At 52.5% G+C, this 280,051-nt stretch overlaps 6 protein-coding genes across 7 annotated transcripts; 2 read left to right on the top strand and 4 right to left on the bottom strand.

Moving 5' to 3' along the window:
* The first annotated feature begins 58,627 nt into the window (after positions 1-58,627).
* CDH23 (cadherin related 23) lies at positions 58,628-219,386 on the top strand. The gene is given in 68 exon segments (XM_050899416.1): positions 58,628-58,687; positions 59,318-59,365; positions 59,594-59,686; positions 101,382-101,576; positions 104,785-104,913; positions 111,987-112,065; positions 124,250-124,362; positions 126,370-126,558; positions 135,253-135,402; positions 136,194-136,352; positions 151,850-151,914; positions 152,480-152,717; positions 153,389-153,494; positions 153,883-154,010; positions 157,328-157,400; positions 157,696-157,812; positions 158,398-158,510; positions 160,595-160,702; positions 161,939-162,128; positions 163,042-163,187; positions 163,507-163,726; positions 164,378-164,530; positions 165,560-165,673; positions 166,888-167,036; positions 176,236-176,296; positions 176,681-176,829; positions 177,775-177,910; positions 178,107-178,495; positions 178,581-178,682; positions 179,647-179,649; positions 180,757-180,906; positions 181,740-181,868; positions 181,992-182,120; positions 183,501-183,728; positions 200,418-200,639; positions 200,722-200,841; positions 203,041-203,221; positions 204,143-204,276; positions 204,524-204,733; positions 204,916-205,023; positions 205,570-205,672; positions 206,552-206,677; positions 206,764-206,967; positions 207,200-207,658; positions 208,555-208,671; positions 209,248-209,472; positions 209,556-209,725; positions 210,007-210,144; positions 210,301-210,420; positions 210,865-211,042; positions 211,820-212,031; positions 212,566-212,658; positions 212,661-212,759; positions 213,079-213,189; positions 213,374-213,503; positions 213,683-213,946; positions 214,071-214,232; positions 214,349-214,374; positions 214,376-214,606; positions 214,887-214,984; positions 215,085-215,205; positions 215,386-215,465; positions 215,803-215,843; positions 216,160-216,220; positions 216,664-216,793; positions 216,876-216,998; positions 217,178-217,291; positions 218,263-219,386. Coding segments are annotated over 64 exon segments (9,384 nt in total). The 5' UTR covers positions 58,628-58,687; positions 59,318-59,365; positions 59,594-59,686; positions 101,382-101,576; positions 104,785-104,853; the 3' UTR covers positions 218,590-219,386.
* C6H10orf105 (chromosome 6 C10orf105 homolog) lies at positions 169,302-169,718 on the bottom strand. Its single transcript, XM_050899419.1, has one exon. It carries the CDS (start codon positions 169,716-169,718, stop codon positions 169,302-169,304), a length of 417 nt encoding a protein of 138 aa, XP_050755376.1.
* On the bottom strand, positions 187,800-198,579 carry VSIR (V-set immunoregulatory receptor). The gene is given in 8 exon segments (XM_050899418.1): positions 187,800-188,536; positions 188,804-188,991; positions 189,470-189,497; positions 190,896-191,003; positions 192,371-192,418; positions 193,185-193,379; positions 193,382-193,639; positions 198,516-198,579. Coding segments are annotated over 8 exon segments (927 nt in total). The 3' UTR covers positions 187,800-188,498.
* Positions 219,387-220,556: 1,170 nt separating the features above from the next.
* LOC127017541 (prosaposin-like) lies at positions 220,557-227,724 on the bottom strand. The gene is given in 16 exon segments (XM_050898659.1): positions 220,557-220,592; positions 220,682-220,789; positions 220,922-221,002; positions 221,087-221,256; positions 221,375-221,515; positions 221,518-221,557; positions 221,661-221,747; positions 221,953-222,060; positions 222,178-222,186; positions 222,438-222,494; positions 222,672-222,815; positions 223,129-223,323; positions 223,530-223,655; positions 223,759-223,836; positions 224,130-224,254; positions 227,664-227,724. Coding segments are annotated over 16 exon segments (1,566 nt in total).
* Positions 227,725-229,135: 1,411 nt separating this feature from the next.
* Positions 229,136-254,050, bottom strand: PSAP (prosaposin). 2 transcript variants are annotated; one of them, XM_050898658.1, is made up of 15 exons: positions 253,996-254,050; positions 242,864-242,997; positions 241,724-241,798; positions 240,883-241,008; positions 240,411-240,611; positions 239,318-239,461; positions 238,722-238,778; positions 237,550-237,558; positions 235,772-235,885; positions 234,701-234,796; positions 234,309-234,495; positions 233,983-234,134; positions 232,272-232,352; positions 231,581-231,688; positions 229,136-230,994 (listed from the first exon to the last, which is right to left on the bottom strand). In XM_050898658.1, the coding sequence occupies exons 1-15, from the start codon at positions 254,036-254,038 to the stop codon at positions 230,959-230,961; spliced, it is 1,563 nt and encodes a 520-aa protein (XP_050754615.1). In that variant the 5' UTR covers positions 254,039-254,050; the 3' UTR covers positions 229,136-230,958. The 2 variants fall into 2 exon arrangements, with proteins under 2 accessions (XP_050754615.1, XP_050754614.1); XM_050898657.1 differs by lacking the exon at positions 237,550-237,558 and having other exon boundaries at positions 240,417-240,611.
* A 23,410-nt stretch (positions 254,051-277,460) lies between these two features.
* Positions 277,461-279,080, top strand: CHST3 (carbohydrate sulfotransferase 3). Its single transcript, XM_050899275.1, has 2 exons — positions 277,461-277,691; positions 277,843-279,080. Exons 1-2 carry the CDS (start codon positions 277,543-277,545, stop codon positions 279,071-279,073), a joined length of 1,380 nt encoding a protein of 459 aa, XP_050755232.1. The 5' UTR covers positions 277,461-277,542; the 3' UTR covers positions 279,074-279,080.
* Positions 279,081-280,051: the final 971 nt, after the last annotated feature.

Below are 280,051 nucleotides of genomic sequence, written 5' to 3'. Positions count from 1 at the left end.
AAACCTGGCTGGTAAGGTAGGGCTCAAAGCGAAGAGAAAGATGCTTTTGGTGCGTGGCATGAAGTGACTCAGGGTAGTCATCCTCTGGGGACTAAAGGACCCGGCTCCCAAAGCTGTCCCCCTCTCACCGTAACTGCTCTTGCTCAAGACGGCCTGTCGCAATCATCACCGAACGGTCGCTGCTCTGCGAATTTACTGACATTCCCTATCAGTAGGAAATTACACCGAGGGCTGTTTCAAAAGCCAGTGAAAAGCACCCCCACATGCTCGGAGAGTTGGTATGAAGGTTTGGGGTTTTTATCCTCATTAACCCCTTCTGTATATAACAAGCCCAGGCAGGGGCCACTGGGTGCTCTCAGTGTCCTTAGCAGGGGACACGTCCTGCCCGCTTCCATGAGCACAGCTTGGGCTACAAAGGCAGACGATGGATTTTGCAAACGGGCTGCTTTGGGGTCTGCAAAGGGCAGAGCTTCAGGGCTTCGGCCAGGTCTGTTTGGGGTGGTCCTGCAAAGCTTTTTGGAGCTCACACCTTGATCCTTCTGGCTGCGTGTTATCACCATGCTGCAGCTCTGGCTATCTAGTCCCAGTTGCGCTGGCCCAGCTGGGGATGCTTGGTCCAGGGGTAGCTCAGCTGGACCCACCTCTAAACGTGAGCTGGCAGCTCCCCGATGAAGGATGTCACATGAATTGGGCATGTGCTACAGATGTGTGCCCAGCTCCTGCCCTTCCCACCATCTTTTAAACACATTTGCTTTACCTTCTATATGGACTATCACCTTACAAAGATGCAATTTGAAACGCAGTACTTCTGTATTTCTACAGGAAAAAAAGAAACCAGCTGCTCTTTCAGCGCTTTTCTTCTACAGAGAGAGAAAACGCGAGCCATCCCTTAACTTTGCTCAGATTCCTCTCCAGCCTCCTTCACTCATAAATTCCTAAACAAACAGCATGATCCTAATATTAGCCTTAAAATTCTGTGTGAAATGGACCTGGAAATTAATTTCACACCGGAAAAACCGGCTCACCGTCAGCCGCAGCACAGGTGGTCGAAAAGAAAACCCTGCGACCGCTGTACAAATTAATTCTGCAACTCGGGGGAGAGGGTAGTACGGGGGGGAGCTGCCTCCCTTGTGCTGCCGTCCCGACCCACACCGTGATGTGGGGTGCTGGAAAGCCGTGGGAGGTGGAGGATAACACCATCCCCAAGGGGCTTGTGGTCTGGGGGGGGGACAAAATCACCATGTCCTCCAAGAAGTGAAAGCAAGGGGCGTGGGCTGCTTCTTCCTGAGCAAAAAGCCCGCCTGCACTTTTGCACAGGTTTTATTTACCACAGAAGGATGGTAGTTTGGGGAAGCACATCAAGGGATCCTTGTGGGAGACTCCTGGGGAAAAGGAGGTGTGAAGAAATGACCGATGGTACAATATTGCACGCGCTGTTTGTCAGGCAGCTGATGTCCGTGCAGACCCTGGGGTCCACGGCAGTACGTGGTCCGTGGCAAGTAGAGATAATTCAGTACCTTAAGTCGGCCAGGATTTTGCACGTGCCTGCATTTTACCTGCTTTCCATGTGATATTTCATCTATTTAAAGATTTAGAGACAAACGGCGATCCCACCTCTCGCAGCAGAAGGGCCAGGGAGGGCAGAGAGAGGAGTGATACACCATGGAGTTAGTTGGATGGAGAAATGTTCTGTGGTTAGATAGAAAATGAGAGGGGGGAGAAGCCCTGCAGTACAATTTCAAGGTTGAGCGAGTGGTGCCAGGAAGCTGCAAAGGCTCTGCCTAGCTGCTCCGCTTTCGCAGGCAGGGTGGAGAGAGGGGAGGTCACGGGATCTGGCTCAAAAAAAATAAGGTTTCCCAGTAATGAGCCCATGGAGAAAGGCCGGGATAGCAGGGAGGTTATCCTAGCCCTCCTGCTAACCGCTGTGCTCCCTGCCTTGTTGGGTTGGCGCTAATTGTGGTGGCCTCCTATTCCAGTGGCAGCTGGCAGCATCCCTCTGCTCGCAGTGCATCGCTTCGTTTTAGTCCCTTTTTTCCCCAGCTATGAGCTCGTTAAAAGGCGATTGCGACGGCGCATCCCCCGCGGGCTGCGTCTCAGAGCGACGTTGCTTTCTTCAAACAGGACCTTGGGAACGTCAACTCAGTAAGTTGGTTTGAGGTCCAGCCTGCACGCAGTTAGTGCTGTTGCTGCCTGATTTAAACCAAGCTTGACAGGGAGCTAGAGCTCACAAGATACTGAATTCCTGTGGGCTTTGTGAACCTGGGCAGTGAAATCCCACTAGTCCTCCCCCTCGAAGGGAAAGGCTGCAGCCTGGGCTCCACTAGGAATTGGACCAGGAGTCCAGGCCGGACCCACAGGCCAGGAGGAACTCGGCTTTGTTAGAGCTGACTTATGTAAAACAGGTGACAGGTCTTCCAACTGGTCAGGATGTGAGCCGAAAGCCAGCCGCCCGGGTTGCACGCTGAAAGCCGTGGCGTGAAGCTAAGGCATAGGAACAGGGCGGTGATTAAGCAGAGGAGAGGTGCGCTTCTATTTAAACAGGAACACTGACCTGAATTTATCATGAGAGTCATTAAGTGAGACATCACTTGTGCAAAGTCAGAGTGGCTACAGACAACCACCAAGCCTAAAATATGTCTTCAAGTTGCTTAACATATGGTTTTGCTTTGGTCCCCCCCCCCCTGCTTTTTGTTGTTTCTTCTCCTAATTAGTTCCCTGACTTTATGGACATGGCTGGGATCAGCACGGTGCAGGTATCCTGGCTGCGTACACGCTGCCTTGTGCCAACGAAGAGGACAAGGGAGGGATGAAGAGCCCAGGAGAGATAAACCACGCCGACCAGCGTGGGCTCAGCTCCGCAGGATGCTCGGAGCTCCGCACCGGTAACGCCTGCGCCCTTTGCACTCCTCATGACCTGCAACTTCAGGACAAGCCCAGGTACTGAGGGAAAATCCTTAGCAAACCCAGTACAACCCAGGTGGGATGGGAGGAAATTATTTGCCAAGCAGTTTCGTTAACTGCAGGCAGCTCATCGCACTCAGCTGTTCGTCAGGGACTTCTGGTTTTAACCCCAAAGCAGCTGCAGGGGTACCAGGGCTGGCTCTGGCATGCAACATCGGGTTTAGCCCCCGCCTGCAGCTTAACCAGGTTTGGGGGAGGCCCCTGCCCAGCACAGGATGGGGGGAATCTCTCATCCTGGGGGGCCACTGCAGAGCCCCCCTCCCCAGGGCCGAGGTGAGGGTACCAGGAGCAGACCTCTGCCCAATTCAAATCAATCAGCCCAGGAGCTGTGGTAATTGCCTAATTAGCAGAAGCTGCTGAAGAGAGGCAAGGGCTTAATTACCCCCTCCTGCTCCTGCAGAGGCACTTGCCCACTGCTGCTCCAGGAGGAGGGATGCAAAGGTGAGTGGATGGGAAGGCTCCCAACATTGCCAAGCAGGGCTCCAGGAGGGGCTTTAGCAGCATGAACTGCACTTGTTTAGTGTTTTAATTAAAGCTGCTCGGGATGGGGTCTGGTGGGAAGGTAAAGCTCCTCCAAGCTGCGAGTGGTGGGAGGCTTGTGTACGTGTGTGTGTAGCAGGGCAGGACCCAAAGCCCTGGCCCTCCTGGGGTTCGGGGACACGGAATGCTGCTGGGGGCTGCGTCACCCCCTCGGTGCAAGGACTGGTGTCATTGCAGGCTGCTTTCTATGGCTTTGTTGCTTCCAAGAAGGCAAGAAACGGGGTGAAGTGGTGGGCTTTGGCTGCCTTCCCTAAAGGTGCTTGTAGGGAGGGCTTGGGCTGGAGGCAGGGATTTGCCCCGTGATGTCCTGCTGGGCTTAGGAAAGCTGGGAGGGGTGGGAGAACCTGGGGTCGGAGGGGACTGGTGGTAAGAGCGTGATGGGTTAGGTGGAAACGTGCATCGGTGGCACGGCAAATATAACGCCGTGTCTGTAGAAACCGAGGCTCCGGGTGCCCGAGGGAGAGGAGCTCGGGAGGAATAATTGCCGTGCGGCTCTCTTGGCATGCCTGCCAGCGCGCTGCCCGTATCGCTTTCCCACTCATGTATGATTTACGTGCTCCCCGGGCCTGCCAGCCGCTCTCACACAAAGGTCAGAAAAATAATAATAATAACTACAACAACAAAAATGAAAACCAAAGAGGCCGAGTTAAACTTCATGTCGCCGGCGCCTGCCTCAGGCTGAAGTTGTATTTGAAGAGGCAACCGCTGTCTCGGGGGTGCCCCCCGCCAGCCCGGGGGGGGGTGAGCCTGGGATTTGGGGGGGCTGGCTGCTGCACAGGGAGTCCCCGGGGGGTGTGTGTGTGGGGGGGGGGGTGTTGGTGGAGCCGGCGCTGAAATACCCGTTACCTGGGCAAGGGGCGCTGCGCCGCCCGCGTCAGCCGCCGCTCGGGCTCCTTCCCCACCCCTTCCTCCTCCTCCTCCTCCTCCTCCTCCTCCTCCTCCCGCGGTGGCTCACTCGGCTGGCAGGGCGGCGGGGGCCGGCAGCCGCGGGGGGAGGGGGGGCATGGGGGGTCGCCGCTGACACCGGGAGACCAGGACCGGCGGCCACAGGTAATGCCCCCGCGAGTTTTCTTTATTCCGCGTTTATTTCTTTAGGGAGGGTGCGCGGAGGATGCGCGGGCGCGGAGCCGCTGGCGTTCCTCCCCCGCCGCCCCCGGGGGCGGCTTTGCGCGCCGTCCTCCTTCCCAAACCTCGCTTCTCTGCTTCCACCGAGGGGACAACTTGTTTGGGGTGAGCGCTGCCATCATCATAATCTTTTTTTTTTTTTTAATTTTTTTTTTTTGGGGGGGGGGTCTTTCAGCGCGGTGGTTTCAATGGCAGGAGGCGGGAAGCCCAACCTTTCTCCCTTTGAGCAAAAAAACCCCCCAAAACAATAATGTTTGGTGTCTGCTGTCCTGCCCCTGAAACAGCAAGCACCGTGTCCGTGTGTCCTGTGTCCCCCCCCGTCCCCAAACCTATCCTCGGTTCTAATTTTGAGTTTGGCTTGGAAGGAGGCGGCGGTGAGAAGCTGCAAAGTTTCGCGGGCGAGCCGGGGCTGAACTTCTTGGCAGGCGTGGGGATGCGAGGCGTGCGGGATGCCGCGCTGCAGCCCGCGGGGGGAGAGGCGTGCGGGACAGAACTGCACCCAAAGAGGTGGGCTTTTTTGGTTGTTTTCTCTTTTTTTTTTTTTTTAATCCTCTCAAAAACATATGAGACGGGAAAACAGCTTTTCCAAATGACAAACTCACCCTGAATGATTTTTTTTTTTTTGTTTCTTGAGAAAACACTTTATCGGAGATTCCCCCCCCCCCCCCCCGCCACTTCTTTGCTTGCTCCTCTTTTCCTGAATCTCTGACAAAACCTGCAATCCTCTTTTCTTTAAACAAACATTTTCCTGACCACCTCAAATACCGACCCCCGTGCACATCCAGCTTGGTGTTGGCCAGACATCTTCAGCTTTGAACTGCCTGGAGTCGTCGCCGGAGCCTTTATTTAAAGAAAATGCTCAAACTTCAAGAGTCTGGTCCCTATTAAAACTGGCCAGCTAAATTACATTACCCACCCTTTTAACTCGCGGACTTTGGGGTTCGTTAGGGGTGTTTCGGCTATAAGCCTTTTGTGGCAGAGATAGCTTTTCCCCTGGTGTTGTTCTTCGGTTTGATCGACCCGGCATCAGCCCCATTGTTCTGATCCATGATTTTTGGATGCTACACAGAGGTAAATAATAGCCCGTGCCCTCTTGCAATTAAAAATACAGATGTGGGGCTTCATTACCGGCATTTAATTGGGAAAGTATGGAATCTGTGGTGTTGGTAGTAAAGACCTGTCCAAAAAAAAAAAACCCAAAAACAAACTAATAAGGCTGTTGATAGAAAAGGCATCAGTTCTTTTTTAAAAAATAAAAAACGTGAGAAGGAAAAGCAGAGCTGGGGTAGCTTATCTGGCCAAATAAAAGGATGTGGAGGACGGGATGATGTGCTGCTTGTCCGCAGGTGAATAACAGAGGTGGCTGGGGCAGGGGTGCAGCCCGGGACTCTCCCACAGGTACTCTGCATGGGAAGGGCAAATCCAAAACCAGTCCCGTACCAGCGATGCCCGGGGGTGCTGCCAGCACCCTCTTGCCAACCATTATCGTTTCCCCAAGCTGCCTCTCTGCTCTTATCCACCAGTGTTTTTGGGGGGGAGAGGATGAGGTGATGCTGGAATGGGAAGTTTTCTATGCTGGTGCATGGTTTTTTTGTTGTTGTTTGTTTTTTTTTTTTTTCCCTGTGCCGGGGGAAAAGCCCCGTCTGGTGGCAGATCCCCTGGGCACGACTGACGTCCAGGGGGTCAGGAGGGCTGGCAGAGCTACTGCTACCCGGTGCCCGCTGTGGCCGGGCTGCACGCAACAAGCCTGGGGTCTTCCTGGCGCATCCAGCAGCAGCCTGGAACGCCTCGTGCGTGTGGCCTTGGTGCATGATAGTACTACGGGATAGAGCTGGTGCATGATTTTTTTTTTTTTTTTTTTTTTTTTGGTGAGGCAAGGTATTCCCATGGGAAACTCACGTTTGTCAAAATCCAGGTGGGTGTTTCAAGGGAGGGAGTTTTAGCATTGTCTCTCCTTCTCCCCTGTCCTGGGGAAGGAGGAGAGGAAATCCCTTTGCAATTCCATTTTCCTTTTCCACCTCCCTCCCTCCCTCCCTCCCCAGCACAAAGCTCTCTTGTTTCGGAAGGCAAACTGTAGGTTTTGTAGCACCAAGTCAAGATTCTGTCGTGAAAATACGATGTTTTGTTTTAAGACCAAGTTGTAAAACACTCCCTTTATGGGAAACTGTAAAAATTGATGTTCTTTTTTTTGTTCTTTTTTTTTTTTTTAAATGATAAGTGGGAGAAACAATGTTTGCAAGAGGTGGGAGCTGTGCAGCTTGGCTGTTTGCTGTAGCTGGTCCCGGGAAGGGTGCCCAGCCCACGTGCAAAGAGGCTGCGTGTCTCTCCCGGGGGCATCACCTGAATACAGCAGGGCAGTAGCACCAGAAACATTTTCTGCTGTCCAGCTGCAATAGTCTCCAGAATAATGTCTATGGTATGGTAGTTGCTCTGCTGACCTGATGGAGGGATGCAAAGAAAAAGGGCACTGCAGTCTTCTTCGGAGCACACCCCAGGAGCAGCCGGGGTGGTGAGGACATCTTAAAAAGGATTTAATTTATGAAGTTTCTTAGATGTTCTGTGCAGATGGTCTTGAGCACAGATTATTTTTAAATTTAAGAAGCTTTAGGATACAGGGTTGGCCTGATGAGGGGCTGGCCTGTGGCCTCTTGTCAGGGTGTAAAATGTCCCAGCTGCTTGCAGCTGGGCTATTGCAGCCCGGCTAATTTAGCTGGAGGTTTGCTTTGTGAGCATAAATAGTTCAAAGCGCATCCCAAAACTTCTGCGTTTTTTCCCACTACAGTGTCCTGCTTCCTCCAATAAGACTTTTAATAATGTTACAGGAGGGTGAGGGTTAGTTTGGGGCTTTTATGGCCCAAGACCTACAAACGTGAAAATTTGTGCCTTCATGCTTGCGTTGCTATCAGACCCTATTTCAGCGTGCAGGTTCTACAGCTGAAAAGGGGAATCCCAGTGGTTAAGACTCGCCCAAATCTTGCAGATGTCCTGGATCTTGCTCATGGTTCGGTAATGACCAGGGCACTATAGCAGGGGCTGGAATAGCATTTATGCACGGGCTGTGCCGTGCAGTGTGCCAAGCTCGAAGCTTCGGTCAAGGTGGGCGGGAAACCTTTGGTCGGGGAGCCTGGTGGCTTTCAGTTCATGCAGATGTTAGCACGTGGCTCTGGTGGGTGCTTGCTGACCATGATGTGCTCCATAAATGATCAGAGAGGCCGTCCCGGGCGCACGTTGTCTCTTTTTCTGCTGGACAGCCTCGCAGAAGCATCCGCTTGAACCCGTGCCTCGGGGCCAAGGACCTTGCTGGATGTGTCTTGCAATGGAACCTGATCTGGCTGTGGGAGGGCTGTAACGTCCCCTCCCCAGCCTCTGCCGGAGCCAATGTTGCAGTGAGGCTTTTTTCCGTCCTTAGCCTGAGTTGCTTTGCCCTGATCTGTGCATTTGATATAACGGCTGCTCTCCAGGGGAGAAAGATGTTCTGCTTGGAGTGTGCTGGGGAGGCAGTCACTGGGGGCAAAATCCTGATGGAAATAGGGGGGGATATGCTGGTGTCCGGTCTGCTGCAGCTTTGAAAAGGGCACGTAGGAGAGGGACTGGACAGCTTAGAGGGTCCTCAGCCACGGCTGGGGTCCTAGGAGGGCTTGCATGAACAAGCCTGTCACGGGTGATGAACTACTGTCATTAATCCAAATAACTTCATCTCTGCTGAATACCTTTGCCTTTCAGCTTGACCCCCTGCTCTCGGAGGCTGCTGTTTGGAATTGAGGGATTGGGGGGGGGGGGGGGTGGGGGGTGGGGTGTTGCCTCCTAAGTAGCCTCATCTTCCTTTCCCTGTGCTGTCTCTACTGCTTTGGTTTTTTTCCCCCCTCCTAAAATTTCAGCTAGCGAGTGATTAGCCACAGCGTGCCCACGGTGTTACTCCATCAGGCAAAGCCTCACTTTTATTAGCTTGAACAGCCAGTGGGCCTTGAAAAGGTCTGTTGCAGCAAAGTGCCTCTCGCTGAAAGTTAAGTGAGCTTTGTGCAAAAGCAGCAAGGACACTTCTCCCTTGATTTGGATGAGGCAAGAAATGGCCTGAGAGCTTTTGCAGCTCAGGTTGCCCAGTGTGAGGGTGTTCTTTTGGTTTGGGTGGGTTTTTTTTTTTTTTCCCCTCCTCTGAAGCACCTCTATTTCTCTCTCTTTTTGAGATCTACCTTTCCAGCCTGCGGTTTGAGTTACCAGAGGACTGAACAAATAGCCTTGTTGCTGCTTTTTAGTAATGCAAACATCCAGTCTGGAGCTTAGGAGTAGCTGGAGGCAGGGAGACGGGGTGAGATCCCGGGTGCGCACATAGCCGGGGTCCTGTGCTGATGGGGCTTGGAGTGGTGTCTGCTGCGATGAGTGTTTGTCAAGGAAGATGAAGTTAAATAACTAACCCGTCTTCTTTGGCAGGGATTTGAAATGCAGTTTGGTTACTGATTGTCAAGAGCTCCTGGTTCTGTGGCTGATGGCTTGCTCTTGAAGTTGATGCTGAATTTTTTATTGCGTTGCTCACGCTGTTAGGGGTGTACTTCTGAGAGCGATGCTTACAGCGTGCTTCCTCCTGCTGCTGCAAAAAGGTGATGCTCATGTTCAAAGCTGCGCCCGAGTGTGGCAAGGAGGGAGGTGCCGTGCCGGTCCCTCCCTGTCCCTGCAAGTGCACAGCCCCGCCGAGCCCCCGGCTTCGCTCCTGCGCTGCGGGGGCCAGCCTGAGCCGGAGGGGCTTGAGCAAGTGTCATCTACTGCCTGTCTGCTAAGTGTGCTCATTATTCTGTGAATGGAGTGGGCAATATTTAGATGAACACTTTTTTTTTTCTTTAATTCCACTTCACAGATGTCCTCTCTTCTTTTTTTTTTTTTTCCTTTAAAAACCCCAAATCAAACAGAAGTTGTGCGCTTGCGTGTGAAGCGGTGCAGGCAGGAGTGCCTTAAGGATATGTAAGCGCGGGCTGCGTGGCAGCGTTACAAACTCACTCAAAATTGTTGTGTCGGAGCCCGAGGATGTTGGACGCTTCTCCTGCGTCGTTTTGATGGTGGTGCTTGGAAGTCCAGCCAGGCTGCTGCCTGGCCTCGATCAGCAGGCAAGCCTTCCTTCTTCCAGGCAGGGCACAAGAAGAAGGTGTCTGGCCTCCCGTTCACCAGCAGACTTTGGGTCAGGCCTTCAGCATCTTTACATTTGCCACTTTGTTCATTGCTGTATGTTTTTTTTTAAGAGTCTGGAGAGAGGTTCCTGTCTTGTGAGACCAGATGGTGCATGCCACTACACTGAGTTCAGCTTTCTACCTCTTCCTAAAGCAGTAATTCCCACCCTTCTTCCCCCTCCTCCTTTTTTTTCCTCTTTTTTTTTCTTTAAGCTAAGCTCTGTTGCTCTTGGCTGCTTTTCTACCTTTTCATCCCACGTTAGCATCATCTGCTCTGCAGCCCTGCTGCTCCTTTGCTGCCTTGCCTCCATGTGCTGGGCTCTGTGTTGGTGCAGCCCAGGAACCAGGAGAGCCAGGAGCCTGTTGGCTTGGTCTCCATACCCCGTCCCAGTCTGCCTCCTAGTTTAGGAGCTACCATTTCAGCTTAAGTGAGGTTTTGTGATGGAAAATGGTTGCTAGTCACCATAGGCATCATAGCAACCAGTGCTGGAGACTCAGTAGAGCCAGTGCTGCCCCACTCAGAAAAAATAATAATTAAAAAACCCCCCAAAACCTAGGCATCTCCTCTTCTATCTACCCCAGAAAGATACTGCCTTTGCTCTGGAAGGATGGGTGGCTGTGCCTGCTGCAGCAGGGAATGGGGGTCCCCCTTCCCAAAGCCCCCAGGGTGTTATTTTAATATTGCATGAGTGAAGAAGTGAATTGGATGCTTGTACTTGTAGCACAAAATGACTTTCCTTGGGGATACCGCAGTCGGGGTGTGCTGCGGTGGAGGGTTTGCACGTTGCTAATGCAGAGCCGGGCAGTTATCGGGATTATCTTATGGCAGTGGCAATGACTTGGAAAACCAATTTCACTTCCACCCCAGACAAAGTTTTCCTGCATGGACTGAGAAGTTCAAACATGTCGTTTTCTTCTGGTCTTGGGCGGTTGGTTAAACAACCTGTTAACGTTGTCTTGGAGCTAATGCTTGTTTCTGATGGGAAAGCAAACCTCTCGCAGCCCCAAACAAAATGTTTCCTTGTCCTTCTTTTGAAATGGGAGTAAACTGCTGGAAATATGGGAAACTTTGGTGTTACTAGGTGTTAGTAAGTAACAGCTCTAGCTTTTTCCCTGCTAGAAGAAAGGTTTAAATACCTTTAAAGGCGCTAGCGGGCACGCGCAGAGCAGCTCGGACTCACCATCAGCTTTGTGGGCATCCCCTGGGCTGGGTGGGGAGAAAAACAGCCACGTCTCCAACCTCAGCTTTGCTTTTGGGGTGAAGGAAGGAGAGAGTGAGCATCTTTCACGCTCTTTCTCCTGCAAGCACCGTCTCGGGGCTTAGGTGGGTTGTGGCAGCCGCTGGCAGCCGTGCCCCCTTGCTCCCTGTTCTGTGTGCATCCATCCCCGCCCCCCCGCATACAAATACGCTGGCCTGTATTTATTTAACGAGGAAATTTTTTCCTTCACTGCAGGGAATGGAAGAAAAAAAGGGCAAATTTTTTCACTGGGAACAAATCTCATTTTCAAGAGTCCTGACAAAATGAGCCATAAAATTACAATATTTCAAAGTGCTTCGTAATTCTAGTGCGGACGGCTCTTCATCATGGAATCTGAAAGCTCAGAAAATATAAAACTCATTAGATTAAAATAAACCACCTACCGCACGGAAGAAAAGCTTATTTATCAATATCAATTTACTTCTGATTACTCTGTTCTGCAATTTGTTATTTTTAGGAATTATGATTTGTGTATAGCTCATGCCAATATAGGGTGGGGGGGGGAAATAAAAATTAACTTTTACTTTTTTCCTTTTGAATCCTACTTATTGTAAAGACCTGGCCAAGAAGCGATAAGAAGAAGAAAAGGTGAATTTCTAGGGGTGCTTCCATTTGAGGAGCAGAGGGATGGAGAAGCTGGGAAAGCGGGAGCCGCTGTGCCTCTGCAACCCCCGCTGTCTTTTGGCGTTGAGGGTTGGTGCCAAGCGATGCGCTTTGCTGAAGAGGACCGTGGGGTGGTTTCTCTGATGCACGTTTGGTGGTGGCCCTTGCCGGAGCATCTCCTGGCCGCTCTTCCGAGGCGGCCAATGTGATGGAGGAAGCTGGTGGAGAGCGGGCATGGACGGCGTGCCGGGGGGAAAGGGGTCTCCCAGCGGCTGGCTGGATGCCACGGGCACGGTGGGATCCTGGTAGCGTCGCAGGGACTTCCACTCTGCCTGCGAAGGAGCAAATGCTGCGAGCGGGCAGTGCTGGCTGCCCGGGCTCCCCTCTTTGGGGGACGTGATTTGTGCTGCATCGCCGGGGAAGGGGCCTTTTTGGGAAGGCGCGTGCAGTTTCCTCGCATGGAAGCCGTTTGGGAGATGCTTTGATTTACACTTTCATTTCTTCTTTATGCTCCTGGAACAGCGCAGAGCAAACAGAGAGGCTGACACTATAAATTTTGAGGCGCAAGTGTCGCGGTGCCGTTCGGGGAAGGGAAGACCAAGTGGGGGGGAGAGGGGCCGGGGGTTTGGGGAGTGATTAAAGATGCCAGCAGCAGCTCGAGCGTGAGAGCATCTCTGCCAGCAAGGCACAGCCACCGCAGAAGCCGCTGCCACTGCTCTGATGGAAGCAATTAAGTGTGTTTTGTGTGTGTGCGAGCCGTTCTCATATGCAAGCGCCCCAACAGTGCATTTAAAAATAACCAATACAGGTGCACAGCCTGGAAGCCGATGCTTAAGCATCCTGAGAGCAATATGTGGCCCAGGCTCGAGAAGCGGGAGCATCTCTACTCCAGTGTTTCGCGGAGGTGATATGATGCTAGAAGGCTCTTGGAGCCTCGTTGCCAACTTTGCTCGGATTAATGCGTGCTGAGGACTGGAGCATGCGCCGGCTGGGCTCCGTCTGCGTAGCCAAGCAAGTGGGATCTTTGCCACATTTAGGGATGCAGCGATGCTGTTTAAGCAGCAAAAAAGCCACTTCCCGGGCTTGCGAAGGAGGCATTTGGGGCAAGTGGGCTGAAAAACCTCTGCTCGACCTGAGCCGGTTCTCAAACTTTTAAGCCCTGGACTTCTTTGCAGAGCGGTGTTTCAGTGGTAGAGGTTCCTCCAGTTCCCATCCATCACCATTTAATGCGGTTCTGTCTGCTGCTTCCTGCGCCTTGGGGAGCGGTTGCCAGCGGACTGGGAAATCTCTGGTTTAACATTAGTGCTTTTACAGCCAGGAGACAACAGTTAAGTTCCCAGAGATGACTTGCCCAGAGACGTTATTATGCTGGAAACTGCACCGAATGCTTCCTACAAAGAGCCTCTTTCAGGCAGAAGGTGCAATTTAATATGTTCTTAGTCACAATTTTTAAGTTCTCCCTGGAGATTTCTCAGTCCCGTTCCTAAATATGCAATATTTGAGTGAACCATCTCAGAGAACCAGTGAAGAGCTGCAATGTTAATGAAGACAGACAAAATCAAAATGACATTTCAGGCAATTACTTACATAATGAAGTGACTGACTTGGAATATACAATATTTAGATTTATCATGACACTTGAAAGGGGATGCTGTCAACTGCCTTTATCTCTACATCATGTAAATTGTTTTTCCACTGCCCTGTTGCTTTTTAAACATGGTCTGTGAAGCCGGAAAATAATGTTTCCGCTCACTTGAGCTGATAGCAGTGCTGTTTTAGAAGAAAGTTAGCGTTTTCCTCAATGGCATTTTGGCACAGCAGAAGGCGGAGGAAGAGCTCGGGGTTGGGCTGCCTTGCTCGTCTCCGTCGCGTCGTTTCTGGCAGCAGCACGTTGAGCTTTGGCTCTGCACCCCGGGCTTGATGCTGGCCGGGGGCTGCAGGGCCCTGAAACAGCAGCATTGTCCGTGTCGGAGATTTTCTCCCCCCTGAAACCTATTAAAGAAGGGGGAAAATGGAGACGTTTGGGGTTTTTCTTTGTTAGAATTGTCTATTCTGCTTTTGTTGGCCGAATCTAAAGATTTAAAGGGCCTGATAGGCTGCCTGGCTCCTGGGGAAGAGGTAATTTTTGTTTAGAAACTGGGTTTTTGGATGCTCTGCTGGCACCAAACACTCAGAACTCAGAAACTTGCCGGGGGGTGGAGGATTGAACTCTCCTGCCCTGTCTGTGTTTTCTGGGGCGAATGGCATGATACACCTAAAAGTTAAGCAGCACTGATCCCAAATGTCTTCTCGGGCTTGTGCTGAATTTCCTAAAGATGCACAAAAAAGAACACGGCGCCATTTTTCTTGCTTAGGCGCAGACCTTTTCCTCCCAGAGACACTCTTGTGGAAAATAGCTGAAGAAATTAGAATTTAGGGCCCTTTCTACGGTGACAGAGTTGTTATGAACTGTCTTCTCTGACATGTCCATCAGTAAAAATAAAATATGTGTAGCTGTTGCTTGGAAGCTCCTTTAGGAGCGTCCGCTCATTCCTGCTGGGGTGTGGGCTCCCTCGCAGAGGTAAGGACCACCCCGCGGGCTGCCCATGCGTCTCGTAGGGTGGCAATGGGGTGCGGACCCCTCCACCCTTAGCTGGGCTCACAGCTGCAGCCTGCGCCCAGCACAGTGCCACGTTTTGGGGTAACGCTGCGCGCTGGCGTCGCATTCAGTGCCTATAGAGCAGGATGCTGTAAAGGGAAGGCTGAGCTGCTGCTTTTTGGGGTAAACAGAGAGTGATGGTGGGCGAAGGTGGTACCCTGGGTTTATGGATGAGCTGTCTGCTTGGGCGCTCCCCGAGCGGGACTCGCACGTATCACAGCAGCTTATTCAGGTCTGTTGCTTTAGTGATCTGTTCTCCGAGTGCTGCGAGCGCTGGGCGAACCAAAACTTGCTGTGTATACGACCAGTTGCAAGCGTAACGAGTCCCCGCTTAGGCTGGTAAATGGAAGTTGCAATTTATTACTCGTTTCAGGTCAGCGCTTGATCTCAAGTGGGAGCTGCTTATGCGTTTAACTACGGGTTCATCTCTGTGTTTGCTGCCCAAAAGGCTGGCTGTCACGTATGCTCTCTGTCTTTCCTGTCCCTGGGTCTGCTGCTGCGTGGATGTGCTGAGGTGGTAGGAAAACGTTCCCCTGCCCCGCACCTTTCACAGCACCTGCAGAAATATGGAGAGCTTCAGAGATGGGTCACTGAGATGTCCTGTCTGCTTCAGGCTCTGTGTGAGCTGCCTGGGGGTTTCTGTTGTGCCTGTGTGTAACATATATGATTTATATGTGCCTCCGGGGTGGAATCTTTTAAAATATCACGTGTATGAATTTCCTTGCAAAGCGGGACTTTGCTGAGGTTTTGTGGGGTTGGTTTGGAAAGAGCTTCGTATTTAATGGTCTGAAGACCACGCGAGGATGTGGCCGTGCTAAGCAGCTGCCTGTTGCTGTTTTATTCTGTTGCCTTGCCGTGAGGAGTCATGTGCTGTATCGAATGTGAAGCTAGGGAAATTCGAGAGGCAGAGCGGGATGCGGGCATGTTTGTAAGCCTGTCTGCTCCCAGGGCTCTCGTAGTGCCTGTTTTGCAGACACCCGGGTGGTTTGAGAGGTTCGAGGGGCTCTGCTTTGTCCTCCGAAATCCTGGTGGCTCTCCAGTGATTCTGGGTCAAGCTTCCCACGCAGCTCTACCAAAACATCTTAAATCCTGGTGCTGATGGCTCGCTGCTGTGTCGCTCCCGGATTGCAGCGGCTCTTCCTTACCCTCGACATCTTGCTCGGTGCTCGAGCGGCTCATCTCAGCTGGGGCTGCTTCTGCTCTGGTCCTGACCGCAGAGGTCACCGTGGCTTATCCCCTCGCACGAGATGAGCAAATACGCTTTGGAAAGTGGCAAATAAAAAAACGTTATCACCTACACCAGGTTAATCCTGGTTTCAATTTGGCGCTCACCAAGAGGATGGTTGGGGCTGCGTGAACCAAGAAAGTGGTGGTGGTGGTGGCAGCGCTCTTGGGTGAAGTGCCCTGTATAAAAGCTAAGCGTTAACGAAATGTTGATCTCCTGGGTTTCCCCCCGCGGCGCCGGGGCACTAAGGTGCAAGCTGGGGCAGGGCTGCATCCCCGAGCCAGCTTTGGGGAGACAAGGTAATATCCATAAAACACTGGGCTTGACACTGCTTTTCTTTTTTGACAGGAACCATGAAGCGTCACGCTGCTGCTGGCAACTTTCTGCTTCTCCTCTTGCTCCTGGAGCTGGTTTCTCCAGGTAAGTCGTCTTGCTGTCTGTTCAGTGCTCTGCTCTTCTCTCTCCCCTCCTCTCCCTGCTCGGGTCTCACGTTTGCAAGGTACAAGGGTAATATTTGCTGTGTTTGTGGCCTCCTGATGAATATCTGAAGGCAGAGCAGCATTGCTGTGGTGCTGGGGAGATGTGGCTGGTATGGGTAAGCAGCTCGCCCACCTCCATTGTATGCGGTCCCGGGGACCTGCACGTTGTGCTCCCGTGCAGCCGCTTTTCTTGCAGTCGGTAAAAGGGTACACGTGGCATCAGATGGCCCTTCCTGGGAGAGAGAGGGTGGGACTGGAAAGAGGCATTGGAGGAGGAGGAGGATGTGCTGGTGAACCCAACGGTGGTAGATGCTCCTGGTGTATCTCAGTGGGAAGACCTTGGCAACTTCCAGATGTGGGTTCACGAAGCCAAAGCTGGTGGTGGACCTGGCGATAGGCATGGCGTTTAGGTCATTTTATGTAAATAAAACCTAAAGGAAATTAGAGGGAGTGGATAAAAGGCAAGGATGTAAACCAGAAGCTTGTAAGCCTGTTCAACAGCAGAGGTATTACTGGCAGGGCTCTCCTTGTGCTTTCAGCAGCAAAATTATTACCCGAACTGTGCTTTAATATATGCTGTGTGGGAAATAACTCCTCTCCGAGCTGCAAAACCTCTTTTCTAATTCCAGCTGGAGGGAAGGGCAGGGCTTTGGCAGGCAGAGCCTCTGTGGTCAGCTTTCCTCCCACCGCCGGGCTCTGCCCCGCGAGGATGATGCTCTTGGTCTTCCCCTGGCACGTGGGCTTCTGGCAGGGGACCGTGGGGTCCAGCCTGGCTGCCGGGTGGGAGCTTGTGGGACAACCGCCTTCTGGCATAGCAAATGTGTCTCTTGGGCCGGGCTTTGGTGTATCCTGGGGTGCATAAGTACTGTAAACTTACAGCAAAGCCCTGTGAAAATTGGGATTGTTGCATGAATGGGCTAAAGCCCCTGGGTGCTGGTGGGGGGCGAGGGAGGCCGGGGGGGTGTGTGCCTGTGTGGCGCTTGCTGATAAACAATAGCGAGCGTGTGTCCATTTGATAGCACTGTGCCCTTTGGAATAAAGGCTTTTTTTTTTTCCTTCTCCCCCCCCCTACTAAAGCCTCAAGATGGCTTGCCCTGATTGGCAGCCTGATTAAGCAGTCAGTGGATGACATTAGCTGTGACTGACAAGCGCAGTCAATCTCCCTCTGGTGTCGTATTGGATCAAGTATAGGCTCGCTAGTTAACTGCCCTGTCACTCCTATGGAAGGGGAAAAAATAAGTAAAAAAGACAACCCAGCGAGTCCTTTGCCCCAGTCTGAGCCTCCTAAAACTTGCCCCCCCCCCCCCCCCCCGAGAGATCCCTTGCCACGAGTGGTCCAGTACATCCCATTGGAGGTGGGATGGTGGGTTTTGCTTGCCTGGCTGGGGACTTGCTCCTTCGTCCCTCCCTGGGCGGTCGGTCGCAGCACCCATAGCTGGTACGTGCCTGGTCCTGCTCCGGGTGCCTGGCTGGACACAGCAGATAGGCAATAGCAAGCTGCAAAGCCTTGGAGAGGCAGCGCAGGGAAATGGGGATTTGGAGGCTTGCAGATCAGCAGCGTGTCAGTCCCTCTCTCCTAAACCCTGCACTGCCCAGGGCTTGGTTGTCATCTCCCTGAGGAGTGCCTGCCCTCGATAAGCAAGCGCTGGCACAACGCTTGCGCCTGGGATCGGGAGGAGAAGTGCGTGGATGCCCTGCCATGCGCCCTGGGCACTGCAGGTGATGGAGCTCCTCTTCCTGGAAGACTTGCAAAGCTCCTGGCGAAGCAATTAGCTAGGGTAAATGCAGAAGTGCAGCCGAAGTGGGCTTGGTGTGTTTGGAAGAGGATGGTTTAGCTCTGGCATGGCAGTGGAGTCTGCCTGCTCCTGCCCAGCTACTGCTGCAGTCACCAGAGATGGGCAGAGACCTTCATCATCTCCAGGTTAGGAGGGACCGAGGGATGCTAGCTAGAAGAATGGCTCCGTGATTACCATGCTCTCGCATCAGCAGTGGCCAAGGACGAGAGTACTGACTCTGAAGGGCAAAGAAGCAGCAGGTTTTACGGGAATAACCTGGAACAGGTGCGGAAGACACATGCAGGGAAGAAAATCTCCAAGCATGTCAAAACAACGTTGATCGTGATCCCTTGGAGCCTGTTGGTAGCACCTAAAGGAGGAATAAAGGGTTACAAGAGTGTGGTAGAAGTAATGGCTTTCTGCCATGCACCTTGCTCAAGGGCCGTGAGCAAGAGCTGTGTTGAGGGGTATAGCTATGATATATATCCCAGGGTGTGGCTGGGTGGTTGTGGCAGTCTCGCAGAAGGAAAATCCAGCTGATGATCCGTTAGATGAAGCCGCAGGTGATGGCTGGTTCACAGTGATGCCTTTGGGAAAGCGTGAACTCGCTTTCAGGGTATGTGGAGCGTGGCTGTGATTCCCAAATTAATTTGTGTGAAAGGGCCGGTGTGCCCAAAGCCAACAGAACATTGACAGTCCTGGATTAAATGTGAAAGGAAAACTTCTGGGACCCTAGACTAGGTGGCAGGATGTACGTGTGGAAGACTTGTGTTTCACAGACCGGCAAGGCACCTTCTGACAGCAGCCAGATTATGAGGGTAAGACCTTACAGCCAGATCTGAGATGGGGAGAAGATGCCTGAAGGTGCCCCAAAGATGCAGCCCTCGGCAGTGGTCTGGGCTGTGGGGGGGCTGGGAATAGCTGTGGCGGGGATGTGAGTGTTGAGGCTGGCCAGGGGGACAGGGCTGATGGGGCTGTGGCTTCAGCCACAGCATCCCTTTTTTGGTTTTGGGAGGATGGTTTGCATTCGTCATAGCATGCATCTTTTGACCTACATTTTTGTATCGCAAATGCTTTCTCTCCGTCCCCTCCCATTGCGCACTGCCCTGAACGCTGACAGTCCGGCAGCACGGTGACAGCCTTGCTCTTTATCCTGGGATTTGCAGCCCAAAGCAGAGTCCTGCCTCCAGTCCCTCCTTCAGCTTTCCCCAGCGCTCGGGTGCCAGTTGTCCTCCTCTCGGCACATAGATCCTGTGTGCTCGCAGGCCGGGGGTTTGAATGCCTCCCAGCACCTGATGCAGCTGGATTTGGAAGATGCAACTTATTTTTAGTATAGTGGTGATATTAAGAAATGCATTTTTGAAATAGAGGGGTTTGCAGAAGTGAGTCCCCTGCAGTAAGGGCTGCTTGGTGTGTTTTAGCCTCATCTGCCCCCTTCAAAGCCTGCTGGCCCTGGCACGGCAGCCAGGTATGAGTGCGCTTTGAAGCCTCCGGAGACACCATTAGCTCTAAATAACCCATTTTGTCGGGGTCCTTCTCATTTTTTTCCCAGGTACTTAAATCCAGAGGCTGAGATTTAAATGTGCCTCTGCAAGAGCGCTGCCTCTAGCGCTTCCCCGCTTCTCAAGGTGTTTAACAAACCTGGTGCCTCAGGAAAGAGGGCAGTGCTGAAAATCCCTGTCTCGTTGCGGAGGGAGCCCCAGAGGAGCCCAGGCTGCTCCCCCATCCCATGCCTATGCCCCCCCCCGAGTGGGTTTCCCATGGGTGCTGAGCAGGTTTGTGTGGGAGCACAGCTGGGACCTGTGCTTGAAAGGTCTCGGGAACATCTCCCTCCGTCGGGAGCTTGGGCAGGCGAAGAGGATGCTGAAACGTGGTCTGGTTCTTGTTTCTTAAGGTGGGACGCTGAAGCGCAGGGCATGAGGGTGGTGGCAAAGTGTGGCATGGTCAGGAGGGAAACCTGGACACCTGATCTCATCTGGGGTTTGCTATGCCTTTGCCTGAAGCAATGTCTTTGCCGTTGTGGCACGGCTCTGGTAACGCTGGAGGTGATGCTCTGTAATGGCTGTGTTGAAAGGCGCCTGGCCAGATCTGCATCTGGTGTGGTGGGGGTTTGCGAGGGGGTGTCACGCTGCCACTTTGCTGGCAATTTTTTATACTTGCACGGCCTTGGGTTTTGGCTCGGCTCACACCAAAGGCAGTTACGAGGGGTCACAGCGGGGAAGTGCTGCCCCATCGCTTCCAGCGAGCCTCCTTGCCAGGGGCTGTGCTTGGGACCCCGGTCCTGCCTCTTCCTCTCCTGGGATCAGCGCCTGGGACTCCCCATCAACGGGCGTGAACTATTTTGGCCGGACCAGTTCAAACCTCTGCTTCCCCGTGCACAGCCCTGTTTTTGATTCCTGGCAGCTGAACTACATTTCTTAAAGCCTGTGAGCTTGGCGGCTCCGGCTGTGTATCGAGGAAAACCCATCCCTCAGATGCAGCCCGCTCAACACCAAACCTTCTTGGGAAACTGTTGTGTTTCTCTCCCACCACCTCTTTTCCTGCGTCCCTCAAATGGTAAATCTTTCCCGGTTGACTTTTTCTCTGGTTCAGGCTGCGGTTGTTGTTCTCCTACATGCTCTGCACTTGACTCTGTCACCTAATGAGGCTGCAGCGCAGGGTGCTGCGGTCCAGGGGCAGGCTCGCAAGCTTCCAGCTCCGTAAAAAAGGGAGTAGAAAGAAGAGAGCCTGGTTATTAAAGGTGAAAGGAGGCAGTTAGAGGGAAAGGCGTTCGGGTGATGGGAGAGGGGAGGCGCACCAGGTTTTGCTGGGATGGCTGACAAGGCGAAAGGCTCTCAACCGTGGGAACAAAGCGAAGGTATTAATCATGCACTAAAACAATAATTGATGTTCCTGGTCCCTGAGCTGTTGGCTTCCTCCTTCCCCTCTGCCTCCACCCTGCAAAAGAAAATACTAAAAACAGAAAGGCCGGCAGAGGGAAGCGGCTCCCCAACCCGCTTCTGCGGGGGACCACAGGGTGCTTTCCGTCCTCCTCTTAGCCCTCACCTCGGGGTTGCCCCTCGCCATCACAATGCCAAGCGGCGAGCCTGGTCCCCCGTGCGCATCTCCCTGTGACTCTCCCAGCCACACTGGCCCATGCACGACACGCCAGGGAAATAACGCCTTGCTTTTCTCCTCTTCCCAGGTCAGGGCAATCGGCTGCCGTACTTCATAAACTACTTCTTTGACACCTACCTGCTGATCAACGAGGATACTCCCGTGGGTAAGTGGGGCGTGCCCGTGGGCAGGGGTTCCGCTGCTGCAACCCCCTGATGGAAAAGCATTAAAGAAACGCTTTTCTTTTGATCGACAGATGTAGCTTATTTTTCTTTCTTTGTTTAGCTAGGGATCGGGTTTTAGTAAATGCAGAAATCGACCCGGTCATTCTCGGCATCTTTCCAGGCTCTCAGTCCATTAAACTTGTGCTCTTCAATCAGGGCTCGTGACTGGCTTTTAATGTGGGAGGAATCGATTGGGAGTGGAGGGCGGCTGGCGTAGAGGCTATGGAGGCCCCTTCTTGCATCTACCGCTGCCTTCAACCGTGCAGCCCGAGCAGCACCCTCCTTAAAAAAGGGCTCTTGCCGCACCTCAGTCATCACCGGAGCTGTCAAGGGTTGGAGAACTCTGGAGAGGTCTCCTCTAGTGACTGCTCAGCTCAACCAGGGCTTCCAGCTGAGGCTTCTGTCTCTTCTTGGGGATCCCCTCGGTTGCATCTTTTGCAGCCCGTGGTGTCCCGCTTGTGGGATTTGGGGTGGTGTCTGAGCAAGTAAGGCAGGACATGGAGTCTTGGTGGCGAGTTTCAGATAGACGGCGTGGAAGCTCCTGCGTGGTTGCTGAGCTCTGCGCAGAGATGCGTCCTCAGGAGAAGGCTTGCTGGAGCCGCAGCCATCTGCCCTGGGGAGCTTTGTCTTGCAGTGATGCTCAGGTTTGTTTGCAATGGGAAATAATACTGAAAACCGCTGCTCGGGTGCCTTTACTCAGCGCACCGCAGAAGGCAAGCTGTGAACAATGTAAGGAAAGGAAGGACCTGACTTCATTGTAATTTTTTTGCTAATTCCCCCCCCGCCTCGATGACGACTTGCATCCATATCATTTTTCATGGCCTTCTTCAGCGAGCCCACCCCTTACAGGTCACTTCACACCTGGTTTCTTTGCTTTGCTTTCGGTATGCTCCCTGCCCCTCGACTGCCGGTGTCCCTGCAAACACACTTAGTGCTGGATATGCCCCGGACAAGTCCTAGGGAAGGAAGCAGCTGTGCAAGAGCGGTTGGGAAGAGCTTAATGGAAACGCTTTCTTACCGAGTACATGGCTCTCGAAGTACTTGAGCTTGAAATACCTTATGGGAATTGGACTGAACTCCTATTTTGGCAGAAAATGGGGGAAGATTTCTGACAGTCTGCTTTCCAGTGAGATATTGTGCGAGTAAAATTGTTCTTGGAATTACTTTGGGGGTTGAATTTTATTTTTTTTAAACTTTGTATTACACTGTACAGAAATGAAATTCACTCTTAAGAATATTGGCACCCTGGGATTTTGTTTCCAGCTGCACCAGAGGGAAATGTCAGCCTTGAAAGTGTTGACAAACAGCGTTTCTGTGTTTTCTGCTGTTGGTAGATGTTTTCTGAGTTAGGCTTATTAACCTTAAAAAAAAAAAAAAAAAAGGCATAATCTGGAAACACCTTTCTTATATCCTGACTGGGGTCTATGTAGCAGAACAGTACGTGGCACATCTTACCTAGGAAAAAATGCGTCTCCTTTTTTGAGGTCTGTTAGAAGTGCCCATCACCATGGCGTTGAGCGAACACCCCCTGCAAGCCCCTTCCTCCCCTTCCTACGGCATTGCTGGGCGCAGCCTCACCTAGCACCGAACCGAGCAGTCCCCGCTTGCTGCCTGCCGTGCCGAAAGGAATCTTAAGCAACAATTAAGAGATCATTCCCCCTCTAATCACTTACAAGAGTAAATTAGTCTTGTCAGGAGCTATTAAGACAGAGAGCTCGGAATTCATTAGGCGAGATTGGGCCGAGGGAGCTGCTGGCGCTGCCGCTGGTCCAGGCTGATTAATTTCTCCCAAAACATCATCAATGCCCATCTGTTTCATTTAGGTCCGGGGAGAGCAATTTTCAGGTGGACTGACCCTCTAGTCAGTTATTTCACCCAGAAGTAATGGAAACACACACGTGCGCACACGCGGAGGGAACAGGAGACGTGAGCTTGAGGAAGGCGAAAGCGATTGAAGGGGCCGGGGAAGAAATTGCCAGGAGAGGCGGGGGAGATGCCTGGAGAGGAGGAGGGATAATGACTAGTTGGGCCGCGGTGGCACGGGCGAGACGGGGCGCTGGGCGAGCCCATGTCAGCTGCTGGAAGCCGGATTGCTGCCTGTTTTACTCCGAAAGGAGGAGTGTGTGGCTGGTTAACAGCCCTTAGAAGAAGAGTTTGCAGGAGATGGACTGTCTGTCTTTATTGCGCTGCTCGCTGCCTTAAGCAAAATCATTCCAAGGGCCATTTCGTTTAATCCCAAACCTTTTAGGGAGCTGTGGGTAAGGGAGAGCGGCGTGGATGTCGATGCCAGGTGACTTGCTGGAGGTCTCTGGCAAGGTGCGATGCTCACCGGCGTGCCGGGGAGGTGGCGTTGCTGCAGGTGGGGTTACCTGTAGCCCTAGATTTGTCAGCAGGTGGGGGTGGGCAGGCAGTGCTCTGGGTTTCTCTTGGTTGGGGTCCCCCCAGCTGCAAAAGGAACATCTTCTTAGCATAATGTAATGACTGGAGTCTAATTGCCCAGCAAATGGATTTGCTGTATGCAGGACAGGAATGGGAAAATGAAGATGATCCATCATGTCGGGTCTGTAACTAGCCTTATAACCACCTAGCTTGCATTCACCCGAGTTTCTCTGAAAGCTTTCATGCCTCAACGCCTCGCAAAATGCATGACAAAAGAGGCCATTCAGACGAGCGCAATTCCACGTTCCCTTCATCCTAGCGATAACATTTTAGCATCACTGGAATAACGTTGTCTTAAAAGAGTGGGAAACGCTTTAATCATTGCACCCGAGCTGATAGCACGCACTTGGGCTTTGCTCTTGGGCCATGCTGTGTCAGGGGCAGGGTTGCCCAGGTGGGCTGGGGACAATGTGTCCCTCCCGCCCATCAGACCTTGGTCCTGCATGTCCTGCTTAAAACTAGGAGAGAGGACTAAATTTGGAGGACTGAGCTCCTGTGTAAAGCCTGCTGAGGTTGAGCAGTGCATGACAGTGGAGGAAACCCGCCAGGATTTAGTTGCAAGGCTTGACCACCCCCGGGCAATGTGAGCATGAGAAGATGCTGGTGAAGCTGGGAAAGGTGCCTGGGATGGCTGGCAGGTGGGGAGGCCGGGCTGGCCTGGGGCTTCTGCCAAGGCTGCCTGCTATTTGATTCCCTTAGTTATTTCTGGGCAGGAGAGCATGCAGCTGAGGCTCTCGCCTCTCCGCCCCACCAGCTTGCTGGGATGCTCTCCTGTGAGCATCACTGGGATGCCTCCAGCGCCCAGTGGGATGCTCAGCCCCGGGTCCCCCAAAGTTGGCTGCCTCAGCATCTCCTCCTGCTTGTAAACCCGTGACAGCGTAGGGCCAAGGAGAACCTCTAACTCAGCAAGTTCCGCGGTCGGGGCTGCTAGCGAGTGACAGCCCCGAGCGGTGCTGGCTCAGCACTTGGAGCCTGGCTGGGTGCAGGGTTTTTGGGCTAAAAAGGCCTTGCGTGGTCCCTGACTCAGCAGCTTGGTGCCACCGTGATGCGGAGGGACGGGTGGCCGGGGGATGCAGAGCGCAGCGCCTGCGAGGAGGTGGGGACGTGCACATGACAGGAGGCAGAGGGTGGGTTGAAATCATGAGAGCGTGTGTGCAATGTATGGGCCTGTGTGTTCTGCTCAAAGCCTCCTTGTTCCTTCCCTTTCAGCTCTATGCCTCTCCCAGGAGACACGGGCTGTGCTCTCCATCCCCTGGGTTCACCGTGCTCAGAAAGCAAGGCGGATGATTGATGGGGAGTTTTACGTGCTTCTGCCCCCCTTTGCTATGTACAACTTTTGCTGAGCTGGTAAACACACCGTAAATAGCCCGTGTTTTGGGAACAGACTGGGTATGCCTTTGCAAGCTTACAAAAAACCCTGCTCGTTTGGGGACTTGCAGATGGTGACTTCCAAATGCTATTGCAGGAATTTCAGTTAAATACAGTAGAAGAGAGGGTGATTGCTGGAGACACCCAAATCTCTTGGTGGCATTGACCGAGTCACGAATTCTGCTGGGGAGTATGCACGTAGAAGCAGTCTTGCTCGGGCACTTGGCTGGCTGTTGGCCGTGCCGTTGGATGTTTGAGGATCCCGGTCTGGCTCTTGGCACCGAATAGGCTTTGCTGCCTGACAAATTTCTGATGGTGTGGTTTGACTTTCTGTAGTGGAAAACTCAGATTACGCTTTCCCAGGGCAAGCTGGAGCCCTTCCAGGGCAGGCTACGTTGAGCAGACCACCTCCTCTGCTCGCAGGAGAAGGTATGAGGAATTTGAGTGGAAAGCTGATTTTTTTTCCAGGGAAACCCACACCAGCTAAGGGGCTCCAAAACATATGAATGTTTCTCCACCAAGTTCTGAGGGGTAGAGCTGAACCTTGCTCTTTATGAGACCTACTTCACCAAAATGGGCCATAGTGGACACTTCCCATGGAACTGGGGCTCTTACTGCGCACCCCAAGTTGTTGCAGCCTGAGAGGAGCCAGGGGTAGTGGAGCACCACTGCAGTGTAGGTGTACTTTGTTGGCTGGTGGTGATTAAAGTAATTAGGTTGATGTGTTTCACCTCTCGCCTTTCAGGGCCTTCTGGGACAGAGTTATTTTGCAAGAGGCCTGGAAGAGGAACTTGGCATTTAGCTGGCAGGGTGCTCGCTGGTAACTCTGCACGTGGGTCTGAGGCAGCATGTCCCTGTGATATTTGTGGATGACTTGACTTGATTCTCTATCCCAGGCAAGGACCAGGCCAGAGGGCTTTTCTTCTCTAGGCAGGGAAGGCTGCCATCCTCCGTGCGCTGTATCTGTGGTTTCCAAAGCAATCATCTCTTCTGCCACAGCCTTTCACTGCGGTGCTCTGGTCCTGGGCAGCCAGATGCTTTGGCACCCGGGTAAGGTCCCCGGGGGTGCTGGGCCATTCAAGCTGCTGCTGAAGATATGGTTATCTGCGTGTGATTGAGCACGGGCTGTCTCGGCTAAACCCTGCCTGCTTGTTTGATCCCACAGCTGTAGGCATCTGCGGTGGCTGGGCTCCTCCATGATGGCACTTGCCTAATGCATCACTGGAAAGAAAGAAAAAAAAAAAAACCAAAAAGCATTGGCTCTGGTCTCTGCATACTTCTGGACTGATTAAATTGTTTCAGAGCCGTCTGGGCCAGATAACCATGCATGAGGCTTGTGGGCCATCTGTTGGGGACAGCTTTCGAGGGGGGACTGTGGGTGTCTGAGCACGGGACCCTTTTTCCTTTGGTGTCTCCTGGCCTCCCTCCTCGCTTGCAGGGGGCATGCAGCTATTGCTGGAGAGGGGGGGGCTGCCCTAGCATATCTGCTGTTGTGTCCCTCTTGCTCAAAAATAAATACTAAAGCTAGAAAGAGCAAATTAATTTAATCTCTGTGCACCACGGGGTTAAAAGTCACCCAGGCAAGACCAGAAAGCATTGTGGGCATACTGTTAATGAGGTGCTAATTGGGTACTAAGGTGGTGTGACTCAGAAGAGCACAGAGGATGGCTTTAAAGCTTGGGGTTAACTCCTTGAAAGGAGCAAGGCAGCACAGGGTGCATTGGGATCCGGGGCAGCGCAAGAGCCTTTGTGAATGATACAAGGTAGGCTGGCTTTTAGCAAAATTTGGCAAGTTGGAAGATGCTTTTGGAAAATGTGGTGGCACTGGTAGCAGAGTGGATGGAGAGCTTGGGAAAGCCTACTCGTTTGTAAGAAACGTGTGTTAAAGCAGTGGCTGTGCCCTCCTCACGCCGGTGCTGCCGGGCGTACTTGGCTGAATTTGTAGGGAAGGGCCCCTGTGCCTGTGCTTGGTCTAATTAAAGATACTACCTGCCTTCCCTTTAGAGGTGCTCCATCCAAGGTTGCTGTGCAGGGGGGTTAAGCCTCCGTGCAGCTTCACCAGCTCCAGCCCTGCCTTACTGTCCTCCCTGCAGCCAGGGCTGGGCTGAGCTGTTAATGCCTGCCAAGTTAGCAGGGAAAACTATCCCTGTATTTGTGTGTCTGTGTTAGTTTGCTGAAACAGCTTCAAAAATGCTCCAAAGAAAACCTAGTACCCTTTCAGGAAGGCAAGGTGGGAACATGGGAGGAAGGCGAGAGCTCAACAGCCACAGGACTTTTCCTTACCCCAGTTACACCAACACTACGTGCTTAGGGTGCAGCTAGCATTTATTTGTTCAAGGATTTTTCTTCTAGTCTGTAAAGCTAGTTTTCAGCTAGACCAGCATTTAGGCATAGCTGATGGTAGAAGCTGCAAGATCAGGTGGACACAGGAGTCAAGGTGGTGCAAGAGGGCAAGGGAGGCTTGCCCTTTGCTGTGGTGTTGCCTCAATCAGCTTCAGCTGATGGTGAAACCATGCTGCTGCATGCTGTGTATAAATAATCCCAAACTGGGAGGGCAAATGCATAGCAAAACAAGTGGGCAAGTGCATGATGGAAGTTGGTCTGTGGCTGGTTACAGAGTTTGAGGACCACAGGGCAGGTGTCCCAGCCGCCCCACTGTGTTAGCACTGATGTGGGGGCAAGGGTTTCATAACAGTAAAAACCCAGTAAAGATTATTTTTGTTGTTGTTTATCTGGCAAGCAACAGGTGAGTTGGCAAACATAGGTAGACCCTAGACTCCTTGGTTTGCTGCTGGGTGGATGTGCTTAGCCATAGACCATAGGGGAGGACACCAGCAGGGGTTAAATCTGGGCTGGGATCTAGCCTGGGATGTTTCCCATAGGCTTTCCAGCCAGTACTGCTCTGAGCTGGTCCCTCTGAGGTTATCTGTCCTGTTCAGAAAAGGACGAGAGGGGAACAACTCATCTTCCCAGGGCCAGAAGTAGTTTGCTACCCTTGGTAGGGTCTGGGGAAACATTACTTTTAAAACTATCCCCTCAGCTGGGCTGAATTGGGTGCCATCAGCAAAAAGGCTTGCGCGTCCCTGGCAGGCGTGCAAAGCACGGCCTTTGCTCCGAGCGGCTTCGGGGTTCCTACCGCTTCGTGTTTCGGGCTGGTGTTACAGCGGGTACGTGCAGCCTGGTTTCCGTACGAAGGCAGGAACCGGCGGGCCACTCCGGGCTGACAGTGCGAGCGTCTACGTGTCCGTCACCCCAGCGGGGTGCGTGCACGTGTGCAGCTAGCAGAATTGATTTGGCCTTTTACAAAGGATAATTCCGGAGGAATATGTTAGTGTCTGACTGCGGGAGAGATTGAGATATTTTTGAATAGGAAACCTGCTTCGTGAGCTTCGTTACGGGCATGGCTGAGAGCGGGTGTGAATATTCCCCTTTAGAAAGGGAGGCTGTAGGAACGTCACCTTCGTCTTCGGTATTAATTGAAAGCGATGTTATCATCCACTGGCTATTTACTGTTTAAAACTGAATTTGCAGGCTTCTTGAGTGCTCTGCAAAGGAGCAGCCTTGTTTCTAAGTGTGGTAATGACCCTAATGAACAATAGTATTTGAGGAGTATTTTAGGAAGGGGATTTCAGCTCTTGTAACTCAAGCCCTTTCTCTGTCGTTTGTCCTTAGAAGGCCTATTGATGAAATTACTTGTTGAGCTGTAGAAAGTACAGCGTCGTTAATGAAAACTTAAGGCTAGAAAATTAGTTATTCCCAACATCAGGAAACTTAAGGAAAAAAGCTTCCCCCCCAACCCTTAACCCTGCGTCATTAATCACTTCATCAATCACTTAAACTTTCATATCTGCTTTGCTAATAGGCAACAACATTAATGTTTACGTTTAAGAAGGGAAAGAGAGAGAGGGAGAAAGAGGAGAGTATATTTGCAATATGGGCTAATTGACATGTCAGGGTAACCTTGCTTTTGGTAACTGCCTCGTCAAACTATTTGAAGGTTTGATCTCGCCACCTTTCACGTTTGAGTGTGTGAGCCCTTGCACGGGGGCTAAGCCCTTTCAAAAGAAACGGAGAAAGATGTGTATTTGTGGTAATGAGGTCCAGGGTGATTTTTATGTCTGAGATGACTTTAGTAGCATTAATTATCTGTATGGTGCCGTCTGTAGGAGCTTCGTTTGTGGGCTGGCTTCTTGCTGGGTATTGGGCTGCGCTCAACAGAGCGCTCCTTGTTACCTTGGAGTGTCTGGGCTTGGATGCCCGCACCATCCCAGCTCAGTTAAATCAGACCTTTTTCCTGGCCGGTTGGAGGCATTAGCATGGGTGACAAACGTGATATAGAGCAGGGATAACAATGTGAGTCAAGCTTGGTAAAGCAAAAAACACAGGGCAGGGGGAAAAGTGTATATGCATGTATATGTGTGTATATATTCAAATTAGGAGGCTATATATATATATCTTTGTGGAGGTATTAATATTCTAAGGGAATGTATTAAGGGCCAAGAGTATTTCCCTGTACTGTAGGGAAATACTTGCATATGCATACACTCATAATTTTTATTTTTGGTGGGGAAGGTGAGCTGTGTTTTCACTTTGAGTCTATCAATGGGACCTCTGAGGAGGAAAAAAAAAGCTATGGTTGCAAACAGTGATAAACATGCTTGTGCATTTTGCCAGATCAGGAACTTGATATATTTGGGTTGTGTGAGCTTAAAAAAGAAGAAGAAAAAAAAGTACAGCCCTGTTACTGCCTACTTCTGTGTTTGCACACAACGTTTTCATCGGAGATCTCTGCAATCTGGATCTGCTCCACCACTCTCTGGGTCGTTTTCTTGACTGAGGAGCAAAGCAAGAACACGTGAGAGGAGGCAGGGCGATTCCCTTGCATTGCACGGCGCTCAGGCGAAGTTCATGCCACGCTGGAGGAAAGCGATGGAGCGTTACGCGTTACACTCTCTCGCATCTCTGCATGCTTTGCCATCCAGCCTGGGGCTGCGGTGAAGTGGGAGGTGTTGGGAATAGATGGTTTCGAGCTGGGCTGGCATCCAGCCGCTTGTGCAGTTCGAAGTTTATCAATGAAATGCGGCAGAGGCACGCATCCAGCTCCCGAGCCAGCCGGGCGAGAGGGGGAACAGCTCGAGGCACTTTCCTGTGCTGCTGCAAAAGGTATCCCACGATAGCCTCGATGACTCTTTTTTTTACACAGTTTTCAGACTTCTAGCTCTGTAAAAAAAAATTAACCTTTTAATTAAACGTTCCATAATTGGTCACTATGGAAGTACTACTTTGTCTTTAAAAAATGAAAAATTCAACCAGTTTGTGGTTGCTGCTTCCTGGTGTAAAAAGTAATAAAAAGCAACAAAAAAACCCCAACAACAAAAAAACCCAACAACAAAAAAAGGTAAAAAAGGTCCAGCTTCTTTTCACCTGCATCAAAATGATCTGAGCAATTAAAACGTGAAAATTTACTTAGCTAGTCGTCATTATGGAAAACCACCATGTTCCTGTATGAAAATAAGCAAGTAGAAGAGAACTCTTCCGGAAACGTATATACGTGCTGTGGTGCTGAGATTGCGGAATAAAGCTCCCACTGTTGGGAAGCGTCTAGGCAGAAAACTGCCGTTATCCCGGTGAGCATCCCCTGGTTGGGGCCGGGGTGTTGTTAGGTGTTGCACGGCCCTGGCTGTGCTCATGGCGTGGGTGGCAGGGTTGCCTCTTGGGAAGCTTGTTTTATCACGGTTTCTGCAATTTTGGGGGGGACCGCAGGACACGCAGGGTGGTCACCTCGATGTTGTCACGCGAACCCATCCCCTCCCCATCTCCTGGCTTTTAAACCGATTTATCGCCGGCGTGTGCTAATGCGCCTTTCTGCCTTTGAATGGCTTAATGTGCTTGATTGGCAGGGGGAGTTAATAAATCGGTTCCTCCTGTCAAACTGCTCCCGTACATTGATGGCTTTTGAATTAACTGTAACCACTGGGGAGGGGAAAAAAAAAAAAGCTGGAGACAGCGTTGTTGGACAACTCAATGAAAACATCTGTTCAATTTGCAGCAGTGGTCAGAAGAGTGAATAAGCTCTGTGCGCTCCCTCTCTTAAAGATTTATTAATATTGTTCTTTACACAAGGGGGAAAGATTTCAAACACTTGACATTTAATGGTTAGTAACTCAATTTTATTCCATTCATCTGCATGGGTTTGTCAAATGCCTGCTCTGTTGAGGCTCCGCTATTGTATTGCGTAGGCTGTCTTTCTGCGTGTGCGCAATTAGGAGGGCGATTCGGTACCTGAATACGGAGGAACCTCTTTCTTTTTTTCTTTCTAATTGATTATTAGGTTTGAGGCGAGAGATCATATTATGGTACGTAATACCCTTTCACAAACAGTGATGTGGCTTCGTTTCTTACTCTGCTGTTCAGTTTCAAGCAGTTAATTTGAAAATAGGAGGGGAAAAAGACTTTAAAACGTAGAAAGTCCAAGGGAAACTAACAATTCAGGGTATGGGAAGAAGCGAGGAGCATCTCACAGGCAGAGATTAATGGTTGTCACTAATGATTTTGGGAAATAGAGGGGAAGAAATAGAAATGACAGAAGACTGTAAAATAAGTAACGGCACTGCGGAAAACCTTGACTCTTGAAACGCACCTTTTCCCGTATGACAGCCGCATCGAATTAAACACATCCTACCGGATAAAACAATATTTCTGTACAAAAGAGCACTGATGTAAAACTCAGTGTAGTGGGACGGTAAGGCAAGTAAGCGAAGGGACCATGTAGAAAGCACTATCCTGCGTACATATCTCTGGCACCGTCCCTGAAGCAGCTTTCCTAGCGGCATAAAGGAAAGGGGTGGTGGTGGGGGAAATATCTCCCTGGCTTCTGCAAGTTGTTCTTTGTCTTGGAAAAATTGTTGCAGTCCCGGGGACGCTGTCTGCAGTCCCGTCAGGTACGGAGCTGGGAGCGACAGCTTGCAGAAAGCACGTCAGCCAGAAGCCATTACCCGCGTACTTTGGTGGGGTGGGGGAATAGTCAGAAATTCAGGCTCTGTACTGGAGAGGGCAAGGGAGGGGGAAAAAAAAAAAAATTGCCAAGCTGGTATCATCACGCTGCAACAGGATGCTCTCGCAGAAACCATAAAAATTGGCAGGATCCTCCAAGTTTATGCAACCCTGACAGCAAGGGACAGAGGAGGGTGAGCCCCGCAGGCGCTGGGATGCTTCGCTGCCGTTTTCTGGCAGATGGTAGGTAGAAAAGGTGTCTCCTAGGAGGAGAGGGAGGCTGCTGCCTCCCTGCTTTTTAAACCAGGAGCTTGGTTTTGCATTCAAGGATGTGAGTTGGAGGTGTATTTTTTTTTTTTATTTTGCTTCACATGCTGCTTGTTTCACACCTCGAGGAAGAAGAGACAACATATTCTGGTCCTGTTGCAGAGCAAGCTTGCAAGGTGCGGAGGGGGAGTATTTAAATACAATTTGCTGATTTGCTTTTTTTTTTTTGTCAGAAAAATCCAGATTCTTTCAATTTCACTCAAAAACATGCTGTCGGCTTGGGGAGTCATTGGACTGAGCAAGTCATTAGCTGGCTGCGTGATTTCATGCCTTCATTTCCAGTCTCGCCCTTTGCTTTATCGTAGCCCTCGGTGGAGCATCGCTGGTTCTCGGGGACACCCCCCCACCCCGTGCATCGCTTTGGGATCCTGCTGGGTGGGGGGACGGGGGAAGTGGGCTCTGTCTCCTGCCTTCCTTCTGCTGTGTCTCACCCCCAGCCCATGGCACAGAGCCTCATACATTATACAGTGGAAAAGGAAACCCTGTGAGGGGCTTGTGTGGGACACGTGTAGCAAAGTCTTGAATGCAATTAATATAGCTTGAGAATAATTTCTTGCTTTCAGGACAGTCCTTGACTACTTTTTTTTTTTTTTAACCTTGTCCTTTATGGCTAAATTTAAAATACTGGCTCCCTAGCCAAGACTGAAAAAGCATGGCAGTAGTACATGTGTGTGGTGCTAAATATTACAGGAACCTGGTCTATCTTGCCAGGCTGCTGAGCTGGGGAGGTGCATGGGAGCTGTATGTTTTGCAGGCTACACCGAGGTGGGGAAGGCTGGCTTGGCCTGCAGTATAAATAGCAATTAGTGTCTGGATGCTCTTGCTGGACTTACTCCATAAAATGGTACAGAGGTCCCTGGGCTCGAGGAGAACTGGGGCATTTTGCATGAGAAGATGTTTCCTTGCACATCGTGTCGGCAGCCTCTCTTGGACTTTGCATCCCTTGGGCAGTGCCGTGGCAGTGCTTGGGCTGATACGGCCAGAGGTGTCTTCAGTAAGGACATCAGGAGAGGGTTTCTTTCTCCAAAACTTTCTCCTCTTCCAGTACCTCTTCTATAAGGGCCAGAATTTGATGGTTGTGGCTTTGTGCTCAGCAGCGAGTGCCCAGCTTTTCTGGCCTCGGCTTCTTAAACAGCAGCAGCAGTCTGGGGAAAAAAAGGCTCGGGGTCCATTTGCTGTTCACAAAGAGCTCATTAGTTCATATCAAAAGCCAGAAGTGCTGTGCTTGGTGGGCATCCCGCTGTAAAATCAACTGGATTCTGTTGGAGATGCTGCTTTCCAGTGTGGCTTTTGTTTTTGTTTGTTTTTTTTTTTTTCCCTGAGAAATATAAGCTCACCCCAGGGACCAGCGATAGGGCAGATGGTTCGGTTCTGGTTTGCCCTTTGTGTATCCTGCATCCTGTATCCAGTGGCATCATCCAGGCAAGCAGAGGGACAATTTTCATTGGGACGCTGATCCCAGAAATGAAGGAATGCGCCCCCCCCCCCCCCCAGAAAAAAAAGCTTTGCTAGCACAGATCTGCATGCAGCCTGTTTTGAGCAAGAAACAACATCAATATTTGGCTGCCCTGGCTGGAGGGTGCCGGGAGGGTTGTGCGAGGCGGTGACAAGGGGGTTGGCTGGGTGAGCTGCTTCGCCAGGCGTGGTCTCATCCCTGTTATCTGTTAAACCCACCGTGTTGTAAAAGTGGAAGTGGCCCCAGGTGGTTGGATAATGGCATCTTTAATTGTGCTCTGAATGAGATTAACTTCTTATCTGACAGTTTGACATCTTTATTATTATTAATGTGTGAATAATACAGCGTGGGGGTTTTTTTTGTATACCTAACTTCGGTAGCAAATGTTTTTCCTTTTGTTTAGCGGTGTCTGTTACTTTGCTGGTTAGCCGCCTTCAGATTCCCAGGCTCCGAGGGCAGGGATCCCTGAGGTCAAGGGATGCTGCTCCTATTTCTTTCCTTATTAAATGGTAATTGCCATTGCATTGCAGCTATTCTCATTGGTTTATTATTTTGAACCGTGAGTAGAGGTGGTGGCAAGCAAGTCCTCTGGTGAGTCTGGAGTTACCCAGGCCGATGGGAGGGGTGATGGGATGGGACCGTCTCTCCCAAAGGCCAGTCGGGAGGAGCAATATCCGTGGGCAGGGAGGGATGGCTGGCGCTGTTCCAGAGAGAGATGATTATGGCCCTAAAAACCGGGTATCGGTTTGCACCGTTTTACCCTTGCCTAGCTGAAAGGGAGAAAATCATTCCACACGCCGTTGCCTTACGGTGGAAGCGGTGCCGGCCATGGGAAGCAGCTGCTGCCGGGGAGGGGGCTTGGGATGCTGCCAGGGCCGGGCGCAGGCGCCAGCGGGGCTGCGGGTGCTCTGGCAGGGGCTGGGGCCGTCTCTCCGAGCGGCGGGGAAGGGAGCTGCGGAGGGTGGGAGGCGGCTGCAATCTGTCGACTCCACAAAAAGTAGTTTCTCTGATGTAACTTGCTATTAAACGGGATAACAAGGTCAATAATGCCTTTGCCTGGGAGAGCTTCAGCCAACACTTCTATCAAAACCAATATTAATTTTCACTAATTAGGAGCTGCAGCTAATGAGTGTCACAGCTAATTTACCTCATCCATAACGAGGGAGAGGAGGGGGTCAGGCGCCCAGCATCAGCGCCTGCAAATCTGCCTCCTCTCTGCTCTCCCTTTCTCTCCTTTGTCACCCGGGTGGCTTGCCGTCTGCGGGGACGTGGGCATGTGTGTGGTGTGTGTCCCCCCACCTTCCTCGGGGTGGGGGGATGCTTTGGGGAGGCAGGGAAGGAGGCGTACAGGGAGACGCACTGTGCAGCAAGTGTTGTCTGGTCCAATCTGCGAGGAATGAGCAGGCAAGTGATGGATCAGGTGAGGCGGAGAGGATTCGGCATCACGGCATTGCCCAGCTGGCAGCGCCGGGCAGAGCAGGCTGATGCCAAGGGGGAGGCGAGCAGGCGACCCGCTGGCTGCTTGGGAGAGTGCGAGAGGGTTTCTGGAGCTCAGCTCAAAGCGGGGCGGGGGGAAGAGCTTGGAAGGATTTGCAAGGGAGATTTTGGGAAAGAAAAGGATGACTGTTGTCCTGAAGGGGAAGTTGTAGTAAAGCGTGTTTGTTCTTGAAACTCTTAAATTAATTTCAAAAGCCTTTACTGTACATTTTATCCCTGTTCTCTTCCATACCTTTTATCCAAACGACTGCTGTATGCCAGGGCGCACAAGCCAGCCTGGAAAGCACCCTGAGCACAAAATGATGAAGCAGTTTGTCAGTCGCTGTTCGTATAGTCTTCTGACTCGCTTTAGGGAGTCTCTTTCTCTGATAGAGTATTGCTGCGGGTCTTTGATTTTGTGACAAGCTGGACAAGCGTTGCAAAGGACAGGCATGTTTGTGGGGATTGAATTTTTTTACCGGGTAGCTTGTGTGCCGTGCAGGCTGGCTTCCTGCACAGGTCGCAGGCAGGGAGTCTTCCACGGACATTGCCAACAGTACTAATAGAAAGCAAATTTCTGATTTGGAGTTATCCCTGTTCGTCCTGTAAACTTGATCTGATGGCTCAGACAAGGGAAAAAAAGGGTACACTGTCCATTGTATCCTTCTAAAATGGCTCAGGATTTATAGTCTGTGCTTTCTAAACAAGCTGGAGACTAAGAATTATCCACAGAGATTGTTGTTTTAAGTAAGAATACGCTAGAGAAATTTGTGGTCTGCTCCCAGACAGCTCATTGTTAGGGATGGCCAAAATTGACTGAATAAATGATTCGTTGGTTTAATTCACGTTGCCCTGACTATAAACCTCGGGAGCCTTCCTTGTCGGAATTCATCTGTTCAGCCAGCAAAGGGATGAGCAACAGGCGCACCATCGGCCCATCCTGACACGCGCTTTAAGGAGGACAGAAGAGCTGTTGCCTTGTCCGAGGTGGCTTTCCTAACAGACGTCCTCCTGTTCAGGGTTTCTGAGGCCTTGAGAAAAGGGTTTGGCTTTTAGGCGTGCCCTGAGAAATTCGCACAGGAAAGTGACGTGCAGAGAAGAGCCTCTCTTGGAAACCATCTCACTGAGAGCATCTTTTTGGGGCATCCCGTGAGGTTCAGGTGGGAGCTGCTTATGGTCCTGGCTCTCGTCCATATGCGTGGTGGGCTTTGCCTCTGGCAGCCCACCAAGTTGTTTTTGCTGCCAGTCCATATCCAACTCCCCAGGTAGTCCTGGCTTGGGCTGGTTTATTTGATTTGTTTGAGCTGTTGGTCTGTGAAATTGCCGCCCAGCCCGTGGTAGCTCCCGGTAGGCATTTTGCCTCTACCTGCTCTAAGGCTCGCTGCACCTGCAAATGGCTGGGCTTCTTGACTTGTTCCTCGCCAGCTCCTCCCGTGTCTGTCATCAGCCTTGGTGGGGAGAAGAGTGTAGCAGCAGAAAGGCTGTGAATGGATTTCATATCCATCTCCTCAACGTGGGGGTAAGCAAATCCCAAAAACCTTTATAGCTTAAAACACAAGCTGTGAGCCTGTAGGCTTTCCCATGGCCTTCTTTACCTTCTTCATGGAGACTTTGACGCCACAGTCAAAAGCCTGTTTTGAAAACAAGTTAGAAAGGAGGAAGAATAAGAAATGGAGAGAGCAGGAGGCAGCCCATTCCTTGGTGGTGCAGTTCTGGTGAGGGAGCCTGAGCTTCATGGCCAGCTACTCATCCAACATCAGCCTGCAACCAGGTCCTCTATGTGCTTTTACAGCCTTTAATACATACGTGCAACCTACCCAGAGGCACATGCAGTCCAGTCTTTCCTTTGGCCAGAGCAAATCCAGTGGTTGATCAGATCCGAGCTCTGCTTGGGAAGTTGGCAACACAAACTTTTGAAGGGCAGAGAAACCCCCCCGTTAGCATTTTCTTAGCTAAATTTGCTGACCCTGCAGGTCAGCTCTAATCTGAGGAGCAGTACTTAGTAACATACTCCTCTGCTGCGTTAACCCCGGGACTTTTTTTTCTCCCCTCCTTGAAACCTCCCACCATTACCAGCCCAGCTCTCTGCAGCATTGGTAGCAACAGTGACAAAACAGCGTGTGCTGTAGATAACGAACGTGGGTAGTTGCTCTGCTGATTGACCCTGCTTGGAGCAAAAAGACATGGCTCGCTAGTATGCTGCCAGCACCAGAGGAATGCCTGGGAAATCTTAGAGGGGAAATCCCATCCTAGAGCGATTATGCGGTGTGACTGCGCTGTCTTTGGATGACAAATATGTGGGTTTTTGTTAATGTGCTGGATGAAGTTGTATTTTCAAGGTTTACCCCGATTTCTATGGCACCTGTTGGCTGTTGGAGTTGCAGTACCAGTCACGCTACAAAAATAATAGCGTGGTGCTGACAGTGAAATATAAGCAAACAGCAGCATCCATGAACCTCCTTGATGGTATTTGTGCATAGGAAGATGTAGCCTCATGCATCAAACGTCTTGTGGCAATGGATTCCTGATCCTTGAAAAGCAAGGGTTGGAGGGAGTGAATGTTGTTTGCAAACCTCTCATCGCAGCTGCACACGAGCAGGTGTGACTTGCTGTGCTGGGTCAGATGGTGGACTCTGTGTTTCTCTGTATGTATATGTTTACCCAATACATTGAGGAAGTGGAGTTTGGGATGGAGGGGCTCAAACCAGGGTGTGCTTTTGCTCCCTGGGGGGAGGCTGCAGCCGGGATTCTGCTGGCATAACATGCTTTCCCACCGAGCAGATGGGATCTTTGGGACTACCTGGACAGCCCGAGGCTGAGCACGTTTGCTGGTGGCTGTCCCCCTCCCCTGCTCTCCTGCATGCCCTTTGGTGGGGGCCAAGGTGGCTGAGAAAGTTTCTTTGCACTTATTGCCCAGGAAAAGCGACCTTCAGGCAGAGCAGTTCTTGGGGAAAAAGCTTCCCCAACCGTGACAGATTTGACTATAAATCTCCAGTATTAATGCCCAGGTTCCCAAGGTCTGTCATCCTGCATGCCGGCGAGGCACGTGAGTTCCTCAAAAACAATGTGCCGACTCATCAGTCATTTTGGAGGCATGTCAGAAAGCTGTTGCTGCAAGCGGGGAGGCTGAAGGAAGCCTGGGAGCATGCTTGTGGGGGGGTACACGGGACAAATGGGAGAATATCCTCAGCTGGGAGCATGCACAGGCATCCCAAAGCCTCAAAAGGCTGGGTTGATGTCGTGTGCAAGAGACCGAGTTGAAAGAGAAGGCAGAGGTTTGCATGAGGTCTTTAACTGCTTGAAAAATATCTGGGGTGAGGAGGCTCAGGTCCGGAGCCCTGGAAGTCTCATCGCTTGGCTGAGACCCCCAGGGGATCAAGTCCAGCTGCACAGCGGTCCTGAGCCCCATAGCTGCCCAGGGTGGGGGGTTTCATCCACCACGCTCTCCTCCACCCTTTTCAGTACTCGGTCTCTCCGTTATACCCCAAATTGCCCTGCGCCCTTCGGAGCAGGCTGCGGGTACTGCTTGAAGCCTTGCGTTTTCCTTCGGTGTGTGCGGCTGTGCGTACCCAAACTGGGCTTGCCTTTGCAAGGGTCGCTGCCGGTTCAATGCTGGCTGAATAATGCCAGCATCCAGCCAGCTGCCACCCGCTGCAGGAGGGCAACTCAGTTGCAACCAGTGACATTATTTTGTTTGGTTTTTTTGTGACTGTCTTCATGAATAATTGTGAAAGAGGAAGAGAGTGTCTTTTTTTCTTTTTTTTTTCTTATGGAAAGAGACTGGTTTTAAAATAGACTCAGCATGAGTATCTCTTATTGGTACAGGTATTAAGTTAGTTATGAATTTCTTGCACTTTGGGTCCTAGGAGAATCCTTCCCTTATTCCTTTTGCATTCACTCTTGGTTAATAAGGCTTATTAGCACTCTTTAATAATGACAGATATAATCTCAGCCCAAATTTCAGGAAATTTTGGGAGCTACCTAGGCCAGGGTGCTCTCTGCATCCTGCCAAGGACAAGGGCTAGAATAAAGGACAACCAAAAGAGAAGAAGAAGAACGGCTGTCCTTTAATGGGAAGGAGGAAAGAGGTGCATTTCTTGCTGATGGCAGGAAAATGCTCACTGCCCATAAAGAAGCACTGTATGTGAGTGCCTGCGGCATGGTTGGGTTGGTGGAGTGAGTACAGTTTGGGTTTTTCTTTGAGGTTTTTAGCTGTGTCGCATGCTGTGGAGATTGCCAGCTACTGGGGCAATGTCCCCGGGCTGCAGGATTGCTCATCCTTTCAGGTCTGAGCACTAAGACGTACATCCCCATGAGGTCCTCCTGTAGAGCCGGGGGCCAAACGGCTGGCCACGGACTCACAGTCTGCAAATCATAGTTTCAGGCGGAGAGAGTAGGGTGGATTTTCTTCGTCCAAGAAATGGTCGAATAGCACAGGAAAGGTTCGGCTCTGGCAAATGGGTTTTCCTGGTTAAAACCCTTAGCACTGAGCTGCCCTGTCCGTGCTTCCATTGTACTCTGGGGAGGAAGGCACACGTTGTTTAGACTCTGCTCTTCCTCATGGGAATGTCGCTCTGAGCAGGTATCGCTTCCAGACCGGGTCCTCAGCCCCTCTGGCACGTGTTTGCGGTGCAGTGCTATTCAGCGCAGCGCCGTGCAAAGCCCTTCAAGAGAAGGAAGCTGAATTTGCCTGCAGGCTCTGTCAGCGTACGCGTGGATCGCTGAGAGGGCACTTGAGAAGCACGGGAGGTTTGTGAGATGCTGTGAAGGGGCTGGTTTTGCATGTGAGTTGGAGACTGGTGCTGCCAAAGGGGCTGGAAAAATACCCAACGTACATGACGCAGCTGTCGGGGCAGAGGTGGCTGGGACTTGTCTCTGATGTGTGCAAGTAGATGCTGAATTAGGTGGTCAATACCCATTTCTCCCTCAGTCAGGGCTTCAGGAGAAAGAGAAGCTTTGAAAGTCTTTACTCTGAGCAATTGAAAGAAAAAGCCTAAAACTGTGACTTATTGGATCACTTTTCTCTTCATAGATTTCCAGTTTTAGAACAGTCTGTGAAACCTCAGTGATTGCTTTCTTTTTGCCTTCAAACAACCCGGCAGCTGGGATTTAGCACGGAGTTTTGTTTTCAGTTTGGATTTTAAAATTTTATTTGTTTTTACGTATGACTAAGGGAGGTTTTTCTGAGCGCCGGCTGGTCTGGACTCAGCTGCCCCTTGCAGCTCTGACCCAGCTTGCAGAAAGAGCTGCGTGCAGCCAGGCTGTCACAGGTCACCTTGGCCATGGGGAATGTTCCAGGCTGACGTGTGCCTTAGGCTGGGGGTCCTGGCTGGGGTGACCGACACGGTGACTTGGGTGGAGCTCTTGGGAAGTCTACCGTTGAACGTGGCAGCGCGGTGGGGTAAAGGACCAGGAACGCAAGGTCTTCCACTTGGTATCTCTTAAAATTGGGTCATCTGGCTGGTCTTCTGCCTGTCCCTAAAGTGACTGTAACGCTATAGAGAAATGGCAGCTTGTGAAAATAAGTGGTGAATGAAAACTGAGCCCTGCTGACATCCCCGGGACGGGTCCTGCCTGCTACTGTGCATCTGCCTCACCCCACGTAGCTTTAGGTCTGCAACATCAGGGTTTTGCAAGCATCGCCACTTCCCTGTGCAACATTTGCTTCTCTGTCGTCTTAACATGGTGACAAAGATCATGGAAAAACCTGTTTCACTTGTCCAAAACATAAAAAAATTGACTTGTTCTTAAACAGTAAAGACTTACCTAGGGTGTTGTGTTGCCCCTCACTCTCTGCCAAAATGCAGCAATCTTTTGAGCAAAGCTTGGGGACAGCAAAGGAGACAACTGCCTTGGAGCAACCTCATGTAGAAGACTAAAACTATTCTTGTAGGAGGATTTGTGTTTTCAGACATGTTACACGTACTGTATAGGCTACAATTTGTAGTACGCAGGCAAGTAGGAGTCTGGGCTTGTTGCGTGCCCGAGGGATTACCTCAGTCTTGGAAATAGCCCTTCACTACTTCCTTTCTCAGCCCGTTTTCTCTTGCTGCTATGATGAAATTCCTGCAGCAAATGTTCCCTGGAGTTTTGAGACAAAATGCACCTGGGCAGATAGAATCCTGAATAAGGAGCCTCGTGGATGCTTGCAAGCTGTTGTGGAAGCTACAGAGAGATGTTTTCACTGGTGTTTTGCATAAAGTCAATTAATTCTGGGATTTAACTCTGTTCTTGTTCCCTTTGCGACAACTTCTGTGCAAGTTGTTTTGTGGGGTTTTTTTTTTTTGAAGGAAATTCAGGCAGGCTGAATGCTGTGCATTTGTGTGAGGATATGTTTTTGTGCAGGTGCTTCCACAGACCCTTGGAAAGCTCTTTCTGGAGGTACATTGCATTCCATCAAGATGCAAAGGCATTCCCACCTGACCACAGTGACCATTTACATGGTGCGAACAGCCAGTTGCCAACACTCAGAGCAACAGTTGTAGGAGCATTTAGCAAGAAATCCTCCTTCTGAAATATGTTTTTAATAAACCATTCACTGAATATATTCAAATAACAAATAAATTCCTGCAAATCCAAGTCTATTTGCAGACAACCCACAAATGAGAAAGGCTAAATTAATTGAATGCTTTAGTCACTAGGGATAATGGTCCAGCTGTAACAGAGATCTCCAGATGTTTGTTTGCAGAAGAGTATGCTTTCATAGGAAAAGAAAAACACTCGTGGGTATATTAACTCAGAAACAAGTTTACAGCTGTGTGCTTGTACGCTCTGCCTTGCACTCCCACCAGCGACTGCGGAGCTCTGTTCCAAGGTTTCCTCTTGCAATAAACAGCCTCTTTATTTCTCGCTCATTGTCCTCCTGGCCACGTTGAGACATCTGTGACGTGCAAAGTGAGGTAATGGCCCTGTGAAAGCCTCCCAGCCTTCAACAAATATCACCCTCGCTGTGCTCCGGGTGTACCACGTGTTGCAAGTACAGCTGGAGCGCTGCTGCTTCCAGTTTAGGCTGTTGTGGCTTCACTTTTCCCTTTTATTTGGGTGGGTTTGCTGCACAGGACCGTAGATTGGGTGAACAAGACGCTGTGTGTTGTGTTATGGCTGCTAGGAGCTTGCAGGGACGAGTGGAAGAGCTTTGGTGATTGGAAAGGGGGAATGCTCTCGGTTTAATTTCATCTAAAGACTGGAGCTTTGCTCAGCTTCTACCAAAGAAGCTTGGCTTTATCAGTACGTTAGCGTCATCAGTCCAGTGCGCTCCATCCATTTCCCTCGGTCTTATTTTGTTTCTGTTGTTAAACAGCCCAAGCTGGTTTTGAAGCCTCGTAGCTGAAGTGCCCCATTACTCACAGGCGAGAGGACAATAGAACATGGGGCCGCTCTTAAATGTCTCTCCACGTCGGCGTCATTAATAACCGTAATGCTGGCATCACTTGCTCCTAAATAGCCTCATTTATCAACAAGCAATTTACTGCAGTGCTGTGGCGGGGACACAGATAAGCTTGTGCCTCATACCCAGGCACCACCTGCCAAGTCTCTCCCCACCTTCTCTTTGGCATTTGAGAAAGAAAGAGTGAGGGAGGCATGGTAGGAAATGCTCCATCCAAGATGTGGCAGTCATTGCCAGCCCTGAGGAGTTGGGTTGTGCTTGGAGGAAGGCAGCTTCAAGGCCAGGACCGGTGGACGAAGGGGTTGATGAGTTGCACGTGTTGTATTTCCCCAGGCTGTCACCTTTGTGGAGAGTCTTCCAAGCATCTGGTTGTTCCTCTTGGTTCTCTTAAAGGTTTTGTTTGCTTTTCAAGGGGTGAGAGGAGCAGGAAATGTAACTTTTCCAAAACTGGCTGCCTTGGGCTTCAAATTTCTGGCCCATTTCTGTAAGCCTTGCTTTTACTGCAGCCATAACTTGGAGATCAAGAGGTGCTAACTCAACTCCAGAGAGATAAATCAAGAAGGGATTTCACTGCATCCTTATTATAACGAGGCAGAATTCATCACCCAGCACATGTTTTGAAACCTCAGAGAGTTATGGTGACAGTCCAAGGCCAATTTGCTTACGGATCTGAAGTCTGCAGACAAAAATCTGACCGCTGGTACCATTTCCTTCTGGCTTTGGGACTTTGACGCACGTACCAAAGCACGCCTGTTCTGGAGCAAAATACCCTGCAATATTTGGGATGAGGATGGCTATATTTATTTGTTCCCCTGAACCATTCAGAGAGCGGAGCAGCTGGGCCGTAGGCAAGCTGTAGCACTAAAGGTTTTGTATTCCCTGTGAGACTGAGAGCCTCGGGGATGTTTCATCTTTTGTAAGGCGCAGATGAGATTTCAAACAAGACGTGAATGAATCCCGCTTGAACTTCACTTGCGCAAGTAAAATTTGCTGACGGTTTGGGTTTTTTTTTCTTTTCCCCATTCATATTGATCAGCTCCTCAGCTTGACAGGGTTGCTGGTGGAGGAAGCGGCTGTCAGGCAGCACTGTTTCAGAGGTGGCATTTTACACTCTGGCTCATCCCTGTTCCTGGAGCGCAGCTGGCTTCGTACTGATGCGCTGTTGATGGAGCAGTTCAGCGCTGATGTTCACATGAGTTCTCCGTTAGCATTGCCGACACCGTTGCCTTACTGTTCTGGGGGTGTCTTACACCCTACGGGTGTCTTGCGGTCCTGCTCAATGCCGGGACAGTCCTGGGACCTGGTCTGTAGGCATCGCGATCTAATGAGCTTTGTCTCTGACCTCATATTAATTGCAGAACAGCTTCTCTTTTCTAGTTAACACAAAGCTATGTTACCTTGTCTGGGTAAGATGCAAACTACTGCATCTGTGTCATCTTACTCGTAAATCGTTTATTTACACCAAGTAGCGCAAAGCACCTCATTAACTAGATTTCTGGGGGCCTGCTTTTCTTCTGCTTGCCCCGGTGTATTTCTAGAAAGCTTGGTACGGCCAAAGAGAAGCAATGAACTCGAGGATGATGGGTCAGCCGCACCTTCTAGTCTCCTCTGCCCTCCTGCTTTCTGCACTGAGTGGGAGATTGCAGTGGGCATGTACCCCTGTTTTTCCAAGTTGAGGCGAGGTGGCTCCCATCTGAATGATCTCAGTGGAGCTCCTGTTAGTTCATTGCATCCACTAAGTAGAAAGTAATCCCTGGAGCTAGGATTTGGTTTCAGTCCTCACTGCTGTCCCAGCCGGTGGAGCTGGTTGGTACTCTCCGGACATATGGTAACTCTCAGTCTTCCAGCTGCTCTGGACCTCTGTTTCTGGGAGGGATGGTAACATCTTGTCTGTCTTGATGGCATATTTTGGCTCAATTATCCCCTAGGCAAGCGTTGTCTAATCTTTCCTAGTGAGAGTGCATGGCTTGTTTCAGCTGGCTAGCCAGTCGTTCTGTCCGACTGGCAGGTGCCTCTGAAAATATGGGTGCTCAGCATCCATAAAACCAGCTACCTGGTTTTAGCTGGCAAGACACCTCTCAGTAGTCAAAACGGGAGGCCGCAACAGGTCGCCTGCTGAAACGGTTTCTTCTGACCTGTGAAGCTCTTTGCATGGTGTCATGGTTTCTCTGGCAGGATCAGGAGTCTCTCGTTATCTCTGTTCTTGCTAGCTGGCAGTCAAAATGCAAGCTTGCCTGGCTCTGTTTAGAAAAATGGTCCTCTGCCCTTCGGCTCCCCAGCCGGGACTGACCCCAGCACTGTGACACTGCTGATTTAGTCTCTGCGCTTGTTTGTACAACTTGTTTGGTCAGTTGGCATAATTTCTTGTTTCTGGGAGCACAGTGACTCTACACTAACATCAGTCACTACAGAAAGCCCCCAGCCATGTGGTTCTGACCTCAAGATCCATGTTAATTTAGAGTTCACCCTGAGGAACAGCTTGGAGTGATTGCTCTGGAGGAGTTTTCCCAAAACCTTATCTCTGTGTCTAGTCAGTAAAACTCCTGGGAGGAAGGCCTCCTCACTATGTCCATGAGGACCCTTAGCTGTCCCCAGAGAGGTGGGACGTCCTGCTCCCTGCCTGTGCTGGTTCATGTTGATGGGACGGCTGGCAACCACGTCTTTTAAAGAAAAAGGGTTGCGCCCCTAGGGAGGGGCACTCAGCTTTCCTTAGTTGAGCTATTATTTTCATGAAACTTGTAGGAATGCTGTGTTTTCTGTTGTGCAAATCCTTCTCCCATGTTCGGCTGTAACTTGCCAGGGAGGCTCCTGAGTTGTCGGGGAGAGGAAGGTCACGGTCGTTGCTGGGAGTGCCTGCTGTGACAGTGCTCGTGCAGCCTCGGGTGGGTGGGTTGTTGAATTAACTGGGCGTCCCACCTACGCGCCTGTCAGTTTTTCAGCGAAGCGTGGTCTTCGAAAAGCTGGCCATCAAGGTAGGTGTTGGTGCCTCAGAAAGCTGCCTTCAAAAATGGCATTTGGGGAAGGGCTGCTGCAGCCTGCACGAGGTGTGAGATTTGTACAGGTGGATGTGGGCGCATCATGGCCCTTCTGACAAGGCAGGGAAGTGTGAGTGTAAGGGCAGGTGTGGTGGTGAACACCTCTCTCCAGCACCAAGTAGACTCGGTTAAATATCTCACCAGTGACCAGGTGTCCTGTGTCCCCTCCGCTGGTCTCCACCTCTGTCTTGGGGCTTGCCCAGTGCCCAGGCACTGGTGGGAAACCAGGGTGAGGGTGAACGTCTCGCCATTGCTGACGATCTTGTTTTCCTGCCTTTTACTGAGCCGTGATATTCATGCAGAGGAGAAATGGGTGGTGTTTCCCTCCATGGTGGTATGTGTGACAGAGTTTCCTTTGACCTATGAGTGTTTAATTAGTTAAAAAACGAACTCTTTTCTTTTTGGAGGGAGGTGGGGAGGTCAGGAAAAGGCAGGAAGGAACAAAGGAAATATTCCTTATTCTTTCTGGGCTGTTTCTTATTTCAAAAATTAATTAGAAAAGGATATTGTATGGATTTAGGGTTTAAACTTTGTGTCAGAAATGTTAATCAAGACTGCATTAGCTAGATTTTCCTTGAGGAGTGAGTGGGGGGTGCGTACAGAGTGTTCGGGGTGTTTCGGAGACAGGCACGAGGCGGTGTGAAGCAGTGCTCGTGGAGGTATTTGGCAGCACGACCACGCAGAGGGAGTGGGTTTGCCTTCACAAGTGGGGAGCACCCTCCTCCCTGCTCCCCGGAGCTGCTAAAATTGGGGTTTGGATCTCATCTAGTTGGTGCTTCTGGGGCTATTCCAGGATCGTTTTTGTAGCATCTTTTCCAGGCCAGTTTTAAAAGCCCCCAGGCGATGTTGGGGCTTTTTGCCACTATTTAACACCTCAGTAGATTTCACTGCTGGGATGTTTCTGCTAACCCCAAATTTATGTTTTCCTTTGCTTTTTCAGTTCATCCTGCCTCCTCCCACCCCTATACGTGCGTCTCATGAATAGTTGTTAGTAGTTGCCTGAGAGCAGCTCTGCGGAGCAAGGCTGCGTCTAATATTTAGGGTTGTTGAAGAATCCCCTTCCCCAGCCTCCTAGGCGAAGCTGTGCGGGTATTGATGAAGATCTCAGTCTGACTTCCAGTTGGCAGTGCTCAGAATTGAAGGCAATATTCCTGCCATGGTTGAATTGGAAGTGGTCTTGCCTATGCTTCTGAGAATTGCCCTGGTCTTCAGGAAACCTCAGGCTTTGTAAGGCGCTACACAGAGAGCTTTCCTGGGCTGACGGGACATCTTGTGCATTCCTGTCTGTCCATTTGCAGCTCTGCTGTAAAATATCAGGTTCATCTCATGTGATTTCCCCCTTTATAACCCCACAATGCTCAGTGCTTATGCTTCCCTTGGTGTTTGTCCTCCCCCACTCCCCCTTTTGTATTTATTCTGTAAGTTTACCAAGCACAGACTTTCCACTCTGGAAAGTCTAAATACTTTAATTTCACAATTCCCCGCTGCTCCGCTTGTTCTCTGACCCTTCTCAGACAAAGGTGTGAGTGAACCACCAGTTAATTTCCTTTAAAATTAGTTTAGAACTAAGTGCGTTGAATGGTTGGCTCACCTGCAGACCTCATCCTTGTGATGGGGCTGCTCTCCTCGCTTGTGCTCTGGGCTCTGCTTGGGAACAGGATCGCATCCCGCCTGGAACCGGCTCCTCTCCTTCCCCCTCCTGTTGTGGGGATGAAGAGGGAAGGACAGATATCAATAAAAGTGAATGAGACTTTTTGACAGAGCAGCTTCTGCGAGGGAACTTTTTTTTTTAATGATGCAAACAATGGATGGAGCAGAATTTGCATAAAACTCATTAGAAAAAAAGTACAAGTTTCATAAATCTTGTGATAAATTAATGCGATATCATTCTGAACATGATGTATTAATTTGAGGATGAAATGAATGGATCTGTGATCATTGTTGGTAATTATGAGGCTCCCAGGCAGTTTGGAGAGGAAATTATTTTTAAGAGGGCTTTTTAAGTGTGGGAACCCTTTTCACACCAGGAATATCTTAACAGACCCAGACTTCTTTTACAAGTGTTTCTTTTCTTACTTTACTCTCCTGGGGGTTTTTTTGATGCAATTGTATTTACTTCCCTCTCTCATGCTGATACAGCCTATTCCTTCCCAAACAAAAGGAAACAAAAGTCCTTTCAGTTTTTGCAAACTATCCATGTTCTCCCTTGTCCCAGGGACGGGCTGTGGGTTTTGTAGTGAACCTGAGGGCAGGAATCTCTGGATCCCTGCCTGAGCAGGCAGGGAGAAAGGAGAGGCAGGCACCCCTGAGCCCACTGCTGTTTGCAGGGATTTGCCCAGGGATGAGCATTTGTCTTTTTAATTCCTTTTTTCCAAGCAGATCTGGAGATGGCACAGTGATGCTAAGGCGTATCGGTGATTTTGGCGGCAATACGCCAGCCTGGTTGGAGAGTTTTGGTTGATAAGCCGCTGTCTCCAAGCCAAGGAGGTGCCAGCGAGTGAGCAAAGGCTGTGACCTCCATCCACTGCAAAGGCACAGCGCCAGCGTGAAGACATACGTTTTAAACTGGTTTGGGAGAGCTTGCTTGATATCTACGTTGCTGTTAAGACCTGTTTGAAGGTTGATGGAGGGAAATTGCTCTGTCTTAACCGTGTTGATATAGGTGTTGACATTAATTGGAAGGATGCCACTTCTCTGCCCGCGTGCATGCCAGCAGCCCAGTGACTGCGTGCGCAGCATCTACCAGGAGAGCCTCAGGTATTCTGTTTACTTTAATGATAATGTTAAGAAAGTTCAGTATACCGTTGAGTTTTGTACTTTTTTCCCCCCTCTCATTTCTCTTGTAAAGTTAACTGAAGTGCTCAGTAAGTAGCAAAGTAAACCAAAGCAGCCCTCTGTTATGGCTGCTCTTGGTGGGAATGCTTGGCTGCTCTTCACCTGCTGCTGCACTCTTCCTTTTAAAGAGCTTTAAACACCCTTTTACGTGTCTCTACGAGAGCTGGGGGGAACGAGGGCAAGCAATGCCTCTTTCTGAGGTTACCACTGGCTGTCAGGTCTGCTTATGGATTCCATCTTGACACTGACTCCTCACTTAAAATAACTAAATGCAGCAGAGAAATTACAGGCTCTGTCTCCTGCTCTGGCTTTGAGCATCTGAGGAACTAGGAAAAACTCTCTGCTGTGCCTTTTGCTTCCCAGTTTGATAAACTCCCTCAGAAATGGTTTTGACTGCACAGATTTGTTTTCCCTCTTCTCTGTCACCTCTGTATTTGGCTCCTTTCTCTCCCGTATGTGATGGGTGATGGCAGTAGCGCACATGGTTCCTGGACCAGCTTGTCCTCGGCTTTTTCCACAATAAATGGTGAAGACCTCCTGTCTTTCTGATGGCAGAAACGGTTCTTTTCTCGCTTATTTATTATGACACCCTTTTTAATAGGTGCTGGTGTCTCCCTGCCCTTTTTCACTCGCTCTGCAGCACAGTAATCGGAGCGGAGGCAGCCTTGGTGGTGGGGTAAGCTGATGCTTCCCATTAGCACCTGGAAAGAGAAGTGTGTAACGCTGAGCTCAACTTGAATTGTAGGAGTGGAAACTTTCTTTGCTGAGTCGTTCTGGAAAGTTTTGGCTCAAGTGGTCGAGCCCTTTCTGAGGAGGAGGACAGAAGGGTTATCCGTTGAGGTTGTGCTTATGAAATGAGCTGGCAGCCACCTGCTTTGGGAGAAAGGCTTGGAGATGGATGAGTGAGTTGCCTTTGTATTTGTGGTGTGCTTTTAGGTATCCCCAAGTGTATCTGAATCACGTTGGCCAGGGTTTAATCTCAGCATGCTTGTGTGGCATGGGTTTTGCTATTATTGTTCACCCAAGGCATGCTTCAGCTGCGAGGAGCAAGGTCTTCCCGGGAGTAGCAGTCTGGAGCATGTGGTGGTTAGCCTTTGGAAGCCCACATCTTCTGCATAATCTGTGGCTATCTGTGGCATGGACAGGGAAACTGCTCCAGGAGGCTGGGACCGACTGGGAGGAAGGCAGGAATGAAGATGGAGAGGCCCTGGTGCCTGCAAGAGATTTCCTGAGCCCAGTTGAGCTTTGGTTGCTCTCTTAGCCCCCCACACTGTGCCCATGCTCGTGTCCCCCCACTTCGCATCAGGTAGGGTCTCCTGTGCGTGCTCTGTCCCCAGCTCTGGGCTCGTCCTCTCTAGGAAAGCGATGAAGCCTCATCCCAAATACGGGAGCAGCTCCCACTTGCTGCGGCCCCCTGCTTGAAAGTAGATTTTGCTTTATTTTCCTTGCTAGGGAGTCACTGTCCTTTCCTCTCCCTCACGTTGCTCAGAGATTGCTCAGCAGCACAGAAATATTGGCATTTCATCTTTTCTTTTAAAAAATCTTTGGGAAAACATCACGGAAGGGCTTTTTTTCTTCGTTTATTTTTTTCTGAAAGGTGAAAGAGAAAAATGAATTATAGGCAAAGAAAAGGGAGCAGGTGACAAATGAGAAGAGCAGGGTTTGAATTTCAAGATCAGATCCATCAAATCCTGACACCAAGCGCATCAGAGGCCAGCCTGCTGTGATGAACTGGGCTAATTGGAGATGCCTGTGCTGGGGCAGCTGGGACAGGAAGGCAGGGCTGCCGGCTAGCAGCTAACATCAGGAGCGTTGTGGGAGAAGTGAATGGGACGTGATTGTCCCATCTCCCTTCCAAGGAAGGAAGGGGAGCCAAGGAAATCTGGTGGCAGCTACTTTGGAGCAAAAGCGTGGCGGTGGCCTTCATGTAAGGGGACTCCTTGCTGCAGGGTGCAGATGCTAAAATGATTTTTATGTAAATAGATTTCTGCCGGTTTGAGAAGTTGAGTAGCAACTGAGGGTTCTCTGTGCCAGCTTGTGACCTTGACTGAGGACCATCGGCACTGCTCTCGGCATAAGGGTTGTCTCCCTGCTGTTTCCCTCCCCAGCGTGCCCGGTGCCTCTGATCCGTTTGCCGCTGCTACTTAGAAATTTCTGGCTTTTTGTTCTGCAAACCCCCTTGCCTGTAAGCTGAGTGCCCGTGGTGCTGGCAGGCTCCGGACCGCCTCAGTAGCGGTGGCAGAAGGCGGGGAGCCAAGAAGCTGCGTGGTGGCTGTGCCCACAGATGTGATCTGGAGCTTGGGAGGGGTGAGAAACAACAAGCCGAGGAGAAGCAGGAACTTGCTTTTAAAAGCCGGGATTAAAATGCTTTTAATATTAAAGTGTAGCTGATGCCTGAAGCCTTGAGCCCAAAAGCCAGAGCAGTCAGCGGAGAGATTCCTATTAACTCCACTTGGGTATGGATCAGACCTTTTAAGAGAGCATCTTATTAAGCAACTAATTAGAAACCTGCACCTTCCGTTGGATCCCAGTGTCCTCCATCCCACCCCGCTCCATTCCTGTGCAGACTGTGTCAGCATCTTGCTCTGGCAGCTTCTTCATCCTCTGACTCTTTCCCTGACCCTGGGGCTCAGTGCTTCCAAAACCCTCCAGGAGCTCTGGGATTCTCCTGGAGAGTTTGGGGTTTTTTTTCTCCTTTTTCATCCCACTCTTGAAAGCAAAACCAATCGAGAGGAATTGGGAGGGCCCAGCCCCTTCGCCTACTTTCCTCCTTGGCAAAATGGAAGGGCAAGAAAAAAATAGACAGGTTTGCAGCTGAAAGCAAGACGCTGAGACAGGAGTTCCTGTATGGGGGGAAAGTACACCCCATAAAGCAGCCAAACCTAGAAAAATTTAATAAAATCCTAGCAGGGACAAAACAAGAGGCAACAACAACAACAAAAAGCTCCTGAGGTCAACCAAAGTTCAAGACTTGGAGAAAGAAGAAAATCTGTGTATGTGTGAGAAAGAGGGAGAAGTAGCCGTGATTGAGAGAAAGGAGGCAAAAAGAGACAAGATAAATTGTGATTATCTGGTGGAATCAAGACACTTAACTGCCCTGTCTGATTCCTGAGGGGAAACAAACAGAACCTATAACTTTGCACTGCGGCAGGATAATTTGTCCCTGTTTCCTCAGCCCTTGCTGGAGCCAGGTCGGCACTTGGGCTTGTGGCGGCTCAAACAGCATCCTCAGCGCGGCCCCAGGGAGAGCTGGGGCAAGCTATTTTTCTTTGCAAGTGCCCCGAGAGAGGGGTTTCCTGACAGATGGGGTGCTCCTTGGGCTCTTCACATCCCGTCCGAGCGGGACCCTCTGCTTTTTGATGATTTCCCAGTGGTACAGATGCCCTTATGTGAAGGTGCTAGTGCTGCTTTTGCAGTCCTTTGGCAGTTCCTGTGTTGCTTCTGAAAGAGAGCGTGGAGTCCAGCTGCGGAGCTGAGTGTCGCTGGGTCGGGTGCTTGCCTTGGTCTGGCTTCACCTATGGGTGGGACAACAGCATCTTCCCTGGGATCACCCTGGAAAATGGGATTTCTTGTGGTCTGTTGAATGGTGACCGTGGCACAGATGCTCCAGCTGTGTGTTTGCCTTGCGCTATCCAGCTAGTCTGTTCCTCCTCCCTCGGTGCAGTAAATTCAGAGGGGAAAAAAGATATGGGGGGGAAAGTGGGATTAAATAAATTGGTGCTAAAGAAATGGTGGAAGGTAGCTCACGCAAACTTTTGTCGTGATGGTGAAAGCGGTGAAGGAGCCCAGCGTGCTCCGCTGTGGTCCTCTCTCGCTGCATCCTGCACGCCTGGTTTACACCACGTGCCTAAACTTAGCATTCCCCTGGGGTAAAGCTTGCAAAAATCAGAACAAATGACAAAGTGATTGTGTGAAGTCTCATTTCTTATTTCAGGGATCTGTTTCTCATTACCTTCTATTTAATTTGTTATTTTGATCTGTATTTTATGCCTTTTTTTTTTTCTGTAATGAGTTCGGAAGTGCTCTTAAGTTATGGATGGTGATTACTGTCTGATGGACAGGTAAGGGAATGGGTAAAAGAGCTCTTAGTTTTTGGTGCCTCACATGTGAGGGTTTGTTTAAGATGGTATTTTCCTCTGATATAGTGCAGCTTACACTTTAATGTTCTGAGCTGCCCTATCTATGTCCTAATGAAGTTTCTTGTTTCTAACAAAGAAAAGGAAAGAAAAGTTAAGGAGGGTATAGGCTCTGAATGTTCCTCACGTGTTTCCCTTTCCTTGTCTTTTACTCGCTAAATCTGTCCTTGATTTTGATACTCTCGGACCAGAGAGCAGTCAAGCCCAGCGTGCTGTTTCACAGGGATCTAACTCTGCACATCTGCAGACTGGCAGGAGCGAGACGTGCGGGTGGGATGATGCACTCTGCCCAGACATGCCTTGCCTTGTTCTCCAGGTCATCCTGAATTTAGGAACTAAATTCCCTGACAGTGGAAGGTAGCTGTAACGCAAAGAGACAGAGAAGAGTTAAATGTTTGTTTGCTGGCTGATTTTTTTTTGTGTGTGTGTGTGCAAGTGGGTTTGCAGCGCACAAACCATGAATGCGACTATGATTAGAACTGGGTGGGATGTGGTTTTCCTATTCAGCAGGATTTTTAAGGTCGTTTCCCTTCCACTGAGATGCGACCGAGACATTCTGGAGTTCGAAGTATTTGCAGTTCCGGAGGGAATTGCAGATACCTTGTTGATCTAGGGTTTTTGAATGAGATGTAAAGGGGGAAAGTCTGTTTCTCCCATTAAATTTGGCAGAACAGAGAGGTGTGACCCTGGATTTATCTTGCCCTAGTTACTGGCTTTCTCTGCCATGGGGATGGTCACAGTCTTGCTTGTTTCCTGGGGCAAAGAAACCTTTGCTAAGGATGGCTTCAGATGTCCTCCAAAATAAAACCAAGCTAGTAGCTTGTTTCATATCAAGGCTCCGAGGTTTGAGAAAGTGTAGAGTCACTTCGTATCTCCGGTGTTGGCTTCACTGAAGAGATGGGAACGCAGTGCTTTGGATAAGGACTCTTGCTTTTGGGTCTTTGTCCAAAATGTGTTTGATCGTGACCCGTCACTTGCTTGCACCTGTGTTGGTGGAAGGAAGTTTTTTTTTTTTCCAGTGGTTAATTGTAGTTGCTCTTTTTAAAACAACTGCTATTCCTTCTCCAAATAGAAATTTGTCTGGGTTTCAGCATTGAGTCTCGATGTGCTTTCATGCTCTGGAATAGTCATCTTTAGGTATTGTATTTTGTCGTCTTCATGGATGTGCTTGAGATGGCCTGAGTCATCTTGCTGCTCTTTGTCATAAATGAAGCAGTTCAAGCTTTTAAAGCCCCTGTGAAGTGTAAAGCATTTTTGCTAGCTCTCAAACGTTTGTGGCTTCCTCTTGCATCCAGTCCTGAAGACGATGTGGCCAGCCGAACAGCTTGCAGAATTGCAGCCTTGGCAGAACCAGCTATATAGCCCTAAAGTCACTCGTCCAAGTGCCCAAAGAGCACCGTGGCTCTGCCAGCCAGGGCATGGAAAGAGCTCCTTGCATGCTTGGACCCCCAGGCCTGCCAGAAGAGCTGGTTTTGGGATGCTCTCCTCTGCAGCTGTGGTCCACCAGCCTTTTTTGAGGGTGTTTGGAGCAGGGTCATGAAACCAGATTTTTACCAAACAAGCCCAGATTACCAAGCGCTTCACCTGGCTGCTTGGTCCTCCCCGTTATTTGCCATGCTGTCACCCGAGTTTGTACCGACAGCAATTTTACGTCGCGCTAGGATGTCCCCCTGACTGTGGTCGTTGGCCTTGGGACCTGCCAGGCGTCTGGGCCCTCGCTCGAGTGTGCTTTGTCGATGTCGTTCAGCACTAAATTTCTAATCAGAAAGTCACGCAGTGCTAAGTCAAATGCCTTACAAAAGTCTATTATTTCTTCATAGTTACCTTTATCTGCCAAAATTGTAATCTCATCAAAGAATAAAATCAGGTTTGTTTGACAAGGCCTATTTTCCATAAAATCGTGTTGACTGGCATTAATTATGTTCCTATCATTTAATTTTTTATTAATGGAATATCATATCAGCTTTTTCCATTATTTCCGCCGTGATTGATGTCAGGCCAACCGGTCAGTAATTGCCCGGGTCGCTCTGCTCGCCGAGCTGTGCCGGTGCATTTGCCCTCCAGTCTGCCGGAGCTTCCCTCCCCTTCCCAGATGGATGAAATTTTGACATCTGTTCTCCTCGGCCAGATGATTTGGTGTCGTGGAGTGCTCCCGTACTGCCAAAGACAGCTCACGCAGAGGATGTCCCACCCCATCCTTGAGGCCAGGCAGCCAAGGGGATCTCCCATCCTTATCTCCACCCACCAGCTTTTTTCCTCCTATTTTCTCCCCTGTCCTGCTGAGGAGGGGACTGAGAGCGGCTGGGTGGGCGACAGGCAGCCAACCACTGTCAACCTGCCACAGCAGACTTTGAATGCACTCAGAGGTGTCATGGAGAGGCCCAAAATGATTTGAGGAGGTTCTTACGGGGCTGAAATGAGGCTCCAAGGGTGGTGGCCATCCCTTGCTTTTGGAGCAATAGAAGTCATCCCGCTCTGGGAGCGGTGTGGAGATCGGAGAGAGGACACATGGCCCCACGCAGCAGCTTCAGAGGGTCCGGGTTGCCTCTCGGGTGCTGTTAGGAAGAGACATTTACAACCGCACACCTGCGAGGGATGGCTGAGCAAGGCCTCTGTCTGGGGTATTCAGGATGCTGCAGAAGATGGTTTCAAACATGATTTGGCAGAAGGTAGTGATGGATTTGTCCCAGCGCCTCTCACACTCTCTGTGTGCGTGGGCTCCACGTATGCCACAAAGACCAGCACTTGCTGCAGCTGCCGTGTTTAAAACAAACCCCAGGTCTGTGTCTGGCTCCAGGCCCTACTGAATCCCTGAGCCTCGAGGTACCTGTGAGCATCATGTCCGTGCTCGTGGCCTTGGGTTGTTTGCTTTTAACCTGGAAACGTTGTTGTATCTGCTCGTGGTGCCCCTCGGCAGAGGAGAGTGTGAGGAAGGCTGGTAGGCGCTTACCCAGTAAGAGGCATGGGTTCCGTCACTATCTCTAGTGCCCGAGATGGCCGTGCTTCTGCTGAGCTAATGTGACTTTCTCTTTTGATAAGGGTAAGGGAGGCGAGGACCTGTGGTTCATTTTATCTGTGCTAGAAAGAACAGTAAGACCATGCACAGTTTGACTCCCCTTGCTGCTTGAGGCATTGTAGCACCATGGGAAAATAGTTTGGGGACGACTTAAGGGAGGAAGGCAGAAGACCTGCGTTCCCTGACAAGCTGAATATTTTCAGGATTTCTTCCTCTCTGTCCCGTTTTGCTCCTGATTTCTTTCCTCTCCGTCTCTCCCAGGTTCCTCAGTGACTCAGCTGCTGGCCCGGGACCTGGACAACGATCCGCTGGTCTTCGGCGTGGTCGGTGAGGAGGCCAGCCGGTTCTTCGCGGTGGAGAGCGTGACCGGTGTTGTCTGGCTCAGGCAGCCCTTGGACAGAGAGGTAATGCTGCTTGCTGCTGAGAGCATCCTCTGCTGAGGGAAGGGGCAAAAAAAAAACCCCCATCTCCGCTCAGAAAAATGGTGGCTCTGCACCTTCTATAGCAGCTGAGATGCAGCCTGGGTGTTGCTCCCATGCGGAGTTGGGAATCCAGGTGCGTCCACATCGGGGTCTGTCCCTAGCCACCCTGTCACTGTCCCCAGCTCAGTGGGGACACGGGGAATAAGCAGGGTGCTGTGGTTCCATCTGGCTTGCTGGTTTTCCTGGATCCCAGACTGATATCTCTGAGTCTGGAAGTAAAGAAAATAATAAATGGAAATGATCTACCAAAGAGCCAGGATGCTCATACATTCAGGGAAATCTACAGGCTCCCTCTTTAAACCTATATTCCGATTAAATCCTTTACTATTTAAAACAGCATGTGAAGAGATGTGAGGTATCCCTGCTTATTCAATCTCATAATGACCTTTCATCATCTTGTGGATTCAGGCTGCTGGATGCTAAATTTGGCAAGATTCTTGCCTCGAAGCTGTTTCGCACCCCTATTTTCAATGGTAGCTTCGCTGTGCAAAGATGGTAGCCCATCCAGGTGCTTGTTTTACAAAAGCCCTGGCCCTTGCTGTGTTCCTGGAGCGAGGAGGAAGGGATAGCACAGGCACTTGGACAGGAGCTCAGTAAGATTGGGAAAATACTACACGACTTGGGCAACGTGCTTAATTTCCCCTGTGCTTCTGTTGCCTGCGTTTAGTACTTTCTTTGCCAGCGATGGCGTCGTGAAGGTAAAACCCATTAACACACTTCAGGCGCTGACAGTCTGCACCAGCGGTCCGGGTCGGAGCCAGCCAGATGTGGGGATGCGGAGGAGCGGGGTGATGGATGCTGCTCAGGCTGGGGAAGGGCAAACCCAATTTCACAGCGTTAAGAGCGAGGCTCTGGAAAAATCAAAGCGTTTTTCTTCACCCCTCTCCCCTCCGCCTCCCCGTGCCAACAGCTGCTGGCATGAGTCATAAATCTTCTCTTATTCAAATGCCTACCGCTTCCCAATACTTATGATACCAGCCTCAAACCAAGGAGGGTGATCAATAGATTTAGGTGGCTTTTGGTGGAGGGTGGGGAAGGGAAGGAGCTGAGCAGAGCTTGCTCATGTGGCCGGGCTGAACTGGGAGAGGAGCCTGCACCCATCAACTGATGCCTAGGGCTCAAAGTCAGCGATACACAGAAAAGGGTGAAGACAGACATTTGCATACCTTGGTATGGATCAGGGAAAGGTGTAAATGACAATTTATGGTGGAGGAAGCAGGGTGGCGTGGGAGGGAAGGAAGGGATGGAGGTGGACAGCACGCTTGGGAGCAGAGAACGCTGGCCTGGACGCATGCGGTCAAGAAGTCAGGGGAGAGAAAGCCATACAAGAAAAGCAGTGGGGAAAGAAAAGCAAGAGGTCAGTTCTTGTACAATGGAGGAGAAAAAGAGAGGCTTGAAAAGGGAGAGGGAGTCATAGTAAGGTAAATGACGCAGGAAAAGGGAAAATGGAGAAAAAGAGGAAGGAAGGAATGTATAGAAGCAAAACAAATTTAAAAAGATTTTTTTACTCCCACGAAGATTAGAAGGAAAACAGGTTTTAAAAAAAAAAGACAGACCCTGAGTCTAAAAAAAGTATGTGCTAAAATGAAGGGTGGAGACAGAAATTAGCATGTGGCAGCTTTCTCCGATTATTTTATCGAGCTTTTAAAATGTAAATGCTCAACAGGTTGTTTCTTATCTCCTATTTTTACTTTTTTTCCCCTACTGCTTTGTCCCTCGCGGTGGCACCAATGAGTAGGGGGGAAACAGGGGTGAAAGACGCTGGTGCAGCAGGGTGGGATGTCACAAGGAGCAGAGGCTCTCCTCTCCACCCCGTATTCCAGCTCTTCGTTCTGCCTGCAAGCACTGCCCCGAGGCAGGAGCTAGGAAAGGCTTTCTCAGGTTGAATTCCCCAGCTCTTTGGATGGGGGGCCCGGGCCGGGGGGGGGGGGCCACAGATGTGGGGACAGGATTGATGCACGCTCTGGTGAGCTGTTCCCCAAACCCTTCTCCAAGATGAACCGCTTCCCTGGTGCGAGCAGAGCTCCTGGTCTGGGTACCAGCGGCTGCTGCCTGTGCCTGAGCCAATCTTATTAGGAATAAATCAACCAAATCTGCAGCACGGAGAGCCATTTCAAGCTTGCTTTCCAGCCTTTCCTGCGCGATGCTTTGGAAACATCAAGTTGCTGTGCTCTAGCAGTTCGGGCAGGGCAGGGGCACCTGGGGGTGGGAAGGGATGCTGGAGGAGGGAGGGATTGCTGGGACTGGGGGAACCAAAACACCAGATGGTGCCCAGGTACCAGATAGGCGTGGTGGGCCAAGTCCTGCTGTCCATCCCTGCGTGATTCCTTGGTAAAACGTGAGCGAAACGATCGCTGGTGGAAAAGAAAGGTCAGGAAGAGAAGGTCTGCCTCCACTAGCAATATCCCCCTGCCCTGACACCAAAATAATCCCCTCTTCCCCACTTGCCCCTCACCCCAGCACCAGTGCCTTTAGTATATTGCTATTTAAGACCAAGCTGTTAATTTAGTTATAGCAATATGGGGCAGAGAAGACTGCACAGGCATTTTTTTTTTTTTGAATGGGCTTATGCGATTTCAGCCAGTTCTTATTGCAGACTCTGGGCTTATCCCAGCGTTCCCAGCTACATGATATCCCGAGAACTGCTGCGTGGCAGGTAAGTTGGGAAAGCAGCAGCAAGATTTAGGTGTCCTCAGCGAGACTGTGTTGTATTGTCATCTCAAACAAAAGCTAATTACACAGCTTTTTCTTCGGACTGTCTTCTCTTTTTGCATCATCCCTGTATCTTGCAGTCGGAGATGGTGCCAGGTCACAGTACACCATGGGTGGAAAACTGCTTTTCTCTGCCTTGCACTTACTCCCTCTTGCCGCTACAAGCAGGCAGCATGTGGCGTCGGGGACCGGACGGGCATGCGAAGAGAGCTGGGGCTTGCTGGCACGCTGCAGAAGGTTAAACAGCGGGCTCCTCTCATCTACTTTAGCCTGGTTGTCTCTTTAAAGTGCTCAGCTGCTAGTTGGGGAGTTGGTTCCTTAGTCCCCGCATCCTCCTGACCCAGGGCAGAGCGGTTCTCCGCGCCTGTGAAATACACTGGAGCCCCGCTGGCATTAATATTTCTCAGCATTTTGTACTCATCGTAGGTAATTGCACTCAAGCGCCCCTTCTCTTCTTGAAGGTCCTGAAAGCATTTTGCATGTAATAATATTGGCTAAAAGTCCCAAGCCTGCCATCTGCAGATAAACACTACAGTATCTTTAATTATATGTTTTTCTTCTCCTTCCCTTTCAGACTAAGTCAGAATTCACGGTTGAATTTTCTGTCAGTGACAGCCAAGGGGTAAGTGTGACTTCTCATTTCATGGTCTGCGGCACGGGCAGAGGGGAGCGGAGAGGGTGAGCGTGGGTCGCTGGGGGACCTTCTGCATCGCCCCGGGGTGGGTCTGGGGAGCGGGGCCATCACTCGCCAAAAGCCCAAGTCAGAAAACGCAGCCACAAGCTTCCTTTAGGTTTTAAATCCATGCCTAAAGCTGACGCCCGCTCCCTGTTGTTATCCTTGTGACCGCAGGTGATCAAAGGGACGGTCAACATCCAAGTCGGAGACGTGAATGACAACGCCCCGCGGTTCCACAACCAGCCCTACAGCGTCCGCATCCCGGAGGTAGGGATCGCCGCAGCCTCTCCGCGCAGCCCGGCTTCTGGCTCTTCCCTCGGTGGCCGCGCTTGCTGTCTGGTTGCCACCGCAGAGCTGGCTGCGTGAGGGCCACCGAACTACAGGACTGTCTTCCTGCCCTGGACCCTCACTGGGGTTGGGGGAGGATTAAACCTCTGGCAGTTATTGTTGCCTGAAAATGGGTAGAAGCAAAGTGACCGTGTTTTGGGTGTTGGGGGAAGGCAGGTGGAAGAGGAGGTTTGGAGCTCAGAGTCTTTGTGGCCTTGGTGATGTCTTTCCCGTGACAAATGTGAAGTTTGAAAATAGCTGTAAATGGGAATCTGTTTCTTTTTCTCTTCCTTTGAGCCGGGGAGGCGGATGTGCAGCTCTTGTCACAGAGGCGACCTGAGGCAGGAATAAATATTTCCCCAAACGCCTGATTTCTGGTAGAGTCCTGCCTACTGGCTTCTGCCCTTGCTGGTGGTTTCCTTTAACAGCTCCATAGCAGGACTTGTCCCATGATGTCCTAAGAATAAAGTAGGTAGGAAGGGACCCCAGGAGATCATCTGGTCCAAGCTCCCACTAAAGCAGAGAGAATTTTCATATTAGATCAGGTTACTCAGGGCTTTATCCAGCCAAGTGTTGAATATCTCCAAGGACAGAGTTTCTACAAACTTCTGCTGCTCCCTCTCCATGCTGGCCCTTGCAAAGAAGGTGACACCTAGTCGTACCGTCAGGGAGAGCTTCTGCACCTAGAGCTCAGCTTGGCAGAAATACGCCAGGAACTCACAAATCTGATGTGAATTTAGACTTTAAAGATGCGGAGTGAAAGGTGGTTGCTGGTGCTAGGAGGGACAAGGTCAGGGTATTACATTTGAAATAGGGGTTTAGTAGGGCATTTCACATCCTCCAGTGGAGGAAACCTCTCCCTCTTGCACCCTGGTGCCAGGGTAGAGCCCGTTTTTTCCCAGAGCATGCCTCGGGGTGTGAATGAGGTCAAGTGTGCGTCTGTGTGTGTGAAATCAAGCAGTCTTCAGTAATTGAGAGGTACAAACGATTGTGTTGCAACGGTTTATTTAATATGCTGGCTGCTGATGCCCTGCCGTGCTGGGCTTTGATCTTTCCCTGTCCCTCTGCTGTGAGGATGAGGTTTCTTCATTAAGTTGCTTGTGATGTATGAGCCGGGAGTTTTAGTCTCATCTTTGCGCCAAGTCATCTGAAACCTCCCTTTGAGAATGACACTGGGTCAGAGTCATTTCTTCTCCTCCTCTTTAAAGCACGAATGGTGCAGAAATGACTTGGCAAAACCTGCACGAGCTGGTCCTCGCTCTTGCCTTTCTGCTCGGACCTCTGGCAGCTGATGGGTGGCCGTCTTGCCTTGCTGCCGCTCCTCCTGGTGACGGTCTGTCTGCAGAGGTCTGCAAAGCAAAAGGAACGTCAGTAGGACTGAAGGAGAATAGTTTCCTCTCCCCTGCCCTCAGATTTACCTCTGGTTTTGCTATTTACAGCACCTGGTACAGAGGACTCCCTTCTCCACGTGGAGAGAGAGAGGGAAAGTGTGTTTCTGTGTCTCCCCTGGGAACTGGTGCAGTGTTAAGCCCTGGTGTTTATATACGTGGAGCAGCCATGCCATATCTCCTCTTGCTTGTCACTTCTGCCCGAAGAGCTGATATTGCAAGTCTTAAGCCTTCCACATTTCTGATCTTAACCTGCGTCAAGCCTGGGGAGCAGGGAGGGCAAAGGTCTAGTGATGGTTTGGAAGATTAAGGCTGGCCGAGGAAAGGGAACTGTGAGCAGGTGATGTGGACAAAAAATAAATAAAAGAAGATGAGACTGAACCCCAGAGCCTCCCTCTTGCATGTCACGCTGCTTTGCACATGAGCCGTGGTTCTGCCAGGGGGGGATTTCCAGGGATTTTGAATTGTTTGGGGTATAGCAAGCACGGGGCTTCCCCCGGTGCACCCGCTCTGTCACTTGGCCTTCAGTGCTGTGCTTTTCTGGAGGTTGGCCTAATCTAATTATAAGGCGTCGAGTGCCAGTTTCCAGTTTCTATCCGTGATCTTTAACCAAGGGCACCGATCAGAAGTAATGAGCCACAAACGCGTTGCTCAGCCAGCATCCTGGAGGCACTTCTGTTCCTCTGCCACGGAGAGAGCCTTTCCTTGTCAGGTGCTGTGAGAGCAGGGGATGGGGTCCCACCACCTAAAGAGGACCCTCCAAGGGCTACAGCCCACAGGAGATGTGAGCGATGAACTTACTCTGCGTGTGCTGGCACGGCTCTCGAGGAAGAGATGCCCGCTTGCTTTGAGACCTTTGCTGGGCCACGAGTTTTCCCTGTTGCTTGTCCACAAGTACTCGAAGCTGGAGGGGATGTGGCATGGAGATGTGCCTTCACAACCTGAGGCCCCCAGAGCCAGGGGACACCTGGGATGCAGCTGGGGAACCAGTCATGGTAGGGGATGACGGTGTCCCCAGGTCACCCCCGTGCTCCAGACAGCTCGGGCCAGGGTAGCAAAGTCTATCTCAAAGACCACCCAGCCCAAGCTGTAGGGCCTATAGCTAATGAATAAACAGGGGCTGGAGCTTGGAGACCAAGAAGCTAGCAGAAGTGCTAGTGCAGCTTTGCATAGACTGGCTCTGTGCAGAATTGGCAGCTAATGAGGGTTTTTCTCTTTTTAATTTTGAGATAAATGGATGTATCGATTTGCAGTTGTCCTAGTTAATGGAGCAGCAACAGAAAGGCTATTTAAACCTCACTGCTATTGTGTGGCACTAGGAAAGTCAAAAGAAGAGTGTGCATAAATAAATGGAACATGAAGTAAACTGACCTTTAAAAACAATACTGCTTCTAAATACCCGTCCTGGCGTTTTACGCAGTCTGCTTGATTTGAGAATGGGAATTTATTTGGGCGCGGGCTGCGGATGCGATTCCTCTGTAGCATGGGGAAGGGGGGAAATTTTAACCGTGGGCTCCTCTGCATCGCAGCAGCTCCGAATACCCGGGCTGGGGATCGCTCATGTGTTAGGCTGATGTCGCTGGTCCTCTGCGCTTGTTGTGTCTTAATCGCATCCCCGGCACCTGCCTGGAATAGCTGAGCGAGGGCCCGCGTGTCTGGAGAGGGACGTTGCTCCAGCGTAATCGTCCGTCCCGTCTGGGCAAGGGCGCCCCGTGATTTGCTTGTCAAAAGCCAACGAGGCGGTGCAGACGCTTTCAAGTCTGTAAAGAAAAGGGGAATCCTGCTAGAATTGGCAACTTAATTCACCAAGCTGGCCTCGACAGAGCTCATTAAGTTCTCGTGTATTCATTTCAGGCTAATGGCTGTCATGCTGACTGCTGTTTGATTTGCTATAATAGACTTTTATGGCTTTCCAGTTTGCTAGGACGTGTGTGCCTGTGTCTGTGCCCTGTGGTGCTGCTGTAGTACATTAGTTAGCCGCTCATGTGCTTGCTACTCTGACCTTCAGGGTTTGTTCTCCTCTTGGATGCATCCCTTGCACTTCACCTCTTGCACACGCTCTTTATTACCCTCCTCATCCTCACCCAGCTCCAGGGTACCGTATTTCTGGGAGTCTCGGGGTTTGGCTTTTAAATTGGGAGAGAGATATTGCTGAGCCCGTGGCAGGCTCTTGTGGCGATGCCTCAGTTTCTGACAAGTCCGATCTGCTTTATCTAATCTGTTTTCCTGTTTGACTGTGTCTGTAGGAAACTCGGTCTTGTTGGATTGTCACAGTTCAACGCTTTTACGTGAAGCGAGCAAGCCAAGTCGGAGCCAAGCCCCCGCGTTGGTTTTGTGGTACCTGGTGTGGTGTTGGGATCGGGGTGGACTGTTCCCCGTGGGTGCCTGCTAGGCTTTCCTGTCCCAGCTTCCAAGCATGAGACCTTCCGGGGCAAGCAGCCCTCCGTTTGCCTTTGAAGTGAGCAACCTTTAAGCTTATGCTTAAAAGGCATGGCTCTGCAAGCCTCTCTTCTGCATCTGCTACTTCCAGGCGCTATGTCGTTTACAGGACCACATCTTGGGTCCTGCAGAGGTTCCTCAAATGTTGAGGCCGTTGTGTGGTGTGGTAACCAAGTCTAGTACCTTCTTGTGAGGAGCTGTCTTCCCCCATAAACCCCCCCAACATACTGAGCTTGCTGATCAAGTTCAAACCGTCCGTGTCCTTCTCTTGGCCCTGGAGCATCGGCAGTTTTCACGTGCTGGCGGAAAGGTCACTTAATTGTTGGTTTCTTTGCTGAAAGTCCCCTCAGGAGGTTTCCAGCGAGGTTTTCTCTCCTTCGGTGCTCTCCCCACCTCATTCCTCCTGTTACATTTAACACACTGAGTGATTTATAAAGTAATATGTATTATTGGGTTACATCTTCCCGCAAAAAGCTGTCCTCAGCCAGGCTCTGGGCCAGACTGCCGTTTAGCGCCCCAACCATTCACGAGATGACAGTTGCACCACGAAAAAGTATCTGTAACTTGACAGGAGATAGTAATTATAACGGGCTCTTTTTTTCAAAAGGCACCCACCGCATCTATAACCACAACCATCCATCTTGGGAATATGCTCATCTCGTCTTGCGTTCAAGCGAGCACCAGTAAGAGGCAGGGCTGTAGGAAAAGGAGTTTAAAAATAGAAAGGAAAGTTTCTGGGCAGCACACAGCATCGGCTAGGCGACTACAGTCCATGTGTAGTGGTGTCGCATCTCCTGAACTCAGCCCTGATTTACCAATTTATTTTAATTGGGAGGCAGGCGGGCACTTACCATCAACAGCAGTCCCTTCTGCTCGGGGAGTAGCCTTTGGGATTGAGCCTTCACAAGCTGCTCGTCACCGTTTCCATCCTTAATATGGTGGTGTAGTTGAAATAGAGGCTTTTATGATGGTGGTTTCTTTTTTTTTTTTTAATTGTGTGGAAAAGTGTTTGGCGGGGAGGGGGAGAGAAAGGAGGGGACCGTCACTGCCCTGTCCCACTACACAGCCTGGAACCAGACCATGCTAGACGATAAGCAGGGGCAGGGAGGATCAGAGAAAGCCCCAAAAGCCCTAGCTGTAATTAAAATTATTATTTTGCTTTAATGGTGATAATGTTGGTAATTACATCAGTTTCCCTGCCATCCTGCCCAGGAGTCTTCAGGGGCTCATATAATTCTATTGCGATGGCTCCGAGGCCTGATGCTGCGCATACGAAGCAGCTGCAATGAGCGTGAGCTCCCACTTCGGCCGCATTAGCCATTCCCTTGCACGCTCCCAGGCACCTTTTGGGTTTGGTGGGGTTTTTTTTTCCCCCCCTGCCTCCTTTAAATAAAGAGCCTTTAAATTGAAGGAGATGATAACAGAACTGATAAGATAGATGTTCCTGCCACGTTGCAAAATGGCCTATAATCATTGCTGGCTGCTTTCCTTCCTCGTTTCTTTTTTTTTTTTTCCTTCTTTTTTTCCCCCATCTCCCTGCTCACTGTTTTCCTTCTCTCCCTGCCCTTATGCTTCTGTGTGGATTTTAGAACTGAACAAATAATTTACAATTAATAACTTATCCACCAAATCCAGCCTTCCCCTCCTTCCGCCACCTTTGCGCATGCAAAATTTGCAAGTGTATTGAACTCCTCCGCAGCACTTCAGATGCAATTTTATTTATTTATGGTGGGTTTTTAAAAAAAACAAAAAACAAAAAAACAAACAACCAAACAAACCCCAAACTTCCTAGAAAGGCAACAAACAAATTAGCTAATTATTCAAGCTGTGTTCATTAAACACCGTTGGCCAGAAGCAAGCTGGTTCTCTTTCCTGGGTAGGCAAGCATCTCCGTCTCCCCTCCACCCTGGCATCCCGTCGGCATGGCCGGTGTTGGGGACCGAGGGTGATCTCTTGCCTCTGGTGCATGTTGAAGTGGGAGGTGAGGCTTCAATTCTGTTGCACAGGTATGTGGTGATAATCTGCAGCAGGTGAAACACTTAGTAAACTTCCCAAGCATCCTCATTTTTAATTGTGTTTATTGTTGCTGGGTTTCAAAGCCAGCCTCCATCAGCCCTGAGGGAATAGTTGGCTGACAAAATAACAGGTTAGATCTCCGTACCGTCTCTCTGGCTTCACAGAGCTGGTCACCACGCATTTGTTTTGAAGTTTCTCCTTCCTAGATTTTTTTTTATTATTATTATTTTGGAGCAACCTTTAATTACTTTCCAACTTTGTCCAGCAAACTTGTGGAAGCAGAGACACATTGTGAAGGGTGTGCATTCCCTTCAATAGTCTTAAGTGCAGGCATACTGTCCATCTATTAAAAAGCCATCTCTTAGCTGGATGAGATAATCCTTTCAAGAGGGTTTCATCTGCTCTGTAATCACTAGGTAGAATATAATATCCCTCAAAGAAATCATGCCTTCTCCCCTCCTCTCTCAACCCCAGCCTGCATGATCTGCCAAGATGAGGCTATTTCTATATTTCTCAGGAATATTGAATGTTAAGACATATCTTTACATGGAGAAAATTGCCAAGTCAAGATTTTACCAGCAGTGCCATGGGACGGCCTTTTTCATCAGTAATCGAGAGGCTGTGCGAGTGCCCGTCTCCTGGCTTGCACTGGCATGGAAGAGCAGAAAGAAGGGGAGCTGAGAAAGTAGCAAGCAGATAGGGACTGAGGGATGTGAATAATGCACAAGTCATCAGGCTGAGTTGACTCTGACGGGTGGGATGCCATGTGCGTTGGCACGCTGGGTATGTCTGGCTCTGGGGCGAGTTTGTAAATATTCATAAAGATCCCCAGTTTCCACATGCAAGCAAAGCGTAAACGGGCTGTTTAAGCGCAGGGAAGTTCAGGCACTGTCTTGGGCATTCGTTCTGGCTTTTGGATGCTGGCAGTTCCTTTGGGCAAGAGCTTGGAAGCACACCAGGCGGCAGCTGCCGCCATCTCCTTGCTCTTTTCTGCCAGCACCGAAGAAAGGCGCTTAAATGAAACAGGCTGCAGTGCATTGAGTGAAAAACAGCACTTGGGCTAAAGGGTTTGCACGGCCAACATCAGAGATGTCCATGGGACTTATGTAGAAACTTTTCTTTTCAAGGGGTGAGGTGCTTGTTAGAGAGTCATGCTGCATCTGTATGAAAAGACATGGAGGATTTGAGTGGCGTGGCTTGGGTACGAGGGGTTGCGTGGGGCTGGGAGGCTCGTGGAGGTCTCTCCTTTCCTTGCACAGGGAAAGCTGTTGTGTGATGAAGCAGGTGCTCAGACCTGGAAGCATCCTTCCCTCCAAAGGTCATCTGTGTGCAAGTTTTTGTCATTATTGCTGATGCATATACTGTGATGCCAGATGGAGAACGTCAAAGGGTCTTGAGTGACATCCTGACATCCTAGGGAGAAAGAAAGTCTCTACCTCTAGCAGTCCTGTCACTTGTCTGGCTTCACTGGTGAATAGGAGACCCTGGTCCTTTAAAACACGTGCCCGAGGAGTGAAATGAGAGACGCAACAGAAACTACTGGGGCGGAAAACTCCAAATGGCGTGGAAGTAATGTGTAAAGTGTCCTGGAGATAACAGTCATTTCCACCAGGCAAAACTTGGGCTCTTTCTGGAAGGATACTGCAGCAAGGAGAGGGGGCAGCCCGAAAATTAGAAATAGTCGTGCTGTTCTGACCGGCGTAACGCTAGGGTAGACAAAGGGGACAGGGAAAAGCAGAAAGGGGAGAAAGCAGCAGATTTAGAGCTGAAAGGAAACCTAGTGCAGGGCAGCAAGCAACTCGGTACCTCCGTGGAGGAGCCGTCGTGCTGGGAAAATAAGACTCCCAGAGCCAAAGAAATAATCTTGGGGCAGAGGAAGAGAAAGTCCACGGAAGCATGCTCCAAGCAAGGAGCACTCAGACAAAGAGGGGAAAGGTAACTTAGACAAATCAGGAATCATTCCTCTTGGAAGAAATGGGGACAAGGAAAAACACCCTCACCGCTGAGCTCCTGAGCCGCCCCGGACGCAGGCACGCCCTCGGGTGCTCTGTAGGAGTTCCTTCATATGGGTGCTGAGGCCCCGTATCTGTCCGTCCCTTGCTGATTTTCAAAGCTCTGAGTTTATTGCGGGTGTCCGTCCCAAGACCCATCCCCGAGGTCAGGATGATGTCTGAGCTCAGGATGGCCGATGCCAAAGCAGTGACGGCTCCTCGGGGTCCTCTCGGCCCCGCTGGCAGCAAGCGACCGGGTTGCTCAGCCCGGGCATGCTTCCTCTGGAGCAGAAGCGGCGGGCTCGTGGTCCCGCAGCATCTCTTGCTGCCGGAGCAATTTAGGCTTGGGCTGAAAGGCTGCTCTTTTCCAGGGGACGGGAAGCGCCCGCGCGGGGCGTTCGAGCCCAACCCTTTCGGTATAATTACACTTACACATCTGGGCAGCAGATGGCTTCAAGGTCTCTTCCTTGTCCCCGGCAGGAGGAAGGGCTCTCTGCTGCCAGAAACGGGCAGAGGAGCGAGGAGCTAATGAATGTGACCTGCTAGCAATTAGTTTTGTTTTATCTCTCTTTCCTCCGGTTACGATATTCTCCCAGAAGCCTGGGACGTAACTTATTATCTCGTGCCAGCCAGCAAAAAGCCGCATCCCCTCCTTTGCATCCCTGTTTTGTTTACCTCCCTCTCCGTACATCATCTTTTAAGTCGGCAGCGGGAGCGTGCCTGGCCGTAGAAATGTTTATTAACACATTCAGGCTGCGAACGCAGCGTGCGGGTAGCAACTACTCGGTGCAAGGCAGCAAGAGAGGCTTCACTGAAAGTGTATAATTTTTTTTTTTTTTTTTTTTTTCCCCACATAATCATGCAGTTTGTTGTTTTGGGCTCCTTTTTCAATCGTGCTGCCTAAATTAAGGTATGATTAAGGTCATACTGAAATGCACCGTGCTGGGGGACGGTGCCCCAGCCGCTGCCATTTTAGGATACGGGCTCTTTTCAACCTGAAATGATTGAGCTCAGCAGCAGACCTGCGAGGTGGGCTCACGTTAGCATCCTCGCTCAGCGCAGCTAGGGAAGGTGAAGCTAGAGCTGGGAGAAGAGGCTTGTCAAAGGATTTTTTTCAATAAAACCGCTGGTTTTAATTAAGATGGAAGTATTTAGGAAAAATGTTGCCATTTTGACAGCAAAGCTGGGCAGAAATAGCATTTGAAAAGAACAATAAAAATCGCTCTTGCAATAGACTCATTCCAATTTCTTTTTCAGAATTGCATTTTGTGTTTTATTGGTTTGTAATGTGTCAGTGACAGTCATGTATAATAAGCTTTCTCCTGCTGGTCATACTTTGTGATAAAATAATAGACTAAATCAGTCTCTCTATTTTTTAAATATTTATGCGTGAACTGAACTGTTTGTATCAGTTTTAAACAATTTTCATTACAAATGGAAGAAATTTGATCTAGGAAGAAGTTTCAATCAGTATTAGGAACCCACTGCTTAATTTCAACCATTAATTGCTGTTGAAACTTAAAATGTGGTTGATTTATTTTGTCAGTGTGAATAATGAAGAGAGCAGGGAAACTGAATATAAGGTTCAAGGCAATTTTGTTTCAAGAAAAAAAAACCCTGAAAGTTTTTAATTTTCAGGATTTGCTTTACAGGAGAGTTGAAAAGCTTTTTTTTTTTTTTTTTTTTTTTCCTTCTAAATGAGGGAGCAAACCAAAATCTGGGTGGACGTGGGTTCAGACAGCTGATGTTGTGCGGGAAGGCTTGGCCCAGGGGCAGCATGATGCTGAGCTGCTGGGCATCTGCAGAGATCATCTCCACCGCTGCAATATTGCCGTCAGGCCCGCTCCCTTCTGAGCAGCAGAACTGAGCAAATGTGCAGTAAATGAGCTTTGCAAATATGCTTTTGCGGTTTTCTTGCCTCCCTGCCGCCCCTTTCCCGACTCCTGCTGCGTTCCTGCCGCTCTGCCTTGCTCTCCAAATGTCAGGCTCCGCTCTTTTTTCAGCATGAGCGGCTCGCAAGGCGGTTTTGTGCACCCTTGCACGTGCATGCAAAGGGTCTCGATAAAAAAGCTGTGCAAGCCAGCTCTGTGTCTTAATGCAGTACACCTCCAAATAATTAAGGGAAGTGTGAAGAGGTGCGCGGGTGGAAGAGATCTGGTCGCACTGTGTTGCAGAGACTGTCACCCGCCCCTCGGTTTAGGGACGGGAGTTGTTTGTCCTTCTCTTTCCAGGGACCGAGCTTATTCAGCATGGTCCGGGGGTCTTGCAGGGGTGCCAGCATGTTGTATTCGGCCACAGCTTGCCCGTCTCCTCCGAGCTCAGGCGATGGTTATACTGACAGCCTCCCTGTTTTTCAAACCTGCCTTGGTTTTCATCATGTTGATATGTCACTTCCAGCTAGGCTTGGCCTGCAATTGTAAATCAAACTTGAAAGGGTAATGGGAAGGAGGGAAGGGAGAAGAGGGGATATTAATTAAGTCGGCCACCTCCTGCCCAGCCTGTGTGTGATGAGCCTCGGTTGCTCATACGTGTTTGGAGGCACCTCCTGCTTAGATGACCTGGGGTCTGGCTGTTTGTGCCAGGGTGGCCACCAGCACAACCTTCATACTGGTATTTAAGGAGGAAGAAAAAGGAGTTTGTAACTGGTAGGCTGGTATGCTCATCCAAGGTATGTTTTTTTAGCGCTTCTCAGTTCATTACCAAGAGTGGAAGATGTAAATATCTTTCTCTAATTAGTAAATTGTTATTTAGAGGTAAGTTGAGAGCACAGGCCTCTGACTTTTGGAGGAAGAGGGACCTACCTCTGCTTCGTACCATAACCAGACCTTGAGGAGCAACCTGAATGGGGAACGATTTCTGCTGCGTGTGTGATTTGGGGGACCCCAAACCTACATGGGTCAGGAGCCTACTGAGCCAGCACTTGGAAAATCACTCTATTAAACATGCTGGAAACACACAGCCCGATGTGCGTGTGCAGATTTCTTAGCCTCCCAGGAGAAAACGCTGCCCTCTCTGTGATGTGCTGCCCGTGCCTTGCCTTTGAGGTAGGCTGAGAGGGTTAAAGCATAAAGCTGTTCTACTGCAGTGGGTAGCTGATGGCCCGTGAAGCATCGCAGGGGTTTTCAGCTGGTTGGTGAAATAGCAGGACAGGTGGATATTTTGTTTTCCTGTATGTGACTTGTGCATTTGGGGAAGGAAATTTTGCAAAGAGGCTGTTTCTTCTGGTACGAGCCCATGAGGACTACGGCACTGCGGTTCATCCCAGTCCTTGCAGTCAGCAGGGAAACGGGTGTTGGGGCTAAAGGCCAGGTATCATGCAGGTGGGGTTGTCTCTGCCCTGTGGGACATAGCTGCAGCACTGCCTCTGAGCACGTCTGCGTTGCGGGCAAACTCCTGCTCGGGTCTGAGGGCTGCGTGAGCTTCAGGGGATGGGCTGGGAGAAAGCTGGAAGCCTGCATCCTCTGAATGTGGGTGGGCCAGCCAGGTATCCCAACGCATATCACAGGGGGCCTTCTCTGCAAGGCTTTCCCTTGATGATCTCATTTCTGAGGGCCTTGAACACAAGACCTGCCCCTATCTGCAGGGCAAACAGTACTTTTTCAGCAAGGTCGCACCTCCAGAGCATGTGCTTCGTCATCAGTCCCTCATCATCATCTTAACTGGTGTCTTGCTGTGTGCTCGCATGTCGCCTTTGACCTGCTCAGATGATGTCAGGAGGAGGTGAACTCTTCTCTGGAAGATGGCGCACCTATTTTTCACTTCTAGTTGTAAGAAGCAGTGAATCCTTCACCGCGTTATTTTCTTATTGCGAGCACCTCTGAAAAGAAGAGCGTAAGCGGCCGCGTTGTGCTGACCTGTCTCTGTGGGGCGTATGGGGGTGTTTGGTGGCCCAGGCAGCAGCGATGGTGCTTTCTGCTTGCACCCAACGTGCATCTCCGAGGAGCTTGATCTCTGTGCGCCTGGTGTTTTGGGCTTGGGAGCTCAAGAGGCAAGAGGAGGCTGGAAGAAGAGCAAGAAGGAGCCCAATCCCTGGCAGGAGGGTGCCTGGCAAGGAGAGGAGAAGGCAGCCTAGAGGAGAACTTCAGGAAGGATGGACGGCAGGGACAGCAGAGCCAAGACTCACGGCAGCAGCAAGTCGCATCCCTTCTGCACGTTCGCGCTTGAGGCCAGGCTGCGGCAGGCGTGCTTTTTGGGGGGGGGGGGGCGTGGGGTTGGTTAAAAAGCCTCATCGGAGCGTTATGGAATCGCAATGTGAAGGGTAATTGAGCTGAAAGCCATTCTCTTCCCGCAGCTTGTGCCGTGGGACCCGCTGAAGCACCCTCAAATGCCAGCCCAGGAATCCTGCTGGCAGAGCGGGAGGCGGGGGGAGCACTCCCTCGGCCGGCTCCCCTCAGCAACCCTCCTGCGCCCAGTGCTTGCGGGAAGGGGTAGGAGATGGTCCCCATAGGAGCGATGTGGAGGAGAAGCTGGACTAGTGACAGATGAAGGTTTTGTGAGAAATGGGCACGGAAAGGTAAATTGGTTCCCGAGCTGCAATCTCCATTCTTGCAGGCATCAGTCTCGCTCTCCGAATGAGTCCCTGCAGCTCGGATGGCATCTCCCTGGGTCCGTCCGTGGTCACGTCCTCCCACCGCACCCCTTCTCCGTGCAGGACGTCAGAGCGGAGCCCTACCAAGCAGCCCCGCGCCCCCTCCCCGTGACACCCGTTGTGCAAATGCCACCCACGCGTGGAGAAATGCTCCGGAGCATTCACTGGCGTGGCCAAACGGGTGATATTTTTGAATAAATGGAAGGACTAGATTAATAAAAAAAAAAAAAAAAAAGGAATGTGACTAGTTGGGATGAACATAGTTATTAAACACAGCCGTGGAGATGTTAGTCACCGCTCTGGTCCCCTGCCTCTCTAATGGAGGGAGCACATGGAAGGGGATGGGGGCTTGGAGAGCTGCCGACGCGACCTCGAGGAGGGGATTAGCAGAAGACCCCTCTGGTTTGGACCCCCAGCACAGCAATGGCGTGAAGTGCGCGGCCCGATTGTGTACCTTGTCGTGTGTTATTGATTGCTGAACAGGAGCAGTTAAGTGCTTCTCATTAATATTTGTTTTGGTCTTTTCCCTGAATTCCGATGAGCGAAGGAGATGCTTCTTATCTCTCTCCTGCAGGTTTTCTTTCTAGAGGATTCCTGTGGCTGGTGACAAACCTGGGCTTTGTAGCCGCTTGTCCCGCTTTCGGGAGGAGGGATGAGTTAGTAGCTGACACGAAATCTTGGGAACTCTGCAGAAAGAAAGCGAGGAACCAAAATTAACACAAAATTAAGAGGTAAAAATGCTCTGCTTGCGTTGTGCAGATGAAACATGGATTTCCAAGCTCGGTTGGGTTTGCAAATCTCTTAAAGGGACTCTTCAGGCACATAGGTCATGCTGGCTAAACTTTTAAGTGTATGAGCAAGGACGAATGGTGTGAGCTGTGAAGCAGGTAGCCAGGGACTGCTTCTCAGTCAGTGCTTTCGTAGCTGGTTTTGAGGTTTCAAATTGAGAGCAGAGGCTGTGGCCAGTGGATGTATTGTCCGTATCTTCTGGGCTGTCGTCGTGACATTGGTCCTTCAGCATCTCCATCATCTAGAAGATGGCCTTCTCTTTGTTTCCATTCATCTTTCTGTTCTGGAGATGAGGCCTGGTTTGTGCATTTCTATGACCGTTGGCCATCTCCCACACATTATTTTTGACAAAAGCTCGCATCTCAGCATCACGCTGTGGTGGTGCCACTCTGGCATCATGCCTCTTTGTATCCGATGTTGCTTTTGAGGCAGTCTGCCGTGGCCACATGTGCTGAGAAGCTGCCTGCAAAGGTTTCTCACCTCGGCTGCTCGGTTTGCCTCCCTGAACAGCAACCTTCTGGCAGAGCAAGGCATGGAGGAGGTTGTCCTAGCTGCTGTGTCACATGCCGTTCAATGTCCTAGGTCTGGAGTGGGTTCTTATTTCTCTCCTCTATCCCTAACCCTGGTGTGCATTGGATGCCTCTTCTCTTTGCTTTCTGTGCCCCTTCTCCCAGGCAGCGGGGGATTCTAGATGGCCATGCAGGTCTGAACTGTTGGGTTATGGTCAGTCTCTTTCATCAACTAAGTCACAAAAGGGGTTTCTGAAACTTGACTGTAGCTTAAATAGGGCAAAGCACTATTTCTTTCTGTCTTGTGTAGTAATGCCTTGTTTGTTAGGCTTGACTTAAAGGCAACTGGTCCACCCAAAGCTATTGAAATGATTTTGAGCTGCCGTTTCTATCTATTCAGGTTGTGCTCTCAGGCACTTAGGTGCAGCTCCTGAAATGAAAGATTTCTGGTGTGCCCAAAAGCAGTGAAGAGAGGTATTTTAATGTGGTTGCTCCTCTGGCTTTTCAATGGAGAGCTGGGTTCAGGTCTGCTATGAAGTGATATTAGAGTCCATGGAGCATGAGAAACTGCATTTGTTTGTGGGTTACAAATGAAGACCTGTCAAAAACCTTTTTAAGCAGTGACAGAAGTTTTCTTTTTCATGATACATTTAACTTAAAGGCTTTGCCTCCCAGGGAGGCTTGGCTCTTCTCTTTCTCCCTTTCTACGAGTTTGGAAAAAAAAGGTTGGCAAAAGTTGCTCTTCTCCTTTTCTTCTGTCTCCCCGTCCATTTGGTGGGGTGTTTGGATCCTCTGGGGTGCTCTTGCTTCTGGAAAACAGTGTGGCCAGGAATGAAGGGGGTGACGAGCACTGGGAGAAGGGGGAATGGGACATGGACCCCTCCTTGTGCTTGAAGCAAATGCTTTACCAGCTTCTTGTGGGAAAAGTGTGCAGGTTATTTCCATCGATTTGTTGTCAAGAGATGTTTTTCAAAAGGTAAATGTGTTGATAGGATTTCTGTCCTTTTGTGGTAAGAAGTAAGACGTCGTTCTTGGACGCGGGAGTTTGCTAGAAGAGTGTCACATCAGTTCTTCATCAACGTGTTTCATGTTGCAACCCCGTTCCTAGGTGTGCTATGCAGGTGGCGTGTGAAACATGGTATTGCTCATTGCTGTCCACTGCGACTGAACCTTTTATTCAGTGCAGGCTCTGGACAGGCATTGGGAAGCTGCTTTCAGGCACCGTACCTCGACTTGCATGCTCCTGGCCATGTCCGTGGCTTCCTTTTGAGCGGCTGAAACATCTGCCTGGCTGTGGGTTTAGAAATATGATACGACCGGGCACATACAGAATAAAAAGGGGTTGTCAGAGTTGATGGGATTGGTTTTTGCCCCGCCAGTCTCAGCTCAAGAGTTGCCTTAAAGCGTTTGTGGGGAAGGTAAGAAATTGTCACAACCGGTGTTTTCATGCAAGCTCAGGAAAGTGAACGCTCCCCTCTCTACCTCAGATACCACGGAGGAGAGGGGATGCCAGCATGTGGGCTGGTGGGTTTCAGCCTCGATGCAGAGAGGTCTCCTCTGGTTTAGGTCCTTCTGCACCAGGACTGTGAGGAGGATTCACACCTTTTTCTTCCTCCTGTTTACAGCATTTTCATTACTACACCTGGGGAAAACCAGCATAGTTTATAGCCTTCCTGGCCTTCTTTAGGCCAATTGGTTGTGGCGATGTCCTACAAATAATGAGCTTTATGGAAGGAGATGTTCATCTCCAGCTGTTCAGCCACCCAGAAAAGTTCCTCGCCTTGAAGGGGGGATAAACTAATAGCATTACTCTGTGCTTTAGCTGAGCGGGTCTCGTTGCTAATTAGCAAGGGATCTTTGTTAGGAGAGGTTTCTTGCCACGAGCTGCCAGCCCTTTGTGTGCCATGCTGCTGTGATGCTGCTGCTCCTTGGATCCCAGGTGGGGTCATGGCTTTGGTGGGGCCGGTGGGTGTCAGAAACCCAGAGCTGCTGGGTTGTGCCAGCAGGCACCCTGGCAGAGGGCGAGGAGGAGGAGGAAGAAAATAGAAGAGGAAGGAGAGGAGCTGCACGGCATTCATTGAAAAAAAAAATCTGTCTGCAAGTACCAAAGGACCTCACTTGCAGGGAAGGAGAAGCAGCATGCTCTTAAGTGTTTGGGGGTTTTTAGCAATCCAGTGGGAGTCCTTGGAGGGTAAATAGTAGTGGTGAACATGGTGGTGGCCTGCAGCTCCCTGGAGGTCTGAGAGAAGGAGGCTTTAAGTAAGTTGTTCTTTTGCGAGTGTTGCACATCTTTAGTTCGTTGGAGATCCAGCTGTTTCCACATTTATTTGTGTGACATGTTTGCGAAGTGAGAGAGAGGGGTCAGCAGAAGGGGAGCTGGATCCTGCCAAGAGAGCGGTCCCTGGGAAAAAAGTCTCCAGCTTCTCCTGGTCTGTGTAGGACAACGGGCTGGTGTTAGGTGAAACAATAGCCACAGGTTTGATATCCACGGGCAATGTGCTTCTGTGCCCATGTATTTCACCACCAGCATAAGGTCTGTCACAGCTGTGCTGCTTGTTCCAGCAGAGCACTAAGATTTAAAAAAACGCAGATAAAATAACAGAAGATGACAGTTCCTTCCAAACCCCTGGGACTGACCCACAGTCCTGCAGAAAAGTGACTGCAGCCAGATAAGATGGAATCAAACCAGATGAAGTAGCAACAATTTGCATCCCCTTAGCACATCTGACACTCGAAGTTAAATGGATCCTGCTTTAACGTGGACTTAAACCCAAGCTGGCAGGAAAAGCTCAGCCAGCTATGTGTCAGCCTCCTTCCTTCACGGTCGCTGTGTGCAAACCTCTGGGAAGACTGGCAGGACTGCTGCCCAGGGCACTTAGGATGACTTGGAGAGAAGGTGGTGGTCCTGCGTTTCCTTTTGTGTGCTCTAGGATGAACCAGAGTCTCTCCTAAGGAAGCTGCAGCACTGTAAAACAAGAGTATTTGTGTTCCTGCAGCTCCTCCTTAAAGAAAGGATTGGACAGAAGGATTGATAGCTGCTCTGGGTTTGCCTGCCTCAGTTTCCTTAGACATCTTCTTTCTTCCCCTCCTTTAGCCTTGTGCAAGAGGTGGGCATCCCTTGGCTGTGTAGCTGCTCCCTGCTGCCCACCAACTGTGTGACAGTGGAGCAGAGGGGGTGAGGCACGTCCAGGGCTGGCCGGGGTGCCTGAGGCAGCATTTCTACTTGTCTCTGGCTTGTGGAGGTGGAAGAAAGATGGCAAGATGTATTTTGCCCTGGGCAGTGGACAGGTAGGACCAAGTCCTGCTTTCCAGCCTCCAGTGGCTGTGAGTACGTCTGCTCATAGCCAACGTCGTGGAGCTGCCCCTCCTTGAAAAACTACCCCTCTCCCTTTTTTTCCAAGTCCCTTTGCTACTGATTTCTGACTTACTAACAGAAGAGACCTTGCTTCCTTCCAGCTTGGCATACTCCTGCCCCGTGTCTCGTCTCATCCTGGGCACGTGTGCTCCCACCAGATGCTCGGGCTGCTTGAGACCATTTGTCTTTGGGGTCCTGGGGTCCCCAGGCATGTCTGATTGCTTCAGAGCCTGTTCCTTGTAGGTCATATCACGTTCCCTGCCATAATGGTGAATGGAGGACCCCAAACATTTCCTCCGCCTCTTCCTTGCTCTCTTTTTCCAGCAGGGATTTCTCTCACAAAGCTTGCTTGTTGTTGCGAGCCATATATTTTGGGTTGGCATGCCGCAAGTGCTTTCATTTAACAGATCTTTTCAGGGTCAATTTTCTGTTGTTTTTTTTTCCCTTTGGGTGTGCTTGGGGGAATTTATTCTTTTTAACAGGTTTATTCCAGTGTCAGGTATTGGTTTTAAAAGGCTGGGGGCCCTTTGATTTGATGCCTGGAAAATGTATTTGGTTTCTGGTCCCCTCCTGGGACTGGGAGGGAGGGATGGATGGGTGGATGGAAAAGAGGAGGAAACTGCAACCTCTTCCACGTGTCTAGCAACAGCTTTCTCGCCCTGTGTGTGTTTCACGCTCGCTTTTCTTCCACTGTCACCACCAGCTGAGTCCTGCCGGTGGTCTTGCAGGAACCCTAGTGCAGATAAGGTGCCAGACGTCTCCTTGTATATTTTAAGTGACGCGTCTCTAATTCTTGCAGGTAACCTGTACTGGCACGGTTAGCCGCTTGCGTGTCTGCTGGCTGCCGTTACTATTTCTGGCGGAGCTGTGTTGGTGTTATCAACCATAGCGGTATCTGTAGAAATAAGCACTTTTTCAGCTCTCGTGGTGAAGTTGTGAAGACAGTGATTTCACTCACAGAAAATGCGTGAGCTGAATGGAGTCCCCGTATGAGGACTAGAGGAATGGGGGCACGGAGACAGGATGACTTTTCTGGCCCCCCCAGTGCTATTTTGCCTTTATTTCTCCATTATGTTCTGCAAGTCTTGAGTTTCTCATAAACGGAACTAGAAGCGGGGTTTTGGTTTGGTGATTTGGTTAAATTGCGAGGAGGGATTAAATTGAGAAATACCCCCATACATCTCCCTTGCAGCTGAGGGCAAATTTAACCACTGATTCCAGAGCTTCTGAAAATGGCTTTGTCTGAAAATGAATTTTGGCCTCTCAAAGTTCAAACATTTATCCTGAGCCAGAAATATACACAGATTTGCTCTCTAATTTAATAAAGCCATCCAAATAATATGATTTCTCCCATAACCATCGTTTATGTTTCACAGCGAAATGATAATGAGAAAGTCATTAGAAGTAATAAACAAAACAAAACCCACACAGCAAATCCTTCACCGAGCCTGACTGATGGGAAGAAGAAGAGCATTTGAGTCTTAGGCCACATAATGTTTGCCGGGTGCAGCTGTTTTGAAGTAGATGCGTTCTTGAAACATTATTTTGCTTGTTGCATTTTAATGGGATTTTGCTGGCGGAGCGGGTGGGCACCAGCAGTGCAGGGAAGCAGGTCTGCAGTTGGGTTAAACGCTGCACCAGTGCCAAGTTGGCATTTCTTCTTTCACCTCTTGGGGGCTGGCTACAACTGATGATTAACGGGCATCGTTCATTCCCCCAAATCCTCCTCCTTATCGCGACTTTGACAAAGTGCTTTTGTTTTACTTTCCTGGTTAAGGCTTGAACCAAGTGTGCACTGAACATGTAGAGAACAAGAACTACATCAAGATACCAAAAGTCCTCTCTCTCCTTTTTATTTATAACCGTATGTGCACTTTGGGCTGCAACCTGAATATTTGTTTCTCGGTTATCCTCATCCAGGTGAATTTTCCTTTGACTTTAGTGTTTTGCTTCAGTGGGCAAAGCAATATGAAGCAATAGCTTTAATAGCTCTTTACCATTAACACCATTTATTGTTGCTATATCTCCCTTCTGTTATCCTTTTGCTACCTGACTGTGACACTTGGGGACATGGTTTGGTGGTGGACTTGGCAGTGTTACATTTATGGTTGGACTCGATGATCTTCAAGGTCTTTTCCAACCTAAATGGTTCTGTGATTCTGTGACTTCACATCGCTCTCGCTGCTGTGAAGTTGTCCCAGCTGGGACCACGCGAGATGGCTGGTCTGTGTTGCCTTCATTTTGGGGTGCTGGGAGGACAAAGCAGAGGTGGCCAGAGGGATGGCGTGCTCTTGTTGGGGGTCTGCTCTCACTGCCTGTGCCGTGGGCTGATGCCGTGCCAGGCGGTGAAGTCCTGCCTCCGGCACAGTGTTTCCAGAACCAACGTCACTGCGGTTATTTGGTTGACGCTGTTAGGCCATTCCAGCTCTGGCATTCGTTCTTTTTGGCTCAAAATAGCCCACATCTGTTGCTGCTGAGCATTCATTCACTGCCTCTCATCCAGGCTTTGGGGGAGGGATAGGATCTTGGGAACAGCTGATATCTGGTGGTTTGTTGGGACTGTTGGGCTTTCTTACAGGTCTCATTCATTGGTTTTCTGATTTGAGGACACCTTTGGTTGATTTTTGTGCTTTCAAAATCACAGTGAAGGTACGTGGACCCAACAGAAGCCTATTTTCTTTGTTCTCTTAATTATAATCTTAAATACAACAATGTGAGCTGCTCTTCTACGCAGAGTCAGGTCTGCAAATTGGACATGCTGAGGGCACAGGTAGATCCCACAAAACATGTGCTTTCTCCAACCGTGGCCGCTGCACCAACTCTTTCTATTTAGCTCCTGTGCTTAGGAGAGCACGATGTCTGCTCACGGTCGGAGGATGCAGAGTACCACAAGCCGTGAAGGTCTGCGTAGGTATGAAATGACCCCTCCTTAAAGCTTGTTTTTCCTGCTCCCGCTTGAACTTTCCTTATTTTTAGTGCCGGTGGCTGTTTTGTTTTAGTCTGTTGACCCTCCCCAGACACTGGGTAGTTCCTATGTGTGTGTAAAGGTTAAATCCCCTGCCTTTTGTGAAACTCAGAAACGGAAGGGTTGAGTCGCCCTTTTCTTCTTTGTTCTGTTTTTTGGGGGTCATGTGGCTTTTTGCTGTGAAGAACGGTCATTTGTCTGGAAAGCTTGCAGGGAGGGGATGCCTGAAGCAGCAAGGTTTAGCAGTGCAAAAGGTTTGGCTTGGCCAACGTGGGGCTGGATGGAAGAGTTTTCTGCTGCTATCCCCCTTTCTCAGCTCCTGCTGTCCTCTGTCCCTCATCCCTGGGCTTTCACCATCGTCCTAGCTCCCAGAGGAGCTCCAAGGGCTGTCTGTGGCACTGGTGACACTGAGCCAGGCATGCCAAAGCTGCTCTGAGCTGGAGACTGCACGTGCGGCTCCCTCTCTACCCCTGTCCAAGAGGGTTCATGAGTCCTTAGTTTTCAACACTCCTTCCCTGGCCCGAGCTAAGTGCTAGCAAATAGCTCCTCCAATTAAAAAAAAACCCCAAAAACCGAAAAGGCAGCTCATTTTTCATTCCTACTATATACATTTAATAGAAAATAAATAGTAATAGAAGAAACTCTGCCAGAAGAAGGTTTCAGAGAGCATGTCTTGTGCATTGCTCTTTTTCTGCTGTATAGCTCCTGTCCAGGCTGATGAACTAAATGGTGCAAAACCAGAGATATAACGGCTCTTTTTACCTTCCTTTGGAAAAGAAATAGTACATCCAAGCTGTCCCTGGACAAACTCTTGCCTGCTGACATTTCAAAAATTGCTCTTTTAGGGTCCTCCTCACTCCCTTCTTGCTTGCACTGTGAGTTCCCTCCTCTCCCCTCCTAAACGAAAATCTTATTTATGTTTTCGCCTTTGAAAAATGGTTTAAAAAAAAAAAACAACCCCACAACCAAAACCAGATGTGTGCACACTGGTGCTGCATGGTAGTCAGAGAGGAGATAGCTGTTCTGGCTTTTACTCGTTTTTCCTACCTAGATATGCTGGGAGCAATTGGCTGTTCCCTGAGAAAATGAGATTCCTGGGTCTCCTGGCTGCTTTCATCCTGGGGGAACTTTTGTATTTTGAGTGTACTTAGCGCTAAGTCGAACATGAGTTTCCCCCAAGCCGCTGAGAGCAGCTTCCAGCCTGTGTTTTCAGCAGCCTGCTTTTGGCAAAGAGCTGCTGGGTGCGTGAAACCTGTGCTCGATGAAAAGCTGAAATGCCCAGAGGCATGCTTGTTAAAAATGAGCTCCCTTCGTGTTCGGAGGGCAGATCTTTGGCTGGAGGTGCATGAAGGTGTGTTTTCCAAGAGACTGATCCTAAGGATGCTTTTGCAGGTGTACACCTGCCGTATCGGGGAAAAACACAGTGATATTGTTGTCCTGTGTTGTCGTCTTATCTGCTAGGATGCTCAGATGCTCGGCTTTCCCTGGAGAACAGGGTGGCTCATGTGGGTAACGGGTCTGCTGGGGCTGAAAACAGAAGTAATCATCACTTGGGAGTGCTGGAGGAGATCTTGGTGGCTTCCCATGGCTCTAGGGAGAGCAGTAAAACAGACGTACTCGTCATTTTCTGGGGATGTCGAAGGCTCTGTAGGATGGACCTTGCATTCAGCTACAGCGTGGAGGAGTTGAGCAAAGCATGGAAATTGCTATTTAAAAGATGCTGATGGAACCTGACTGTCTTTTATAGGAAAGAAGGGGAATTGACAAATCCGATTTGTTAATGACTGCAGAGATGCTTCGGGTATACTGGCAAAAACAAAAGAAGAACTGTAAACCCACGTTTTCTCCTGCTGCCTCTTTTTGATGTATTTCTAATAGAAATGTCAGTGCACAGGCCAAAATGCAAGACCCTGGTTTACCCAAAATCCCGGTTGGGATGTTACTTGGCACCTTCCACCCCCAGAGCAGGGTGCATCCCAGAAAGAGGAGAGCTCCCTTTTGCAGCGGGGGTCTCTGAGCCTTTACTGGAAAGGTGGGGGGAAGGCGGGGGGTGATGGGGCAGCCCTGTTTCACTGCCTGGCTTTGCAGCTCCTCGTAGAGATGTGGCAGCATCCCCAGGGTAAATGCACGCCCTCGGAAAGGGCCCGGCATCCCTCCCAAGGCAATTCTCATTCAGCGAACGGTTGTTTGGAAATAGTCAGTCATCACGCACTTATGGATCTTTCAAGCCCCTTTCTCTCCCTAATAATCCCACCTCTTGGGAGGTATTGATTCTCCGCTGTTGGCTGCCTCTTGGTATTCCGCGGTCCATTTTTGTCTGTGTAAATCGCTGCGCTGTCATTTTCACGCGGCAATTACCTACTCTTGATTTCTTTCATCCCGAGTCCTTTGCCAGAGATCTAAACTCTGTATTGACAAACCACGCTGGAAGAAAGAGGGGTCTGGGTTTGGGAAGAAGTTTTACACAACAAAAACTTTGGGGAGAGTTTCCCTTGGGGTGTGATCATCTTGAAGGTGCTCAGTCTGTCTTTTTTTCTTTTTTTTTTCTTTTCTTTTTTTTTTTTTTTTGGTCATCCAACATGAGAGGGATGCTGCGGCTCCCCAGCCTGCAAATGTGACTTTATGCTTAGCTTTTTTGCTCATGCTGAAAAGGTAAGAAATTCTTTGCCTTCCTGCTGTGCAAAGAATCAGCCTGGAGAGCTGGGGGCAGCCGTTTCCCAAGTCATCCTCGATCCTCCACTGGGGAATAAGCACCTATCTGCATGAGCTGTGGCCTGCTATAGAGAGGTACCAGGCCAAGTTAGACCAGGCACAGGTGTCCAAGCAAGCTGTGCTTTGGGTAGACAAAAAGCCCAAGGTGCATCATAATGCAGACCAAAATCAGCAGCTCTGTCTACCTGAGGGTTTTGGGGCAAAAGCTTCCCCATGCTGTTGCTCTGAAGAGCTCGGGTCTGCGCGTGGTTGCGGCAGGGCCGGGGTGCTAACAGAGAAAGCAAGGCAGAAAGCTTAGGAGATGTCTCTTCTCCGACAGAAGCAGTTAGGATCAGTCGGCGTGGGTTTTAGGTTGCTCGCTGTCTCTTGTGCTATTAAGCTGGTGCCTCAAGTGCATGGAAGTCACCCTGGCTTGTCACCCGAGACGGTGGCTCGGCTTTGGGCAGCTTGAGAGATGCTGCAAGCACCGGGGTGAGATGCTGCCAGCAGCTACACGTGGGGACGGGGTTTGTCAAGCATCGGAGGTGTCGGGCTGTGGCTCTGCAGGGTGTGCTGGCGAGCAGGGACAGGGGCTGTGCAGGGATGCACTGGAGACTGGGTGCTCATGGACCAGCAGCATCACAAGCAAAAAGGACAGGCTCGTTCCAGTCTTCGTGATCTGTTGACATTTCCAGTCTGAATTACAAGGAAAAGGGTTGAAAATGCCTTTAAAAAAATGAAAGCAGAGATTCATGCTGACATTTCTAGGTCCCAAGAGTCACCAGGGAGAGCAAACGCCTGCAAAGACATGTTTCGGAGGCCTTTTGTACCACAGCAGGTTTTCCCAAAGACATGGGCACAGTTGCAGACAAAAAAGAAACCCTCCCCCCCCACCCACCCCCCCAAACCCCAAACAAAAAAAACCAGAAAACCAAATACAGACCAAGAAAGGATCAGCCTCAGGCCCTTGAGCAGGAATTTCATGGTCTTGGGTAGTTTTGATGGTGGTGAAGCTGTGCAGTGCAGAAGCTGTGAGCTTCCTCTTGCTTTCCGGGAGGTAGTCCTTTGATTCGGGGTTCAGCCATCTGGGGAGGGGGGAGATTTGGGAATTGGTTTTAGGTGATTTTTTTTTTTTTTTTTTTTCTTTCTGGGTGGATGAAAGTTGAAGGACAGGGTGATTTACAGCAGTGGGGTTTCCTTCAGCCCCCGTCTGCTGTGGCACAGGAGCTGCAGCCCCTCAGAAAGCAGCAAGCGCTGTACTTAACCTGGCACAAAGTCGCACCTCCAAACTTGAAGGCATTTTGTTATTAAAATGGCACGCCTGGCCGGTGAGGGCTCTCACTCGAACAGAATCCCCATCCTAGCAGAGAATAAATTAAAAAGCCAACTGGCCACGGCTGCCTGAGGAGCGCCGGGACCAGAGATAGGGCCAGAAGTCAGATAACAAACAGTGTCCAAAATTGCAGTGCCTGGTGCAAGGCGTGAAATTAAAACCTTTTCTGCCTTCTCCTGCATGCTGTAACAATAGAGCCCCTGCCACAGTCTGTCGGCACCAGGAGTGTAAGAGGAGAATAATTAAATATATGGAGATTTTTGCGTCGGAGGGAAGGTCTTGTGAGGGAAAGGATGACGCTTCTCTGCCGTGGACCTTGGTGCTTTGGTCCTGCAGCGGGCTAAAGCTGGGAGGGTCTATGGGCTGCCCGGCTAAGCTGCCTTTTGACTGCCTCTGCTGCCCGGAGGTGGGAGGAATCTGTCTTTTTTTTTTTTTTCTGTTGTTGTTGTTGTTGTATTTTCCTCCGAGTTTGCTCCCTCCACTTTCCCTTTTGGGCTCAGCAGCAGCCCTGGGATGTGCCGGTCTCGTATCGGCTCTTCTCTCCCCAGACCTTGTAGGCTTACCAGACCTCGGGAAGGACATTTCTCCAGAATTACCACCCAGGAGTGATGAAGAGGGCAGCGCGCTTTAATCAAAGTTACATTAGGTGAAGCTTATATTATTCACTCTGCTTTATTGCAGCTATTTTTACACGGGGGTTAGAAGTTAATACTACCCAGCGAGCCTGGTTTTGCTGAATTCTGGCAAGCACCAAAATCCATCAGCACACCCAGACAGGGTAGGAAAGAGCCCAAGCAAAAAAAAAAAAAAAAAAAAAAAAAAAAAAACCAAAACCTCACTAGCTAAACTGAAAAAGCAGTCAAAAAACCAAACCTTTTAAAAAAAAAGGCAAAAAAACAAAACCCAGACCCTGGATAATAGAGGGTCTGGTCTGGAGGGACAAAAACTAGCCAGGACCATCAGCTGTAATCAGCAGAAGGGCGAGCTTTTTGCAATCAGCGTAGAAAAGGGAGCGGGAGCCGTAGCAGGAGGGCTCAGGGGGCCGCAGTGCTGCAGGGTTAGTTTTTTCCCTGCCCTGGCAAATGAGCCTGGCCCTCTCCCGGTCCTCGTCCGCAGCCCTGGTCAATACGATAAGGCTTAGTCCGATTCTGCCGGAGGGATGTCGGCGCTGGGGAAATGGCTGTTGACTGTAGCCGGTGGCTCAAAGTGAACAGTTTCAGTAAAGAAGGCTTTGCAGGGTTGTGTGGGTTTGGGGTTGTGAGGTGGGTTTGTTGGGGTTTTTTGGTTTTGGGTTTTTTTTTTTTTCTTCCCAGGTAATGCCAAAGGTTTAAGCTGTGCTAGTTCCTTGGACCTGGCAAAGAGGCTGGCAGAGCTGGGATCTCCTCTGCTGATTGAAAAAAGACATGAAGAACTGAGAGAGAAGGAAGGAGGGAGTTGTCCCTCTGTTTCTAGAAAAGGGCCAAAACGCAGCTTTTTTTCTTTCTCCTGTCTGTTCTCTCTCTCTTTCTCCTTTTCCACCTTTTTCCTGTTCTTTAACATAGAGATCCGTTGCTGGAACCATGCTTTCCACACCGGTGCTTTCTAAGCCTTTTACTGGTGTATTATCCCTGCAGGAGATGCTATGGCGCGGCTGTAGGACTCGATTGCCTTGGTTCTTGTGATGATCCCAGGGGTGTTCAGAGATTGGGGCCCCTTTAAAAAAAAACAACACCCAATCCTAAGCGCTTTTATAATAAAACGCCAGGTACTTTTAAAAAACACTTACGGTGTTTTTAAAATCCGCTTGACACAATTGGTGTCACCAATTGATTGCTTTGACCCCTCTTCTGACGCAACTTCACAGTATGCTTGGTCAGTTCTTTGGGCTGTGTTGCAAAGGCTGGTTCCTTTGGCAATGCTATTAGAAATGAAAGAGAAAAATTGTTTGCCTTAATGTAGAGTTATGAGGCCTCGGGTAGACGCCCGGAGCTGCAGCAAAAAGCGTCATCCTTGCCCCAAAAGCTGCTATGGTAGCAGCGAGCGGCTGCAAGCTGAGAGGCGTGCGAGGAGGCAGTCCGAGACCATTGGTGCTGAGCAAGGAGCCAGAGACTGGTTTAGGTTGTGTTGTAACATGCAAGTGGAGGACGGTTTTGCTTTTTCTATCATCCCTCCCAAAACCGAGGTTAGGGAGTAGTTTGAAAAGGACCTCAGTGGCTTTGCAAGTGCTTACAGAGGCTTTCTGCTGGCCGGGGGGAGGTTTGACAGGCTAACCGTGCCAAATGCAGCCCAGGACTGCAGAGGGCAGGACTGCTGGAGCTGAAGGAGCTTGCGAGGGAGACAGGAGGCTTTAGGAGAGGGCTCTTGAGGCTAGATGCAAGGCTCGTGCTGTTCCCCTGCCTGTTAGCCTTCAAGGATGTCCTCTGGAGCTCTCATGGAGCACGTTGACAATTTAGGATGATGTTTAATGTAGCATTACTGAGCTACGGTATTATAATTACTTGCTTGTATTAAAGTTTATCCACAAAGCTTTTCTGCAAGCAGAGAGGCACCAGCGTGCCCCTGACAAAGGTTTGAACGCTGGTTAGTGCAAAGAGTGCGATGAGCAGGGGTGAGGGGAGGAGGCAGGTCTAGGAGGCAGAACAAGCATCCTTTTGGGAAGTCCTGGGCCAGTGGTCCTTCCGAAGAGGAGAAGGGAAAGAAGAGGGGAGCCTCACACAGCAACTGCCTTGTGCTCCTACGAAGAGTAATGTGCAAGGGATAACGAGCTTGTGGCCACGTGGCTCAGCCCTTCCTCTGCTACCGCTAGATCTACCCAGCAAGGTCTTTTATGGAAGAGAGGTATGGATGTATCTCGGGCCGAGTGCTCTGGGTGGGACTTCATGCCTCCAGCTTCAGTCTAGAAATGAATAGTATGAGAGAAAAATTGATGTTTTGGCTTACCCCACCACTTGTCCTAGGGACAAGCGTGCTTGCTCTTCCACGTGGCAGTGGGGCAGATCGCCATGTCCTGACATGCAGGGTATGGGTAGTGGCAAGGGAGAGGCTGGGAGGGAAGTGTCTGGGTAGTCTCTGAAAGCCTGTGCAGGAGCCTCAGCTCTTCCTGGTGTTTCTGCGTGTTTTGCATTGCTCTTAGGGATGAGAGGTTTAAGGAATAAGAGAGAAAAGGAAAAAGTTGTTGTTTTCAATGTGAGGATGCATCTAAGCCGTGTCCAATGTGATTGCTTTTGTGGGTCCACTTGATAAGCTGAGGTTTTGAAAACTGTCATTAGAAATAAGGTGTTTGTGCTGTGACTTAACCAGGGAGGCAACGAGCCCCGACCGCGTCCCGTGCTGATGTTCCTGCCGTATCCTCGGCACCTCGCTCTGCCTCCGCTGCCTCGTCGCAGCCTCGGACTTTGCCGAGGCTTGAAAGATCTCCCCACCTCCTGATTGGGTCGTTCCTTGGGGATTTAGAGGCAAAAATAGCCGATTTCGTTGCTTCAGTAGTCCGAAGCTTCAGTATGGCAAAGCTGTTCATCGTGCCAGGAGCAGGTATTTAAAGCCGTGGTGTGCAGCTCCTCTGGGCTATCAACTTGTCACTGGTGCCTGCTCACTTTGGGGCCACCTCTTCAAAAGCAGCTCCTCCAGCCTTCGTTTAAAATCGGGAGAGCAGGTGACAGAGTGCGAATCGGTGTGCTGTGCTTCGGTGGCAGGGTTTGTAATGCCTCAGCCTTGTAAACAAGGGGTGGTAATGTTATTCCCTAAGTACATCCGATGCGGGGATTGTTTAGTTTATCTGCGTCTTCAGACTATATGAGCAGAGGTATGATGAGTGGGTCTGTGCCGGCTGATGGCGTTCCTGGTGTAACAGCATCGTGCTGAGAGGGGTACCCTGCTCTTCTCCCCTGGGCACTGCTTTTTGCCAAAATGAGTCACCTGAAGTCTTCAAGGTCATGCCTGGAGGTTGAGGTTGACCCGTGCCCATGCTGTGATGTGCCTCATTCAGAGGGCTTGTCTAGGGTGAAGGGGATGGAGAGAGAAACTTAGGTGGGCTTAGAAGCTTGAGCTCACCTAAGACTGACAGACAGTCTGGTGGTGATGACAAGGAGGTGAGTGGAGGTGAGAAACAGTGAAAGAAGAGAGGGGAAACCCTGATTTATTTGTAATTGTTGTGAGTTTTGTTTAAGTTTGTAAGCTATAAGCCAGCGATGCTAAAGAAACAAAGTTGGGCAAATAATCCATTTTCTCAGCTGTGAATGAGGGCAAAGCTGAGGGAAGAGGAGAACTGAAGTGACCCCTGTGAAAAGAATAGACTTAACCCCATTCCTCAGGCAAGATTTGGGGGGATTAAGCTGGATTTGTGCCTGTTTCCCACCGTGCAGATGCTGCCCTGAGCTGAAGGGTTTTGACCTAGGGTGAATGAAGGGAATTCCAAAACATTGCTCCTTTAATTCACCCAGAAGTGCCAGTCAATGCAGTCGGTGAGCTGAGTCCTCTGGGAAAATCCTTTTCATTAGGAATCCTGCAAGACAGGGAAACAGCGCGACACGAACACAGGCATCCCAACTGATGCACCGAGATCCCAGCCTGGATTAAAGAAAAGCAAAGCCAAAACAAAACAACCCAGAAGTTGAATGATTCAAAGAGCTTTATTGCCGCAAACAAGCCCTCTATATTTTAATCACAGCTCAGAGGGCATGTTGCTGACCAGGAGAGGAGAATAAATGCACCAGCGACGTGGCTACGCAGCTGCATCCGATGGTTTGCATCCCCTCCCCTTGCGCCGGGCGCTCGGCTGCATCGCTCTGTGCAGAGCAGCCCCTAACATGGGATGCTCCCGTAGCAGAGTTTTGCCTCTGCAAGGAAATTAGCTGGAGAACTGTGAAGGAGAGAGTAACTTGGAAAAATGCTTTTCAGAGCTGCCTTTTCCCCATCACCTGCACGGAAACCCTCAGCCTTGCTGGGGACGGTGCTGGGAGCAGATCTGTCCATCTTTTTCTCAGGGTAGGATCTGAAACTTTTAATCTGATGCCAAAAAATGACAGCCTCAGTAAAGTTACTAGTTCTGCGATGCTTTATAACTTCCCCCACCTGTAGCCAGAGGCAAGGATTACTTGCCCCTCTCTCTGTCCTCAAGAGGCTGATGACTTTATCGACTCTTTTCATGGTAATATTCCCTTTCCAATTCACAAATAACTGCTGTGTGGGTCTGCATGGTTAGCATAGTCACAGTAAATTCAGAGCATTAGTCCTCAGTCTGCGTTTAGCATTGAAGGATGCTCTTTTATTGTTCCAGAGCTGAACATCAGTGTCTGCTCTGACACAAGGTGCTGCTTCCCTTTACAAACCTTGCTGTGCTCCCACTTGCCCCTTTTCCCCTCCTTTTGAGGCAGGTTGGCTCCTGATGCTCCATGCTCGGGCGCTTTCTTTTGGGACCAGGAGCTTATTCACCGTGTACCTCGGAGCTCTTGCACAATTTTTCCTGCCAGCGCTGCTGGCTGAGGTCTTTGCCTCCGATCTTCCCAGGTGGGAAAAAGCCAGCTGTGCCGTGCAGAGTAAGATGAGCATCTTCTGCTTATAGCAGAGAGCAGGCTCTGTCCTCAGGGTGCCTCGTCCTCAATGCAGGCAGGTGGCATCGAGCGTAACAGTGAGACAAAGCTGCTCTGCACGTGGGTTCAGCGTGTAGCCCTAAGCAGGGAGTTTTCAGGTCAAAGCAGGTAAAGCTGGGGTGTTGTGTGTTGATAAAGCTGTCTTTTGCAGCATGCGTGCTAGCAGAGATGAGTTTGGAGCGTGTGGCACACATGCTATTCCTTATGCTGTCGCACTGGGATGCTGCATGAACTGGGAGACTCGATGCTTTTCTTCCCATTTCTTCCTCCTTTGGGTTGCTAGGTTTCCTGCCTTTATTATATGTCTTAATTAGCTTGGTCTAGCTCCTTTGCTGGGTTTTCCTGCTCTAGCGGTTCAAGGGCAAGTCAGTAAGTCTTCATATGTTGTATTTTTAAAAAAAATATTCCGCGCACGTTCCTTTGTGCCAGGTTTGTAACTGTTCTTTCTGCCTGTAAGCACTGCAGAGGTGGTGGAAGACAGCAAATTGGGGTGCTAGCTGTCATGGGAGAGCGGTATCCACATTGCTGGAGTCCCTCCAAGGGAGCCGTGTCACGACATGGCTCGATAGAAACGCTCCGTGCTGGAGTTTGCTGTTTTAACACGAGTGTGTCAGCAAGAGGCAAAGCCCGATGAGGAGACCCGAGCTGAACTGTTATCGATCCTTCCTCTGGTAATAAAGCCATCCTCAGGAAGATGGGAAAATATTTTTTGAATCAGCACAGCTGTATGGATTTTGTTTTCGCTTGTGTTGAGAGTGATACCTGCTCTCAGGCTGCTGCAGAGGCTCTCGCAAGAGTTTCTTTTTGATGGATCTTTGGGACCTACAAATCCCAGACTTCAAAGAGACTCCCCCCCTCCCCTGCTTTTCTGAGAACAAATTACTTGCTCCACCTATGGTCAGAAGCGAGCCACTCTGTGCTGTGAAAGGCACTTTTAGCTTTTCTACCAGAACAGGGGATAAACAAGCAGTAAAATAAATAAATAAGGTGGTAAAGCGGGCAGGTTTCTATCTGCCTGGCTAAAATGGTAGTGCAAGAGATAGAGGAAAGAAAGGTGATCCTCTTCACAGGAATACGTCTGCTAGATCAGAGAGTGTTTTGAAGACCTGAGATGGTCATTAAGTGAGTGTGGGATAAGAGAAGGAGATAGCGAGAAGTTCTGGTGGTGAGTTGGCATGAAAGCAAGTCCCAGTTTCTCCTTGGCCAGCTGGGCTGGCCACTGGGTGGTCCTCAAAGGTGGTTCAGGAGAGCTCGAGAGCCAGAGAGGAACCGATACCGGGCTGGCATGCAGAGGAACGTGTGAATAGATAAGCATCCACAGATTGCATGTATATATTTGCAGTATGCGGTATAAATGAATGCAATACCTAATGATTCGTGGCTATTATTTGAAGGGCCCCACTGTTACAGATTTATTTGTCGTTTCTTGTAATAACACCGATGATAATGAATTCATTTGTATTAATGCGGGTGTCGTGGACTTCCGTTGATATTCTGCATTAATTAATGTACCATTAAAAGAAACTGTCACCCAATTAATATCAAGTAGAAGCGATACTGCCAGTGTCCTGTCATTAGGATTTCATTTGTAATGCATTGTATTAACGCTCTGCCTTAATGGAAGTCATTTGCAACCTGGAGCGTTACCCGATGGGCTGCCATGGGGAGTGCCAGTTTGCACCTCTTGCGGCAAGGGTTACCCAGACGAAGCGATGGGGACGGGTTGCCGTTAAGAGTAACCCTCGTTACTGCCTGGGCTCAGGGCACGGCAGCCTGCACCGCTCCCGTCCTCGCCGGCTCTGGCACAGGCGGCTGCCAGAGGTCGGTGTGCTGCTTCCAGACATCCTTCGTCCCCAGCTTAAAGGCTGACGCGTTCACTTAACCCGCCTTCTTGACCTCTCCCTGGGCTTAGAAAGTAAAAGTTAGTGGCAACTGCAAATAAAATGGGATATAAAAAATAGGATCTGTCTAGTTTATGGTATCATCCCCGAGCAGAAATCAGAAAAGGGATTTCTTCTCTCACCCCACAATGTATGTTGGCTGGTAGCAGTAAATCACACTAGTGATTTGACTTTGCTCCTGAATTTTAATAGTGAGGGGAGGGATAGTGGAAAATCTCACTGGCTGCTGCGGATCGGGGCTGCGTTTGCTTCCCTGGACAAAAGCCACCTCTGCCAGTGCTGAGAGCCGAGGCAGGAGTGGAGACCTTGACTGTGGCCACCTGGATCCACCCGGTCCATGCCCACCGTCTCCAGCAAGATTGCAGCCAAAGGGGTGCCGGACCATCTGTGGTGCGCGCCCTTGCTCCGAACGCCCTCTTCCAGCAGGAAAATCACACCAGCAGGAGCGAAGCCGTGCCGTTGAAGCCAGGAGCTCTCCGACTGACAGGTTTTCACATTCTCGGCTTTTGCCTCTGACTTTCAAACATCTCGTTAGACCATCTTGGGTTCCCATCTGCCGTCTCCGAAATTGGGACTGACATAATAGCAGCCCAGGAGGGCAGCACGGGCTGCCTCCCAGCCCTTGCTCCGGCCCTGCCCGGCTCCTCGAAGGCTGGAGATGGATAATGGGCAGAAATGGGAGAGAAATGTGGCTTCTCCAACGGGATTCGGCTGCGGGCGCCGAGTTAGCGAAGTGGTGGTTGTTTCGTCGCCCTTTTCTTCTGTCCCCTCCCAGGGCAGTAGGAAACAGTCTGTTTTATAGGGTGATCCCCCTTCCTAGGAGAGATGTATTTTTTGGTTCAGATATAGGACTCTGCTGAAAAAATATGTATTGGTTCAAACCAGTTGCCAGCAATTTGCTCAATGTCGACAGTCTGCGGCCTTTGTTTACCTGTCTCCCAACCTCCGTGCTTTCACTCTTCCAGATGATTGGTAAAAATGTCAAATAATGGGCAAAGACCTTGCAGGTTCCCAGCAGGAGTCCATTAAAAATACACTTGCCTGGTAATATTCCTTGTTTACAATTGTATTTTGAGGGCTACGTGCTAGCTGACTGTGTTGATTTTGAATTATTCTATGTGTTAATCTCACAGAGCACCAAGTCATATGGCTTAGAGAAGATGATGTATGTGACTTTGACTCTGTCGCCCTTTTTGACCAAGATTGTTGTCAGATAGAAAGACAAGAGAGAGAATAGAGCAGGATCTATTGTCTGTCAGTCTTGCGGGAGGTGTTAATGCTGCTCCTTCCCTTTAATTCCCTATTAGCCAAGAGCTACGCTGAGGGTTTCGTTGTTTCACCTTGAGTTGACGTAGCTGAGAGGTCTGAAGTCACTCCCATTGAAGAAATCCTGACAGCGTGTTGGTTGCTCTGCCCGCTCCGCTGCCGCCCCTCAGTGTTTGCAGGGCTGCTGAAAAACATCAGGAACGGTCTAGCGAGCACCTTGGCCGTCGCCTTTAAGGCCCTTTGGCAGGAGTTATCAGACCTGCTGACTGAGATGTGTCTTGCTGGAGGAGGCTGAAAACATAGATTACTTTGTCCCTGCCAGAGCTCTCCCCACCTCTTGTCCGAAGATGGAACAATCAACCCCACCCGGGTTTTTCTGATCTCTCGGACTGTGCTTCTGTGCTCACGACTTTATGCTCCCATAGCTGTATGTTCGTAGCAGTCCATGTCGGTGGCTTTTTGGTTGCTGGAAAGGTTCCCACAGAGGTTCCCCTGCGCAGAGTATGTAAGCCCACTGGCATTAGCTTTGCTCCTCTTCATTACTTCTCGCGGAGCTGTGAGAAAGCCACTCATGGTCTCCTGAGATCTGGGGCAGCAAATGCAAACCCAGGGCGCAGGGCAATAGCTCGAGTTACCTCAAAATAGGGGCTGTCGAGGGAAATGAGCTTTGACGGACAAAGCTGGCTGTCTGCTTAAATAACCTGTAATGGCGCGGGCGGGATGGCTTCTTGAAAGCCAGTGTGGAACTCGCTTTCTTCTCTTTGCTCTGTTTCTCCTGGTGCTTCACCCGCCTGGCTGCTCTCTGTCTAGTTGTTGGCATGTGTGGCGGATGGTTGGGCAGGGCAGGGCTGGCTGGGGATGGGGAGAGACCGAGCACCAAGATGAAGGCAAGGTTTGGAGGGAGGGAAGAGAGGAGCAGTCCCTGGGCTCTGGTGGTTTGGCTGGGGATGGAGGTCGTGGTGCAACCCCTGTGCAAGCCCAAGCCTTGCGCTTGCTGCGGTCTGGGGCAGGCAGCTCCTTTTGCCCCTGAAGCTGGAAACTGAAAGCTCTGCCGTATAGTGCTTTTTTCCTCCCCTTGCTTTCTTTTTTGAACATAACTCCATTCTGGATGAGTGCTTGAGCCGCGTGGCCACTCTGCTGCTCCCGAGAGCAGGGGGGGTGACAGGTCCCACTTATCATGTCACTGCCTGGAAGGGACAGCGGCCAGAGCCAGTTGGGAAGTTATAAATAAGAGGAGGAACGTTGTGGGTTTCTTTATTTTCTTATTAGTATTTCCTTCCTCTCCCATCTGCCCTCTCTTGCCTCTCCTGGGCTTGCCCTTCTGCGCTGCAGAAGTGACGGGTGCCACGAGGAGAAGTGGCAGAGCTGCTGTGCGCCCAGCTTTCGGGGATGCCGTGCCATATATCAGCCATCCGAGCCCCGTCCTGGCAAGGGCAGAGTTATCTTCGGTGGGAAACGGGGCAGCTCTGGGCTGGAAAAAGCGAGCAGCTTTATCCTGCGGGATACCAGAGCATCCTCTCCCATTTGTGGCTGCTTGCCCTCGGCCTGCTGAGCACTGTTGTCCTGCCAGCGTGGCGAATTCCCCCGTGGGCTTGCTGGTTGTAATGTCCCTTTCTTCAGCTCCGTGCGTTGGATCGGGCCGTGTCTGCCGTGAATAAGCGCTCTCAGCTCCAAGTGCGGTTATCCAGCCGCTAATTCAGTCTCCAGCTCCTATAATGCATCTATTCCAGCTGTGTTTATGGTGTTTTCAAAAGCCCCTCAATTGAATTATAGCTCTGCGGTGGCCGTTCGCCAGTGTCACCCGATAATGAGGGAGGTCACTTAATAGAGATAGCAACAAGAGATACATATTAACGAGAGCTGATTGAAAGGTGGGGTGAATTTCAACCAAAAAAAATTTAAAAAAAAAGGAAATTATCAGGTTTTAAAATCAAACTTTGAAATTGGAAATTGCTTGGCTCGGACTAGCAGTAATGCAATTAATAAATGTAATTAAAAGTGTAATAAAGAATACAGGAATTGGAAGTCTGCACACATCCATGCGAGCATCTAGAGCTGGCACGCAAGCAAGGGACGCAGTCTGGCAGTCGGGCCGCTTCCGAGATGGAGCCTGGGGAGGGAAACCGAAACCTGGGGCTGGTTTTTCCTCTCGGCAGAGTCTGGAAGAGGGTTCTGGCTCTGCTTTTGCAGCTATCTCCTGCAGCAAATGAGACCCGGACAGGAATAGGTGACTTAAATCTGTCCCAGGCAGCCCAGGGACGAGGGAGCCAGGGTTTCAGCTGTAGCAGAAGAGCACTTGGATTCAGTGTCAGCTCTGTTACGCAGCGCCTCCGAGATGCCCTGCCTTGAGCAAGAGGCATCAACCCTCCTTCCCGCCCTGCGATGAGATGGGATGGTGGGAGCGCCTTTGACTCGAGCAGAGGGGTGTCTGAGCCGGCTTTTAGCAGAGCGCAAAGGTCCTTTCATCCGCCCTGCTTGCGCGGTGGCGAGAGGCAGGGAGAGGGAAAGAGCCGCCAGGAACAGCAGCAGGGAATTGCTTAAGAGTAATAGGTTGACCTGAGAGATAACAGGAGCGCGAAGCAGCGGAGCATCTCCTGATGGGAGCGGTCAGCTCCTGCCTTGATGCAGGGGCAGCGCAGGGGTGGGGGGCGGGAAAAGCAGGACCCGAAATAGGGCTGGCGAGACTGTTTCAATGCTGATGCGAAGATCGCAGTGCAGGCAGCTCGGTAGGCTGCCTGCTGCTCGAGCCCTCCTGCCCGTCGCTGTATGCCCCCCAGTCCGTTTGCGTCGCCTCATCTCATCGACCTTCAGACAGCTGTTCGGCCAGATTGCCTGCCGTTTTTCCACATTATTTGCATTGGTACAGCATGTGCGCATCCGCATCCTAATCATTTCTACCAGCTTCTGCTGGGAGTGCTGCTGGGTGACTTTGCCCTGGGAGGTCAGGTGGAGGTCCTCTACGTGGCCAGCCACTGGAGATGGGGAGTAGCACGCCTGGAGGGACCGTCCCCAAATAAACCCAACGAAACCTTTCTAGTGCCCAACCAAAGCTTGTAACAACCTGTCTGTAGGTTGGAAAAGTCGATGCATTTAAGGGAAAGGGAGTACCTGAGAAACGAACTCCCAGATCTCCTCCGCTTCATCTCCCACCTTTACTTCTGTCCGACTCTGACCCTGCTGTAAAAAAGTCAGCGCCACGTATTCCCCCTCTCAGCCCTTTGCCTGCCGGGCGCCCGGTGTCAGGCCAGTTGGACGAGACTGATGGATCAAGGCACGTTCGAGGTGTTGGCAGCCTGTGGCCCGTGAAATGGTTTTGCTGTGGTGGAAAGCTCTCAAAGGCGCCGTGCAAATCTGCTCCGTTAGCAGGGTGAGTGGCTGCGTGACAGCCGGAGGGTTTTGTACGCTCTGGGAGCAGGAGCCGTGGGCCTGGTGAAACGGGGTGGATGCTGGCTTTTCTGCAAACAGCCTTTTTTCATTTTAGGCCCGTGTGAAAGAAGAGCTCATTCGCATAGCTTTAGGTATGCCTTAAAAATTGTCCACCCTGAAGTTTTCCTTGATTTGGGTGTTTTTTCCTCGGGAGCGCCTCACCCAGCCCATCTCCGGTCCTCGTTCTGCTGGCGTGGTCCTGCCGCTGCTTTGGTCCCCGGTGCTTCTCCAACACCAGCCCTCATCCCAGCAGAGCTGGTTCTGCAGCCCTCGGGGAACATTTGGTGGCAGACGAGAGAAGATTGTGCTCTGACGTTTTTAGGGAGTCCTGCCTAGTACCCCTCATGTTCAGCTGCGGCCGTGTAATCCGCCTGGTAGGGCATGTCGTGCCTCCGGAGGCTGCATCTCCTCCGGGTTGTAATCCGCCTTGTATTGCCACCTTGCGTCGGAGCAGCATCCATCAGAAATTTTATTACTAATGCATTTTATAGCAGGATTCATGATAAGATATTAAAGACTATAGGTGTGGCCAGAGAGTGAGGTGTAAATATTTTAAAAAGGCCCTTTTCTGATAAACTTTTCTTCAGCCTCAGCTGCCCTTTTGCAGAGAATATTGTATAAGGCTTCGGTGTCCTAGCTGTCAACGTGCCAGGGTTAACACAGGACACGTCTGTGTCTGGTCACTCGTGCTGGAGGGTTGCGCGGGAGGTGACAGCCCAGGCCAGGGGAGGTGTTTGCTGCGGTGGGCCGCGCTTGGTCTGTACCCGTGAGAGCTTTTGGATGGAAACACAGCTTCCTTCTGGTCACTTGAACACGCATATCGCCTTGTCGTCCTGCTGTGTTGCTGTAAGAGAGGTAAGGTCTTGGTCTCTCCTTCGCCTCTACCTTATGCAGCAGTGTCCTTTCGTGTTTGGACAGGGATTTTACGGTTGTTCGTTCCTTGTTTTAGTCCAAGTCTTTCCTCGCTATTGGTGATACACTGAAATGGAGTAGTCTCCCCTTGTACCTCGCTGCTTTTGGTTTAGCCTTCCTGGTGCTTTGGGTAGCCACGTGTAACACACTGTTACCATTCAGTATTTCTTTCCAGCAAACAGGACCCCCAGAGCTTCTTCCTGTAAGATTTTTACAACAGTTTGAACCTTTCTTATTCATTTATTGCAAAACGAGGGATGGCCTCGCTGCCTTGCACCCCGGCATCCCCAGCCCACGCAGCTCAGCGGTATTGCAGCTGGCTCACCACTGCCCTTTAACTCCGGGAGCTGCTCGGGGCGAGGGGGGACCTGGGTGCTGGAGCCTGCCGAGCTGTCGGATGAAGGATGGGGTGCTGGAGACAGGTCGGGAGCAGGTCCCGCTCCCGTTTGCCCTCCTTCTCCTCCTCCTCCGTGGGAGGCATCTGTCTGCATGTTTATTTTTATCTCACATCTGCTGGCATCGTAACAAAGATTTAATGACATGATACAGTTTTGTCACCAGTTCTTTTTTCTGTAGTGAGTGAAGCTTCATCGCTGGCTGCTGAGAGAGTCGAAAGCTTTAAAAATGACAAAATTTGGTGACTTGTGTAGAAAACTCACCTGTTTGCCACGAAGCGCCTGTAGGCTGTCGTCTGTCTGCATTTCTGTTTTTTCTGGATGGAAAAGACAGAATTTGCTATTTTTGCCTGTCAGTGAACTAAGCATAACCACAATTAATCTTTGCTAAGGAAGAACAGCCCGGAGGGACGTGCAGAAGAGCCCTATAAATGGGCCGAAGGCTGCAAATGCAGAAGCAGGGTCCGTCTTGAGCTGGCCTGGCGCAGGGCTTACCAATCACACCTCCCTGGGACGTGCCCTCTGCCTGTTATTTACCATCAAACACAAACCCAAGCCAGTTCTGTTTATACAGATGTTTTGCTCCATTGTTTAGATGATGGGCCGCATCTTTTGAGAAATAAAGACGTTGGCCTCCTGCTGAGGAATATCTTGAGCCTGTTTGACCCAAAAACGGCAAGAGGATTTTAAAGACATACTTCTTATGCTTTTTAAGGCAGATGATCTGAAATTCCCTGAGTGCTGACTGCGTCCTGCCTGGGCACGAACATTGAAAATGAGACCTCTTTTCCCGGAGGACTGTCGATATGGGGTGTCTGCAACCCACAGTGGGTATTGCCTTGCCAGAGGTGGTTTTTTTTTTTTTTTTTTTTTTTTTTTTTTTCTCCTTGAATTTGAGCTGGGGAAAAAAGATGCATTACCCAGAGCACTTCTTATAGATCTGCATCCTTTGACCTGTGTGCTGTTGGGAATAAGGGCATGCATTTGGTAGTGAAATTTTCCCGCTGACCTGCGCACTTTGGGCAGTATCGGAGATTTCCCCCTCTGCGACCATGCTGTTCGGCCTCAAGCTCCTGTAACGCTCCTCCTGTTGCCTGGGAGCCCTTCTGCTCCCCTCCTAAATTCACCCGCGCCATGCTTTGCTCGTGCACCCACTCTCGTGTTTGCAGGTGCCCACTGCCCCCCGCTGAGGTCCTGCCCTGGGGTCCCTCCCAGCCCCTCCGATGCTTTGGTGTAGATGCCCACGACTGTTTCCTGGGACCAGCCAGATCTTTGTCCAGAGCTGACACCCAGCTTGTATGGCTTTTGCTCTCCTGGCCAATAAAGGGACCTGGTCAGCAAAGCTGTAAAATAAGGATAAAAATACAGTAATCGTCAAGTCAGAGCTCAGGCGGTGTCTGCAGGGGCTGGAGCTGACAGCACCAAAGCTGGTGACCTCCGTGTCCCTCCAGGCAGCTTCTCCTTTAGAAGGATGAGGAGATGAACTCTCTTCAAAGCCTGCTTTTGGGCTATTGTATGAAATACAATGCCAGGGAAATCAAGCTCTCCTCTTTCACAGCCAGCCCGGCACAGCCCCATAATCACGGGTGACCAGAGCGGATTTGCATGTTAAAAGGAGTGGCTAGGGGCACTTAAAAAGAAGAGGAAACATATTCATCAAGTTCAGCTTTATCCTTATGAATATTATTGTTCCTGGGGACAATATACCCCAGACCTCATCGGTGCAACCCCGCGTCTACTCTTTTGCTGCTTCTCCCCTCCTCCCCCTATTAATGGTTAATTTGTAATGCTTTTTCGTCCTGACATTGATATCCTGGTGGCTCTGGAGGAGGAATCTGAGAAGGCAGTTGTTGGAGCACGTGGACCACGGTGGTCGAAGTAGTCCCCTGGCAGCAGCGAGGGGAGGGCTGCGGGATGCTGTGGGGCTGCTCCCAGCTGATGATGGCTTGGGGGAGGCAGGTAGCCCAAAGAGGGACGGGGAGATGCTCTAGTCCTGTCTGAGAAAGGTGTCTTGGTGAGTGCTCAGAAAGCAAACACCCACCGCGGACCCCCGTGAAGGGCTTCTCCACCCCAACACGCCTCCCAAGCTGAGAAAGTCCTGGTTCCTGAGCAGTTGAAATGCACAAGCCGGGATTAACGTGCTGTGTGCATGGCACAAAGTCAAGGGCTTACACGGCATCAGATCAGATCTGGGTTAAGCGTGCCAGAAGACGAGCAGTTGTAAGGTAAAGGGTAGCAAACTGTTGGGACAAACGGGCTGGGGAGGATGTGGTGTCTCCGTCACTAGAAGGCTTTAAGGATGGGAATGATTTAGGTGTAGTATGGGGACAGGTTTCTCTTTTGAGATCCCTTCTAGCTATATCTTTTATGCCTTTATGATTGCTGATCACAAAAAAAACTCGAAGGTGCTTTAAAAAATAATCTTCAGGCCATGCCCTGCGAGGCTTTCTTTAGCAGCTTGATTTAGAGGGGGGGGAAAAAGAAAGCAAATGAAAAATCTAGGTGGGAACTGCAACCTCTCTCGCACCTCGGCAGAAGTGACACTGAAGTAAGGAAAGTGGAGTTTTGCTGGAGCCCAAGGCAAGCTTAGATGTCAGAGCATCCCTGCAATGCTGTGTGGCTGGGTGCAAGGGCAGGGAGGCGTGAGGGACATGCGCGGATGAGTGTCCAGGGCCCGGACTCATGAATGTGAGTTGCAGGACGTGCCCTGGGTTCCCCGCTCCGCCTGGCCAAGCTCACAGCAAATGCTGCCGCCTGCCTTGAAGGCAAGATTCTGCTGGCCTGAGCCTCGCCGGGGGAAATTCAGATGCTTTGGTTCTTTTCTGGTGCCATCACCCAGTATTAAACTGGTTAAATCAGATCTCCAAGCGTGGAGCCCTGGTTTCTCATGCTTTCTAGTGGAGGTGGTGGGCTGGGACAGCCTTGCTGAAGCCCTGGCTGTGGTTCACTGCAAGCTTTGTGGTTCCCAAAAAACCTGAAAATGGCTCAGTTCGTTGCTCGGCTTTGGCCAAGGATTTGCAGGAGGAGCTCCACTTGGAAGCAGTGCCCCATCTTCTAAGCTCTGCCTCTCCTCAAGTCTCCTTTCCACCTTCTCAGCACTTCGTGATACTTCTCTGTGAGCCGAGGACGAATAATTTAATACGAACAAAGTTAACAATAAAACGCAGAGGCTTGGGAAGAGGTTTGCAGAAATAATCCGTATTATCCCAACTGGCCGTAACTGGCCGCTGTCACATCTCGCTTCTGACCTTTGCTGTCTCCCTTTCAAGTTTTAGCTCTTCGTCAACCCTTAACGTGGCTGTGAGCGTGTTAGAAACATATGGACTTGCCCAAGCGGTCGTGATCTGTGCGTACCTGCAGCCTGGGTCCCCAGCAAAGCCTTTTTGCTCGCGCTCTGTGCTTCTGCCTTTAGAGAGACAAGAATATGCATTTAAGATTTGCATAGGAACATGCAGCTGTTCCACCAAAAATGGATAATTGTTCTCCCTGCTGTGAAGTTAAACAATAAGAAGTGCCAAACTGCATTTGCCATTGCTGATTTTGTGCACTCAGCTGCATATTTTATGCATGTAGATTAGTTCCAGATTTATGACGATTTAACTGTTAATGCCTGCGTTAATCGGGCCAGGTTCTAGTTGCTGTGGAAACTATAACTTTGAATTTTACGTAAAGTTCTGCGTTGCATTTAATGCGGTTTTTTTGAGGCTCTCTCATATTTAATGCCTTATGGTGAAAACAGAGAGTGAATCAGCGTTGAAAATAAAAGTGCCTTTGGGCAGAAAACAAGTTTCAGCAAAGAGAGTGATTTTTCTGGAGAGTTGTGATGTCTGGGAAAATAAGGGTTTGTGATACAGTGCCATCTTGACCACAGCTGTATAACTATTATTATAAGTGTGTAACAACTATTATAGCTGCTGCAATACTGTAATAAAGAAAACAGCTGTATGACTTATAAATGTCCTGAAAATATAGGACTGAAGTTCTCGGGTCTCTAGATATTCTTTCTGGTGGGCAAAGGAAATCGCTGATGTGCGTTTGATGGGAAAATAGGCTGGTGCACAATTTCACTGATATATTTTTTTTCTTTTTTTTTTTTCCCCCCAGAATACACCAGTGGGCACTCCGATTTTCATAGTGAATGCCACAGATCCAGACCAGGGGGCAGGAGGCAGCGTGCTTTACTCCTTCCAGCCTCCTTCCAATTTCTTTGCCATCGACAGCGGCCGCGGCATCGTGTCGGTGATACGGGAGCTGGACTACGAAGTGACTCAGGCGTACCAGCTCCAGGTCAACGCAACGGTGAGCCTTACCCTGGCTGCTGCAGGGGAGGAGGCGTTTTCTGGAGGGACTGCAATGGGGAAGGAGCTGCTGCTTACTTATTTTATTGCTGTACTCTGGCATCTTCCCGGGCACGTCTAGCATTTTCCACTTAGAAAGGTGTTATAGCAATGCGGTGTGCGGGTAGTTTCAAATCGCTGCTGTGCAGCTCGTGGAGCTGCAGCTGCACCTCTCCAACAGCATCGCCCGTGTGTCAGGGGCTTCTGCATAAAGGCGAGCAGCTCCCTTGGTGAAGAAAGCCAGTACAGGGCATACAGACCATTAAATCCTCCGGTCTCATTCCTTGTGCATCATGGCTTGTTACAAGTGGATTCACCTGTATTAAACCCCCTGAGCCTCACTCAGCAGAAGCTGGGTTCAGACATCAAGAGTTAAAATATTGGTGGACAGAGGAGAAACCAAGGTCCTAATTACAGTCAATACCACCGTACTGAGAGGGGACCCCTGGGAGATGTATGTCCAGGTGGCCACCATGGCAAATTCATGCCCCACCTGAATGGGAAACTTCTTTCCCTGGTGTCAAATCTAGCGAGAGCTCGATAGGGAGTGTGTGCATGAGGAGCACCACACAAGCAGGCGCTCTGGAGGATGGCTCCTTTCCTATCTCACATGCAACAGAGGAAGGTGAGATTCAGCCCTACAATACATCTGACCAACTCTGCATTCAGGAGACGGGGGGGGAAAAACCTTTCCCGACCCCTCCAGGCAGCTGGCTAGAGCTCTTGAAGCATGTGATTTAATCAAGATCATTGTCTTGATGCAGAGCCACAAATGTCATGAGGACGTGGAGGGCTGCGCAGGGCTGCTTTTCTCTCCGTGGCCACGGAGGCTGGGCATTCGCAGACCGCAGGGCCACAGGCAAAAAGCTCAACCTTTCAGCCCAATCCCTACGTGTTCGAGGCTGTGGAGTTTTCCCCAGGAGCTCATTTTTTCTGAAACATACCTCATTTAATTTTAAATACTCCAGTGATAAGAGGCCCTGCCCGTTGTTTGTTTCCTTGTGAGTCTCTTGTCGACAAAATGCTTTCCCAGGATGTGCTATTGAACTATCTAGTGGGTTACAAAACATGGGACCAAACACAAGCCCCAGTGGAAACATGCCTTTCTTCCACATGTCCCATTCTGATTTCCCCAAGGACACAAGGATGCCACCTTGGTCCATCCAGCTCCATCTAGCCTCGTACGCCCGGTGCAGTTACCAGCAAAGATAAAATGGGGGCATATCTGGTACTCGCTACCTAATATGCTCCTGGCTTCTAGTGATTTCCAGCTCAGGGAGTTCAAAGACTTAAATATTAAGTCTCTGAACTGGGCTTGATTGCAGCTGTGGGAATATCTCCTCGGCTCGGTCACAGGGCGCTGGTAATTTCTAGCAGAAAGGCAATGAGAAACCCTGGGGCAAGGCTCAGCCTGGGAAGGAGGATGAGAGTTGCACCAGCGTAGCAGGAGCTGGAAGAGCAAATGCAGTCTCTTGCCTGCCTGATGAAGGGTTTGCATGGTCCGGAGTGGGAACTGGGGTGATGGTAAATTCGAGGCGGCTCCAAGAAGAGCCGTGGAGCCTTGGTTCAAGGTAGGAGCCATTTGATCCCAGGGATGTAGGCAGCAAGGGCAGAAAGAGACTGGAAAGGGCAGTGTGAGAGACGGTAGGTGAGGAAACTTGAAATGTGCTTGCTTTTTCAGTGGTGTCTGTAATACTTTAACCAAAATTTAAGAGGTGAAGGGGACGGGAAAAAAACATTATCTGAAGAAGCAAAAGACTTCAACCTGATAACGCTAACAGCAGAGTGCGAGTCAGAAATAAGCATCCATCCAGGCCATAAACGCTGAGGCCTGCAGGTTAAGAGGATAATGTACAAGCTGTGTTGTTGAATACGGTTTAAATTAACATTAATCTTCTGGCAATCAGTCCTTGCCGCTGTTCAGAGCCATTTTGCAGAAGTGTGCAGTAACCTCTAATGGTTGCCTTTCACCACGGTGCTTGATTAGGGGGTAAGGAGAGATTTATTTCCTTCCCTTCATGTGTTATCTGCTTTGCTCCTGCCCTTCTAGCAAAGGGCTGTGGGCATTGGGGTCGCTTTTGAGCACTCATGGGACGAGGCTCCAGCAAGAGAACCGGTGGCAGCAGGGCATCTGCCAGGACAAGCTGCTGGCAGCACGTACTGCTGTTGCGTCGGCTGCTGGAGAAGGGTCTTGCTCCGGGAAAGTGCTTGCGGCTCCGTCCTGATGGGTTGTGATGGGATGTAAGGGAGATGATGCTCCTGCTCAGAGCGTTGAAGTGTTCGAGGGCCACCACTGCTCGTCCTAAGATTGCTGTGTGCTTGTGACCTGCTTCGCAGAGCAGGGAAGATGGCTCCCCACCTCCCTGCAGCTTGGCTTGCATCGAAAGGCAGCTCCTGGTTACCTCGATCCTGCCAGTCCCCGTGCAAGGCGGGAGGGAGAGGTTTGCAGTTTATCGGAGCCAAAGCCATTAGCCCAGTAGAAAGGAGGTTGCTACTGCGAGGACGTATCCTGCGGTTCAGGTTTCCACTCTGCTTTCTGTGCGAGAGCTGAGGCATCCTAAGAAACCAGAAGCAGCAGTCGGTGTACGTACCTTCTGCCAAAGCTCAGAGCGGTGAATACAGAAAAGGATAAAGCTGCGACTGCAGTGCAGCCCGCAGGGTTATGAAGAGCAGTGGAAACGCAAGGGAGCTGGTGGGCTTTGTTGTGTTCCAGCCGATGGAGCCCAAGCTGTGCAGAGGCAGCGGCGCTGGGGGGTATGAGATGCTCTGCTGTGATGTGCTGGTATGAAAGTCTGCTGGCAACCAGACCTGGGTCTCACAGTGTGGAGGTGCCCTAGGGTGTATCTGCATTAGGAGGGAATTTATATTTTGAAGTATATGTTGAACGGTGTTGCTTCTTTTCCACCTAAAATGTGATGAAAACTAAATTGGTGCTTGCTCTATTTTAAAGGGCTAATGCTGGAATGGAATGCATATTGTATTTCAGCTTAGAGGGGGGGAGGTACAGTGGACAATAATTCCAGCAGGTAGCTTGAAAAAGAGATGATTACCTGGACTATTCAGAAATTTTGACCCAACTACAACTGTGAGAGACTTAATACTGTTGAATAATTCTATTTTTCTGATAGAAATCCTTTCTTTCCCCCCTCCCTCCCCTTGTTTTTTTCAAGGACCAAGATAAAAACAAGCCGCTGTCCACTCTGGCCAACCTGGCAATCACCATCACAGACGTGCAGGACATGGACCCCATCTTCATCAACCTGCCCTACAGCACGAACATCTACGAGAACTCACCTCCGGTAAGGGCTGCTGCTTCACTCTGACATGCGTGACCACGGTGTTGCACCGGGGGCCAAGGGAGGATGGAGCAGGGTATGGGGCAGAAAGCACAAAGTATCCCAAAACAGCTGGAGGAAAACCTCCTCTTTGCAGAGATATTTGTCCTTCCTTCCTTCCATCACAGGTTTGCATTGCTCTGCCCCGATGTTTGCGGTTTGGGTGCGGAGAGGAGCCCTTGTTTCCATGCTGAAGTGCAAATACAGGTCTGAGGCGGGGGAGATAAATCATGGGATTCAAAAGGCATCCAAAGAGAGGCAAACCTTTTTCTTTCTGAAACAACATGTTTCAAACCAGCTCCAAAATATTTTTTGCCCTTTTTAAAAAAAGGGAGCCTAAGCAAGGAGGTTTAGGAAGCCTGAAACCCAAATAAAATGTTCTCCTAAACATTTTTTCTGAAATTTTAAAAAGGCTTTATGTTGTTCTTAGCACACAGTCACCCCGTTTCCTCCTGACAGTGTATATGCATGCCATTTCTAATAGAAAACTTGAAGAAAAATTTAAATGTTCCCGAAATGAGGCAGTTCTGAAAATGCCAGAATGATCAGCCATTTCAGCACTTCGAGCATTTTCCCCCAGGTTTTGCCAAATTGATCCAATCATTTTAGTTCTTCTGAAACTCAGTTTGTCAGCAAACTCGCTGTTTGTGGAAAAAGTCTCCTGGTCTCTAAATACAGCAGGGCTTTTTTTCCCTGCAGCAGACGACGGGGAGTGTGGTGGGCAGCATCGGCTTTGGGAGCTGTTTGCTCTGCTCCCAGCAAGGGTGCCCAGGACCTTCAGCCCAAGCACCAGCCCTCCTCAGCAGCACCCACCTTCCCAAGGCACAGCTGCGCATCCCCTCGCTTTGGCTACAGGGCAAATATTTTTGTATATGGATGGAAAAACCTTCTGTCCTAAAATCGTGGTGTGGTGGGCATCCATACTACACGTGCATCCCATAACGTCTCTGGTGCACTGGATCCGAAACGCCTGATGGCTCAGTTCATGCAGTGGTAAAGGGAACTCCAGCTCACTTCAGTTTATGCTTTTTTATTCACTTTGGAGCAAAGTTCTGGCTCTGATGGCACGGAGAGCGCTGGATCAATAGGTCTGAGTCCTACTGTCACAAATCCCGCGGTCAGACAGCACATTACCCGTCTGCTGGCTCGAAGATGGCCAAAAAATGGCTTCATGAATTACTTTAATGAAGTGAAAGTTTCAATGCGTTTCAATGCTGTTGAGATTAAGGAGTATTTCTGTGGTGGGCAGCATAAGCTGCAGGGAAGAAAAAACCGCAACTTCGATCACCCTTAACTGGGCGGAAGAAAAGCCTTAGGTGAACTTATAGAAATGGAAGTCCCACGAGTATCAAAAATTATAGACTGCATCACCTTCACGGAGTGACCTGGTATCCAGGAAAGGCGATCTCTCTCAAATTAATGATAGATATTAAGGCTGGAGCTCAATGATCTCTTTGTGTTGATACACAGGCATGCATCACGGTTATTCCCAGAACGTACACTGTTTACGGTAGGCAAAGCAGCACATGATCACTATGTAACCTGAAATAGGGAATGAATGAAGGAGTGCTCACCAAACTGTTAGCAGTTTTCTGATGGCTTTAGAGATTTTCATTTCTCTCGGCCTCATGTAACATCTCCAAAGGCACTGAGATATCCGAGATGGATAGGCGCCACTACAGACACGGTGAAGAAGACAACTGCTGAACGTGGGCAGTACTTTGAGTGGTATTGCTCTCTGGTTTGGACCCAAAGTCCTATCCTTCCCGGGAGAAATCTCCGCTGCTGAAACAAGGACGTGGCTTGCTATGGCAAGCCTGGGGTTTAACGTGTGCATTTTTGTCTCTCCACGGGAAGCCTTCTCATCAGCTCTGCCCTACCACCCGAGGGAGCCAGTCGCACGTGCGGAGTGGAAACTGTCACCCTGCAGAATAGCTTGGTTACCGAAAAGATAACAGCAAATTTGGGTGAGGAGTCTGGGTTTGGCCAACTCCTGTCCAAAAAACAGGCTCCCAGGTCAAGCCAACAGGCTGCAGTGCATTCGTGGGTGACGTTTGCCCTGCCGTCGGGCTCAGCAGGTCAAAATGTGCTCGAGACATCTCATCCCAGCCCCAAATCTACAGAGCGGAGACTTGCTGCTGCTCCATGCGCCCGCTCTCCGTCTCTCTTGCCTCTCTTTTTATCTGTGGTGCACAGCATGTCTGTGTTCCTCTATCAATGTATCAGGCGAGAATACCTCATCTAAAGTGTATACATTACCTAATAAAATCCGTCTTATTTGGGATTATTGCATCAAATTTTAATTTCCTCACTCGAGTAACAGCATGTCAGCCAGCCCGTCAGTGAAGAGCCGATAGAAGGTGAAAAGAGTGGATAAACTGCAGCAAATTACCGCAAACAGATCTCTATCAGCCCTTTGACTGGAATTGACTGGAATTAAGAAGTGAGAAATAGGATTTTTTTTGCCGTGGCAGCTTTCTGAAGCGCTTCCCCCCCCTCCTCCTCCTGCAACGCTGGGCTGCGCTTTGCCTTTCAAGTCCCTAATCCTGTAAGAGAAGAAGAAGAAGAAAAAGGGGTGGAGGGGCGCGAGAGGGGAGAGAAGTGCCGTCGTAGCTCTTATTTTTCTCAGGCTGGGACCTGGTAGCATAATTTAGAAGCGTTTTGGGCACATGCTTATTCGGACACTGAGAAGCAAGAAATTTCTTATCGGGCAAAGGAAGAGGATGCAGCGGGGAGAGACTTTGCTGTCCCTGGAGCTGTTGTATCTTCTTTCTTGACGCTGCTTATCATCCTAGCGTGCCTCAGACATCTCTCCCAGGGCACCCGAGTGCGCCAAAGCTGCCTGCAGCTGTGGCAAAGCTTGGCCGCGTTGTATTTTTCATCCTCAGAGTCCTTTTGGGTGTCCATCCTCACAGTGTCTGTAGACTGGATAGCATCGTTGATGTTCTCCAGACAAGTTAATCGGGGCTGGAGGAGAGGGGCCGTTTCCCCTTACAGAGATGCTGTTGGTCTGATGAGCCCCTGCTTTTGGACTTTAGGTGGTGCATGGTCCAGGCAGCATCGCAGCTTCACTTTGGGGGTGAAAGAGGAGGAAGCCACTCGCCAAGAGACAAGCTGAGGCCTATGAAAGTGTGCTTCATCCCGCAGGGAGCCACGCGAAGGCAAGAGGAGGGGCAAACCCCTTTGGCACTTGGTCCCAAGATCGGCAGCTGTGTTCCCTTGCAATAGCATGGTACAGATACGTGTCAAAGATCATTAAAACAGTTTTAATTCTTCAGTACCGTCCCCCTCCTCCTCAAAAACTCCTTGGATTGAAGAAATAATGTAGAATCAGTGCTATTTTTGCCCTAGAGTCTCAATAGCTCCAAGTTAATTCTTTCTTACAATATTTCCAGCCCATCAGTGTGAACGCTTTATTAAAAGCTCAGGGTTTTATTAAAAAAGGATTGATTTACCCCTGCCCCTCTTCAAAAAACCCTCAGATTTTGTTTGGATAATGTGCCATTCTTTATTTTCTTTGCCTTTTTTTTAAGCATAGGCTTTTCCAGATTATTACTTTTCTAAACCTTCTTCCTCCTTCCCTGGAGGGAGAGAGTTATTCTGTTCTGGTGCTTCGGTCTACGCTCACCAGCCGAGTCCTTTCCTTGCAGCCACCATTGTCTGTGGTAGGTAGAGGAGTTGTTACTTGTTTTGAGAAATGTCAGGAATATTTGGGAGTTTCTAAGAGCCACAGGTTCATGCCACAAATACCTGGGGTAAGCCCTGGGCGGAGCTGTTGGTGCTGGAAGTCAACTTGGGATTTCCATGAGTAAGTGGAAGCCTTGCCAGATGTGTTTGGCTAGAGATGGTGGGAGGGTCCGCTCCAATTTAGGGGTGCAGTTGGCTGCCTCAGGGGAGGCAGGGCACAGCATCTCCTGCCCTTGCCATGCCAAGACCTAGATAGCAAAAGGAATGGTGTTGTGGTCCAATAGGATTTTGGAAGAGAAATTGGAAGTTGTTGAGATGTGGTTGGTGAGAGGTCAATCTTTGCCATCGTGGTATGGCCGTGATCAAGGGTTTGTTTTGGTTTGGGGTGTTTTCCCATTTCTAGTCTGTCCTTTCTGGTTAGTTATCTCTCTGGTATGGTGGGCAAGGCACTTCGTGATCATCACAGGTACTAAGACGTGAATATAGCCTGTGTGTAGCATCACGTTTTGCATCACATCACCTCACTCCAACACATGCTGAATGGGAATACTCCTTCCTGTTGACCGTGCTGAGCAGCCATGCTCCAAGGCTGTCTTCAGTTGTTACCACTCACTACAAGACTAATAATTGCCACCAGTGACGTGGCTAAACATTATGCCTATCCTGTGGCACTTGTTCAGCCTCTTCCCCAGAAGGATCAAGTTTGATCCTAAACACTGTGTGGATGCTTGGGGAGGGATCATCCATTCCCAGGAGCTGGGATCTGCCAGTCTTGTGAATATTGGAAGACTCTTGTGAAGGAGCTGGCAAGAAGGATGGAAACCAGGCGGGATGCGAAGAGGTGCCCAGGTCCCTGCCCTTGCTGTGGTTCCAGGAGACGGCATCCACGAATGGTAGGGAGCTCAGCTCCACTCCGGCACGTGTTTCTCAGTCGCTGGTGAAGTGTGGCTCATACCCAGGAGGGGCTGGTGAAGGAGCTTGTGGAGAAGGAGGAGACACACAGGGCTGCAAGGAGAAGAGTGGGAGACTCAGTCTCAAAAACCAGCAGTGTGGAAGCCATCATCACGGGCTTGCCAAGGACCAGGTGAACCTTAGCATGCTCTCTAGCAGCCCTCATTCTTGCGATCAGATGTCTGGATAATTTCTTTCCTATGGACGTCTCTATGGCACGCGCTGCTGAGATATCTGAACGAGATTCCCTCTCTTCTCCTCCCAGACTTTCCCTGCTGCAACATCTGCGCTCATCCTTTTATCTCTCCCAACAGCCCTTCCCCTTGGCTCCTCCAGGAGGGACCTTTCCCGCAGATAAAGCGTCCGCAGCGTCGGCGGGCCGATTGCCATTCCTCGGCCATCGCGGGAGCCCTGCCTTCTCCCACAGCTGCCTTCCCTTTGAAATGTGCCGCACAGCAGGCGACACTTATCATTCTGCACCGCTCCCTCGCTTTTTGACAGGCGATGAGCGAGCTGTCAGATGGACCAAGTGCCTTCTCCCACCGCCCCTGCCACGGAGGAGCTCTCGTTTTGCCAGGGAGCGGAGCAGGGCTCACGCCTGCCCTTTGGGAACGGCGGATTAAAGCAGAGTATGCTGGGGGAGAGCACGCTGGATCGCATGCCTCTCCTTATTTTTTCTCCTCTTTGCCTTGCCCTCCTTTCCACATCCCTTGTTCTGCTTTCCCACCTGCTCCTTTCCCGCTTTTCTTGTGCTTTTTATCTATCCTTGCTCCTTTGGAAAGCACAGTTATTGTCGGTGATTTAGAGGCTCTCCGGCGGCTGCTGAGCCTCACCAGCCGAGTGCTGCTCAAAGGCCAGTGACCTGGGATTTATGGCTAATGTTCTCGGGTAATAACGTGGATTTACTTAAGGAGTCCATTGAAATGCCCTCGGAGATCAGGGAACAGGCAGTCTGCCTGGCCCCAGGAGCCTTCTTTATGGCCAGCAGCAGCAAAACATCTCCATCGAGCCCGCAGGGGCATGGCTCTGAAAGCCAGGGAAGATGGCAAGTCCTTGCCTTCCACCGGTGATGTTTTTGCAGCAGCTTTCCCTTTGGCCTTCAACTGATGGATTGCAGGGCAAACTCAACGCTGCTCCCTCGTTAGATATGCAAATGCCTCTGTTGACATTTCCTTTGAGGGCAAAAAAAAAAAAAAAATTGCTTCTTTTCCCACTGTTAATAAACCCATGAAAACAAGAACAGCTGAGTTGTAAGTTTTTTCACACTACATTAATTATGTGCATGTGCGTGTGTTTGTATTCACACAGGCTCACTGCAGTGCGGCGGGGGAAGTACAGCTTATGGAGTTGACATAAGCGTGTGATGTTTTTTAGTTAAAGAACTAAACAAGAATTTTGGGTCACTTTTATGTTCTTCATTGATTTTGGGGGGACTCTTGGCCTCGTGGACCTTTCTGCTGGGCTATAAGAAACAGATCTGTTCCGCAGGCTGGAGGATGAGAATGGGTGAGCTGGCAGTTGCAGAAGCTCCTGCCTGTGGGCAATCCTCTGTTCTCAGCATCTGTCCAACCCTCCTCCTCCTCCTTAAATGTTTCAATTAAAATCTCTGCAGCTCGCTTAGTTGGTTATGCAGCTGGACGCTGATGGCCAGCGCGAGCATCCCTCCTCAACAGGGGTGCCTCATTTGAAGAACGCAGGGGGAGAAAAGGACCAGTTGAAACTGGGAAGCCAGCGGTAGATAAAACTGATGTAGTGACCAGTGCTGAAGGTCGCGGTGAGAGGGAATTGTTGTGCCTTTGGTTCCCGAGGGACTGCAGAGTGAATATCTCTGTGGCGGAGTGGCGTATGATTTTGCCTCTCAGCCAGAGCCTGTGCAGTTGTGATGCTGCTGTGAGGAGGCATGTCCTGGCTTTGCTAATGCTGCACCTTCAGTTCCTCCTTCCTCTTCTTCCTCGAGCACCGATAGCTGTGCTTACCACGCTGACCTTGCTTCAAATCCTCCTCCTCTGGGCAGGGGCTAAGCAGCATGGGGAATGAGTCTGGTGGTGCTCTCTCCAGTCCCTATGGACACTTGCCCTGGTGCAGACCTACTGCACAGTCAAGCTCAGCCTGCTCAGTGGTTCAGTTAGAGGACGTGTTCTCCTGGTCATGCCCTCAGCATCGCCAGCTACATCCTGGCGTGAGTTAGCAGAGTTTTGCAGCTTGCCCAAGAGCAATGATGAGTGGTGAGCCTGAACTGCCCCAAGAAGCAGGTGATGGGACTTTTCCGTGACATGCTTTGTCCTTGGACAGGTTTTCCTAAGCACGTGGCCCACGATAAGAGGTGCAATGCCTTGGCAGGGAGCCCCAGCAGCGCTCGGCCGGGGTGGCTGTAACACGTGTCTGCTCTCCCTCCCCAGGGTACCACCGTGCGGATGATAACGGCGATCGACCAGGACAAGGGCCGTCCCCGCGGCATCGGCTACACCATCGTCTCGGGTAAGTCACGGGGGGGACGCGGTGGGGAGCCCAGCGGGGATGGAGGAGCTAGCCCTGCAACAAGTCTTTGTAGAGCCCGTGCCTGGGAAATTATATTTGGCTAAGTTTCTCCTTGACTGTACTGCTTGCTCTTTTGATTCAGCATCACTAATTACTGTCGCCTACTGCTGCAACTGAAAGCTTTTACCTCTCTGAAAAGCTTTCTTTGCCTTCGGCGCTGTCAGAGCGCATCGTTCGTGGCATCTCCCTTTCCTCAAGCAGCGGACGTTATTTCTAACAAATTTGACAATATCTCGTAGCAAAACCTTTCAGTCCTAACGGCGAGCCACAAACAAACAGCTCCGCTTCACACAACGCCATGGAGGAGACCTGCAAACAGCCGGGCGTAAAACTCTTGCTGGCGGTGCGGTGGTTATTGTTTAGGGAGCGAACGGGACTGATTACGGGCTGAACGGCTCCTGGTGGTTTCCGTGGCGTTTCCCGAAAGCCTCCGTGCCGAGGGCTGGCCTCTCAAAGCATTGCCGGAGCTTCGCAAGCTGGGAGGCAGGAGGCCGGACCCGCGAGGGTGCAGGGCTAGAGAATGAAGCTTAATTAGGGCAGTGGAGGGTTTCTGCCTTCTGACAGGCACGTGGATTAATCCTGCCTTCATAGACTGGCTCTGAAGGCTGGGGAACCCTTCCCAGTGCGCATGGGTAGCTTGCTGAAACTGATGTAGCCGGTCACCCGTGGATCCTTGCTGGGCAATGCTTGGCTCCTTTGGGTCTATAGCTTGTGGACCTCTTCTGATGGCGAAAGAGGCAGGGGCAGGGCAGTCTGGGCAGACGTTTCCAGATAAAACATAGCTGCGTTTTGGAAAGGCCAATTTTTGGAACTGGAGCCATCTCATTTAAGATGCCTTGAGGTCAGCGAGCCTCTGGTATATCCAAGGCAGATTTTGATGCTTGCTGGGCTGCACTCGGGCGCTGCTTTAGTGGGCCTGTGCCTCGGGGACGGACAGACTACTCCGATGAACCCAGGAGTGAGGGACCAGCTTGGTGGGTCTGGGTTGTAACCCTATTTCTGGCATTGCTTTTCGGGGGGATCTTCACGGCAAGAAATGGTAGCAGTGCCTCCTCTCCCTGCTGTGCCACGTGCTTCGGGTGCTGGCTGGCAGCTCCTTTGAGCTACACGTGCGGAAATAATTTCCCAGTTTCTCTTCCTCAAAGCCCAGCCGTTTCAAACACTCTTTTAATCAACCTCTAGGGTCAAGGTGATTTCACCCTGACTTTCAAGTCCACTGATCCTGACTGCAAGTATCCAGGTCAGTCTGCCTTTGAAGATGCAAGGATTATTTATTCCTCTAATTCCCTCTGCAATTTATTCTAATGTTCCCCCGGCATGAATTAAATGAGAGATTCCCCCAGATTGCATGTATCAACTGGCCAAAGTGCAGCAGGGATGTTCTTTTGGCTGATACAGGCCCTTTTTCACTGGAGATGGGACTGAAACCTCAAACTAATTTTGTAGAGGCCGCTGAACTACCGTGAGGACGGTAAAAGCCTTCAGCTTACAGAAACCTCACCCAGCCCAAAGCCTGAAGATGGTCAGCAGCTGGGAAATCACCCTTGTCCTGTTCGTACACCCTCCTTTGGGCATCTGCTGATGGCCACGGACCCTTTTTCTGACTCCGTATGGGTTATGCTGTAGGTATCTAATTTTCGCTTGTCAGCACCGGTGCGATACAAACAACTCTGGGTTTCCAAGAGCCTTTTTTTGATGGCTTAAACCTACAGAAACAACCGTGCAATCTATAGAGGGTTAATTTGCTAAATGCACCCATCCGCTTGTGGTCACGTCAGGCTTTCTGCTCATCGGACGGTCACAGCTGCTCTACTGAATCAAGGAAACAAAACCTTGGACCCTGGATTTTTACCTGGAACGTTCACGCATGCTCTTGCTCCCATGTCTATCTTTGGTTTTCCTGCGAAACAGCCACGGCGTCCCTTTGCAGGCGTCCCCCGCTCAGTGCCAGGGTAGCCGTCAGCCTGGCCGTTACGGCCGGGCAGAGGGATGGTGGAAGGGAGCCAGGCATGCTCCTGGAGCCTGGTGGCAGCGGGGTGCGGAGTGACAGGCAGGCAGATCAGCACAAACAGCCTCGCGTCTGCTTGCGTATGCCAAGAGCTTAATCCCTGCCCCTGGTCCCGCCTGGTGGGGGGCAGCTCTCATATCTGAGAATCAGGCAGAACACATCAAAGAGTGATTAAACTGCTTGGCATTATTTTCTTTTTTTTTTTTTTTTTTTTTTTTTTTGCCCACACATGAGAATTGCAGAGTGTTTTCATAACTGGCCAGGAGACCTTCTCCTGTTGGCAGCAGCATCTTGCAGAGCGGTGGTGCCTGGGGAAGGATCAGCCCGTGGACGGACCAAGGGATGACTGCAGAAACCCGCTGTCGCCTCCTGCCTCCTCCCCATCCTCACCCTGCCTTTGGCTTAAGGCAGAGGTTTCCAAAATCCCTGAAGCCAGGCTTCAGGATGCTCTGCTTCCACTTCGAGTTGAGTTCGTTGCCAGAGCCGGAGTTCACCAGCTCCGTTCGGCTGCCGGACTGTGGCCGAGGTGCGTGGCTGAGGGCAAATTTTAAAGAAAACATGGTCATGGGGCAAACAATTTTTTTTCTGAAGTCAGTAAGAGTGCGAGTGCCTCCCCCGCTCTGCTCAAGGCATTCTCTTATACTTTCCATGATTTGCTCCTGGCTTTTGAAAGAAGATGTTACCTTCTGATGTCTGAGAGTCCAGACACAGGAACCGGCAGCTAGCGCGCCTCCAAAATCCTGCTCACCCAAGGCAAGCGATTTTTTTTGGCAGGCAGGTAAAGCCTAATTAATTTGTCATTATCCTCAATCACGATGGTAAAGGTCAGTGAACAGATTTTGTGCCTGAGCTGGTAAATTTTTATGGCAACTTTGCAAAAAAAAAAAAAAAAAAATGGCCTAACATATGGGAATGGGGAAGCAAATTAAATTAGAAACCAACCGTAAGCAAAAGTGAAAATGGCTGGTGGAGGTAGTAATTATACTTGGCTCTTCAGCTCACTTGCACGAGGGGAGGTGGCGGTGATGCTGTTCCCATTTCACGGCAGGGATGGGTGATGCCTCTTCCCAGCTCTCCCAGGACTTCGAGCACAGGGCTCGCATGTGGCCGGTCTGATTTTACCGGCTGGGGTTGAATATACAGCAGCGAGAGAGCTGAAAAGCAACCTAGCCATTTATCATTCCTTTGGTATTAATATCTAAAGCATTGGTATGATTTGGAGGCGGGGTATAAAAATTAATTTGGAATTGCTGGTATCCTATTCAGCTCCATCCCTTGGGTAGCTGTGCCTTGGGATATACTGCAGCAGCTCTTATTTATACGGCTATCTCCAGCACAAGGTCCTCCCCTGACAGGAAAACAATAAAACTAAAAGATTAACCATAACCACATAAAATAAGACTTAACTTTATGCCGCCAGCTTACAAAGCTGTTAAGCCTGAAATGACGGAGGAGCACTGATCTAGCTGTGTCATGACTTTGGCTAGTTGTCCTGTCGGGGCAGAGGAGCCTGCCTGCTGCCTGCCTGCCTGCACTGGGAATGATTTCCATATCTTGTAGGGAAAAGCCATTCAGTTGTTTCTCCCCCTTCTTCCCAATCTGAGTGTTTTAACCCCATGAAAACACGCACTTTTTCACCCCGCGCCTTGCAGGGAGTGGAATCACCACCCTGCAAAAGGCCATTTGAAAAAGAAATCCAAATTGAGACCTCGCAATTCCAGACCCTCGTGCCGACAGGCTGGTCGGTGCCGGGGCTCCCACCACCGCTCCGATGAGTGTGTCTGCCGCTTTTCCCAGGCGAAAAGGAGGGTGCAGGCAGCCCGTGGCCAGTGCCCTGCAAAAGCCCTCCCTCCCCGGTTCCCTGGCTGCTTTGACAGGTTGGAGATGCTCAGCCGCTGAGGTCAGGACTCTGTTTGAAGGACAGATAATTAATCCAGCAAAGTAATCCACAGTTCCTCTTTGGCAGATTTATGGAGATAGCCTCTGTACCGGGGACTCTGCCTCATCATCTTTCATTTCCCAGGCAAAGCGAGTGACTTGTTGTATAACACGACCTGTTCTAGATAAGGCTTTTCATTTAGGGGAACTCTCTGGTCTAACAGAGATTGATTTTCCCGGTGGAAATCGGAGGGCCCCGGCACTCTCGGCAGGATCAGGCCTGCAGACGGCAGTGTGTTTTCACGTTTGCTGCTGCTGCACATCGCCTGGGGCATGGGGAATCCTTTGGCTCTTTAAGAGAAAGATTTTTATCGTGAATTAAACGGCAATTTAATTAATAGGCAGGAGGGGACTTTGGCCCGCGAGCTCTCGTTAGGAAAACGTATTGTATGACTGCAGTCTCGCGCTTTGCTCGCTGGCGGTAAACTTTGGGTTTCATTTATTTCCAGGACAGTCAGGAGACTTCACGTCTCCTGGCACGAAGATGTGAAGGTGACTTGTGCTGCTTGGGCAGGCATCAAAGGGTTAAAGCAAGGGAAGGGGTCCCAGGGCCCTGCAAGATACCCGAACGTCAGTCTCTGCCCGCCTGACACATTTCAGGTGCGGTGATGGATGGGCAATGGGAGATTGCACAAGGGCAATCTATACGTCCTTCCCGGGGCTTGGAAAGTCCTGCAGGAGAGAGGGGAGGGAGCGCGGGGCTTTCGGTCAGTGACCTGGTCCTTAGGGCTCTTCACAAACCCTTAGGGCATATTTTTTTTTTCCCCCGGAGTTGATTGTTTTAGGAGACTGATGCAGTTTCTGGCAAAGCGGCTCCCTTCCTAAAGCTGGTGCATCCCAAGGGAAGCAGGAATTAAAAAACATTATTTGCACAGTGTAAGAGAAGTGTAAGTTACAAAAGCAAGAGGGAAGCCTGTCTGAAAGGAATTGTTCTCCGTCTTTCTTCTGGTTTTCCTGCTAAGGAATAAAATATCTCATATATATATATATATGTAAAAATCAGTGCAGTAGCTCTCAGAGCATGTTTCACATGGTCTTAACAGATCTGGAGTCCTCCGCTGCCTTCGTTTTGACAGTGCAGCACGAACCCCTGAGGTAAGGTTAAGTGGCCAAAGGGGTCTCCCAGCCCTCAGCTGCTGACACCTCCCTTTGTGTTTCGACCTGACTTAATAAAGAAGGCAGGGCAAAGCAAACCACTTCCCTGAGTCCCTTAAACCGGACGTCAGGGAGGATCCTTGGAAATAGGACCTGCTAATTTTAATATTCCTGTTGCCAGTTGGCCTGCGTCGCGCCGGCTTTTTCCCACATTCGGTTCGCTCGGTGAACTACTAGGGTGTTAAAGTCCTCATAAATTACACCTGCTGGGAGGGCCTTCCAGTGTGATTTAAAGGCAGTCATCATAGCAGAACATTTCTGTAGGAGGACACGCTGATGGGTGGAAAAGTGCCTCACGCCGAGTTATTCATCAAAGGCTGTTTTTCCCACCCTGCCAATGCAAGGGGATGAGACAGCACAAAGAAGAGATGGTGGCTGCGGACGCAGCCCCTCTTTTCTTGGCTCAGTTGCTCCCCGTCTTCCTCCGCGCTGCTAATGATGCTTCGTTGTCACGTTGGCATCTTGCTTTGGCTCCCTGGCAATCCAGAAATCGCTGGAAAGAGATACGGTTGGGATAATGGTTTGCATGGCAGGTGGTCCCCCAGCAAATGGCCTTCGGTAATTAAAACTATACATTCCCATTTATGTGTAAATATGAAACAAAAGCATATTTTTTGTTTAATTTCTGGGACTTCCTATTTAACTTCCTGGGATTTAATGTGTATTCAAGATGTTGGCAACCACTGGAGAAGGATGAACCTGTGCTGTCTCTGTTCATGCTGGGGCTAGAGAAAACAACTGCCTCCGAGATGGTTTTTAATGGAAGATTTTCTGAAAGGCGTTGAGTCTGGAGATGTGGGGTTTATGTTAAAAGCCGATTCAGACTTGTTATCAGGCGTATTACGGTGTACTCCTTTCATGTTCTCCTGATGAGTCTGCCTAGAGCTGTGGGAGAGGCAGGAGAGGTGATTTGTGGGTCTCTCAACCCAGCCCAGGCACAGTAGCCGTTAAGAAAGTGGCAATTTTATGTGTATGCATCCTTTAGCTGCGGGCTGAGAGAGTGTTCTGCAACTGCTGCTCTGAGGTGGCGATGCCTGGCAGCCCGGAGCAGCCCGTTCTCTCCGGGAATGCACGCTGCCTTCTGCGCCCGGTTTGTTAGGACAAAATCCTCTGCGAGCTCAGGTGGAGGGTTCAAGTGTTGCGTTTACAGAAATGAGTGAAATAAACATTTACGGCAGTTTTCCCTGCGTTGCTCTGCTGTCTTGACTCCCAATCCAGCTGTTGGCTGCTCTCCCGTAGCAGGTTTTAGGGTTAGATTCATGGAAAGAGGAAAGGCTGGGAGGAAAAAAGCCAAGCCTGGCAGTGCTGGTGATTTGCCTTCGCTTTGAGCCACCGACCACATTTTAGATGACGTGGGGGAATGGTGGTTGTGGTCCAAGACTCAGCATCCTTTCGTGTGATGAATTACACTCGGAGCAGGAACCTTTAAACTCTGCGGGCTCTGTTCTCCTCTCTGGTACCCGGGCACAGCTCCCGGGGGCTTCGGGAAGGGGATTGCACCTCGGGTGATAAATCTCTCCTTTTCTTTTCTCGTACTGTACGTTCGGTTCTAAAAAAGGGAACCGTGCAAGCATTTAATCCGAGCTTCTTTTGTGGCTCTGCAAGATCAGAAATTCTGCCGGTTGTGCTAGAACGGGCAATTAAATCTTTTGGGGAAGGTACTAAAAATGCCTGTTTGCAGAGCAGGCGTGTGCGGAGGAGTGCCGGCACGCAGCTTTGGGCTTGAATCAGTCGTCCCAGAGAGAGCTGCATCTTCTGGGAAGAAGAGCCAAACCAAAGTCAAGAGCGGGAGAAACAAGTATTCCTGTTTTTTAGAGCATCTTGATTTCACACAGAGCGAAGAAATAAAGCTCAGGTTGTAATAACCCCTTTTCCTTTGGAAATAACTTGTTCCCTTTGAATTTAAGCGTGGGGCAAGGTATCTGCCCTGGCATGCTTCCCTGCATATCACACGGGGGCAAAAACTCAAGGTGAAGAGCAGCGAGGTGGTCACAGCAGCTGATGGACTATTTATACGATGATAACTGTGTCTGTTGCTGACTCTGTGAACCACATCCAACAGCATCTATTTCGGTGCCGAGGAGTCCTGACGGAGCACATTTTGATTAATAAATTATCCGGTGCAAGGTGTGTGATGGGTTCCCCTTTCACATCTCATGAAAGTCATCCGCTCCAAGTGGAGCGGCTCAGCAAGCCCGGTGCCTTTCGAGGATGCGGCTCCCCAATACAAACGGCCCTTCGTGTAGAGGGGGGTGGGAAAATTCCCCTGCGCGGGGGAATGGGCTTCCCCTGGCTGACAGGTAGCTCTTCGCTAGAGCTGGGCAATAGCTGCATCGCTCCGTCCTAGGGATTTGAACGGCGCTCAAAGGCCAAAGGGATAGCGAGGAAGGAGGAGGCATCAATGTCTCTTTTTTTTTTTTACTTTTCTTTTCTTTTCTTTTTTTTTCCCTGGGTTTGAGCCAGTATTTTTAATGGCCTTTTTAAACTGTGAGAGCGTTGGCTGAGGGCAATTAAACATTATGGCCCTCATCTATAAAACCCCTCGTTATAGCAGTGTTTCTCCAAAATGATGCCTATGCCACCATCCGTTCCTCAATGAGCCTGGAAAAACACTCCGAATGGGCTACTGCGATCCATCCCATTGCTCCCAACCCAGTGCCACGTTGGTCCCTGCCTTCCCGGTCCCCTGCCTGGCCGCGGTGGATGTAGGAGCTGCTGCTGCTGTCCCTGTACCCGCACACGGACAGAGGGATGGGAGAGTTTTCCTTCTCCTTTTACCCATGTCATAACAAAAAGGTGGGCTTGTATGTCCTGAGCAAGCCTGTTCTTTGCCAGGTGAGAGCAGCGAGTCTGCTAGAAATGCATTCATATTGCTGTCCCAAAGTTCATTCTTTTTTTTGTTTGTTTGTTTGTTCTCACCTTTCCTCTGTCTTTTTGAGTATTTAAAAACATCGTCTGCTTTGCTTTTCTTCTCTCTGCGCTCCCTTTTGCCGCTCAGCCTTTCCCATCCCATCATTTAATTCCTGCCCCATGTCTGATTCCTACCCTGGGTCTCTCTCCCGGTCTCTCCTGCCGTCCCCCGCCTTGCGCTGTGTCTAGCTCCATAGGGTTGCAGTGGCAGCAGAGAGGTAGAAGTGGAGCCTGCTTTCCCACGGCGTGTCCCTCTCCGGTGGATGCTACCTCCTAGGCAGCCTCACGTTTGTTTTCTGCTCCCTACCCCGCTTTTCTTAAGGCCATCTTTGCTTTCCCAGCACTTGAGAGCAGAGCTCCTCCTTTGCTGATGAAAGACCCATTTATTCCTTAGCTTTGCCTGCTCCGTGCAATGGAGCTGGATTGCCGGGTTCTCTGTGAACGTGCCACATCCCTGTCTGGATGGGGAAGGAGGTGGAGGACATGTAAGCCTCTGTTTAGCAGAAACCAGAGCATGGTCTTGGGCTCCCTTCTCAAACCAGAGGCATGGAAATGAAGTCCTTGGACTTCATCCAGAAATGCTTTGGTGGTTCAGACCAGACTTCAGGCTAGGCAGTAGATGGCTCGAGCAGGGACACGTCCAGCAGCTGGCAATTCCTGAGCCAAGTGAGCGATCGTTTCATTGCCTGCCTGGTGCGGAGCAGAAGGTTGTGCGTGCCATGGTGTGAGCCCTGCTCGTGAGAGAGCATGCGAGGGGGACACGGAGGAGGGGAGGAAGCGAGGGCACCTTCTTGAAGGTCAGTTGGCTTCCCTGTCAAGTGTGGCCATGATAGTTCCCATCTGCATCATTAGAACAGTTTGCAGAGTGCAAACTTGGAGATGGAAAGGTCTGCACCATTCCGCATCCTCTGAGAAACAGGATTATCCGGGGATCTCGACTGGGTTTGAAATCCCTGCAAAGGTTCTCCATCCCCTCCGTGTTCTCCATCACACATCTGTGCATGGCGGTATCGCTTCAAACCCAGCGATGAGCAAACCACGGCTTGCTCTGTTGACGTGCCCGGCAGGCAGCGCTGGCCACCGGCCACGCAAGCTATCGGCCAAAGTGTTGGGGCAGCGCGACGAGGAGCTGGCTCAGCTCGTGGCATCCACCTGCCTCCGAGGCCACCGCGGGCACAGACGGCTGCGGGTGGTCGGCCGGGAGCTTGCAACCAGTGCAGCTGGGAGCAGGACAGAGCAAGCGCTGGGAGAGCGGTGGAGCGGACAAACGGATTGAAAGCCGTCAGCCGGTGTGGCCGTCTGCGCCGGCAGCTGCGGACTAAGCTGCGCTTAACCCAGGCTCGGCTTTTTCCTGGGTCAGGAAGGTGATGGAGAGATAACGGGAGAACCATGCGGGGAGGAGAAATTATACAGAGGTGGGGAGAGTGAGAGACTGGGGGGAGGGAAAGACAAAATTGGCTCTTTTTCCCTCACCTTTTTTTTTTTTTTTTTCTTTTTTCCCTTGCTCTGAGGAAAGTGAAGACATGTGAAGATGATTACAGAGATTTTTGTAAAGAAAGCGTCTCGGGGGAATGCGTATTGTTTGGCAACGCGAGTACTTCAGCGGGGATCACTGGTCAGAGGCATAATGAAGTGGTGGTTGGAGAGGCATTGCAGAGGAAATTGTGAAAGGCCTCTGAGGGATGAGTTCGGAGACACCTCTTTCCCTTCTGAGGCTAATTTGCAAAGCCGGCAATTCTCTGCTAGCAGAAAGGCGCCCGGGAGGGCATCAGATGCGTATCTGCCATCTGAGCGGTGTTGGGGAGGCTGAGCTAGAGAAAAGCCGCTGATGTGGAGCCTGGGAGGGTATTTGGGTCCCTAATTTATTCGTCCATCCTTCAAAAAATGACTGTGGACAAATATGAAACGCGTAACCATTTTTAGGATATAGAGCTCGGTGCTGTGTTTAGTCCTTTGTGTCAAATTCCTGCCCTATTGACCTATTTCCACTAAAATCCATTGGTCTCCGCATTTACAGATTCCTGTTAGTGGAACGCTATTTTGCGATTAAAAAGGTATTTTATTACACTTTATATCAGGAGGAGTGCACCAAGATCGCCCTGATGCATAAACTTTACCATGGCAACATGGTATCCTGGAGCATTTAAATGCCTTGCAGCACAATTCAATACATCTCGTGGAGTGTCCTTCAAAGCTGGTATCAGAAGAAGTCTCCTAAAGAGTCAGCCGTAAATTACAGAGCAAAGGTGGGAAGTCAAGATGAAAAGAATGGAATCGTCCGAGGAAGGAGACTAGAGATCTTCACGTATGGCAGCGAAAGTTAGATTAAAAAAAAGCAAGGCTGCTGCTAATATTTTAAGTAGCCGCGCATCAGTTCATTAAGCTGGCTAGCAGTCAATGGGCCATTTCGGATGGAGAGAAGAGAGGACCAAGGACAGAAATGGGAGGCATTCCGTTCGAGAGGAAGATATAAAGGCTCGGTAATGGAGGAGAAAGGTGTTATGGCACTTAGGGCTCTGGGAGAGAGAGGAGGTGCTGGCAGCCAGCGGCTCGTGAAGGCCAGTGTGGCTCCCGGGGCTGGGAGGGAGGGGAGAGCCGGACCTGGAGGCTTTGGCCATCCCGCAAAAGGTGCAGCCGTGGTTAAATGGGGGATTGGAAGGGAGCGAGGTGGGTGCTGAGTGACGGGGAACAACTTTCGGCGGCAGCAGATCCATCTTGCAGCTCTCTTCCAGGGAAATGACAAATGTTGTGCGTGTTTTGTTCATGCTGAACGTTCATATTGAGAAGACAGGGGGGTTTTTATTTTTGACTGGGATGAATATAGCATACCTGCAGGGTTTCCTCGCTCCCGTTTGGGGCTGGATCAGGGGTTTCTGCATATCATGAGACGGTGAGGGGAGTGGTGTGGGTGGCCGTATGCCTGTGTATAACCTCTTTGGTCATCACTAATTCAGCAGCCTCCTCGGGTATAGTGTCGGGCCGGCGTCAGGTATCCCAGGCTCCACATACCAACTGCTTTCTTTTGTCTGGCTGACAGAGAGAGCACCTGGGTCCGTCGCAAGGGCATTCCCAGTGCAGGACATTCGTCTTTTTGGCATCTGCTGGCCGTGAGACTCAAGTCTTGTCTTAATCCTCTCTGGGTGTCTAATTCCAGAGGAGGAGTCAAGCTGAGGATAGGATGCTGGGTGGAGGCAGCACAGCCCTCCATGGCACCCTGTCTGGTTGCTTGCACGGAACGACCGGCACAGAGGCCAAATTTGGCTCAAGCTGAGGAAAACAAGGCAGCTGCATGGGGTCAACACATCTGGCAAGAGCATAAAAGCAGGGCAAGTGCCTATAGTATTTACCCTAATACTCTCCCTGGCACCAAATGCATTCAGCTAAGAAAATTCCTAAGCTGCACGTGGCTTCTCTGTTATTTGACAGATTTTTTTTTTTCTTTCATTAACCTCCCCAGTCTCTCCTTGAATACATGTGGACTTTTATCATCCTCAGCATCCTCTGGCAAGAGGCTTCACAGTTAAACTGCTGCTTGTTATGTGAAGAATTACATGTGAGCTTGGTCTGTCTGCGTCTTCCTCTGATTAACCCAGACTGATGTCCCTTAACTCTTCTATTTTAAGAGAGAGGCCATGCCCAGGGACACGGTGCCCTGCGAATGCAGGCGGTTGTTCAGAGGGGAGCACCTGGATTCGGCCCTGGTTTCGGCTGTCCTTTTGCATGTTTTAGTAACCAAACCCCTTTGAAATTCTTCAGCTGCCTGTGGCATTCGTGACTTTATGGGCTCTTGGAAGGAAAGCACCGTTTTGAGCCCTGAGCTGGGGCAGGTGAGAGGAAGAGAGGACCATTACAGCCATTACATTTTAAAGCACATTGAGATAATGTGCGGGGTTCGCAGAGCCCACTGCAGCCTGTGCCCAGCTTGGAGCTCCTGGCCTGGCAGCGGGTCTGCTCTGTAAAACCTCTCTTTCAAGCACCAGGTCTGGTCATGCTTGGAGACTGGCAGGGGAAGAGGCTTGTGTCCTCCCACTTCCCTCTCTGCGTTACCCCCAGCACCGTTTGGCATCGGCTGTACCCGCTGCTTGTGCTCACACTGCCTGTTATTTTTCTCAGGTAACACCAACAGCATCTTTGCGCTGGACTACATCAGCGGAGCCTTAACCCTGAATGGGCCGCTGGACCGGGAAAACCCCTTCTACAGCACTGGATTCATCCTCACGGTGAAGGTGAGACCTCCTTCATCAGGGAGGCACACCGGCAGAGCAGGATGGGGAGGGCATCCTGCCTGGGGACAACTCCTTCGAGGTGAAGGCGCAAACCTGGGACATGTTGCTCCTGTGGGCATCCAGAGCCGTGATGTGCTTGCTGTTCCCCAGCCAAGCCAAGAAAGATGTTTAACACAGCCCCCTCGTACAGCGGCCCCAAACCTGATTGCCTCTATATGGAGGTATAAGGTCATTTTTGGTGCCCTGCCTGGTCTCCAACTAGATCTGCCTGCCGTTGTATCTGCTGGCAGCATGCAGACGCCCTGGGATTGCAAATAGCACGAGACACCTACATTCAGGGACCTGAATTGTGCCCACTTGTGCGTATTTCCCATCTTTCCCCCCCAAAACCCTGGAAAAACAGGAACGTTTTGTCATGTCAGCAGGCAGCGGTGTAACAGGGCATCGTCTGCAACTGCCTGGCGCAGGCAGGCACGGGGAGGGAGTGATGCTGGAAGTTGCGTCGTCAAGAAAAGGCACTGGAGCTTGGTCTTCCAGCCCCAGCAGCCCCACCTGAGAGCGGCTCCCCGGCTCTGCTTGCAGCCCTGTAATTAAAATCAATACCAAGCCGGGCAGCTGGTTGGAAACACATTTAGAAGTATAGATTCTGCTGGGCCGGAGTGGGGAAAAACCAGCGTGGTAGGAAGGGTCATTGATTGGGAGGGCAGCAGCCAGCACATCACCTTCTCGTTTTGGCAAGTGCAATGCTTTGCCAGGGGGTAAAGGGACAAGAAATTACCCCTCTTGGTCCCAGGCACAGGTCGTATTGTGGGGCTTTATGCATGGGGAAGAGATCTGCATCCATCCCTGGTATCTGTTGGTTTTGGCTTTCATAGTTTCAATTCAGTAGAAATCGAGAGAGAGAGGATTGTCTGGTTTTAATAGGGACAAAAATATCTGTTTAATCTTGGAAAGGTTTGTGAACCTGAAAACTTGCCCGTTTTCCTGCCTGCATGATAATGGAGTTCCAACTATATTCTGTTGATCCAATAGATTTTTATTTCCTCTCCCCACAAACTTTGCATCCTCCCGCAAATGCCAACTCTCTGCGTCCCGCATCCCCGGGACCCAAAATGTTCTGTGCTGCTCTCGTCCTGGAGCACGCAGTGAAAATACAGCTGGATTGCTCCTTGTTCGGATCAGCCTGTTCTGCTGTTGTGTGCAGAAGCGGTGAATAGCAATGAGCCGTGTGGGTCGTGTTAGCGTTGCTTTTCTGTGCCCACAGCAAAGCAAGATTATCCAAAGGACAAGAGGAGGGACTCTGCTTGAAAAGGCTGTTTCACAAGTCTTGCTTCTCTGGCAATAAAATCTGCACTCTTTCCTTTTGGGAAAGCAAAATTAAAGTCCTTCTTGAGACAGAGGTGTGATACGGAGTCATGACTCAGCTCTCTATTTAGACACATGTTGCCAAACCTATTTTAAGGTCTAAATCTTGTTTTCTTCTGTCGCCCTAGTTTTCTGTCCCTTCAGTAGTACTGTGGTGGTTAGCTCCCTGCTCCTGGTCCCACCTCAGGAGATGGCAGAGGAGAAAATAGGAGTGCTCTTTGCTCCATCGTGGCTTCCCTTATTTTGAGGACTGTCCCCCACATCTCGCAAGGCAATTTTTTGGTTTAAATGCTCCTAAGCAGGGAAATTGCCTACACATCCCCTAGCATGATAGGGGCAAGCGAGAACTTGGCCACAGCCATCCCGAGGGAAATGTTAAACCCCGGGGAAGGTTTGCAAGAGTGCTGTGGGTCTGAAGCATGGGTGATGGGAGAGCTGGGTCAACATCTGTGTGTGTTAATGGGTCAGCGGTGTGGAAAGGTGCTCAAGGTTAAGGGGCAATGGCAGAACCAACTGAGCATCCTTCCTTGGCAAAGTGGAGGAAGCAAAACCTGCAAGAGCGTCTAATCACGGCATGCACACTTTCTTTTACATTTATTCTTTGAAAAATAAAGGCTGCCCTGTTGTTTTCTCTCCTTGCAGGGAACAGAGCTGAACGATGACCGCACACCCTCCAACGCCACCGTCACCACCACCTTCAACATCCTAGTCATTGACATCAATGACAACGCACCCGAGTTCAACAGCTCAGAGTACAGCGTGGCCATCCCAGAGCTGGCCCAGGTGGGCTTTGCCCTTCCCCTCTTCATCCAGGTGCAGGACAAAGATGAGGTGAGGTATCCCCTGCCACGGGCGCTTCTGTCCATCCTTTGTTAGGGTAGCACTGGTGTGGTTTTGGGGGGTGCAGGGAAGGATGTCACTGATGAATCTGTGATGAGGTGCATGGTTATGTCCTGATACCCGCTTTTTCAGCTCTTACTGCTGCCGTTGCTCTGCTTGCTGGGTACCCCGAGTGCAGATGCCCTCCCCAGAGCGCAGGCACGGCATTTGCTTTAATGCAGTCAGGATTGCACAGCCACTGAGAGCCAGAAAATAGGATTGTGTGGGATGCTGATTCTCGCCCGCTTCTGAGGGCTCTTTTTGGGCAGTCCTTTGCCACTCTGTTTTAGAAAGGGAGGAGGTTTTCTGCTGGGCTCCCGGGGGACCTGCCAGGGAGGGGAAAGAAAGGACCTCCGGGCTCTCTGCCCCAGCAGGGATGGGTACTGCTGCTGTGAGGGAGGAGGTAAGAGATACCCACTAGCGTGGGGCTGGAGGAAGCGCAGGGGGGACTGAGATACCAGTTCATCACTGCAAACGAGCCGGGAGCGTTGGAGGCTTGTTCCTCCCTTGCGTTAATGGAGCTCCTATTTGTTACGCGCTGGTCCATGCCACGTAGGGATTGAAGCTTGTTTTCCAGCCTTGGGCTTGCAGCCTTCAATTACTCTGATTATTTGACTTGTGCAGTTCACGCCTGGCTGCTTCTGTGTGCCGGTACCCTCCAACCCCGTCACGCTGCGTGGTGTCTGCTTCAAACAAGTGCTGACACCTCATGGCGAACTTTCCGAAATCCCTCGGAAGGGCTCTGGCTACAGGCTCCTGCCATCCCTATTCCTCTTCAGGCCGAGCAAGAGACGAGGGGAGAGGGTTTGTCAGAACAAATGGCGTCATCAGGTTGTTTTCCTGATGCTTCAGCTAAACGATGTGATAACACCGAGGAATATGAAACGGAACATCTCCCCCCACCCCCTGAAATCCTGGTGGGTCAATTAAAATGTGCATCTTCTAAGATGCCTTTGCTGGCTGAAATGATGGATTTGCTTTTCCCCAGCCCTGGGTGGAGTTCACCGTGTCTCGTAAAGCCACCCAGAAATCCCATTTTTTTTCATGCGAAGTGATTATGACACAGAACTAATAATCTACTTGTGACGTGATGTCACCATCCAAGAGTTATGAGTTCAGCCTGAAGAGGTGCAGATGAGCTATTAAGCAGATAAAGAGACTGTTTTTTCTTGAAAATGTCAATTGCTAATAAAGAAGATATGGATATGACAGATGCTTAGGATAGTTTCTGAATAGAGCCGCTGTCGTGCTTTCTGAGAGATGTCAGCAGATCCGTTCTTGAAGGGCATTGTAACACTTCTGTTTGTGCCAGAAGGATGAAGGATCTGTCATTATTTCTGGTTAAAAGCTCATTTTACTGGAGTGACTCCCATTCAAGAATTCACTTTTCAGCCTTGCTAATTTTAAAATGGGAGAATAAAAAATAGCCTTGCCTTCCCGATCGCGCCAGCAAAAAATAGACTCATTCTTTTGGCGTATTTCTTGAACTTCCTGAGATTTCCCCAAAAGAATTGGCTGAGATTTTTAAAACTGCTGAGAGAAGACCTCTTGCGCTAAGGGAGTCTGAAGGAGTTTTACTGTACGCATCTTTGGAGACCGTTATATCAGCACGGATTACTTTGACCGTAGCATTATTTTCACTGATAAGAAGCACAGGAGAGCTGACGTCTTGGAATATCTGGAGGGAGGAAAGTTGTAAGCAATTGGGGTTTTTTTTCTGCATTATCCTGTGGTGGATCTTTCTTATTTCCCCTCGTGGATGCTTGCGACTGGATTAACCATCAAGGTAGCACTTTGGGGGAAAAAAATGGGGAGAGGATACCCAGGTCGTGAAAAAGATGTATGTGAGATAGAAGCAGGACTGCATCTGCAGCCAGGCTTGTTCTAGCACTGCTTCCCGGGCAGCGTATTTATGGAAGTCCCAAGACCCCCAAACTTTCAGTAAAAAACTTACAGAAAGGGAAAATAGTTGCCTGACAGTGATATTTTGGATGCTCAAGTACCTCATGAGAGTTGCGAGGCTTTTACAAACCATCTGGATTTGAGACAGCCGAGATGGCATCAGGCTCTCTCGGCTCTCTGTGGGTGCAGGGGCGGAGGGATGGGATGGCGAGGACCGAGGTCTTCAGGCAGGGATGTGACTGAGGACGTGGCTGACAGAAGCTATTTCGCCAACACGGCCTTCATGCTGGAGATGACACGATTCATTTGTGTAAGGGGCAAAGGAAAACGAGACGAGAATTATACGCGTCTCCGGGGAGAGCAGCTAAATAAATAAATTAGAGCAGATGGATAGAGACACATGAAATCAAAGCTAGAGTCTTCAGGAAGATCATTTTGCTCGAGTTTTGTCTCCTACCTCCCAACCTATGTCGTTAGGTCCTGGGAGAGCCCCTTGGCAGGTTGGTTTCTTTCTTGAGCCAAGCCATCCCGCCTTGTTCTGGCCCCTCCAGCAAATTTTGACAAATCGGTTCCTTCAGCCCTCACGCTTGTTGTGGTCCTACTTGGATGGAGCAGCCCACGCCTGAACCTTGCCCCACACAGGGCTCCCGTGGGGTTGGGTGGCTTTGGGGAACCTGCCTGCCATCGCACCCCGGTTGTGTCTTTGTAGAGCTGGGGAAAGGGGTGTTGCATGGGCCTGGCCCTTAAAGCACACTGCGTGGGCTGCCAAGGCCGTTAAACAAGAAGGTGTTTTGTAACCAGGCCCACGCGGCCTTTTTAAATGGTGGGTTTTGGGTCTTTCTTTCTTCTGTTGTGTTTTGCACAAACTTAAATGATTGCTTTTTGAAGGAGTCAGATTAAACGATTCAGCAAAGCACTTAAAAATGTATTTACGTTGCACACAAGACCGCGCTTGAAAGCATGCGCTTGAATTTACCTCTGTGTTTAAGTGCCTTTCTGGAGCTAGGCTGGCATTAACGTCTCAGACAAGGTACCTAAGCAGGGTGCCTCCAAGGAGAAACCTGTTCCTCTGAGTCTGGCCCTTGCAAACTCCCAGCTGCCATCCCTCAAACGTGGTCATGGTCTTGCTCCAAGAGGAGCTGGCTGGGGGTGCGAGGTGGGACGGGGAGCATCTCAAGAGGACGCGCTCGGGTTGAGCTGAGACGACCTCAGACGTGGTTTCAGGGTGCAGCCAAGAGGTGTTCAACTGGGTGTGCTGGTTTTTCTTTTTGCATTCTTTACGGCTTATCCAAAACACTTGAACGCAGGAGAAATCGATACACAGGGTTTGCACAGGGTTTTGGACCCGGCCTTCTATGAACCAAGAAAAAAGCATTAACCTCTGTGCAGCTGAGTTTCTTTCTCTGCCAGATAGACAGCAAACCACTTGAATACCTTTCCAAAGCCGTTTGAGAGCTGTTTATGAAAATCTGTGAAAGTTTCCCAGTATTTAGACTGAGCCTATACTCAACTGGACACCGCAGAAGACCGGTATGGATGTACGCTCCCAGGCTGGGATTGGATTCTCCTCTCATTCACGTTACGATAGATCAGCAGGGACGAATAAATCCTGTGTATGAGACGGAAGATTAAAGCCTTGAATTATCCACTTTTGCAGCAAGGTTTGTTTCCAGGTTGAGAGCAAGAGCCCCGAGCTGTGGAATAAGTTTACGTTAATTCGGAGGGCTGGCTAGCTCCGGCTCGTCTGCTCCAAGGCTGGCTAAGGTGGGGGACGTGGATATCCTTTTCTGAATGTGCTGGTATTTTACAGCTTGGTGGCTTGGGTATTTTAGGGAGAAGGCAAGGGTTTGGCCACGCAGGAAAAGGAGCAGGGCATCCTTCAGGGCATTCCCCATTTGAGCTTCCTATCGCTGCAAGATCCACAGAGATATATTAAGAGAAACAGCAGCGTACTTTCCCGGGGCACGCCAGAGAAACCAGGTCTTCTACCGTGGCTTTCACTTGATTTTCCTTGACGCGGTTGACTGAAGAGGAAGAAAAGGGCAGAGGCTGTATAAAGCACAAGTACGATGGTCTGACATTTTAAAATAATTTTGAAACAGTTCTCCAAAATAAGCATATTGAGGTAGATAAATAGGGAATTAAAAAAAAAAAGAAAATCCAGGCCATGGGAATACACAGTATTTGTTGCATAAAGCTACATCAGAGACTCGCATAGGGATTTCGTATGTGCCCATGCGTGTGCAGGTGCAATATATGAATCATCCATAGCATATATATGCATATGACAAACACGTGCACTATAAATATGATCTACATGGCAAGGAACTGTAAGGGGAATTGACGGCGCTCAAGTATTCTCTCCCAAAAGTGCCAGCTGCCAGTCGGGCTGAATTAGATTTCACAGGGGTTTTTGCAATACATGGAATTCACCAGCAAATTACCTTTAAAGAGGGAAAATCAATCATTTGGAGCAGAGATAAGCTGAAGGCGAGGCAGCCTCGGATTGATCCCGTCTGTGCAGGCGTGTGTGGAATTCAGCAGATAACCTGGGGAGAACGTGGAAGGAGAAAACTCCTCCAGGAGGGAGGGAGCGGGCAAGGACTGACACTTAGGACAGACAGAAAGCCGGGAGAAAAGGGCTGCCAGCGTGGGGAGGAGGATCAGAAAGGCTGGGGAGCACTTTGCTCCAGGCATCCTGCATCGCCTGTGACCCCAGTGGGGTCCTTAGGGATGCAGGGGACAAGCGCCCGTGCCCAGTGAGCCCTCAAAAGGGTTATTGATGCTGTCATGCTTGGGTGCTGGGTGGGCAATGGGTGCTGGGCGAGCAACGGGTGCTGGGAGCCTAAGCTGGCTGGCTGGGCAGTGGGGGAGAGGCAGGCAACTCCGGAGAGGCTATTGAGAGCACTTGAGTTAAATGCCTTGAAGTGGGTGGAGAGAATAACCCTCTTTATGCCTTGTGTTTTCAAAGGAAGGATTAAGCATTATTTGTCTCTGACTAGCTAGAACCAGGCGTAAGGTATCCAAGCCGTACAAAGAGGCACTAATTGCTTTTTAAAAAAAACCCCTCTTTTTTTTTCCCCCCTTCCTCCTCCACTACTCCTGAACTCTTAGCACTTTCCTTTCTTTGCAAACTTGCCAGAATGAGGGATATTAAACACTTCTCAGCTTTTTGTAGGTAATAGCCCCTGCCTGGAAAGTGGCTGGGAGGAAAGCTGGAGTTACGCTGGATTTTGTGCTTCAGAAAGGCAGGGCTCTTCATGTTGGAAAAGCAAGCTGCAGCTGAGCTAGGGTAGAGGGAACGGAAGGCAGCCCTGTACCAAGTCAGCATGAAGAGAAGAAAACTGAGGATCCCAGGCTGCTTTTCCCAAATCTAGCTCGCTTTGTGCTGAAAATGATTGCAGGCCACCAACCTACCTGTGCACCTCGGTGATTTCAAGGAGCAGTATGCTTGAGGAAGGGTTGTTTGCTTGTCTAGGGGTTTGGGTTGGTTTGTTTTTTTTTTACTTTTGAGTTTTTGCGTAGCGATTGGTAAGTGATGCTAAATACTTGCTTTGACTGGTGGAAGGCTGAATAATTTCTGAAGCATTTCCATGTGCGCTCCCATGGGGAAGGGGCTGGGTGGGAGCAGAAACGATGGATGAAGCCAGTGGGTGATGTTGGGTGAAAAAGCAGGGATAAAGCTTATGATCCATCCTCAGTCAAAGCTGGAACAGCTGATGTGGCTGCTCCTGGCCTCCTGATGTGAGGAGGAGTTCCCTGACTCGTGGTGAACCGTGCCCGGTGAGCACATCTTGCGGGTTGGGAGAGCAGACTTTTGGCCGTGTTTCATAGCAGGTGGGTGAGCAGGTCCCACATGGTGCCTGGGACCTCCGGAGGGACACACGTACCCACCTCCTGGCATCTCACAGCCTCACGCCTGAGCTCCCACCCCTTGCCTGCCAGTCCGTGCTGTGTTAGCTGTGCCCAGGGACGGTCTCCCCTCTGCTCCAGCCCCCTGGAATTTAAGAGGGATATTGGGCACGTGGGGCTGGCAAACTGGTCCGTCACAAATTGTTCAAATATGAAGCATTTGGGGTAGATCAGTCAGAGGTCGCTTTTTTGGAAGTCAGGTATCGGCATGAGGTTGATGCTGGCATTGTGGCAGCAGGGACACGATGCAGCTCCTATTACACGCTCTGAGGAATACACACGCGAAGAACAAAGTAATAATTATGCCCAACTGCAGCTACGATTGTCTTTTAGCTGAATTGACATGAAATTTCCATCAGTTGCGGCGCCGGCTACGGCTGGGAGGAGGTTTGATTGCCGGGAAGGAGGCAGCGGGCAGCAGCCTCGAGCCACGGCGAGCGCTGGCCCCGTGCACTGGCACGGGATGAGACGAGCTGGGAAACGTGCGGCTCTGTCCCGGCTTTGTGCAAGAGCGAACTTCCCTCCGAAGCCCATTTCTTTATGGCTCAATTTGTTTCGGATGGAGGGTGCGTGTAGACGGGTTTATTATTGTAGGGTTGCTAAGCTTTGGCAGGCTGCTCGTTAATTTATGCCTCTAAAGGAAGGCAAAGGAGCCAATTTGTTTTCAGTGATGGGGGAAAAAAACCTCAAGCAGTACAGGAGCTGGTGGGTAAGGGGTTGGAGGGGGGGAAGCAAGCAGATCAAGCAGGTCGTGCACCGATAGCACACTCGTGCATCCCGTGCTCATCCTCGGCACCACAAAGAGATGATGCTCGGCCGTGAGCCCACCACTGCACACCAGGACCTTTGCGAGCCCGAGGAGACAGTGCTTGTTTTTCTTCTTCACAAGCACGTTTCAGATCCGTTGCTTGCTCTGGGTGACAGGAGCAGGTAGGAAGGGGTGAGGAAAATGTAAGCAGCTCCCCGTGGTTTCCTCCGGAGCGGGAGGTACTAGCTGTGAGCCAGGCTGAGCCAGCCCCTTCTGCTGGGCAGCTGATAACAATTTGAATATTCAGATTTGCTTTCAGCCATCCGCAGGGGGCTCGCAGGCTCCGGGAACCAGGAGCAAGGAAAGCAGCATGGGGGCAGAAACCAAAAAATAAATAGCCAAATAAATATATAAATGGCAACTCGCAGCAGCCCTCCCGAGAGGCAGATGTATTCCCCTTCTCCAGACCTCACATGGGGAGACTGAGGCACTCGAGGGGCAGCTAATTAGGGATGGTGGGTATCTGGAGGCTGATCTCCTTCCCCAGCTGGAGGGGAATTAATCCACCCGGCTCTCTCCCCGCAAATACTTGGGTCTCTTTTGATGTTTCAACTTTTATCTCCTGCCTCCAACAAACTCTCTCTTTTCCGGCTTCCAAGAAAATCCCTCGCATCTCGTCGCCACGAAAGGTGCTTTTGTGTACTGCAGGGCGGGCACCGGGCCCTAGGAGAGACACCGAGGCCTCGGCGGCAGAGCTGGGCGGAAATTCCTCAATGAAATGGCTTTTTGTCGCTGGTGGAAAATGGTCGTTTGTTATAAATTGGCATCTTAAGGATAGGGTACGAAATAACAGCTTGGGGAGTGATGCTTCCTCCTGCCGTTCTCCGTATCCTCTGCTCCCTCCCTCCCAGGCTGTGTACCGGTGTCGGGGAGCATCCCTCACTCGTGCCGGGGTTGGCACTTCCCACTTTGCCAGCAAAACAGCTTTTGGAAGGAGCTAAGTCTGCCTTGAGACAGTTCCCTTTTGTTCCCTCTGTCCGTCGGCCACCAGCTGAGCATTGCTGGGCTCCTGGGGCGGTGGGTGCCCTCAGGGCTTGCTCGTGTGGCTCCGTGGGTGCCCTCGGGGCTTGCTCCTGCCGTGTGGCTCCACCGGAGATGCTCAGCTTGCCCCCCACTCCACCGGCTGCTGGGGGTTGCGGGGAGGAGGGCAAGCAGGGATTCTGCTCGTGTCGCCGGCTCTCGGCAGTCACGCTTAGCCAGCTTTTGCTATTAGTGCCCCTTCGTGCATTTAATTGGTCCCTTTTTCTGATAGGAGGGAGGTCACTTGGGGAAAATTGGAAATTCGGCTCTGGCAGCTTCTGAACTTGCTTTTCACGTGCTCTGCTGGGCCGTGCTTTGGGAAGGGGTGCCGTGCCCGGAGCGAGGGTCCTAAAGTGCTGCTGTCGGTATGCCAGTGGTCCTGCTGCTTTGCCAGCCAGGTCTTGGGAGAGGAGGAGTTTTCCAGTTCCCAGTTTGAGCTGTCTTACTGGAAAGAGCCCTCTGCATGGGAGAGGCACCCACGCTGTGCCCCCCAGCACGAGGCAATGAAGCCCGGTGTGTGATACCCTGCGCAGTGCGTGGACCTTGAAACAGTAAAAGGGATTTTTGCTCCAGCTGTGTGCTGTGCGGGTTCATCCCAGGGATGCATTCCTTTCATGCGCACATGGATTTTGTATAAAATGGGTGCACGTGAAAAGAAGATTTATAGAAATCACATGCATTGTACACCTAGTAAGCGTAATAAAACACAACAAAGAGTGCTTAAGGTCGGTGCCGAATCCTATGACTCAGTTAACCAAACCCAAGCAGAGAAGCACTCCCCTGCGTCTCCAGTAACTGCATTTTTACGTGTCTGAAGGCGAAGGGCTGTGCCCAAGCTGCTGGCACTGGCAGGTTTGCGCCCGATGCACAGGCTTTGCAGTTGGGTCGGTGCTTTTGTCCCACGCTCGCCCCCAGGCTGGTCCTGGGTCCCCGCAGCCTTACCCCGTGGCTGTGCCGGGTCCTTCCTCCTTTGTCACTGTCAGCCTTCCTCTCTCCCTTCCCAGGGACCCAACAGCGTTTTCGAGGTTTACCTGGTGGGCAACAACTCCAACCACTTCATCATCTCGCCGACCTCCATCCAGGGGAAGGCGGACATCCGCGTCCGCGTGGCAGTGCCGCTGGACTTTGAGACCATTCCTCGCTACGAATTTTCGGTAAGGCTGCACCCCCGTGCTCTATGGGAGGTCCATATTTTTGAGAGTAACCTAAGAGTGACATTAATGAGGCTTCTCTCTTCCTCTCTCTAATCCACACTATGAAACTCCGGAGCATTACAAAATGGCCAAAAAATGGAAATAGTAATAAAGGAAAAGGAGGAGGTGGGGAAGAGATTTGCTCTGCACCTTCTCTGTCTTTCCAACATCCAAAGGCTCAGCTGCAAGAGCTTAAGCAGAGTGTGTTCCCCCTTGCTATGTCACAGGGCCGTAAAAGCTTTATAGAGCATAAAACTTTGTTTTAAGTGCAGCTTTCAGGCACCAGAGCTCTCCCCAGCCTCCTGCTCCAGCTTTGTCCCGCTCTCTGCCTGAGCTGTAAATGCTCAAGGAAGGCAAAGCAGACTCGTACCACACCAGCGGTGTTAGTCCTGGCAGAGAGGCTTTCATGCATTGGTGGAGAAAGATGAGCAAAAGCCTTCCTCCCCTTGCTCCAGGCTGCAGTGGGGTGGCAGATCCTGGTTCTCCAGTTTGCAAGGCAGAGGCTGGGGCTGTTTGAGGCAGGTGGTGCAGGGTGTTTGGGTCACCCAGAGCTGAGCAGGTCCCAGGGGAGAGGGAAGGAGCTCTTTTCTATTTTTTGAGCACCTGTGCTTCGGTGGTTAGTACTGAGCTGGCTCACCTGGTGAGGGAGCTCAGGAGAGAGTTGTTTTCTCCATTAAAGAAGAATAGATAACTCGCCCAAGCTTTGCAAACAGTGTCTCCAACCCTCCCCTTTGCTTCCCGTCTCTGCCCAGCTCTTTGCAAACGAGAGCATCCCGGACCACGTTGGCTTTGCACGCGTGAAGATTAACCTCATCAACGAGAACGACAACCGCCCCGTTTTCAGCAAGGCCCTGTACAACGTCAGCCTCTTCGAGAACACCACCGTGGGCACCACCGTCCTCCAGGTCCACGTGAGTAGGAGCATCCTGGTTCTCTTTGCCAAGTCCTTGGCGCGCGTGTAGCTCCACAGTGCCCATCTCCAAGGGATGGGATGGGGAGCCTGGTACAGCAGTGGTGGGAGATGCTGGCGGTGGGGTGGGGTGTAGCCCTCTCATGGGCTTTTGGACCAGATGTCTTGTCCTTTCCTGGTCTCTGGGAGACGTGTGTGGTTTCCACAAAACCAGGAACTCGAGGAGAGTCCTGCACTGAAAGGTCTCATCTGCAAACAGCAGCTTCTCCTGCAGATACTGATCCCAGTGGTCATGGTCTTGCTTCTCTCTCCTCCTCACTGCATGGGATCCACCGAGGATTTCAGTTGTCTATATGGCTTGTGTCTCATCGCATATTCACTGCCTCTCTCTTACCTTACTTCTTATGGGAAAAGATGCTCTGGTACCTCCTGAACTTGGTCACTTCATCGGCGAGAGTAAACGCCTGACGTTTCTCTTTCAGTGTGGGTTTTCTCACTGCCCTGTTTGGAAGCATCGTCTTCCTCAACCAAATCAAGGTCAATTGAGCCAATAAAAGAGTGGCGGATGGAAAAAGAGGGGAATGACTGTATTTAGCAGAGCGTGGTATTAAATGGCTGGCAGCAGAACGGTGGTGCAGCAGACAGAGGTGGTGACGATAGCGGGGCATTTCCGTAGGGCTCGTCCCTGCTGCCCGGGTTGGTGGGAGCACCCAAAATCCCTGGTGAGAAGATAAGTTTCCCGGGGCGCGAGGGCGATATCAGGCGATGTCAGTGTCAGTGTGGGGCACAGCAAGAACCAGAACAAAACCCTGCGCTGAAAAACAATCAAAATAGGAAGCAAAAGCTCCTCTGGGATGGGAAATATCAAAGGAGGGAGCATCAAAACCCCTGCTAGGTTTTGGGTGCGTTACTACTGCTATCGTTAGTCGTCAATGAATTTGCTTGGCTCCCTCTCTGGCTGCCCTCCCGGCCCCCCTCCTTGCCCCCGCTCTCCCAGGACGCGGCCCCTGGTCTCCCATCCGCACAGGCGTGCCGATCCAGGGAATAAAAACCCTGACAAAAGGGTTGGGTGTATGCGCCTGTGCGTAAGTGTGTTTACTCTACAAACAGATGGTGTGAAACTGCATAGAGCCCCTGAGCTGTTCCCATCTGACAGTTATTAATATTTCAAGCAGATGTTTAGCTAGTCAGGCCGTCAGACACTAAACAATGAGATTGTTACTGCGTCTCCTCTTTCCCCAACTTCCAGCTATGCCAGCATTTCGGAGGGAACGCAAAATGCCAGGAGTTGAATCTTCTATGATAAATCAGAATGGATGCAATTAGCGCTGAAATCCAGATTGCCCTCCCAGCTGATCCCAAACTTTTAACAACCCTCATAAAGTACCAGCTCCTCCTGCTGCTGCCGCTCGCCTTCGAGATGCAGCCCTCTGCTTGCTTCCGCGGCACTGCCCGTCTGCGCCGTGCCTCTCCAACGGTCCCGTGTGCTGCAGACAAAAAGACTGCTTTCCTCGCCAATAAATTCCTCCTTTTCTTTTTTTCCTCCTTTTCCGCTTGCCTGGGAGCTCTTTTTGGGTATTCCCCCCCAGGGGTTAGGGATGGGTTTTTGAAGAAAGCCTGGCCAGCCACATGGAGTGCCCAGTTCTTTGGTGGCTGCTGAATGACGTCCTCATGAAAGGGGACTTCTGTTGCCTCTCCCCTTGCTCAGGGCTGCAAAACGCCCCTTTGTGCAAATAAGCGCAGGTTTTGTGCCATGCGTTTCGAGGGGCAATGGGTTTCCAGGGGGCTAAGGACAAATCAGGAGGTTTATGAGATCAGGATGAACAGGGGAGCGCGTGGGCTGGGCGAGCGGTCGCCGAAGGATGGCAGGAGGCTTCCCACCAGCCGTTGCCGGAGATGGCCGAGCACAGCTGGCAGGGCAGAGCAGCGCCTGCAGCTCCTTCCCGGCGGGGAGGCGAGCAGCTAAAACCGCGGGGGCCGAGGCGATGGGAGATCGCTGATCTTCTGCCCAGCCCGACGTCCTGGGGAAGGAGGAGAAGTTACTCCCAGCAGCCCAGAAGACCCTGGGCTGGCTGCCAATCTTCCAGCAAGCGCTTCCCTGCTCTTCCCCCTTGGCTGTGCGTGGTCGGGTGGGTGTAGGCAAGGGGAAGGGGTTTCCTTCGTGACCCGGGAAGAGCAGCGAGCCTGCCCTGCCGAGCAAGTGCACTCCTCGCTGCCGCCCTTTCCCCGCTCCCCTCTGCTTGGCCAGCTGAAAATGGGAAGGCAAAAAAAAAAAGAGCAAGCAGACTTCATTTGCAGTGACAAATGGCCATTCGTCTCTGCAGCATTTCAGCTCCTAATGTCAGTGACAGCAGAGAAACATTGCCTGTTACACATATAAATCAACTGTAAAACAACCCAAAGTGCAGGCAGCCAGCAGGGACCCAGAGCTGCTGCCTGCTTTCAGCTCTCTGCCTCTTTCCCTTTGCCCAGAGATGTGTGGGCTCGGATACGCACCCCTACGGCTTCCTGGGCAAATCTCGGTTACTTCCCTGGCATGGCGCAGCCTTGTCCGCCCTCTAAGATTTTGTTTGTCTGCTCTTTGTTCTCTATTTCGCATTCCCTCCGTCTCCCTGTCTGTCCATTCATCCATCCATCTGTCTGTTTAATTCTGTCCATGAAAGGCATTTATCATATAGATTTAGGTAGTCATTTGCTTGCATGAGAACATCTGGAGAGTCCAGGCTTCACAGGAACAGCTCCTTCCCTGTGCAGAGAGCCTGCAATATGCCCAAAGGCAGCCTTCTCTCCTGCCTCCGTGCTCCTTACCTGCGTGATAAGCCCCTTAGGCCAGAGATTGCTTGTGTGTTTGCTTTTTGCAGAGACCAGTATGAAGGGCTCCTTACTCCAGTCAAAGCTTCCAGGTTGCCCTGTAACATAAATCATTGCAGTTTGGAGTTAGGCGTGTGTTGCAACCCAACGGCCGAGCGGAGGGATGAGCAGGCTGTCCGGGGCTCTGCAGTAGCCTCTCCCCATGGAAACTTCTCTTTTCCCCTGCCCCAGGCCCTGCTGTGGAGGGGAAAGCCGGGCTGGAGAGGCTCGGAGGTCCCGCACAGCGGCACGCTCCTTCTGCGAGGCTGGGGTGAAGCGGGGAGGTGACCAGAGCTCAGCCTGAAGATACAGGCAAGTTCTGCCCCAGCGACCAACAGATATCGAAATATTATTTTTTTTTCTGAAACAACTGGCCATGAAGCCTTTTAATAACATAACAGAAAAGGTCAGAGAAAGAATTTCACACTTCTTGAGCAAGCAAGGCAGCCAGTATAACTTCATGCCTTCCAGGAATGAGAGGCATCGAGAACATACACTGCACCCTAAATTAACTGGGGCTCTGACACCCCCAGCCAAGTGCTGCCTGGGCACTCAGTGGCTTTTGATGGGTGCTGGCTTTCCTGACAGCGGGGAGCGGGCTGGAAGGCTGTGCCTTGGAGAGGTGTGGTGAGCAAGGGTGCTGGCTCCGGCACGGGGCTGAGGGCTCGGGGCTGCGTGCGATAGGAAGCCCTGGGGAAGGACAGTGGTAGGGTGGATGAAAGGCCATTCTTCTGCCATAGCCACAATCAGTGCCTGCGATGGGTTTAGCAAATGTCTTCCAAAGCAAGTCCCAACAACTGGTTTTCTCCTGGGCTAAGAGGAGCAGGAGAGAAGAGGGTATCTCCAGCCCTGTTTCTCCCAGCTGAGAAGCCCAGTAGCTGGAGGAGAGGATGAGCTGTTAGACTAGAGACGTGTCCGCAGATCTCAGACCAGATGGAGGATACATCTGTTGCAGAGAGGGACAAATCGATAGGCAGATGAAGGAGGGACAGATAAAAGGGCATGGTCCGACATCCACGCCACTATTTAACAGTATCAGTACAAGCCTTGCAGGCAGCGAGGTCTGGCACGAATGGTGACGTTCCCAGGGCAAATCCCCTCTGCAGGGAGAAGAGCAATTGTGTGGAAGCAGGGAGCGAGGCGGGGGGGACAAAGAAGGAATGCCCTCTGCTTTGGCACAGAGCACTGGGCAGGGGGTGAGGTCCAGGACTAGCGAGGAGCTGGTGGGGCCAGTCCATTAGTCCTGTTTGAGTCTAGAGGCAGCAGAAGCCCTCGGGTACGTGCCCCCATGCTGCTGCTGCTGCTCTGCGCCCTGCTCCAGGCTGCCTCATTGCCGGCAGCAGGGAGTAGTATCGCTGCTTCACAAGCCCTTGTGTAGCATGTCAGCTGAGACAGGAGCAGAAAGAAAAGTCTCAGGGTCCTATGCCCGATGGCTGTGAAGAGGACTGATGCTGGTCAGGCATCAGACCTAGTTGCTCCGGTCTCTGCTCCTTCCTTTCCCAGGCGTGGAGGGTTTGAAAGCAGTCCCCTGGGCTCGCATCCCATTAGCTGTGGTGGAGCTTCCATGCGGAGCTCTTCTGTGACCTGGGGAGGGGGAGAGGCATTGGCACGAGATGGAGCTTTCAGCTAGGAAACTTTTTTGGGTGGAAGAAGCTATGAAAACATGGCCTTGCTTCTGGGGTCACCAAGACCCAGCCCAGCTTCCAGCGAGCTCCCCCCAACAGGGAGAGGAGCAGAGGGGTTCAGTCAAGCATCCCCTTCTGTCCTTTCGGTGATGCGCTGGGGCTTGGGCACCAGCCGGGCCCCTCACGTGCGGTGGAGGATGCTTGGCTGGGAAGAGCAGGGAAGGTGTGAGTGTGTGTTCACGCCTGTCGCGTTGAGCCTGTGGCGTGCCCGGGTCCTGCCGCCTTGCAAGGCTGCAGGGTCTGAGTGCTGTGACGGGTGGAGCGGAGAGCACAGTGCCCGTCCAAACCTGCCTTTGGACGCTGCTGCTTTGACAGCAGCTGCCATGAGCTGGGGTCAGCGTGGTGCCGGCTTTCCAAAAGCCAGGGACCTGCACAGTGGCGTAGGCACGTGCCCCGCTCTCTCTTGCTGACGTATTTGCTAGACCTGGAGGAATGGGGAAGGGGCCTAAGATGACCTAGCGGGAGGTAAGACTTAAGGGGCAGGCGGTCTCCTTAAGGTCCTTGTACACTGCAGATCTGCGCAGCGAAGTCCTCTTGAAAAGCTCCGATAACCAACATCATTAAAGCCCAAACAAACCAAGAGTCACTTGTTTTTAACACAACAATGCATTTGATTGGCCTTGAAGGGTCTGGAGAAAAATAGTTCTCCAGGGAAGTGTGGAAAGTAATCCTAGCTCCGTGATCCTTCCTCTCTGCTTTATTTGCCCCAGTTTGGCTTGGCTGCGCAGGCTGGGACCGGTTGCTGTGGGCTCCATCAGCCGGCTGGCAAGCAGGAGAGATGTGGGGAGGCTGCTGTGGGGCCCCCTCCCAGCCCACGCTCCCTGGCAAATGGCTGGGATGAAGAGGGGGAGACACAGAGGGGTTTGCAGGCAGTGCATTACCTGGCTGCCCGCCTTCAACCTCCACATGAGCGTCTCCCAGCAGAGGCATTAACCCCTGCGGTTCCTGATGCTCTCCTGCCAGCTCTTCCTTATTCAGGCCAGGTCAGACGAGCCAGCTGCCCATTCAGGCACCTCTCTCAGGCCAGCCGCGCTTTAAAAATAACATCAATGTCTTCCTGTGATGGTTGTGTAGAGATTTGTCCCAAATCCATGCTGAGTTAGTGACTGCCTTCTCCCTGGGACCTTATCCTCCCACATCCTTGCGAGGTTATGCTCTTTACCTTGCCTTGGTGTCCTTCTTACCCAGAAATACCTCTGGTCTGGGATGGTGCTGGGTTTCTCCCCATGACAACCACCCTCAAGAAGTCTGAAGGGGATGCTGAGACTTTTCAGAGCTTTGAAATATTCCCCCCCGCCATGACGTTTTTGGGCAAGCCTGCTGGTGTGCTTTCCAGAGTTATCTTTTGCAGACCCTCAGGAATAGTCTGAGCATCTCCAGCAGTCCGCAGACCTCAGACTGTAAACTACGGTGCCCGATTCAACCATCAGGCATCAATTTCGGCATGGCAATGATTTTCCGTAGCTTGTGGTATGTGGTAAGGCGGGTAAAATAAGCACCGTGTTCCCTCGGGGCTTGATAACCTGAATCTGTAAGACAGTCTTGTGCTTTAAAAAACACAGCTTTCCCTGTTTTTCTGAGTTTGAGATTATAATTTTCAGATTATTTTATGGAGGGGTGGAAGAGAAGGTCCCTCTGCCTTTTTTGCAAATGCATTAGCCTTTATATTCTTTTATATATATGTGAGTGTGTGTATATATATATATATTATTTTATAGATATATATTCTGGTTCACATCCCTGAATAGTCCCTTTCTGCTGCCCTCCATGGGTTGTCCCCTCCCTGATCATCGTCCCCGACACATCCGTTCACCTGGATTCTCGTCTTCCCCCTCCCTGCCACTGCGCTTCCTCGGGAGAAGCCTTGTTAGTAAAAGCCTAATGAAGTAAATGCGCTAATTAACCTTCCATTACTCTCCTCATTAAGGCAACCTTTAATTTGGTTGGCAAAGTTTCTCTCCTTTTACCACCCAGCTGTCAGTTTTCTTCTGCTTCTTCGATCTCTCTTTGGCCTCGCATCGGGGATGGGAAAATCGATCCCGGCCTGATTTTCTTTCCCCGTCTTTCCAGCCAGCCGTAAACGCCAGTCAACAAGAAAGTAATAATGTAGTTTTCCCACCCTGGGAAGGAGAGTTGCAGACATCAATAAGCACCTATTTAAAATGCAAATCGCTTTCTCAATCAGCCGTCAGCCTGCCGCTGGCGCAAGTTTGGCGGGGGCACGGAGATGCCGTGGGCTCCCGCATCCTGGCCCGGAGCTTTGCAGCGGTCTCGGGGTGGCTTTGGGGTGCCTGGGAGGGTTGCATCCCTCTGGGTTTGTCCGACTCCAAGTGCACGTGGCCGACGCGGGTGGGATGGGGCTTTGCAAACCCGGGGGGGTTTCCTCTAGTTGCCTGTGCAGCCTTCGGGTCTCACCCCACCCTGCGTCCCTCCATCCCTTTGGCCAAGGGCACCCGCTCTCCCCTGAGCGTCTGCGTAGCTGCCGCTGTCTTTTGTTTCTTGATGATCTCCAAAGCTTTTCTTTCCCCTTCTTTTTCTTGGGGAAAAAGTGAACGCAGGGGGCAGAAATAGTGCGAGGTGAAAGGCAGTAGTTGTAGAGGCTGAGCGGAGGAGCTGGCTGTAGCTTTGAGCTGCTGGTGGGTGAGGTGCTCACCAAGGGGCTCACCCCGAGCCGTGTTTCTCTCTCACGTGGTGATGGTGACGGCGCAGACCAGTGTTGAGGGAAAGCCTACATCGCTCCCGATTTTGGGAAGGTTGCATGGAGTAAGGAACATAACCAGTCAGAGCAGGGAGCGAGGTGAGGAAATACCTTGCAAATCAATGGATGGATGAAAAGGCTTCCAGGGATGAGCATACTTTCAGCTTCTGCGGGGAATCAGATGGGAGATAAACCATCCTCTGCCCCATTCGTGGCACCTGGGGTCCCAGCATTAGGACCAGAGAGTGGTGCAACCCATCATCTCACGAGGCATCGGTGGTCAGTAGGACAGCATTCCCTGATGCTGCCATGAGGATAGCATGGGGCTTCTCAACCTGACCCTCTAAATTTTGCTCAGGGGGTTGAGTTTGTGTCCTGCTCTGCAGGGAGTCGCCTACCGCACCTATGTTAGAAGTAGCTTGCACCTCCTCTGCCTTCCCACGTGGGTTTGGGGAGTACAGGATGGTCAAACACTGGGAGAAGAGGACTCCCAGGTCAGCCTCCATCCTTTCTTTCTGCTTGAAATGAATGGAAAATGTATCGGAAAGCCCTTGCTGGAGAGGGTGAACGCCAGGGAGATGGTAATGGGAACGGTCAGCCAAACATCCAGGGTGAGCTGGGTGTTGCAGAGGATGGGCTCAGGCACAGGGAGAGGACATTTAGGAAAGCAGGAGGGAGTTCATAGGACACTGGCGGGAATATGAAAGCATGGCTCAGCAGCAGCTCATGGAGGCTGGAGAAGGAGGAGGACTCCCAGTTGGACATGTCTGATGTCCTCCAAGCCTGGATTTTGTCCCTCCTTCCAGCCCTTCTCCCCTCCCCTGACCTGCACAGCTCACCCTCCCCGTTAGCATCTTAATTGATCTTGTTGCTCTCAATCCCCCAGAGTGCTCCGACTCCAGCTATGCTTAAACAGAACAAAATCTCTTCCAATTTCCCCACCGCTTAAAAGAAAATTGAATCCTTTATCTGCAAGAGGAGAGGAAAACTGCAAATACATGAAACAGTAAATAGTTAAATAATCAAAGCAGACGATTTCAAATTGCCTGGAAAGTTAAACATGAATGGCTTGTCTTCTTCCTGCGTGCTTCTCTTTTTAAAAAAAAAAAAATATATATATACTTGCACTCCTTGTTCCTATTAAATATTCTTATCAATCCAGCTCTGTAAATAAAGGGAAGGGGAGGAGGGAGTTACCAGGTAGCAGTATGATTGACGGATCTGAAGTCCTCGTCTTTCTGTCAGGGCCCAGTGCTCTTTGGCTGTGTTCATCTCTTTAATCTAAATATCAATCCGTAAGACCGAAATGGGGTGGAATAGGAATCATGACAGCCCGAGCGCTGAGGAGAGAGACACTTATTGCAGCTTTTGCAGCCACTCCCTGTCCTGATGGAGCTGTCAGGATAAATGCACAGCTAAAGCGCAGAAGTGGGAAAAACAAAACAAAATCACAGCCTGCCCCCAAGAAAAGCCAGTCCAGCCCGTGAGATGGGAAAGAAAAACACGGAGCAAATGCAGACCTGCTCCTGTCCAAACAGCATCCTGCAAAGCACAAGCCAGGCAGCAGGATCCCCCCCACACTTCCCAGTGTTCCCAGTAAGAGACAGGGTTGGGTGATTTTCGCTTGCTGCTGGCTTTGGCTGGTAATTTGGGAGGTGGCTGGGAGATGAAGGGAGAATTTTTCCCAAGGTGATGCTTGTTGCTGTGCGAACACCCCGGCTTCACACGTCCTTCTCAGCAGTCCCTTTAGGGCAATCGCCGTCTTCACCTCGATACGTCCTCTCCCCGACTCGGCACCTCTGAGCAAGGGCGACTCTGTCATGCTTTCCCACCTGCAAAGCTCCAACAGAGCCACTGATCCTGGGATTTTGGTCTGTTTTCCAAGCTGGCTTCCCCCCTGCCCCTAGCACCCACGTCTCTCCCAAAGCAGCCGGGGCTCTGTTTCCTCAAGCAAAGAGCTCCCGTGCAAATCAGCACCCAGCGGGTGCTGTTAGCTGAAGCGATGCTGTGACAGAGGCAATGTCACCCCGTGGACAGATGACCTTGTGCAGCCGCTCGTGCTGCTGATGAGCTGCTGTTGGGGTGTTAAGGGGAGGGTAATTTAGCTAAACTGGGCATTTGGGAGCCATGATATGTGTAAATCAACCTCCTGAGATCCGTCGCACCATCCAGAGGCCACTTCTGCCTCGGGCCATAAGCTCTGCTTGATCTTCCCGTGGCTGGCCGCTGTGTCCTGTAACCAAACCTCTTTTGGTATCTCCAGTCACAGGAGTAAAGCTAAGGCTCTCCATCCCCTAAAACACCCTTGAGAAGCGGCTGCTTGCTGTCTGAATGAGACTCGGGTGTAGTTTCCAGCTCCTGAGGAGCAAGGATGTTGTCTTCGTAGAGCTCAGCCTATGGCTTCTGGACCACGGTTTTCCTTGGGCTGAACGAGGAGCATCCCCGTTGCTCTCTCTGGGAACGCCTCTGCCTGGCAGGGATGTGTTTTGGGCTTGCTACCTGTTGCTGACAAACCAAAAAGCCTGCTCTCCGGCTGGCTTTGCTTTACACTCGGAGCAACCACATCCAGTTTCAGGGTGAATTATCTTCATTCCTGCTGGACAAAGGTTGGGCTTTGCCGTTCCCTTTCTCTAGGCTGGGATTCAACAGGTTTGTGTCCATCTCCAGGCAAGGGCCAGTTTGGTTCTTGCCTCCTCCTTTGCTTTTGTCCCCCCTCTCCCTGCTGTGCCCCAGATGATGCTCGTCACCTGGCTGAAATGGAGTTGCAGATGCTGGGAGGCATGACTGGCTTCCAGGAGCTCTTGCAAATACTTCAGAGATCATTGGGGATTTATATTTCCTCCACCGGACTTTGACCTTGATTTCTTCCATTTTGCTGGGCTGTAAAATTCATTAGAGACCCAACAGCAAAGTGATTGAGATGTCAAGCCAGGCAATTGTGTGGTTATTTAATCTATCAGATGTGCCGCTTGCCATTTAGGTGGACAACAGGAGAATATGAAATCAATACGGTTCATTAGTGGAGTACTTGCGCCCAGCTCCAGCGCGGAGCTTCAGGAAAACCCACTGAGGCGGGCATCTAAATGGTCTTGGTGTCACCTTGCGCAATGGAAACCCGCACTCGAGACTCCTGCTTCTCTTGCTCAAGGGAGCAAGCTTCTGTCAGCTCGCATTTTAAACCCCGCTCTCCGGCCGCTGCAACAGCCCGGCTACAGTAAATTACTCCCTGCTAAATCCAGGTTGCCCAGGCAAGTGTTAACCTCGCTCGCAAGGAGCTGATGTTGCAGGCCCCGCTGTTATAAAACACAATCAAGGAGGCTGTTGTTTTCCCCAGTGGCTGGCAGAAGAGGTGGGGAAAAGCTCTGCAATTCCCAGGGGGGTTGATTGGCTATTTTTTCCCCCCGCAACCAGGTTCAGCGCTGCTCTCTGGGGTCATTAGCGGCGATTGAGCTCCCGGCTCGGCGTGTGGTCTGGAGCTGCTGGGGAAGGCGGCGGCGGTACCCCGGCATCTCCCCGGTTCCCCGCTCCCACCTCCCTCCTTCCTGGCTAATCACGCCGCTGGGCTCCGGCGCGGCGATGCCGGCCAGCCGCCGGCTCCGCTTGTGCCTGATTGCCACCTCCTATGAGGCAGCCGCTTTTTAAAGGCCTGGGAAAGAGCATGGCTGGGGCAGGCGATGGTGGCGAAAGAGCTGTTTTCCGTCTGGGAAGGGCGTAATGACTTTAAGTAGGTTTTCCATTGGTTTTCTTGGTCTGGTTTTGCAGCCTGGCGATTGCTTCTCGTGGAAGCTCTTGGCCCTTCCCCTTTCTGTCCCCCAAATCACAAATCACATCCCAATCCAGGTGGATATCAGAGCTTAGCTGTTACTCCCCTGGGACCTGAAGGTTGCAATAGGTTGCATTTAAGAAGGGATGCTTGCTGTTTAGCAGATGCAGGTTTAGGTGGCTCCAAAAATCGGTGTGATGACAGGGCATGGCTCCCCACCCTGGGTTGCTTGTACCACGGTCTGAGCAGCCCATGGCTGCCCAGTCTGCCCCAAGGAGCAACCACATCTGCCTCGTTTTCCTAGAAAACTGGAAAAAAGTAGGAAGCAGATGGGAATCTTCCTTCCATTTGCTTTCTCCCGTGGCCAAAGCCCCAGGCGTCTCAGCGCGGTGGTGCCTTGGTCTCCCCGCTGCCCACCCAGCGTGGCCGGGGGAGCAGGCAGGCAGGCAGGCAGGCGCGGGACGAGACTCACGCCCGGTCACTCCGGTACGCTGACAGCTTTTTGACGTTTGGTAATTGCTTTCCTGCTACGACTCTTTTAAGCAGAGAGCTTCTGGCCAAAGCAATTTGCTCCCCATCATTTTTTATTTCCTGGTTTCTGCATGCGAGGTAGGGAAGGGAAAACAAAGAGGGCGAACGAGAACAAACCGAGCTGGGACCCGCTCCGGCAGTCCCGTACAGATGGAAAGATGGGAAGGATTTGGCTCCCTTGGTGCTGGCAGAGCCATCTCCAGGCAGGCAGGCAGGCAGGACACGGCAGCCCGTCTCATCCAGACAGCGACGAGTCGTCCTTCCAACGCGCTATGCTCACCCCTGCAACCAACCTCCAGCTGCTCATCCCTATCCAACAGGTTTGGGGGGACAACTGCCATCCCGGAGGCTCTGCGGGGGGAAACTGTGCTGCCCCAAGAGGCTGCTCTTGGCTCTTTAAGCTCTTCCCAGCTCCTCCTGCCACGCTCCCTGAAGCTGCTGTGAGTAGAGTTAATCTCGGGCAGTTTAAGGAGTCATTGAGTGGGGCTCAGCAGATGATGAATGTCGAAACCATTACCGGCGAAGCTCCGCAGAGCTGTTTAAAACTGAGTTCTCCCATGTAAATTTCTGCTCCATCAATCCTGATGACATGTCAAACATTGCTATTGTTTCCCGAACAAATTGGACGACATGCCCTTTCCTGCAGATTTGCCCACAAGAGCAGAACCACTCGCCGGCTCCTCGCTTTTGTCTCCGGCTCTGCCGGTCCGCAAGCCGGTGGGGAAGGATGGGCACAATGGCCCTTGGTGGGACAAAAGGGAGACGTCCGAAATATTTGTGCGTGGGGGATGGAGATGGATGGAGAGCTGGGCCGTGGGTATGTTTGTGTGCCTGTGATTCACATGCTGGGTGCCCACGCCATGCTGCAGCTCAGTAAATTAATCCTTTGGGTTATCCAGCCTTCCTTTTCCTGCTACTCTCCCGGAGTTTAGCTGCGCAAATGTGGTTTTTTTAGAAATGGGCTGCGCCGGTGACAGCTCATAACGCTACAGATGTGGACCTGCGTTTTCATCCTGCCCTCTTGCAGGCTTCAGTGGGCAAATCCCGCTTTAATATTCTGGGCAGGAGAGGAGCAGCCGTAAAAGCCATTTGATTGCTTCTCCAGGTGGAACCCCGGGAAACTTCCAGCCAGATGCCTTTCCTCCCCCGGCTGCGGGGACGGATGCGTGCGTGCCCGGCGGGGGGGGACACCAGTCGGCAAGGGGGGTGAGCCGCGGGAAAACATCTGGTACCCAGGGATTGCGAAAGGCCCCGCAAAGCCGTCGGCTCGGTGGGATTTGGGGTGTTCTGCCTGCGGGTTGCGTGTGCTCCCTGGGAGCTCTCGGGATCGCTTTGCAAAGGGGGTGCGTGTTGTCTCCCCAGGGGTTCGAGCATCTGAGCATCTTTTTTACCCTCAGAGGGAAAAAGTTTGGTAATGTAGAAACGAGCATAGATCCAAAATTAAATATGCTGAGCGTGCATCGTTTTGCTTTTTGCATATTCCCTGTCACACTCAAGTAACCTGCTCCGTTGCCCTGCATTATGTCCGTGATGTTCAGTTGCCAAGAAAGCCATTAAGCAGGCATCACCTTCCACCTCCCCTGGTGTAAATCAGGGTAATTAATTAGCCCGGCTGGTTGAGGTGGTGTACAGGGCAGAGTTAGGCTGCCCGGCCTCCTGGCTCCTTGTGAGCGGATCACTTTGCCTTGCTGGCAGTTTTGGCTGGCCCAGCATCACCGCAGCTTGGGGTCCAGCCCGTCCTCCTGGCTCGGCTCCCCAGGGCCCCACCGCCTCCCATGCCGCGCAGCTTTGTGCTAACCTTCTTTTAACCTTCTTCCTTCCCTCTATTTTTTTTCCCCGGCAGAAGAAAATTACACTTTCCCGGTGTTGTCTGTCACCGCAATAAGCACTTACAAGTGCAATTGTACGGGGCCAAATGAAGGGAATTAGTTTTGCCCGTGCTTTGTGGCACTGTCAGGCCCCCTGTAAATCATTATCTCATCACCAGCCGATCCAGGTGCGTGGAAAATGCCTTTCTGGGCTCTGCTCTCGCACCCGCCGCTTAGGGATTAATGGGACCTAGGGGTTCACAGAGGTTGTGGGCACAGAAGTAACAGCTGGGAAAAATCCTGGCTGGGAGGTCGAGGGCCGGCTCGTATCAGGCGATGCTGAGGATGCTCAAAGCACTCAAGGATTTTGGGGAGAGAGGACCCAGGGTCCTTGTTGGCCAGCCCCGGCCGCGCTTTTGGGGGTTTGCCACCGTGATTCGCAGCCATCTGGGCTGGTGGTAGGTGTTAGGATAGGGGGCTAATACCATTATTAATTTGCTGAGGGAAGCTGGGGTGGGGAGACGGTAGATTAACCCCCCTCCTCCCCAGACGTTTCCATTTGGAAAAGCAGCCAGGCTCTGGCTGGGATGGGGCATCTTCATAGATGTCCTCCCTGGTGTCCTCTAAGGAGCAAGGTGCACCCCAGAGGGGGCTTGGCCCTCCAGGAGCAGGTGCGACTCGCTCGACGGGTGTCTTTCCGGGTGGATTTTGGCAGGTTTGTTCCGTTTTGCTGAATGCAATTGCGATGCACATGAAAAGTAAATCGCATCTTAGCAGTGGAGAGGAAAATCAGTAAAATCAGTAGGTCTGAAAGGCTGGCTCCACCAGCGCACCCTTCAGCTGGCGTAAAGCAGCAGGAATTTACCACTCGAGCTGGGGAAGCGTTTGGGGAGAAAAAAAAGAATTAATGCTGGCTAGTTTTCGTGCTTTTTCCTCTCTGCCATCCCGTGGTGTGGCAGGTAAGCGGCACACAGGGGTAAAGTGGTTTGATGTGCTCAAGCTCCTGCTCTGCTGTCAAGGGTAATCAAGGCCATCGATAAATCAGAAAGGTTTCAGGAACAGGTTGTGTTCCATGCCAGTCCTAAAATACAGCCTTTTGATGGCATCTGGACATAAAATGTGTCTTTGACCCTGCTTTCTCACAGACCTGTTGGTGTCTAAGTAATCCACACAGGGCTCAATTTAGAAAATATACTGGGGGAGAAAAAGGATATTTGGGGGCTTGTATTCTACTTTCCTCACCTAAAAATAAAATTTTCTGCTCCTTTTTCCTGCCGCTACTCATGCATATTTTATATATTCATTAGAGAAAAGACTTTAAAACATACATAAATCTTGCCTTGCTCATCCAGAGCTGACACACTGAGTTTCGCACACCTTCCCCAGAAGGTGCTGGTTGCTTAGCCGTGACCAGCCTGCTCCAGCTTCAGCAGCTGGCGGCGGCGTACGTGCATCCAGTCCTGCCGCCGGCAGTGGCTTGGCTGAGAGCCGGCACCGCGCGCCCACGCCGCAACATCCTGGGAAGCTTCGGTCCATCGGTGGGGTTGCGGCAGATTGCACCCCCAGAAGGGCTGTCCGGCAGGAGCTGCTTGTGGAAAGCAAGGTCTAAATCCCTTTCCTTGCTTTTCCTGGTCTGTATTTTAGCCTGGGGGAGTTTTGAAGCGGGATAGGTTTTTATTTCTCTCCTCGCAGCCCCAGGCACGCTGCTAGCCCTGAATGCGCAGGGAACGGTAAGAGCTGTGGATGCGGGATCTCAGCTCTTTGGCTTCACGGGGCCAGGATGGGTGGCCAGCAAGAATTGTCCGTGGAGACCTTTATTTCACGTGCGCTTCCCAGATTAGCTTAGTGTGTCAGGGAAAGTAAGTAGGCATAAAATTTCCTGCTGCCAAAGGTTTTGGGAGTGATGCTGAGAGGTGTTGATGGAGGGCTGTTATCTGGAGCAGGCTGCGAGTCAGGGACGTGCAGGATAATCCAGGCGAGCACAGGCAGCCCCAGCCCTGCATCTCTCGGGTGATAAATGGCAGCACACAAGGTCTGCGCTGGTGCTAGCCCGCTGGCGCCTGGGTAGAAGGAGGTAAAGAGGATGTAATGGATTCGCTAGTATGTGTAATGCAACGTTCCCATAAATACCTTCATTTATTAATTAACTTTTTTCTTTTTCAGGCAACTGACAATGACGTGGGCATATATGGGAAAGTCAGTTATTTTTTCAGCGATGACCCTGACCGGTAAGTGTGACTGAACCACCAGCATGACTTTGATTCTTCAAAATCCTCTTCTAACCTCGCTCAGAAGCCACATGGCAATTAAGGGCATTTGTTACGTCCTACCTGCAAGATACCCTATGAAAGCCCCACTATGCTGTCTCCCAAAGGGGTGAGTTCACTTCAGCACGTGCCTGATGCTCAGCACGTTTAATCACTTTGCTAGATCGGGACCTACAGGCACCAGCATTGCTTGGGACCAATAAATGCATTTGCCAGCGAGTTGTTGGGCCTGGAGCATCACGTGTGACCCACTCGTGGTGGGTGTGTGGGGGAGGCATGTGGGCTGCCCAGCAGAAGGGATCTGGGGGCCTCTGAGCCCACTTTCTCTGCCTGGAGAGCAGCACTGAGGGTTTCTACCCCACCATCTGCACTGAGCTTCGGAAGATGCTCTGGGACCTAATATCCCCCAGAAGAAAGCCGTGAATTTCACCCACCATGGTGCTAGCTGTCAAGCTGCTGCCACCCCATCTCTCCATCTCCAGCATGGAGTCACCGGGGCTTTCTCCCTCCTTTCCTGTCCCCTCAGTTTCTCGCTGGACAAGGACACGGGCGTAATCCTCCTGACGGCTCGGCTGGACTTCGAGACCACGCAGCGCTACACCCTGACCGTCATCGCCCGGGACGGCGGCGGGGAGGAGACGACGGGGCGCGTCCGGATCAATGTCCTCGACGTCAACGACAACGTCCCCACCTTCCAGAAGGAGGCATACCTGGGGGCCCTGCGGGAGAACGAGCCCTCCGTCACCCAGGTGGTCCGGCTCCGGGTGAGGGACCAGAGCGGCTCCTCCGCTCAGGATGCGCAGTGGGGAGACGGGAGCGGGTTAGGTCCCCGTCCACCCCTGCTGCCGTCCCTCCTGCATCCCTCCTAAAGACTGCTTTGCGCTTTACTGCAAAGTGCAACTGGATGCAGTGCTGCAGCCATGGGCTGCCTCCCTCCTCCTCCTCTCCTATAAGTCCCGTGCCTATACGGCATCCCCAGGACCTGGGGCTTCTCCCAGGGCACAGGCACCGCCTCCGTATCACCTTGCTCTGCTCAATAGTCAGCAGGCACCGAGGGAAAGGTGCTCTGTTTGTTGTTGATGGAGCTGTAAGCCTCTGCTGTGGAAGGCAGGCAGGTAGGGAAGATTGTTTGCTCCTTCAGCACAAGAATAAACTTTGCCATTATGCAAAAGCATGACTTTCCCTCCGTGGGACCAGGCTGGATGAGTGCCGCAGGGAGGCAGGAGCAGGGGACCCGGCGAGTCCTTCCTGGGAGGCAGGATGGGAGGAGAGGCTGGTTTACAAACCCCCTCGGGGCCCTGATGAGTGCATCCTCCTCCATTGCTTTTCCACTCTCCTTGGGCCCAGCCTGCACCTCCCGTCCCCTCGGCTCTCTCCCATTGCGCGTCACCAGCACAGCTCCCGTGCTCATTTACTCCCTCTGCTCGCGCCCTAGGCGTCTGACGAGGACTCCCCTCCAAACAACCAGATCACGTACAGCATCGTGCAGGCATCTGCCTTCCGTGACTACTTTGACATCACGGTGTCGGAAGGGTACGGAGGTAAGCCCCTGAATGAGCAGTGGCACGGGCCCTGACGAGCAGCAGCAGCAGCAGCTTGGGCTGCACTCACACCCCTGCAAGCAATCGTGTCAGCACGCTTTAGGAAGCGAGCTCCTGACCTCGCCTGCAGCGCGGTCCTTTGCAGCAGGGCTTGAGCCAAGCTGCTGCGGAGCCGTGTTTCCGTGGGTGTACAGCTCGCTCCGGGTTATGCCAGTGCAAGGAGCTCAGTAATGCCCAGGCGCTCGTGTTTTCGGGGCATTGCCACCTTGAGCAGGCACTGTTGGCCCTGGGGAGGCGGTGTGGGTGGGCCACCCCCCCCCGGAGCCTGCCCGCCGTCCTGCTCGGTGCGTGGATGCCCCCCTGACCGCCCCGCTTTGCCTCTTTTCAGTGATCAGCGTGAACCACCCCCTCGACTACGAGCAGGTGGCCAACGGGGTTATTTACCTGACTGTGATGGCCAAGGATGCCGGCAACCCGCCGCTCAACAGCACCGTCCCCGTCACCATCGAGGTGTTTGTAAGTACGGCGCCCGACGATCCTGTCGTTGTTTCCCTGCAATTCCTCCATAGCAGCGCCGTTAATTCATCAGTAACCCAGCAAGACTATCCCGTCCTGTGGATGTGTACATGTGGATTGCAGTGACATACGTCTCATATACGTATATATGTGCTATATATGTCTCATGTACATATGTGTCATACATATTGGTTAAAGAAATGCTGTCCCTGACATTTGGTAAGGTCTGAGTGACAGAGGGCGAATGAGAGTGTCTCTGAGGGGCTGTCACCATGGACAAGCGCAGGCAGGCTGTCCTGACCCTATGCACCTCCTCCCTCTCCTCGGCCGTGCATGATGCACGGGGAAGCCACTGGAAGTAAGGTGGTAGGAGCCCCAGCTGACCACGGGGTGAGGAGCAGCGCTGGGGACGGGGTAGAGATCTACCCTCTGCCCTTGCTTTCGACTGGAGAGGTTCATTGAGCACCCGATGAGCCCTTCTTTTGGCTCACAGAGAACTCCTGGCTGGGATGCTCTCCGTGCCCGTAGCCAGAGGTGCTCGCTGCAGCTCAGATGCAGAGGAGAGAGCTTTGGCTGCGCGTTAACACTCGTAGTGTCAGAGATGATCAGTCCCTGAATCAATCACGGGCAGTTGCTTGTTTATCTCCCCAATGCTGGCTGTCCCAGCCAGGCTGTGGGCTTCACCGTGCATCTCACGCGCCGGCATAGGTGCAAACCCCCTCAAGGAGGGGTTGCTGCTGGGAGAGGTACAGCATCACAGCGTTCCTCGGGAAGATTAGATCGGATTGTCACTTTGAGGCACATTGTGGTTTGAGGACGTCTGGAGGGAGGTATCGGTGATGGAGACAGTTTGCTTGATAACCTGTCAGTCTCGCAGTGATGGGATCTAAGCCGGGCTGGTGGCAGCGTCAGTCTGGGAAGGCGAAGAAGACGAAGCCTACGGTGCCGTAGGATGGGAATGAAGTCCCATGAGCATGCCTCTCCTCCAGCTCCCTCACCGTGCTCGGGAGAGGGGAAATAAGGCAGTGCCGAGGGGGTTAGTGGTGGCTAAATACATCCTTCCCACGCTGTGCTTTAGACAGCATAAACACCTCTTTCTAAAGACCACACTTCAGTGGGTCATCTCCTCCGGGTTGAGTCTGTACACTGGTGGGTTTTAAGTAGCTGTCACTTTTCCCGCTCTCAATCAAAGGGCTTTGCTCTCAACTGGAAAAAGAGGCGGGGGGGGGGGGGGGGGGGAAGGCAGAAAATAGGAAGAAAAAGAGGAGGGAGCTTTTCACGACAGCACTTGAGGAACGAGAGCCGTGAAAAGGCAGAACGAGAGCGAGTGTGGAGGGAGGTAATTTTTTTTCATCCTTTGGTTGTTGGTTTTTAATAAAGAAGTCAAACTCGCCTTGTAGATTTCCCATTAGGGGACAATACGCTTTTGTAGAGGGAGCCGCCGAATCAGAACTAATAGCGCGCGCGCCACGCCAGGATCCGGGGAAATATCACCGCTAATAAGTTTCTGCCTCGCTCCCTGCCGCTGACGCCCTGTTCGGGGCGATGAGCCAGTGACTTATAGCGCGCGTATGTCTGGAGAAAAGGGGTTTGTGTGCTTAGTGCGAGCATCTGCGATTCTCAGCATCCCTGAAGATGATATGATGGCTGTCCAAGGTGGGGGTGTAGGGAGGAAGGCTGAGGATCAGGGCAACATGGGAAGCTGGTTTTAGCTGCCCTCTCCCATGGGAGCGGAGGAAGCATGCCGGGTCCTGTCTGGCATCCCTGCGGGTGCCGCAGGAGGCACGCGGGAAGGTTTGCAGCAGGGAGCTCTGGAGTTCATGTTGCTGAAGTGGGAAATGTCCTTCTCAAGTAGAAAAGCCACGTGCCGTGCTGCAGGCAGGTGCACACCAGCTCCAGCCAGATGGAGAGCCGGCCAGGAGCGAGCCCCTGCCTCCCCGGGAGCCGGCTTGCCGGGCCGTGGCGGTGCTGAGCACGGCCTGATGAACTCAGGACAGCTAACGAAACGGCACGGCGTCTGCTCTGGCTTGCTTCCACCCAGCTTGGACCACGGCACAGCTCACCCGGGTCCGGCTGCCCGTGGCACAGGGTTGCATGTTCAGTCTCTCCGTTTCCTTTGCCTTTAACCTGCCCGGACCTCCTGGGTTTGCCCTGGGGTGATGACCCCGACCCAGCTCTGCGAGGAGGAGGAGGAGGAGGGATGGTGGGGACAGCACCCCGGGCAGCCGGCAATTTCCTCATTACCCTCGGAGGAGGCGCGGTGAAAGCTGAGTGATGCAAAGGCTGATTAAAGACCACCTGCTTCCAGCAACGAGAGCAGAGGACGGCAATTTAATCGCAGTACGATGGGCATCGTTGGCACGTGAAATTGCCTCAAATATCAAGTTCGGTGGCAGCAGGAGCAGCTGAGCCTGCAGGTCCATCAGCGGTCTCCAGGTAGAAAACGTCTCCAGAGTAGCCCCAGGGAAACAGCAAAGTCCATAATGGTGTTTTAATGTCCTGGCGGCTCCATCCTTCCCTCCGTAGGCGGTTGGGTTTGGTTCATTTAAGGCAGATTCTTAACATTGTTTAAACAGCATTTAAAGCCCCCCTGGGGGAGCTTTAAACTGGTCCGAAATCTGTTTTGAGGGATGTTTCGAACAATTGCTCCTGCCTGGTTTCACCAGGCCGGCCGTAGTCACTGGCAGAGACAGGCTTGGAGGGAGCACATTGGTATGCAAACCAGCTTCCCCCCTGAAAACGCTGTGGCTGCTCTCTCTGCAAACACCCGCAGGATTCCTCCACTTAAACAAAGGCAGCAAAACCTCAGCAGCTCCCCTGGCCAGTCCAGACTGCGTGGTGGCCTCGTGGCCAGGGTGGCCCAGAGCACTAAGCCGCTCGTGTGCTGCTCCGAGAGGGAGGAGCAGGTCTGTGCATGATGCTGCTGTGCTTCGTGCGGCGTCTGAGCCTTCCCAGGGCTTGTGGCGGAGGGAGGAGCAGCTCAGAGGAAAGCTTGGCTGCAAACGGCAGCGGTTCCTCAGACCTATTGCGTATTGCCCAGGATGCTGGATAATGAGATAGTCGGTATTGTCCCCACTGTGTGGCTCAGCAAAGTCACTGACAGTCGACTTACCTTCACCTCAGCTGCCTCTGCAATGAAACCAGGTACTCAGACCTCCGGTGCCTTACCCCTAAGGCCGTCTTCCCCACGCTGATGCCTTGAGCTGGTCACGTCTTGAGATGCAGTTGGCCAGGAGCATCCCTGTACCAGACTTTTGCGGCTACTTGACCATTTTGCCTTTTTCCCAACCAACCTCTTAACCTTCTCTTTGCTTCAGGATGAAAATGACAACCCCCCCACGTTCAGCAAGCCCTCCTACGTCATAACCGTCATGGAGGACATTATGGCAGGTATGGAGCATGCCCCTGCTCCTTCTCCAGGCTAGCGGAAGGGCCCTGGGGGTCTTACAGCCAGAACGGGGTAGGTGATGGCTTTTTGGGGAGGCAAAAGCCAGAGACCTGGCAGAGTTTCATAGCCGTGGGGTCTGGGGGTTTGGCCCCACTGTGCATGCAGGCGAGGGGACCCCTTGGCCGGGTGACTTGTTTGAGGTGGGTGCAGGAGCGGTGTGGGGGGACGGGGCAGCTGGGGAGAGCCACCCCAGGCTGCCAATGCCTCATCCCAGCCCTCGATTCTGCTTGTCCCAAGGAGCCACAGTGCTGTTTCTCAATGCCACGGACATGGACCGGTCCAGGGAGTACGGGCAGGAGTCGATCATCTACTCCCTGGAGGGCTCCTCACATTTTCGGATCAACGCTCGCTCAGGTGAGCCTCTGTATGCGCTCCCCCTCTTTTCCTTTCAGTTCTCTCTCCTGAATTTCCCCTGGTTTTCTCCCCCATCATTTTTCGTCTCTCACCCTCACTCCTTCCCTTGCCCTTCCCTCCTCTCCCCCAAGCAGCCTGCTTAGGAGAAACACGATCTAAGGAATTCACCAGATTTCAGCCACCAGCACTTGGTCACCGTGAGAGCTTTGGCAGAGGCATCGGTGGAAGCTCAGCTCCTGGTGCGACTGGCGTCTGAGAAAAGGCTTTGGCTGCAAGGGCTTACGTTAGCTAAGGAAATGCTGACCCCCTTCCCTTGCTGGCATCTTTTTCGGTTCATTATGGGCAGGAACGAGCATAAGGGATCGCAGGCAGTTGTTACATGGGCTCCTGTGGGAAGACACACCACGAAGTTTGCAGGAGCTTGCTGACAAGCTGGCCCTTCCAGGGCCCATCTATTTGAAACTGAACCAGAAGAAAGGGCCCATTTGTGAAGGATCCTGTCTGGTTTTGAGTGTCCCTTTTTTCCACCGGTGCCCCTATTTGCCATACAACATCTCTAATCCCTCTCATCTCTTCTGGCTGCAGGAGAAATCACGACGACGTCTTTGCTGGACCGGGAGGCCAAATCCGAATACATCCTCATTGTCCGGGCGGTAGATGGAGGCGTGGGCCACCACCAGAAGACAGGCATTGCTATGGTGAGTGTGTGAAGCCTGGGGCTGGCGTCGGGGAGGGCTGCCCGGGCACTGAAACTTCAGTTCCCCATGCTAGCAGTGTTTAATTTTAGCTGTGTGAATAGGTAAAGAGCATACGGTGGTGTCTGCCCTCTGAGCTGCCCCCACCGCTGCTCGCAGCCCTTGCAGAATGACTGTCCGGGCTGTGTAGACCTTGAAATCGGGCTCCCTTTCCTGGCAAGCCATTCACCCAGGAGCCACTTGACCTTCCAGAGCTTTACGTGTCCAGCTTTCCGTGCAAAGGCGGTAACGGGTACCTATTCCACCCACAGCACGGCTCCTTTTGTTCATGCCTCTTGAGAAAATGCTTAGTTGGAGAGCCTGCAGGCGCACGTAGTTGTTCCTGATGACTACTATTCACGTACTGGCTGGATCAAGGGTTTCCAACCGATTTGTGATGCCTGGGCCCCTCAGAAGGTTCTGGTGGAGGTGCAGGCCATTGTACTGCAGATTGAAGCCTAGTGCTTTGCCTTGCCTTTCGCAGACGTCAGGGAGACCCGTTGTTTGCAAAGGGTTTGTAGAAGTCTTTGGAAATACCGGGAGGTGAAAAGGCAAGGATCCATCTCTCACTGCTCATGGCACCATGCTGGTTTGAACATTTCATAACATTTGGCTGCTCTTGCTCCTGGGACGCTCGGTTGGGTTGCAGAAGTCCCACGCAACAGAGGGCGATGCAGAGAAATATTGCGGTTGTGCTGAGGAGATCCCTAAAAAAATTGTCACTACTGCTGAGGGCCATCAGGAGGTGTATGATCCAGGTAGCAGACTAGAAGCTCCCTACGGAGCCTCCCAGAGGCACATGACGACCTTGGCCGGGCAATGGCATGGCCTGTCAGATGCTGGGTTCCCCTTTGGGGCTTCAGATGAGATAATCTTCTCCTAATAGCTTCATTGAAAGGCACAACAAGGTTTTTGCAACACAGATTGCAATTAGGAAAAAAAAATGCATCATAGTTCCTAAAAAGTTAAAGAATATTAAAACTTGGTGAGAAGTGGGTGGCCGATTAAGTTTTTCTGCTGTCATTAGCGAGGATATACACCCGGGACTCAAAGCTGTTCCCTAGAATCATTTTTGATCTGGGAATAAGGGTCCATTCAGGGGCTTTGCAAGGTCCCCGGGTGATGGACAAGCGCCTGGGGTGCTTGGAGTAGAGGTGGGTCACCAACCTTCCCCAGGGACCACCGCCGTGCCTTGGCTTGTGCCCCGGGGCACATCCCCGGAGACTGTGGTGTCCAGATTCACCTCTTCTACCACGGGGTGGCACCAGCAGCTCAGCCTGGGGCGGCAGCAGGACCCAAGTACTTGGGAGCAGAGAAGACCCCAGGAGAAGCTCCACTGAGACACCCTGCGTGGGGGTGGCAGGCGCCGGGGGCTCCCTCCTGCCCCTCTGCTCCCCCCACCCCTTTCCCTTGAACTGCAGCTCTTCCCTCGGGCACCTTTGTAGACTCACAGGCTGGGTTGAAACGGGTGATGTGGGGAGGTGAGAGACTCGCAGACAACAGGATGCATCCCACAGGCTCCTCGCTACTGTCACTTAGATGCTGTTTCTCACGCTGAAAATGAAGATAGGTAACACTTCAGGGCAACATCCTCTCCTGTGCTCTCTTGTCTTTGCACCTCCCGCCCCCTCTTACTGTAACCTCTCCCGATTTCTCATTTATTCCTTTTTTTTTTTTTTTTTTTTGCTTTTTGCCAGTCACTCAGTTTTTTCCTTCCTTTCCTGCCATGCTCCCGCTGCACCCTCTCCCCCACCACGGCAACCGATTTGCATCCATCCCCCCCCCCGTGAAGTAGCTGCTTGAAAACACACCTCGTGCCCCTGCGGTTGTTTTAACTGCAAGGTAATAAATACACATGAACCAAACCAAGATCAGATACGCCAAGGAGCCTTGGCTGTGAAGATGCAGGAGGTTGTTCTTCTGCAGGTTTTCCCTCTGGAGGGTGAACATGCGTTGGGTACCTGGTGCTGCTGTAGATCCAGGGGGACACTGCCCCAGGAGCCAGTACCGCCTGACGCAGCGTTGCTTGCTTGCTTGCTCTCTCGCAGGTGAACATCACGCTGCTGGACATCAATGACAACTATCCCGTGTGGAAGGACGAGCCGTACTTCATTAACCTGGTGGAAATGACCCCCCCCAACTCAGACGTCACCACGGTACGTGCGAGGGAAGGTGGCTGTTGCGCCAGAATCCTTCTTCCTTTCAGCCGGAGAGGTTGGCACCCGCTTGGCTGGGAGCAGGGAGTCACCTTCGAACCGGTGTCACCTCCTAAGCGGTGTCACCTCCAGTCGAGCACCATCTTGCAGAAGTCCATTTAAAAGGTTACTCCTGAGCCTCCTCGCTGCTGCCTGTCCCGTGTGTTTCTTCTCTCTGCTGGGATATTTTCTTTTCTCCCCAATTTGTGTGGGTTTTGGCCAAATTCTCCTTTTCTTAGCCTCGCCTGCAACCTCCTTCAAGGACCTCTCTGAAAGACATTGATTTACAGCCTTTCAAGTCCCTCTGGTGAAATAAAAGAGAAGGAGAGAGGGAGGCTTGTACTCCATCACGCCGGGAGAAAAATGACGGGCACGAAACGGAAAATAAACGAGGGAAAAGTGAAGAGAATCCACAAAATCGTATAAGGAGGAAGGCTACGAAAGAAAAGGAGTTGGGGGGCGGGGAAGAAATGCCTGGCAGCGCAGCCCGAGCCAGAGCACGGTGGTTTTCTCTCTTCTGTGCGGCACCAGCCCCGCTGCTCGGCGCCTGCTTGAAGTTGTCTTGCCTTTGACATCCCAATTAGTTGCTGGGAAAATAATTATTGTGTCACTGATACGATGTAAATTCAGCTGCGGGACAAGCAGCGGGGGCCGGGGAAGTTACGAGTGTAATGAAGTTGGGGGTTTTTTTAGTGTAAATGTCCCCTGTAATTAAAAATGTCACAGGGAGAACAATAAAGCACAAAATGTCTGGCGTGGAGGAGAACTCCACCAGTGAATTATTTCCAGCGTTTCCGATGTGGCAGCACAAGTTCCTCAGCGTGCCTCTTTGTCCCGTTCATTTTATTTTTCTGAAGGGTGCTTGTTTTCTAGCTGGTTTTATTTAAAAGGAGAAAAGCCCATTTGATTGCTGCGTGCTCGTGTCTCTCTTGCCATGCCATTACCTCCTGGGCTTGCAGGCCAATTTCGGTGAGATTTAACGCCGCAGTAGATGTCTCAAAGGTACAAAATCCCTCCAAGTATCATGAAAATATACAGCTGTGTGGAGGAAGGCAAACTTCTTGCTGCCGCTGGTATGGGGAAGCCTGTCATGGGAGCTCAGCCTCGTTATTAGACACTGGTGAATCTACGAGGGGACGCACCGTGGGAGTTAATTCCCATCGCTCTCCTTTAATTTTTACTGTTTCTCCGTGGCAGGTGGTGGCCGTCGACCCAGACCTGGGGGAGAATGGCACGGTGGTGTACAGCATCCGACCCCCCAACAAGTTCTACAGCCTCAACAGCACCACGGGCAAGATCCGCACCACCGGCGTCCTGCTGGACCGCGAGAACCCCAACGCCCAGGAGGCCCAGCTCATGCGGAGGATCGTGGTGTCGGTCACCGACTGTAAGCCCCGCTTTGGTCCCGCTCCTCTTTGCCACAGTGGCTTGTCTTGCTCCACCATAGCTAGAAATCGCCGGGGCTCAGGTTGGGCGAGCGTCGCCCTCCTCACCCTCCGTTTTCCCTCCCTGATGGTTTTCACGTGTTGAGTTGAACTTTTCTCAGCCCAATTTTTCCTCTATGATGAGGTTTCTTTTTTCCTCTGTTACGAGCATAAGTTGCAAAGATGTTTTTGAGGTTAAAAAATGAGAGTAGGTTAAAACCTGCTGCTAAAACAAACCAGAAACCTTCAAAATGCGAGCGCAGTCATTTCTGTAGCAGCCCTGTCAATGAACCTGGGAAGCAGAAACTCCCCGTCTTCTTGGTCTGGCTCCATCAGTATCTAGGAAAGTCAGTTGAGCGGGTGGGGGGGAAAAGAGCTGATCAAGTGGTGAAATGTATTTTTCTCTGGAAATAGTATCTTAGGGAAACTTTTTTAGGAAAAAAGATGGAGATATGAAGATAATTTTCTATTATCCAACCTGTTTCCAAGTGCCAGGAGGCACATACAACCTTACCTCTGCCTCTTTCTATTCTTGCATCACCTCTGCACTGTGCTAAAGCCGTCGTCCCATCCACCCTGCCAGAAAGACAGAGATAAGCACAGAGTGGTGTTGCTCTAGTTTTTCAGCTGCGTGCACAGGTAGCCATCGGTCTGCCTTGCATGCCTGCTGCCAGGGAGAGTTTTCCCCTGCCAGACGACTGTGCCGTTAGTCCGATGGGCTGCAGCGCAAGGGGTAACACGGACAGGTTAATGCCTGGAGGCGGCAGCCCCATCCTGTGCTGCTGTCTGCGTAGGGAGTGAGGGCTCCTCTTTAGGGGAAAGGGTTGGAAACAGCTCGAGGCATTAACCTTGAGACCCCGTTCCTGGCCTCCGCAGGCGGGAGGCCACCCCTGCGAGCTACCAGCAGCGCCACGGTTTTCGTCAACCTGCTGGACCTGAACGACAACGACCCCACTTTCCAAAACCTGCCCTTCGCTGCCGAGATCGCTGAGGGCCTTCCCGCAGGCTCCTCTGTCTTCCAGGTGAGCGTGTCCCGTTGCCGCCATGCCCCACGCTGGGAGCTGCTGCTGCTGCTGCTGTCGCTGCCATCACTTCTGCAAAGCAGGCCAGCAATACATCCTCTCCATCCTCTAGCAATGCAACTGGGGGGATGCAGAAGGGGTTATGGCACCCCACCCCATGTGCTCGCTCCCGGCAGGGAGGATGCTCCGAGGCCCCTTTGTTTCAGCCCAGCATCCCTGGGGGCAAAGAAATGCTCAGGGTTTATGTACTGTGATTTTCATTGTCAGGAGATGACCGGGCTCCCCCATGCTCACCCCTTCCCTCCGCTCTCCGCACCAGGTAGTGGCCATCGACCTGGATGAGGGTCCGAACGGGCGGGTGACGTACCGCATGCAGGTGGGGATGCCCCGCATGGATTTCCTCATCAACAGCACCAGCGGGCTCGTCACCGCCACCACCGTGCTGGACAGGGAGAGGATCGCCGAGTACTACCTGCGGGTGGTGGCCAGCGACGCCGGCGTGCCCTCCAAGAGCTCCACCAGCACCCTGACTGTCAAAGGTGGGTGCGCTGGGACCCCTTCCAACCCCTGCCCAGCCACAGAGCCCCCTCCGGTCCCAAAAAGATGGGTGACAAGGACACCTCACCAGCGGGGAGATGTCCTTTATATAGGAGACACACTGAGACCCTTATTATGGCGTCTGTCTTTAATTTGATGCATTTCTAGTTACTGGCTTCACACGAGCCTAGTGCTGAGCATAAGCATCATCTGGAAATAAACTGAGCCTGGATTCTCCTCAGGCCTGGGTTTGGAAAAAGAAGTTTCTGGTCCTGTAACCCCAGAGCCCTCTGCTATATGCCAGGAAATACTGAGCTTATATTTAAGCCCCAGATTTTCCTCTGAATGGGGGTGGAAATCTGAGCCTGTGATTAAAGTTAGTGTTTGCACCACTCATGTAGGGTTTCTTTGCACGTGGGCTGTGATCTGTATGTGCCAGAGGCAACCAAATACAGCCTGCAGCCGTGGGGATCAGTCCTTACAGCCGGTCTGCAGGCACCCCCACCACACAGACAGCAGGGAGCAGCAGGCAGAGCGTTCCCCGGGATGCTCAGAGCAGCAGGCGGGTGGTTTTGGGAGCCCGGTGGACATCAGCCTGGCATCTGCAGGAGGGGCAGCCCTGGGGGGGCACTCAGCTCCGCTTCCCCTTTCAGTTCTGGACGTGAACGACGAGAACCCCACCTTCTTCCCAGCCGTCTACAACGTGTCGCTGCCCGAAAACGTGGCCCGGGATTTCAAAGTGGTCCGGCTCAACTGCACGGATGCTGACGTTGGGCTGAACGCTGAGCTCAGCTACTTCATCACAGGTATGAACGCCTTGCAAAATGCTGCAAAAGGGATGCTTTGGTTGTGGGAAGGAGCAGGCTGCCCCAGACCTTGGCCAGGGTGTTCTGCACATCAGCGCTGCCTTTTCCAGCCCCTCCAAACCTTGTACGGTATCGCCCTCTGCCGAACAGCCCCGCTCGGCTCCCCGCCTTGCTGACCGCTCCGCCGCTATTCCTTGTCCCGCTCGGGGTGAACCCTTGCTCCCGAGCATCCCTTGCCTTCTCACAGCGCCGGGATGCGGCCAGGAAATGCATGAGGATGGGCTTAACACCGCTGGGGCGGCGTTCGTGTAACATGCACTTAGGGCTGAAAGCCTCTCTGGAGTTTTAGGGCATCTCGTAGCCCGGCGTGCAGGTGGTTTTGGGTGGGCAGGCAGCAGGCGGGCAGCGATGCCGCCTGGGCAGTGCCTGGCTTGCACCGCAGCTGCAGCACCTGCGGCAGGAGGCCGGGGAACCCCCTGGCCGCGCTTTGACTTGCAAACTGCACATGCGGCATTTAGCCCTCAGGAAGAGGGCAAAAATAGAAATGTCACCGGAGAGTCATTTTTCTCACAATAGCAGCCTTGCATTTTATCTCACGGCCCCTCCGGCCTCCCCCGCAAGAGAAAAGGTGTGTGTTGTCCCACAGGTACCGCAGGCCACATGCAAAGTTACCCCAGTTGGCTTCCGAAGCATTCAGGAAATGATCTGGCTCTTATATGATTCAGCTTTTCCTACAACCATCGCTCCTTTCCTGCGCTGTGAGGCAGGCACGGCATTTGGTGTGGCAGAGAGAAGGCGCTCTGCCCGCTTTTGCTGCAGGGAAGCTTTGCTTAGGATGAGATACGAGCTTGCCCTACACTTGCCTTGCTCAAAGCCATGTAAAATGCAGCCCGTCAGGAGGGCAGGCTGAGCGCTTGCGATTTCCACGGCCGGGCTGACCCCGTGCCCAGGCTGCAGCACCCCTTGCAGCGTGGGCTCTGCTCCCTGCATCCAGACAACGGGTGACCTGGTCCTTGTCCTTTGCTGCAGGTGGGAACCAGGATGGCAAATTCAGCGTCGGCTTCAGGGATGGGGTGGTCAGGACAGTCGTGAGTCTGGACAGGGAGACCGTGGCATCGTACACGCTGATCCTGGAGGCCATCGGTAAGGATCTTCCACCGTTCCTGTAGGACCGTTGCCACGCAGCCATGCGGGGTGGCCGTGCACGTGCCAAGCTGCCTTGGAAACGCGGCAGAGAGACAGCAACCTTTGAGGTGCTCTATAAACCAGAGCCTGTGTTTGGTGTTAGCATTGCACAACTCACGTGCATTAATATGTCCCAGTTCCACCACGTCTTTTGCAGACAGTAAATTCACCCCTCGGGCTCGTCCAGCCCCAGGGCTTTCCCTTTCCTCCGGGGAAGGCAAGGACCCCCATTCCTGAGAGGCTCCATGCAGACCTCCACCCAGAAATGCCAGCACCCCAGCATCGTTCCCCTAATGCCATGCCAGCCCTTGGCTCAGTGGCTGCCGATTAATCCAGAGCCACCTGGCACGGGCAGAGGGCCCACGTGCCAAACGCCTCTTGGCTGTCATCCCTAGAGCTTTATAATGATCTGCCTGTTTACAGAAGACTTGGACGTCCCTTTTGAAAGGAGAAATAAGTGGCCTGGTCAGAAATCTCAGGGGTACGGCATTGCAGGTGCCACAGGGTCTGCAGCGGGGATGCTGCACTGGCTGGGCATGCAGAACCGGATCCCAAGTGGTAAAGGGTCTGTTCTGCCCCTCCGATGGGTATCAGACTGCCTGTGTTTTCCCAGTCACCACATCCCAGCTGGGTGGGTTTAGTGCTCACTCACATCAGGCATGTTGGAAAAACCAAACCCAGCCTATGCTCCCCATTGCCTCATCCTTCGTGGCAAAACCAAGAGCCGCGCTGCCATGTCCTTATCTACTGAACATCAACCCGTCCTGGTGCTCTTTGGCTGTGAGCTGAGCTGGGTCTGCAGAAAACTCATCAGATCCCTGACCATCTTCACCTCCCAAATCCCTGACCTCCAGCAGTCCCTTCCAACATACATCACCCTCTTTGTCTACGGAGTTGCAAACCCTCTTGAGTGACCGGTTGCGTTTCCAGCCTCGCTGGGCAGTGGCTCCATGGCAGAGCTTGGGGGATGGTTTGGCTTTTCTTTTTTCTTTCAGGACAGGCAGAAAAAAATCTCGTGGTTCAGTGTGGGATTTGAAAGCTGCAGAAAAGACGGAGGATTTTAGTTTAGAAATTTTGGTCCTGTTGTTTTCAGCAGCCGAAGGCTGAGCACCACCTGTGCAAGGAGGAGATGGAGGTGACCGAACCTCCCCTCGCCTTTCTCTCCCGTACAGACAACGGCCCCACGGGGAACCGGCGCACTGGGACTGCCACTGTGTACGTGACCGTCCTGGACGTCAATGACAACCGACCCATCTTCCTTCAGAGCAGCTACGAAGTCAGCGTCCCCGAGGACATCCCGGCCGCCAGCAGCATAGTGCAGGCACGTGGCTCTCTTCCACCGGGGCCCCTGGGTGGGCGAAGGGGGTCCCCAGCTCTCCGTGCCCTGGCACCGCAGCTGTGAGCTGCAGGAAGGTCCAGGGCAGAGATTTTCTCTCCCCATCGTCAGTCTGCTCCCCCGGGCCAACGCAAGATGTCTTCTTGCTTGTGCGCTCCCCTGCTCCTTTGCCAACCCAGGCTGTGAGCACCGGGGAGAAGAAAAATAAGAAATTCACCCCATTTCTGCAGGGGGTGAGAGGAGAAAACCCAAGCCCTGTGTTGGCGAGGCCCCTTTGCCTGGCTGTGTCCCCGCTTTCTCCCGCCTCCCAGCAGAGAAGAGGCCAAGAGCGGAGATCTCAAGGGGGAGGGAGGAGGCTGCACGCAAAGAGATGCTCTGAGAGGGGGGAAAAACAGAGGGAGAAAAGCGTTTGGACTTTGCTTTCATTTTTGTTCCTCTTTGAGTGAGCGGTGGGCAGAGCTGAATGGCTCAGTGACCGCTGAATGAATGCGGGCATTCACTCAGCCTCCGAGGGTTTCCAGCATCCCTTCAAAAGCAGGGCTCTTCTGGAGCGGGCACCAAAGGCTCTTTGCAGAGGGCCCTGGGAAGGCTCCTCCTGCCTTCAATACCTCTCCCAGCACGGGGAAAGGGGCAGCTTTGTCCCTGGCTTTCGTGGGCAGAGTGAGTCACTGGGAGAGAAGAAAGAAGCCTTTCGCCTCTTGCGACAAAGGTTTGCTGGGAGCCGCGCGTCGTGCTCGGGGCGGCCGGTCCCCAAGCGCGAGCCCTGCGGCTCCTCGTCACCTGTTGTGCCATGGCACGGGGTATGCGATGCCCGCAGCACCACGCCTGTCTCTGGGGTCAGGTATCTGCCTGCAATCCCTGCACCCGGGGTAGAGGTGTGCAGGGGAGCTGTGCAGGCGGAGAGGAGCCCTGCCACGGGACTCCTAAAACTGAGCCGTTTTTGCAAATCGAAAGACTGTGAATGGAGGAAACCCGAGCCTGACATCAAAGTCCCTTTTCTTAGAGCACAATTCCCAAAAGAGGGGGATGCCCTTGGAAGTCTGTGGCAAAGGAGAGGCGGTATTTGGGGGAAGTTTGTTTTCCACGGAACAAAATCAGAGGGAAATGGAAGTGGGCAATCACCTGGGTTTAGTTTCATTTACACCTTTAAAAGTGAAGCATTTGTACGGAAGGTCTCCCCCTTCAAATACATCCCCACATCCCTATGGCAACAAGAGAGTTTTTGAAGGTTTTCCCATCCCCTTTTCCGAAAGCCAGGCAGCCCAGGGCCGGAGGAGAGCGCGGGAATGTCCCAGGCAGCCTGGGGAGGTCCTGACGCAGAGCTGCACCCCGTGAGGGTCAGAAACCGTGTGAAACGCAGAGAGATGGGATTTGGTGCTTGCCACGGGACCTCACCGGGCACAGAGACTTCACTCAAAGGGGTGAACTCAACGGCTGAACTTAGCACGAGCTGCAGACCTGGAAGAATTAAGCCACTTCTTCTTTTTTCCTACTGATTTCTTCAAGCACATCAGATTACCTGCTGGCTGTTGTACCCTTTCCCAGCAGAAACGAGCAGCTCAGCCTTGCGCGGTGGCTTTCCAAGCTGGCAGCTGCTGCGAGCTTCAAAAGGCCTCTTTAATGCATTTACAGGCGTGTTTACCTGCTCCCGCTGCTCATTTATTGAAGCAGGTTCCAGCAGACAGCTGTAGCGTGCATCCTTCCAAGCATCAACCGCAGCAACCCACGGCTCATCGCATGGGGACAGGGACCGGGCAGCACGTGGGGGGCACGAGCCTTCCTCCACCTGCTCAGGAGCGCATCTCGGGGGGCAATCTCGGCTGAGGATTGCTTTTTGTGGAGCACGTTTGCCCCAGGACGCCTCTCTTCAAGGCAATATTTGTTAGGCAGCCAGGTTGCTTTGCTCTCACCCAGGCTGTTTGTTCAGGTGCCTCGCAACTTGCACAATGTTTTCCCAAAGAAATTAAGCAGCAATATTTTTTTGGACTGCCCAGTGATAGCTGCGTGTGGGTGTAGTTCGGATGCCTCCACCTTTCCTGCCGGGAAACAGTAACCTGGAAAGCGTTCGGGAACCTGAAATAGCCAAATCTCCTGTCGCCTTGCAGAGCTGTTGCCTGGAAGTGAGCTGCTCAAAGGGGCTCTGTCGGGATGCCCAGGATACCAGGGGCTGCTTGAGGAGGGAACTGAGCCAGAACCAAAAGCTTGGGGAAGAATAGCAGTGCGGGGTGAGTTAGTTCCCGCAGAGCAGGATCACATTTTGGTGGACTCCATGACGTCCCAGTCCTGGCTGGCGGGAGAGCTCCTGGGGCAGGCGAGCTGGCTCTGGGACACCGGCCGACTCCTCCTGAAGGTGTTGATGGAGCGGCGCAGGGAGCCCAGCCGCTTCCAGAGCCTCAGCTGGGGCTCGCTGGCATCCGCCGGGTGATGGGGCATGCACTCGCGGGGCCCAGAGCGGGACTGGTCCAGCGCCGTTGGCTTGCAGAGGGTGACAAAGATGAGGAAGGTCGCCAGGAGGAGGAAGATGCAGACGAGCGTGACGATGACAGGCAGCGGGTCTGCTATCTCAGGGGATGCGGTACTGGGTGGAACCAGCTCGGTGGTTGAAACCAGAAGCCCAAGGAGAGGGGGAGTGGGAGAGGTCTGGTTGCCAGCACCCTCTGTGCTCATCTTCCCTGCAGCGCACAAGGTGACACAGAGAAGCGATACAGGTGATTACCACCTAGAAGCTGGACAGACAGCCACCCTCTGTCCAACCTGATGGATTTTTGGCTTGCTTTGATGTGCAAGGTCCTCCCGGCCATGTTTTCTGTGACACAGGGTGACAGGAGTCTGTCTGCTTTGCCAGCAAGCAAAGCGCAGAGGTGGGATTTATACCTGCAAAGTACTGCCCTGAACTCAAGTGCAAAGCCATCTAGCAAAGAAATCTAGCACAGGTAGTACTACGTACATACGGTACCACGGCCCCGGTGATGACACCTGTAGGGAACACGCACACACGTTGCATGAGGCATTTCTGGAAGCGATAAATAACCGTACACCAGAGAAGGTCCAAAATCTCCCTCCCAAACCTAGGGTTTGGTTCTTCTCTGTTCCCCAGAAATGTGGGTTTGTTGAATTGACTATCATTTGGGGTTTTTTGATTATTCTCTCTCCCCCAAAGAAAATGGATTGTTGGTTGAACCTCCGCCCAGATAAGTCCCCATCAAGCTGCAGTATTGCTCTAATATTGCCTTTTTTTTTTTTTTTTTGCAGAGGTGAAGTGTAACGCCCTCACCCTGCTTGTGCTGAAAATCCTCTTGTGTTAGGCGTTTTGCTGACCTGGTTTCGGGTTCAGACACGTTGTGGGTTTCTCAGCCAGTTCTGCAAACAGTGATGCAAACCAGCTTCCCAAAGCCTCATCAGTAAGAGCTCTTACCAAACGCTTGATGGTGACTGTCCTTTCCTTTCCCCACCGGGTCAGATCCCCCCCAACTCACATCCCCAAAGCAGTTTGTGCCCATCATTTTGCTCCTGTGCACCCTCCTGCGCCCGTTCCCGGCCCCGGATGGGCTATGCCAGAGGCCGGCATCTCCCCAGCTCAGAGGTGAGGGCTGGGGAGATACTGCTGTGCCAACCCTCTGCGATGCGGCAGCTTGGCTTGGCCCTGGATGCTCTAGCCTATATGCTGGAGGTAAAGCTTTATTATGCTGACTTTCCTACAGAGATGTGGGAGTTAGAAGAGTGATGGAGAGCTGTTAGACTGGTCCGTGGCCGGGCAGTCTCCTGGCATGTATGGATTTGGATGGAGCCAGTTTAAAATTGAGAGCTTAGGAGGGGAAAGGCAGGGCTGCAGGGACTGCCAGGGTCTCTGGGTCTGCTCTTGCAGCCACCATCCCAAAGCCACGCAGGTTTGTGTAGGCAGCAGCCAGACATTCACCAGTAAAGCATTCAAAAAAGGGGAATGGAGACATCAGCGAAAGGTCTTTAATCACTAATTGGAAACTATGAAACAGCCCGGCGGCGAAGAGCCCAGTGGAAAGCAAGATGCTGCGTCAGAAGAGACAAGCATCGCTCACCGTGCAAATTGCGCAGGAGGAAACAACCTGTAAGCAAACACTGCGAGAGCTGCAAGGCCGAGCGCTCAGAGGTTAAGGAGTCCTTGAAATCTGGTTGTCTGTGCCCCAGCCGTACCCTCTGTGTGCGGGTACATGCTTACATAGGTGCAGCTTACCCAGCTCTGGTTTGCCGGGACCCTGCCTCATCCCGGAGGGGACGGATCGCTCCTGCAGGATCTGTGCTCCTCCCCTTGCAGGCAATGCGCTGAGATTCAGAGGGAATAAGGTCAGAGGTTTCCACTAGAGTTGGGTGCCGGGTTTGAGGCACTTGGGAGATGTGATTTATTTCTGGAATACTTTGCATCGCCTGGGCTTGAGCATTCAAAGCTGTGATGCTGCCAGCCTCAGGGCGAGGACTGTATCGGCCTGGTCAGTGCTCGGAGGCTCTGGGGAGATGTGGCCACTTCCATGGGTCAGAGCCAGGTCTGTGCTTAAAAAATGGGAAATGCAAAAATAAATGGGTCGTCATCTGAGAATACCTTAGCTCGGGTGAATCCCCATGCGTATTGCAAGCAGGCTCAGGGGCCGGGGCTCTCATCCCCTCTTCCAGAGTGATGTTTCCACTTCTCTTCACCCCAAAAGCATTTCTTTATCGTGCAGCCTCTCCTTGCCTGGCTCAGCCCCTTCCCCTCCAGCTTTGGGAGCAGAACAGCCCCTGGCAGCCGCAGCCATCCCAAGGACCCCCTGCTCCGTGGGCAGGCTGCTTCTGTGCGCTGCCCGGGCATGAAAACCAGCAGGCAGGGCTGCCGCTTACCACACACACCAAAGGCAGCCTGAATCAAGGTTACCACGGCTACCTTAATTCTGGCATATACTGACCACACGTGGTTTGGCTTGGTGACCTTATATTGTTCATTAAGAGCGAGCTGGGAGGCATGGGCAATTTCTTCAGGTTTTTTTTTTTGCTCCGTTGGTGGGGGCTGTAGGGTTTTTCTTTTAAATCCAGCTGACAGTGTCCCTTAGAAACCCATCAGGAGGGATCACACTGATGTTTTCCCAGGCTTTTCCAGCCATGCCCTCTTCTCCTCTTGCTTCCCATCCATCCTCTCCTCACACCCAGCTCGGCTGGCAGAGCTGCAGGTTCAGGGAAGGTCTGGGCTGCCCCTCGCCTGATCTCTTAAGTCTTTCCAGAAAAAGAGCCGCTAAAAATCTGGGAAATCTTTGCAGAGTACACGTGAGCGGTGACTTTGTTTTAGGGCCAAGAAGTTTTCAACGTGTTAATGTGGACAAAGGGGATTCCCCCTCATCTCCTGCCTGAGACAGAGCTACAGTGGTTTCAGCAGAATTTCAGCAAAAAGCCACCAAAATTGGGGTCTTATCAGCGGAAACGTCAGGTCTTGGTAAGAGCAGCACTCGCCGTGCCCCTGGCACGCGCAGGGATGAGGGCTTCCCTCCCGCGGGGTGGGAGCTCAGTGCCTTTCCTGAAGCGTGGCAATGGACCAGTCACCCACAGCATTTTATACCCACCGGCCAAGCTGCTGCCTGCATCCCTGTTCGTAGCATTGCCCCTTCCCAGCATCGCTGTCCCACCCAAGCCCCACGTTATTAACCTAAGTGGGGTTAATAACCCAGGTGGGGTTGCCCAGCCTGGCAGACCCCCCCCAGAAGGGTCATCCCTGCCTGATCAGCTCTAACACGAGACATCCCCATGAGTGCTCGGGACCCAGCACTGGGCACGAAGCAGCCAAGGATCAGAGGGAAAGAAGAGAAACTGCAAAAAGCAAAATGCTCCTGAGGAAGGTGGAAAGGAAGAAGAAATGACTCTTGTGCGTGAGCAGCAAGGAGCGTTATTCTGCCCAGCACTGGGCGCTGCCTGCCTGGCCCGGCCCAGCTGCCTAGTTTGGCAGGGATTTTTCCATATGCTCTCCTTCCCTTTTCTCAAACTCCTGCTGTTTGTGCCTGTAATACAGCTCAGATGAAAAGCAGCTCTTTTTCCCCTCCCCGTCTTGCTTAGTGGCACTTTTCTGGAGCTCCCCAGCTTTTCCCAATGCACTAAGTCTTTCCACTCACTTGCAGGAGGAGGTAATGCTGGAGGGTACCAAACACCCAGCTTACCAACCCGGATAGCTGGGTACCGAAAGCAAAGGGCTGTAAGTGATGCTGTACCCCATCACCCTCGCTGTTAAGCAGCAGCGCTGCATCTGCAAGTCTTTCCCCCTCTCCCATCACTGGGACAGACAGAGCAACGCCAAGGGGAAGGGAGGAGGGATGCCTGACTTCAAACCCACGCCAAACTTCGCATCTCCCCTCCCCACCCCGTTTGCAGCCCTTTCCCGGGGCGGCAGCAGAGCTGAGGGCAGCAGCTCTGCAGCCGAGGACGGCGGCACGTCCCTGGCCTGCCTCGCTCGCCCCTCGGGGTTAGCCTGAATGGCTGGCGGTAGATTTGCCATGGGGGTTTGGGCTCCCTACCTCTCACCGGCCGGCCGAGCCCGAGCTTTGCCTCCCACACGCCTGCCTTGCCGCCTCTCCCACCGCGCTCTACCGGCTGCCTGCCCCCTCCTCCCTTTTGGAGGGCAAGGGAGGGTGGGAGAGAGATGGCAGCCGGGCTGGGGACAGCCCGGGCGTGCAAAGCCAAGGGGGCCCCTGAGCCCCCTCCCGGGCTTTGCCAGCACGGCGGTGCCCCGGGGCTGTGGCGCGCTGGGGCGAGGGGTCGAGCCCCCCGGGACATATTTCCCCATGCTTTGCCCCTGCGGGAAGGCTGAATGGTACGGTCGTGGGCTGAGCCCCCCGCGCCGGGGAGGGGGCAGCGGGCTGCCCTCCGCACGCCTGCTCCCCCTTTTCCCAGCAACTCTGCGCCAAGCTGCCTGCTTTTTTCCGATCCTTTTATTCCCCCCCCCTCCTTCCTCCTCCTTTTCTAACCCCTTTCCAGTAGCTGTGGGTGTTTGAAAGGTGGCCTGCAAAAGGCTGGCTCTGCCTGCAGCCCGCTCTCCCTAGCAGGGGGATAAAGCAGGCTGGAAGCACCCGGCGCTCGGCTGCACAAGGTGCCTTGCACCTGCAGCAGAAAGAGCTTTTCTCCCACCACTTGCACTCAGGTTAAATTGTTTTCCCAAGTTTGGGACAGTCTGTCAAAGTACCGCGTCTCCTCTGGGACCTCAGTGGGTCAAAGCAGTGGCAGCCGAGCTTTTTCCCAGAAGCGGGCTGTGCCACGGCAGCGGCAGGAGCGGGCATTGGTTTAATGCAAACTACTTTTTTTTTAATAAAACCCAAATACCTGGGCTGACCCATTTCGCCTGGTTTACGTGCTGAAGCTGCCTGCAGCAAATGCTTGGGTGAGCTGGGAAAAGGGTGGCTAAGGGGGTGTTTGCAGAGTGCGGTTTGCTGCTCCCATGCAGTGCTCATCATGTTGATAACCTTCCCGTTTGCTCGCCTTGAAATGCGTTTTCCCAGGCACAGCGGGGCAGGGAATGGCACAAAAAGCTGCAAAGATTGGTCTCTCGTCCCTTAGGCTTCCCTCCCACCGCTGCCACCCCGGCACGGTGTTCTGGCTGATGGGATAGCTTTTCCCAGGAGGGACCCAGTGCACACAGCAGGCTGGTCTCACCGTGCCAAGGCAGCTGGTCTGCCTGGGCATCGCTCGCCTGCTGGTGCGGGGCCCATCCATCACACGGGAGAGGAGACAGCCCAGCTCCTGCCCAGAAATGGTCTTGGGGAGCCCTGGGGCTGGAAGAGCTGGTGTGGACGCAATGGCAGTGTTCAGAAGGAGAGCTCTCTGCTGTGAAAGGAAGGTGCTGGGTCCGTGGTGAAACATGGAGCAAGGCACAGGTTTGCGTCCGGCCATAAGCAAGAATTGAACTGGTCTGGGACAGAGGAAAACAGTGTGCATGGCACAGGGGTGGGAAATCCAGATAGTTTGCAAGTACAGGGGTCAGCATTTTCTAAGGTTTCTGCTGACGGAGGCTGATTTGGTGGAAGGGAACAAGAGCAGTTCTAGGCATCTCAAAACTGCATTTCAGAAGAGCACCTCTGACTCCTGCAAGCGTTGTGTGGGTCTGTGGGTGAAAGCCAGCCCAGGGCTTTAAAGCTGAGCCCTTATAAATGGCCTCGCTGTTCCCACTGCACGTGCATCCTTTGCAACAACCCCTCCTCTTTTCAGTGCAAGTCTGGGCGCAAACACCCACCTGCCTGGGAAAAGGAAACCGCTGGGTAATATTTGTAGGGAGAAGATGCGGCAGAAGGTGCCTTGCCAGGGGAAGCAGCTGGAGAATAAAGGCTAAGGCATTCCCCGTGTCCTCGCCCCAGTGATTCGCAAGCGGCCACTGCTGCGGTCGTGCTTTGGATGCTTTGTGGGAAGCGGTTTCTGTGAAGGGGAGATGCAGCGGCTCAACGCCAGCTGGGGAGGAAGCCTCGGCCCTGCTGTCCCTCATCAGGTCTCGCTTCCCAGCTGCCGGGGCCAGCGGGCTGCTGGCTGGGGTTTGCAGGGAAAGCACTGCAGTGTTGTTCAGCAACACCAGAGGGGACCCGTGTCTTGGGCTTCCTGGGGCGGATGGCTTATTTGGTACGTGCATGGACTGTGCAGTGCATCACAGCTAAGGGGTGCTCCCACGCACTGCTCGGGGTCTTGCGAGGACTCAGACCAGCGTCCAGATCGCCAGCATGCTCTAGGCTGGTTGCATTCACGTTTCTTTCGGTAATTTTTACACATGCTGCCGCTTGGGTGACTTGCCCTGACGCCGTGGGCTGCGTGCCCACCAGGCGCCGGAGCAGCTCTCCCTGCCCAGCTCAAGCCAGCTCTGCGGGCAGGGAGGCTCAGTCCCCGGCAGCATCTCCAGCGGGGCAAGCATTGGCGTGCAGGGCAGGACCGATGGAGGCACCTCCACCAGCGCACTGACCCGCAGGTTTCATGGCATGGTCCTCAGGCTCAGCTCCCACCCCGAGCCCATCCAACAGCTAACCTGGCAGCCGAGGGCTCCCAAGCCCACTATGCCTGTTGTCCGGTGACGAGGGGAGGGTAATTTATTTTGCTTTGCAGTTGGTAAGCTCCCTGGCTCAGGTGGAGGAGCAGGATGTCCAGCCTCGGCAGGGTGGGAGGACTTGTCACGGTCTGGAAATCTCTGCCCTTCACCTTCACTGCTTTTATTTTTCTCATGAAGGTGAAAGCTACAGATGCGGATGAAGGCATTAACGGGAGAGTGTGGTACAGGATTGTCAAGGGTAAGTCCAGGTGCCCCTTCATGCATTGGTGAGTTTGCACCAGGCTCCGGCCAGGCACACACATAGCCTCGGGAGGTTGCCCTCTCCATCCTTTGGCACTTTGCAGCCCACAGAAACATTTCCCCCACCCCTGAGCAAAACTTCAGCATTAGGGTTAATTGCCAGAGGATGATTTGTCATGGATGGACACCTAGATGCCGTAGCTTCTGGCTTGACCAGGGCCAAACCCTGACGTAGCTGAGCCTGACGTAGCTGGAGGTGATGGGGCTTGGGTTTTGCTCAATAATCTTCCTCCAAGATAGCCCCCCAGGGAGGGCTCGGCGTGTCGCCAGGACTGATGCAGCGGCAGTGGGCAGCATCCATCTCGCTTCCCCCCCCTGCCAGGAAACGAGCACAACAACTTCCGCATCAATCCCAGCACCGGGCTGGTGATGCGAGGCGTGCGGCATCTCGACAGGGAGCAAAACTCCTCTCACGTCCTGGAGGTGGAGGCCTACAACACGGAGCAGGGACCCATGAGGAGCTCTGTGCGGGTAAGGACCTCGCGGCCACCAAGGGGTGGGCAGCAGGGCTGGGTGGTGGAGGAGTTCACGCAAAATATTCGGGATGCTTCATCAGAGGGCGGTCATTTCCAGCCCTGGCAGGCGTGCAGGAAGTTGGAGAGATGTGGCATGGAAATGCTGATGGAAAGTCTCCAGGGGCTGCCCGTGGGTGGAGAAGAGCTTGTTGGGGATTTTTTTGCTGTTTTTTTTTTCTTTTTTCCTGTGACATTTCGGTGCAATGAGGCTGCTAAAAGTGGCACGGCAGTCACTGTCAGAGGGAGTCCCGCTTGCCCGGTGAGATGCGGCTCAGCCGCTGGATGGAAGAGCTGAGCCTCAGCCTGTTGGAAACGATGTCTCCTGGCCAGGCATCTATGTAAATAAGCCAGGACCCAGTGGTAATAATCTTTAGCAGTGACACACCAGCTTCCCACGGTTCCCACAAACCCAGCCCTCTGGTTGCATCTATTTTTAACCCACTGGTGGGGTGGGCTCTGGCCGAGCGCGACGTGCCCGCAGCACCAGCAGCAAGCAGAAAACCAGGAGGAGAAAAGACGTTCCCTGGGGAAACAGCAGCTCGACCTGCTGAACTTTGAGCAAAATTTCCCACCGAGTCGTCAGCGTTTCTACACTGCGAGGTCTCTAACTGCAAGGTTTTGAGTAGGGGATCCCAAAGCACGGAGGAATTAATATACAGACTGTATGTCCCTCCGGCCAGGGAAAGACTGAGTCACTCCAACCACAGGGCTTGTTTAAATCTATGATGTTAAACTGTGTGTGTTCACTCTCCATCACGTGGTGTTTGTAGTAGAGATAACGTTTCTCCTGTGCAGCAGATGAGTGCCGTGAGGGGTATATTTCCCCTCACAAGTGTAAGCAGCTGGCAAGGGTTCACGAGCCTGCCCAGCTCACCCATGGTTTCTCCGGGGGGTTTCGCAGGTGATCATCTACGTGGAAGACGTCAACGACGAGGTGCCAGTGTTCACCCAGCGGCAGTACAACCGCCTGGGGCTGCGGGAGACGGCGGGGATAGGGACTTCGGTGGCGGTGGTCCGGGCCACCGACCGAGACACAGGTAGGAAGCTGCGGGTGAGAAACACCCAGCTTGGGGGGGAAGTGGTGAAATCAGCCGTTGCACGGATCCTGGCTTGGCTGGGTTGAAATCCCCACGTGGGATGGGCTCTGCTCCGTGGTCGGGGTCAGTATCGGTGGTGCCTGCCTCTTCGGGATGCTTGGTCCAACTGGCACCGTGGTTCCTGCTCCTGCCCCAGGGAATGGCGGTCTGGTGAACTACAAAATCCTGTCGGGCGCCGAAGGGAAGTTTGAGATCGATGAGAGCACGGGCCTCATCACGACGATCGAGTACCTTGACTACGAGACCAAAACCAGCTACCTGATGAACGTCTCTGCCACGGACCAGGCACCCCCCAACAACCAGGGCTTCTGCAGCGTGTACGTCAGCCTGCTGAACGAGCTGGATGAGGCCGTGCAGTTCTCCAACAGCAGCTACGAGGCCGTGATCGTGGAGAACATCCCCCTGGGCTCTGAGGTGCTCCGGGTCCAGGCCCGCTCCATCGACAACCTCAACCAGATCACCTACAAGTTCGACCCCAACACCAACGCCCAGGCGCTGTCCCTCTTCAAGATCAACGGGATCACTGTAAGTAGCCACGGTGCGGTCCCTCCTGGTTTGCTTGGCCACCAAAGAGTTGGTGGCCAACATGGCTGTTGTTCATCCTTGGCAGGGTGTGATCACGGTCAAAGGCCAGGTGGATCGAGAGAAAGGGGATTTCTACACCTTGACGGTGGTGGCCGATGATGGAGGACCGAAGATTGACTCCACGGTGGTGAGTAGCTTCTACCCACTTCCCTACCAAGCTCTGTGCGGGCAGAGCTGACTCAGGTCACCTCCCTCTTCCTCTGGCATAGGACAGCATGTCCTAGTTGTCCTCTCTGCTCCGGCCTCCGGGGTTGGGAAACCCTGATTTTGGGGGAAACCTTGCATTTGCTTAAGCACGGAATGGTACCTTTTAGCTTCTGCATGTCATGGGGTGGGATTTCTCAGAACCACCACAAAAAAAAAAAAAACAAAACCACCCCAAACTCCCAAACTGTAGAGTTTGCAAGTCGCTTACCAAGCTAAAACAGTTTTGAGGGAGGTAAATTTGGGGGCCTTGAAATACTTCAGGGTGGTTTATGTTTAAGAGGGTTATATTTGGCAGTTTCAAAGGCAGCCGAGCAGGGGGGTGATTTGCATTTCTCTGCTGGGGCAGGAGGCACGCCGGGTGCAGGGCGAGCCTGGTCCCCTTGCCGCGGGCAGGGGCAGCTCAGCTGGCACTACCCAAATTCTGCTGGTTTGGGCCAGCTGGAGGAGCGGGGCCGCAGGGGGGATTTGAAACCAGAGGCTGGCCTGCAGCGATGGGCAGCGCTCTGCGTTTCGAGCGCTCTCGTGTCTTAGTGCATCTGTTGCCTCTAAAAAGGGTGCTGGACGGCAAAGGCAGTGAGGCTGCAAGCGCTGCCTGTCCCCACCCGTGGGTGACGGTGGCTGTGCTCTCTGCACACTGCCGCGCTCTTATCTGAGCCTCTCCCAGGGCGAGGGGCAAATCCCCCAAGCTTATCTAGAAATAAACAATGGGGTGCACCAACAGAGGAGCCTCCGAATCACCGCAGGGGATACCCGTCCCCCCTGACACTGCTATGGTGGGATGCAGGGCTAGCCCACTGCCCCTCGCGTGTGCCCACACCTCCTCATCCCCCACTAACTCATGGTTCTTTGTTTTCTCTGTTTCCCCCTCTGCTCTCCTCCAACAGAAGGTAAGTGTGACCGTCGCGCTGGCATCATCTTGGGGGCCAGGATCTATCCCAAACTCTACATTGAGCTGCGGGGAGGGATTGGGGCAGAGGTCTCCAGCCCCGTCCCACCAGCACCAGCCTCTGTGACACCCCCCGGGACATGGTGCGGCGCCCGTGAGCCACCCTGCTGCTGGCGAGCAGAAATCCCAATGCCCTGATCTGGCACTTGGGACAGCAGCTGCCGGATCTGTCGCAGCGGCTGAATGGGCTCTCCCCGCTCCTGGCTCTCTGTTTTTAATTCAGCAGCAACAATAACCGAATCTCCCCGAGGCACGCAACTCGCTCCCCGGCTTCCTCCGGGATGTTGTCGCATTCAGCCTGGCCGCACCTGGGGGCTCAGGGCACCCATAAATAGAGCCCCGGGAACAGAAAGGCTCTTCCTCTCTCATTTCTGTGTCGCGTTGCAGCTCTTTGATTACAAACGCGATGAGAGCATTTCCTCTGGCTAATTGTGGCCGAGGTAGCCTGGTCCCCAGTCGTCTGCGGTGGAGTCCCCCGCTGAGCATCTCCTGCCCGGTCTCTCACTTGCCCATGTGCCTTGTCCCAGGAGGGAACTCAGGTCTTCTCTATGCCCAGCTTGCCCTGGTTTAGTTAAATACACGCAGCTCTGTCTTCTTTGTGCCTGTTTAGCTTGAAAGCAAACCCTGCCCAACCTCTGGCGCTGTGAGCACGGATGAAATGGCTGCTTGTGAAAAGCTTAGCAGGAGAGGGTGACCCTGCAGCAGTGTGAGTTGCTCCGTGCCCAGCTATTTGGAGGTTAAAAAAACGAAGGATCTTCCATAGAAAAATCCACCACTTGAGAGCTGCAGCACCCTTGCGCTCTTTCTCCAGCCTCTAAACATCCTTCCTCCTCCTCCTCCTCTGCAGACAGGGATGTAGCTTCAGCTCCTGGGCTCAAATACCTGCACCCATTCCCATGTGGGATGGACAACACTCACGCTGTTGGCACCTCAGAGGGGAGCAGCGGGTCAAGAGCTTGCCGGGGGTGTCAGCGTGGCTGTTGATACCGGGTGGGCAGGGGGCTGGCTCCTGCCTGCACCCTGCCTGAGCCCCGTGCTGTGCCCGCAGGTGACCATCACGGTCCTGGACGAGAATGACAACAGCCCCCAGTTCGACATCACCTCCGACTCGTCCGTGAGTGTGGCGGAGGACAGCACCGTTGGCAAGCGGGTGGCCGTGGTCCTGGCCCGCGACCCGGACGCAGGCAGCAACGGGCAGGTAGGGAGGCCTGAGCAGCAGGTTTGGGGCTGCCCGTCAGGCTGTGGCAGTGTTTCACCAAGGCCAAAATGCCTCCATCGGTGTCTTCCCAACCCCTTCCCCTCCCCTGCATCCCCGCAAAAGCAAACTCTGGTCGTTGATGCCAGCAGCGCTGGGGATGTTTGTGCAGTGGGTACCAGCGCTCCCCGGTCAAGGTGTGCCTGCAGGAGAGGAAAACCATCGTCCTTGGGCTGTCTGGGGCAAAGAGCTCTGCGGGACACGTGTCCAAAGGAGCCCAGCAATCTGAAAACCAGCTGCGGCCTCTCCCACCACAGGGAACAGCAGCGAAGCCCTTGGCAGGCTGAGCAGGAAGCTCTCTGCCGCTTGCTATTTTCTTTACCACGCAGGCAGGCGTTAATGAGGTCCCGTCTGCTCTCGCTGCAGTTTATGTCTGAGATGTCACAGGCCAAGTCCTGCTCCCGCTGGCAGGGCTGGAAATCCAGAGGGACTCTGCTCTGACGCCATCGGAGTCGGGTCTGGAATTCTGGGGTCCGTTAGTGAGCCACCGTCTTGCTTTGGTGTCAGAAAGGGACCTGCCACATGCTTCATGCCACCCTTAATACCAAAACATTGCTAGCACCGTAGGAGGGCTATGGATGAGACCGGGGTTCACCATGGTTGGGATGGTTGCAATTAGCCAGCACATCCGTGGAGCTCAACACATTGGACCTTTTAAATGGCTCAGAGGCTTCCCGAGATGATGCTGGGTTTATTATTGTAGGGTCTCCTTTCTCTCCTTCCTCCTCACGGCATCCTATTGCCTGCCCTTTTTTCTTTCCCCATGACGTTTCCAGGTGACTTTCTTGCTGACGTCGGGGAACATCGGCCGGGCTTTCGAGATCCGTACCACCAACAACACCTACGGCGAGGTGTTTGTGGCACGGCCACTGGACCGGGAGCTGCTGGATCACTACACCTTACGGGTAAGCACCAAACCACCCCGCTTACCTCCTTGGGTTTCTTCTGGTTTGAGCATCAAGGCTATTTTCCTGGGGCTGTGAGCTTACAAATAGCATTTTTTTTTTTAAATCCCTTTCCAACTGCAGATCCAAGCCTCGGATGGCGGCGTGCCTCCCCGGAGGAAGGAGCACACTCTGCGAGTGAACGTCCTCGACGTCAATGACAACCCCCCCATCATCGACAGCCCCTTCGGCTACAACGTGAGCGTGAGCGAGGTAAGCACCCAGCCCTTCTCCTCTCTTTCCATCCTCCCAAGGTGTCCCCACCTGCCTTGTGGTCAGACCTCAGCTTGCATGCTTTAAGGGTTGGTGGCCCCTTGCAAACCTCACCTTGAGTCATTTAAGGGTTGCTGGCCCTTGCAAACCTCACCGTGGGTGATTTAAGGGTTGCTGGCCCTTGCAAACCTCACCGTGGGTGATTTAAGGGTTGCTGGCCCCTTGCAAGCCCCCATCTGTGATGGCCTCCTAGTTTTGGGCTAGGAGAAAGCTCTGCAGGCAACTTAAGCCCATGAGGCTGCAGGGACCAGCAGGAAGGAGAAGTGGCTACACACCCATGGAAATGCCACCAAAGTGACACAAGAGGCGGCGCGGTGCAGAATAGGAATTGCTTTCAGGAAGCAGCTTGGCAAGAGCTAGATAATTAAGCAATAAAACACAATCAGGCGTGAGAAAAGACAACTCATTTCCTGACAGTTTAATTCCTGGACCGGGGGGTTCTCAATTTGATGATGAAAAATGAAATACGAGTAATAGCCAGTGACACTTAGCTGTGAGGAAGTGCTGCTCATGATTAATAGCTTTACATTAAAGTTATTGCCCTGTTAGGATTTTCTTATCTATTTAATACATGTTCAGAGCTGGTTGAAGAACAGAATTTCTGTTTTGATTTCCCCCGTAATGGGACTATCCAAAAATAATTAGCCGAGCTCTGAGTCCATTACACAGCCTTCACCTTTGCACACACACTGGTTTTTACGCTCTTCCCAGGCTGTGCCAGCCTAGATAGGACCTAATGCGCAGCTTTCTGCGGCAGGGAATCAAACCGGTTCACTGCAACAAATGGGAGATGCTGTAACATGAGGAAAAAGAGGTGCAATTTTTGGCGTGCAGTGGCACCTGGCTTCGGTGATTAACAGCAAATGTCGCCTGTTAGCTTTATTCCATTTCTTTTTAAAAGCTAATGTAGAAAATACGTTGAATTTCAGAGTTTCAAACCAAAAAAGATCTGAGCGCTCAAGCAAAGGGCAGAGCCTTCCATTGCTAAGCCTGTGGCTGATTCTCAGCTGAGCTGTCGGTGGCAGGGCGAGTAGCCTTGGTTAACTTTTTGCACGAAGATGCATCTATTAATAAAACGTCGTTTGCAATAAGCACTGCAAAAACGGCATCCAGGAGCTGGTGAAGGAGACCAGCTTCTGCTTGGCTGCTGGGTGTCGGGGCAGCGAGTTTGGAGCCTCAAGCACCGCAACGCCTGGAAACCCCCCGCTCTATATTAGAATTATGTTATTAATGCTATTAGTTATGTATTTTATATGTTATGAGGTGCATGTGTTTCACGTCGTGTATCTCTGCCGCTCACGCCGCCGTCTCGCCCTGCAGAACGTCGGCGGTGGCACGGCGGTGGCCCAGGTACGCGCCACCGACCGGGACGTCGGCCTCAACAGCGTCCTCTCCTACTACATCACCCGCGGGAACGAGGACCTGACCTTCCGCATGGACCGCGTCACCGGCGAGATCGCCACCCGGCCCTCCCCGCCGGACCGCGAGCGGCAGAGCTTCTACAGCCTGGTGGTCACCGTCGAGGACGAGGGCAACCCCTCCCTGTCGGTGAGCCACCGAAATGTGCTTTTCGGGGGGAGGATGGAGCTGGGCAGCACTGCGGGAGCGAGCTTAGCATTGAGACCTGCAGCGTGGAAGCGGGGAACAGGCACAGGGTGTGATGTTTCAGTGGCCCAGCCGTGCCCGGTGCACACGCGCGTCCCGAGCGTGTTAATTCGGGTTATGACTCAGGGTCCAAATCTGCTGGTATGAATCAGGGCTGCCTTCGGTGCCCGGTCCTGTGGCACCCCCTCTTGCAGTCGTTCGGGGAGCTGCCGCCTGCCCCACGGCGCAGAGCCCCTTCCCTTTGCTTTCCCCGTGCAGTCTCACAACGCCAGGCAGCGGAGGGGTCTCCAGCTGCCTCCCGGCGTGCTCCGCCATCGCTGCCTTTCGTCTCGCTGCATCTGCTTTGAAGTGGTTTTAGCAGAAGCGTCGAACTGTTTCTCTCCCATCTGTAAATGCCAAAAATATCAAGAGCATCCCAACGGGCAAGCGTGCTGGCGGCTGCAGGAGTTGTCCTGCCCACCAGCTCCTCGTGCTCTGAGTCTGAAAGGTCTTGGGATGTTGCTCTCACCCATCTGAGGGCAGGGGGTGGTACTGCTGGCGCATGGAGCAGCAGCTGAACCATGGTTCTGATGTGGACTGATGTATGTCTGCCTCCAGTGCCTGCAAATGAGATGAGCTCTGGTAATTACCGCTACAGCCATGGCGGTCCCTGCTGTGCGAGATTTGGGCAGCTTGTTAGTCACGTTGCTGCCGTCCAGAGTGCCCTGCCTGTGGTGAGCGGGGTCTGGGCATGCATTTGGGGGCTGATGTGAGACCCCGTCCATCATCCTTCGGTCTGGGGAGGGGGCCGCCTTGCTTTTTAGCTACCGGCATGCAGGAGTGCCCGGCGGGTAACTGCATTTGCTGCAGCCTGGCTTCTCTCCCTCGCACCTTCCCCGCTCCACGAATAGCAAGTCTCGTTATTTGTGCCTTTAAGGAGGACTCTGGCGTGGGAGAGTCAAAAGAGCAAATAACATTTGGGACATTTTCCAGCCCCGAGTCCCTCCTAACCCCATGGCTCTGCGGGGAGCGTGCACAAAGCAAGCCCAAATTGTGAGACGGGGAGGCATGACACCCTGTGAGACACTCTGCCATCCTTCCTCTCCCCCACCTCCACCTGCTATCTCTCGCCATCTCTCTGATCTCCCAGCAGAGCTCTCGCTGCAAAGCCCTGCTCTACATTTTGAGGAAACAGGTTGCAACCAGCAGTGCAAACTGTGGCTTGCAACTCTTGCTTCAGGCTTTGCACTCTCAACTCCTCCCTCCTGGGTAGTTCACACGCCTGGTTGTGCATCACCATGATCTTTTTCTTAAGCCAAGCTGCCTCTGCTGCTTAAATCTAGGTAAGCCTCTTCCCGCAAAATGAGAGAAGGCAGCTTCGTGTAACTGCAACACCCGATACCACCAGCTTCTCCTTGTCCCCATCGCCCCGGCAGCCTGGGAGCATCGCTAATGCTGCCCTGGTGAGGAATGCCATGCGCCGAGCCAGCAAATCGCATTGCCATGGCAATGCCCTCTTCCCTTCCCGGTGCCGGAGAGGACAAGTGACACAGCTTATCGCTTCACGCTGCCAAAGCGGTGTCCCAGCAGCCTCACTTGTCCTCAGGGTTTCTGCTGCGTGACCACCACGTCACCGGCGCAAGTTATGCCAGCAGCGATGATCAAAATCCCGCCATGCTGAAGCAAAACAAAGCGTCCAGTGACCCGATTCCTGAGCGGAGAGAAGAGTTTCGGCCCTTTTCGGAGCCTGAGGATGCTTAGGTCTTGTGAAAGGCTGTCCTGCATGTCACTTGGTGACTGCTGGCCTCATGCCTGGGTGATGAAATGATGTTTGTCACCCACCAGAAACTTTGGTTTCACAAGTGAGTCTAGGCTGATGCAATGATGCACAAAAGGGAATTATTGTTTGTAATTCGTACGTCCCTTCATGTGCTTCAAGATTTGGCCTGCTGAGTATGGGAGAGGCAGAGGAGACAGAACTGGGAGAGGACTTGGAAGTCCCGTGGTGATCCATGATACTCGGGACAGCAACAGTGCATGGAAGACTGGCCATCCTCTTGGGAGCTGGAAATGCAGGGGCAAAAGGGTAAAATGCTGATGACAAAAGGAAAGCATTTACCCCAAAAAGCATTGAAGGAAAGAAAACCTTCACAAGCTGGTGAGCTGCAACTGGAAGGTCTTGGGGTCCTTGCGTGGGAATTGCAGGAGTCACCTGGGCTCTGTCTGACCCTGGTGCAAGCCTGCAGCTGCACCTCTCCAAGGGCTGGCACTGCTCCGGAGCCTTTGGGACGCTTCCCGCAGCAGAAGGAAGAATGTCTGCCCAAGGGAGCTGCAACACCCACGTGCACCGGAGCAGGGCTCCTCCTGGCACCCGCACACCCAGGCACCGGCAGCTGCAGCGAGGCAAGGTGGATCGGCAAAGCCGCTCCTCACCGCCCAGATGCCTATCTCGCAGCCGCCCCCAGCCAGGGCCGCTGCAGCCTCTGCAGTTTCTGTTCCCGTCCGCCTGCGCTGAAACACAAGTTCAGGTGAAGCGCCACGGCTCCTCGCTCTCCAGCACGAGGGCCCCGAGTGCTGATGCAGTGGAAAACAGCCGGCAGCGAGGCGCCAGCTCGACCTACGTTCCCAAGCCAGGTGCTTGCAAGAGCTGGTGAGACCTGGCAAGGTCCATGAGGGCATGAGCATCTTGCTGGGTCACCTGCACCATAAGCATCCTGCCGAAGGTGCAGCGCCGTGTCATCATCTCCACCAGTGACGGGGGCCAAGGTGGGGTGCCAGCACCCAGCATGCCAGGGCTCCTGCTCCAGCACGTGTGGAAGGCTGGGTAGCCATCACCTCTTTCCCCTAAAAGTCTTTAGTTTTCCTTCTGGCAAGCTTTCCAGGTGGGAAACGGTCACTGAAGCCACGCAGTGCCCCGACGTGTCGCACCAGTGCCTCTGGCAGAGAACGTGGCTGCTCAGCTCACCTCTGCCTGCCCACCGCACCTGCCTGCGGCACGGGGCATCCTGAAAAAGGGGATTCCTGCAGCACAGAGAGAAACCTGTTTCCAACAAAACTTTATTCTGTCGTCCAACAGTGCATTCTTTAGCAAACGGAGGGACTTGGAGAGGGTTTCAAAGCGGTTAGGACCTGCAGGCAGGCAAATCCCCCGCATGCCTTTCCGGCTGCGGCTGCTGGGACGGCGAGAGGGAAGCGCCGGAGGCACTGGGCGAGCTTCCCCAGCAAAGCCGGGAAAGGGGCTGAGCCGTGGCTGGCAATAAAGCTCGAGTCCCATGCTCAGGAAATTACATCCATGGTGGGGGCGTTGGTGCTGGCTTCTCCTTTATCCCTCTGCCTGCGGCTGGACCGTCTTGAAGTTGCTCTTGCTGAAGCCAATGCCGGATTAATCAAATCCTGCAGCGGGCCAGGGTGTCTCCCACCCGTTGCAGAGGCAAACACTGTTTCCTCTAGCCACGTAGTGTGAAAATTCAGCGTGCTGCCGGGGATGCTCTGCCCGGGCACGCTGCCTGGTACGGCTATTGCTCAGGTCTGACACTGTTTTGGTATGACTAAAGTTTATGTTTGTCTAGTGGCAATTTTTTCCTCACTTTACAACAAAAACAGAAGCAAGAGAAAAAAACCAAACACACCCTTTGAGTAACAGTGTCTACCACAAGGTTTTATCTCCTCGCCGGGGGCTGAGTCACGCTGGAGCCTGACCCGCGGCTTCTTTCAGATAAGTGATGCCAGGGTGTTGCGTTCGGATGGAGGATGCCGTGAGGGTACCCGCGTCCCCTGGGGCATCACAGGGTCCTCCGGCGTGGCTGAAGGCAGTGGCCCTGGGGATGGCTGCTCTGGCCGTGCTGGCCCCAGGAGGATGGGGAGAAGCCAGCCGGAGCGTTTCCCACAGCCCGCTGCATGCTCCCGTGCCTCCGCCTCTCCGCGGTGGCTCTCGGCCACGTCACGGGAACATCCTCCAACACCCTCCAGATGAACTTTCTAATTTACAGCATTTAAAAAAAAAAAACCAAACAAACAAACAAACAAAAACCGTAAACATCCTTTTTTTCTTTTAATCAGCACTGATAATGAAACAGAAAGATAAATTCCCCTGATCCCAAGCCGAGGATAAAATTGCAGCAGAAATAAGGCTCCTCCCGATGTGTGTCCAGCTGAAAAGGCAGCAGCCTCGCAAGTCTATGGCTGTCTCAACAGGCTGGCGGGGAAGGAGGGCTCCGTCAGCAGCAGGGAGCCTCTCCCCTTCCTGTTTTGCAAAGAAAAAAGGTAGTACAAGGTTGGCCGGTGACCCTGTTTTTTCTCGCGGTGGATAAAGTACTTTACCATCCACTCCTGGAGAGGATGTTCAGTCAAAGATGCAGAAACAGGTTGATGTTGCAGAGCTTAAACCCCTGGCAATAAGTTAAATCCTTGGGGAGGTTTGCAGGTGCGGGTCGTCCTTCCTTCCCTGCATCTCCAATTTTCAGCTAGTCCGTAAAATGTGAGCAGTACAGAGCCATGCTCTTCTCTGTAGAAATGGGTAGTTAAAAACCGAAATCCGGGCAAGAGAGGTTGACTTTCAGCCCCAGGGCAGAGCCAGGACAGGAGGCGAGGGCAGAGCTCCTGCATCTCATTTTTTAAGGCTTTGCTGCCCACGGCCATGCTGCCCTCCCGGGGGTCTCGGCTGGGCGAGCATGGCGCGGTGGCTGCCTGGCCTCTCCCGGCTGCAGCTGGGGGATGTGGTTTCCTCCGGGATTTTTAGGCTTTCAAGGAATTTGGTGAGTCCGGAACAGGATCTGGAAAAGGGCAGACCAGGGGTATTATTCCAGCTTGCAGCTGTGGGGATATGCTTCAAGAAGCAGCCAAACTCTGCTTTTGCATGGAAAACAGAGGCTTTGGATTCTTCCCGTCTTCAAAGCCCTGGGACTTGATGTCCCACATAACGCAACGTTTGCAGGCGATATTTAACCCCCGCTTTCCCGTTCACCCCCCCCAGCTGCCCTTTTCCTTCCCACCCCTCCCGCAGTGGTCCCCGTGGGGCCTCAGCATCACCGGTCACTCACCCAGCGTCGGGAAGAAGCAGTCCCCGGGGCCGGGGGGGGAAAGGGGGGTGCCAGGCTCGGAGAGCAGGTGCCGGCCGGACTCGGAAGGCTGCCGGCTGGCCATGTAGGAGAGCTGGGGTCGGGGCCGCGGCTCCATGCTCGCCGAGGGGACCGCCTCGAAGACAGGGTTTTCGATGCCCTGGGCACTGCTGCAGGAGAGGAGAGAGTGTGAGGGGTGGAGATTTGCATTTTTATTTCAGGAGCCTTTTTTATGCCTGGGGTTTTGGCTGAGCGCTGGGAACAACCAAGGAGAGCAGGGAGCAGGTTCAGGTGGTGGCACCTCGGCTGAGAGCAAGCGGGGAGCCCGGCGCAGCGGGGGAAAGCTTAGCTGAAAGGCACTGTGGTTTTGAGCTCTCCTGGGGTGTGGGGAGACGCATGACCTTGGCATAGGCAAAAAGAAAGGAGGCACTTCCCACTCGGAGGGAGGGAAGAGAAACGACGGCTGCCCGGAAAGGGACAGGACCCCGGGCGTGGGTGCCACCAGCATCCCTTCGCTCTGCTGGGCTGAGGATACACGCCAGCTTCAAGGGGAGGGGAGGAGAGGACAAGACCCTTGCGGGTTCCGGGATGCGGGCAGAGGGGGTGCGAGGAGGTTGAGGGGAGCTGGAAGCACGTGGGTTTCCTCACCTCTCCATCCTGACAAGCTCATGGGCACCTGCCAAAGACAGAACAATTGGTGTGAGTGCTGGCAGCATGAAGCCCAGCGTCAAACCCAGACCCACTGCCAGCACTGTTTTCTGGTGTCTCATCCGCGTCCAGTTCCCCTCTTCCTCTGCATTCCTCCCTCCCTTTCCCCCTTCTTTAGCATCAGCCTCTTCTTTGCTCCCAAACCTCCTTCTCCGCATCCCTGCCGTCTCCCGCCTTGTTTACACCCCAGCCCAGCCTCCTCCCGGATTGAAACCTTGCATTTGTCTGGGCAGCACCCTGTTATTTCTTTCCTCATCCCCTTTGCCGCAGCCGCAGCAGATCCCACAGCCCGCGTTACTCGGGTGTGCTGCACGGCGAGCATCTCGAGCCGGGACGCACGAGTTTTGGCCCAGACTGTGCCGATGGAAAGCGCCCAGTGGAAATAACCTGTAGCTAACCTGGTCCGAGACACCCCAGAAGCAAATCCCCCTGGCTTTTGCCTTCCCTCTTGGGTTAAATAGCATCCAGGTGATGCTTTGCAGCACAAGCGGGGAGCTGCACCCCAGCCATGGCAAAATGGATGCGTGAAGGCACGCAGCCGGTCTGTTCGGCTGGGGACGGATGTCGAAAGCGCAGTTCCCGTCCTCGTGGCTGGCATCGTGCCCGCTGCTGCTGCAAAACCCACTTCTCCAAAGGGTTTGCTCAGAGCCGCACAGCCGCCCACCGAGCTTAGTGAGAGAAACCGCAGGGCCCTCGGCTCGCCCAAGGCCTGATGAAATGGCTCTGCTGGTTAAGGTGGTGGCCCTTTCTGCTTAATTACTGAAATCACTGGGAGCCAAGCACGGGCAGGAGCTGGCAGCCGGCTGCACCTCGGCACTGCCTGGTTTTCTAGGGCTGGGGCAGTGCGGGGAGACCTGGCTTGCTGCAGTCCTATTGCCCTAGCCATGTAAGGGGTCTTTTTAAAGAAGGCAGGGAGAAAAAGCACAAATAATGCTTTTTCAATCACTTGGAAGGCAAAGTTTCTCTTTCAACTGTGCGGCAGAGGGAGAGAGGAGTAAATGAGCTGGCTCTCGCAGTGGATGGGGAGGAAGGGGCTCAGCGGGGAGGGGGCCTGGCAGCATCTTTGCAGTCTCAGTGCCCCCAGCACGCTCCCGGGGTGCCTTGCAGGCATCGCGGGTCCCCCTCCTACCCCACACTCCTCGCCGACAGCCTGCAGGCATGCCCGGCCCTTCCCAGGACAGCTTTGCAGGAGGCACCTGGCAGCGACCTGCCTTTGGGCCACCTTACACAGTGCCCGTGGGACTCGGGGCAGCCGAACCAGCTGATCCCAGCGGGACACGTCCCATCCCATGAAGGCCAGGCTGACGCAGCCCGGGGAGATGAGATGGGTGTCTCCGCCGGCGGCTGGCGAGGCGAGGGTACGTACGTCTGCTGCTGACGGCTTGTCTCTGCTTGTAAATCAGGAGCAAGATGAGGGGCAGGCAGAGGATGCCCACGATGCAGGCGCCCGTTGCCAGCGCGGCGGCCGTGATATCTGCAACAGAAGAGGGCAGAGCTGGAGCGGGCGGCGTTGCATTTCCTTGGTTTCCTCAAGCCGTGGCAGAAGGACGGGGCAACGCCGGCGTTGCCCCACGCCTGATGCAACGCGGCTCCTGCACGCACGGGCAGTCTGCTCCTAGCGGGATTCGCGCTGGGATGCATTGCCGGTTGCGGAGATAAGCTCTGAGGCATCGGTTTAGGACCTTGACCAAAGTCCTTCATTGCTGGAGGACATCCCAAGGTCTTTCTTTGGTCTTCTAGATATGAGGAGAGAAGCAGGGGCCCTGATAAAGCCCTTGAAGTCAGCAGAAAGGCTCCTAGCGATTTCAAAGAGTGCTGACTCCGACCCACGGCCAGCTCGTCAAAAATTAGGCTGCCTCAAAGTATTCGGGCATCAAAGGGCTCGTTACCCAAGGCCTCTGCTAACGAACGTGCCCCTGGAGAGCACTACCCATGGAGGCTCCCCAGAAAGGCTGGCAGCCTGCAGGCACGTCTGTGGCCATCAAGGTCCATGTGGGACGGCTTGTGGTGGGATTGAGGGCTGCTGAAATCAAGGGCAGGTTCAGCTCAAGCCCTCCTCTCCTGCGCATCCATCTGGGGAAGCAGCTTCTTGCTCCGGGTGTGTGTGTTTTGGGGGCGGATTTTTTTTCTCCTCTTCTTTTTTGGCCGGCAGGACAGGGTGTCCCAGCACTTGAGACTGAGGGTTTGAGACAGAAAGCACTACTCATGGGGAGCAGTTTCCCATGGCTGGGCTGGCCCCAACCGTGCTGCAAACCAATTTTAGCAAAATCTGCCCATTTAGCAGCCAGCAAACACGGGTAGACAGAGCGACCCGCCGAGAAAGCACCTGCATAGCGAAGTGTGGGCACCTCCAGCGTCTAGACGGAGCGCTGGGGGAGCCTCATGTTGTCTGAGCGCTCAAGCAAGATTTGGGTTTCCCCTGCTAGAGCATCTCTGCTTGGGGCGAGGTGCCATGGGCTCGGGATGGCAGCGGGGTGTTGCAAGAGGTTGCTGCAACTCTTTACCTTTCTGTCCCTTCCCATCTGCTCGTGGCAGCAGCCGTTAAATCCCTGATCGTGTTTGGGGGGGCTCAGGTGCTTTATAACCACAGGGTGAATGATCTCCACGGGCTTCAGGACAGTCATGTCCAGGTGATGGGCTAAAGCAGGCTCTCCTCAGCCTGAGGACGTGCCTGTCAGATGCACCCCGTGGGGACAGCCTCGGAAATCACCCTCCCGACACCAGACCTTGAGGTTGCATCTGGACACTGGTGTGTTTATAGCAAGCAGCCATCCGTAGGGAAATACACGGGCCAGGATGGTGAGCAGTGCATTGGAGAGGGTTTTTTTTTTTTCCCTTTACCTTTGCTGCTGGTGGTATGAAACGTGCAGTTTTGAAGCCCTCCTCTGCCTGCGGAGGAGAAGAGAAAAGCGTGTTAGATCTCAGGGGATTCACTCAGGTACCACAGAGGTCCCACACCTGCTAGCTGTGCTTGCCTTTGCTCACCAGTATTGAGAAAATCAGCCCAGAGCATCCCAAAAGCAAGAGTTTAATCCTGGGAAGCTTACACTGAGATTCCTGCTGCAAGACCCCTTTTCCCTCCTGGCGGCAGGGCCCATCCCTGGCCATGCAGGCTCTTTTTTTTTAGGTCTAAAAGAAAAATTATGTATCCTAATGCTGCAAATCAAGGGCAGGAGATGCCTTCCCCTCCCTCTCATGCCTCCCTGGGCAGCTCTCCCCACTGGGCTGCTGCCCCGAGGTTATCTACAAGCCCTGCATCCCGAGCAATGCCTGCAGCCCTCACTCGGGCTTGGACCACCAGCCAGCTCCTTTTGTCGAGGTTTGTTTTCCTCTCTTCCACAAAAAGGTTGAAGAAGATCAGTGAAACTATGTAGCATGGATTTTATTGCGTTCCAGCCTCTTGATTTATTTTTTTCTCTTTTTTTTTTTTTTTTTTTTAAATGTTCTAATGCTCTCTGGCCCTAATTCAAACCTTCAACATCTGCTGCTCTTTGACTCTTGCAACATGGCTTGGGCTTTCAGCACCAGCACGCCCTGCCTCCCCAGCCCCGATGCTGCACCCCGGCATCCCCCACCGGCCGTTATCTGTCCCCTTGCCCCGACGCACCCTGGCATGGATGCGGGGCTGGCAGGGGCTCCCCTTGCCCCCCCTCACCTTGCTGGATCTGCAGCTCCACGAAGCCGTGAGCGACCTGCTGGGCGTGGGGCTTGCCGTGCTCCCGCCTGGCCTCCACGGCGTAGCAGCAGTAATTCCCGCTGTCCTGCAGCGTCAGGTTCATCACCACAATGTGAAAGGCACCGTGGTGGTTGGAGACAAACTCCACCCCGTGATGGCTGGCTTGCCCCCGAGGGGGGATTTTTGGGTGCCGTTGCCCGGCGGCTCGTGGTGCCTGCCCGGGTCGTGGTGCAGCTCTTTCTCGGTGACATTGCGGATGTGCTTCTTCTCGGAGCAGTTCTGGTCGCCGTTGCTGCTGAAGTACCAGGTTTTGTAGAGCAGGTCGTGGCGGTCGGCGAGGGGACCGCTGATCCGGCAGGTCAGGGTGACGTTCTGGCCCTCGGGGCAGATGCAGAGCGAGTACGGGGTGGTGATCAGGAAAGCTGCTGGCCCTCCTGCCGGGGAGAAGGCACGGCGCCTGAGTCAGACCCTACAGCCCTGGGTTTACCAGTTCGTAGCGAAATGGGGATCCCTCCCCAAACAAGGACTGCAAACCCCACTACTGATGTTGGCAGAGGGATGGCTAGGGGTTGCAGAGAGCAATCAGAGAGCATCAACACCAGCCTGCAGGCCGAGGGAAAAAAAGACTTCACCCATGCCCTTAGGGCAAGAAAAACCCATGAGCTCCCCGTATCCCAAGACAAGGGAGATGGGAAGCACGGCGTGAGCCCTTCGCTTGCTCTGTAGCAACGTCCCAGCAGGGCTGGGAGCACAACTTCACCCTAGAAATAAGCCCTGGAGGAGAGGCATGCGTTAAATATCGCTGAGCATCAGCTTTTAATAGCAGCGGGGAGGCAGAAGCATGCCCGAGGCCGGCAGAGCTGGCAGAGGTGTAGGGCAGGGAGGTGGGGGGCTGCTGCGGGGCACCAGACCTCTGCAAAGCATGCAGAGGATGAGAAGAGAAGCGGGGCAGCGGCGTATGGCTTGTGAATGAGGAAATACAAGTGCTGCTGAGCCAGCTGCAAAAAAAAAAAAGAAGAAAAAAATAAAAAGAAAATAGCTAGGAGGAGCCCGTGCCCCCCGAGATCAGGCGGGGAGCAGGTCCCACCCTGCTTGTTTTTCAGCCCCTGGGGAGGAGAAGGGGGAACTGGCCGACGCAGACTGCGAGGAGCTGCTTGAAAATGAAAACAATTTTCAGAAAGAAATCACTGACCGCTGCCGGCTGCAAAACATGGGCGGGAGGCCTGGCAGAGGGGCGTACCGCGGCGTTACTGGTCCCGTCCCAGCACGCCGATGGAGAGTGCTGGTGGGTAAGGGAAGCTGTGCGTGAGGGGAGAGCAAAGAGCAAAGACGGGCGAGTCTTTGGTGCTCTGTCCCCGCCATCGCTTTGTGTTTGCAGAAGTGCAAACGTCACCTTCGAAAGCTGAAGAAAAATCAGATTCTGGGTTCATTTTCTTTAAATTATTGAGAAAAGAAGGTTCCTGGGGCTGGTTTGCAACACAGAAGATGGTATGAGGACAAGATGTTCTTTTATTTTGGTAACATCCTGTTGTGCCATTAGCTCCGCCACCGTTTCGCTTTGAGGTTTTTCATTTGCTATATCGAGCGGGCGTCAATCACAGGCGGGGTGTGCTCCAGCCAGGCGAGAGGCTCCCCATCACATCTTCCTCCGTGCAGGGTCACCGCGTCACCACCCCGGCATGGGGCTCCGCTTGAGAGAGTGAAAGCGAAAATGTCCTCCATGCCTCCCACCCCTCATGGTTATTTATGGCTTTTACGATGATGGTGATCTCTAAGCCCCGTAAGAACAGCCATGAAGCCCCCGGGTCCCAGCAGCCTGCCTGAGGGTACTTTGCTGGAAGAGGGGGGTTTGGGGAGGGGATCTGCCCCATCGGACACCGCCCCCCGCCCCGATCTGCAGCACACGGTGCCGAGGAGTCCCGCGGAGCCGGGGACGGCATGACTTTTGCCGAACCGCTCCGGCTAATCGCTCCGGGTTCCTGCAGGCACCCCAGCCTGCTCCCCACGGTGCGTGCAGCAGCACATCCCTGGGGCTGCTCTGGGGCCAGAGGTTTGTGTGGCCTGAGCTTAACGCTGCCTCGTTTGGGCTTGTTTTCAAGCCCCGGCTTCTCCTCATCCTCAGATGCTGCTGGGGCCGGGGTGCTTAGCCGGGCTGGCTGGGTTTTGGCACGCAGCGGAGCGGGTCCCCCACCTCCTTGCCAGCGCTCCGAGCACAAAAGGCACCTCAGATGTGTTTCTCAATACCTGCCGCAACGGGAAGTGCCCCATTCACATCGGGGGTCCCCCGGGAGCCAGGGGAAGGGAAGCCAGGGGAAGGGAAGCCAGGGCTCTATTGGAGGAAGCCACGCTTCCAACACCTTGCAAAAGTATCTGCAGGAGTCTTTGTTTTCCATACACCCCCCCCTTAAATAAAACGGGGCCGTCCCACTCATCCCCACGCAGTTTGCAAAGCTCTGCCTTACTAAACCATCCAGCCTCCACCTCCGGGGCTTGATAGGAACCGTCTGGATGGAAAGTCAACACAGCCCACGCTTTCGGCAGCGGCGCCTAGCCGCAGGGAGGGGCAGAGGTTACCACGTGTGCGAAGCCTTCGGCATTACCAACTTCCCTTCCTTCTCCCAAGCAGGGGAAAGCTTCCAAAAGCCATCGAGTGGAGGAGAAAACAGCTGAGGAGGAGAGCTGGCAAGGCACGGTGTGCCCCATAGCAGCGCCAGGGAGGTGGTTGTTCCCTCCCCAGGATGTAACGAGGTTTTAAAGCCGTGCTAGATACCAGATGGTGCCCCGAGGAAATGTCTTCTGTCGGCGTCTTTACACTAAAGCTCATGGTTCTTAATCTCCCCTGGGCGCTGTGGGCTTCTTCCATGCCCAGACCTCAGGTTTGGCTCCATCCCATCCCGGTCGGACCGTTCCCTTTGAAGTCAGCGCTGCTGGCAAATGCCAAAATAAAGCCAGATGCCCATCTCCGCGCATCTCCGGCTGAGAGATCCTGGACCCGTTGAGGTCCGAGCCGAGAGCTGTCATCTTGTCACCATCTGGTAAAGACAGAGGAGGTCTCAAGCGGGTGCCAAAAGTGCCCCTCTTCCTCTTTAGCACCTCGGTATCTTCAGCTCCAACCCGCATCGGTGCGGCACAGAGCCCAGTGCAGCGCTGGTACATCCCCAGTGCTGGCACCGCTACCTAGCTTGAAACCTGGGAGCTCTCCTTTCAGAGAAAACATAAATGCAAAAAAGTGCTAATGCCAAGGAGCCTGTGTTGCTTTGCCGACCAACGGCTTAAATAAAACAGGATTTCATGCCAAATTTTGGGTCGGTGACCAAAAGCCTCTCCTGGCTGCTTCTCCTAACTTTGGTCCCCCGCTCTGGCAAGCAGATGTTTGATTTACACTCCTGTGACTTATGGAAGTGATTTCCACATCATGCCACCTCTTTCCACTCCAGGGAAATCTGGGTGGGAGGGCTGCAGCCTTTGGAGGGGCTCACCCGCCGCAGAGGAGGGGCTGCTGGAGAGAAAGCAGCTGCTCAGTGCCGGAGCAAGGAACCCAGCTTTATTTTCTCTTCTGGGAGCTTTTGTAACAGCCTCACATGAAAGTGCCCCAAGCCCCATCGTCACTGTGCTGTCGTTATGCTTCAGAGTTATCAGCCAGGTGAGATGAGCAGGGGCATCCATACCTCGGCACAAGTACTTGCAGCAGGAAAGAAAAAGGAGAGAAAAAACTTACTGAAGATACCAGAAACACCCATGTTAAATGACCCTCGTCTCCTGCTCCCTGAGGAGCCAAATGGCTTTTCAGCAGCAGGGCTGCTCCCTGGGTACCCATCATCCAGGCCGTGGAAAGAGCAGCCTGGAGCTCTGCACCCGCCAGAGGGTCCTGCCTTGCTCCTCTTCCAGCACAGCTCTGGCTCGGGGACAGGGTCACAACGCCGGGTTTGTGCTTGGGATGTGATTTTGGAAAGCCCAGCTCAGCTGCCATCCCTTGGGTGGAGAGGAGCCACTTCCCCATCCACCTAGCTGCCAGCATCCCCAAACCACGTAGGAGCTGGATGTCTCCAAGGGCTCTACTTCTCCATCAAGCCCTGCTAAAATTAGCTGGGGCTTCAGAAAGTTTTGTCAGGCACGCAGTTGCATGAAGCTCAGTTCCTCTGGCACCAGGCTCATGTTGCATCATTGGCATCCAAGCTCATTGCGTTGCAGAAGGCCTGATGTTCAGTCCCAGCACCCCAGACATGTAAATGAAATAATCCAAAGCCCCACAGAGATGCTGGGAATTGCTCCCCGATGTCGAGAGACTCAGGTGAGAAGCAAAGCGCACTTCAATCCACACCAGCCTTGCTGTCCCAGAGGAGAGAGGAGAAGGGACACCCTGCCCCATTGCAGCGAGGCATCATTTCTTCCTGGGGATGTGCCGGCAGAAATCCTGGAGGCGGTCACTTTGCTGTCCCGGGACAGAGGGAGAAGCCAAGCCCGATGGGATGCTGATCCTCCGCCTGCGCAGGGCAGGGAGGGACCACGGTCCTTCCTAGCTTCGTTCTCTGACCCTTCATCCACAGATGAACTGTGGTTTTAATTGCCACCGCCCCTGTTCCACTGCCTGGCCCCGGAGTCCCAGTACGGAAACGCTGCCTGCCAGGGCTGGTGTGGAGTCAGGCATGAAGCAACCCCCTCCCAGCGCATCCCCTCGCCACGCTGGCGAGCGGCCGGTGAGCTTCCAGCGCTGGGAAGGGGAAGGGAAAGGGAATCTCAGCAGCCGCACACAGCCATCCTGGCCCGGCTGGCTGCCCACCCAGAGAAGCTGCCCGGCACGTCCCAGCAATTACGGCGGAGCGGAGCATCCCTAGAGAGCGCATCCCAGCCCTGCTCACACAAACTGCCTTTCTCCACTCCCCTGGGGCTGGTGGAAGGCTCCTTTCACTGCTGCACGGCCGGGGACCTCCACAGTGCCGGGGCAAAGTGCCGTGCGGGAATGGGGTGGCTTTTCCAACTCAGCTCCCCAGTGGGGGGGCTGGCAGGGACGGGGGTGGCTGTTTTCCTTCCACGCATGTTAGATCAAAGCAAAGGAAGAAGGAAAAAACCCAATCCCAGAGTTTTAAAACAGCAGCTCCCCTGTGGCCCCTTTCCCCAGACACAACCAGTATCGTGTGAAACGCTGGCTTGACCCCCCCCCACTCCAAAATCACAGGGTGAGAAAGTAAATAACCCCCCAAATGCCCCAAATTCCTTGTGCCGAGGCACAGCCCCGGCCAGGCGAACGCGGTGCCCCAGCCAGGAGAATTTCTCCGGGCGGGGAGGAGAGGAAAGCAAGCTGGAGCTTACCGTGGGAAGCGAGCAGGCAGAGCGTGGCCAGCAGCAGGCCAGGCCGGTGGGACGTCGCCTCCATCGCGGCTGGGGCGGCCGGGGGGGAAGCTCGCTCCTGCGGAGCCGCCCGCACGCTCTGAGCAACCCCGCAGCGGCAGCCGGACTTGCACACACAGGAAATTTCATTGAGATATTACGCACAGCAATGGAGAGAACTGCGAGCACCCCCAGGAGGTGAAATGCGGCAGGGAGCTGCGGGCGGCCGGGGGGGGGGGGGGGCGGGGAGCGGCGGCACCCCCATGGGGCACCCCGTTGATGGGTGACACTTCAGTCCCCACCCGTTTGGGCAGCAGCGGGTGCATCTGCATTTTTTTTTCCCTTACAGCGTTGCAGGGGTAGCTTAGAGCAAGCTGGTCCCCCTGTGTGCATTTTTGGGGTGCGCAGGAGGTAGCTGAGGAGGATGCTCGCCGTGCCGGGGGACATGTGGGTGCTCAGCCGTGAGGGGCTGGGTGCTGGTCCCCATCCCTGCCCTGGCAGGAGCCGATCCCTTGGGGCTAATCTCTAGCTTGCTTGATTGAAGTGCACTTTGCTTGTAATTATTGTTTTTTCCCGTGTTTATGAGGATCAGGTGGGCAGAAACCCTCCTGGGATGAACGGGAGGCGGGTACAGGGAAGGGTAACTCAGAGCGGTGCCGGCTCGGGGAAGGGAATGGAGCTTTCCCCCAAAAAGGGGGAGCAAAGCATGGCCCTCCTGCAGCCTGTTTACACAGGTGGAGGCCTTTACTCTGCCCTCAAATAGCAAAGCAGCACCGTGGGCTGACTCACGTAACTCCTCCTGGAGCTTCGCTTCGAATTCAAAAGGCATCAACAAAATCCCTGGCTGCAGCTGAGGGCCACCTCGTTTCAAAACGGTGCTCCCTGGAAAGCGGAGCCTGGAGACACGTGGATGGAGGTTTGCAAACCGCAGGAAAGTTTGCTGCTAACCTGCTCTGAATTTGGAGCATGCAGTGAAATGCAGAAAAATAGCTAATTACCATGTGGCTTTGTGGTTTTTACAGCAAACGCCTGTGATGCTTTCATCAAAAATGTAACCCTTGTCTGGCTGGAAGAAATTTGTTGCTGCGGGAACGTGTAGGCACAAAGTCCAGAGACTCCAGGAAAATGGTTTATCGTCCCGAGACCCCATCTCTGGGCTGAGCCCTCAGGCAGGGTGGCATGCTCTTGTCGCCTCCCCGTCCCCAGGTGTGCCCCCATGGTGACACGCCCAGAAGACAGCCTTCAGTAAGGACATCCAAGTGCCTGTCCAGGGCCAGATACAGCTGGAAGAGGGTCAGGACTGGCTGAGCCTGACCGGCGGTGAAATTGTGGTCAGCAGGTAGATGATGGGACCTGCGGGAGGTCAGCCCGGTTGTCCGAGACGCTCGTTTTTGTTCCTCCCCTAAGCCGTGGCAGCATCACCTCCAGGTATTTTCCATCCTATCATGTTGCCACCCTCGGTAATAACAACCAAGGTGTCCCCAATGTCAAGGTGAGGACTCACACGTGCCTTCTCCAAAGGCAGCGAGGCACGATGGGGTTCAGCCCTTGGCTTTCCCTCTCCCATGGGCTGCTCCCTGGTGTTACCAGCAATGGTAAAAACTCAGTGAAAAGGAGAGGGATCCCACAGAGACATGCTTTGCTTGGGAACAAGGGTGTGATTTAATCTCTGTACATTCATCTCTGTACCCAACCGTTACCTGGAGATGCGTCTGCAGCCACGGCTCTTTTCATTTTGAGCCCTGCATCCCGTTTGTGTCTCTTGGCAGGGTTGAGCTCACGTTGGTCATTGACCTTGACAGGTCCAGCCTTCCCCAGCCAGCTCCAGGGGTTGCAGAGCCGATCCCTCTACAGTGCTTAACGCGATGTCCCCATGTCCCACAGGCCACCACCACGGTGTACGTCACCATCCTGGACGAGAACGACAACGCTCCCACTTTCCGGCAGCAGCTGTACGAGGTGACCCTCGACGAAGGTCCCGCCACGCTCAATGCCACCCTCGTCACCGTGCAGGCCCTGGACCGGGACGAAGGACCCAACGGCACGGTTGCGTACGCCATCACCGAAGGCAACATCTTGGGTACCTTCCACATCGACAGCACCACGGTCAGTAAGGATGCCAGCCCCATCCTGGACGTGTCCTTGTCCCACTCCCTTCACTCACGGCCGTTCTCCCCTCGCCTTGCAGGGGCAGATCCGCACGGTGAAGGAGCTGGACTACGAGATCAGCCATGGGCGCTACACCTTGATCGTCACCGCCACTGACCAGTGCCCCATCGTCTCACGCCGGCTGACATCGACCACCACGGTAGGGAGCTGCCAGCGGGGTTGCGACACCGTGGCCTCTTCAGGGCTAAGGAGTTCCCCCTCATGTGAGCAGTTTCACATCTCCTTCCCAGAGGTCACCAGTCCGTTTTCCCAGCTGCGGCCAGTTTGCCCAGTTGCTGTTGCCCCACTCCCTCACGGGGGTTGCAAAACAGGGACGTGGGCAAGGGACACTCGTGGGTTAATTAGCCCAATTATTTGGTCCTGCAAAGACACAAACAGAAGAAATTCCTGGAACGGCTTTTAAGTTGCATTATGTTTTCTTTAGATGTCCCCTTGGTCCTTCTTGCTTGAAGGGAGAGTAGATAGTAAAGCATTGCTATAGCATTGATTTCTGCTTCATCTTTATCTTCTCAGATTATTTAGCTGCTTTTAAAATTCCTTTTTCATTCCTTGTATGGAGGTTATTTAAAGCTTCTAGTCATATTTTTGTTGCTTTTCTCTATAGCTCTTCCATTTTTCCGGGACCATGGGGACCTGAACTTAGTGGACTGCTCAAAGTGTGGGGAGGGCAAACTAGCAGCTCTAAAGCAAATGTTTTGCAGGAATTGAAATACGCTGATTATTTTTGTGACCAAAAGCAAAATTTGACGGGTTGTACGGCAGATGTTGTCCATGCCCAGATTGATTTTGGGGTCTGCAGGTGGAAGGGATCAGTTAGATCTTCTGCCTTGGCTCCCTATCGTGGACCATTATGCTTCATCCAGATATTGAGCCAAGCGTTTTGTAGCCCCCAAAAGGGAGATAAGTTCTCGTGTGCAAAGAAAAAAACAGAAACTGAAGGGGAGATACCAGTATGGGAGATTTCCATGGATAAAATCTGTCCCTGCAAGCCCAGCAAGGCTGTGCTCCACCCATGGGCAGATGGGAAGCCTGTGTGCATCTGATACTGCTGGAGATGCCTTCCTGGCCCAGGAAAACTGCAGCGGAAACCTTGAGACCTGGGGTTTAACTGCCAGCAAGGAAGGCGGCAGCTGCCAGCGTGCTCTTGGCCCAAGCAGAGACATGAACTTGGAAACCCCTTCAGCAACAAGTACTGAAGCTAGAAGGGATAGGAAACACCCTCCCTACATGGCCCAGGGAGTTTGTGCCAGCACCATATGAAAACATAGCTTTTAGGAGGAAGTTCAGTGATTATTTAAGATCCCGAGTGATGGGAAATCCATCACCCTGATAAGGTGTGCCAGTGTTTGCCTTCTCCGCTGCTAGGAAATGGAGCAGAGACTTAGATATACTCTTCTGTAAAGATTAGATTTAGCCAGTAACAGATGCCCATCTGATGGATTTTACTATCCTTTAACCCAGGAGGTCGGAAAGCTCCTCATTTTCAGTATCTTTCTCGTAACTGCCTGTACCACCAAAGCTCAACCTTTTAGTAGCCACTGGAGACTCTCCTCCTCAGGCAGGGTTTCTCCGCTGTGCAAATTCCCTGATGCCCAGCAAGGGGATAACCCTCTTTGCAATGTAGTATGGTATAGAGCTATATAAATGTCTTCTACTGTAGTGTGACTCAGTTAAAAAGCAAGACTCGAGTTCGTTGGATCCCCAGCTTCACCGGCAGCCCCGTGGTCGACTTTGTCCTAAAATTGTTGATGCTTTCTTGATTTCTAGCCAGCTAAGTGTATCATAGGGATGCTATGCTAAGAGGGAAAAGGCACCAACAGCGTTGGTGGTGTTTTGTGTTGGAATAAGGACGCAAGCTGCAAATTTTTTGAAGTTTACTCAGTATTAGGAATGAAGCCCTTGGTGGAGGAAAAGGAATGAGCAAGTGTGCAGCTGGCTGCAGAGATCGGGTCTCTCTGAACTCATGGCTTTGGTGGTCAAATCCATGTCTGTGATTTTTGTCTATCCAGCTTGGGTTTCAGGATGTGAATGTGGAGAACATTTGGCTTTTGCGTTGACTTCTCCATCATGGTGTGTGTGGCCCAGAGGTTGAAAAGGGCCCCACCTGTGTGTGGCTGGAGTTTCATAGTGTCACTGTAGGATGGGCATGATCAAGAATAACTGAGTGTGAGTCTCTGAACTGTGAGCTGGATGTTTAGTGAACCCAGCAAGGCCATAAATACGGGAGGTATTTTGCAATGTCACCCATCCATGGCTTCCCATGCTCATGGCCAGCAGGCTGGTCTTCCCTTCCATGCCTTTCCTCTCACTGCCCTCCACCCTCTCGCCCTGACCGCAGGTGCTGGTGAACCTCAACGACATCAACGACAACCGTCCCACCTTCCCGCGGCCCTACGAGGGTCCCTTCGACGTCACGGAAGGGCAGCCCGGCCCACGCGTCTGGACCTTCCTGGCCCACGACGGCGACTCGGGACCCAGCGGGCAAGTGGAGTACAGCATCATCGCCGGGGACCCCCTCGGTGAGCAGGGACGTGGGGGCATCACCTTTCCTTCTGGTTGCCCCATGGAGGAACGTGGCTTGCGGGAGCACAGGCGGAAGCGTTTCAGAAAAGCCATCCTCCCTCCCAGCACTTCTGCGAATTCAGCCTTTCGACACCAGGAAATCCTGTTTTGAGCAACAGGAAATTTAACCTGTTCATGGCCAGCCAGGGGGTGGCCAAGGCTTGTGCAAGGGAGGGGGGAAATCTGCTAAACAATAAAGGCAAAAAAATTAAAAAGGCAAAAAAACAGACCGCAGAAAGAGAAATGGAGAGCTGCAAGCGCACAGCCCCATCCCCTCATCCCCATGGGGTTTGCAGGGCATTTGGGGACTGAGTTGCTCTGCAACCCGTGGCAAAGCTGTAGCTCTAGCCCCACCAGCACCCCAGAGCGGGTGGCAGAGGAACCGTGGGCATCCCTAACCATGGGGACATAGGGCTATCCCCCTGTGAACGGGTGGTGACTTTAGCCCAGGGTATCTGGAAGGCAGAGCCCAGTCCCATCTCCCAGCTGACCCTGCTGCAAAGCTTTTCCAGAACAACCAGGACTCAACCCCTCGGCTCGGGGGGGTCTGTGCCATGTAGCCCACCCTGCTCTGGCCATCACAGGGCATGGGCAGGTGCTTGGAGGGCTGTTGGCATCTTCAGAAAGGCCCAGCCAAGGGGTGCGGGCACCTCTTATTTGGCCATTCAACCCATCCCCTGCTCCTGCTGGTACCTGGGGGGGCATCCAGGATAGTCCCCGGCTGCCATAGTCCTCCCGTATCTCCAGTAATGGGGCATGGCTTTGTCCCCAAACCCACCGTGGTGCCTGTCCCCCGGCTCCGAAACAAGCCGTTCCCCTGGGGAGCCGGGCCATTTGCAGTGGCACTGCGCGAGCCAGGGCCCCGCTGTCTCCGGCAGGGGAGTTTGTGATCTCCCCGGTGGAAGGGGAGCTGCGGGTGCGGAAGGATGCTGAGCTGGACCGCGAGAACATCCCCTTCTATAACCTCACCATTGCCGCCCGGGACCGGGGGGTGCCCCCCCTCAGCTCCACGGTGAGTCTCCCGGGGTGGTGTAGGGGGCTGTGGGGTGCCATCCCCCATCCCCAGCTCCTTCCTCCTGGTCTCTGCCTTCGCTGTCCTCCCCTCCTCCTCCTTCCCCTTGTCCCTGGGGCTCTCCTCCCCCAGACTGTAGTGGGCTGAGCATGGGGAAGCCCACCTCTTGCCCGGGGAGGGGGGCAAAAAAAAGATGGGAGGGATGGAAATAGGTGCCATGTGCCCACACCTCTTCTCTCCCTGGCAGATCCTGGTGGGCGTCCGCGTGCTGGACATCAACGACAATGACCCTGTGCTCCTCAACCTCCCGATGAACCTCACCCTCAGCGAGAACGCCCCCGTCTCCAGCTTTGTCACCCGTGTCCTCGCCAGGGACGCGGACAAGGGACCGAACGCCCTCCTGACTTTCGACATAACGGCGGGCAACACGGAGAATGCCTTCTACATCAACAGCACCGTACGCCCCCCGGGGGGGTGGGATGCTGGGATGCGGAGCATGGGCGCCCCTGGCCCCGGAGCCCTGCCTTCCCTGGGCATCCATGGGTGCCATCTGGCACACCTTGCCCTGGCAGGAGGTGCGCCGGGGGAAGCGCTCCTCACGTCCCTTGTACCTATTTCCTCCCGGTTTTTTCTCGGTAGAGTGGCATCGTCTACGTAAACCGCCCGCTGGACAGGGAGCAGGTGGCAGAGTACAGGCTGACCGTCACGGTGAAGGACAACCCCGAGAACATACGCAATGCTAGGCGGGTAATTACGGACACTGCCGGGGCCTCCAGCGATGCAGGCAGCAGGGCGGGTGGGAGAAGGGATTCCTGCCGTGGCCAAAACCAGGTGGTGCATTTACCCACAGCATTTCCAATAGCAGCTTCATCCCCCAAAAGCATCTGAGGATCACAAGGAGGGGGCTGTAACCCCCTCCCCAGCAGAGAACAGGACCAGTAGGGTTTAGGGCAAGTCCAACGTTGCATATTGACTCCATGCAACAGCAGCAGACGTCAGGGAAGGTGGGACAAATTTGGACTGGAGAGCTGGACAACCACAATGACACCGGAGCATCCTTTGGCCCTGCCAGGATGTCCCACGCATCACCCTTCAGGGTGCAGGCTGGGAAGGGATGCCCAGCCCTGGGGAGAGGGTCCCTGCAGACCCTCCAGGGTGGTCCAGGGAGTGCAGTATCATGGCTGCACAGGGCTCCAGCTTTGACCAGCACCAAACTGGAGGTGGGAAAGGCGGGAGGTGAGCTCAAGGAAAGGACGTTGCGATCACCGCCCTCTTGTCCCCGTTTTCCTTTAGGATTTTGACCTGCTGGTCATTTCCATAGCGGATGAGAACGACAACCGCCCCCTCTTCACCCAGAGCTCCTACCAGGCTGAGGTGATGGAGAACTCGCCTCCAGGTAGGTCTCTCTTCGCTCCCTTACGCGGCTCCTGGAGACTCCCTTTGGGGCCGGGCGAGGGGAGGTGTCTCCTGGCCGTCGTGGAGGAGACACGACGCTGAGCAGGGAAAGGCTGCAGGTCAGTGGGACGGGGATGCTGAGTACGAGGGGCTCCTGCTGACCACCCGGGGAGGTCAGCCTCAAGGAGACCGTAGCTTTGGTCCACACTGCTGGTGAAAACTCTTCCTGGCACAGGTCAGGCACAACCCTGCGAGAAATCGGCCCCATTTGGGAATTGCTCAGCTGCAGACAGCAAGAGGTGCCTGTGGTCTGAGCCGAGCCCTGGGGGCAGCCTTGAGGGCACCAACCTGCCCGACATCCCCGCAGCGGATGGGGTGCCATCTCTCCATCACCAGCACCTGGAGCTGCCTTGCTCCAGGGATTAGAGATAAAACAGTCCAGCCTGTCCAGGTAGACATTTCCCAGCCAAAGAGCTAGAAATATTCTTCTTTTTTTTTTTTGCCTTCCTGCCATTTAAATCGCTCCCTGCTCCAAGACCTCAGGTACCTCCCTGTCCCGCCATCGAGGGACATCCCAGGCGAAGGGTTTGGGTGCCTCCAGGTGATTCCCTCAACGGCAGGGTGCTGGTGCCGCCCGTCTGACGGATGTGTCTGTCTGTTTGTTTTTAGCCGGACGTCCCACCGCCTCACCTGGGCCTCACGAGTCGGTCTGCAAGGCTGCAGCAGCTGCCCCCCCCGCTGCCTCGTGCCCCGGGAGGCCCTGCTCTGTCACCTCCTCCATCCATTCATTGCCGTCCCTCATGCGTCACCGGGGCAGGAGGGGGACAGGGGGGCTCCACAGGGGGCTGCCACCCTCCCTAACCCTTATCATCCCATCCAGGGACTCTGATCACGGTGCTCAATGGACCCATCCTAGCTCTGGACGGTGACCAGGGCAGCAACGCCATGGTGACCTACCAGCTCCTGGAGGCATCCCTGGACCTCTTTATTATCAACAACAGGACAGGTGGGGTGGCTCAGCAGGTCCCCGTCCCCAGCCCAGGGCCACCAGGCAGCCGTGGGGTCTGTCACCAGGCTTTCCCCCTTCTCCAGGTGTCGTTTCGGTGAAGCCCGGCGGCATGATAGACAGAGAGGCTTTGCCGGACCCTCACTTGGAGTTCACGCTGGTGGCTTGTGACGTTGGGGGGCTGAACAGCATCGCCAGCCTGGCGGTGACCATCCTGGATGACAATGACAACCGCCCCGTCTTCCAGCCGGCATCCGTCACGGCGCGGCTGCGGGAAAACAGCCCCCCAGGTCAGGAGAGGGCCGGGACTGGATGTGAGGGTGGGCGATGGGGAGACCTGGGTGTCCCCCTGGGACTGTGAAGATCCAGCTCCCAGTGTCAGGGCTAGCCAGGATGAGGTTGAAGGGAAAATTTGGGAATTGGGGCTGCCCACATTGCTTGACGGTATTTGCCTTGGGACCGGGGGCTTGTTGCTGCTGCCCTCCAACCCTCGCTTGAGAGGGCTGTGTCCCCCCTTTCCAGGCTTCTCCATCCTCCAGGTGATGGCCACGGATGCCGACAGCGGCCTCAACCAGCAGCTGGATTACCGGATCGAGGGCGGTGGCCAGGACAGGTTCCTGATTGACGCCGCCACGGGGGTGATCCGCGTGGCCAACATCAGCATCGACCGGGAGGAGCGGGATGCCTACCGGCTGACGGTGGTGGCCGTGGACCAGGGCACGCCAGCACTGTCGGGCACTGCCACCATCAGCCTCTTCATCGACGACGTCAACGACTGCCGACCTGAGTTCATCAACCCCATCCAGACGGTCAGCGTCCCCGAGTCGGCCGCCCCCGGCACTGTGGTGGCCGAGGTGACCGCCGTCGATCGGGACCTCCACCCCCGCCTGGAGTACTACCTGCTGGAGATCGTGGCCCGCGATGACACGGACGCGCTGGTGCCCGACCAGCAAGGAGCATTTGCGGTGGATTTTAGGACAGGTAGGAGAGCGGGAAAGGCTGCGCGGGCGGCGCGGACCCCTCTACTCTCTTCTGCTTCTTCTTCTTCTCTGCGTGGAGGTAGGTGTCCGAGGCACGGGGAGATGATGCTCCCCTCCTGCCTCCCCGCTCTCCTCTTCTGGCTGCCCCGTCTCACCCTGCCTTGTCCTCTCTCTGCCAGCTGACCAACTTAACTAACCCTTTTCTTTCCTTTCTGGCTCTCAGCCCGTCAGGTTTGTCTCTGTGTCTGTGTTCATTTCTCTCTCCGCTCCATCTGTCACCTCCCTCCATCTCGCCCATCAGCATTGCAGGTGGCCCCACTGCGGGCCGGGGGCTGCTCAGCCTTGGCAGACCGGACGTGGGCACCCTCGATGGTGGGAGCAGGGAGGGGACTCCGGGATAGGTGGTGGGCTCTACCCTCGGGGAAGGAGGGCCAGGAGCTCCCCACATCTGTTTTGGAAGCACAAAGCTGATCCGGGAAAGAAAAACGCCCTTGTTGGAAAGGATAGGGGACAAGACTCTTAAGGATGCCCGGGGTGCTGAGCTAAGGTGGATGGGGTCATGCAGGGGAGCAGCAGCAGTTGCTCCCAAACCCCTCTCGTCCGCACAACCCAAACCCCTTACCCCGGCTGAGGCAGCGTGAGAACCTGTTAGCTGGGCAGAGTGGAGCAGGCAGGAAGGCAGGAGATGGAGAGCAGGGGGAGAGAAGTTCTCTCCTCCTGTAGCTATCGAGTGTTTTCCTCATTTAGCCTTTGGGGAGAGGCAGGAGAGCAAGCGCAGCGGAGGGTGCAGCAGTCGGCTGGTACAGACCAGTCTGCCGGTACAGACCAGTCTGCCGAGGGTCCTCGGTGGGGGGGCACAGGCACGGCCTGTGACCCCCATCTTTTTGGGGTTCCTAGGAGCTGTGAAGATCAAAACTCCCCTCAACCGGGAACTGGTGGCCACCTACGAGGTCACCATCTCCGTCCACGACAATGCCAGCGAAGTCATCGACCGCTCGGTCAGCGTGCCCAACGGTAAGCGTGGGCTCTACCCGGGGAGCGCGGGACCAGGGCTGGCAGCTGCCGGGGGCTGGCGCAACCTTTCCCAGGCTCCAGCGCAGCTTCTGGGTAGCCGGCGGCTCTCCCACCTCCCTCTCCATCCTGACCAGCAACATTTCCAGCGGGAGCAGTGTTGGACCAGCTCCCATCAGGTTCGGGTTCTCCACTGAGGCCTCCTTTAGCAAATGGCCCGGACATCCCAGGGCTGCATGGGGATGATAACCGTACCATGGGAGACACCCATTTCTTCATGACCATCCCCATCATGTCTTGCCACCCTGCTCCCGGTAAATCCAGGCCCGTGTGTGAGAAGGCACACATAGATCAGGAGTAGGTCTGAAGTAGGTGAGACTGTCCCACAGCCAGCTCGGGGCATAGCGGCTTTGCTGAATATTGCCATTTTTCTTGATGAACCAGCACCATTTAGTTGGCTTTCCTGGAGTTTCATGCTTGTATCTTTACAACCCTACTTTCTCCCATCCTTCCTTCCCTTCTCTTTCTCACTTGTCCTCTTCCTCTTCTCTTCCCCTGTGGTCTCCACCATGGCCACAGCCAAACTGACAGTCAACGTCTTGGACGTCAATGACAACACACCCCGCTTCCGCCCATTTGGGGTCACCTATTTCACCGAGAGGATCCTGGAGGGAGCCACGCAGGGCACCACACTCATCTCCATCTCAGCGGTGGACCCGGACAAAGGTGCCAATGGGCAGATCACCTATGAGCTGCTGAACCTCTCCCCAGAAGGCTACGCCTGCCTCGAAGACCAGTCGGCAGGTCGGTGGCCTGGGGAGGTGGGAGTCTGGGGCAGGTCGGTGGCCTGGGGCAGGTTTCTCATTTCAGGATCTACCATCCTCTAGGGAAGGTCGTGGCCAACAGGACAGTGGACTACGAGGAGGTGCAGTGGCTGAACTTCACCATCCGAGCTTCCGATAACGGCTCTCCCCGCAGATCCGCTGAGATCCCTGTGTACCTCCAGATAGTGGACATCAATGACAACAATCCTGTTTTCAGCCAACCATCCTACCAGGTGAGCTGGGCTCCCCCGTTCAAGTCCGTGTGGGGCTGGGCAGTGCCTGCCTGGTGAGGACGGGCACAGAGCTGGGGGTTCTCCAGGGACACCTTCTCTTCCCTCTGTCTGTGCTTGAACCATATGAAGAAGATGGTCAACCCACCAATGTACTCTGTGTGAACACCTTGTTCTGGGTCCAGCCGTAACCACCCCTGGGTGCCACCCTACGCCCTTGGTTACTGCATGCTAAAACAGCAAGTGATGAAACAACCGGTCCTGCCTGCTCCCTTTGCTTGCAGAAAGCTGTCTTTGAGGACGTGCCGTTGGGTACGGTCATCCTGAGGGTCAAGGCCACAGATGCGGATTCTGGGCGTTTTGCTCTCATCCAGTACAGCCTGGGGGATGGAGAGGGCAAGTTTGGGATAAATCCCAACACGGTAAGGAGCCAACCGCGGCTGGAACAGAGGGGGGGAAGGCGAGGGGAGGCTGAGATGGTCCCACCTTGTGCCTTGCTCCCACACCTCACCTTCTGCCCCTTCTCGAGTACCAGCTCTGCCAGACGAGGTCCACCTGAAGGTCTCTGTGTGCTGCAGGGTGACATCTATATCCTGTCAGCCCTGGACCGGGAGAAGAAGGATCACTACACGCTGACGGCTGTGGCCAGAGACAACCCTGGGGATGTCTCCAGTAACCGTCGGGAGAACTCCGTACAGGTAGGGCTCTCCTCCTCCCACCACCCCTTGTGTGGTGGTCACCAGCAAGAAGGTGCTAAACCTCAGGCTTTCCTCCATAGCGGGCTTGCTGGTGGCTTGGGGAGGAATTAGGCAGAAGGAAGAGCAGATGACCCCAGGGGCTGTGGGGCGGATGGTGCAGGGGACTTTGTGCTGCGGGGACAGCACGTCGGCAGGAGGGGACGGAGCAGGAGGGGCCAGGGAGGGTGACAGTATTGTCTGCAAGTGCTCCGGCGTGAATGGGTGCCCCGGCCACGGCGGCCCCCATTGTTGGAGGCAGGAATTCAGCTAGCGGAGCTGAACGAATAGCAGGAAGGGCACTGGGGTCCAGCAGCGGAGCCGTGGGTCACGGCAGGGGTACGGCCCCCGGGGGCTGCCCGGCCGTCTCCAGCCTTACGTCACCCAGCCGGCTGTGCTTTGTCGAAGGTGCTGATCACAGTCCTGGACATCAATGACTTCAGGCCCCAGTTCAGCAAGAGCCAGTTCAGCACCAGCGTCTACGAGAACGAGCCGGCGGGGACATCGGTGATCACCATGACCGCCACCGACCTGGACGAAGGGGATAACGGCGTGGTGACCTACAGCATCGAGGGCCCCGGAGCGGGTAGGTGCCGGCGGTGGGAGGCTCCTCCCCAGGGAGGAGGGTTATGATGAGGAGCAATTGGAGGAGACATAGGGGCCAAGCCTACATCCCGTGTCCTGCGGCTGCTTTGGAGCAAGGTTGTGCACGCGCTCCCAGGAGCAATAATGAAAGCGTGTAGCTTTCAGTATTGCTCCACAGTTCCCAGTTCCTCGTGGTGGGGCATGTTACGGCTTTGCCTGCTTTCGTCCTGCAGCCCGGCCTTGGCTTATCCTCTTGTCTCCCCCACCCCAGCAGGACTTCCTATGTACACAAGTGTGTCTCGGAGCAAACTCGCTGCATGCTTTAGAGGAAAGCTAAGAAGGGCTAGGAGGTTGTGGATGGATAGTGATAGTGCCTGAAATCCAGTATATTTCTGCACACCAAGGAGCAATGGGAACCAGGCAAAAGCCAGCATAAATGTAGAGGGGAATGGCAGAACATTCATTTTCCTGAGACCCATGGGCTCCTCTGACCACTGCCCTGTCCCAGCCTGGGCAGAAGTGAAATGCAGCCAAGGGTAGCCTGGGAGCAGGGCCCTTGGCACTGCCCGGTGGCAGGGATGCGGCAGTGAGCAGGGATGCTCTGAAAACCCTGAGACCATCCACACCCCTGGCCTCAGGCAGCTGGCTCTGCTCCATCACCCCTTGACAGGGATTTCCCACCAGTGAGGGGTGTGCTTCAGCTGGTATACTGGTTTCTAATCATAATTTATCTGGTGCAAAGTGTCCTGAGCCAGAGATGTGTTTTTTCTGCCCCCAGAGGCTTTCAAGATCAATAAAGACTCCGGGCTCGTCATGTCCCGGCGGCGCTTGCAGTCCTACGAGAGGTTCAACCTGACCGTGGTGGCCACGGACAAGGGGCGTCCCCCTCTCTGGGGGACCACCATGCTCCACGTCGAGGTCATCGACATCAATGACAACCGCCCCGTCTTCGTTCGCCCGCCCAACGGCACCATCCTGCACATCAAGGAGGTAGATCCCTTGAGAGGGAGTGGGGGTCATGGCACGCCGAGACCGTGCCCGGGAGCGCTCCTGCCTACCGGTGGCAAAATCCAATCTCCATCTCCACCGGGGATGGAACAAGACCTTGATTTAACACGTGGCAAGAAGGTTTGGGTCATGGGGCTGGACGGCCAACAGCAGTCCCTCTCCGTACGTGCGAGCGGGGACGCTGGGGCAGCTTTGGGGAACAGAAACCCCGGCAGCATGCAAAATAAGGAAACGGCCAGTCGCTGCATGCCGAGCCTGTTTATAAACAAGGGCCAAAATGCTGACATTTAAGATGTTTCTCCTTTCTGGGAAGCTGGGCTTGGCTCAGCCAGTCACCGGTGTGTGCATGGAGCAGCAAACCTGCTGAAGGGAATCATGGCTTCACGTTGCCAGCCCCGAGTTGGGTTTTGGGCAGCAGGAGCCTGCTGACCCCAACACAAGGGGGTTTGGAGGGGCAGGGGGGGCAGGGGGTTTGTGTGCAATGCCCGGGCTGAGGGGCTGCGCATGTGCAAGCAGGAGATCCCCCTGAGGTCCAATGTCTACGAGGTCTACGCCACGGACAAAGACGAGGGCCTCAACGGAGCGGTGCTCTACAACCTGCTGAAAACTGGGCGGGGAACAAAGACTGGGAGTATTTCAGCATCGACTCGGTCAGCGGGCTGATCCAGACGGCCATGCGGCTGGACCGGGAGAAGCAGGCGGTGTACAACGTGAGCCAGGCGGCAGCGCGCCGGCGGGGTGGCCGGGACGGTCCTCGAGGCTGCGGGTCCAGTGCGGGGCTGGCGGGACGCAGGTGATGTGGTGGGGATGGGGTCAGCTGCCGCAGTCATGAAGATGTCACACCTTAGCAGGAACTGGGTGGTTATCAAGTGCCATCGGGGAGTTGCATCCTGGTGGGCCAACTCCCAATTCCCTGTTAAATCCCCCAAAAATCCTCTGCCACCCAGCTGTCCTCTCTGTCCCTGCCTCAGCGAAGTCTCCTGGCCCGCGTGGCTTTGCCCAGGACGGCCCTTTTGCCTCTCTCCCCAGCTGATCATCGTGGCCTGCGACCAGGGCCAGCCAGCCTACGAGACGATGCAGCCCCTCCAGGTCGCGCTCGATGACATCGATGACAATGAGCCCATCTTCCTCAGGCCACCCGTAAGGCGCCGGGATGCAGGGAGTGGGACACAGGGGATGCAGGGGTGGGGATGCTGGTGAGCACGTGTGATGGAGCATGCACCGCTGGGAGTCACCATGGTGGGGAGCACGACAGGATTTGTCGGCTTTTATTTAAAGCCACCTCAATGCTCATAACCCTCCCTTCTCCCGGGGTCTCTGGCAGAGGGACAGTCCCCAGTACCAGGCGCTCTCTGTCCCCGAGCACTCGCGGCCAGGCACCGTGGTAGGGAACGTCACCGGGGCGGTGGATGCAGATGAGGGCTCCAATGCCATCGTCTACTACTTCATAGCAGGTGAGTGCCGAGTGGGGAGGGGATGGGCAGCTCTGCGTCCCCCCGCACACCCCTCGCCAACAGTTTCCATGGCTCCCATCACCTCCTCGCTGCCTTTCTGCCCTGATCAACGGGAGAGGTGGCATTTCAGAAATGCCAAGCCCAAAGGGTACTAACGGGGGACCCCTTTCTGCACCCAGCTGGGAACCAGGAGAGCAACTTCCAGCTGAGCCGAGAGGGGAAGCTGCAGGTCTTGAGAGATCTGGACCGGGAGAAGGAGCCGTACTACTCCATCATCGTCAAAGCGTCCAGCCAGAGGAACTGGTCCCCTCCCCGGGGCCAGCAGGCAGGCAGAGTCCAGCCGTGGGACCTCAGTGGGGACCTGACCCTTCAGGAGGTGCGGATCTTCCTGGACGACATCAATGACCAGTCCCCCCAGTTCACCAAGTCAGAGTACACGGCGGGTAAGGGGTGCCAGGGGCTTGGGGGGCACCGGGAGCCAGAGATGCTCTGGCGAAAATCCGGCCGGATGAAGGGGCAGTGAGAGCCAGCCCAGCCCCAGGTCCCTGTCCCGTCTCTCTCTCAAAGGGGTTGCCACTGACGCCAAGGTGGGATCGGAGCTGATCAGAGTGGTCGCAGTGGACGCCGATGTGGGCAATAACAGCCTGGTCCTGTACAACATCTTGGGCATACGCTACATCAAGCAGCACTCCAATGACTCAGAGGAGGTGGCCAACATCTTCAGCATCGGTGCGTACCCTGCATGCCGCAGGAGCACAGGGCCATGGCGAGACACGTCCCTGTGGCCAAAGACATCCCCATGGCCAGGGTCACTAATCCTAGACTAGTGACCGTCCTTCCCCCAGGAACCCTTGATGGGATCCTGCGAACGATTCGACCTCTTCACGGCCTACAACCCCGGCTACTTCGTGGTGGACATCATGGCCTCTGACCTGGTGGGCCACAATGACACGGCCATTGTGGGGATTTACATCCTACGGGATGACCAGCGGGTCAAAATCATCATCAACGAGATCCCCGACAAAGTCAGGCAGTTCGAGGAGGAGTTCATCAGCCTGCTCTCCAACATCACGGGTGCCATCGTCAACACAGATGACGTGCAGGTAACCATCCACCTTTGAGGTTGCTTCGAGGGGCAGGTAACCTTCCACATGCTGCTTGGGAGGTCTCCTTTGAGGTGCCCCGTCTGAATAAACCATAGACACCCCTGAGCTCTGAAGGCAACGGATACACCCCAGGCTGGGGTGTATCGAAGGGGTCCAGACCGACCCCATGCCAGGCTTGAGGGTCCCTTGCCACACGAGCACACCTCAGGGCACGCTCGGGAGATACTCTGGGAGGAGACACCTCTCCCGCACTGCAGACCTTGCTGTCTCTCCCCAGTTCCATGTTGACAAGAAAGGCCGGGTGAACTTTGCGCAGACAGAGCTGCTAATCCACGTGGTGAACAGGGAGACCAACCGCATCCTGGACGTGGAGCGGTACGTCACCTGGCCCATCACCCAGCCCATCGCCTGGCCCGTTGAGTCCTCGGGGAGCCTCATTAACATCAAGATGCCTAAGCAACCCTTCTCTCCCCAGGGTGATTCAGATGATAGATGAGAACAAGGAGCAGCTGAGGAACCTCTTCAGGAACTACAATGTGCTGGACGTGCAGCCCGCCATCACCGCGCGGGCCCCGGACGACCTCTCGGCTCTGCAGGTAACGGCCCAGCTGGGGCTGGAAACGGCTGCTGCTCGCAGGTGGGGCAATGTCTCTTCCCATCCTCCATGGCCCTCCGGGGTCTGGAGAGATGTTTCACCCAAATAATTTCAGGCGGGTGCCCACCGCTGGCTGCTGGCTCCGTGCCGGAGGTTGCCACTACCCCTCTGTCTCTCCTAGATGGCAATCATCGTGCTGGCCGTCCTGCTTTTCCTGGCTGCCATGCTCTTCATCCTCATGAACTGGTACTACCGGACAGTGTGAGTAATGCTCGGGCTCTGCCCCACCGGCTGCAATCTCCCCATGGGCCAGGGGGACCCGCATGGCTGGAGCAGTGGCTTGCCTGGCAGTGCCAGCAAGCAAAAAGCAGGGCATCAGCTTCCCAACACCTTCTGCAGCGGGCTCAGCCTGGGTTCAGAAATTGCCCCTCTTCCCCCAAAATATAATGGTTTTAATACTGATAGCGCCTCTCCCTGCCAAGCTCACCGTCCTTATAGATACAGGGGCTGTCTGCAAGGTTATTGCAAACCTGTGTCCCCCTCTCCTTTCAAGCATCTTCTTTATTTTCTTCTCTGATTCGCTGTATTTCTTTCACAGGCACAAAAGGAAATTGAAAGCCATAGTGGCTGGCTCCACCGGTGAGCAGTGTTTGGGGTTTTCCAGCTGCATGAGACAGCAGGGTGCATGAAGAGCACGGAGGGGGTACATAGGGAGACATGGGGGATGTCAGCGGGGTGTAAATCAGAAGCGATCCTGCCGAGCAAGGCGCAATGGTGGGAGGCTTTTCTCAGCATCCAGGCTCCGCGCTGTCAGCCGCGTCCCAGCGTGTTTCTCACGCCACCGGTGCCTTTTTGGTCGCCAAGTTTCCCTCCCCGATAAAGAAGTGCTGCCCCATGGTTTGCTGCTCAGCCCGCTGACGTGCCGCCCTGTAACCCTCGCCCCTGCCTTTTGCAGGGAACAGAGGCTTCATGGACATCATGGACATGCCAAACACCAACAAGTACTCCTTTGATGGGTGAGTTCTCCCCTTCCTTCCCCTCCCTGGTTTGCCACCTCGTGGGATCACAGGCTGCTCCCAAGAGAGGGACGCCTGTGTTTTGCAGCCAGGGATGTGCGGGAGGTGGAGATGAGATGCCTCTCTGCTCTGCGGAGGGATGCGGCCACGTGTGCCATGTGGGGCATGACTCTGGCCCTGGGACGCGTGCTTGCCTTGAGGGCTTTCAAAGCCAAAAGACCTTGTGCATTCTCCTGTGACTCTGTCTCTGCCAATACTGGCCAGGCTTGGGGTAAGCAGAGATGATGGGCGGGTGTCAACACACATCTGGATCCAGAGCAGCCGAATTCATGCCTGCACAGGGCAGGAGGAGGCAGCACAACCTCAGCATCCGGGCTCTGGATGGGCTTAGGGACGCTGCCGCTCTTTGCTTGCGCTGAGGGCTGCTCCTCTCCCCCGGGCAGGGCCAACCCGGTGTGGCTGGACCCCTTCTGCAGGAACATGGAGCTGGCGGCGCAGGCGGAGCACGAAGACGACCTGCCGGAGAACCTGAGCGAGATCACCGACCTCTGGAACAGCCCTGCCCGCACCCACGTGAGACACGGTCCCCGCCGGGATGCCTCTTCCCCATGCCCAATGCCCACGCCGCCTCCTCAGCCGCTCTCTCCTCTCGCAGGGGACCTTTGGGAGAGAGCCCTCTGCGGCCAAGCCCGAGGACGACCGCTACCTGCGGGCAGCCATCCAGGAGTACGACAACATTGCCAAGCTGGGGCAGATCATGCGGGAGGGACCCATCAAGGTAAGTGATGAGTGCGGGCATCCTCCACCGAGGGGTCTTCTCCTACCGCTCTGGCTTCCAGGTTTATGGCTGTGGCGCCGGAGGGTGATGTTGCTCCAAAAAACGCTGGGATGAGGCCAGCCTCCCTCCGACCAAACCATCTCCCTTGGGTAACCCGTCGTCTCTCCCCCTCCGCCCAGGGCTCTCTCTTGAAGGTGGTCCTGGATGATTACATGCGCTTGAAAAAACTCTTTGCCCAGCGGATGGTGCATAAGGCCACCGCCAGTCAGGGGGACCGCTCCTCGGTCTCGGAGGTAGACGGGGTGTGCATGGGCGTGGGGAGATGCTTGCCGTGCCCTCTGGGATGCAGTGTGTCTTTCCGGCCCCGCAGGCTGCGGTCGCTCCCCGCGGCCACGGTCCCTGTCACCCAGTGGTCCCCCCATTCTCTGCTTGGCTAAAACGAGCCAGACGCTGGTTTTCCACTGAGGCTGCCGGTTCCCCACAGTGCCCCAGCTCTCGTGACCCTCCGTGTTTCCTCTAAGCATCAGCAGCACCCTCTCCCTCGGTCTCTCCCACCCTGGGGGAGGACACCCCTCTTTGCAGGGTGGGCTCTGTCCATCACCTCCCCATCTCTCTGCCGAGGCTGGCCAAGAAGCTGCAGGTCCCTGTGCACACGCAGGGACATCTTCCCTCCCTTTTGCTCCTCTGAGCTTATCAACCCAGCACGTTTTTGAGGCAAAAAGGCTGGGACAGAGGGTTTTGGTGCAGGAGAGCTGGTGTGGGGAGAAGCAGCTCCTCCCACAGCCTTCCCCCTCTTCACGGGGAGCAAAACATGGGGCAAACAGAGTGGAGGAGAACAGTGGGACAGGAGACACCTTTCAGCCCTTCTGCTCCCCATCCCTCCTTGCCCTTACACTCCTTCCGCCCATTCAGCCTTCCCTCGCCTCCTTTCCTTGTCTGCCTCCTGCCCCACCACCCTCATACAACCCCAAATCCCAACCCGGGTCCAAAACCCCTCCTTGGCCGCTGCGGGGGCTGCTGCAGGGCATACCACCCAGCTGGCAGCCAGTGCCTGAGCTGGGGCGCCCACCCGACGAGCGAGCGATCCGGCTGGAGATCATCACCGCGCTGGTGATCCTCATCACCACGCTCTGAGGTTGCTTTAGAAGAGGAGGGTCCCATCCCTCCCGCTGGGCTCCGGCATTGCAGGAGGTTCGGAGTCAGGGAAGCCAGGATCTGCTCTGGCCGCGGTGGTGATTCCCCCCGCTCCGTGAACCTTTTGCAGCTGATCCAGAAGGAGCTGGAGGAGGAGGAGGAGGAGCGCAGCCCCAGCCAGGGCAGCCTCCGCTTCCGACACAAGCAGCCAGTGGAGCTGAAAGGTCCCGACGGCATCCACGTGGTGCACGGCAGCACGGGCACGTTGCTCGCCTCCGACCTCAACAGCCTGCCCGAGGATGACCAGAAGGTGCTGGGTCGCTCGCTGGAGACTCTGACCACCGACTGCGGGGGCTACAGTGACCACAATGCCCGCACCGAGTCGGCCAAGTCCACCCCCCTGCACAAGATGCGGGAGGTGATCATGGAGAGCCCTCTGGAGATCACCGAGTTATGACGAGCAGTGGTGGTGGTGGTGCTCCTCTAGGCAAGCCGGGGCCGGCGGGGACGAAGCACGGACCAGGGGGGCCGTGGCAGGGGCCGGGGACACCCCGAGACCGGCACTTGGCCCCCCCTTCCCCTGCAGAAGGAGTCCAGGCCAACCGGTGCGGTTCGCTCCAGTGGCCTTGGAGAGCTTGGCCCCAGGAAAGGGCTCTCAGGACCAGTATGCTTTTACTCGCCTGTCATTTATCCATGAAAGCATTAAATTTTTTTTATTTTTCTTATTAAAAAAAAAAAAGGTTTTTTTTTTTAAAAAAAGAAAAAAAAAAAAAAAGAAAAGATAAACAAATCCAATGAGTCCAGGCTGGACAGGGGTGAAGGTGCAGCGAAGGAGGTGCGGATGATGTGCCACCGCAGCATCCCCAGGCACAGGCTGGGGACAAGCAGCCGTCACACCTCGACCACAGGCATAGGGAGGGCCGGGGCAGCGCAGGGAGAGGCCGAGTCCATTTGGCATTAACGTCACCTTTCCGGCAAGGAAAGACCCAAAAAAAAAAAACCAAACCAAAACCGAAGACATTTCTCCATTTTGCTGGCTTTACCAAAACATGTTGCGACGTCAAAAAAGAGAGAGACTGACAATAACTGGGGCTTCTGGATGTGGAGTGCTCGTGCGTGTCTTTTCTTGCCCTTTTCTTTCCCCTTCTCTCTTGCTTTCGGGTTTGTTCGTTCGGGGGTTTGTTTCCAATCGTAACCTTGTGGAGAGTTTCGGGCACAGTCTGTTACGGGACTCAGAAATACACTGTCTATGGCTTTGGGTAACCTGTCTGTCGTCCTTCCTCCCTGGCCACGCCGCACCGGATTCATCATACCCAAACCGCCTTTTGAAGAGAGAACCCGCTTTCTCCCTTAATTCACCCCTCAATCCATCACCTTTGCGAGATGCCGCCCCGGGTGTTGCTGCACCCCGGATTTTGGGGGAAGCATTAAACGTCCCCCAGGTTTGCCCCTCCCTTGCTGCGCTGCCAGCCCCCCCGGCACCCCAGGAGAAGGAGGAGGCGGACAACCAGCCGGGCTCACGGGAAGAGTTTATTTGCAGTGAGATGCTCCCGTGCACGCTCAGGACCAGGCACTGCGGGTGTCCCCCCTCCTGCGGCAGGGAGGGACGAGCCAGCACCCCATTGCGCCTCACCGCCGTGGCTGGGTCAGCTACAGGACCCCCCGGCGGGATGCGTGTGTGAAAGGAAGTCTTTGCCCCCAAACTCACTCATTTTTTTGTTCAGGGGATACTTAATATATATATATCTCTCTATAGCAATTGGCCGGACACAAAATCAGCGTACTGCAAATGTCATGCAAAGCTGGGCATTGCAGGTAAATTTAATCCACTTTTTTTTCTTTAACTGGTGACCAGGGGAAAACAAACAACAATAAAAAGCCACTCCAATTTGAAGAGGGACCCGCAAAGGGCTGGGCTTGCCAAAAGCCAATGAGACCTGCGGTGTGAGACTGCCGGCGGCTGGGACCGGGGAGGGACCAGCGTTTGGGCAGCAAAAATCATCCCAGCCCAGGGGGATGGATCCACGTTGCAGGATCTGGGCTTTACGAGCGGTTCAGGGTGGGATGGAGATGGGGATGGGGATGGGGATGGGATGGGGTTGCAGATGGGGAGGGGGATAGGGATGGGAATGAGGATGGGGAGGGACAGTGGGATTTTGCAGTCAGCCTAAGAGACAGCACGGCTGAATCCCCAGTCCTGAAAATACTAACGAGTCCCTTTTAACCTGATTTGGAAATCCAAGCCCCAGGGGTGGAAAGGGAAGTGGCAGAGCCTGCTGGGGCACCCCACAGCCCCCACCGGGGTGGTGAGGCCAGTGGGCTCCTGCCGTTGCCATCCGCAGGTGCAGGCATATCCCAAGGGAGGGGGTCTGGGATCCTGAACCAAAATGGCAGGGCAAGCCCGGCTGGCCGGGGAGGTGACTCCTAGTTCCATAGGTGACGCTGGCAGTGCTCGACGGCCTGTGGGAGAGACGGGGAGGGATGGCGGGGGGAGGCAGGGACCCCCGGCACTCTGCTGACCCAGGGGAGGGGACACGGCCAACACTTACGTGGCACTCGACTGCTGTGGCCATGTTCTTGCACCAGTAGTGCGGGCCCCAGGCGCAGGGGTCCGAGCCCAGGAGATCTTCCTCGGGTGAGTCGCAGGCTCTTATTTTCTGCATTGCGAAGGAAAAGGGTGGGAGGGGGGGAGGAAAAAAAACACCCATGAACACCCTGTGACCTGCTGTCATCTCAGTCCAGGCTGCCCTGGGGAGCGGGTGCAGCACCCATGGCATGGGGACACTTACGGTGCAGACGAAGGTGGGGTCCATCATCTGCACGAGGAGCCGCAGGGCTGCCGGCTCGTACTGCACCACGAGCGCTTCGCACTGGGAAGAAGAGAGGGGGTGAGCCCGCCGGGGGGGTTTCAGGGTGTCCCTGCCAGGCTGGGTGCTCCCCCCGCCCCAGCTCACCTTGCCGGTGAGCGGCGTGGGCAGCAGCTCGCAGCCCTTCTCCAGCACGTCGCCCAGCTCCGCCAGCGTATCGTTCTTCAGCAGCTCGTTATCGAAGTAGGTGATGACGATCTGGCAGACATTGCAGAAGGTGCCCGCACCCACCGCCAGCTGCTCCAGCGCAGCAGTCCCTGCGGGACACGGGGTGGGGGGCCGTTAGCAACCCACCCCGGCACCCCGCTCCCCAGGGACCCTGTGTCTGGGTGCCACCCGGGTCGTCTGGGTGCCACCCGGGTCCCCTGGGCTCACCTCGGTGGGCATCCCCGCTCTGGGGGCAGCAGTGCAGCATGGTGCAGATGGCCGCCGGGTCGGTGGCCTCCAGCAGCATGATGACCACGGCTTTGCCGTAGGAGTCGACGAAGTCCTTGCACTGCCCGATGATGCCGTGGGCAGCATGTAGCACACCTTCTCGATGTCGTTCACCAGTTGCTCCTGCCGGGAGAAGGCAGGCAGAGGGAATCCCCCCACTCCTTGCTGCCCCCTTTGTCCCCTTTTCCCGGCCCCCCCATCCCCGGACCGCAGCGGCGGGGCTCACCTCCGTCACGTTGTTCTCCAGGAGGCTCTCGGCCGCCTTCACGGCGAACTGACACATCTCGCACAGTGGCGTGGTCCCTTCCCTGTCCTGTCGGGACAAGATGGTGGGATGCACGCTGAGCCCCCCCAGTGCCGCCCCCATCCCACCCAGCCATCAACCCCCGCAACAGACATTCCCCACCTTGGAAAAATGGAGATGCTTGAGGAAAAAAAATACAAAATAAGGCTCCCCTTTCCCCGTATTGGGATTTTAAGGAGCACAGTGGAGTCGGGGGGGGGGGTTCCCCACTTACCCCCAGCATGGTCAGGACCTGCGTCACCTTCTCCGTGAGCAGCGTGTGGAGGGGCAGCGCCGAGGCAGAGGAGCAGAGTCCCAGCTGGCCACACAGCTCCATCGGGTCCTGGGGAGAGAGACGTCCCGAATCAGATGGGCATCGCCCCCGGGTAGGGTGAGCCTGCACCCCCCCACTTCCCCACGGAGGGTGATTTCAGCCCGTCGGGGTGGGGGTCTCGCTTACCTCAGCCTGCTGCCGGTGGAGGGGCCGGAAAATGGCAAGAAAAAAAACAAAAAGAAAAAAGAATTACAGTAGTTGCAAGCCAGAGGGGGGAGGGAAATATTTAAAAGTCTGTAGGAATATAAAGCAGTGGGTTTAATTAAAAAAATGAGAGCAGGGCCCCACATTTGCTGATGAGGTCCCTTTGGCTGTGCCGCTCGGCACCCCCTGCCAGCACCCACCCACCCCGGCAGCCCCGGGGATCCACTCACCCACTTACTTACCATGTACCGGAGCAGCCGGGCAGCTATGTCTGCGTACTCAGCCAGGTAGTGCTTGCACTGTGCAGGGGAGACACAGCATCAGCACCCGAGGGTGGACACCCCACCACCCTGCCAGCACCCTCCAGCCCCCCGGGCGCTGCTCAAAAGCAGGCAGCTGCAAAAGATGCTCCCGTGCCACGGTGACATCGAGGAGGAGGAGGAGGAGGGAGCCCAGCAGGGTGCCAGCACCCTTACCTGCTGTGCCAGGTCGGGTGCCAGGCCCTCGCATGCCCGCTCGGCATGGGCCACCAACGCCTGGGTGAAGGCGGTGTCGGTGCCCAGCTCCAGCTGTATGGCCGCCACCAGCTGCAGGCAGTCCCCACATACCTCTTCCATCTCCTGTGGGACAACACAGGCGGGGGACACGTCAGTACCCCCCAAAATAATAGCGAGTGCCCCCAACGCCTGCATTTGCAGGGCTGGGATTAAATGCCAGTCCCAATCTGGGGCAGCTTTTTGGCCAGCATCTCTCCGGTCCCCCCCCTGCATCTTGCAATATCCCGGCCCCAAATTGGTGAGACCCCTAATCAGATGCTGTTTCAGCTGTGCAGTAATTTTAATTTTTTTCTTTTAATTATTGCTAAATAGGTGATCCTTAGGTGATTCTCGCCCTTGAGCAGCATCAATGGCATTCTTGCCTGTGCCACGGTACCTTGGCCTCGCCATGAGGCAGGTCCTGGGGATGGAGCAGGAAGGGCACGTTGGCGATGAAGGGGGCGACCAGGTCGGCGAAGTCCTGAGCGGGGCCTGCGGGGGCCGGCAGTGGCTCCTGAAACTTCAGGGCCCCCGTGGGGCTCTCCCGGGGCTGGCACAGCTTGATGGTCCCGCATACCACCTTTGGGTCTGACTGGGGGGAGCAGAGGGGTGGGGATTTGGGACCACATCTTCCCCATCACCCTGCTTCCCCCCCATCCCTGGGTCATTTCCATCCCCATGTCCATCTCGCAAAGGTTTTGTCCCAGGCTCCAGGAGTCTCCCTTGCCCTGCGAGCCCCCAAGACATCCTAAACCACGGAGAAACACAAATCCAAGGGGGTCCCCCCCTGCCACTTACCAGCACTTGCTTGCCCAGCTGGCTGAGGATAAGGATGCTGGTGTCCACCATCCTCTTGCACTTGACAGACCAGTCTTGGAAGGGCAGGTACTGGCATTTCTTATCCAAGAAGAGCCGCAGCTTTTCCTAGGTGATAAGGGGAGAGCTCAGGGCTGGGCTGGCCCCACGGTGGAGGAGAGGGGAGGGACACACACCAGCCCCGCACCCCCCGTCCCCAGCCATGACCCACCTCGGTGCAGTTGTCCTGCAGGATCTTGCCCACCACGGAGACCGCCACCTGGCACAGGTGACACGGGATCCCCTTCTGCTGAGAGAGAGGATGCGTCAGGATGCTGCCACGGCACCCGGACCCCCCCCCCACTTGCTCCCCAAATCCCAACCCTTCATCCCAAAAACACCCCACCAAGGGGCACTTGGGAATATCCCATTTTTGTCGCTCACCCAGCAGACACATTGCTGCCCGAGAGCATCCGCCGATGCTCCTCTGAGCCCCCAGCATTGGAGCGAGCAGGCTAGGATTCTCCCCCCAGCCCTACGTTTTGGGGCAGGATGGGTGCATCCCTCCATCCCACCGCAACCCCCCCCTCCCAGCACGGTTACCCCCAGGGCCTGGTCCCAGACAGTGATCCGGCAGAGCTCCAGCGCCCCGCACTTGGCTGCCGTCGCCACGTCGCGGCACCAATCCTCCGGCCGCTCGCCGCATTCGTGGAGGGGGCTGGCCCCAGCTGCAAGAGGGAGAGGAGACCATCAGCCCCCAGGGGCACCCCGAGAACATCTCCTGCCCCTCATCAACCTCCCCACCAGCACCCCAACCCCAGCCCTGCCCCGCAAGCCGAGGGTGATGTTCCTCACCCTCCTGCTGTGATTCACCCTCAGGTTTCGCAATGGTGGTGGGGCTGTTGGGTTTTATAAATTACTTTCTAAGCCCAGAAAAATCCAGCTTTGCTGGGCCACCATGTGCTGCCAGCTTTTCCAATGGGATGTCACAGCAGCTTTGGGCCAGTGTCAAATGCAAAGCGAATTTGGGGGATCATCCTCAGCCTCGCAGCACCCTTCAACGTGCTGGGGAGGCGGCTGCTTCTAAAAACAGCAATAAATCTTGCAAAACGAGCAAACCGGGAGTGCCAGCGCTCAGCCCCGTGCAGCAGCCGGTTAGCCACGCTGCAGCTCCTTGCAATGATTGAGCAATCCCAGTTTTAGGTGGGTGTTTTTTTTTCATTTCCTCCCAGTGACAGCATTTTCTCCTGGCTGCAAATCCCCGGGGCGGCAGCAGCGGCATCGCCTGCCCCAGCTGCCCGGGCAGCGCGGTGGTGTGGCGCAACGCCAGCGGTTTAATTGCCACCTTGGCGTGTCAGGATTCATTTGCGATGGGGCGAGTGTTTATGCCCACCGGGGGCTGCGCCCGCCCAGGACGTGGCTGGGGAGGAGGCGAGGAGCTGGCACAACCCAAGCCCTTCGCTGCCCTGCTTTGGCCGGGAGCTGCCCCGGAAATCCGGGGGACACAGGTGAACAGCACATGAAGAGATGGACAGACAGACCCTGCTGCATACCCTCTTGCAGCTGACATTTCTAAGCAAAGCGCAACCTCCTCAGAGCATTTGCATCCAGCTTTTACCACCCAGCCCTGGCCGTATGATTTTGCACAGCAGGAATAAGGCCAAAGGCAGAAACTGCTCCTTCCACCCGCCCTGCCCTTATCAGGTTTCTCCCCAAAAGCTGCTTTTCCTGCACGCTGGATTCTGGCAACACCTTCAGCTCATCCACAGGACGTGTTGGGGCAGCAGCTAGAGATGCCCAGGGCCACCCCAGCAAGTCCCCGGGAGTGGGAGCTGCAGGGAGGGGGCTCCTGAGCCCCCTACCAGCCCCGCCTGCTCCCAAAAGCGCTGGTGATGCTCGGCAGGTGCCGGGTGGCATTTCAGCCCCGATTACCCCATCGGGCTGATGGCATCACCAGGGCAGGAGCGAGCCCCAGGGCAGGGTGAGTCCCCCTGTTTCCCATGCACGGCTTTCCACACACCTCTCCGGCAGTGCGATGCCGTGGTCGCCACATCAGCTGAGAGATACATATTTATTTTTTTAACCCTGGCACTAGCATCAGGGCGAACAGGACTGGCAAGTCAGTGAAAGCGTCAAGGGGCAGCATCAAAAAAAAAAGGAGGAGAGGGGAGGCAACAACCCCACAGCCTGTTTCTGAGCTGGTCCTGCCTCACCCACGGACACAGGCATCTCTCACAGCCCTGTGCTGGAGACCGGACCAGTGGCGTAAGGATGCTGCCAGCAATGGCATGAGGGGATTTAGCTGGTCTAAAAGACCCTGATGGTTTGGACATGCACCTTTCTGGCTCATGGTGGCTCTCAGCTCGGTGCGTACTCCTCGCTCTGCTCAAGCTGAAACTTGGGCAAGAAGTGCTGGGCCGGAAAAGTAATTAATACTAATCATTAAATTAGTAATCCCCCTGAGAGCAGGGGGAGCTCCCCCAGGTGGAAAGCATCCCCACAGGGCAAGCAACCAGGGCAACTGATGCCCCGTGAGCCCTCCTCCACGTTTCAAAGCCGTGCCGGAGCTACCTCATGCTGACGGGCACCCAGGCAGCAGGACATCGGACGATGCCATTTTCGGCAAGCCCCAGCACGGAGCGCGGGGCAGGCAGGGATGCTCCCGTGATGCCGTGGTGGCCCCAGGCCAGCCAGGACTGCCCTATCCCCGGCCGCCAGGCCCCCAGGGTGGGGTGGGCTTTGCTCAGGGGGGGATCTGGCACGGAGCTCCAGATCTGGCAGGGCTGTGCCGGCATTACGCGGAGCCCCGGAGCACGCCGGCCGAGCCGGCCGAGCCTGGCGAGCAGGTTGTGACGTAAACCCCGGGGGTGGCGGCGTGGGGCCCGGCCCCCTGGTTCCCAGCCTGGCGCACGCCCCTGTTCCAGCAAAACCCGTAAATACACTCTTCCCAGCATCAAAATCCTTCTCCAAGCCTGGCAGTGGCCCCCGGTCCCGCAGCCCCGCCAGCCGTGCCGTGCAGCCGAGCCGCCGCTGCTGCCACCGGAGCCGCCGCTGGCTTCCAGGGCAGGCGTTGCCCAAAGGACGGACGTGCCGCGCGTGGGTGAACTTTCCTGCTCTGCCTGTTGCCGGCTGGAGCATCTTGGCATGTCGTCGTCGCCCCCACCATCACCGCCAGGCCACGCGTGTGCAGTCACGACTCCTCCACCGCAAAGCCGGCGCCTGGGCAGGTCATGTTGGAGGAGGCCGATGGGCCGAGCCTGGGGTAATTAGGGTGCAAAAGGGGTTCTTCCTTCTAAAAGGTGGCTTGTTTTTTTTCCTTTTTGCCTACAACAGCAGGGCTCTGCAGCTTCCCCGGGGGAAATTTCCCCTGGAATAAGTGATTTCCCCTCCAGCAAGGACCAGGGGTCAGGAACAGGCTCTTCCCAACCTGTTTCCTGAGGATGGGCGGGGGATGAGCCAGGTATCACTTTCTCTTGTCAGGGGGATGCCTAGGGGACAGCAGCATAAACTCAGCTGCAGGAGGATTTCCTCACAGATACGCAAGGCCCCGGTGATGAGAGGTCTCCAAAGGCGCACAGGGCTTCAGCATTGCACCCCATCACCCTACCCGGAGCTCGGCAAGCCACAGCAGAAGTGGCTTCCTGCCTCCTGCACCTCATCCGAGGCCCCTAAGGAAAGGGGCAGCTTCGGGTGGCACCGCGGTCACTCCGTCACACAAGGACAACGAAGCAGTTTCCCCCAGATTGCACGTACCGGGGCCAGGTCCCAACGCCAAGGGTGGCAAAGCAGCCCTCTCCCCCGTCGCTGCCGAGACGCCCCATCAACTGGTCTCCCTCCTTCCACACCCCGGCAAAACACCAGCTCCGTCTGAATCCCCGCTGTCCAGAGAAGGGAGGGAGCAAACCACTTTTTGCCCCGCCATCATCTTTAAGGGCAGAAGTTGCAACGCTCATGTCCAGGCGGGCAAGAGGTAAAGCAGCCGGTGGTGCTGCCTGCCCCAGCTCTCCTCTGGCCTAACTCCGACACCACGGAGGGATGAGGAAGCACGCTATGGAGCTTAAACACTATAGCCGGGAATAGTTTGGGGGTTCAGAGGGGTTCTCTGGGCTCTCCTCGAGTCCTAGCCCCTGGCCTTACCTTGGTAGGAGCCCAGGCACACAGAAAGGATCAGCACCCAGCCACTCCATTTGCTCTCCATGCTGTTCCTAAGACAGTCCTCAGTGGCTGGTTCCTCTCCTGTGCTGCTCCCAGACTGAGGAATCTTGGATGGGTTGGGAGAAGTGGCAAGAACCCACACCTACGCAAGGCAATTACCACACCCCTCTCCTTACACCTTGATTATAAAATCATCACCAGCCTGCAAGTGTAGGGAGGGACCAGAGCCGGGTAGGTATGCCCAAGAAGTCAAAACCAGCCCAGAACCTGCTGCTCAACGCTAACCTCGCCGCTCCTGGCCACAAAGGGTGGGCACGGCAGGGGAAAACTCTCCTAGTGCCACGTGATACAGCGATTTTCGGCGCTCTTCACTGCATAGAGCATCATCCCTTACAAAAAAGGCCAGCAGCACAGATATTAAAGACCAGTAAATTCAGGACAAATGAATTAATGGTGTATTTAGAGGCAGCCAAGCAGTTTGCTTAAAGCATTTAAAAGACATTTGTTTCCTTCAAAACAAAGCAAGGAATGAAGACAAAAGAAAAGCCACACCAAATGCAAGTCAGCACTGAAGCCTGATATCAAGCAGCTTCAGCAAGAACTCCCTCCAGCCTGCGCAAGGCGGAGAAATTGCAACACAGGGCTGTTGCCTCACATCAGGCATCGCGTTCATCCAGGGAAGAGAGTGGCGGCAGCAATCCCTGGCAAGCCTCTCTAACCTGCAACTGCGCTCAATATAACAAAGGCTTGATGGGACACGCATGTTGCAAGGCGATGGCAACTCAATGGGAACCTGAATCCTGTCACTCAGCCCCAGATCCCCAGTGACATTTTGGGACATGCCTTCTCCTGGCTCTGCAGCAAAGAGGAAGCTAACAAGATCCTTCAGCAACTAGCACGCAACAAGGAAGTGAAACACAGAAACTTATCGGTTTATAGAAGTTTTTATTGTTCATTAAGGAAGCTTTTGTGCAAAAATCAAGACAATGTTCTTTAGAAAGCAACTGCACGTGTCCCCCCAGCATATCGCAAGCGGGTCAGGTGCCACGGTCCACAGGGAGGGAGAAAACTAAAGAGACTCCCAGCGCTAGCACAGTATTTCCCCCGGTTCACCTCGCCCGACGGGTCGCTAGCATGAATCCTTCACTACTAAAAACCCAAGAAAATTAAAACCTTGCCAACCCGTAAGAGCAAGTGTCAATCCATCCCCACCTCCCCCCCAAAAAAATTCACGTTAAGAGAACTCCATCCAGTTTAAAAGATCAAATACCATACTGCATGCCATGGTGTAACGCAACCCGTACCTCCAGGGCAGCGACGCTGGAGAGAGCCCATTTCCTATCTGGCATATCTACCCCAACTGGGAAACACTGCTGGAACCACTGCGCAAGCCTGCCAAGACAGAAAGCTGCAGCTATTTTACATCTTTAGGGGAAATTAATTTTTTTTTTTTTTTTTTTTTTTTAAAGCCATGAGCGCTTCAGCATTCTGTACAAACGCAAACAGGAAAGACAAACCGGTATTGTTATCCGTCAACACTGCCCAGACATTTAGTATGTACACGTAGTAGCTAAAAAGCTGCAGTCGAGTGGTTTTCCATTAAACTGCATGAACATTACTTCGCTTGCTGCTGAAGCGTTGTTACCAGAGCTCCCGCCTCACCCAAGACACCACAGGAACAGCAGCAGTTGCCGGCACCTTTCTGAACAGGACTGGAATTTTCAAAGCTCCACCTCTGCCCAGCTCCTCCTTCCGAAAGGTCTCCTCAGAGCTACTTTGGTGCCTCTGTTTTGGGGGTTAACTTGATCAGAATTATGCACTAAATGCTGGTAGGGGATGCAAGGTCTGTCTCAAACAACATCAGCATGATTCTCATTCTCGAGGCCCCTACACCTCAAGGGCCTGACTTGTTTCCAGGGTAGCAGCTGGCCTTGAAAGGCTTTTGTTCAGAAGTTCAGGCCATTTCAGTGGGATGCTGCAGAGGCGCGAAAGGCAGGTTGTCAGGTATGCCAGCAGAGCTGCCAGATACCTACTACAGTGTTCTTACCATCTGCCATCTCCGCTTGCTACTCAGACACATTTCCCAACAGAAATGGGAACTCTGGGGGAAAAAATAAAAAAAAAAAAACCAAACCAACTTACACTTCAAACTACTCAGAAGGGTGAGTGTCAGCGAGAACGGGTGGCAGCAATGGAAACTGCCCGTGAGCGTCACAGCGCCTCTGAAGTTTTAGATGACTGAAATAGGCTATGAGAGAAAACCAGATCAAGGAACAAACCGGCAGTTTACAATAAAAACCATTTTTCCATCCGTTCTGCCCTCTGCGCTGAACTCACTTTGACATATGCACAGCCCCTGCTGATTTTTTCCCCTCCGTCTTCTACCGACCCAGCTCGCTCCACCTCCTTGGCACCCAGCTGGCTGCATGTAGGAAGCTGCAAGACTAAGCAGAATTGAGCAACTAGGATAAGGAAAAAGGGAGCCATTCCTTAAGTACGTCAGCATGCTTCAAAAGACTGAAATCCCACTGTACAGGGCTTGACAGTAGAACACCCATGCTTAGACAGAGTAGTCCAAGGAAATAAAAAGGACATGATCAAAGGTTGAGGGAGGGTTTCCTTAGCTATGACAACACCACGAGCCGTACGTGTAGTCACTCAAATGCAAAAGCGTGGTCGCTCAAATGCAAACACATCTTTTTAGGTACCAGTTACTTTGAAAGTTAGCTGGGCACACCAAGTCCCCTCCTCTGCATCTGCAGAGCTTTGAAAATTCCAGCCAAAGGGATTCCCAAATTCAACATTATCCCTTAGAGTTCCCCTACGGTTACACAGAAAATTAATATTCCAGCCAGATGTTAAAAATGCAAAGCATGTTATCTTCCCAATGCTGACTACAGAAAGACATTTGAAAGTTTAGTTGCTATCTTGTTCTTTTTTTAAATTAAAAGATAATAGTCTTGTCTCGTTTCACCTTCTCTGCCATTCTTCCCAGCACCTAAAAAACACTTCAGCCTACCAATTCAAAATCTACAACACACTGACTATTTTTAGGAGCATAATGAATTAAACTGTACAATCAGAAATATCTTTAAGTCAACAATGAAGATCTGATCCTTCAACAGCAGCACTGCTACAGAAGAGTTACAATAAAGGAACTTGAAGGTCAAATTGTTAATGAGGCAGAGAGGAGGGACATTTGAGATACAGCTCTCCGCCAACCTCAGCCCACATTTTTAAGAGCCATGGCAAGCTTTCAGAACTGGAAATTCTTCTTCTAGTTCCACACATGACGTTTGCAGTGATCAACAGCCTAAAGGGAAAGAAATAGTGTATGTTAGTGGAAAAAAGCCTGTTTGCAAACAAGTGTGCATCTACACATCCAATTCAACGCCTTATTCTGAGCCGAGATCTTGGGAGCAAATCTGTTTTTCTTAAAATAAGTGATTCCAGAGAGGACGAGAATAAAAAACATCCTCGTCCCCACCCAGAAGCTTCAGGAAAGAATGCTGATGACCCTTAGCCATCAAGGCCTGGCAAAGAAAGCATCAGCCCACAGCAATACCGGAAGCCAATTTTTAGAGCCTGATGAGAAGTCGTGACATGGTCTGTTGGCTGCGGGAACACAGAATAAATATAAAGCTCACATTGTACCTTGCTATAGATTCTGAAATGCTAGCAGACAGGTGCGGGATAGGAATGGAAACAGCCTGCTTTAAGAAAGCTAAGGGCTATGGAAGACCCTCTAATCAAACTCAACCACCTCTAGCTAGTACCCTTTTGCTTCGTGAAACTGGAATTCATCCACTTGAAAGTGTGGTATAGAAGCTGGAAAAGCAGTTTATAAGGAGCTATCAGAGACCAATAGGAAACTTGAGGCAGAATCCTGCTTTACATACATTGCACTGAGCAGCAGTCTCCATGTTCTTACACCAGTAACCTGGACCCCAGACACAAGCATCATCCCCCAGGAGAGGCTGTTTAGCTGATCCACAGACTCCAAGTTTCTGTGAAAAAACCAGCAGCAGAGTCAGCATCTTTCCATTTGCACCAAGAGATCTCAACTCCAGCCTTACAGCTGAGCTTCCACCTGACCGAGTGTGGAAGCAACACTGAGATACTTTCAGGAGCTCCCACAGTACCATGCTCAACTGACAACTGCAGTCACACTTGCAGCTGAACGAGTAGACATGAAGCAGTAATCTGACACAAGGAAGAATTAAGTTACCGCAACTGCTTCTTCATATTAAGTTTCGAGAAACAGAGCTTCTAGAAAGGGACCTTTCTCAAGAAAGGTCATTTAACTTCCTCTCATCACATTCAGGGCACACTACACCTTGTTACTGAACCTCGACAGTGGATAACCACTGGCAGCTCTTTTCTTGTGTCCTTCCTTGCACAAGGCTGGCAGTCAGACAGCTGTCCATTCAGTAAGCCCGAGGCCTTGCACAACCGCATTTGCTCTAAGCATTCAGCGTGCTGATTTTTATTCCAGCAGAGTTCCTACACGCTAGGCACTGAAAGGCATACAGAAGAGTAGGAAGGACTGTATCAGAGCCCGTACTCAATAGAACTAAACACAATACTCACAGTGCAAACAAAAGTGGGATCCATCATCTCTGCCAAGAGTTGCACAACCACAGGTTCATACTGTTCCACAAACTGAACACACTGTAACAAAACACAGGTTGAGAGATTCTCCTGTTAAAGCCTTAGAAAGAAGAGGAAGAGACGGTCTTCAGCAGGCAGGCCTGTACACTACTCCAAACACCCCAATAATACACTCCAAACTGATAAACCAGAGGCTTGAGCTCTGCAGATCGAAAAGGACTCAGCATCACACTAATCACACAACTACATCATTTTTTGCTAGCTCATACCTGCCTGCAGCTGTCTGCAGACAGGTTATGATGAGAACGGGGTCAAAAGGAAAAGAACGAAGCAGGACAGGCTTTGGGAAAAGAACCAAGCAGGACAGGCTTTGATTTGCAAAGCTTAGTCTCTAATCGTGGAGATCACTGCTGTCTCAAGAGGAAAGCACACTGAACAAGCTGGAGACAAACCATCCTGAACAGGACGGCAGCAATGCAGCAATGACTCTGAAGCACTTTTAGCCCAAGTAGTTACTCTTCACTTCAGACCAGGCAGCAGCACGAACGCTTCCCATCGGTAACAGTCAGCCCTCTAGTGGGGAGGCCATCTCCAAAGCACAGAAAGACACTGGTGTTCTCACCAGAGACTAATGACACCCATTAATAAGCGAACCACAGCCACTAAATAGCCTCACAGCAGTTAGCAGGAATAGCTGTTTCATAGCTGCTTTAAGCCTGTATGTTGTATGCCTAGTAAACTTTGAAGCAGTTGCCACTTGCTGACACTCAGCAGCCACCTAATAGGATTTCCAGGTAAATCTTGATAGCGGTGGCCTAACAGGTGTTGCTTTTTGCTGCCTCACTGGAATTATGCCAGCCTACTTCCAATTACTTTGTTAATCCCCTGAACAGGATCAATGTTGAGGGGGGAAAAAAAAACAACAAACCTTCAGCTGTTCCCACCCACTGTTCTCAGAGGATTTCCAGGCAAACCTTTACTGACTGCAAATTAGTACAACAATCCAGCCAGTCAATTCAGGCCCTTAAAAGTCTCCATCTATTCAAAGGACTGCCAACCCCCAAGGATGGGGAGTGCGAAAACCTAATCCCCCTGCACCCCAAACTCCTTCCAGCCTCTAGCAGAGGAAGACTGACTACTCTTATAAAAACCACCAAGAGATGCCGCTCTCTAGTTCTTCCAAATACTCTGCAAAGTGTTTCGTCCTTCTGTTCATCTCTATCTGCCTTGTTCTGACTGGCAGGCAGGCTGCCACACAGCAAGGCCTGCGTGGTCATTTGGCTGCCTCAGATCAAGCCTGCTCCCTCTTTTTTGCGTTACTGCACATGAGAAGCTGCTACGCTTTCGTGCTAACTAGTAAAGGGAAAAATCTAGGAAGGATCAGGTTGCTGAACACCAGCCAGTCCCAGCTGCACCTGTGGACAGTTTGTCTCCAGCCAGAGACCAAGGCAGTCGGCAAACACAGAGACCTCTATTATGAGTACCTGCACATTTATAGCAGAAGTAGAGACACTTGAGAGACGGACCTAAAATTAGCATGTAGACAGAATATCAGGTGAAACACTCAGAAAATGAGGTAAGCATAATTGTCACTGTAGGACCTATGTAAACCCAACAAATCAACAAGGACAGTTCCCAACCATCAACAAGACCATTGCTTTTTAGCCTGTCTCCTGCACAAGTGCTTTACCTGATCACTGACAGACTCTGGCAGGAAGTGACAGACTTTTTCCAGTAAAGCTTCAATTTCAGCTGTCGTGGCATTCTTCTCTAGTTCTTTGTCTGCATAAGCTACCACCATCTTGCAGATATCACAGAAGCCACCTGCAGGTTTCACTAAAACTGAGAAGGAAAAAAAAAAAAAAGAAAACCAACAAACATCAGTGCTTATGTAGTTCCCCTAAATAGAAGAAAGGAGGCAGCATCAGCAAAGTACTAACGCACATGTCCTCAAAAGAGATATAATCACAGGCGAACTAGCTCATTTTGCAACACCACCGACTCCTCATTACCAACCTGGTTGCTGTGGGGGCTTGTTGGCTGCACAGCATTTCAGCATAACACATACAGCTTCAGGATTCGTTGCCTCCAAGAGCATGTCAATCAAAGCCTGGCCATAGACATCTATGAAGTCCTTACACTGGTCTTTGACACTTGCTGGGAACAGGTAGCAGATCACCTCCATTTCATGTACAATCTCCTCCTGAAGCACAATGAAGGATGCGTGGCAAATGAGGAACAGAAATCTGACTCAATTCATAAGTACATGTTTTCTTACTCCATCCCACCCAGGACGGAAATCTTGCTCTCATGAAAACAGGCAATAAAAATAACTTTCCTTCCCCCTCCAGTACAGCCCCATTTTAGCCAAAGCCTAGGAAGAGGTACGATTTCCAGCACTTACACACCTCTGTCTTGTTGCTCTCCAAGAGGCCAGTCACTTCTTTCACCATGGTCTCACATATTTCACACAAGGAAAAAGTTTTCTCTTGAACTAAGGCTTTCTGAGTACACAGAAGAAACATACAAAACAATAAATCAGCACTTGACCACATTTGACAGGGACAATTCGTAAAAGATCAGTCTAACACTATTCACATTCAGGTGCAGCACACTAATTCATTTACCTAGCTGGCCATTTTAAGCTGAATTCAAAAGGTCACGCAGAACCCAAAACCAACCTCAAAGCTCTCAGTAAAAAGCCTTTCTGAATGAACAGTCATTTTGTATGACTAATTAAGACCACAGTCCCCAGCCTGTATAACAAGGGGACTTCAATTTAGTAGACATGGAGAAATAAGCAGCCCCACAGTGACTGGAGTCAAGGGAAATATGAAGTGTTTTTTAGAATACATTAATTGAGGACAAAATTTACTAGAATTGAGAGCACTCTCCTGTTTGCAAAAGAAACGTAGAAATTGAGGGACTTGAGGGAAATTGTTTGGAGTCTGTTAATCAGAAGTTAACTGTCCTCAAAAGAGACTTTCCTTTCCAAAAAACACCTCAGCCCATGTCTCACCCAAAGGCCATGGGAAGCTAAGGTGTTTCCCCAAACTCGGAGCTTCAGCATTCTGACTCTGATCACCCATGTGCACATGCAGCGTGGCGTCCCATTTTTAAAAGGGATCGAAGCATAATTCCAATGTAGTGCAAAACTCAAATTCAGCAACTTGCCCTCTAACATTTGAGGTATCATTTAGAATGGCTGCTATACTCTACTGCTGGAACAAGAGTTCCCATTTCAATCCTGAAGTATTACCTTATAGCTTCGGTTTAGTGTAGGCTCTGCTATTCTAACAAATCAGTCAGCTCTCCTACTTCACAGATCAGCGTCAGAAACAAGAAGAGGCCAGGAATTTATATGCAGGGAGACTTGGATTAGTCTATGCATAAAAGCTCATATTTTTCTGTTTCACCTAGTTCATTACACTAAAGCAAAAAGGAAGGCAAAGTTGTCGAGTAGAAAAAGACCATCTTACCTCCACAGTTTCCATTTTCACTTCATGAACCACTTGAGCTGGCACCAGAGTCTGAAGGGGAACAGATTTCACGGAAGGACAGAACCCAACCATGGCACAAATGTCCTTTGGTTGCTGGAAAGAGATGTATAAGCAATTTTTAAAAGTCTAGAAGCCTCTGCCCTTTCTATGGAGCCTGTGAGCAGGCACAGAGAACAAAGTTTTAAAAGGCTCCAACACAATTAGAAGTTTCATGACTACTTCTACTTCAAGTATTGCCAAAGCATTTGATATGGTTATAGGCAGGACAACTACCAGATGAAATTTAGCAGTTCCTTTAAAAGAGGAAGAGGTTAGGCCACATCCATTTAAAAACCCCATTTACCATGAGCTAATACACTATGCAAGGCCTTCAAAGGAGTTGACTTAAGAGCTACCAACACCAAAACAGGCCACCAGCATCACATTAGACCTCCATCCACGAAGCTGCTCCCCTGAAAGCTTTAAGTAATCACAGAAGAGGCTAATTATCCTGACTTCAGAGTTTACCCAAAAGCTGAAAGAAATGCCTAGAAGAAAGGACTCCTTTTCTCATCCACAAACTACCTTCTTTAAAGCATCCAGTAACATCACATTTTGCAAACAGAAACAGATTCCCGCATTACTGAACAGAGTCTGTAAGAAACAGAAGTTAACCATGTTAAAGCCTAAGCCTAACCCTTTTTCCAAGTATCTGCAGTAACTGTATTTGAAGTCTTCTTTTCACAGTAAGAGGAAAAACAGCAAACAGAAACAAAGCCTTGAAAAAGGCTTTCTAAGTCTTTCTCAAAGGTTTTAGAAACATACATTACTAAATGCAAAAATAAATGCCGGACATGAGGCAAACTGCTCTAAGGAGGCCACATTATACCCACGCAAAGTGAGAAAGGCTGTACAGAGTAATACACAAAACTTGAATCTTCCCACCTAAAGTCTACTTAAGCTAACTGAAAAAAGTTACCTTTGGTCCTATGGGTAATTAGAAGATCATATCTCACCCTGTCACCAGGGCATCAAGCTTCTTACAGCAGAGGCTTATACAACAGTTAATATATCATGCCACAACCTCATGCACGGGCAAAAGCAGTATCTCAAAGATACAGTGCTGCTTCAGACTACTCCAGGCAGTACCTTTAAGTCAAGCCCTTTGGTTCATGCATTGTAAGAAGCATTTCCAGATATTAATGTCACAGCAACACCCACATACACACAACATGTTCTCTCACAGAGAGATGACAGACACAAGGTCTCCCAGGACTGGTTAAATTAAAAGCCCAAATAGCTCTAGGAAGCAGGAGCCTAAAGGCCTCCCACATCTTCTTTTCAGTTCATATACTCCAAACATCTATACCATTGTCCTAGATTTAAAGGTTAACCAAGAAAAGATCCAGGGACAGCTTCACTCAAGCCCTTTTGAGCCCAGACTTTAAACCAGAAGCTGACAGGAGCCACTGGCATGCTTTTTCTACATCTAATCCTTCTTGTAAGAAAGTGAGCATATTTCCTGCTCCACTGGCCAAAGCATAATCAAGCTGAAATCTTAGCAGCACAAACTGGTATCTGGAGCTGGAAGCAGAACTGATCCACTGGAGGATCAGTCTTTCTCTGTTTTAATCACATAAATATCCCTTGTATCTGTCAACACTGAGTACAATCACACCATGTACATAGCTAATAGAGCAAGAAGTGAACTACAAGCCCTTTAAGAGCAAGAAGTGAACTACAAGCAGGCTATCACCACAGGCAAGTTGCTCACATACCTGATCCTTCTGTTGACAGGGGAGATTGGAGACAGAGGAAGAAAGGAGAAATTAAAGATAACAGTTAAGAGGGAAAAAAAAAAGTCAAGCACTTGGAACTGCATATACTCTTTCCATGAAGATGATGGAATATGACATGGTCCCCACCCCAAAGATCCTTAGCATTGCTACAGCAACTCACATTTAATTGCACAGTGCTAACCAGCATTATTCATTTGAAGTTATTAAAGCATCCTGGGCAAGACTACCTCCAAAGAGTTTGAACAACACCCAGCCGGATGCAAGGTGTGGTCATATTCCAATTTCAGGCATTAACACCACACTGCATTGTAATGCTTAAAATAAGAAACTAACTGTTACTGGAACAAAGATTTGCTTCCCCCCCAAATGCTTAAGCAGCAGTATGAGCTTCTAAGTAGCCTTTAGCAACTGGAAACAAAAAAAGGCCACTGTGTTGCCAAATTCAGGTTCAAGTCAGCCACATACTCTATTCATAAAGTCACCTATAATTCATTATGTTACTTGTGGCATCTAGGCACTGCATTCTCTAAGGAAAGGCTTACCCATTTTTTTTAAAAGGCTTTGAGATCTCTGGATAAAGAGGTGCTATGGAGGTGGTCAGAGGTAAAATATATTGTGTGTTGCTGCAGAAGACCAGAGCTGGTGCAGTACCACTCACTTTCCATGGCTCCTATCAAGAGCCCAGAGACAGCAGGAGTCTTGAGATAGCAATTCCAGAAGAAGGACATTTAGTCTTGCTTCAAATAGACACATTATCTCTAACATTTGAACCAATTTTGCAATACTGTGACAAAGACCAACTCTAATATGCTTAACATAGTATTTGGTGGGGAGAGGGGAAGTAGCGTAAGTACAGGACTGAGATAAGAGTATAAAGGAACGTACATAATGCATCTTCTGTGTTTCAAAGGATTAGAGTGCCTTTTGCACCGCTGAAGTGGTTGTGACAGAAAAAGAAAGTGCTAAAGAAAGCATTCTGAGACTGAAGTTACTATCCAAAATGCCAAGTTCAAAGCATTAACACCAAGACTTAGAGAGCAAGGGCTCTCCCCAGACTTTTACTGCAGTAAATGTTTCCTGTTTCCAAGTAAGTTAGCTACACAAAGCAGAAAAATGAACTGAGAGCAAATATTATATTCTACTGGTCTTACCATGTGCATCATCATTTGGATAGCCAAGTCAGAATATTCAGAGATATAGTTCTTGCACTGCAGGAAGTGGGAAAAGGAAGTCGTGTAAATATCAAACCACTTAAGCTGCAGAGTTAATCTAGAATTTTCTAATACATCAAGGTATCAATTTACCAGCTCTACTTAATAACTATTCTGTTGTCTTTCAGAGCTTGTCCCAAATATAAGATGGCATTTCAGGTTACACAATCATTACACACACAGCTGCTTATCTGATGAGCCTTTTCTCTTCCTCTCAGGGCAAGCACTCCCCCTCATTGATATGACCCCATTACCCTGCCAGATCATTTTTATGAAAAAGGCCTTTAAGGGCTAGCAGCCATCTTGAGTCTTTTTCCTCCTCCCCAGTCCCACACACACCACCCAACCCAACTTTCTTGACAAGAAAGTTTATGATTTCAGTGTTGTTATTGTTATACTGTCTAACATATCCTACATGTGACATACTCTCCTTTGTTTTATTAAATAGATATTACATTGAGAGGATTAAGGCACAGAACAAACTATTTTATGTTTGCCTACAGGAACAGATTTTTAAACAAAAAAAGATAGCTTACCATATCAGACATTCCAGGTCCCAAACGGTCACACTCCTCCTTGGCATGAGCAACCAAAGACTTTACAAAAGATGAGTTTGTCCTCACAGCTTCCTGAACGTCAGTAACCAGCTGAATGCAATCTTGGCACACATCCCCACTTGCCTGGGCAAAGAGTGAAAGGAAACTTAAGCTGACATATCTTCACATAACACGTTTTAGAAGCTTCCGTTACTACCAAGTTTTAAAAGCTATTTTAAACTATGTACAAACCTTAATAAATACTCTATAGAATACTCAAAAGCCTGAGCTAACATGAATAGACAAGCTACTGCCGGTATGCGCACCAGCCACTAGAGGGAGATGAGGTACCTACTTGGCTCTGAAACCCGAGATAACTGTGAAGATACCCAGTCTCCAAAATCCGTTGGTTTTGTCACAGACCACCGTGGAAAGGTTTCTAAATTTGGCGTAGATCTTACCCGCTCCACCCACAGCAGCTTGTTCTCCACCCACCCAACTGTTTAACTCCCATATCTAGGCTTGCTATCAAGACTCAGCCTCTACTCACAAGTTCATTGTCTCATTTACTCCCCTTTGTCATCTATTTGTTCTTTGCTGATCCAGTCTGTCACCTCTGGATTCAGACAGGAATGCTTCCCCTGAAGGGCACAGCTAGCAGATTACTCAGAATGTGGGAGAATTCTTCTTCCTTTGAACACTGGTGCCAAACTTGCTCTCAGAAGAAATTTTTTCCAGTAAGACCTGCTTGACTACTACAGTCCTGGATGGGAACAGCCCAGCACAAGACTTGTCTTTATAGACTGCAGTTGTTAGTCCAAGATTACACAAATGGTCCACAGGGGCTGCAGCTATCATCTTACTTAGCTTTAAACTCACAGGTTACGGAAAAAGGTAGTTGTCTGTATGCAGCATTTCAGTCTGTATGCAAATTCAATAGGAGACAGTCACCTAGGTGAAGCACATCAGCTTAATCTGTGCCCAGTACAACAATCCCTTACCAAGAATCATCAATAAGTTCTTACGCAAAGGAGCACTGAAGCTCTGGAGCAAAAAACATGCACTTCTCTTGCACGCTGGAATAGCACTGCACCCTTACCTTAGACTTCTGCTTGGGTTTGTCCTGAGGGTAAAGGAGAAGAGGCACATTAGCCATGAATGGGGATGCCAGTTCAGAGAAGTCCAGCTCTGGTATCTTATTGGACTGGAGTTGTTTCTGAAATTTCATTGTTGCAAGGTGCTTCTGAAGGGACTGGCACAGTGAGAGGGCACTACATACAACTTCAGGTTTATCCTAGGGGAGGTAAGATACATACATAGAGCTCTAGACTGATGGCACTTTTATATGAAGTTCAGAGTAGAGAGTCATTCAGCTGAAACATGATAGGAAGGGAAAAATGTTTCACAGCAAGGAAGTAGTCTTCAAGTTTACACCATTAATTGCAACACCAGTGATCCATACAGGATTAAAGGATCATATGCACAATCTTACGTAAAAGAGAAATTCAGGCATCAACAGGAGCACGATTTTTAATTCCAACAGTTGCAAATTATTATCTACTTACTAGCTCTTCTTTGATCATATCCATGATAACTGGTAGGTAGGAATCCACAATTTCTTTGCACTCAGAGACCAGGCCTTGGTCAGGAAGAAACTCGCATGTCTTTTCCAAGTAAGAGCGGATCTCATCCTATAAAAAATGAGGTGGCTATAGACTATCAAAGTATATATCTCTCTCTCTGAAATGCTCTTTCCATTCCCAAAATGCATGACACAAAGCCTAAAAAAAGCCCCTTGGACTCAGGTAGGTCCAGGCAGTTGGCAAGCAAAACCAGAATGAGGTTTTACACTACAGGTCTATTTTCCCCAGTCCTGGACCTTCGATGAGACCCTGCCAAAGTGAAAACATGAAATACTGCTTGCAAGGCCTGCACAACACAGTCTTGCCAGCATAGAACACTTACATTTAAGAAGAGGAAGTGAAATTATGGACTAGTGGGACAGTGATTTGTTTATACAAGTACTCCCAGGTTCACAAAATAAAAAAGGGAAGAAGTGACCACAACCAAAATAAAGTCCACCTGGTGCAATCATCCACTTCTAGAGACTGCAGTATCCCACCTTTTAAGATCGATGGCCCGCTGGCACAAGAACAATTTTATTAAGCATCTACAGCCAATCAGGGATGTGTTAGAGCATGAGAGGCTCTAGAATTTGCTAATCTCTAAACCAGAAGAGGCTGTTTAAAAGCCTTTTCCCATGTACTCTGGCCCCTTTCAACATTTGCTGCTTAGGTTGGGAAAACATCATGCAGACTACTCTTCCACCCCCTCACCTTGCCATCTTGTTATGACAATGAAATCAAATAGTGCCCTTGGGGCAAGGAGAAGGGGAGCTCTGCTTACCTCAGTGCCATTATCCTTCAAAACCTTGCCAGCCACTGTCACAAGTTCCTTACACAAGTCACAGGGGATACTGTTCTGGAGAGAGAAGTAGAGAGTTACTTTGAGACAGAATTAAGTACCTGTAAATGCAGTGTGCAAGTAACAACTTGAAGAACAAGCATCACATTTGGAATTGAAGTTAAGGAAGAAATACTGGCTGAAGCCGGGGTGGGAAGAAGCATTTTTAAATAAAGAGTGAGGCTATTCCAAGCATGTCCAGCTCCAGTTTCTTCAGTAAGTCAACATGGTATGAAGAAGCAGGCATGCTACCACTTGCTCATTTCACCTAGTCCCACCTCCTTGAAGTATAAAGTATATTGCCCTGAGAAGCCTTCTCCAGAACCTCTTTTACCTTACTCTTCGAAGAGTTGACACTTACTAGAAACTGAAGAACTTTTCAGGCAGCTTCACTCATTTTAGTTGTGCTCTGCCATTCTAACATTCCTCCCTTCCCCTGCTTTTCTACAAACTGAAACATATCTCAGCACAGATATAGCCAAGGTGGACTGAATGCACCTGTTAGTAAAATGCCTTTTTCCCCTAGAAAATGGTGAAATAATACCACAAACTACAGCTACATTCACACTGTAGCTACATTCATACTAAAGCAGCACTCACATTCAGTACAAATGCAACTTGAAAAGCCACACTAAACATAACAGTTGTACCATTATTTACTGTCATAGCTTATATAATTAGTATATGTTGCATCTTTTGTGGAACATTAACTTATGAGAAAGACCTAAAGAAGCACACAGCTTTCTTTGCAATAAGCCTATCAGGCTGGCATTGCTCAAGTTAAGAATAAGGCTCTATGAATTAGGAGTTGTTTTAATAAAGAGGAACGAGTCTGAAATCCACTAGCTCCATTCCACACATTGCTCCGTGATTGTGCAACAGGTCACAGGAGAAGTCAGCAGACAAGTTGTGCAAGGCAGAGAAGTGGAAAGCAACCTTTATCTAGCACCCAAATTAAGGCATAGTAACCAAGGCATAGTCAGACGTAGCGCTTAACTCCGATCAGACCTGAAAAATCATCAGCATATGGAAACCAGCTACCTCAACTACAGGTGGGAAGAAGTCTCAGTAGTTGATACTTACTACAGTAGGCTTGTTCCAGACATTCTGCTGGCAGTGTTTCACCGCTCCGCACTGTGATGCTGTCCGAACACTCTGACACCATACCTCTGGACCCTTCACGCAGTCCTTCTGCCACAAAACAGGGCTTGCCACAGCTGCCAAAAAAAGAATCGTTCTTTCACAGTTGCACACTTGAATGATTTCCACTCCAAAGCAAGCAAGTTAATGCTGTACAGTATAACCACAACCTCTCCAGTATGCCACTTAGGTTTACTAACATTTTTAAGCGCATTTCAATCCAGCAATTTCTGACCTAAAACATAAGAGTGAGTCCCAAATACAGATTACACAGCCAAGAACTCAGAAAAAACATAACAGTTGAACTTCTCTACTGAAGTGCCTGAGTCTCAGCACCTCAGCAGTCCATTCCCCCACCACCCACTTTTTGTAAAAAACAAAAACAAAAAAAACCACAAAAACAAACAAAAAAACCACCACACTTTGCTTAGCACACAAGAACTACCAGATGACTTGAAAGAGAGAAACTGCTCATTGCAGAAATCTACACCTCAGACAGCTGATTCCCAAAGCTGCAACCCCCCTGTTCTCCTGTCCTACTGTCCTTGCAGTCACTTCAACTCTGAACCAGCAGGCACATCTAGCCTGCAATTGCTGTCTGCATTCCTTCTCCCAGGTGAACCACCCTTTTCTCATACAGCAACTGAGAGAGCTAGGAAACTAATCGGATTAGAAGCCACAACAAAGCACACATTACATGGAGGACTGAAGAGCCAGGTGCAGACCAAAACACTGATCATAAATAGAAAGTTTCAACAAAGTCAAAGCAAAAGAGGGACAGAAAACAATGTGAGACATGTTCTATCATACAGTTTTTAAACTCATTAAATCTATTTAGACTTTGTTTCCTCTTAGTCAGTTCTTCAACTGTGTACAGAAAAATTTGTGGGGGTGAAAAAAAAAGTACAAGTCCTTGTCTGGACATTACCTCCCACCCCACATGGAACTGCCTTGCAACCTACAAAGCTCTGAAGTAAAATACAGAATACCATTTCTGGACAGTCTTCCAAAAGAAATGTAAAAGAGCTGCACTATTAAGTAATAGGACAAATTCATCAACTGCACCTTTTAGCTGACTTTCCAAGATTTTTTTTTTTTTTTTTTTTTTTTAATTGTGCTGTCTGGACCAGACACCCAACTTCTCCCAGTTTTCTAAAACCATCCTATCTGTTCGTAAGCTCAGTTTCTTCAGCAGTCAATCTCCTACGTTGCACTAACCTATGAAGAAACAACTCCTAAAATCCTACAGCAGGCAGGCTCCAAGGAAATCTGCCATGGTCTAAGCCTACAAGGCACTGCTGTCAAAGTTTTAGGAAAAAGAAAAAAAAAAGTCCATTCAAACCTATTAGCTGTATAGGTGTTGTTTAGGAGCCATTATCTCCACATCAATGCTGTTTACACATCACAAAATACCATAAAATTACATTGTCAACCAAGAAGCAGGAATTAAGCTGTTTGATTGCTACAAAGCTTCTAGTAAGGTTATGACAGATGAACAATCACTTTTCCATTTCTCACACCCCAGTTCTAAGCAATTAGAGGATGAACTTAACAGCTGAATTACCAGTGCATCTGCTAGGTACATAGCCACTACACATCAGAGCCAGATAAACACTGCTTTATAGGTGGCATTCTGCAGCCTTCTCAGCTGTTGATTTATAAAGTCTGTTTACACTGGATTTCACAGAGGAATGACCCATTTATTTTAAGAAAAATGTGCTTTGCATGCTTAATTTTCTACACAAGAGCTTGAAGTTTACCACCCTCTCTCCCAGCAAAAGGCCTAGATTGCATCTTGTTCTTCAGCAAGACAGCACACTAGGACTGCTTATAAGACTGTAGGAATAAGACTTCAAAGCTTCTAATAATGTATGGTTAGCAAAATATTTACAGACAGCCTATTCTAAATTACAGCGTTATTGATCTGGAAGCACTAAGAATAGTGAAGTTTCAAAGTCAGACTGGTCAGCCAAATAGCTGTCAGCTCTGGCAGGATGACAATAACCAAGTATACACTTGGTTGAGGGAAAGAGTTATTCTTCCCTTTCAGATACTGGCACTGAACAGTGGTAGGAAGGCTCTGCAAGGCAGAGCCAAGCTCTGGCTAAAGTCAAGCAAGACCTCAACTTTAAACAGTGGAATTAAGGGCTTCCAACTATCTACAAGTACAGCTTTTAACCTATGCCTTTAGATCTGTAAATCAAAAGAAAATTACTCTCCCTCCCTTGTTTGAAACATACTGTAAAACTACAAAACTAAACTATAAAACTACAACAAAAGCTACTCCAAGCAGTTTCTCAAACTCTTGAGCTAAGAGGTCATTTAAAACCGAAACTGAGGAATTCATGCCGTCACTTGCACTGGTTTGATCTCGCTCTTAATGAACTTTCAGTTTTTGTTTGGCTTTTTACTTTAAGATCCTGTTGCCGTATGACTTTTCAGATCCATACACAGCTTCGGCAGAATGTCTTAACAGCTAGTCTTGTTCCTTCTGCCTCATAGCCTCTGACCTGGTCATTAAAAGTGCAGGACAAAATAAATACTATGCTTCAGATTTATGCTTATTTATCAGCTTTTTTTGGCTGTACGTCTTTAACAAATTCCCTGCTGCATGGCTTCTGTATCAAACAGACGCTTACACAGAGTCAGTCACTAATGCTCGGACTTGCCAGGACACGGCAAGGGGTATCAGCAGGGCAGCAGGGTTTTGTCAGGTTACGACACTGAGGCAGAAGAAAACCAAACAGCAAGACAGTAGTCTGAGACCTTTTGAGGTGAGCAGAGTGCAGGTTGCAGATAATTCTGTTCAGAAGGAAAAAAAAAAAACAAACAAGTCTTAAAATTAGATTGATTTTTGACAGTACGTTAACTATTTGATGCCTCTGCGCTGCTTCCCTGCATCACATGTCTCACCAGTCTGGAAGGAGAAAAGAGTAATTTCTCAGAAGAGACGTACACAGCCATATTCTGTTCAAAGCACCGCCACTGGGCACACAGTCGCTACGGATTTCAGAATAAGGACACTAATGTTATCTGCAATCCTCTACAGAAGACCAAAGCCACAAAATCTCAGAAGAGCTTGAGACCAGCAGGTACAGGGAAGAATGAGAAGCATCAAACTGTTCATAAGCCAGTCAACACTGAAAATTAGTTTTAGGATGCAAGCAAGCACCCCAAACACCTTCCCACTGGTATTAAAGTCCTCACTCCTGCACAACGTCAGAGCAAGATGAAATGCCAATATACCTACACAACTTTTCCATCAAAAAAGGCAACAGATTCAGGAAGCCTGACTCAGCTATGCCATGAGGATGAACATTTATCTACAGAAAACAGAAAATGGAGGAACAGCAGCATCCTTTCAGTTACAAAGGACACTGCAGAAGTTCTTTGCTTTTGAGAAGCAATTCTACATTTGATGTTTTCAGTACAGATCTTTCTGGTCAAACACTGACTAGGCAAATTTCTTTGTTAGGGCCACACATCACTGGCACATTTTAGAAAGCAGCTACAGAACAAAGACGACGCACACTAAGCATGACTTCTTTTCTTCCATCTTCCACAGTGACTTTAAATATAGTTAAGCTTGTACTAGTTTATTCTATATTATGTTGAAATATTTTTATTACATAACTCAATGTCTAATATGAAAGGATGCACCTTCATTGCAACAATATCCACCCTCCCTTTCTGAATGTCCTAGGAAAAACAGAAGCAAAACCAAAAAACTCTGCATTAATTCAGATCTTGCAGATTCAGAAAAGAATAGTTTGAAATCCTTTAGCGTTCCCACTACTTTCTCCCTTTAGTTTGTTCTCCTATTTAATTATGAAACAGCATTTTTCCTCATAAATTAACTTATGTTACAACAAAAGCAAATATGCCAGTGAAGCGTGTTAAGGCCTTGTGCTGTTTCACAACAGAATGAACAGGTTTGAGTCTAAACAGTTACCTTACCTTTTCCCTGAAAATAGCCTCTGCTGCAAGAAGAGTGACACCTTAATGTGGTATTTCACATCCCCAGCACAGCAGCAACCCAAGAGAAAACAAAGCACTGACAGTTACCTCACACAACTCTTAATGCTTGCTGGATAAACCCAATGGGATTACCTTCTTAGTTATCTCTGGCATCCCTTTATTTTATATATTGTTCTTTATCTAAGGTCATCCATTTTTAAATAGATTTCTCCTTTCTCTGTAGATTAGCTCTCAACAGTCACGCGTCATGCCCACCCAAACCTGCCCCCCTTCCCTGAAGTTCTTGCAACCCACTATTTTTAGAGCACCAAACAAGTTTATCTGTGATGGCCAGGGTGTTTCTTTAGTCATCCTCTTCACTGGTTCCTCCCTTCTTGAACTGCTTCAGAGATGTGGTTTCTTGAATTTTAGAAGGAACAGTCTTTGCTCCACCAAGTTTTTCCTAAATTAAGCAGTGAAAGAAAATGGAGGAGGAAGGAGAAGGGGGTGTAGAAATGCAGGAGGAAGGAGAAGGGGGTGTAGAAATGCAATCCATGTATAAAGGGTACGTGTTTCAGATGTGAAAGACTTCGGCTTTTGGGCTTCTAGCCAAGCTGACAGCCCACAGGCACCCTAGGATCCTTGCATGCACTTGCAGCTTCTCGAAACAAAAAAAAAAAAGAAAAAGGAAAAAAAAGAAGAAAAAAAAAAAAAAAGAGAAGCGAGATTCACACCCACTCTGACCTCTCTGATGCTTGTGTCTGACAGACAAGAGAAATCATCTCCCAGAACAAGCGTTGCCTCAGAAACACAGCCTGAAGCCCAACAACATAATCAAAATACCCCAAAAGCTGAAGGGTAACAGCAGAAAAGGAAGGAGAAATCTTTTCTTTGAGGCCCAGGTCAGCAACCTAACACTGCCAGAACACCAGTAACACAGTCCTGACAACGGACAGCTACTCCACATCACATGGGGCTCTGCCAGGAATTAACACAAAAAACAGTTTAAAGGCTGTGAAGATAAAGAGAAACCTGCAACTCACTCCCACAGTGGTACTATCCTACTTACTTCAACAACTGTGCGTTACTCCCAGACACTTCTTCAAAGCAGCAAATGCTAACTATCACCTCCTTCCTTGACACTAGGCATCTGGAATGGAAACGCTAACATATGGTCAAAAGTTAGGGAAGTAGAGGTGACAGCCCGCTCAGACAATACCACCTTTTCTACTTGGAAAGGTTACAGAGCCATGCATGTGAAGCCACAGTTCAGTTCTTCACTCCTCTTCAGGAAACAGGAACCTAGAAGGAAGCTTATAATGGCTGGACTACCATTCTGCAAGGACAGCTATAGGAAAATCGTTAGATAATTACCTTTCCTGAGAATAAACTTCCCTTCCCTCAAGCATTTGTGTTATTCTTCTTCCAGGGAGAGCCAGCCTGAATTTCTTCCCGAGATTCAGAGAAAAACATCCTAAGCAATCCCCTCCAAAGCTGTACTGAATCTACTAATTAGACTTTTGTGATCGTGCTTAAAAGTTAACACTTTATATAAGCTTCTATGAACAGGGATTCTATATGGGCCAGACCAGATTCCCTAAAGAGCCAGAGGATAAGCCAGAAAACTATCACCCAGAACACAAAGAAATTCAGCTTGAAGACTCAAGCCTCCTCCAAACCAAACTGCTAGGAAAATCTTGGCGTGAGCAGCATTTTTACAGACAAATTAACCTGCAGTTGGCAAGAAAAGGAAAGAGCTGAGCTGCTGTTCACTTTAATGGGTTGAAGTCAAACGTGGAAGATAACTTGGGGTGCTGGCAACTCTTATGTCTTCATGACAGACTAATTTGTTCCAAGTATATTAACGTATTCTTCAGGAGGGATGCTCTTTCCCAGGCTGTCCCACTTGGCAATTTTTAAAAAAAGACCATTCATAATCTCCCAGAAATGGCCCAAAGACCAAGTGAACACATCAGTCTCTGCCATTCTGTGCTCAGTCAGTAACTGACTTTTCCCCATTTCTTTTGAGAACTGCAAAAGCAAAGTGTGTTTAAGTTAAAGAAGTCAAGAGGGATCAACTTCTCTTCATCAAATCTTACAAAGCGTCAACAAGTCAAGGAGTGACCTCAACCTGAAGTTATCTGAAGGGCTCAAATACTCAACAGCCTCTCTGGTCAGTTAGTGAGTTTAAGTAAAGTTTCAGAAGTTGTAATCACACCACACACTAGTAACTCATGCCAAAGGTCTACTATGCCTCTGGATTACTGAGGCAGCAAAATGACCACAGTATTTGAGAGATTACAGGCAATTTGCAGAAGAAACGGATGAAATGTGGCTAGCTGTTATCAGTATTCCAGATGTTGGCTACAAATCAGAGAGTCTTCCTGTCCAGGAAGCTTGAAACTTTTGTAACTAGCTCAATTCACAAGAAATGAGTTTTGAGTTAACACCATGATTGGGCTCTTCCTCAAAGTGGGGAATGCATTCTCATTTTGGTACGCTACCTCTGCTGTAAAACATTGTTCTTACCTCAGATGCTCCCTTGCTTCCCTCACCAGAAGACAAGCATGGTAAGAGCAGCAGTTTGTGTACGTACAAGCAATCATAATAAAGTTAAAGATAGCAGAGAACAGGATGAGCCGAGACAGTAAAATCAGCTCTACTGTCCCAGTAAATCGTCCCAGTTACTACAAAGGTTGCAAGAGAATAATTTCCACATTGACCATAGGTTGCTATCAGGTTGCCAAGCAAGCCCCAGCTTCTGCCTGAGATTTTTCTGTGACAGAATCTAGAAGAGATATTTGGATGTTCAAGGGCATCTGGTAGTCGTCAGGAATAAGTGGTCCCATGCAGTATGCTAAGACATTCCCAAGAAGTTACGAGAAGCATTCTTCCCTGCAGCAGATCCCTGTAGAAATATGCCTAAACGTTTTGAACATACTTGTTTTTCATTTCCATTCCTTCTGTTTTTGTTTTGGGGGGTTTTTTTGGGGGGTGGGGGGATAGATTTCATGCAAGTCTCTGCAGAAATTCTGTATTTAACATCCCCTTTTCACCAGCCAAATATATTCACACCACAAAGAATGGAAAAGTCTGCTAGTTATGCGGAGAGCCATGTCTGTAAGAGAAGACAAAGTTCCTGGCCACAGGTTACACTGCAGTCCCAGCAAAGCACAGGTGAAGTCCAGAGGCATCTAAAAATTTCAGAAAACAGAAGGGCAGTTCAAGACACCGCCAGGAAGAAAGAGAAGAAGAGTCTCAGGAGCAATGCTCTTTTTCACACTGCTGCCAGAGAAGTGCTTTAATGCTGAATGAATGCCAGACATGGAAGACAACAGGAAGCTCCCTCAGGGAAAGGGAAGACATCAGACCCCCGCAGCTGAGCAGAGAAAGTATGCCAGAGGGATGAAAAGGGACATTTTAAAGAACAGCTTCAGGGAGGACAGCAGTTAGTGATGGGAGAGCCTGGAAAAGGCAAACTGTAGTGCACAAGGTGAAAGAATAATCTACCCTCGAGTACAGTGATGAAGCAGCTGACAGCAGGAAAGAAGAAAGTGTTAACCCCTAATCTCTGCATACTAATAGCTTGCATCCCAATGTGAACATAGTCAAAGGATTTAAAACTGTTACGTTTGGAAAAAACAAGCCTTGAAATCTCATTGCAGGATTCATTCACCCAGCACCTCCAAGAAAATCTCTCTATATGCAGACTTTTACAGAAGTAGAGAACAAAGTTTAAAAACTAGTCAGGTTAAACAGTGTAAACGTGAGACTCCTCACTCCAAGAGAAAGAAAAATACTGATATCTGAAATTAAACATTGCTCCATGACCAAATACACAGACAAGCATTGCCTCAAAATATGCACACACACTTCAAAGACCACAGAAGTACCCCTTTTAACTTGCAACAGGAACTCTGATATCTTAATAGCAGCAAATTAATTGCATAAAAAAGCTGCTACATAAAGAAAAAAAAATTAAACAGAAAATGGACTGTGAGTAAACCCTTAAAGAAAAAACAAACACAAACCCTTTTTTTTGTCACGTAGTTCTAGGGCATTGCCCCAAAACTGCTTTGAAGAATCAGATCCACATGAAACATTGAAACAAAAACCCACTGGCAGCCAGCAGTAACTGGTCCTGCTTCCCCCACAGATACAAAGTGAAAATCTTACTGAATGTTATACCAGAAAACCCTCCCAGAAAGAGCATAGTCCAACCTCCTGGAGAGTCCCAACTAACATCACCGTCACCTGATGGAGAGACGGTTCAGCTTTGCTGACAAGCTCCCACTCTCTTGTTCCACCCTCTACATCATCTCGGTTTTCAGAGATTCCCAGAACTGCTTCTTTGTGGTATGCTGACTAGCACAAACTGAGATTGTAAAAAGATGGCATAAGACTTCAGCAGCTCTGCATACGCGATCACGCATTTCGCCGAGCGCGACCATGACCAGGCAGAACAGCTTGCGCAGCTCCTCCAGACACAACCAAGAACAACTCTTTCTATTTATACCTCTTCTGCAAACAAGGAGGAGATTGTGCAAGGGCAGGTTTACCCAAGCCACGACTGGTGCACTATCGAAGCACACCACTTCGTTATGCGACTGTCATAAGGTGCCTCATATCCACAGCGCTCCCTGTTATTCCTCTAAGAAAACAGGGACCTATTTTTTAGATATAAGCCACCTTCCACCGTTTGCCTAATTTAATCCACAGTAGTGGGCTGCACCAGCCTAGCTTTTTTGTTAGAAACCACATTCCCAATCAGAACAAGCCTGCAAACTACAGAACATAGTCCGAGTTCAGTTATCTGCTTTTTCCACATCCTCCAGAAAATTCAAGTCAGACTAACTCAGCCTTCAATTTTCCAGTCCCCAAATGTTCTGACCAGTGTTCGCTACAGGAATGATACATTAGTTTGAAATCTTGGAAGGAAGGAAGATTAAGTCTACTATTTTAGGGGGGGTGAAATAATCACATCCTCAAACTTTTCACTTTCCACTCCCAGCTTAACTTTTATTTTACCCAAAGGAAACAAAAATTCAGCCAAGAGAAACTGACTTCTGTTTTAACTGCACACCCAGCCTTCCTCCTTTCCTGGTCTCAAAGACAAGCAATAATCAAAGCGAGGATCAGTAGTCCAGAGATCCCAAGTCCTGTACACCCTGCTTTAATTCCTTCGTGTCGCCCTTAAAGGGAAGATGCACAGAAGCACTGTAAGTAGGTCAACCAAAAACCCTCATGGCCTACCAGCCATGCTGTAAGCCAGCCAAGTAACTCCATTAGGATACGCCAAGGGTGGCTAGATTTTGATACAGCTAATTAGTTAGCTTAGTAGACAAAAACGGTGTTTCAGGCTGTCACAGTAAAACCTTCAGAAAAATCTGCACAATACTATCATAGGTGAGTCAATTAGTATTCATAACAGAACCTTGGTGAAAAAAGACAGGTGTTTATTTGTGTGAAAACAGCGACTTCCTAAAGAAAAACAGGCCTAACAGGTCTTCTGCTATGCTCAGTTGCATACGCATGCCTTTAACAGGTAGACCAAGCTAATTCTCATTGCTGAACTGGTTTCTCATTACAATTTCCCTAAATACACTAATGGGAAACCTGGTGGATACTTCAAGGCAAATCCTTTTCACTTGTAAAGCACAAGAAACTAGAATGATTTTAGTGATTCAGAAACAGTCCCAATAGAAATGATAACTGATGGCAGTTAATTCAGTGCAGAGCAGACACAAAAGTCATATTATTAAAGCAGATAAATATGCAGCGTGAAAGCTGACACTTGCTTTCTTCTTTCCAGCCTGAAAAGTCTGAGATTCTCCATTAAATTGTCCACATATCAGTATATTAAAACTCCACTTAAGTACCAGACTAGTGTACAATCATGCAAGATCTCAGAGGCATAATTACCGTAGTCTGCCAGTTGGTTATTCCTGTGGCTTTTAAACAGCTAGTCAGGCTTTTTTTTTTTTTTTTAAGTTGACTTGTGAAATGTTGCAGGTTAAACTCGTAAGCAAATAAGCTCTAGGTTTAAAATTGTCTTATTTAAAGGAAAATTCTCTGAAAAATCGTGTGCATCACTGTACTAAACCTTCAATTTTGGGGTTTCTAGCCATTCCATACCACAACCTGAAGGTCTACTACCCCTCCAGTCAGTCTATGAATCATTTCTGTAGCTCTGTCTAGCTTCTGCAAAATGCAAGCATTGCCTTTTCTAACCTCTAGTCCTAATGCTAAAGGCAGAATACCAGTTATTCCCGCCACCACCACCACTTTCACCTCAGCAACAACAGGTAACAAGGCAGCAAACAGCAACGTTAGTGGAATTTTCCATGTGGAGCCGGAGACTCTAATGAAATGAGGCTGCTAAAAGCACACAACAGAAGAGGCTACCTCTTGCCGTCTGAAAGAGGATTAACACCCATCTATCCCTGAAGTGCCAAAGATAAATACAGCTGCGGGCAGTAAAAGAGTTTCTGCCGATTGCTCTTATTTGGCTCTCCGAGGTGATACAGTTGCCCGATTAGTGTCAGATATGGATACAAACTGATCCAATGCTACCACAGTGTCATCAGGAAGTCATCTCCTACCAGCAGTGGGAAAGGCTGGTTTCTCACAGGGACTTCCCCCTTCTCCCTGCGTTTACCTAATCGCTATTCTTGGGCGATTCCCGCCCTAAATTCCGCTTTTCCACCACAGCCACCCCGAAGGCGCCCTTGAAATCCCCGCTCGCTCCCCGCCCCAGGGCTCTGCTCCCCCGGCGGGACCGTTAGGCCCCACACCGGGCTGCGACACCCCCAGGGCGGCGGGGCCCCGGCAGGAGGCTCCCCCCGCCCGCCACCCTCCCTTATCGCTGCCTCCTCTCCCTGCGCTTTCGGCAGCCGGGCCCGGCAGGTCCTGCTGGGAGAAGAGAAGAGAAACAGCTTTAGGCCCGGCCTCCCCCTCTACCCCCCCCCCCCCCCGCCTCCTCCTCACAGCACCGGCCGGCCGCCCTCAGCCCGCTCCCACCCGGGTAGACCCTCGGCAGTGAGGGAACACCACCCCCAGACCGCCGGGGCTAAGCGTGAGGTGGAAGGGGAGCAGGAGGCGGAGGCTGGGCCGCTTACCGGCCGCCAGGAGCCCGAGGAGACAGAACAGCCGCCGCGCCATCTTCCCCGCGCCCGCCTGCAATGCGGAGCGGCCACCGCCTCCCCCCACCGGCCCTATATAAAGGCTGCGCTGGGCGCCACCGCGCATGCTCGCCGGCCGCACCGCTCCCCCCCCCCCCGCTCGGCTGCTGCGCATGCGCGGGGGGGCCAGCTCCTCATGCCCCTCACCCCTCCCACCCCCCCGCGCATGCTCCGTGCGGCGCCCCCGCGTCTCCTCAGGCGGGCTCGAAATGGCGGCGGTGGGGTCTCCGCTCCGCGCCGGGGCGGCAGGCGTGCGGAAAGCCGGAGCAGCCGTTCCCCGGGCTCCTCTGGGTAGGGGGGTGCGAGCCCCCGCCGGTCGAAGCGGCCCCGCCTGGCCGGAGGAAACGCCCTACAGGCCGCAGAAGGCAGTTTGCGCAGCGCCGGCCCGGGGCCTTCCACAGCCAGTGACCCCGAGGCGGTGGGAGCACCACAGGCAGGAGGGCCCCCGTCGCTCCCCCCAGGCTCGCTTTCGGTTGGTGGGACCTCATCGAGGTGCACGTCAGCAAGGAGGAGATGTGCCACGGCAGAGCTTCCCACTCATGGGCTTTCCATCTTGTTGCCTGGGGTTAGGAGGTGGAGGGCGGGGGTGCTTGTTTTTCCTTGCTGTGCCTGGCAGGCTCCTGCTCCCTGTTGTCACTCCACAGCTAGGTATCTGTGTGGTCCAAAGGAACAGTAATTAAAAGTACAATTAAGAAAGACAGCCTGAATCGACTTGATACTTCCCAGCCTCTTACTCTTGCCATATCCCTTGCACTGATTCAGCCAACTAGAACAACAAACTAACCCAGAAAAAAGGCAGCATTTTCCTACTGGATCAACAGACGGAACCAGCTCAGCTGAGGGCTGGAGCTGGTCCCTCGCAGGCAGAAGCCAGGCTCACCAGGACTGCACGGAGCTGCTAAACCAGCTCCCCTCTTCTTTTAAACCTGCACTCAGGGCTTTCTGTTGCTGGAGGAAGGGTCCTGATAAGCTAGGTGCCTCTCTCAGCCTGGAGAGCTTTGCTGGGATATCCCCTGCAGCCTCACCGTAACTCAGAAAGACTCTCCACATCTGAAGTGCTTATGATCTGTGAGGTTTATCCTTCCCAGTTCGTGAGGATCTTCAAGGTATTGCCCTTCATCTAAGGGCATACACAGTATTACCATGTTAGGTCCCTACCTACGTGTCCATTTTTCAAGGACCAGACTTGATAACATTTAATGTTTACTTGCAGTTTAAAGGTTAGGAGGAAGTGGATCGGTTCTGTTTCACTTTGTCAGTCTATACCAAACAGGGTAATGCACATTTCTCCTCCTCTTATGAAGATCATCTTAAAATCAAAAGCCAAGCTAAGAAGCCACCGTGGGAGGCTTGTTATCTTGCTCTTTGCAAGACACAGCAGGAGAGCTCAATGCTTACACAGGGCCTTTGCCCTCTGCCAGTCAGCACAGCATCATTTGGAGCCTCCCAAGACTCTGCTACCCCCCAGCCCCCCATCAGGAGCCAGGGCTCTTAGGTAATTCCCAAACTGGAGCCAGATGCACCCCAACTGAATCAACCAGGCAGAAAGCCACCCCCAACAGCAATTTTGGCCAGACTAAACAAGCAACCTTTACTCTGGTCCTAAAGCCACCTTGCCTAGGCAGGGCTCAGCGTGCCTCTCTTATCTCAGGCATGCACACAAAGTGTTGACGAGGCACCTTGACTTTCTAACCAGCGGTCAGCTACTAGCTTAGGAACACAAAAAACCCCAGCTTTGTGGAGAATATTTAGAAGGGGGGTTAAATAAGACTGTCTGGAACAGGAGAACTATTGCAGCAGGCAGGGTGTTTTTCTTCTGGGAACTGAAGGACAGGGGTAAGGAAGGACTAGCATCAAGCTAGCGGATGCCACCCCCAATCTGTTCTCATTCTGGGCACCAAGACAGCCAGTGCTAGCCCAGGTTCCCCTGGAGCTTCGCCAGTTCCAGTTGATTGGGGACTTTTTTTCCTCTCAAGTACAGAGCATATAATATCTGGCCAGCAGCTTCCTGGCAAATTGTCACCATGACGTAGCTTTCCTGGTTTAGCCATACTGCCTGCTAGTTTTCTCACTTAAAAATGGGATTAAAAAAAAATAAAATAAAATGGCATCAAGGGTTCAAGCACTGGCCATCTGCCATCGACCACGGGACTGTCTGCAAGAGTGGGAAACGCCAAAGGGCAGCTCAGCCTGTTGAGACCAGGTCCAGCTCACAGATGTGAGGACCAACCGCATGAAGAGAGACCTCGCACGGAGGGTGTGAACTGCAGCAGTCTGCTGTCTGCCTACCACCTTCCGCTTTTGCTGAGCTTCTGCTCAGATTTGGGGTTTTTCCTGAAGATAAACCTCTCAGATAAGGTGTCTGATGAGGCTTCTCAGGAAGGACTGCAGCTTGTCTGTAGGCACATACAGCTGAGTCCGTTTGCTGTGGCTGGGAGAGAAGGGGGCCTTCCCAGCCTAAACTTGATTTTTAGCCCCATTTTCTGGGAGGCACATGCTCTGCATAGAGAAAGTGGGTAGGAAGAGCCCATCCTCCCTCAGGCTGGAAAGCTGCAGCCGAGCGAGGGACTCTCCTGCAGCAAAACACATGACTCACTTTCCAGGGGCTGGCGTCCAGGAACGCTGCCTCCCCTACCAACCAGTTGGACCGGGCTGGCACTGGAGCCCGGCTGGCTCCAGAAAGCCTGATGCTCGGTTTTGTCATGCCTGCGGCACACAAATTCCTTCCACCATCGCCTCGCCCTCCTCGCGCCCAGTTCTCTGCTTTGCGTGAGCGGCGCACGTGAGGCATCTCTGGCAATCTCGGGAGGCCAGCCAGAGGCCCCTGCAGGCTCTGGTTTTGCAGCCTGCTGCAGCCAGCTCTGCAGGAAAGTGCTCTCATTGGAAAAAAAAAAAAAAATTAAGATTAAGAGAGGCATTTTCTGCAGCAGCCTGGCTTTTGGACCATTTTGCATTTCCACTCAGACTGCAGCAAGCTGTCAAAGAGGAAGCAAAGCCAGCCACAAATTACAGCCTGGCACCCTCGGGAAGAGCCTTGGACACGTTTGAAGTTTGTTCCAGCCCCAGCAAGAGCAGCCTCCCCGTGACTCACGAAATGGTTTGGCTTGCGGGTCCCCGCTGGACTAGAGACAGACTCCCCACCGCACGCCCCCTCCCTCGCCACTAACAGGCTGCAGAGAAATAGCTCCTGCTCTGACGTACTTCTCGGAGCAGGAAGCATCAGAGCCTTTTCCAGACGGGAAGGCGATGCTGCAGGGACTACATCCGAGGGCAAAGCTGCAGCTCGACGGCAGCAGGAGTGGACAGGGCAGGTGGGACAGCAGTGTGTCCCCCTCCTCCTGACACTGTCAGCCCCTGTGCCAGGCTTGTTCAGCTCCCTAACACAGCAAAAAAACCCTGCCCCACAGAAGCAGATGGTTCTTTACTGGATTAGTGGCCTGAATCAGCCCAGGGTGCAGAGGGCACCATGCAATGAGCCAGCCAGGCTGTGGGAGCGAGACAGCAGTGACCCTACACTTCTCTGGCCTCTCAGCCCCTCGCATCAGCACAAACAGCCACACTCTCTGCCCAGCCTGGCAACCGACCCAGCTTTAGGAGTGATTCGTTCCTCTCCCCGGGCAGTTTTTCGCCTGCATCCAGTTTGCTGTCTGAATGCTTGTGGCAGCATGGGGTGAAAGCAGTTGAACCATCCCCTTTCGGAGGCTGCGCCGCAGCAGAGCTCTCAATTAACACTGGCATGATCACAGGCCACGCTCCTTCCCTCGTTCAGCTCAGCCACAGCTTAATTATCAAAAGGGGTCACATCAAGTGCACTGGATTTTCCAAGCAAAGCATAACATAAAGCCTCCAATCACTGCAGCTAATTCTCATTTCAGTATTTCCTTTGTCGGCTGTCACAAGTTTTACATTTTAGTTACAAGCTGCATTTTGTTTCAAGGTTTCCTCAGCATTTTAGGTACTACTTACTGGGATTAGACCCTTGTTCCAAGGCAGACCATATCCTAGGGCAACTGTTACTTCAAACCAAGTAGGTCAACACAAAGAGAGTCAGCAGCCATAAACGCTTTGCCCTCGTGAACCAGGATTTCTGACCAGTACTAGCAAGACCTGGAACAACAACAGAGTCACCAGAAAAGCAGATGATTCCTCCTAAATACAGGGGAATCAACAGTGCAGCATCACTTTGTAAAGACCATGCTTTCAAGGGTATGCACAAAGATGCAGAATCCCGTTCCTGCTCTCATTGTGTCACCTTTTCAGGGTTATAAGCAGTAAGAAAGCAGTCAGATAAACCTCTGCAACAACCTTTGAAGGAGAAACAGCTTTCTTTTTATAAATGGAAAGGAAAATTAAGTCATATGTTTTTCTGTAAATCCTACTTCCCCCCAAAAAAACCCATTAGAAATACACATCTAGGTTACCCAGGAAGAAAATAAAGGAAAATTAATAAAGGATTTAAAAATATATACCAGAAATCCCAAGAAAGTAAAGACAGACAAAGCAAAATAGGAGGAGGATTTTAGGACACCGTTGGTTCCCATTCACGCTACAACAGAGAAAAAGCTCCTCAGCAGCCCCCAGGAAGCACTACCCCTTTTCTTTCCCAGCTCATCTATAAAGATTCAAAGGACATGAGTCGAGCTGCTTACTGGGACCTAAGATCCTGTCCAATAAGAGGAGCAGGCTTGATGCTTTTTAGAATTTCTGCAGTAAAAGATAGGGATGAACAGAGGAGTGCCCTTACATATTCCTGCCTATCACTGCTCTCCCTCCCTCAGTCGCATTGTGCTGTTGCATTGAAGCTCACCACCATTTTCTAGAGCAGCCAGGTCTTTGCAGGCTCATCTATCGCACAGAAGAGCCACTTCCCAGAAGGTGCTTTTAGTGCATCACCTCTATCAAAAAAAAAAAAAAAAGAAAAAAGAAAAAAACCAACCTTTTCAAAACCATCCCAGCCCATTTCTAAGAGCGGCCCCTCTCAAAGGATGGCATTGCAAAAGCAAGTTTTTAGTTTGGGTCTTCAAAGCCTAAGGAGAAAAAACCACCACACCCAGCCCTGGCTGACACCCCCTTGCACATACCCTGGCAGGCTGCTGGGGCATCAGTAGGGTGGCGTTGGGGCACGCGACCGAAGACCACCGCTCTGTCAGCTTCCCAAAGGAGGCACTCGCAGGGGGCTTTGCACGCACCCCACAGAGTACGCCGCCAAGCAGGGCGTGCATTTTCCAAAGCAAATACCAAACGGCACGGCCAGGCCTTGCCGTTAACTCAGATGGGGATAGTGAGTACACGGGTGGGGACCCCGTGTGCATAGGGTCTCTCTTTCACTGTAATTTTTGGTGTGGAATGGAGAATATCTTCCCTTCACAGAGCCCTTGGGCAGAGCAAGTGTTACCGCCACATGGCTCTGTGCTCAGGGAACAAAACTGAGCATTGCTCACATGTCACAGACCAAAGTCTGATATTCCTCTTTTCCGTGCATTCATTCCAAGGTAAAAGGCAACACATTCCCCATCCTCATCTTCCACCTCCTCCTCCTTTACCTGTCCATTGCCTTTGGGCTTGTCTCAGCTCTCAACGCAGGACCAGCGGCTCCAAATGCCACCGCCTTGCTTTTAGCACTGCCAGCCAGAAGTGGGCAAAACTTGCCTGCCAAAACCAAAAAGCTTTTACAAAATACGAGGCTGAGTTCCTTTTATTTGCTTTCTGCTTTGCAGGTTTTGAAGGATTACGCTTGGAAGCTCTAAGGGCTTTTTCAGCAGTGCAGACTATTTCAGTCCAGCCCTTTCACAGCAGATGGAAAATCTGCTTTGACTTGGTTCAGCTCACACGGAAGTGATTAGATAATCACGGGACTCCGAGAGCCATGGCTTTAAGAAAAAGCACAGAGTATTATAGGCTTTGAAGAAAAAGTAGGAGTTGGCAGGGGGCAAAAAGCCACAAGGGCTCCTGTAAGGAACCAGACTGATAAGACACCCATCCCCTAGACTTTCTTCATACAATTTCCTCCTCTGTTGAAATACTTGCTTTCTCTTCCTTCATTATCCAAAGCAAAAGGGAAGGCGCTGAAGGGAACATATTATTTGGGGAAGAAGGTACAAAACAGAAGAGTGTGGACTGGAAGTAAAAGCCCAAGCAAGCTGTCCTCAAAAATTTGGATGAGCAAATAGGGTGTTAGCTGGTGTGCAAGGAAAGGAGTGGGAATAGATCGGGGAGATCGTATCGTCCGAGATCTTACAAAGCAGCCCCAGAAGTCAGGCAGGGATCACATAGGGGCCGCTCCTCGCCAGTTGCTATGCTGTTGCAAAGTCTGCAATCCCTTTTCTAGTCACAAACTCAGGATGCAGCAGGCAGCACCTCTTCACATGTGATCTCGCCTCAGCTGCACACTCATGGTTGAGGGCATTTAAGCCAGGCAGTGGATTTCAATGAAGTTTGCAACAGCAGCTAACCGCTGGCCAAAACTGGCATGAGTTTGGATTAATCAAAGTCACAAGGACACAGTGGGGGAAGTGGTTAGTCCAGCTACTGTGGCTTCCACTGCGAGGTCTTTCACCATCTCACGGTCACCAGTGGCACACAACCCACACCCAGGGTCGTGGGCATCTGAATAGTTGCCCTCTGCCCTCTTGTACAAAAGGCTAAAAATACAGTCAGAGGCTCAATCTCCCTCTTCCATTGTCCCAGCTAAGTCTGGGATTTAAATGGTTGGGAGCGAGTTGCCCACTGCAGTGTTCATCCCTTGCTTGGTCCAAGTCTGACAGAGAGATCCCGCGTCAAACTTCCTGAGCCTCTTTTACTGTTTCTTCACCTTCCAGTTTCATAGAGCAAAAGCATGTTTCACACCAGGAAAAAGCACCAGCTGGATTGCAGCACAAGTAGGGCAGACAGCTACAATTCAACATGTTTGGATTTCACAGGAGAATTCAGCAGCACCTTTCCCTGCTAGCACCCTCCCCTTCTGTGCCCTTCCCACCATTCAGCCAACAGCAGCTGGGGAGACATTTGAGCATCTCCTCAAAACAGCAAACAGAGGGCAATAGAGATGTTTTATGGATTCTGTGGGCAGTGCTGTGACTAATGGAAGTATTGCCAGCCTGCAGCCTGGTTTTCCGTGGCAATCACAATTTCCATGATTATCACCTAATGTGTGCCATTGAGACTTGCTCTTCACCTCTTCCCAGAAATGAACTGGTTCAATAAAGGCTTGTTTTAACCCTCAGTTTGTAAATCACAGACCTGAGAAAAGTCAGCACCACATACCCACGCAATCTCAGCTACAGCCAGCAAATAGCTAGATCAAAACTCACCATTTTGCTGAGCTTTGTTTGCCATGGTGAATGTCAGAGAAGAAACAAAACCCCTCTTATCCTTCCCCAGGGAAGGGCAGAGAGGCATAGGAGTTAGCTCTCAACCCTGGGCACTGTGATCCAGCCAGCTGCAGAACAAAAGCATGGCTGAGCCCATAGAAAAGAGAAAAATGCAAGAAACCGCTCTGTAAAGAACAGCAAATGTCATTCCTGACTTAACACACTGGGTCAAATCCACGACTTGTGGAAGGACAGAGAGAGAAACTGACCCAGGACATCTCAGGAGCCTGCCAGTAACCCGAGGAAAAAGAATCTCCCCATCTCCCATTCCCTTCATTAGGCCACCCTGCAGCTGCCCTTTAAAACTTATCCAACAGCTGCTTCCCCTCAGGTTGTAATTTTTTTGTTCAGCTGCGGCTGATCTCTCTCTCTGTGCTCCTTTAGTTGGACAAGGTTCAGAGCCACGTTCTGTCCTTGCTAACAGATCTGCAAATGAGAGTTAATTAACCCTGAGAGATTTGGAAACTGTTTTTCCATAAAAATGAGGATTATCAGGTTTGAGCTGCTCCTATTTCACAGGGAAGCTTAGAAAGCAAACAGGTTTTGCTCTTATTTGGTTTTCCTGATGCTGCCTGGGGCAATCAGAAGATATGTGGAATTTGTAGTGATTTCTAGCAAAAGTGTCTGGGTTTCCCCATAATCTTTTCCCAGCTTGCTCTGAACAGCCGGTCCGATGACAGCCTCGCTCCCGGCAGGTCAAATTGTTCTCTTGCTGCACTCAAAGACCATCATGTAGTGGCAGTCCCTCCTACAGGTGTCCACACAAAGCAGGTGATGTCCAAGGTGGACCTGGTCCTTCTCTCTCTCTGAGACCTATGGGTTTTACACCAGGAGGGTCCTGCCCTGTGTCACACACCATCTCTCGTTCCACAACACGCCCTTCAAATGAGACCCACCACGTCCAGAGCTGCCAAGGTGGAGAAGCGTGTCTCATCCTTGCAGGCTGCCAGGATGCAGCAGTGCCATTTCCTAGAAGTGGATCTTTCAGAGGTCCAGCTACAGGGCTTGGCTGACCCTACGGACTTCCCAGTGAAGTCCCCTGGCTTCTGGGCAGATACTGGTTCTCTGTTCTTTATCTGCTCTTGTGCTTTTGTTTCAGCTTCTTCATTGGAAAGGCCCTTCCCCGTTGTGAGCAAGGCTTCAAAGGTCCTGGTACCTTATTGTGTGTTAAGTAGCAAGGATTTGGTTATCACCAAGCCAGACAAGGTTTCCAGGCAGAGGTGTTATCTTCGCTTTGTAAGCAGACCGACAAGGCTACAGCATGACTACTAGGGGATTGTCAGAAGCCATCGTCTGCCCTTCTGCAAACAGTGGCTGAGCTCCATGAAGAATTAAAACACGCCCCCCCCCCCCCCCCCAAAAAAAAAAACCTGGCAGTCAAGCAAACTAGTAGCAGTCGTGCGCAACAGTGAGCTCCGATCCTTCAGCCAGTGGCTGGGGAATCTCGATCCTGAAAGGTGTTTCAGAATAGGATGAATGTATGTCTGTCTGCGCGGGGCTAAATCAGGTTTCTGTGGGTCCACAGTGATGTTCAGAGTGAAAGCATATGCCTGAACTGATGCTGGAAGGGGCTGCCCTGCTGTCTCTTGCAGCCCGGTGATGCACTCCTGCCACTTCCCTGTCTAGGGACAGACTGACCGTGAGTAGATCTAATCAGCTCCTGATCCAACTAGAAACTCACCCTGCAAAGGAAAAGCAATAAAAGGTAAGTTTTCAGGCTCACGTTGCTGCAAGTGACACAGAGGAAGGGAGGGGGAACGTGTCGGGGACAGAAAGAGAGCACAGGACAGTCTCTTCTCTTCCCTGCCTTAGGTGGATTTAAGCACATCATGAAATTGCAGGGCAACAGAAAAGCTGAGACACGAATAACACACTAGGGTAAGGAAATAAGCTGTATCGATAAACCTCATTGATGAGAGCACTCGGCTTGAGGACCCTCTTCCAGCCTAAGGTTTCTTAAAGGTTTCATCAACATTTGGGAAAGTTTTGATAAAACCACACTGTCTCACAAACCTCTTGACACCAAGCGTTTGGCTAAGATATTAATAAGTCACCGTAGCCAGAAATTATTTTCATACTCTTAAGACCGTCTCATGATGTTCTCGGTGAGGAGCAGAAGAGGACACCCTGCAGCAAAGAGCATCCCTGGCACGCACTTTGATGTGTGCCTGTGCCCCCATATTACACCACCAATGGGAGTTTTAAGACGATGCAGCTAACCTGCCACATAGCAAAGCTAAAATCTTCTAGTTTTATAGCACAAGCTTCAGAGAAGCACGGAGAAAGCTTGGTGCAACCTTGCAAATCCCATTGCAAACACCTGCTCTGCTGGGGAAACTTCCCGAGCAAAACCCAGCGGGCAACACGGCTGAATAGCTCAGCACATACTGGGTGCTGAGCACCCAAAAACCTGAGTCACCCCTGGGGTTTTCGCGGTGCTGAGTACTTCTCAATAAAAGGCAGTTCTCACTTCCTTCTTTCGGAGGGGAGAAAATGGGACGAGTCATGGTTTTGCAGACATTTCCTCTCCTGCTAAGGCTCAGAGTGGGTAACCGGTGCCGTTTAGCACAACCAGCTCCTTTTCGCAGGGGGTTTCTCTTCATACACGGGCCGGTCAGAAAGAAAAGCCCACTATCAGTCTGGGTCGGTCTCCCAGCTGTGAACGTCAGCCAAAAGGAGCTTTATTTGGTTGATCCTAAATAGAGTTCCCTGCCTTGAATGGTGTGTTGGGAGAGTGGGGTGCTCAGTTTTCCACATTTGTAGAGAGCAGGGAGACCCGGATTGTACCCAGCTGAGGATGCTGCTGACCTTACTAAGATGCTGACGGGCGCCTGATGGCATTTCTTTTCGCTGCAGTGCAGCTCCAAAGCCAATAGCACTGGTACAAACACGCTTGCAGTCTGCATGTGGTCCCCCTTCTCTTCTCACTCACCTTTTTTCTTTGTGCCAGAGACTTAAAAAGCCAAACCAGAAAGCACAAGGCTTCCTGCTCACCTGGGAGAGCAGCAGACTGGCCTTGCTGGCTGTTCCCAGGATGGGGACATGAGAGGCGTTTTCTGCTGGTGTCACTATTTTAAGGTTTGCCAGCCTCTCTTCTCGCCAGACGTCCCCCTGGCTCGACTGCACTCATTGTGTCAAAGTGAACCTTTGCCTTGCAGGTTTGGAAAGTGTTTGCGATGATTAAAAATAAATGAACTTCTTTATTTCGCCCTCAGCAGTTTTAGAGAAGCAGAATTGAAAAGGGAACAGAAAATGCGGAGCAGGGTCGTTTGAAGATCTTGCACATGTTGCATGTGGGGGCTGCAGGAGGCAGCGGGGGAAGGATGTGTGGATGTCAGTCAAAAGCGCGTCGGCTGTGAACACTGAGTTTCCCACTAAGCTCCCACCCTAATTATGTCCGCTTGTTTTAAGCATAGCTGCTGGGGGAGGAAAAAAAAGATCAACTGAAAATCTCTCCGGGGAGCTCAAACGATGGGATTTGCTGAGGCTGCATGAGCCAGTTTGCCTACAGAGGACAGCTAGGAAAGCAAACACGAGAAAGCAGCCGTCGCCACAGATACTGCATAGAAACTAGCCAAGCATTAGTTCACTGTGGACAGCAGCGACTCCTTCCTCGGGTCATTTGCTGAGCAGAGGATGACCTGAATAGCCACCCATGGGAAAGCACCGTTGTGCCGGATGGTGAGCACGGCGCTGCTGTTTCCCTTGCAGAGACCTTGGCCTGCTGCCCCCGCAGCAAGTAATTAGTTTCTTTAACGGACTCAGGCCCAGATGTTGCTAATGAGTCAGGCCTAGCCTCCAGCAAACGCTCCTGGTTTATGGATCGCCCTTTCCACACTCTTTGGGGGCCGTCGTCTCCCGCAGCCCCTGGGTCCTGTCAACAGGGCTGCTCTTTGGGCTTGCTGTCCTCTTCTACTTCGTGGGCACTTGGCTTTTTCTTCTTCGATGGCAATGCAGGCAGCACCTTCCCCTCGAAAGCTGGTGTACCAGGGCTGTGCGTCGTGGTGTTGGGTCCATCGCTCTGGTCTGAAACACCCCCCTGGGGGGGTCTCCACCAGCAAGGCGAGGCATTAACATTAAGAGAGAAGCCTCTGCTGGCAGCAGAGATGCCGAGAGAGGAACGGGTACTGCGGGGCAAAGGCAAGGGTTGGGCAGGGAGTGGGCAGGAGCCGGAAGCTTTTTGCTTCATCCGAAAAAGAGAGGGGGAAGGAGGAACCAAAAAAGCAGATGTGGGCTCTGCCCACGCTCACTTTCCCCCTCCAGCTTGCAAGGACCAGGGGGGCACGGCCTCTCCACACCCGGCGATGTGCTGCTGCCGGGGGTGGGGTGGGGGCTCGGCTCCCTGGGTGAGCACCCCCCCCCCAACCCAAAGCCGGCACTGAGGCAGCACCCGCTCCCAGTAAGGGCTGTGGCTGGGAGACTGGGCCCCAGTTTGCAAAGGAACGGGCGAGGGGGCCGGCAGCGCCGCCGCCAGGTGGCGCCAGGAGCCCGCCGCGGGCAGCGGGCAGCGGGCGGCGGGCAGCGGGCGCCGGCATCCCGGTTACCGGAAAGATGGTGTTAAAGCACTTCTTAGCTTCAAAGTTCGGCTTTTTTATAGTCTTTGGCATGGGACCTTTCAGCGGCGGAGAGGGTGAAACACCCCGATGATGGTTACAAGGGGAGAGGTTTCCCAGCGGGTGGGTTTGTGTTGGATTATTGAAAGATCGTAAAAAAAAAAAAAAAAAAAAAAAAAAAAGAGGTGGAAAAGTTTCAGCTAATAGCTCTGCATTCTGGTAAGCAGGCTGGCCTTGGCAGAGAGGATGAAAACACCCTTGTGAAGTTTATGTGGGAAGGTCATCCAAGAGGAAAAGTGCAAGGACAGGTGGATTGCTGGCTGAAAATGGCATCCGGCCCTTGGAAGAAAAACAGGACTTTCACATTGATACCTTCCTCTTATCAGCCCACAGCCAGTGAGTCATCAGAGCTGCTGTTAAAGCACCTGTGAGTGCTTATCTTGAGAAGGTCAGGTATGGGTTATGGGTAGGCACGCTGCACTCGGAAAACTGGGCTCTTCTTCGGCTTGAGCGGAGCGTTGCCTGCTTTTCCCTCGGGGTGCAGGTAGCCTTAGTGCTCTGGGATGGCTGTGCATGCCCCCACACCACACCGCTCCCAGCTCCGGGGGTGATACACCCGCACCCTGGCACTGAGACGAACCTTCTCCCTCTTCGGAGGCGGATCTTGGCTGGGCGGTTCAGGCTCTGCGCTAGGACCCCTGCTGCATGTTTTAGTTCAGTGTGAACGTCCGTGTGGCTTTAGGTTCCCCATCCCTTTTGCTAGAGGAACTACGGGGCTAGAGGAGGCAGAGACCTTCTTCTGACATGGGTCCTGGTTCCCTACGCCAGCTCATGCGGCCATAGGAGGTCCTCAGCCCAGCGCTAGCCAGTCCAGCAGGTCCCATCAGCAGCTGCCCTGCTCTCCCCGGCAGGGAAATCCTGCCATTTGCAGGTGCCTCTGCAGTCCTGTCCCCTGAAACCACAGCACCCAAGTCTCTTTGGCCACTGGAGAACGTTGTTTCCGGGCTGTGTTTGCCGTCGTGGTTTAACCCCAGCCGGCAACGAAGCAGCACGCAGCCACTTGCTCACTCCCCCCGCCCAGTGGGATGGGGGAGAGAATCGAAAAAAAAAACCAGATTCGTGGGTTGAGATAAAGACAGTTTAACAGGACAGAAAGGAAGAAAATAATAATAACGATGACGATGATGATGATAATAATAATAAAAGACGATAATAATAAAACACGATAATAATAATAAAATAATTAGAATATACAAAACAAGTGATGCACAATGCAGTTGCTCACCACTCGCCAACTGATGCCAGTTAGTTCCCGAGCAGCAATCCGCCCCTCCCAGCCAGCTCCCCCCAGTTTATATACTGGGCATGACGTCATGTGGTATGGAATATCCCTTTGGCCAGTTGGGGTCAGCTGTCCTGGCTGTGTCCCCTCCCAACTTCTTGTGCCCCTCCAGCCTTCTTGCTGGCTGGGCACGAGAAGCTGAAAAATCCTTGACTTAGTATAAACACTACTTAGCAACAACTAAAAACATCAGCGTGTTATCAACATTGTTCTCACAATAAATCCAAAACACAGCACTATACCAGTACTAGGAAGATGATTAACTCTATCCCAGCCGAAACCAGGACATTGCAAAAGGCCCTCGTGCAAAAGGAAATCGGGGTGTTTGCAACACTCGTTTTGCAGCTGGCAGGTCGTCCCCCTGCCACGCACCGTCGCCTCTCCGAGGAACATGCTGAAAAGCGGCTCGCCGCGGCGCAGGCACCTGGCCACGAACAGCAGAAGGAAGGCTGCCAACAGGTTTCCCACTTTCTTGGGAGCAAGAAATAAATCCGAAATGAGTCCCTGCAGATTCAGCCTTGAAAGGAAGCCAGGGCACCTTCTCCATCTCATAACCTTGGACAACAGGCGTCCTTCCGCTGTCTCTCGTTTCCAAGCCACATCGTGACCTCCTGGGAAATAAAATCCTGAAGTGCCTCCGGGGGAAGCAGCAAAGCAGAGGAGAACTGGGTTTCCCTTGCGCTGCAGCTTCCAGACCGTTTCCAGGTGCCCCGTCACCATCTCCTGCTGCCAGATCCCACCAGACAGCACTTGAAGGGACGTGGGGACAGAATTTGGTGACATCTAACCCGCAGGCAGATTTCTAGGCAGGCGCTGCCCTGGCTTTAACAGAGCAAAGACCAATGGAGGCTTTTTTAAATCGGAGCCTGACCTGGTCACCGCCACATCATCAGCTTGGACCGAGGGCAGAAAATGAGTGTCAGATGCCTTTATTCCCCGAAAACCCAGAGCATCCTCGTTGCTATAGCGACACATCCCCCTTTCCTTGCTCCTGATGTCATTCCGGGGACGCTCCCTGCCTCCTCCCGCACGGCAGGCGTGTGTGCGTGTGTATGTGTGTACACGCACGTGTGCAACACGGGGAGCGAGGAGAACAGTCTCTGTTATCCCTGGGGGAAGAGGGGTGGGTGACGAAGGGAATGTGATCCCGCAGCTAGTGAAGGGCGGAGGAAACACAACTCCCTGCCTCTCCCATCGGCAATTCGTGGGGAGGAGAAGGCACTTTGTTCCTCCATGTGCCAGCTTTACTTATTGATGAAGCGGGAAGGCGATCTCCATCCGGAGCTCCGCGTGAGCGTGCAGAGCAGGCAGGGAGCGCACCCCGGGCTCAGGTGGGTGGGCTTCAGCCCAGGCTGTGCCCCTCACCGCAGCTGCGTGGGGAAGGGTCCCTCTGCTCCTGCCACCCCCCCAGGACCACCGCAAAAGCATCCTACAAAGGCAGTGACACCCCGCTAGCGTGGGTGTCCTGCTCCCCGCCAGCCTCTCTCCGCCCTCATCTCAAAATTATTTACGTATTGGGGATGTATTTTCACCAAGATCTCCTCTGCCTACAAAATCCGCGGCCGAATTCACCTGCTTCAATTGAAATAACAAGCGAGGAGCTTAAAAATGCTTCACCATGTTTCAAAATCCCACGAAACTCCTGCGGTGTGTGGCCAGCCAGACTTATCCGCTCTCTTTGACGTGATTAACCTGACAGCCTACACAGGCCTGATCCTGCAAGCCCCCGTTTTGCCTCATTTAGGCAGAGTTTGCGAGACGCTGCCCTTTGCCCCGGCTTCATCGGCGACGCTGCAGGAGCCAGGGCCGCAGCAGGGGTGTACCGGAGTTGCCGTGCCCGTGCAGCCGGATCGCAGCGTTACTGGCTGCGGGATGCCCACTAAAACCAGAAAAAGCAGAAGGATGGATGGATGGATGGAGGCTATACCATAAAAACCACACCCAGGCTTTCCTGCCTTGATGTTTGCATACGAACCATGCCACCAGCCCCACGCGCCTCCGAGCATCACCGGGCAGGTCCACAACATCCCTGTGTTAATATACGTCTCTACATATATATGAATACACATGCGTATACATTTGCACACGCCCACTGTTGCTGCAAGCGCGGTGCTGGCGCTCCGTGCGTAAACCCGTACACATTACCTTCGCTAATAGGAAGCCACTAACGAGCTATGCAGGTCATCGCACATGAATGCCAAGAAAACCTGCATTTTTTGCCTATGCCACATGCGTAGCAGAAAAACTATGCCAGGAATGCGAAAGAGGGCTGAAACTTTTTATGGGGACTAGTTTTTCGGATCTCTCTCTGCCTGCGAAGCCAGATGTCTTTCAGCTCCTCAGTGTCTAAAGTTACAGAGCTCTGAAGGAGCTGTATGAATTTCTGTACATAAGCCAGAAGAGCCATTTCTATACGATTTAATGCTCCAGACCCTAAGGCTGCCCTGCGGGGACAGTGACAGCCGCTGTCCCCCAAAGCTTCTGGTCTGCTCCTGGTAAGATGCTCTCACTCCCTGCCCTCCCGGGACACACAGGCACGTGCTCACCGGCACGGCACACCACAGTGTACGGCCATCGCATGGGGCAAACCCACCCACAGCTCCTGTACGGGGAGAAAACCAAGCTCGGTAATTCGGGGAGAAAGGTGCTGGCCCTGGAGCTGGTTTTGGCTGGGGGTAAGGAGAAGGAGCCTTCCCACGCCTGCGAGGTGGTCATGGAGAAGATGGAGCCAGGTCCCTCACGTGATGGGAGGGCGAGCGCTGGGACAGGAGAGGTTCAGAGCAGATCTAAGGAGAAACATGTTCCCCACGAGGACAGCGCGGCAGCACGCAGGCTGCCTGGAGAGGTTGTGCCGGCTCCATCCTTGGAGGTTTGCAGGATAAAGCCCTGACCACCCTGGCGTGACCTCGCTCTGGGCAGGAGGCTTGGACAGGAGCCTGCGGCCCGAATCCTCCCACGGGGCCGGGGAGCGAACTCGCCTTGGCCCTGGTGGGACACTTTCGCGGGATGTCTGTGCGCTCGTAGCCCCCCCATTCCGCCCCCCCCCCTCCTCCGGAGCCCAGGCGGCCCCTTCCAGCCCGGGGCGATCCCGGGGCTGGGGCCAGCAACTCCCGGTTTCCAGCCCCGGCGTGTCGGGGAGGTGGCGGGCAGGCAGCGGGCAGGCAGCGGGGAGGCTGTCCCGGGGACCCTGCCCAGCTCCGCCCCGGGACCCGCGTCCAGGCGCCGGGACCGCTCCCCCCGCCACCGCCCCGGGAGGGAGGAAGGAAGGAAGGAAGGAGGGAGGGAAGAGGGGAGGGAGGGAGGGAGAGAAGGAGGGAGGGAGGGAGGGAGGGAGGATGACAGCGCCGTGAAGAAAAGCAGGGGACCCGCTGCCCTCCCTCCTCCCGCACGGCAGGACAAGGCGAGCTCGCCCCGCGGAGCGGCCGCCGCCGGGTAGGTGCAACGGGGGCCGGGACCGACGGGGCCGGAGCCGGAGGGCAAGCGGGGGCCGGAGCCGGAGCAGAACGCGGGGCCGGGAACGGAGCGCAACCGGGGGCCGGGAGCGATGGGCAGGGGGAGCCCCGGGAGCGGGAGCCCCGGGCCGCCCCGGGGCGAGGGGAGAGGATGGCGGCGGGGGTCGGGCCTTTCTCTCCCGGCGCGGAGGGGAGTTGCGGGAAGTTGGGCGTGCGAGGAGGGGCCACCGCCCCGACACCCCCTCCCCCGGGCAGGGGGAGCGGGGCCGGGCCCGGGGCGGCGGGGCGCGGGGAGGCCGGGGGCTCCGCGGCCGCATCCCCCCGCGGGGGCGGCCCCGGGCTCCGCCGGCTCCTTTGTGCTCCCTCCGGCCTCGGCCGCTCCTTTGTCTCCGTGCGGGGCCCCCCGCCGCCCGCTCCCGCAGCGGGGCAGCGCCGGCGATGCCTCCCCGCCGGCGGGGCAGCCGGATCCCAGCGCCCTGCCTTGGGAGGGAAAGTCCTCTCGGCGCACGACCGCCCGAGCAGCTCGCTCCGTTGCTTTCTTTGGGGGGAAAAAGAGGAAAAAAAAAAGAATAAACGAAATACGGGCGAGCTCTCCAGCTGCGACGCTGAGCTTCCGTCCGGAGTGAAGCGCGTCTGGGCCGAGAAAAAGGGGACTTTCTCACAACCATCCCGGAGTTGCATCATCCGGCCTGTCAGCCCCTACCAGGGAGCACTGGAAAGTTGTCCTCACCCTTTCCCCTCCTGCCCTGGGGCCACTGGGGCACCCTGGCCCTCGGCCGGCTCCCGGCCACCAGAAGCCAGCGGCTTTTCTGCCGGAGCTGGGGCACAGGCACCCTAACGGCCCCAGGCGCCCAGACGGGACCCGGCTGGCATGGGGTTACCTTGGGGGGGAAAGGGCCGCCCGGGCAGAGTCCCCGCTCAGCGCCTGCGGCGACTTCGGCACCCGCTCCCAGCCACGTTTGGGGGAGCTGCCCACACCCCGCCGCCTTTGCACTGTGGGACTCGAGCCTGGCTTCGGTCCCCGGGGAAAGCATCTCCTTCGCCAGGACAGGGATTTAACTCCGTGATTTTCCCACAACTACTGAGTTGCTTCAGGACTCATTTTCACGCCCCTGGTCTCCCTGTGCTGCTGGGACCTGGGCACGGTCTGCATTTTCCCAGGGGCAGCAGGGTTTCACTATTCCCCCAGTGAACATCTCTCGCTGCCAGTCCCTCCTGGCGGTCCCCGGAGGGCTACCGACCCCCGTCTCAGGGTGAAAGAGGAGCGGAGCAGGGCACAGAGTGAGTGGTGTCCCTGGTTTTTGGGGTGGGTTTGGCGGAGGAGCTTCCACGCTAGCGTGGAGCGGTGGGGAGAAGGAGCACAGGGCGGTGGGAGGGACCGCGGGCTCTGCGCCCCGGAGAAAGGGCTCATTGAAGCAGGGACGGGCATTTGCGGTTCCCAGCGCGGCCGGGGGGCGATGGCACGCACAGCGGCCAGCATTGTGCCGCCGGAGCCGAGCAAACAGGGCCGGGCGGTCCTCTCGCCCGTCTTGGTGGTCTGCTCTCCGGACCCCCTTGCTGCCCGGCAGGTTGGCGTGTTTGGTCATGCACCTTTGCTGCAGGTGGTGCTGCAAAACCCACCCTGCCAGCATCCGTGGTTTCCAGCAAGTTGGTTTCAAGGTTATAGGCTTGTTAGCCAGCTCAGCTGGTCCCTGTTGGCTCCTGGTCCGGATCAAACCAGGGCAACACAGCCTGGCGAGCCTGCAGATGTGCGATTTTACCCCCGTGCCCAGCACCAATGTCTCTGAAAGTCCCATCGCATTCACCAGGGGCTCAGGCGGCAGCAGCAGCTCTCCTCTCTGCCGGGTCAGGAGAAAACACCTCTCTTTGGACACCACCCAGGGTGAAGGAGAGCAAAGACCGCTCTGTCCTGGCCATGAAGCCTGGGCTGGTCCTGTCACTGGCATTACTGTGCCCGACACCAGCCTCTAAATCCCTTCTGGGCGGTGCTTTTTGGGACACGAGGAGCAAGGACAGCTCATCTGGGTCATCCCAGAGCTCAGTGTGCCTCCTCGGGGGGATAATAAATAGTGGACAGAAGACAACCCCACGCACCTGGAATTTGAGAGCACATGCAAAGTTGTTTAAGCGGTGCTTGTTTGTACCAAGGCCTGCTGCTGCTGCTCCTGAGCATAACCTCCCGTCTCTGCCCTCACCTGCGTGCTTCAGCTCCCAGGGGTGGCTTTGCCCTGGGTGCCCAGTGAAGAGGAGAGCAGAGGACCAAGCCAAGGCGGGTTGAAGGACTGAGGGGCAGAGCTGGGAAGGGAATGGGGAGGAGAAACGAGTGTGGTCCCTGCATTAACTTGAGGGACGGAACACGTGGAGGAGCAAACCCCTGGCTGTGTCCGTGAAGGGCTGCCCAAGCCAGGGGGACAGGGCCTCTGCCCTTCCCACCCTCCCCGGGGGACACGGCCCCTGCTCACACCGGGGTTTCTCTGCGCGGCGGTGAGATGGGCTGGGGCTGCCGCAGGCGCCGGCGCCCTGACCCTGCCCGAGCCAGAAGGACTTTGCATTCCCAACTTTCTCCTCCGATGGGCAGTTTCTGGGCTTCAATTTGATGAGGCTTGGGGCTATTCTAGGCAACTTTATAAACATCGTAGGAGGTGACTTTATTTTTTTTCTTTTCCCTTTTTTGGCTTGTATACACATGTTTTTAAGCACAAAATACCTGCCCAGGCAGCCTCCTTAGCTGCGCCAGGGGGGCAAACCGAAGCGGTGCTGCGCTTGTGCCATGCCTTGGAGAAGAGCCAGGGGCAGGATCAAAATTGCTGGGAGACGAAAGCAAAGAGGGAAGCGTCGGTGGCACGTTTCCCAAGGCCAGCCTCGGGAGGAAGTTGGGAGCGGAAATAGTTGATAGAGTAAATACAGCGGGAGCTCAGGGTGGTGGTTTTTTTCCCCAGGTTGCAGACAAAGAGCAGCGGGGAGAGCAGATAAGCGCCCCTGCGCCTTATCTCTTTGTTGTTCCGCCCCTGTGTTTTGCTGGCTCGTGTTGCCGCTGTTAATCTGATGAAGCAAAGCATCGTGGAGGGAATTACTCCGGGGGCAGCAAGCTCAGCCACAGGCCCCCACAGGCTCCCTTCTCCAGGAGCTGGGCAGGGATGCATGGGGGCAGACGGGTGGGCTGGATGGACGGAGGGATCTCGGGCAGGGAGGGAGCTTGCAAGTAGGTGCTTCGCCGCCGTTCCTTGTCCGGAGCTCAGTTGTTGCCTGTTGAGTCACCGGAGGAAAATGTGACTTCATCCAGTCGCACCTCCAGCTGGCTTCCCCCGCCAGCCCGCAGGCATCTTTCCTTTCCTGGATCCCACCCGGTAGGTGTTCAGGGCAGCCAGAGGAGCGGGATGAGAGCCCCAAGGCTTCATGAAAGACCCTCCCTTTCCCAAAACTGAGCCAAAACCCCTGGCTCCACTCTCCCAGGCAGGCAGTCCTGCGAAACGCTCTGCAGAAGGGCGACAAGAGCATCCCTTCCCTCCTTCCTCTCACCACGGGGCCTTGCTGTTCTTGCCCTGGGGTTACGCTGCCCTTCTCACCCCACCTACACCACCAGTGGGAGCATCCATCCGATGAGCCGACTTGCTGCAGCAGACTTGAATGGTTTGGCATCTCCGTTACTGTCCGAGTCCTTCCTTCTCGCTGTGGCAGGGTTAAGTTAACTTGCTAGTAGTGGCGGATATCCACCCGAGCAGCTTTGCATGGGAACAAAACCCCCCACCACCACCTGAAAGAAAAAGCCCCTTTGCTGGCTTCGACTCAGCTGGGAAATCTGCAAAGCCTTTTATCCTCTCGACAGTGGGAATTGTAGCCACCCCTGCTGAAATGAAAAGCATTTCCAGCCTGAGGGATAGGAAAAGGCAGGGAGCAGCGCCGGGGGAGTTCCCCCGAGCCGTGTGTGCCGCCTTCCGGGGCGTCTCAGTTTAGTGCTCGTGCAAATTATTCCGCCTTGCTTTGAGATGTGCAGAATAGGAGGAGAGTGGTGGCCAGCCGCTGCCTGCCATCGCCAGAGATGATGTCCATCCGTCCGTCTGTCTGTCTGCTCACACTGGCGGGCACGCATCCCCTGGGAGCGGCCGCTGGCCGGGCACCCCGGGGTGGCAGCAGCATCCCGGCGGCTCTCCTCGCACCCCCCGGCCCGGCGGAGCCCCAGCGGGCAGCTGGAGGGGAGCGTGCGGGGACGCACAGAGCCCCTCTGTTCCCGCTCACAAAGGGACGCTTGTGGCTTGCTTGCTGCCCCGGCCGGGCTGCGCCTCGCGGGCCCCAGCGAGGAAAGAGCTTTAGGAAGCCAAGCAGCCCCAGCCACCTTCGCTGGGTCACCCTGTGTGTCCCCCAGCCCCACGGCTCAGCCCTGCAAGGGCCCCTGCGCCTGTCGCCGCCGCCCTGCGGGTCCTGGGCAGGATGTTTGCAGCCAGCTGTTTATTTAATGAATTATGTCTGCCCCGGGCCTGTGAATCAGGGGTTTTGCCAGCGCTGCTGGAAACGGCTCTCTGTGTCGTCCCTGCGAATAATTCCTGGTCTGTGGCTCATTTGTGGTCGGTCGGCTCGGGGCATTAGAGGGGGAAAACCCCGGGCTGGCTTTGCCCAGGGATTTTGTCTGAGCAAGCGGTTGATGCCATCCCCCCTCTGCGTGCATGCTCCGGGCAGCGAGGGGACGGTCCCCTACACCGGGGAGGCGAGGGCAGGGATGCAGACCCACCGCCGCTGCCGCCGCTCCCCAGGATGCCGCAAACCCAAAAGTCCTTTGCAGCGGCAAAGCCAGAAGCTCTGCCGGGCGCTGAGAGACGCGGCCGCACGCCGAGGGCTTTGTGTATTTTATTTCTTCTCTCGGTTGCTCAAATACTCCGACAAGTCCTGTCGTCACGGGGGCACGGAGCGGGACCGAGGAGGGGGGACTCGGGGGCGGCATGGCGAAAGGCACCTGCCCCAGCTGCTGGCCTGTCCCCGAGGAGCGGCGTGCTGACAAACTAAACTAACAGGGCTGTTAAACACACACACATAACGTGTGCGGGGGGATGTCAGTGCCGCTCGCTGCAGGGGGAAGGGGGGCAGCCCGGAGGCTGCTGCGGGAGGGCTCGGGAGCTGCTGGGGCTCTCTGGGGTCCCTGCGTCCCACCGAAGCCCCAGTTTCCTGGGTGCGTGGGTGTGGGTGTCTCTTTTTAGCAGCTTTTGCTGGGAAGGAGGTGGCTCAAAGCCAAGCCCCGGGAGCCGAGTGCTTTGCTCAAGCTGGGAAACTCCTGGTCCTCCCGCAGAGAGGGCTGGGGACTGGGCGGGCTGGGATGCTGCCCTGGCCGCCGGGCACGTCCTTCCCCTCCTGCCCGCGCTCCCTCCTTCCCAGCGGGAGGGGCATACAGTGAGCAACACCAAAAAATGCACATTTTGGCTGCGGATGGCGTTGAGGAGGTTTGGGCGTGACGCAATGCCTGGCAGGGCTTCCCCGCTCCACACCCTGCCGAGGGCTGCGGATGCCGCGGCTCGGCCGGGGCATCACCCCCCCTCCAGCAAACTCCGGGGGCCCCCCAAAGGATGGGGCTCTGCGGGGCTCCCCCCCCCCTTCTCCCCTGAAAGCAGGGGCGGGACAGGCTGCCGGGGTCACGCTGGCGGGAGCCAAACCAAAGCTAAATAGACTTTCCCTGAGTCACCAAAAGTCTGGCCAAGAAAGCGGGACGAGCAAACAGCATCACCCACGCGGCCGGCCGGACGCCGGGCGTGCGAACCAGCGGCCAGGTAGCAGGCGCCGGCAAGCCCTACGTGTGGAAATTTGCGCACGTGACACGTGCTGGGGACCTGCCCCAGGGTCCCAAACGGCGGCTTCGGCCCCCAAAATCTCCACCACATCCCAGTTGGGATGTGGGTTTGGTGCAAGTCAGAGCAGCTCCCACCATCACCTCGATTTTGTCGGTGCTGGGAGGAGGAGGAGGAGAGCTGCGGGGGGGAGTCTTTTCTGCTGGGGGGGGGGATGCTGGCTCTCCCGGTGGGTTTTGCATCCCACACCGAGCAGCTGCACCATCATTTGGGGTTCTTTTGTTTTTGGAAAAAGCCCCCAGGAGCATTTTACGCCCCGAGCGGGACTGGCGGCAGGCAGCAGCAGCAGCATTTTCCGGCCCGCCGTCGTTCCTGGAAACTCTCTGGGTTTCATTTTTGTGGCTGAGCAGCCGCCGCTGCCGTGCCGTGGGAAGGCGGAAGCTGCGCAGCCCCACGCCGGGGCCCTGTGGCGGAGCCTGCAACCCTCCCCAAAAGTCGCTCTTTCCAGAGGCTGGGAGCCACGATGCCCCGTGGATCGGGATGAGGAGCTGCTCTCGCACCCGGGGGGACCCTCGCTGCCGGCAGCAGGTTTTTTGGCCGGCGGGGAGCAGGCAGCTGTCGGGGTGGTGGGGATTGGGTTTCAGGGCTGGCAGGGGCGGCCGGCGGAGGCGCGGGAAGGGGTCCTGTCGGCAGATGTATTTCGGGAAGGGGGAGTGCGGCCGATGGGGGCCTTGGGCAGCTGCTCCTCGTGGACGGGATGGGAGCAATAAGGAGGAGCTCCCCCCTTTTTACTGCTCTTGTCGAGACCTTGTTGGTCGTCCCTTGTGGGAAGGGTCAGCCTCTGACCCCTGCCCGCTCCCCCCTGCCCGCAGAGAGCCACCACGGCGCTGACCCTCCTTCTCCCCGCAGGCAGGGCCGCCCCGGGCAGGGCTGGCGGGGCAGAGGATGCCGGGTGGCTAGCCCAGGACATCTCCCCGGCGGGCTGGAGGGACGTGCATGTGTGTCCCCATGGAGATCCGACGCGCTTTGCCCCAGGATTTCCGGGAGCTGCTGCACTGCCTGAAGATGAGGAGCAAGTACGCCGTCCTGCTGGTCTTCGTCGTCGGCCTCGTCATCATCGAGAAGGAGAACAACTTCATCTCCAGGTAGGGAGCGGGTACCTAAGCCACCCCACGCTTTTAACCCTTTCTCTCCCCCACATCCCGAGCTCCTGTGCAGCGGGAGCCCCCCAAAACACCCCGCCGGGATGCGGGGGTGGTCCCGCTCCCCTCCAGGCTGGGCTGGGTCTCCCCGCAGGGTGTCGGACAAGCTGAAGCAGTCCCCGCAGGCGCTGGCGGAGGCCAACGGCACAGAGGCCAGCCCGGCGCCGGCCGAGAACGGCTCGCTGGCCTCGCTGCGAGAGCTGGACGCCGCCTTCTCCCAGCTGAGTTCCCACCTACGCAACATCACCCTGCAGCTGGCGGGCGACGGGGACCCCGGGCCGCGGCGGCATGTCCTGCTGATGGCCACCACCCGCACCGGCTCCTCCTTCGTGGGGGAGTTCTTCAACCAGCAAGGCAGCATCTTCTACCTCTTCGAGCCCCTCTGGCACATCGAGAGGACGGTGACCTTCGAGCCGGGGGGAGCCAACGCGGTGGGCTCAGCCCTGGTCTACCGGGACGTCCTCAAGCAGCTCCTCCTCTGCGACCTCTACATCTTGGAGAGCTTCATCTTGCCGGCGCCCGAGGACCACCTGACGCCCTTCATGTTTCGGCGGGGCTCGAGCCGCTCGCTCTGCGAGGAGCCCGTCTGCACGCCCAGCGCCAAGAAGGTCTTCGAGAAGTACCACTGCAAGAACCGCCGCTGCGGCCCCCTCAACATCACCCTGGCCGCTGAGGCGTGCCGGCGCAAGCAGCACGTGGCCCTGAAGACGGTACGCATCCGGCAGCTGGAGTTCCTGCAGCCGCTGGTGGAGGACCCTCGACTGGACGTGCGCATCATCCAGCTGGTGCGGGACCCCCGGGCCGTCCTGGCCTCCCGCATGGTGGCCTTCTCCGGCAAGTACGAGACCTGGAAGAAGTGGGCGTCCGAAGGGGAGGCTCCCCTCCGCGAGGAGGAGGTACAGCGGCTGCGGGGCAACTGCGAGAGCATCCGTCTGTCGGCCGAGCTGGGGCTGCGGCGGCCGGGCTGGCTGCGGGGTCGCTACATGCTGGTACGCTACGAGGACGTGGCGCGGGCGCCCTTGCAGAAGGCGGAGGAGATGTACCGCTTCGCCGGGCTCCCCCTCACCCCCCAGGTGGAGGAGTGGATCGGCAAAAACACGCAGGCGTCCCGCGACGGCAGCGGCGTCTACTCCACCCGCAAGAACTCCTCCGAGCAGTTCGAGAAGTGGCGGTTCAGCATCCCCTTCAAGCTGGCGCAGGTGGTGCAGGATGCCTGCGCCCCGGCCATGCGCCTCTTCGGCTACAAGCTGGCCAGCAGCCCCGCCGCGCTGGCTAACCGCTCCTTCAGCCTGCTGGAGGAGGCACAGCCCTCCTGGGTCACGTAACGGCGGGAGGGGGGACACGGCGGCAGGGGGGAACGAGGGGCTGTGGCCGTGCTCCCGGCCGGCCCGGAGGAGACCCGGGGGTCCCTGCTCCCGGAGATGCTCCTCGCTGCTGATGGGTGGAAATTGGCAGCCCCAGGAGCCGGAGCATCCTGGCAGAGCCGACCCTGGGGTCCCGCAGAGCCTGAATTACACAGTTTCTCCGGGAATGGGGAAACTGCAAGGGTGAGGGGCAGTGGGGAAAAGCGGGGGGTTCGGCACCGGGGCCACCTCCCCTGTTCGGGGGCTGCACCGAGGAAGAGGAGCGTGAGGGCGAGCAGAGGGCGACAGGACCAAGCGCCTCTGCGTTGCCACTCCCCTCCAGCTAGGACGGGGCAAGGACGAGACCCCGTGGTGCCAGAAAGGACCCGGACCCCAGAGGCCTTACTGGTTTAGTGCCTTCATACACCAGCACAGACTGGGAACTGCCCCAGAGGCATGCCGGGGCAGGAGTCACCCGCAAAGCCCCGGCTGGCACTTGGGCTGCAATGAAATGAGGTGACTTTGTGGTCGGTGCTCTTCAAAGTTGGTTTGCGGGGTTTGGGGTTTGGTTTTTTTTCCTTTTTTCCTGTGTATTTGCATACCAGGGTCGCCAGGCAAATTTATTTATTTATTACGTGAAAAAGAGGGGGAGGCAGGTCAAGGAGCCAAGCCCAAAAATCAGAGCAGCACAACGTACCGCAAAGAAACAGAGAGACACCCAGAGCCGAGGTGGCGGAGGTCAGATTTCGGCCAGAGACCACCACGTGCCCCGCCGCACGATCCCGGGCGAGCCCCCGGGGACCGACGGGCTATAACCCTCCCCAGACCCCCAGCGGAGCGCGGCCAGTGCCGGGGCTGCACCCACCCCGTGCGGGAGCAACTGTGAACCTCGGCGCCTGCTGGAAGACAGTCGGACTTATTTAATTAAAAACGGAAAATACAACAGCACGGAGTCCAAAG

This window comes from Gymnogyps californianus, chromosome 6 (genome assembly GCF_018139145.2).
Source record: "Gymnogyps californianus isolate 813 chromosome 6, ASM1813914v2, whole genome shotgun sequence".
NCBI lineage: Eukaryota > Metazoa > Chordata > Aves > Accipitriformes > Cathartidae > Gymnogyps > Gymnogyps californianus.
This window is presented reverse-complemented; position numbering and strand designations above follow the sequence as displayed.

Coding starts and splice junctions, on each gene's coding strand:
- C6H10orf105 (XM_050899419.1), bottom strand. CDS start 169,718: ATGAGCACAGAGGGTGCTGGCAACCAGACCTCTCCCACTCCCCCTCTC.
- PSAP (XM_050898658.1), bottom strand. CDS start 254,038: ATGGCGCGGCGGCTGTTCTGTCTCCTCGGGCTCCTGGCGGCCG. Junction 234,496..234,700: donor TGGAGAGCAACAAGACAGAG/GTGTGTAAGTGC, acceptor ATTGTGCTTCAG/GAGGAGATTGTACATGAAAT. Junction 232,353..233,982: donor CAGAGTCTGTCAGTGATCAG/GTAAAGCACTTG, acceptor GTTTTGTTACAG/TGTGTTCAGTTTGTGGAACA.
- CHST3 (XM_050899275.1), top strand. CDS start 277,543: ATGTGTGTCCCCATGGAGATCCGACGCGCTTTGCCCCAGGATTTCCGG. Junction 277,692..277,842: donor GAGAACAACTTCATCTCCAG/GTAGGGAGCGGG, acceptor GTCTCCCCGCAG/GGTGTCGGACAAGCTGAAGC.